Genomic DNA, 288,358 nt, shown 5'->3' on the forward strand with positions numbered 1-288,358 from the left:
TTTAATCCCAGCACTCACTCGGGAAGCAGAGGCAGGCAGATCTCTATGAGTTCCAGGGAAAGCGCAAAGCTAAACAGAGAAACCCTGTCTCGAAAAAACGAAAAACAAACAAACAAACAAACAAAATTCTGACCCACCCCTTGGGGCTGCCCTGTGTCCTGACATAGAAGCCTCTTCTTAAGGAAAAACTCTGCCCCTCCCCCGCTCCTGCTCCCCCCCCATGGGGTGTGCATCTCTCTCTCTCTCTCTCTCTCTCTCTCTCTCTCTCTCTCTCTCTCTCTCTCTCTGTCTCTGTCTCTCTGTCTCTCTCTCTCTGTCTCCCTTTTTCTGTCTCTCTGCCTCTTTATCTCTCTATTATAATAAACTCTCCACGTGGATGCAGCATCTGGGTTGTGTATTACTGGCCACCACTGCTGCCATGCCCACATGGCGGGCATCTGCCCATTATGTTTTCCTGCACGTGCAGGAAACCCTCAGGGGCCCCCAGTGTAATAAATCATAGCAGAGGCTGCCAGATAGGCAGTCAAAAGCCAGCTTTGACAGTATAGCAAGTTTAAGGTCAGCCTTGGCTACATGAAACCCTATCTCAAAAAGCCAAACCAACCAAACAATAGCAATAGTAACAACAATTACAAGAGAGAAAGAAAGCAAAGAACAAAACAGAGCAATGCCTACCTTGTTTCTCTTGTCCTATTTTATGGTGGCAAGTGTTTCTCTACAAGGTGAATGGGTGCATATTGAGAAGGGAACTTCTTTAGGTACTCATGTGAAAACCACTCATCGATGGCATCAAACCTTTAGCAGTTTGTTTTTTTCAAAAGGAAACTAGTAGAGTTCGGCATTCTTGGTCCTTCTATAAACAAGTTGGTTCACAGTAAGCATGATGCCCTCAGAGAACAGCCACTAGAATAAACAGGGCAGGTCTGGGTCAGGTGGCTGCACTCCAAGTGGCAGGCTTTCTGGACCCAGATGGAGGATCTCAAGCACACCACTCAACTTCTTTGGGAGAACACTTTCTTCCCTGCACATTGTGTAGACCACCAATGAATTGTGTTGTTCTCCCAATTGTACTAGACATAAAATTCTGGAAGAATCCTGGAAGATTGTGCAGTTTTTAATGAATCCACTTCACATAATTTTAACTATTGATCCTTTGTTTAAATGACACGGATTTCTATATCCACTAGAATACACATTTCTCTCCTTCCAATATTTCAAGAATTTCCCTCTTTCTGTTCCCTTATGCTACACATTACCAGATTCCAGGCAATGTTGTAGCTACTGGAACACAACACCTAAAAGAAATCCATCCAAGTGCTCATAGCTCCCAAAACTCAGTGGCAAGCTCCATTTGATTTTGGAGAACACATATACACACACACAGAAAGAGAGAGAGAGAGAGAGAGAGAGAGAGAGAGAGAGAGAGAGAGAGAGAGAGAGAGAGAGATTATCAAAGATTTCATATGAAAAAGTTCAACTGCAGCCCAAATGAAAGTTTATTTATAACATCTTCATATTTTTGTATTTAGTTATTTACTGACAGGATCTCACATAGCTATGGCGTGGTGATTTGAATGAGAATGGTCCCTTAGGTTCATTGAAGTTTTAAGATCACCTTCTTCCCAATTAGCTTGCTCTCTCTCTCTCTCTCTCTCTCTCTCTCTCTCTCTCTCTCTCTCTCTCTCTCTCTCTCTCCTTATGGATCAGGATATAAGCTCTCAGCTACTGCTCCAGTGCCATGCCTGGCTGCCTGCTGCCATGTCACCTGCCTGTCGTGGACTCACCCTCTGAAACTGTAAGCCCCAGCAAACTCTTCCTGCTGTAAGTTGCCTTGGTCAGGGCTTCTTATGACAGCAACTGAAAAGTAACTAAGACACCAGGTTAGCTTTCAACTGCTGATTCTTCTGTATCTACCACCGAGCCCTGGGGTTACAGGCAAGCACCACCACACCCAGACTGAACATTCTTTTAATTCCCTCTTCTGTTTGAATCTGTTTTTCTGAAGATTTGTTCCTCTCAATTCATGCTTGAAGTTCACTTTTCCCTAAACAAAAACAACACTTGATTAACTCTGACTTTTCTTTCATATACATTAGTGTTTTCTCAGATTTTTTAGGCAGTGTCTGTCCTTCTTGGCTCTTGTGTGTATGTGTGTGTGTGTGTGTGTGCTCTGAATATAATGTATTCATTTTATTTATATATTACATAATGTATATTATATATAAAATTACATATTACATAATGATATATTCATATATTATATTCATATATTAATATAAATATATAATATAAATATTATAAGAACCCTTTGACTTCTACTTGGCTGTGGTATTAGAATCCTGTCAATAAAGCTGCTTGAGTTCTCTCCTGTCTTTTGTAGTGTATCCTTTAGAATGTGAATAAACTCCACTTGCCTACTTGCCTTCTGGTTGACGCTGAATGCTGGAGTGTCACCTTTTTCTTGTTTTAATTACACGATATAATCTCTCTCTCTCCTTCTCTCTCTCTCTCTCTCTCTCTCTCTCTCTCTCTCTCTCTCTCTCTCTGTGTGTGTGTGTGTGTGTGTGTGTGTGTGTGTGTGTGTATGGGTGTCTCCACTTTTAAATCTTCCCAATGTACTGAGTTTTTTCATGCCTGCTTAAAACATAGGCTTATACTATATCTCCATCTCTATCTCTAGGCTAGCATTAGCCTAGTAACTCAGTAGTAGTAGCCACATATACAATGGTAATTTTCTAGAAGAAGGATTTTTGTTAAGAAATGGAAAATGAAATAAGGAAAATTCATTTCGATAATAGGTTAATATTAAAATGTGAACATGTAATCAATACAAATTATTGGTATATCTTGCATTCTTTTTCTGCTTTGGTCCTGAGTCTAGAATCAAGCCTGTATTTCTGCACTGACAAAGCATTCCAGTTCCAATCTGTCCCATTTCAAACACTCAACAGCCCTACACACCTACTGCTCTCAGACTGCAGAGCATATCTTAAGACCCAACATGCAGTATGCAGATGGCAGACATGCTGTCTGTTATCTCCGTTTATATGAAACTGGTGATTTCTCATCAGAGTATTAGGTTTGTAAAATGTATGACAACAGACAGAAGTTTGGAGGTTCTGAACGTGAGCCAGTTTTAAGCAGGGTTTACCACGGCATGAGCTCATGCTTTAAGCCTTATGCTTCTTCTTTCTCATAAATTTGCTAACTAATATGCCCAGAAACCCCCTGAGATGCTCAAAGCCTCAGTAGGGGTCACTAGACACCTACCTTCTCCACAGCTTTTCATCTTTAGTGTCTGAGCTGCTCATTAAAGCTCACAGCAGATTAATCTAGCCTTAACAGATATCCAGCAAACAAACAAATAGCAAGATGCTTGATCACATTAGTAAGCAAATAAATGCAAAAGGAAAGAACAATTGGGTGTGATTTCAGACTGTTAGATATCAAGCTTCTTGTAAATGACAATACTCAAAAGAAATGAAGTCCCCAGAGCTGTTTTCACACTCTGTTGGTGACAGCATTACATCCTTTTGAGAAAAATGCTTTGACAATATGAATCAGTGATGTTAATAGTATTTATTCCGATTGATCCTATAATCATTCTACAGAGAACTCATCCCACAGAGATCACAAGAGATTTGACTATATCATTCACACAGAATGCTTACCTCAGATCTATTCACAAAAACAAAAAGTGAAAATAACCTCCTTATTCAAAATGGGAAATAGAGCAAATAAATTATCTAGCATCAGTGAGCAGCATATTAAATATGTATTTTCAATTGTTATTATGAGAAATTTTAGCAATAAGAAGGACACAAGAATGATATGTTAGTGAAAAGCACAGACAAGTTGGATATTCAGTGGCCTGAAAAGTCCATGTGTAACAAGCTTAGCCCTCAGCTTAGAACTATTGGGACCTGGCAGGAATTTAGGTGAATGGAGGAATATCTTCAAAGAGGATAATGGAAGCCACATTTTTGTTCTTATATTCCAATAGGTGAGACATTTATTCTGATTGTTTGTTATAAATGTTTGAAATTTGGTAGGTACATTAATTCATTTAAGGGATATTTGCATTCCAAACCAGTTGGAATGTGTCAGGAGATATAATAGATGCTAAACTAGAGAATAACAGAAATAGTAACACAGGGCATCTACAGTCTCAGAAAACAGTGAGGACAGACACTACATAGGTCAATAGATAAAGACATAATATAAGACAGTGTGATAAATAAGAACAGAATAGATTAAATATCACAAAATTTAATTTAGATAAAGCAAATCATCTTACTTTTTTGAGTAGCTGACTAAGAAAGTCCTCTGACTGTAAACAGACATTTTCTGTCCTGACCACCCAGTCCCAAATAACTGACTCAGAAGCTGAATATGAATTATAAATAATCAGCCAATAGCTCAGGCTTGTTACTAGCTCACTCTTACACTTAGATTAACCCATATTTATATTTATGTTTTGCCATGTGACTCATGGCTTGTTACCTCATATTCTAGACTTCCTGCTTGTTTGGTGACTGGCTGGCATCTCTTGTGACTCCCCTGACTCCACCCTTCCTCCTGCCATCATTCTCTCTGTTAGACTGTCTCACCCAATCTCTTCTTGCCCTGCTATCGGCCAATCAGTGTTTTATTAACAATGAGCATAATCCACAGTATCTGACTAGGGTAACCATCAGAGGCAAGAGAGTAGGATGGAGAAATTCACAGGAGGGAGAAAAGGGGCATGCAGGCAGAAAGCACACATACATTTTGAAGGGACATGCTCTGGTTTACTGTGTCCCCCAGAATTCATGTGCTGAAAAATTAATCTCCAATACAGCACTGATGGGTCCTTTTAGAAGAGCTAGACACAGCTTTACAAATGGTCTTTTGTGTCTAGCTTCATTCCTTTACCCTCTCTCTGTCTTCCACTATGGTCTGATATAGCTAGAAGGTCCTCACCCAATGTCAGCACTCAGGTTGTAGATTTGGGCACCAGAACCATGAGAAGTAGGTTTCTGTTGTTGACCAATTACCCAGTCCATGGTGTTATGTAACAGCATCAGCACACAGACTAAGACGAAGCTGATTTTGTCTAAGGAGACACAAAGCAGCCCTCATGAGCACAAACTGGAGTATGTGCGTGTCAAAGGAACAGATATGACTAAAGAAATCAGAAAGACACGGGGCAAGGAGGTCTTGTACCTCTAAAAATACTGACTTTTATTTTGGATGCAGTGGAAAGTTACAAGATAGTCATTGCCTAACTCCTGTTTATTCGTCTTTGAAAGGGCTTGCATTTTTTAATATACTTAATATACATAAACAGTATGGAATTCAGCAAGAACAAAAGGTTAAAGAATGAAGAGTCAGCCCCTCTCTTTTCTCCCTGTTTTTTGTCCCAAGTTCTTTTCCCACAAGGTTAATATATATATTAGAGAAATATGCATATTCATGTTCATATTTTTCTCAAATGCTAGCATTCTATGTGTAATATATACCTTGTTCTATATTTTGTTTTCCTTTTAATTTTGTTTTTCCAAATTTATTTTGTTATTCATATGAATTATGTAGATGGATTTTTCTTTGGGCCCCCAGCTCACAAAAATCAACACAGAGACTTATTATTAATTATAAAAGATCAGCCTATAGCTTAGGCTTGTCCCACTAGCTCTTATAACTTAAATGAACCCATATTTTTTAATCTACTTTCTTCCATGCACTCATTGTTTCATTTTTATTATGCCCATCCTGGATATTCCATGTCTGTCTGATGACTCTGCCTTTCTTTTTCCCAGAACTCTCTCTGTCCAGCAGTCTTGCCTATACCTCCTGCCTAGCTATTGGCCACTTAGCTTTTTATTAAACCAATCACAGTGACACATCTTCACACAATGTGAAGGAATATCCCACTTAATTATACTTAAATAACTGAAGAAATACATGCAACAGAATTAAGTGTGACATGGGGTAAGAGTGTCTCTACGAAATTAAAGAAAGTAATCTCCATAATTATAATTATATGATCAAGATCATGTTCAATGATCAGATAGCACAAATGTATTTTTTGTTAATTAGGCTTATTCTTTTACAATGTCATGCATGTATATATGCATTCTGATTTCCCTCTCACTCTATTCTCTTTCATCTTCCCCCAGCCCCCAGAAACCCTATTCCTTATAAGTCTCTTTTCTAGATCCATGTCTTCTTTTTTATTTAAAAACTCAATACCAGGTATTGTTAGCCAGGGAAGTTTCAAAGACCCCCAAAATAATACAGTCTCCTGTCACCTCTCCCAGTTATCCACCAAGAACTGAACACAAAGACTCTATTGCTGAAGTCATTATATACCTTGATTGCAAGATATAAAGAAGTCAAGTTGTAACTGAACTGGAATCTTCCTCCTTGATGGCTGGTTTTCATAGTACCAGAGATACTAGGAAGGCTGCTGGGGGAAATGGCATCATTGGTCTTACCAAGAGTTGAACCCTGTAAGAAACTGGCAGACAGGATATGCACACTCATGTAATAGACACAAATGACATGATATAGCTGACAGCTCTCTGATTGGCTCTCTGATTGGATTCGAAGCATGCTTCACAGGATCGAGTATGTGCCTGGTATTGTAAATATGGCCAAACATCTATGACTGGAGAGTTCACAGAACTTAGTAGAATAAAACAAGCTAAATTAATATACTATACAACTATCTACTAAATATTTATTTTTATCTTCACAGACAAATACTACAATCGGCCTCAATCAAAGAAGCCCTTCTTTCCTGTGAATGGCAGTGAGTATACAGAATCATGTTGTTCGAGGTGCTTGTAGTGTGTTGGTTAGTTTCTTGTCAAAGTGACAGAAGCTGGAGTCATCTGAGAAGAGGGACCCTCAATTGAGAAACAGTCTTCATCAGATTGAAGCCCTGGAGGCATTTTCTTGATTGATGATCCATAGGGAAGGACCCAGTCCACTGTGGGTGGTACCATCCCCAGGCAGATATTCCTGGGATGTAAAAGAATGCAGACTGAGCAAGCCAAGAGGAGAAAGCTAATAAGCAGCATTCTTCCAGAGCTTCTGCTTGAGATCCTACCTCCATGTTCCTGCTTCAGTTCCTGCCTTAACATTCCTCAGTGCTGGACTGTGATGTGAAAGTGTAACCCAAATAAATCCTTTCCTCCCTGTTGTTTGTGGGCAGAGCTTTAGAACAGTAGTAGAAAGCAAACTAAGACGGGAAGTAATGGTTGAGTGCCCAGTCCTAAACAAGACATCTACATACTTCCTGTTAAGGCTCAGGGAACAGTGAAGAAAAGGGAGAGATATGTAGGAGCTGGAAAACAGGAGGAAGGGCTGGGAAAAGCCATCTTTTGGGCAACAATACAACAATTGCAGTTATGGTCAAATACCAGCTGCAGTTGCTTGCAATGGGTCTACCCAAGAATTGGCTCCTCCTCGTGGATGAACTATTAGTTAGAGATGATTCTAGGAATTAGGGGGGCGGGGTTACAGCTTTCATTTGTCTACTCATCTGTAAGCTCACCAGACTTGAGTGAATAATTTCAGAGAGGGGCCACACAGATGGCTCTGGTTAAATTCAATGGATAATGGAAATAAAAGTCTTTTGTTTGTTTGTTTGTTTGCTTTTTTTGTTTTGTATTCTTCAAGACAAGATTTCTCAGTGTTGTTTTGGTGCCTGTGCTGGATTTCGCTCTGTAGAGTAGGCTGGCCTCGAACTCACAGAGATCTGCCTGGCTCTGCCTCCCAAGTGCTGAGATTAAAGGTGTGCGCAACCACTGCCCGGCTGGAAATAAATATCTTAAAACCACATTTTTCAAATTTGCTCCTTATTTGGGCATTCAGTATGTTTCTAAAGTGGTATACCAAATATCATTGTTCAATTTTTTTGTTGATGATACCTTAATAAAAATAAATTCCCACAAACAGAGTAACTTCCTAGAAATGTGCATTTTAAAGCTGCTGTATTAAGCCAAATAGTCTGCCAGACTGTTTGGAACAATTATTTTACTGCAAGCAATAGGAACATGCAGGGAAACCATTCTGTGCCAGCCCCTCACATAGATTACCAGTGTCTGGACTGTTGTTCTTGTGGGGTGGATGGCATATGGTACTCTTAGTTCATATTTCACTTATGAATGAAGATTTTTCGTGTTACACACTTATCTGAAAGTCTCTCCTCTTTCTGTGAATTATCGGCTTATATTTGATTTTGTTTGGTTTTGGTTTTACCCATTTCTCCTTTGAGTGACTGGCTTTTCTAACTGATAGAGGATATTTTATCCCTTTGTTGCCTGTAACACATTTTGTATGCTGTATATATTGTGTTAACATGAAGGCCTTTCTAAACAGTATACAAAACTCTGCAGCAATGGAAGGATTTTTAACTCCTATGCTATTAAAAACAATCACTTTAGCCAGGCATGGGGCTCACTCTGGTAATCCTAGCACTTGGGAAGGTGAGGCGAGAGGAATGCCATGAGATTGGGGCCAGCCTGGGCTATGTCGTAAAACCTAGGATTAGACTACAGTATAAGAATGTGCCTTAGCTGGGCCACGGTGGCTCATGCCTTTAATCTCAGCACTTGGGAGACGGAACTAGGCAGATCTCTGTGAGTTTGAGGCCAGCCTGGTCTATAGAGTGAGATCCAGGACAGGCACCAAAACTACACAGACAAACCCTGTCTCGAAAAACCAAAAAAAAAAAAAAAGTGCCTTAAAAAGCAAAAATAAATAAGTAAATAAAATAACATTATAAATAATAATTATTCAGTATTTACAATATTTTTACAATATTTTTCATGGTTGTAAATACTTCTGTTTAATCAACCTGGAACTTATTTTGGTGAAAAAAAAAAAACTAAGGTGAGATTTCAAATTAATTTATTGCAGATGAGCCACACAATTACCTCATGATTATTTGCTCAGTAAACCATCATTTTTCTAGTTACGTGTAATTCAGATATTATATACAAAATACAGGATCTATATGTATCTACTTTATACTTGTAATCATGCCCATTTATAGAAGTCTATTTCCAGGAATAAACTATTTATAATAATAAGCTGCTCCCGGCTATATAAGAAAACTAGCTAGGCATGAACCAGTGAGAGAGGTCAAGCTAATCTATCTCATCACTGCCTTAGTTATTCCTTATATTTTTCCATTGAACTTAAGATGAAAACAGTCCTCTGAGAAAAAAATTTTTCTGGTATATTTATTTGTGATCACATAAAACTCATTATTTAATTTTGATAAAGTTGAGTATTCTAATACTAGATGACTTTATTTAAGATCAGGGTGTTCTTTTTCATTTAGATGAATATTATTTTTATATTAGTGGCCTTTGAACAATTTTTTCATGTAGATCTTTGTTATTTCTTATCCTACTTAGCTTTGCTATCCACTTGACACGTCCTAGAGTCACCTGAGAAGGGTGTCTCAGAGAGGAAGTGCACAGGTCATGCTGACCTGTAGGCATGTCTGGAGGGGGTGGGGGGTAGGATTGTTCTGTTTTGTCCACTTGACAGACGCTAGAGTTACTTGGGAGGAGAAACTTCAACTGAGGAAATCCCTCCATCAGACAGCTTTTTGACAATTTTAGGGCATTTTCTTAGTTAATGATTAATGTACAAGGGCTCAGCCCACTGGGGATGGTGTCACCATTGAGCAGGTGCTTCTGGGTGGTATAAGAAAGCAGGCAGAGCAAGCCATGGGAAGTAAGCCAGTAAGCAACATTTCTCTGTAGCTTCTGCTTCAGCTCCTGCCTCCAGGATACTGCCTTGAGTTCCTGCGCTGACTTCCTTCCATGATGGACTGTGATGTGGAAGCAAATGCCTGAAAAACCCATTCATCTTCATGTTGCTTTGTTAATAGCCTAGAACCATTTGCCCAGTGAATGGTGCCACCCATAGTGGGATGGGCCCTTCTACATCAATTAACAATCAAAACGGTCTTGTTTCAGGTTTCTACGGTAGCGATAAGACACCATAAACAAAAGTAACTACACAAATCACTGCAGTAGAAACCTGAAACAAGACCATCTTGATTTTTAACTGATGTATGAGGGCCCAGCCCACTATGGGTGGCACCATTCCCTGGGCAAATGGTTCTAGACTATTAACAAAGCTAGCTAAGCATGAGTCTGTAAAATCCAGTAAACAACATTCCTCCACGTTTTCTGCTTCAAGTTCTTGCCTTGAGTTTCTCTCCTGACTTCTCTCAATAAAGGCTTGTGATCTAGAAGTTAAGGCCAAATAAATTTGATCCTTTCCTGAAACAATTTTTTTTCAGAATGTTTTATCACAGAAACTGAAAACAAACTAGAACATTTCCTATATTAATTTCTTGTTATGACATTATATTGTAATTGAAATATTTTCCTTCATGTTTCTTATTGTTATGTATGTAATTAATTTATTTATAATATTAAATTCATATTTTATTAATTCATTAATTTTTTCTGCTTTTAGATATACAATAGTAGAATTTACAAACATCAATAGTCATTTCCTTCTTGATTTTTAATTATGATTTGTTTTTCCCGATTGTGCTAGTCAGGGTTCTCCAGAAGAAGAGAACTAACTATATAGGATTTATTAGAGTGGCTTACAGCTGTGGTTCAACTAGTCTAACAATGGCTCTCTACCAATAGGGAGCCCAAGAATCGCGTAGCTGTTCAGTCCACATGGCTAGATGTCTTAGCTGGTCTTCAGTATACACCGCATTCCTGAAGAAATAGGCTCCAATGCCAATGAAGGAATGGACTGGACAGTGAGCAAGCAGGAGAGCATCCTTCTTCTGTGTCTTTTATATGGGCAGCCACCAAAAGGAGTGGCTCACATTAAAGGTGGATCTTCCCACTTCAAAAGATCCCAATTAAAGGTGGATCTTCCCTCCTCAAATGATCCCGATTAAAGGATGCTCTTCCTACTTCAAATGATTTAATTAAGAAAAAAATATCCCTCACAAGTTTATCCAGCTGCTTGGGTCTTAGTTAATTCCAGTTGTAGTCAAGTTGACAACCAAGAATAACCATCACACTGATTAAACACCCATACCCTTCAGGATTGTGTTAAAAATGGTAGTGACCCTGGATCTGGATACACTCTGCACACATAGTAACCTCAGCAGCCCCCAACTCTACCTCTTTCCTCTACCCATCCCGACTCCGGCTCTCAAACTGGGTTAACCTGCTTATAGGATGGTGGGAAAGCGCCCCTGGCAGGGAGCTGAGACGAAGGTAGAATGGTTCTCCATGACTATCATGAGCATGACAGAAAGTGTGGTACACTGTGAGATGCCTACAAATATTAGACACAAATATTCTGTGCTGTGTGGTGCTTGATCACATTGAATGGCTAGATCCAATACCTCTTACCTGGCAATGCCTATAACCAGAAATCTCTTATATTTTAATAGTAAATGTTTATCTCAGAAATATTACTTCTAAATATGTGTATCTAGGCAAAATAAATATGTTTGTGTCTAAGTTTTAGCTTGAAACTTTGAAGAATATTCCAAAGTTCTCTTACTGATTTTCATTTTTAAATAGATAATGACTCCTAGGAAGACTTTTGGTATTGCAATAAAATTATAATACCTATTACTTTCCATTTGAACCCATTACTGTGTAGGACAATTAAATAAGACCATATAAAACTTTCTATTTTATTACTGGAATTTTAAGCATATGGGTATAAAGTAATTTTTTTTTTACTGTTCTAACTGTTTCATAGAATAGAAAGTGAATTCTAGAAAATCCCATCTGTGACAACAGATTGATATACAAAAGAGCTGCAGTTCAAATTTAAGAGGCTAATAAAAGGGAAATAGAAGAAGCCATCAACAGCCTCATTATCCTGATCATAATGAAATTAAAATGCAAATATAGTCTGCCAAAATGCAATTGTTTGTGAATGCTACACTAATAGATGGCAATGAATACAGATCAAAATATACTGTTTTTGTGTGCAGTTCTGGAAGAACAGGAAGTTTGTTTGAGTCTGTATTTACTATAATGATTGTATAATTGAAATAGGTGACAAAATGTTGACATTTGTGTTAAGTGTTCTTAAAGATATCATATGTAAACCTTTAGTAGTTAACATTCTAGAAAATTCTAGATCAGTGTATGAGGTAAAGAGAAGTATGTCAGCTTTGTTCTTTGTTTCTGTGTGTAGGGTGTGGTGCCAGTGTGTGTGTGTGTGTGTGTGTGTGTGTGTGTGTGTGTGTGTGTAGAGGCCAAAGGTCAACCTTGCCGTATGCTTCTATTGATGTTCATGCTATTGTTTGTGACAGGGCTGGTCCCTGAGGTTGGAGCTCACTGATTGGCTACAATGGCTAAACAGGGCTCTTCCTGTCTCTGCTTCCAGTGTTGGAGTGACAGGTGTGCCCTGTCATACCTGGTTTCTAATGAGGATGCTGGAGATCCAGAGTCAGGTCCTCATGCTTGTATAGTGCACACTTTACCTACTGACCATCTCCTGAACCCTTGACAACATTTTTAATACAAAGACTCTGAGAGATCTAGAATGACAGTCTTGGCCTAAAACGATCTGCCTCTAGTTCCTTGAGGCCATATAAAAAAGGCAGCCTCTTATCACTTGTGTTTCCAAGTAGCATGACCTGACGGAGGATTGTAATAAGCTTCTTTTTAAATTTTGACAAATAATTCCCACTTCCTTAAAATTGAAGTTCATCTGTCTGTTGCCTGTTTATCTATCTATAACTGTATTTGTATTTGTAATATGATTTTGTCTAGAAGCCCTACCACTGTGCTCCCTAAAAATAACATTATCTTTAATAATCTGGAAGCTTTCATTTTAATTTTGTTAATTGTATTTCAAACACCATATTGTCTTTGCACAGATAAAGATAAGCACAGACTCTCTAATATCAAGAGGTACAACATTACTGATATACATTGAATTTTAATTCCTATCTCCAGAAAGTACTGCTACAATATGATTTGGAGTGATGGTGACTAGGCAGGATTTGAAAATGAGCTGAAATTAGTGCCCTACACTTAGATGATCACATCCTATAAATGTTGGAGTGGCTAAAAGGTGACAGTATTATTGGGAGCCAGGGAGTCTCAGCTGGGGTAGAAGCAGAACAGGATTAAATTCAGTGATGAAAGTTTAGTTATCAGTTCACCTTTGCATCATGAAATAGGGGCTTTCATCTGACAGATCCCTGCAGAACACGTTTCTGAAGAACTCTATGTGTGGTTTGCAGTGCAGACATTTGTACAGGATATTTAACAAACACAAGGGGGTGCTGAAGCAGTTAGCTCCACAGAAAAGGAAGAGAAAAAAGTATTGGGTCCTTGAAGTTTCTCTTCCCTCTGCCCCTCTGTACCCTCGTCATCTCCTTCCCTTCTGAGTACACACTGTCTCCAATTCTGTAAGCGATGTTAAAGATAAGAAAGCAGCAGTCTTGTTTGAATATACTGATGCATTCGTTTGTTCATACATTTTCCTGGCTTTCAAAAGCATGGAAATTAGGACTGATCAACCTCTCTAGTTTCTCATTTCATTTTGGATTTTTTTTTTCCTGGAATTTTTATAAAAATCCTAGCTGTTCTACAAGAGAGTACATGTCGTTGCTTAGGCATTACTCTTCAAACACTCGGGGTCAGCGGATCTCCCAGGAACAACGTCATGCTGATGTTGGGTCTTTGGCATCTTTTTTCCATCTTCAAAAAAAAAGAACAAAAGCAAATAGAACTTCTTCAGTGCTAAGATGTGCATACTTTCTGAGTCACTGTGGAGGGCCCCCTCTTGAGCTGGCAGTACACCCCACAGTCGGCCCTCACGCAGTCACCCCCATCAGGAATCACTAAGAAATGCTGGTATGCAGAAAGACATGGTCCGTTTGCACAGTGGTGTTTATGTCACTGGATGAGTCCAGTATGTTTCTTCATTAGCTTTTCCTCGCAAGACTCTCGTGAGACAGGAAGAAAAGGAAGAAAAGGAAGACCAGAGAGAGAAAGTCCCAAATGGACCTTCAGTGACAACGCACATGATCTGCCTTCTTGGCCAGGACTCGATCACCATGTCATGCTATCTTTCCTCTCTGAAGAGACAGCTATTTTCTTTATTTCTAACCTAAAAAGAAGAGTATTTGAAATCACTGTGGAATTCATTTTCCCATCAATAGATCAAATGATTAGAATTTTTGCTACTAGTTAGCAGAGGGCAATGTGCATTAAAGCTGACAGTCGCCTTGCTAGCCTTCTGATCGAGACATTGACGGGTGTTATCTTTCAACTTTGCGCTCCTCAAGCATGGCATGAAGAAGCAGTCTCAGAGTGAGTTTCATCATGTAACTTTTACATTTGCTCTTACATTTTCTTTTCCTTTCCATAAAAGGAAAATGCTCCTGTACAACAGAGAAGGCAACGATGTACAGGAATTGTGGTGTGTGTTTGTTTGTTTCATGTGTCAAATCCCCAAAATTGATTTCTAGATATCTCACTAACCAGCATCTTAAACTGTGTCTGTTCTTTTCATCATGTCATTGTTCCTTACCATTAACTTCAGGGAGTTCTTGCAGTTTGGGTCCAAAGTATGGGCTGTCTAACTTCTTAGTTTTAGAGGCTGAGAATTGACTACAGATGAATTGCGCTTGGGTATCAGGGAATCTGGTCTGGAAAGACAAAAACATAAGGTCTTCCATTGTTTGTATTTCTTGGCGCTGATGACAACCCCAGCCCACTTATGCAGATGAAAGGGAAGCTTCAATCTTGTCTCACTATTGGCACTGACAAAAGAGAAAAAGAAAAAATAAACATACTTATGGTGGCTCATCAGATATAAAGCCTTGTGCCTTATAATGTGACAATCAGTCTTCATCATGACAGGGTGAGCTCTCACCTTCCCTACTCATATTAGTCTAGCAGCATCCAGTATCTGGAAGAATCCCATTTTAATGACCCCACTTTAAGGAAAGAGCTGTCGGTTTGGCATTTGAATGTATTTTTGCTGGCTTGAGAATCTATTGGAAGTCCCCAGGGGTTAGACTTTTGTATTACCTTAGCTCTTCCCCACAGTATCAGATTGGATGAAGTTCACGAGCCAAGCTAAGCATATTTATAATCAGAATGATAAAGTTATCTGCATATTTAAAGCAGCTGCCGCCGCCTTGGGTTACCTTTGTTGGCTCAGGGACCCGATTAAGCTGCATCATTGTGCTGGTTCTGCCTGCCGCAGTAAAATCACATGATGTTTACTCATCTGTGCATCACATGAACAACTTTCCAGCTTATTCAGTATTGGATATTATTCACGATAAAAGACTCTGCTGTACGTGAAAGCAAAGACACGTTCGCATATTTGAATATTCGTCTTTCATGTAAATTTCTAATATTTTAGGTCAAGATCTAAGATACTATAAAAGAAAAAGGCTTTGGAATGATTTAAAATTATTTCAGTATTTGAGTAAAACTTTGACAAAAGGAAACTGTATGGTGTTTATGAAATACAAAAAATAAGGGATCTCATTTTCATTTTATACTATTACATCTATTTATAATTACTTGTTAAGAATTTTAGAAACAATAGTAATCTCACACAAGCTTACAATTAGAAGAAATCTGTAGGTGATTACTAAATACCTGGTATGAATGGACACATTTTTCCCCTTTCAAAATATTGAATGTTTATAATTATAGTTTATAAAATGAAGGACTCTTAATTTTAGGTAGAGGAAAATTGAAGTTTGTGAATCACTGCAAATACATATTGCCAAGAAAACAGCTGAATTTCAATTTCAATGCATATGCTCACCTCATCCAAAGATAAGCCTGGTGGCTAGAGCTAAACATGGGTGAAAACAAATTATAGTATATAAATACACTCTAGAAGAGGGCTCAGATTTCCTAGGACCTTGGCCAAATGTTTGTGCATTCTAAGCTTCACTACCATTAACAGAAAACAAACGTAAGTTCCATGGTACTAAAGCTGTGGTTTAAACACGTTCTTCCTCAGAGCACATAGTGGACAACTAATCCCCAAAGGCAACAATGTTTGGGGTACTTAGGTAATGAAGGCTCCCCCTCTCATAAATTAATTACAACTGGTTATGAAGGTATATGACTTTGTGAATTTTCACTCTTGCTCTTCTTCTCTTGAGCATCCACCTTCCGTTGTGAGGTGATGCATCATAAAGTCCCTCATCAGATGGGAGTCACTCTGTCTCGGACTTCCCTCTCTCCATACTATGAGTGTCATATACTCTGTTACAGTAGTCACAGTAGTAATTGTCTGTGACAAGACAGTTAATAAGAGGATTAAATGAAAGAAACACCATGGGTGGCGGAACATTTTGCACATCTTAAGCAAGCATACATCTTAATACTTATTATTTTTCATTATATCACAAATACTATTTCATCTTTTGTGTGAGTATTAGTAGCAATAGAAAGTTTCTTAAAATCCTTCATGTTAAATTTCATAGTTTTTAAAAGGCAAGTTTACATCATGACTATTTATTATCTCATGTTGTTTCCCATATTACTTTTTTATTTTATTACACAGATGTAATATGAGGATATATTCTGTTTTAGAAGCAATAATCTGTTATTTATGTAAAACTATAGTCAGGAAAAATGTCCAACATCATTGTAGATTTCTATTTAAGTCTTGATCCAATTAAAATTCCTTAAAATAAATTAAGACATGTTTAAGACATGACTTGTCAGTAATACTGTTTGGGGGAAAACATGCAACATGTTCATAGAATAATAGTAATAATAACAGCAAATGTAGCAATAGCAAGAACAAGCATGGACTTGAGTTTGTGTGTTCAACATCATCCATTCTCCCAGGGATGAGAAGGGTAAATAGATTACCTATTGTCAGCAGAGGTCATTGGGCCATGTTTCCAAGTAAGGTAGAGCCAATCCATGAAAAGTTGAAGTTGATGGATCTGTCTCCCTATTTTCTGGTTTTGACCAGTGTGAGTCTGTGCAGAACCAGACTCCTTTACTGCAGATTGTCTATGGCTTAGGCTAAGAGCAGGGGCAAGGGTTGCAAGGAAGGAAAGAATGATGGGAAGTATGGGAGAGAGACCAGAGCAAACACAGTGGGACATGCACCTGAAAGACTTGCTCCAAGGTAGTCTTTACCAAGGCTGGCATCTTAGTCTCTGTGTCCCTGCTAGTTTGTTCTTAACTTGGAGAAGAAACAACCATATGATTCATGTGCTTCATAAATGTCATCCTTAGTGCTTCTCCCAGGAAACACATGGAACTGTGAGGGTTGTATGTGTCATTTCCAGACTTTCTAGTCCTGCTGGCGAGTATTACTCTAAGGTTAATATAGGGAAGTGGAGTCACAGGAACATCAATGTTGTAGTCTTACCTTAATGAATGCTGCAAAATCATCTTTCCAAGTGATTTTATCAACTAAGACCTCCCTCTGTCCAGTGTACCTGAAGATACCGCTCCCTCCATTCATCCCACAACTACACCATATATATATGCTTTTAAATCTCATTTCAATGTCCATTCCTCTCTCTCATTTGCATTAAAAATTCATGTTATTTTTCAACTATTTGTTGAACTTTTGTACTTTTTTTTTTGCTATGAATTGCATAGTCTCAATTTTTTAAAACATTTTCCTATTGGAGCATCTGACTTCTTACTGTCTTAGTTTCTATTGCTGCTTAGAGACACCATGACCATGGCAACTCTTATAAAGAAAACATTTAATTGGGGCTATTTTACAGTTCAGAGGTTTAGTTCATCATCATCACAGCAGGACATCACTGTATGAAGGTGATGAGACAGGGTACTGGAGAAGGAGCTGAGAGTCCTACATCTTGATCCACAGGCAACAGGAAGTGAACTGTGTGCCACACTGAGCATAGCTTGAGCATATATGAGACTTCAAAGCCTGCCTCCACAGTGACACACTTCCTCCAACAAGGCCACACTTACTTCAACAAGGCCACACCTCCTAATAGTTCCACTCCCCTCGGGGGCCATTCTCTTTGAAACCACCACACTGACTTATAAAATATTTTAAGTTATATTTAGGATAAAAGTCCTGTCAGAGCTGGGTGGTGGGGGTGCATGCCTTAAATCTCAGCACTTGGAAGGCAGATGCAGACAGATCTCTGTGAGTTCAAGACCAGCCTGGTCTACAGAGCTAGTTCCAAGATAGCTAGGGCTATTGCATAGAGAAACCCTGTCTCGAACCCCCGCCCCCAAAAAGAATCCTGTTAGATATCTGAGATAACAACTTTTCCTAGCCTAAGTCATCTTCTGTATATTATAATGATTTTGTATAGTACCAAAGTTTTGTACTTTGATAAACTTGAACTCATTAGACTTCATGATTTTAGTTTTCATCTGAAAGCTCTTTGGTTAACTCCATGTCCTATGGTGTCAAGCTAGTTAGCTTCCTATCACCATGGCAAATATCTGAGATAATAACAGTGCTGGATAGTTTTTATGTCACCTTCCCACATGCTAGAGTCTTGTGGAAAGAGTGACTCTTAATGGAGAAAATGTCTCTGTAGGATTGGCATATAGGCACGTCTGTAAGGTATTATTTTTCAACTGATGACTGACATAGAGTGGGAACTCATTTTACTGTGGTTGACGCCACCCCTGGCCAGGTGGTCTTGCACGGTAAAAGAAAGCAGGCTGAGCAAGCCACAAGGAGCAAGCCAGTAAAGCAGCACTCCTTCATAGGCTCTGCATCAGCTCCTGTCTCCAGGATCACACCTGGAGTTCATGCCCTGACTTCCCTGGATGACGGACTACAAGCTGTAAGATGAAATAACCCTTCCTCCCCAAGTTGCTTTTGGTCCTGGTGTTGATCACAGCAACAGAAGCCCTAACTATGACAAGAACTCATAAGAGGAAAGGCTTCTATTGGCTCATGGTTTCAGAAGTTTCCGTCCATAGTCACATGGTACCATTATTTGGGCTTGTGACGAGGTATAATGTCAAGGTGGGAGTCTGTGTTTGAGCCACGTGTAGTTCTTTGTCTAGGAGTGGGGGTCTGTGAGATTTCCCCCTTCCACAAACCATGTCTTGGTGTTTCACTGCTAGGTCCTCTTTTGGCAGCCATTTGTTAACATATCACTTGTAAGAGACATGATCTCACGGTAGACTTCCTGGTCCTCTGGCTCTTACAATCTTTTTGCTCCCTCTTCTGCGATGTTCCCTGAACCTTAGATGCAGGAGTTTTGAGTTGTGTTGGAGATGTATCCACCGGGTCTGGGCACCACGTGCTCTGCTGTTCTATGTAGTTTGACCAGCTACAGCGTTTTGTAATTGTCTCCATCTTCTACAAAGAGAAGATTCTTTGATGAAGGGTGAGAGCTGCACTTATCTGTGGGTCTAAGTATTTAGAATAAAGTTAGTAATCATGCACTTAGGAAACTGGTGGGAAATCATGTCTGGTACTGAAAACCTATCCAACTTCCAGGGGCTAGTGGGGTCATAAACTTAGAGGAGAACCTTGTACCATCACTTTACTCAGCCCTACTGTCTTAGGGTCCTACTACCTCCCTAGGAACCAAGCTTTTAGCCCTTGATTCTTTGGGAAAACACTTAAGATCTAAACTAGAGAAATTATCCTACATTTTTCTGATAAATATACAGCCTCCCACTTTACAGTTACATTTTGAACTGCCATTTTGAGCATTTTGAATTAAAGTCACAAGAAATATACACCTAGGTTGTATGATATGGTGCTATATGCTGATAATCCCAACACTCTGGAGACTGAGACAAGAGGGTTGCTGAGAGTTAGAGGCGAAACTGGACTACATGGTAAATGTTTAGATTCAGACAAACTTAGGGTACATAATGAGACAGTATCAAAGGAAAAGGGAGAAAAGACCTAGCAAATTAAGCTCTCTTAAGCATTGTTTACAGATGTAATCACAATTATTTAAAATATTTAACATTGCAGATACAAGTTTTATATATCACTTTCCCCCATTTTTCAATACTGCCCTGACAGACATGTTAATTAAAAGCAAAATCTAAAAATTTTTATTGTAGTACAATATAAAAATGTTAATCATTTAGCTACCTTGTTAGAAAAGGATACAGTAATTTCAGAGTCAAAAATCTCAGAGCAGTGGGAATAGGTGCTTGTTATCTATTGGCATTGTCCTCAAATTTCCAGCTTTGGTTTCCTCCCCAAAATAGCAACAATAATCAGAGCTAAGTTTAACTGAACACTTGTAAGAGGCTCGGCAGCTTTCGGACTCGTGCTATATGACTTTTCATTTAATCTCCACCAATTTCTAAAGTTGCTATTATTATTCGCATTAGAAAGATACGGTAATGACGCCCCAGTTTAAAAAGCCCATCAGTCAAGAAGGAAGGATGTTACCCCACACCCTGCACCTAAAACCTAGGCTCAAATGAATGTGGCCCTTTCTATATTTGGAGACAGTCTCATGTACCCTAAGTGGCCCCGAGATCACTGCTTTGTAGCTGAGGCCAGATTTCTTTTTCTCTTCTTCTTCTCCTCTTCCTTCTGCTTCTGCTTCTGTTCCTGCTTCCTCTGTTTCTTTTGTTTCTTCTCTCCTCCTCTCTGTCCTCCTCTCCCTCCCTCTCTTCCTTCTTTTCCTTCTTTCTTTTTGTGGTAGTGGGGCTTGAATGTAGAGCCTTGTGTATGGTAAGCAAGTGTTATAATTCTATCATTCCCTTTGCATCTTTTTTATTTATTTATTTATTTATTTATTTATTTATTTATTTATTTATTTGGTTTTTCGAGACAGGGTTTCTCTGTGTAGCTTTGCGCCTTTCCTGGGACTCACTTGGTAGCCCAGGCTGGCCTCGAACTCACAGAGATCCGCCTGGCTCTGCCTCCCGAGTGCTGGGATTAAAGGCGTGCACCACCACCGCCCGGCTAATAATTTATTTATGTATTTGAAGTATATAAGTACTCTCTACTTGTATGTGTGTCTGCATGACAGAAGAGAGCATCAGACAGAAGAGGGCCTCAGATCTCATTACAGATGGTTGTGAGCCACCATGTGCACACTGGGAACTGAACTCAGGACCTCTGGAAGAGCAGACAGTGCTCTTAACCTCTGAGCCATCTCTCCAGCCCCTGCATCTTTTTTAAAGGTAGGGGATTCTCTATTCTCTTTGGACCTTACTTTCTTTCATTTTTTTTTATTAAATAAGAGGTTAAAAGCACTAGTTCAAGCTTTCCTCTTATACATAGAATTCTGATCTTGACATACACCAGGGCTTGACAAGATAATATTCCCTAGAGTCAAACAGTACATCTCTTTGACTCATCATTTTCCAATATTGCTGAGCAATCAAATTCTGCCTTCTCCAGGTGGAAACAACCTCAGAACTGCCAGAAGGTGATGGGGGGTTAGGAGTCCAGCAAAACCCAAACTGCAGAGGCCAATGGGCTGAGTGGGACTCCATGAGCTTTGGGCAGTTTAGGGGGCTCTGCAAGGGGGCTAGCTTGAGCCCAAAACAAAGTTCACCACAAGAAAGCCCAGAACTGGGTCCCTGATCCTGCCTTCTGATGTCACCATCTACATAGGTCCCCCACACTCTTCTGCCTGGTGAAGCCCTTCTCTCTGAGGGTACATCAGAACATTATGAAGGGGAGTCCATGTAACTTCTCTGGACCACCTACCTGATTTTATCATTTAATGTCTATGTGGTGTTGTGTGAGAAACATCGCCCGTTAGACTTCCATATTGAAACACTTAGTCCCCGGTTGGTGGCATTGCCAGTGAGGGAGGTTGTGGAGCCTTGAAGCAGGAAGAAGGACCTCAGTGGAGGCTGGCTTTGAGTGTTTATAGTCTCTCCCCACTTCCTGTTTGGTCTTTGCTTCCTGCTTCCATCTGAGGCTGTGAGCTCTCATTGTACTGGTTCTGCCTCCGCACCTCCTGATGGCTGCTGTGACTCTCTGCCATGATGGACTTTTGTCCCGCTGGAATGGTAAGCCACCCCAAACTCTTCCTGGTGTTTTATTACAGCAACAGAGAAGTAACTAATGCAATCTGATTGTCTGGTTCTTCTGTAGAACATTGACAGGGGACAATTTGAATAATTTGACACAGTATGTTAAAGTGTGTGTGTGTGTGTGTGTGTGTGTGTGTGTGTGTCTGTGTTTTAACATAGCTTCAAATGAAGATATGGCTACCATCTTACAGGTAATAAGTTGCTCCTGAGTATTTGTTAATATCTGTTCTATTATAAAACATCAATACAGTGCTAACGTTTATTTGCATATTACCATGCCCTAAGATTTGTTTAGTACATCACAGTACTAATGCTTTAATTTACCCAAAAGTCCTCTCAAGTAAGGACTTATTTTTGCTGACTGATAGATGAGAAAATGGAGGCACAGAAAACATATATTTGGCCAATTAGCTGGTTGGTTGTCCACTTGGTATCTGAATTTATGTAGTCTGTTCTTCAGCACTGGGTTTCTATTGTTGAATACTTAAATGAGTCAGGAAATACGCTTGTTTTTGTTGGATGAACAGATAAACTGCAGACTATCCATAACCAATGATGTTGCTGCCATGAGGGTTTTTTTGTTTTGTTTTTTAGTACATTCCTTCTCATTCACACTCCACTAACACATGCATTTGTGAGATGGCACATAACAGGAATACAGTCTATGCTCACTTAAACCTTGAACAGTGATTGAACCAAAGTTGATTATACTCTATACTCAGACTGAATTAAGGAAATGCACAGGATTTGTAAGTTGTTCATTTGTAAACCATGAATGCTCTACTACACTGAAAATCATCTATAAATGCATTCAGCATGTAATCTTCATGCTGAAGTGGTGGTTGTTTAAATAGCTAAGACAACATAATAGCAACAAAAGCTTTCAGTACCTTAGGAGACAATAATGAGCGCCTGCCATGGACATATCTGTTTCAACTGAGACTCTAAAGAACACACAACTGGACCCTGAGCAGAAACTTTACATGTTTTGACGCCTGAATCTGTTGTGTCTTTCAAATCCTCCTCCCTCCCCCAGCACCTTTTCTTTTTTTTTGGAAGGATTTAGAAAAAGGATAACAAAGGGTTCAAGGAATTTGTTTAGTTACAAAACCAAACAAACAGAACATTTCTTTCTAGGATAGGTCCCTGGGGTCCTGGTGTCGGGTCTGATCATTATCTCCACTTAAGGGACTTCAGAGCTCTGACCTGAGGCACTCCGGGTTGTGTGAGCATCAAAGGAGGCTGCTGTGCCATACACTGAATGTTTTCCACTTTTTCCAACACAGGATGAGGCCAAGAAAAAGACCGCATTAAACATTTAACTTCACAGCTTTTAATGCACAGGCTTGCTTTCTTTCTCTTTCTCTCTCTCTCTCTCTCTCTCTCTCTCTCTCTCTCTCTCTCTCTCTCTCTCTTCTTTCTTTCTTTGTGGTTTGGGACTGAGCCATTATGTAGCAAAATTTTTAAAAAAATAACTTTCTCTCCTCATACTTACTATAGAACATTTTTCGGCTTTTTGTAATCAGCATCATGAAAGCAAAATGTCTCAACCTTTGTAGACCGTGAAATTATGTGAGTTATATTAACTATTCATCAGAATAGTTAATATACTTTTAATGAAGATTGGATTTTTGAATCAATAATTATGATTGCATGAGTGGTTATTAATAACTAGACTCTTTGCATGAAATTGTAAAATTCTCCCAGTGAATATGAATGCCAAAGGTACCGAACATACCTTACCATCTAATGGATAAAGATGTTTCAAACTAACTAAATCCAAATATGTCAAAGAATACAAATGGCAAAGCAAAAGTAGTCTTAACATTTGACCCTACTGGGCAAAAATAAGCCGTGCTATTAGCAAAGAAAACTAAGCATGCTAGGCTAATTGAATGATCTCAAAGCTGGCTTTTCCTTCCATGGCTGAGCTGCAGGAATGTGAAGGCCGGTGTCTTCCATCTAGCCTGGCTTCTTTAGATCCCATTTGGCAACACCCACAGGGAAACAACTAAACATTCTGTCTTTCAAGTCACTAAAGACAAGTGGATAAAAGATGGTTTGTCTCCAGCAAGAATGAAGAAGAGCTACTGTCTATTGGTCTTCAAGATATATATATATATATATATATATATATATATATATATATATATATATATATATATATACCACAAATATATGGACAACCAAAGCAAGGTAATTTATTCACCTTTACATTCTTCAAACCCAAAGAAAGAGAAAAGGAAACAGCTAAGTGCTGTGTGGTGGCCCTACTGGCTCATATCAAGGAGCATTTGCCATGGGCTATCTCTCTCTCTCTCTCTCTTACTGCTTTCCTAAAGGAGCAACGATGGATATCTTTGTTCCCTGTAAATTTTCTGATGACTTTCTTTTCATTGTACTTAAATAAGTGCGTCAAAAAAAAGCACCATTTGATGCCTTGTCTCATAGGAATATGTGTTTTAGTAATCATCCTCATCATAAGTACTGGGAATTTGCTCCATTCCTTTTAAAAAATATTTCTGAAAGGATCAAACTCAGGGACATTATAATATTATTATAACAGGCCAGGCTATTTTTCAACCACATCTAGAAACAAAACAGTATGAATCCACATTCATCTTTCTTCCTTTCCACCTAAGTTTTATCATCATAAGATATGCAACAGAGACATTTTGATGTATATATATATATATATATATATATATATATATGATTCATAATTGAAACCTAATGAACTCAAGAATTTATGTGTCTTAAGCTTGATTAGAATTGTCACTTTCAAATACCCTTTTATCACTTGTTATTTCAATGAAATGTTTCATCACTAAGTATTTTTATGGCTCTTATTATATGAAGTATGAGAAAGGGCATAGAAAAAGGTTATAAAAATCTATTATCTACACAAATACACATAGTACTGGACATATTCATTTCTGAAGAAAATGGCTTGTTTTCTGAATACTAACAGACTTTCACCTAGAAATGAACACACTATAACCCAACCACTGTAAATCATGACCGGAAAAGCAGCGGAGGTCACTGGGAAAATATCAGACAGTTCCACTGTTCAGCTAGCTTTGTAACCCTGAACAACTTTCTCAGCCATAAAGTGGAGATAATGTCATATTGTATTTGTTGCAATCATTTAAAATATTGCCATCCATATTGTGTGACTAGTTTCATCCTGTACTAGCCTACAAATGGAGCAGTTTACATATAATCTGCAAACAAAAACCTACTATGAGTTATCTTGTTACTTGATTTTTAAAATTAAATTCCTTTTGTGGAGCTGTGTATACTTGTGTGTTTGTTTGCATGTGTGTGGGCATACATGCTGGGGTAGACCTGAACATGCATGTGCTTGTGTGTGGAGGCCAGAGGTTGATGTCAGGTGTCTTCCACAGTTGATCTCTACTTATGAGGCAGAGTTTCTTCCTGAACCTGGTGCTCACTAATTCTGGCTAGTCCAGTTAATCAACTCGCACCAGGAACCAAGTCCTCATCTCTGCCTCTGAAGTTCTGGGTTTGCAGGTAGTCGCCATGCCAGCCTAGCTCTTTGGTGGGTCCTGGGGATCCAAACTGTGATCCTCTTCATTCTTGTGCACCAAGTGGTTTCTCCACTGAACCATCTCTTCAGCCCCGCTAAATAGGATATTCATAATATCCCCAAGATCATACTTTTCCTGGTGGGCTATGGAAGGCAGAGCAGATACTGAATTGGTAAATGGTAATAATTTCAACCCAAGTGCTGAAGTTCTGTTTTCCTGCCCAATTCTGTCTGACACTCAGCCCATCTCTGCAGGGGATGGAACCGCTTTGCCTGCTGATGCACACTTAATTGTGTCATCAACAAATGTCTTCTGTAATTTCATCAAGTCTACTGAAGAAAAAAGAAGTGATACAGTGGCCAGCTTGGCAAAAGGTAGCTTCTTTCCCACCCACTGCAGCACCTCCTTCTTCTCCTTACCTGCTGTCCTGTCAGGAGGAGGAGAGAGGAAGCTCTTCCATCTTAAGCCTGTGCCTTGTTCTCTCCACTAAAACGACCTGCTGAGCACCCTGTGTTCTTAGCTTAGATCTAGCCTTTGTTCTCCAGAATGCCATCACAGCCTTGTGAGATGCCTTGCTGAATCCCAAGGAAGTGGCTTCCATGTAAAGAATGCTGCTGCACTGCTCAGTCCAGCGAGGCAGGGTTTCATGTTTGTGAGACACAGCTCCCTTGCTTCTCCCTGAGAAGATCCAGCCCCATGAAAAGGAACAAATGAGATCACAAATGGAATGTGTCTGGTTATGGCTGATGGCTGGCTCCCCTAGGTGTCCCTCCCACCTGTACTGTTCTTCCCACCCATTTATTTTCTCTGTTTATCAGGGTCCCTGCAGGGCCAAGGTTTAATGTCACTTTCTTGAAGCATTTGCTGATCAGCCCAGCCAGAATTTCCCTCATTTGCATTCTACTCAGTTGCACCATGGACCACTTTAGACCACTCAAGAGTCTATTCTTTTGATTCCTTACTTTTCTATAGAGCTCAAGCTCCTGAAGGGCAGATGCCATTTAATTTGTATTACAATTGCATTCTCAGAGCACTTTCTATGTTGCTGGTGCTGAATATTTATTGAATGTCTAAGTGATTCTTCTCTATTCCATTTTTCTTAGTCTCTATGACTATTCTTGCTCTACCGTTTGGCATCATGATTATTTTAAAGTCTCAAATCCTACCCCTCCTTTGAACTACAGCAGTTCTCATCACACTTAAATAATTTATTAATTACTTTATAACTTTAGCTCTCAACTCTCATATGGTTATAGTCTATGGTTCCTATGATGTATACAGCTTAATATGATTCTCTAGTTTATATGGACTCAAGCAGGTGCTCCTTTAGGTTGGAAACTACGTCTTCTAGTGTAACTTGCATAGTTTTGGAATTGATTGGTACTTAGGTCATCACTCAGTTTTTAAAGCCTGATTCAGAAAACAAGAAAACGTCTGAGTAGCTATGCACGCAGGTGTTCCCACAATGCTTCACATAGAATGTGCAAGGCTGTAGATTGACCTTTGTATGAAAAGATATGAAACTCAATACTTATGGGTAATAAGGCCTTGTGATTTTCAGATTATGTAATTTATAGAGAAAAACCATTTATTATCCTTACTTTAAGTGCATTCTCTCTGTGGTGATATTATGTCCCCCAATAAACTTATCTGGGGTCAGAAAACAGAACAGCCACTAGACAGACATAGAGGCCAGAAAATGGTGGCATACACACCTTTAATCCTATCACTTGGGAGGCAGAGATCCATCCGAATCTCTGTGAGTTCAAGGCTACACTGGAAACCGCCAGGAATGGTGACACACACCTTTAATCCCAGGAAGTGATGGCAGGAAGCAGAAAGGTATATAAGGACCAGGAACTTGGCTGTTAAGCTTTTAGGCTTTTAGCAGCAGTTCAGCTGAGATCCATTTGGGTGAGGACTCAGAGGCTTCCAGTTTGAGGAAACAGGATCAGTCAAGAAATTGGAAAGGTGAGGTTATCTTTGGCTTGCTCTGTTTCTCTGATCTTTCAGCGTTCACTCCAATACCTTGCTCCAGGTTTGTTTTTATTAATAAGACCTTTTAAGATTTGTGCTACATCTCTCCATTTTTATGACAGTAGGAAGTTATTGTCATTAAAATATTATAAACACATATCTAATAATTATCTTTGAAGATAAAATAAGGCAATAATCATAGGAAGATTCTTGTTTTAAGATTTATTACCCTAAAAGTTCATATAGTTTTTAAATGAAAATCACTATTTTGGTGTTGCTTAATCTTGACATCAAAAATAAAAGATTAAGTATTGACAGCATAAATTGGAGTAAATGGGTTATTAAATTAAAAAAAAAAAAAGAAAAGGACACGAACTTGGGGTAGGATTAGGGAAGTGAGAGTGGATCCAGGAGATAAGGGAAGGAGGCCAGGAAGATGATCAAAATATACTGTATGAAGCTCTCAGAGAATTGATAAATATGCTCAGAAAAATGAAGTAACCGGGGAAAGACTGAAGGTCAACAGAAGAAATGCCAAGAACGTGGTGCACTTTGATCTGAGCATTTATCAAAAAAGAAAACGTTCTTGACAATCTTCAAACAAAAATACCTACCATACTTCCTAATCCTTGTTAAGCGACATCATGTTAAATGACATCATTTAAAATTGAGGCCAGAGATTAATGACAAAAGTGTTATTTACACCACTTCTGTGAAAGGAAAATCATAGCTGTGTTATAAAAACAAGAAATGAGAAGCAAAAATCTCTACATTAAATGTCAGTTAATTATCGTTCTGAAAGGAATAATTATCGCTGTGGCTAAAGTTTTGAGCATGAAAACAAGTTACTTGAATGCCCTTGATTTATGTTAACTTACAATAAAGTTTTCCAACAGGTAAATTCATCTGTGGAAATGAGAAACATGACCTTCAGTTCAGGTGTTTTTCCCAACACTGCTGGTAGTGGCATGATGGTAGATTCATGCAAAAAGGTATTAGCATTCATACTGTTTTTAAATTTCTTTTTGCAGAATCACCCAGGGCAGGGGGTCTCAATCTTCCTAATAATGCAACTTTTTAATACAGTTCCTCATGTTGTAGTGACTTCCAACCATAAAATTATTTTCACTGCTGCTTCTTAACTGATTTTGCTACTATTATTAATTATAATGTAAATATTTTTGGAGATAGAGGTTTGCTGAAAGAGTTGTGATCCACAGGTTGAGAATCACTGACTGAGACTTAATATATGCTAGGCAAGCAGTCTACCACTGAGTTACTTACTTCAAATACAATGACTCAGGTTTTGGAAATACTTTATATCTGGCCAGGATGACCTTCAGCTATGATGGAATTATATCCTGATATACTGCCACAAGTTGGAAACATGGTTGAATCAAAAAAAAAAAAAATGCAGTGATTGCACACACTCATCCTTCTGGGCAATCTAGGGTAGCATACTCCATTACTGTTGTTCTCCTTTGGGATTGCAAGGCTGACTGGAAACTGGAGTCACTGCTGTGGCCCAGCACCCAGTTTATCACTAGCAGGAAAAACCCAAATTTCAAGCAGTTTGAGAATGGATCTGTTTTTTTGCCTTATTGTAGTTTGAAAACCTTAATCTGAAGCATGATGACTAACTGCATTAGGAAAATACTTGAAAAGCCACATTAAAACAAGAAAGTCATTAGTATTAATGCTATGTGCATAATGGGATGAATCTTGAAAGAGCTAAAGTACAAAACGAGATTAAGTTATCCCAGATCATTATTAAATTTCCCAAAGACATCAAGTATAAAACGACATTTAATCCATGGTTAAATGTAGGAATCCTCCAAATTAATAATATTCTATTCAAACCATTTGAAAACCTAAGTGCTGAAGTTAGCAAGCATGACTTTTGAGTTCAGAGAACTCAGACCCATCTACAGTGTCCTTATTGGGGATAGTGTTGCTTACTTTAAAATTTTGGGCAAAAGTAGATATAGGTCATGGTAAGAAGTTAAAACAATGACTGTGAGAAATTGGGTAATAGAACTTGTTTCAACTGCACTGTTAGAGCAACGGACCTTCTATAGTTGAGTTTTCTAGGATTCTTTTCAAAATAAATTCTGCACTATTTATGGGAATTTAATGACCTAAGCTGCAAAACTGTACCTTCATAAGAAAAAACACATGTCCACAGCATCACAGATCCAGAGAGCCTGCTTGTCATTGGAGTACAGGTTGGTAATCCCAATTACAAGACAGATTGGTGAGGCTCCAAGTGCCTTTCCCAAAGCCAGAAGTGATCTTCAGGGTGGCTATCAAGGTGTCTCCAAAGTCCTCACAGACTCTCCCGTCTGACATAGTCTCAGTGGCTTCATTAAGAGAACATGTAAACCTATGATATACTGCCCTAAAGTTGTGCTAAATATTCCAATCCCAACACCAAATAGTTTCCACACAAACCTGGCACCTGCAATCCGTAGATAATAAGGCACAGTCACAGTGAGAACTGTGGCAGCCACCACTTGGCATCTTCCTAAATGACCGAGCTGGATTTCTCAAGATAGGAACAATCATTTCTAGAGTCACTTAAATTACAGATCTAGGTTTTTCTCACCGATAACTTGGGTCCTTTAGGGTTTGGTAGTGGACAGAACTCTACATAAAAGCATATCTGAAAGAAACAGGAGCCCTTGACTAAGAAACACAGGGTTGAAGAGTGGGAGGGAGCATTGTAGGTCTCATGACTGTTTTTCACTTAATTTACATTTTCCATAGCCACATTTAAGGTCTTCACTCTTTTCAGGATGTCAGTTTTATGCATTTATGGAAAATATTAAGAATTCAATCCTCTAACAAGTAAAAAGCTACAAAACTACATCTGACAATTAGGACAATTATTTGTCTTTAGCTCCCGATTGTTGGGTTCCAGCACACTGCACAGGGAAAGAGACCACTAAAGGATTGTCTGTCAGAACTAAGGACCAGCTGCGGAAGGCACAGACCTGGGAGCTACTTTCTCAAAGAGGTTTAAAGACAGCACGACTTAAGCACCACTGAAGTCGGTAAACAGTATTTTACTGAAACAGTTCGTAACACAGAAAATCTGCCTGAAGTGTACAGTTACTGTCTTACACAATGACAGATCCATTTGCAAAGACTAATATGAATACAATAAATATGGGGTTTACATACTAATTTATACACAGAAACTGCCCCACAGCCATAAAAATTTATATTTAACAGTGCAACATATAATTTAATCATCTGATTTATTTGACAGGTTTCTACTAAACACAACTACCTGGTTTTCATATACATATATAACATATTTGTATGTATATAGACATTCAACCATCTGTACAGATTCTAAACATAAAACTTCTAAAAGGCACAATTGTCTATACAACATGTACAAAAATGGCTGGAGTTGACACAAAACAACAATTATTGGTCAAAAGTTCATGATTGCACAAAGATTAGTCATGAGTTTATGTCAGAAAAAATGTGCTTTAAGGAAAGGGTTTTCAAAAAAACCTGTTATTAAAAAAAAATCAATAAAAAATAAACCACTAGGTTGCTATGACAAGCCTGTCCTCGTCATCATCACTGCTCACGTCGCTGAAGTGCACGATGGGTTGCCTGTGGGGCCCTGGGGGTCTGAGAGCTGGTCTGTCTGAGGGGAGCGATGGAGAGCCTGAAGTTGGGGCCTTCTGTATAGCTTCCGGCGTGGGTGCCGGCTGCGCCTGCGCAGAGGAGCGCCCGGGCAACACGTGACTCACCGAGACCGCCTTCTTGGTGTCTATTTTGTTTGGGCCTTCAGGCTTTGCATGGTCTGCCGAGGGGCCGGGCACTGTTTTGGGGGGTTCCTGAGGGCCTTCGGGTGACCCCTGAGGCGGCTCGGCGCTGTGTCCCTGGCCTGCGGGCGTCTGCAGCTCGGGCGCTTTGCTGTTGGAAGCCGCAGTCTCGGGGGTCCCCGCGGTGCCCACAGCCACCGGGCCGACCGAGGGGATCAGGGTGGGCAAGGCGATGTTGAGGATCTGGAGACCTGGAATGTGCGCCTGTGGGGCGGGGCTGCTCTGGGCAGGTGCATTAGCCAGAACCTGGAGCCCCACTGCATTGAGGGCCAGGCCTGGGGGGTGCACCTGCGGGCCCACGGTGGCGTTGGCCAGGCCCACGATATTGACCGTTTCCATACCCAGGGACGTGAGCGACTGCAAGGCTGGGGGACTTAGGTTCTGCAGGCCTGGCACATGGATTTGGCCGATGGGAATGCATGGCACAACACTGCTCAATTCAGCCACTCCGGTGGGGCGACTAGTAGTACCAGAAACTTCCGTGATGGTATCCCCAGGGGTACCCATGGTTCTGTGAATGACACTCACAGCAGGGATGGTAAGCTGCATTGGTCCGGCCTGAATGGGTACAAAAGTGGAGTATGTGAGGCCGGCAGGCACCACATGAATACCGCCAACAGGAACCATGTTGTATGGGGTCCTTGATTGCTGCTGGGAATGCAAGGGGAGGTGGCTGAACAAATGCGTCTGAGAGGAAGGCAAGCCTGGAGGCGGATGCAAGGTTATTTGCTGCTTCGGTTCTTGACTGTCGGGGTGAGGTGAGACTGAGGAAGGAATCCTGGCTGCTGGCTGAGGGTTGAGCTGGGCTACAGCAGGCGGCAGTCTTACAGATGGTGAATCCTACAAGACAAGAGACAATGAGCCTTGCTAGCAGAGCTTCCTTCATCACGGCTAAAGTACTAGTGTTCAGTCTGTTCTTAACTCTTAAGGAGTTAAGAGTATATGTTTGTATTGTAGAGTTGTTGGCTTGTATTTTCAACAACAAAAATCTTCATTTTAATTTCCTTCCTACTACAATGCCAGAAAAACATTTTGTATTTTGCAATTTGCAAACCAGTTTCCTGGGTATTACCATTTGATACTGATAGATGAGCATGGTTATATTTTTATGTTGATGCTATTTTTCTGGCATCACCAGCACCAATTTATTTTAAAGACTAGGAAATGTTGAGAAATTGCCATATTAGTTGGCTGTGAGCATCAACTCAACTGGGAGAAAATTAACCGAAAAATTATTCACTCATGAAGTGAAGAGCTATTACTAAGACAAAGGTCTGCAGTTGTTCATTTATTTGCTCACTGATTCATAAGCTAATAACATGTCTACTAAAGACTGCATTTTCAGGCACTGGTGAGATGTGAAATGCTGAGATACAGCAGTAAGAACACAATGTTAGGGAGAGATGAATCTTGCCTATCCACCCCGCTTCCACCCATGAGTGTTATCTAAATACTACCTTTTTCTTGATAATATATACATGAATTTGCATATATATATTTGTTAAGGAGCTGCATTAGTTCACATTATAATTCAATTTCTGTATTAAACTGACAGATGAAGTTAGTTTAGGCTAGTATGTAAAATTATAGGTTTTTGTTTTTCTCTAGTGGAAAACATCTTTTCCCAATAAGAAATACAGCCTTATTAAACACATAGGAGAGGGAAGAGAACTGTCAAGGAAAGAGAATTATGTGTTGATTAGGAAGCAGCCATGGAAAAGCATGCAGCACACTTCCTGAACTTCTCTGGAGCGGGTGTCTGGCCCTGAGCTGCTTCCTGGAAGGAAACTTTCCCAAGATCTCCCACCAGTTTGCTCATCCAAACAACATGAATTCTTGAGTCATGTTTGTGTCAGGTTAATTTTGTCATGAAGCCTGCTAGCTACTGTCCACAGGAGCAGACCAAGCACAAGATCTGGATAACATGCTGCAGACCCACCATATCCACACTAGTGAAAAACAAGTCAGCCACTGGACCCTTAAGTCTCGGGATGTGAGTTTACAATTGGTACATACAGATTTTATTGTGATTTTTAAAAAACAGCAAATAATGAAGGAATATTTTTAAAAGAGGCACCACAGGCTATAATACAATATGTGGATTTTTGTCAATATAATTAACAGTGCTTTAGCAGACATAAATGAATTCTGTCATTGGCTATAACAACAAAAAGGGCCATACTCATATGGTCATGAATGACTTTTTAAATCTATTAGGTTTAATCTATTAAGTTTTCCTAATGGAATAAGAGGAAAAAACAAAAATAAAACAAAACCCAACCAGCGCTCATCTACCTGTATTGAAGCAACAGTCTTTGCAGCTGTAGGACTTCTCAGAACATCAGATTCAGGGTAATCCACAGACATCTGATGGCCAGGAGACCTGGGGGTAACCTCTGGGGACCTGGAAGCGTCTACATGAGGAACTATTTCATGCTCATCTTTTGCAGTATGCTGCGTGGCCTTTGCTGGTAAATCTGTCCTGTTGGGATCAATCTGTACTGTGCTGAGGACAGTCATCTTAGTGAGTAACGCTCTAGGCAGAATGTCCATGGGGTCTGTGTGTGCCCCTGAGAAGCAACTGGGAACCCTAAGGTCCTCTTCTACACTCCCAGGATCCTGAAGGCCACTTCTGGATGGAAGATGCTGTGGGCTGGCTGTGACTGAGGGTGCTGCTGAGAGGCCAGACTCTGCCTGGCTGTCCTCATCATCCTCTTCATTGTCATTATCATCCTCATCGGGGCCATCTGATTCTTCAAGATCATATCCAGACCGCTCATAACCGAATCTTTGCTTTTCATCTGATGTGACAAACAAGAAGATTTGTTATAGAATGTTCTACAATTACACAAACACAATGTTTTCACTTTTGGCAACACTGTGAAGCATATTGAAGATGGGGCTACCCAGAGCACACACCAGAAAAATGACAAGCGGCAGCCAGTCAAGTAGCAGGGACTTGGAGAAGGACGTGAGGGTAAGGGCCATGGTCAGGGTAGCAGGGAGGTACATGAAATGAGCCTTCAAAGAGAAAAGGACAAGCCAAGTGTGGGATGTAATGAAAGGAAATAAAGCCTCAAATATTTTATTGGAAAAACTCTTAAGTATGACAAAAATAAAAAAAGACCAACTTCTCCTAAGCTTTTTTCTATTTTCCTATTGTCAGATCCAAAGGAAACTCCATTTCTCCAAATTCCAAAAGGCAGAAGGGACAGATGGCTATCTGTGGTACCCATTAGCATACTATAGCAAGCTGGCCTCTAGGCTCCATCAGTATTACATGTAGTTGTTATACAGTTCAAAGTCCATCCCAGCTCTTCTTACCTCCTCTACCCTAACTTCTCTAGCTCATGGGCTTCCCTCCCCCAGTTACTGATTCTCTGTGTAATTCTGCTATTTTCAATGTTCTCACTCTGTTTTCCTCTTGGCCTCCTTCTCTCCCTCCCCCTTCTTGCTCTCTCTCTATGCCCACTTCACTCCCACCACTCTGCTCTGCCCCTGCTTCTCCCCTGGCCAGGTCCAAGCAGCTGGCCATGTTCAGTCTACCACTTTCTCTCTCTGCTCTAGACTCTTCCAGATGCCTCTGGCTGTTCTCTCGGATCTACAATAAAAACCTCCTCTTAACCATGGAGTAGTCATGTCATGAATTTATACACCTATCTCTTCCTTTTATTAAAGAAATTAATATACTAATAACACTTTGATGGTATTTGACTTGTTAGTAAAATAATTTAAATTTGAACTGTATTCGAAACATGTTTTAATTGATTTCTTAGTAATAATGCTCATTTGATGTTTAAAGCCTTATCCCCCAGCCCTGTGTGTGTGGGGTGTGTGTGCGTGGGGGGGCATATATCACCCATGCAGCTGCACGTGGAAGCCAAAGGTTGACGTAGTTCCTCAGTCATTTCTCCTGGTTGTTTTGTGAGTCTTTCACTGAACCTGAGACTTGTTTCAGCTAGACTGGCTTGCTAGTGAACCTCTGGAAGATCTGCCTCTGTCTCCTTCCCAGCACTGTGGTCAGAGGCACATGCTGCTGTGCTCAGCTTTTTACATGGGGTCCTGGGAATCTGAACTCAGGTCCTCATGCTTGTGAAGCAGACCCTTTACTCACAGAGCCATCACCACAGGCCCCTCTTCTCTTTCCAGAAGTTACTGACACTTCTTGTGTCTACATGACTTGACCCATTTCTTACAAAAAAATGAAATAGTATCTAAAAATATTATCATTAACACCAACATCACTTTTCAAGAAATAGTCTAGATGATTCAAGTGACAGTGTCAAAATTTTCATGCCGTCACGTGGAGCTAGGTTAAAAAACCTGCAGTATTTAAAATCATGCGAAGTGGAAAGCTAACATCTAAGGGAGAGATGTGAAACTATCTACACTATTTCTTTGTCACTAGCCCACACGGATGTCAGACCATATATGGTTTAGTTGTGTGCGATACATTCTAATTTTTTATTAAACTATGATACTGGTTTCAATTTTGGATTGTGGTAAAAAAAAAATAAAAATTAAGCAGAGGATGCCAGAAATACTAGGTTTTATCCTATGCACAGTTCTGAATAATGGGGTAAGATTGTTCCCAGCTTGTTGTCTTGCCTGGAACATGGATCAGCCCTTTGTCCAGTGGTGAACAAAGATCTGCCTGCTACTCACTTAGTAGACTGTCTTGGTAATAGGATGTACAGAGTGTCAAGTACTGTCGGGTGGGCTGCTGTGTCACTGAAATGTCTAACACTACATAAACAACACATCATTCATCTCACTTCATCTCAGCTCTGGGGCTTTGCATGCATCATTTTGCCATAGGAAGAAGTGTGAACACAGTGCAGAAAATACCTGAGAGGTACACTATACAATTTTCATTATTATATTGGTATAACTGCTTCAGTCTATGCATTGTTGCTAATTCTTTACTGTGCCCATGAAAACCAGCATGAAGTACTAGCTGAAGGTGCAGGTATTCACTGGATTCATGGGAAGTGTTCCACCTGGAAAGGGAGCCCACTCTTAAGTTTTGAAAAACAGAAAAATTTCAAACAGAGAAATAGGTAGTAGATATTTTTACTGGACTTCCCAAGTATTCATTTATTTTAATATTATTTTTTCTGCATGGCAGAAATAAATTCTTACAAAGATAAATTCTTACAGAAAAGTCTTACAGGAACTATGCACCGAAACACTGGAGGGTGATTTCTAGGGGATGAAAAAGACTAGAATTTTTTTTGTTTTGTTTTCAAGGTTCTACTATTATGTTGTAAAATAAACAGAACAACATTAATTAGTTGAGTTGCACTCAGAGCCCATGCTGGAATGAGGGATTTCTGGATCAGTACCGGGGAGCTCTGGGTGCCTCAGAAAATGGGGAAACAAAGGACAACAAGGAACTGGTTGGCCAGAAGAGGCTACTGAAGAGGAAAGCTTCATCAAATGCTAACTTCCTGCCAAGTCTAGCTAGGCTGGATCCTGCTTATGCTGAAAACCATTGCTTTGTAAAAACATGAGTAGACCTAACCTAACATGCATGACTTTTTCCCCACTCAGCAAAGAACTGAAATTTGAGACTATCAATAGCCCAAATCTCAGGCAAGACAGTGTCTGCAAGGCAACAGACAAGAGTGTGTCACTAAGGACAGTGGAAACAGAATACTGGCCAGAGGAGTTCATCAAAATGGTCAACAGAATCAAAGTTGTTTCCGGTCAGATGTCTGCTGTTAAAACTGGAACAGCATTGGGGCTCTTTAGGTGCCTACACCATGGAGCTCATCTAGACATTCAGTGCCGAGTGCTAAGAAGTGTTCTATTTGGCTCTGATCTGGGAAAGGAGCAGCAGCCTCAGGAGAGGCAAAGAACTTCATATCAGCCACAGATTCCCTTGTTCTCCCCCCTCCCGCCCCCCTTGGGCCCTTCTCCCCTCTCCACTGTAGAAACCAAAGTCTGATCTAGTGAGGTAAAGGACAATGGGCACTGATGGCCTCAGACGCTGGTGACATTCACTGCAATGGGGGAAAGAAACAGGAGGAAACAGAACTTTCGCCCTTGTGCGAAGAACAAGACTATTGCCTGGCCTGGGGAGGGGGAGGGGACCTAAGCAACTGGAGTCCAGGAAGCCAAAAACACAGTGCACATATGGAACCCACTGAGAACAGAAGTGTGCACTCTTTTCTGCTTTTATACCCAATGCCAAGCTAAGGAGCTTGGAAAGACGGCTCTCAGGACAGGAAAGGCAGGAAGGGCCAGAGCAGAGACTGAATGTGAATCACAGCCCCAAAGGAAGACCATCAATTGAAATACTGAACAGACACCATTCTTGTAAAGCAGCCCCCATCCAAAGCACAAGGTATCTTAAGAGGAACATGAAACCTCCATGCAGTGACGACAGACAACAGCAGAGTTACTCCCGGGCAGACACAGCCAGAAGGACATGTCCATTCCAAGCATGATAACGACTTACACAACTTTAGCATGTAACATAAGATGTCCAACTTTGAACATAAAATTACAGGGCTTACAAAAAAGCAAATGCCGAACGAACACTCTAAAGAGACAAAGCAGCCTTTAGATCTCATCATAAAGATATGACACTGATTTATAACTGATAAAGAATTTGAAATAATGATGACAAAAGCATTCAAATCTTTAATGGGAAAAGATGAATAACATGCAATGCCCAATGGGAGTGTCAGTTTAGAGATGGAAACTATAGCATGAGTAACCAATGTTGTAACACTAGGGCTAGTAGGACATACCACCAATCCCCACCAATCACCAAAGTTGAAACCAGCCTGAGAAACAGAAGAAGACTCTGTCTCAAAAACAAAAAAATTACGGATGTAGCTCAGTGGTGGAGCGCTTGCCTAGTAAGCAAGCATTGAGAGGACCTGGGCTCCATCCTCAGTACCATTAAGAAAACTGAAAACTGAAACTAAAAAATAAAATGCTACACATGAAAAATAATGTAATAACAGGGGTAAGAAGATTGACTAATTCTATGCAGACTGAAAATGACTTTAAAGATGGCAGAAATGCAAAAATTCTACCACGGCTGGAGAATGATGGGTGATGGCAAAGAGTGGCTGTTTCTTCAAAACATAATTGGACTTACTGTATTACCTTACTTCTAGGTCTCAAACTCCAACTTTGAGTCACATGAAAGTCTCTATAGTATAATCTCCACAGACCAGAAGCAACTCAGCTATTTTTTAATGGGCTGATGGGTAATGAGATGCAGCATGCAGCTTTGATGGAATACTACTTAGTACAAAGAGAGGGAAATGCGACTCGGTGTTGTAACTTCATGTTTCATTACATCAAAGAGGTTAGACCCACAAAACTACATAATCTAAGATTTATTATTATTATTTTTAATTATATACATAGGAAAGTGCATACCTGCAGGCCGGGAATTTTGGGTCCCCCTGGAGCTGGAGTTACAGGTAGTTTTGAGCCCCTCCACCCTGGACATGAGTGATGGAAACTGAACTTGGGTCCTTTGGCAGGGCAGCAAGGACTCTATGCCATCCCTCTAGACCCCAAAAGCTCATGTTTTATACTGCCTTTTCCATGACATTCTGGAAAGGGAAGCTAGGTGGGTAGTTGCAAAGGGTTATATGAAGTGGCCATGGGATCTGTAGGTGACAGAACTATCCTACATGGAACTGGGCATATGAGCACATAATCCTATACATTTGTCAAAACCTATAGTACTATACACAGTGAATAAACTGGATTATACATAAATTAAATAAAGCAGAACCTGGGTGAGCCAAAAATACAATGCAAGGAGACAATTCAGTAACCACATAATGGAGGTGGGAGGGAGGGTCCTGATCACTAAACCCTAGCCAAGACATGACTACATATGTGAAGCCTGATTGCTGAGAACTGTGCATACACTGAACTGTGACTGCAAATCTGTCTCACTGGGGTGCAGGTGAGGACCTCCAAAACCAGTCCACTTATGCTAGAGCTGAGCCAATGTGGCCAACTGTAGAGGAGACCAATTACAGAAGCAGCCCTGGTGTCTCACTGTGCATAAAGGAAGTCAAATGAGGGAAACAGCAAAAGCAAGGATAAATATGGGGCAGAACAAAACAGGAAGTTTCAGTATGTATACAAATAGGGTGTGTGCCTGTGTACACCAACATGCACACATGTATTGCCTAATTAAACCCAATGATTGCTGTACAAAGAAAGAGGTGGCAGTTGGTAGTAATGAGTACACCAGCCAGCAGCTGGGTCTTGGTTCCTCCAGCAAAAAGGACTAGGGATTCTTAGGGAAATGCATGACTCTGGAGCTAGAACTTCTTGGGGTGGGTCCTAAAGAAAGGAACTGCTTAGAAAAGACGATCAGTTTGGATCAGACCTGAAGGGCTCTTACTGTCTACGGCCAATACTGGAACCTGAGCGAGACACTGGTTTAGCCACAGGACCTGCTAATGAGCCCACAGATACAAGTGGATGATGAAGAAGTAACTCCATAGAAAAGCTCAGTTAATAAAGCCACAGTGACGCCACCGACAAGATCAGCATTGGATAAACAGGGTATGCAGGGTTTCAAAGTCCTCCACAGGTATCCAGTACTTACAAAGGGAAGACAGTTAAACTACCAGTACAGGGTACTAACAGATGCCACCTTAGACCTGGACAATGCGAGTCAATAATAATGAGGTGAGGTCAACTCCAGTCTCTAAGTGTGCGATGGTCATGTGAGAGTACCACACAAGGGAATCTGGGTAAAGAGAGTTTAGGAACTTTCCATGATAGTTTTACAATTTTCATATGATAGAAAATATATTTTTAAAAAGTTAAAAAAAGAAAGAAAAACTGTCAGTGCTTCTGAGTCTTGGTTTTGTCTCATAAACCTGACTAGGTCCTCTAGATCCTGTGGTCACAGTAAGACCTCTCTGGGAAGCATCTTCCCACTGTTTAATAGGAGTCAATTCTTTTTTTTTTTTTTTTTTTTTGGTTTTTCCGAGACAGGGTTTCTCTGTGTAGCTTTGAACCTTTCCTGAATCTTGCTCAGTAGACCAGGCTGGCCTCGAACTCACAGAGATCCACCTGGCTCTGCCTCCCGAGTGCTGGGATTAAAGGCGTGCGCCACCACCGCCCGGCTAGGAGTCAATTCTTAAAATGAATTCTAACTCTTCTACTGATTAATTTCGAGGCACTAAAAATTATGGTATCTGCCCTAACTTAGATTTATGCTTTCCTTTTTTTTTTAACCATCCAAGAGTAGTGTTCTGCTTCTTGCATTTCTTACCCAATTGTACACATGAAAGCAACATGGCTCCACTCTCATTCCAGCCATCTATACCAGTAGAGAACCTAGCTTTTAGCACGAAATACAAACAACACCACCTGATCATAATTAAAGCACTAATTAAAGGTTAGAGCAAGTGGAAAATGCAGTTAATGAGTTTTATTGTTGCACTACAGCTCACAAGTGTTAGACTTGAGATTCAATCCTCGCTGTCTATGCTAAACACTTCCATTCAGCCATATTTAAAACTGACTACAGGATGAGCAGAAAGGTCAACAATAGATTATAGTCATTAAGCTAGCTTATTAAAGGTACACATGAGCTCCTTGTTTATAGACAGAGACACTAAAAGCTTCATATAATTATTTGATTATATATAGCGGACTATATGAAACACAGTCTCCAAGGAGAACGTAAACTAATAATTGAACTTAATTTCATAATAATGCTACACCTTCCTAACTATCAAAGTTTAAGAATGAGTTGTCAGGGTTAGTTGTAACTACAGGATGGCTGCTCTGGACTGTCTTCCTAGACAGAGCCATAAGCCTGAAATGTAGCCTGAAACCGAAGGAGAGGCTGGTATTCTTTCCTTACAGCTTTCTTCCCAGAGTTTGGAGAGAAGGGTGCTTCTTTCTCAGAATCAGTGTCTGGAAAGACCCTTGTCAAATTTTCGGAAATCTACAAATCATCACCTATTTGTCAAACAAGGCCAATATTTTGGAATGAAATAAAATGCTAAGGTGGGTAACATATCTGAGCAGAACATACAGGTTCCTGGAGACATATGAACAAAACTCTAAGAACCTTAGCTAGCCAGGCCATAGGAATCATCCCACCTGAGGCCAGCTTGCTTGGCATTGGGGTTATTTCCAGGACATGGGCAGCTAAAACACTAAAAAGAGTCAACTCAACCCCAACAACTGTTACCCTCTCAAATATCCTTGGGTGGGAGAAGGGCCTTGTACATGGTGGCTGAACCTTATAAACTCTCCACACTTCAACCAGGAACGTCAGTGGGCCCCATGTTGTCTCATACAGGTAACCACAGCTGCTCTGATTTCAAGGAGACAATGGCCATGTCACATCCTGACCACAGGGTTTCACAGCAGGACTCTTAAATAGCCTGGTCAGCTTCCAGAGAAGCCTGCTGGCACTGAATCAGAGGTGGTGTTCACAGAAGTGCCTGGTTGGTTTTTATTATTTTATTTAAAATGTTTTGAAATATTTATTTTATGTGCTTGAGTGTTCTGCCTGCATTATGTATATATGCTATGGGTATGCCGTGCTGATGGAGGCCAGAAGGGGCTTCAGTATTTCCCTGAAAGTGGATTTACAGAGGGCTGTGAGCCATCATGTAGTTGCTGGGAATCAAACCCGAATCCCTTGCAGGAGCAGGACATGTTCTTAACTGCTGAGCCATCTTTCTAGCCCTGTTTGTGGCTTTTATCACTATGCCAGAGAAGATGACATGGTGAAGATTTGACCACTTCTCCAAAAACTCACCAAGTAGGAATTTATGAAATTGCTCGGGCTATTTAACAGAGTAACTACGACAGCACTCTCAGTACCTTGGTTACCAGGGCCTGGCAACTCTGGTCACTAGCACATCTGGCTCACTGCCTATTCCTGTAGAGAAGGTTTTGTGGGGACACAGCCAGGCTTGTTTGTATGCGGCAGTACAACTGGAGTTTGCTAATGGTGACAAATAACAGACTATATGGCCTGGCATGTGTGAAATATTTACTACCCAGCCCTCCACAAGAAAAGGTTGCTGGGCTCCAGTTGTTTGTATTGTATTACCAAGTCGAAATCAAACCACCATGCTATGACAGTTAACAGATACCACACCTTACACAGGAAGTTAGGAAGCTCATAGGCTGGAGAGCATCCAAGTCAGCATGTGAACCCCAGTCCCCTGTCACTATTCCAACACGACAGACTGCCTTCTTCCTATCATACTGCAGCTATTACTCATTTTGGTGTATATAACAGGAATATAAATGCTATGGCTTTCCCTTCTGTTGCCAGTAGAGGCTGTAGAAAAGACAGAAGACATCCACATTTGCTTAACAAATTCATAAATAAATGGCTCTTAAAAGCTCCACACAATTTGTTCATCTAGAGACATTCTTCACTCATTGTAAATGTTTCTACCACACAACTCAATTTTTAGATCACAAGAACTATTCCTTTTTTGTGCGTGTAATTTAACTTAAGGGGGAAAGGGGGGAAGGAATCTTTTAACATAGCAATGTCTTTTTCTCCAAAAGGAATGCTTACATAAGCTTGCAACAAGACTTTCCTGAAGTTTATTTGGGAAACAACCTTCTTCCCAAGGATGCCAGGATGAGCCATTATCTGCCCCCATCGCTGCCAGACAGTGACACCTGCTGGCTGAGCTGGAGCCAGAGCAGCAGCAGCCCAGAAGACAGGGCCCCCTCCCCAACTCTTTCCTTATTATAGCTAGTCTGGTTTTGTTTTCCTCCTGGGTCAGGAAATCCAAGGTTGAAAATCAAACAACAGCAACCAGGGGGAACATTTTTGTAAAGCCTGTGAATAATAGTTCTATTTAAATTATGGAAACAACCTATATGAACCCAGCGGGTCAGAACTGCAGATCTGTTAGTGTTAGGCAATAAACCGAAAGACCACCCTTGCTGTATTGTTCATAAATAATTGCTATCAACACTATATTAAGTATACATCTTAAGGGCCATTATGGTTTCATATTCTACAAAGAAACTTTTTTTAAAAGCAATGGATGTTTGTGTAAGAATTCTGATGCGGGAGTCTCTAGGCCTCATTTAGAAGGAAAATATTGCTACTACTTTCATAAAACGCACTAATTGTTTCTAAGGGTAAACATAATACAGGCTTTGAAACCTGTGGTCTGAATCATCATCTCATGCATACAGGTCAGTACTTAAAATTCCATTGAAAAGCATGGTTCTCCCTGCACTTGCCCTTTGAGGCTGTTGGCCCTGTGGTGGCAGCTGAGGGCACACATTAACATTCCTTGTGTTGAAGTCTAGCGCTCTGTTGATGAAAACATTCTTTGGATCAAAGGCTGAAAAGCAAACTGCTGGTGGCACCACTTCGGACACAAAGGTGCAAACTAAGACATATCCCTTAACACCCTCAAAACACAAGGGCAAAATTGCCGAGGCTCTATCATTTTATATGGTAAGAATATAGGAATGTGCAGTACGAGGGCTGGGAAGGACCAACTTTCCATGAGCATGTATTGTAATAATAGCTTACATTGCTAATTGGAAGCTAAGTGGAAACAACTTCTAAGTTTCAAATGTCCAAATTAAAATGGCTGGTGTACAAAAATGTCTATTTAACTCTGCCTGACTCACGTCCCTGAGTTTGCTCCACTGAGAACGCTATCACAGATTCACACACTAGACATTAAAGAGGAAGCCTCTTTGGCTAAGGCAGGTAAAATCACAAAGCGCAGGGGTCTCCTGCCCTGTCTCACCCCGTGTTCACCTTGACCTTCAATGGAGGTCAAGGTGAACACTGTCAATGGAGAACGTGCCCAAGAAAAACTCTCAACTGACTGACCCCTTGGGAGTGATGCCGTCATAACAGAAAAACAGCTGTAGATCCATAGACTAATCAGAGACTAAAGAGAATGCCTTGAAGACAGTGGAGCTAAGCTGGAAGAAATGTAGAGAGAAACCTTCCGTGAAAACCACACAGTGGACAGAGAGCATGGTTGCTCTTTCGGAGGACCAGAGTTCAAGCTGCAGCACCCATGTCAAGCAGTTCTCCTGTAACTCTAGCTCCAAGGGATCCAGCATCTTTTCTGGCCTCAGGAGCACCGCACACACATGTACAAACCCACAGTCAGACAAATATGCATACACACAACAACAAAAAATCTCAACAACAAACAAAACAAGGCAGCTGTAAAGGAATAGCTCACTGAAAGCACATTTATAAACTTGAAGTTTTCCCAGAGAGCTGTGCAGTTGACCAAGACATTACCAAACAGTGATGGTGTTTAAACAATGAAGAGCAGAAACTATGCAGGTGCATGTGAGTGTAACGTGTCTTCATTTAATGAAGAAAAGCTCAGACATCTCTTGGTAATGATTATTTAAGTCCTAGAAAAAAGACCAGTTTGATAACCAGGACCCTAAATGTGCCTTTTAAATGTAAAAGCACTATTCTGAGGCTTCTGGAAGAGTCCAATCTCCTGAATTATGTCCTTCTGTTTGTTTTCAAAGACTTGTCCCATTTCCTAAGTCTGTAATAATCAAGACCTAAAAGTGGAGGGGCACTTTCATGTATCCTCCCGGCCTTTGTGTGTTAAGGTTGGTGATTTTCATGGGTGTGTACAAAATATAACAGTTCTTCTTAATTCTTAGTTCTTTCTGTGTGTGTATGTGGTGTATACATGTGTGCACATGTTTGCGTGGTTGTGCTCAGCTGCCAAGGGTCAGTGTCTGTGTTCTTCCTGGACTGTTTACAGTTGCAGACAACGTCTATCACTGAGTGCTCTGTCAGCTACACTGGCCAGCCAGCAAGACCTTGGGAGGACAGGAATGCACTGCCATGCAGAGCATTTAGGTTAGTTCTGGGGATTTGAACTCAGGCTGTCATAGTGTACAGCAAGCACTTTACCTACTGAGCCAGTTCCACAGTCCCCTAACAGTCCTTCTTTAAGAACTGCAGGCCCCTGTGACTGACATAACCACCAGCCTGTTGGTACCTCCTCATGAAACCTAGAGAAAACCTTTTGTTTAGGGATTTTTAATTGTATTTTATTTTATTGAGGAAGGCTATCCCTAACTGCCTAGGCTGGCCTGAAAACTTTCAGGTTCAGGAGATTTTCCTGCCTTCAGCCTGCCACGTAGCTAGGACTATAGTGCGCCACCATACTCAGGATGATGATGTCACAATTTTCCAGTTACCCAAGACCTGGGTTTCCTGGTACTGGTTCTGAAAGGACATATGGCTCAATCTGGCTGCTTCTTTAATAGCTGCATTACACAGTGGACAGCTACAATCTGTTGTCAGGATTAAATAAAAGATTTCACCTGGGGTGAGGCACAAACCCAGGGGATGAAGGAACTCACTGGGTTCCTTCAGATTTCTGGTTTTCACTGAACGCAGCCTGATGTCCCACAGTAGGAACAGGTCTAAGCCAGGACAAAGGCCTCTGAGGGCTGATGGGTAGACTGAGGATACATCATGTGCCTAGCCTTCATGAAGCCCCGAGTTCCACCTCCAGTACTAGCGCGATGAAGACACCATGACCACTGGGGACAGTGAGGGTGGCACAGTGGTGACTGTGATGGAATATACTCAGCCTTGGGGACAGTGAGGGTGGTCCAGTGGTGACTGTGATGGAATATACTCGGCCTTAGGGACAGTGAGGGTGGCCCAGTGGTAACTGTGATGGAATATACTCGGCCTTGGGGACAGTGAAGGGTGGCCTAGTGGTGACTGTGATGGAATATACTCAGCCTTGGGGACAGTGAGGGTGGCCCAGTGGTGACTGTGATGGAATATACTCGGCCTTTCTGACCTATTCACTGTCTCTGCGCTGCACAGACAGGGACAAGTATGAACACATCTGTCCTCCAGGAGCCTTGGTCCCATGGCCTAGCTACTGGGGGTGAATCCAGATGTGGCTCAACGGCAAGGATGCCTATGGTGTCCCAGGAGGAAGGCAGGGTAGACTTCTCCTTCCACAGCTTTATTGGAAAATGTCTTGGTGTGGGGCTGGGTAAGTTAGGCCTTCTGGACAAGGGGCTTTGTGGGCAAAGGTGCCCAAATTAAAGGAAAGAAAGAAGGCTTCGGAGTGACAGAGGATGTAACAGGCAGACTGAACTACACCCAGGGAAGGGGTGGCAGACCTGGAATGCTGTGCAAGGGAATTCAGAGTGGGAAGCAACCATCTGAGATTTAAATTTGACTTCTCATTGATGTGAGCCTCAGGGTTTCCGCTGGGGGCCATGAAAATCAACTGCTTTATGATCTCCTACCTGCAGATCACTGTTGGCTACATATCCTTTGTCAGTACTTCTATTCTAAGTAGCTAACATCACGTATGCTGTTTCTTTAAGAAAGTCTGTTTTGATTGGCTTTTGTTTTATGTCAAGGGAAGTGCTTGCAGTCTCTTTAGACTCATATATCCTGCTTATTTGCTTAAATCTTGCACAATTTTACTTTCTCAAATGCTCTAGAAATGTGGAGCACAGATCATCTGGCTCTTCACCTGTGACCCTGGGTTTGCATTATTGAGGGTGGTGGTGATGCGGACAGCGGGTGCTGCTGTTTCAGTTTAACACTGCCGTGTGCAGTAGTGACTGACGTGACAGAGGAAACCCAGAGTAACACTCGTGTGCAGTAGTGACTGACGTGACAGAGGAAACCCAGAGTAACACTCGTGTGCAGTAGTGACTGACGTGACAGAGGAAACCCAGAGTAACACTCGTGTGCAGTAGTGACTGACGTGACAGAGGAAACCCAGAGTAACACTCGTGTGCAGTAGTGATTGATATGACAGAAGACACCCAGAGTAACACTCGTGTGTAGTTGTGATTGACGTGACAGAGGAAATCTGGAGTAGGTGGATGCTTTTCTTAACAAAACAGCTAGCTCAGGGATCAGATCCCTTATTCTCTGCCAGGTAGAATTTCCCCTTTGGGTGGAGAGCAGATCTGGTATCCTTTGGTGACTCCAATTTTCTGTGTGCATGTATAAATGCATAAAGACGAATTTGGAATCTTGTTCTTTATAAGTTAGGGAGCATTGTTTCCTACAGAATGGACTAGGAAACAATGGACTAGGAAAGGCACAGCCCTGACTTGATCAGCCTTGAATGTTTCCATGTTGTGAACATCCAAAGGAACAAATGTTCTTTGTAGGAGTTACTAAAAAATGGAGCATATCTTTACTATTCTGGAGAGATCATTATCATAGATGAAAATCCACAATGTCAGAGAATTAAAACTTCTGGTATTTTGATCCAATGGTCAAAACCCAACAAATTAATAAACATACCATCACCTTTGTAATACCTAGTATTAATCTGGACTTGTAACAGAAACATTATAGACAGTGAAAGGTACTAATAGTATATTACAGTTCCCATTTGATTACAACCTGTACAAGCACTAATAATCAAGTATTTCCTATTAGATCATACGGCATTTCCCCCTCATCATTAATTCAGTCAACAACTGCTTACTACCTACTGCCACTAGGCAGTGAACAAAACCAAAATATTATCCTCATGTAATATATCTTCTACTTGTTAGGAATGTGTAAAACACACACACACACACACACACACACACACACACACACACACACACACACCTCACACCACCATCCCTACCCCCCTATCCCATCCCCCCCCCACACACATACATCCCACCCCCACACCCCACACACGGCCGCATGTGTAAAGAGGGGGCATACTCCAACAGAAGAGAAGGGGCATGAGCTATGATGGCAGCAGGAGAGCTGTGCCTTCTAGCTATACGAGGAGGCGGCTCCGGAAGGCCTTACTGATAAGGGGCCCTCTGAAGTACAGAACAGCAAGACCAGGGTGCTAAGCCTCAGCATCCAGTGTCATGGAAAGGAGTGCCCAGGCCTTGGGACAGGAACTGCTGGCTGTGTTCAGTCAACAGCCAGGCCTACATGGTTGAGGCTGAGTGAGTGAAGGAAGGAGGGCCAGGAGCCAAGCCTCAGAGATAGGGCAGCAGGAAGAGTAGAGATGGCATCTTGCCTTATGGAAAACAGTTGGGATAAGGCTGAACCACACACCACTCAGGAGCTACGAGAACCCATGGGAGCACTGGCAGACAGGCTAGGGTGGCAGATTAAAAAACTAGGATTTTGAAGATATTTGTGTCTCCCTCCCCCTCGCCCCCCAATATGTACTATATGTGTGTAGATGCCCACAGGGGCCAGGACAGTGGTCAGATCCCTTGGAGCTGGAGTGACAGGTGGTTATAAGCTACCAGATGTGGGTGCTGGGAACTGAACTTCAGTCCTTTGGAAGAGGAGCAAGCAGAGATAGTGTGCAGGCAAGTTTGCAGAGAATGGACAAAAGACTGGAGGAAATGGCCTGTAGGAGTGAGCAACGGCAGAGGAAAGAGAAGTTCAGCGGCCTCAGCCCTGGGAAACATCTGTAGAGGCTGGAGAGATGGAGGAACCAGCCAAGGAGATGGAAAAAGAGTATCTAGCGTATTCCAGGCTACTGGGAGGCTAAAAATTGGCACAGCCTCCAAACAGACAGCCCTACATTGGAAGTTTCTAAGTCCTGCTCACCAAACATTTAGAAAGCTAATGAGAAAATCTCAATCTATAGAGAGATTTCTCAGGCTGTCGGAGAGCTTCCAATACAAGCATGAGGACCTATGGTCGGATCCCAGAACAACACAAAAAGCCAGACGTGCTTAGTTTTCTTGTCAACTTGACACAAGCTAGGGTTGTCTGGGAAGAAGGAACCTCAACTGAGAAAATGCCCCCATCAGATTGGGTTGTAGGCAAGCCTGGGGACATTTTCTTGATTAGTGGTTGATGTGGGAGAGCTCAGTCTACACTGGGTGATGCCACCCTGGGCAAGTGGTTCAGTGTGGGTAAAAGAACAGGCTGAGCAAGGCACAGGGAGCAAGCTAGGAGTGTTCCTCTCCAGCCTCTGCTTCAGTTCCAACCATCCAGGTTTCTCTCTTCAAGTCCTGCCTTGAGCTTTATGATGGGTTGTAAGCTGTAAATCTGAAATAAACCACTTCCTACCCAAGTTGCCTTTGGTCAGGGTTTTATCACAGCAGCAGAAACCTAACTAGGACCCCAGACATGCACATACCTGTAACCTTTCTACCATTGGGGATGAGGGGCAGAGACACGAGGATGGCCGGGGCTTGCTGGATACCGTGTAGCTCCAGGTTCAATGAGACCCTGATTCCAGGGAATAAGGCAGGGAGTGTCAGAACAGTACACTTTATGTCCTCCTCATCTTCCCACAAGCACACACATATGCCTATTCACCACACCCAACTTGTACCTCCACACATACAGATCCCACCTGTAACTATAACCATCTTAATGGAGTTCAACTTCTGTAGAAAGAATATGAGGCCAAGCATCAGTCATTAAGAAAACACACAACTATTATCAATTATTAGCCATTTGGGCTGATGGTCCAATTGAAGATAGTCTAATTGTCCAATCCAGACAATGATATACTAAAGAGGTAGGAGAAATGGCAGGCTCCTTCTAGAAAATAATATTGTAAGAATAGATACTATGCTATTAATCTACATACAAAGAACTATTTTTCTGCAAATTAAAAACACCAGCATGAAGAAAACCATATACTGCTCATGAATATAGATATATAGTATATGAGTTGAAGAGAAATCCTGTCTGTGATCGGGAGAGGAGAGCAGCTGGAATGAATCAAGGGAGCATGTGGTGCTTCCAAAACCATTTACTCAATGTATGAGAAGGATGAAGTAGATGTGAGAAAATACTTATAATCACAAGCATGAGCACATGTGTATTTAAAATATTTATAATCACCATCGAGCATGAATACACATATATTTAAAATATTTTTAAATGGAAAAAACAGAATAATAGAAAAACCAAGATCAATTGTTTAAAACAACTACCTATTGTATTTGTACTTACACTGTAAGCCTACAATAAAGCCGAAGGGAAGACTGTATTGTGTTGGCACAGTAATAGAGAATTGTCAGCCTCCCACACGACACAGCACTTAGGACTTATCACTTGTACACTGTGCTTTACTATTTGTTAAAGGCAGACAAACCTCAGTACATTTCCCATAAATACAGTAATCTGGAAAAAAATGGAAACTGAAAAAAGGCCAAGTGGTAAAACTAAGTACACTTCCCATAAATATGGTAATCTGGAAAAACGTAAACTGAAGAAAAGGCCAACTGGTAAAACTAAGTACACTTCCCATAAATACTGTAATCTGGAAAAAGGTAAACTGAAGCAAAGTCAAGCAGCTTGCTTTGTCTTAACAGGGAATCATGCTATACACTTTGAGTTAGAACCTAAGGGCAGCTTTGGAATGAGAGGAAACTATGAAAGTGAATGGGCAGATGTGTACATGGGCCAAAGTCAGTCCACCTAATAATGTGCAATTCCCAGAACCATGCTTCTTCGCAGGTTTAGGATGTAAGAACCAGCTTCCCTTAAGAATTCAGAGGAGCCTGCCCATGTTAGCTCATTCTCTGGAGGCTCATCTTGAAGTAAAATAGCAGTGTACACAGTGGCAGCATGGTTTGTTACACCTTTTCTTTGCACCTTTTCTAGCCAATGGCTGGGAAATACCCTCACTCAAATCCTTATACGTTCTTCCCAGCTTTTTAAATTGGAATTGCTCTTACTACCCAGACCAAGTCACTGCTCGTGCACATTCAGAAATTAATTCAGGGTGATTCATTCAGTCTGTTACTGGTTGAAAAGTTGGATTCAGTGAGTTGATAAATTCTTGAGATAAAAACAGAAACTCTACAAAAATATACTTCTCTACTCTGATTGGTCAGAATGGACTAAAAGGCTTGTTTTCCCCTCTAAACTGGTCAGAAACAATTATCTACATTTGTTAACAGTATTAAGAGGAAAAATACCTTTTCAAAACAGTGTTTTGAACAAATAAAATGTTTTATCCTCAAACGCTTAGAGTACCCACTTCTTGTTCTTTTTACTAGGGAGACGTGGGGCTTAGAGACTGAACCCAGGCCCCCAGCATGCTAGGCAGGCACTGGACCACTAAGCCAGCCACACTCCCAGCCTCTGCCATCACCTGGAGCAGTGGTGACCTCCAGGCACTGAGCTAAATGCTGAGTGCGTCAGAGAAGCTGAGAGCTAGGCAGTAGGCTCCATTCATGCTCCACTCCAGCAGCTAGCGGGAGAGAGGGAAACAGGGAATAATCACACACGGAAGATGGGTCAAAGACTTTCTGAGGAAACGCCTAAGATGGGTCAGAGAAGGAAAATGTTTCTGGCAGGAAAACATGCAAGGGAAATCAGACAGGGTTTCCAAATAGCAGTGGGTCCTGTTACACCTTAAAGAAAACAGCAATGTGACCAGGGCAGGCTGGGGCAGGGGTGAGGAGAGCAGGATGCTGTGGCAGGGATGAAGCAGGGAAAGGGTCCTCTAGACAGGAAGAACATTCCAGTGTGAGCCTGGGTGACGACGAGGAAAGGGGAGTGAGGAAGCAGACAGTATTTTGAGGATTCTCAGGAGATTCGCGCTTTATATAGGCAAACGGGAGCCAACTCAAAATGCTGGCGAAGGCCCAGCATGACCAGACACATGCTTTGGGAAGGTTAATCAAACATGTAAGGGTAAGCTTATATTTTGTATGCTAACTCTTCCACAGTAGGACAAGAGAAGTAGGTAGAAAACAGTCTATGAAAACACTGATCAGGAGTCTATCACACAGGTAAATAATAATTAAAACAAACCACTGCAAGAGGAATTGAGCAGTATCAAGTGGAGCTGGAAAGGGGATGTGCATGTGAAATAGCATTCTGAAAAGCACCGGTGACAGCTTACCTGATTCTTCTGTGTCTTGCTCATCTATTAAACCCACCGAGATGCCTAAATCCACACACTTCTTGCTATGTGCCTTGGACTTCATGTGTTTTGTCAGATTTCCTTAAGGGAAAAGAATATTTATTAAATGTATGTAGTGTTATTCTGCTACTGCATTTGTCAATTCTGAAAAATTCTATTCTTACTTCAAACAAACATATACACTGTGATTAAACAATTCCAACAACTATAATTGCATAAAAGAAATCACTGGTATTTATAGTTACTTGCAGTGACTTTTGTATTTACTAGTGATAGACAGCATTTTGTTTTCAAATCTGGTAGCTACTTTTGCCTGTTGGGACCTACTCTCCAGTTCTTATTTCTTAAGAGTGCGCACACTCGCCGGGCGGTGGTGGCGCACGCCTTTAGTCCCAGCACTCGGGAGGCAGAGCCAGGCGGATCTCTGTGAGTTCGAGGCCAGCCTGGACTACCAAGTGAGTTCCAGGAAAGGCACAAAGCTACACAGAGAAACCCTGTCTCGAAAAACCAAAAAAAAAATAAAAAAAAAGAGTGCGCACACTCTATGTCTCTTTCAGAGCGCACTCTGACTGGTAGTTACTGGTGTGTAACTTATCCACTAGCTGTGTTTGCTGGCTTGCTCTCATAGTAGCTCACTTCCCTGTATGCGTTTTTACTTTAAGTCCATCTTCAGTAATATGGCCTTCCATAGAATCCTAAGGATCCCAAGTTGTAGAAGGATCTCTACAAGAGTTTTCTACCTGGGACCTTATCAATGTCATTCATTTCGGAACACTTTCAATTGCTTATTTCCCATATGGCCCCAAGTCAATGGGAAGGAGAGTCAGGTGTACTTCAGGGGCCCTGACAGGCATTAAATCCCAGACCTGCTGGCACGAATATTGCCTTGACCCCCCTATGATGTTTTAACCTTATCTCTCTATGATGTTTTAACCTTATCTCCCCTAAGATGTTTTAACCTTGACCTCCCCCCCATGATGTTTTAACCTTGGATCCTCTATGATATTCTAACCTTGGCTTCCTTATGATGTTTTAACCTTGACTCCATATGATGTTTTAACCTTGACCCTCCCATGACGTTTTAACCTTGACCCCCCCAATGTTTTAACCTTGACCCCCCTCTGATGTTTTAATAATCTCCCTACCATTCTGGTTTTTAGTTTCTCCTTTATTCTGGTACCTGAACATTCACAGTTTTAAAGTTTGGATTATTGATTATTGATGACTATTCTGGGTTGCTTTTGAGCATCATTAACAGCATTGCATGGAGCACAGAAGAGAGAACCCACTCGGCACTGTGACCTCCTGTGCTGAGCAAATGTGTCTGGAGCAGCTCTAGGCTATCTGCTCTGGCAGCTGACACGGCCACCTGTGTGAGTATCTCAGGACCACAGGGCACACCTGCCTGGAGTGACCACAGATGACAGAGAGCAGCTCAGGGTCTCCCGAGACCCCCAGCCATCCTGAGTGGATGGTACGATACCTGAAAACACTGCCAGCCAAGGGCACGCTATCTCTCTTGAGAAAACACAGGACAAAATTTAAATATGGAATATTGGGGGCAAGGAAAAATTAGCAATGTTTAAAATTTTGGAATCCTCATTCCAAAAGTTGGGCTTACATTAGAAGCCCATGCAAATCTGTTGGATTTATACAGCTTCAATTTCTTGATAAATGCAGAGTTTGTGAAATTGGCCACAGCTGTACATACCAATTCTGGCACTATCAGGTATATTCTTGTCAAACAACCACACAGCATCCCAAAGCCAAGTGCTTAAGAAGTCCAAGCCGAAGATGCTTCTGAAGCGTGTGATTGCTAAGAGGTATTAGCTGCTGCCAGGTGTATCCCGTAGATAACACTGGGTTTAAACACTCTTCCTGTGGCTGACGTTTACATTACACAAAACATATGGCAGAATGTGAAGAGTCATTAAGACACACAGGGCAAACTGGGATTTATTATATAAACCTCTGCTTTTCTGTAAGAGTGTCATTAAAAAGTAAACAAATAAACGAGTGGTTAAAAGCCACTTCGCTGTGGCTGAGATCTCCCTATTCAAGTCAAAATGCTTCCATAGTAGTAACAATATCTAAAACAAATTAGCAGGCTCACTAGTCGTTCTCTTTCAAAGAGCTTTGGTTCCCAAGACAGACTGACAGACAGAGCAAGGTCTGCGCTATGAAACTAATATAGAGCTGTGCTTGGGCAGATTTGGGAATTTAAGTTTTTAATATACATATTCTCTCACAGTTTGATCTATTACTTTATTGATCACCTCCCTAAATAGTTTAAAAAACAAAACCTATGCATTTACATGCGTAGGATGTATTCATTTCAGGTTATACCTTGATCATCTCACCAACATTGTTACATATGTGGAATTGTTTTATTATTAAGGTTAGCCTTGATACATGTTCCTGTTATCACGTGGCAAATTAACAGATACTTCTTAAGTCACAGTGACCACCAATGAAAGCAGAAAATTGGTTAAAAGGTCCTCGTTTCCCGGCACTACTGAGGACTCACCCTGACTGCTGCCTCCCTGACCATCTCCAGGGAAAGGAGGGCCTACATCACTAGCCCATGACTGAGGACTCCTCTCACCCCCAGACTCACTTGAAACTCTGCAGAACTGTTCCAAACTTTCTGAAGAGTACTTTGTTTCCCTATGATCCTCCTTAAGACTCATCTGTTGTCTGAGCTAATGTAAACACACTCAGTTGCTACAGTTGTAACTTTCTTTAAATGCCAATAAATCTGAGCCAGAAATGCACCCAAACAGGCTAAAGAGATGATTAATCTTTATCAAAGAACTATAACGACAGCCAGTACAACAGCGCAAAAACAATAAAGGTGGATGTGAACTCAAAAGGAAGTCTCAAGAAAATGATCATTTTTTACGGACCCTGCTATGTAAGTCAGGCATCCCCCATGGTTAGACTGCTTTGCTGAAGAAAGTCCTATTTTGTAAAGGACAGTGCATGAAATTGTCATCTTTAATGACTGTTACATAATTATCTGTGAACAAGGAGTAAACATTTTATAATAGTATATTCATTACACATAACAGGAAACCTGTGCGGGGTAAAATTACTTCGTCATGAGGGCTTATGCTTTAAATAAACATAAAACAGAAGCACGCTAAGTATAGTTTTAATGACGATTTCTGAGAGTCAATAAAACATTTAATAGTAGAAATGTTTAAAAACTTTAAATCTGAAATTTAATATAATTTGGATTAAAGTTTATCATAAACGATGGCTATTTATGGCTAAAATTAGATAATAAAGTGAGTGATTACAAGTTTTCTTTTCTGATTATTATTTAAAACTCTTCTTGAATCTTTTGGAACCCAAATGAATTTACTTGTGATCACAAAAAATTTTCCTTCTTCAGCCCCAAAATTAGTATTCTGAAAATACGCTAGTCATTGTTAAGGAACTGCATTTCGGGGAGTAAAATATAAAAAGAAACAGCTGATTAGTTTTACTTATGGATATTCTAAAACCCTGTAATTGGAAGTATTTTCCTCAAAGGGTCTAGAAACATAGAGAACACACACACTACAGGGCTGACGAGCTGTAACTTAGCCCATGGAAGCCATTTATCCTTGACAGAGACAACATGTAGCCAGACCTTGGCCTCCTGTATAAAGACACAGGAAGGAGGCCCACAGCAATAAGCATGGCATACCTTTCGTCTTGAAGGAGAAGTTACAGTATGTGCAATGGTAGGGGCGGACATCTGTGTGGGTTCGTATGTGTTTCTTTAACATGCTAGGTTTCTTACAACGGATTCCACATTCTTCACAAATGTACTTTCCTCGTCCCCTGCCTCGGACGTACACATAATCCTCATTTGACTTGTATCTAATTTAAAGGGAGAAATGAGCAGGGAAATTGGACACTGTGTCTTTGAGAAAATATTGATGAAACCTCAACCTAAAAAATAAAGCACAACTTTTATACACAATCTACGATTTTATGTATATTTAAGAAAGAAGATTCTCAGTTCTGCATCACACCTCAAGTTCTGACAGTTAATTCTACTTTAGTCATTCAATGTGACATTTAATTCTTAAACATTTCCACAATTTTAAGATGCAGTTTGAAAGGGTTTTTTTCACTGTTAAATTCCACACAGCGACTGTAAACTCTGAACTATTACCAAGCTTTGCCTGACACTGGCTCTTGTAGCTTGTTTTTCTCATCATAACTGGCACCAGCTCTCACAGGTTATTTATTATTCTTGAACTAAAACAGGAAGACAGCAAAAGGCAATACCCATCTCTCTTCGAGAAATTTCCCCAGCCTTTCCATGCTGCCAGTCCATGTGGGAGTCAGGTTCACTCTCAAGCTATTCTCACGGGACTTCCGGATCTACATTTTTTCCTAGTCACCATTTCTTCTATGAAAATGGAATTACTTAAGAGAACACTAACATGTGCTGTCAGGAAGATTCTGTTAGTTAAGAAACCTTTAAACAAAACCACCACTGCCGGGTCTACATTCACATGACAGCAAATGTACATTTAAAAGGGGAGTTTAAATGTACATTTAAGAATAAAATATGTACTTGCCCTCCATCAAATATTTTAATTCTTCTTGGTTCACTTTTGATTAAGGAATTTTCTTTATCTTGCTCACTGTTAATTTCAGAGTCATCTTTATTGCTGAGTTCAACTACTGAGGACTTGTGATTACCTATTGCTCCCTGAAAGGGAAAAAACAAAAAGAGAAACTAATTTCATTAAACTGGAAACACAAACACCAGAATGTTCCACTAGCAATTAACATAACAGAGTACAGACAAGTGGTCAGCTCAATGACATGGACTCCAAAGGGGCAGCAGAAGTCAAGGCCGTCTGTTCCCTTTCCTCCAGTCTCCCACCACAGTCCATGATACCTCAAGTGAACCAACTGCCTTCCCTGGGGGTTCAGGAACTTCACGGAAAGCCTTCTTTAACAGACTAAACAGTCTTTATGCTTTACTGGCCACCTGTACTGCAGTTTAAGTCTATTTCTTTCTTTCTTTTTTCTTTTTCTTCAGGACAGGGTTTCTCTGTGTAGCCCTGGCTGTCCTGGAACTCGCTCTGTAGACCAGGCTGGCCTCAGACTCAGAAATATCTGCCTGCCTCTGCCTCATGAATGTTGGGATCAAAGGTGTGCACCACTACTGCTCGGCTAAGTCTATTACTTAAAGAGTTATTTCTTGGGAGATGGAAAGCACCTCTGGATCCCATACAGTCTCGGGTCCCTCAAGGACACCACTAAAACCCTTCAACGTGGGAGAGCCACCAAGGTGGAGCAGAAGCCCCACTTCCCTGTCTCCAACCTGCCTCTCTCTCATTCCTTTGAAGCGGAATATGGCTTCCCGCTCTAGAATAGCTCACGAAAACCAAACAATGGTTAGAGTGAAAGTCAGGTCAAGCCAAAGTCAGAGTGAGGGCTGACAATAAGATCTTTGGAAAAGGTAAACAGGCATCAAAATGACAAAGCATGTGTAGCTACCCTAGAGGGAACCCTGCCTTAAGCTATACACAAGACTTCACTGGGCTGTGCCACCTGGTCAAAGTCAAGTGCTAACAGCAAAAGCTACAGGCCCTGTCCTTGCCTTCACAAGAGGCAACTTCTGTCAGAAAGAGTTCCATTCTTACAGTGGGACTCAGCAAGACGGAAGTGACTTCCTTCCACCAGAGAATGTGCATCGTGGAGGAGTGGCTGTGTGCACTGGAAGAGTGTTTGGGAGCCCAGTCCTGACTACGGCCGTGGAAAGCAAAGGCTGCTGGCCACTCCACAGAAGGGGAGAATGGCGATTACTGACATGCCCCCCTGTTTCCTTCCACCCCCAGGAGGCAAGCAGACCAGATTCTCCACAAAGCAGAACACACACAGTCCCGGTGCTGACCTTACCCCTTTAGCGATGATCTTTCTTGACCTTGTTTTCAATATGAAATTCCCCCTTTTGGGGGGGTGGGCAGGTATTTAAGAGATAGGAACTGGAACCTACATGTGTTAGGCAAGCTCTTTTTGCCAAGAGCATGCTTCAACTTCCAACTCCCTGTACCTTTTGCTCACTTTCCTACCATCAAACCCAGCTCCTACTTGCTAAAGGCAGCAGGGACTTACGTGGTTCAAACAGCCATTTCAACAGTTCTGGTGTGCTTGTGCGCTCCAGGGCATCACCTGTGTACTGCGGAAACAGCTTTTGTTTTCACTTTCTAACATCTGCTCCTTTCCACCTGGAATCTGTTATGTGCCACCATATGGGTTCTACACAACAGTCAGGTGCCCAAGCCTCCTAAGCCACTTGTTCATGGATTCAAGTCTCCAGAGACAAAATGTGCAGAGCCCAGGCTCTCGTCTCGTCTTCCTAGGACGTCACTACTCTTAACAACTCTTGAAACAGTCTTTTGAGTTGTGCTCACTACCATTGCCCTCCGGGGCTCTCCTCCTAGGAACAATTTCTCTCTGTTTCCTGAGCAGACTTTCTTCATCGCCTCTCCATTCTCCTCCCTCTGAGCAATCACAATCATTCCTGCAAGCTGACAGACCTCTGGACAGATCTTCCACCTGCTGTATCCACTGAGAAATTTGAAATCTAAGTACATAGTGCCCGGACTTCCTCCAAGGCTGCCTACCAAATGCTGGGATTAAAGGTGTGTGCCACTACTGCCTGGCCTGGAAAGGCGTATCTTACACATGCTCAAGACTGAGTTACAGCTCCAGCCTGGGAGAACCATGTTCACTAGGACATTAGGAATATAAACCAAGACCTGCTTACATTCTCATGGGGAGGTGTGGCCCAACTAAGGCTCTAATTTAGGGAACCTGGGGTCTAAGAAGTTCCAAGAACAAAAACTCTCAGTCTGTGGCTGCAGCTTCCTTCCCTGGCATGAATGGTTATGCATCACCATGTACAGCCTTGGTTTTTACCTGTGTTGTCAACTCCAAACTTCTTAGAAAAACTTCCAGGCCATGCCAGAGTCCCTGCAGTCTTTAACTCAACCAATTTCTTCTCATTTTCACATGATTTAAATATCTACTAATTTAAAAAAACCTCATTTGTCTAAAGTATCTATCGCTATTATCATCACCGTCGACCCCATTGAAGTAACACCACCTTGGATGCCTTCCTGTATCCATGACTCCACAGAACAGCCATGTTAGAACTATGCAAACTTCTACTGAAATGCTAGTACCACAAATATTTCATGTGGATAGATTCGTAAATGCTTACAGATCAGTACTATATGCTTGTGAACCTGCAGAAGTCAAAGAGTTCATCAATAATTCTGAATGACCAGAGTCTAATGTAATACTCTTATTTATTTAATTGCTTAAATGATTTCCCCATTTTATAAAGCCAACAATTCTTATGAGAATTCAACACATTGCTCTAAATTATAATGTCATGACTATTCTATAAATCTTGACCAAATCAAATAATCCAGGCATGAGTTCTTTTATGCATCTTTTTGGTAGTAATTAGTGGCTCTCAGTTTACTTAGAACACCACAGTGGGCATGGTGAGAGCAGAGCAGTCTACAGGAGGCAAAGGACAAGTGTTACTGGTGTTTTGTACAGTTCACAACAGAATACAGCCACCGCTGGTAACCTACAGGCTGGTGTTTCCAAATTAGCCACAATCTTCTCTCTGCTAACAACTCCTCAATGAGGAGAAAAATCAAAATCCTAACTCCCATTGAGTAGAGTCAGCTGAAGGGAAAACCAAAAACAAACCAACAACCAATGCCCGAGGAAGTCAGTGCTTGCAAAATATTTACAGACAGAATCAATGCCAGAACTGTAGGCGATTCTTCCCAGTGACTCCTGGGGACAATATCACCTCCCCTCTAATAATGACATAGTACAACTTGTCATTCAAAATTAAAATACTTATTGTAAGTAAGACACTTAAAGGTACCAAGACTTACTGCAACTAATTTGCACAAACCACATCTGAAGATAAATTGTATCTCAAGTACCTTGCTTAAGTTGTTTTTCCACTTGCTTGAATAGACCACTAAATCTGATTTTGAATGGGTGGTTATTGCTTGGCAATACAGTGACTTTCCAGTCTTCTGTTTAGAATTAAGAAGAGAAAGAGCAACTTTTGTAGGCAAACCAAGTGGATTGGGGTTACTGGAGCTCACTGTCCATCCAGTGTAGGCTGAAGTTTTCTGGCTACTCTGAGACAAGGGCAATGACTTCTGTCTTAACAGGTAACACCATGTAAAGCTGGTTGCAGTCTTGAGGCTGGGGAATGATGGCTGAGTGTCTGAACTGCTTAACAATGAAAGACCAGGGATTGAAAGCTGACTCTGCCCTTGGGTGTCGGCTTTGTTCTCTTGATGTTTAACCCCGGCTGACTCCTTTTCCTGGTTGTTGTCCATAGATTTCAAAGGCAAAACACAGGCACTTTCCGAAGGGACAGGCGAATTTTGCACTGTAGGAGTCAGCGATGTGGATGACTTGGTATTTTTAACCTCCTGCAGTTCACTGACACGGTCTGTGACTACAAACGTAGAGGGTCCTGAGGACAAATCCTCCTGTGTCAAACTGGCAGGCTCGCAGCTCCCTTCAGGGGCAGAAAACGCGTCCTGCTCTAGCGGCCCTCCTTCAAGGGGCTCCATGGTACACAGCTGCCTGACCAGCACTGGCTTCTTCTGCTTACTGCCCTCACCAGCTCCTGAACTCGGCAGCTCCAAGGGTCTAATGCTGGTGCTGCAAACTGCTCCATTCTCATCTTTGGCCCGCTTCTGATGCTTTTCCATGGCAATGTCTAAACTGTTTGCTGGCGAAAGCATCCTTTTACTTGAGGCTGAGGATTCTTGTTGTGGGGAGAGTCTACCAACAGACGTCTTCTGAACTGTGGTCAAGGATTCTGAAACGGATGTGTTTTGGCCCATCTCTGGAAGAACATTTTTGCATGCAAGATCTTTCTCTGCTGTTGGCAATGCATTTTGGAGATGGTTCTGTGATTTTGGCATGGGATTTTGTTCTTCGTTGACTGGCACTATACTTTCATTAGTTTGGCAAATTGGCATGTTGGACAGATCATGGGTTACTAAGATTTGTGGCAGAGATGTGACAGTGGCAAAACAGTACATAGGAACATTACTCTGTTGGGGCACTGGCAGCATGAAGGATGGCGGTCCCTTCTGCACCTGATCGTTTGGTGGCCTGAGCTCCAGTGATGGCAGAGGACAGGGTTTAGATACAGGATCGACTAGTTTGGCTGACAGTGCTACTGAAGCTACCCCCGGATCTGCTCCGGTTTGATCTGGAAGAACTTGATTAGAATGCAAAGGAGAGAGAGAAGAGCAACCCTGGCCAGAAGTAAATGCTTGACACTGAAGCTGGTACTTAGGAGCAAAGCTACCCTCGCTTGTAGAAGACACACACACGTTAGGATGCGCACCTGGTTTGCCGCCCTGTGCAGATGCTGGCAGAGACAGTGCTGTGTTTTGGTGACTAAGGGGTGCGTGAGTTTTATTTAATAAATGGACCCCAAAAAGCTGTTGAGGAGGAAAGGTGTTGGTAGAGCTAGAACTTGACATTTCTGGCTGAAGATCCTTAACCAGGGCCTGGGAGTGCACAGAATGTGCAGGAAACTCAGCGGAAGACGCATCAGGAAGCCTCGGACCCTGAAATGGCACTGCATTCACACTCGGAAGAGCAGTATTTTGGAAAGATGATGCACTAACAGGAGACAGGTGACTATCAGAAGCTATGTTTAAAGATATCTGCCGGATCAGGGGACCCCGCCTCCTTTCCAAAAGGGGCACATGTCCAGTGCCTCCAACACCAGATGGGGAGTTGGAGGGCTGTGATTCAACAAATGCTGCCGCCGCCGATGCCTGAGAAGAAGTAATGCTCCCACAGTCAAAGGACTTACTTCTGAAATCAGAGACCTCCATCAACGTAGGCATGCAACTGATCTGCTCTGATGCAGCACGCCTCATTTCCCGGTGACTTCCAGGGACACTCAGTGTGTTCGAGCCCAGTGGAATCAAAAGGAACTCTGCTTTATTTGGAAAATCGATTTTGGGGGGTACCTCTGCTTTAGAAACGTCTTCTATGTCTAAGGAGGCTGAGAAGCTGGATGCGTGGGATAAGCTGCTTTCTCTGCTGAGACTCCGGGAGAGAGTGGAATCGAAGCTTGACTCGGTTGAAGAATGCTCTATCTCAGCCAGCCGGAGCCTTTTCTTTTTGGGTGGCAGTTTCTCTGTTGGCAGCTTTGATAAGGTTTCACTGCGCTGAGGCCAATTGAACCTCTCTGACTTTTCTTCGTCATGGCCCTGAGCTTCCAGGTCCCGGTCTGGCTCTTCGGTGACCAGAATTTCTGGGACCTGGATGTTGTGCTGCCGGACCAGTCTCAAAGACTGCCCTAACACATACCGCTCACTTGGAATCTTTCTAGAACTTTCCCGTGGCTCTCCTCTAAGAGCATGTGACAGTGCTGTGTGATGTGTGACATCTCGAGATGGGTGACCTTCCTCTGGGGAGATCCCTATCACTTTCAGAGCCCCAGGCATCCCGGTTCTGCCTAGCTCCTGTAAGGAAAAGGTGGTGCCTCCTTCCAGGGGATCCAGCTTGTCGAATGAACTAGGCCTGCTCAGGGAGTTGGTGTGCTGGATGACAGAGATGCCACCCCCTTGTCTCTTCAACTCCATCTTGTCCTGAGCTGCAGAATTTAGCTGCTGTTCAACCACAGAGCACTGCTTTAGGTGCAGGGCCTGCTCGGGGACTCTGGCCACAAGCTGAACAGGAGAGCTCTGCAGCTGGACGCCCCTGTGTGCCTGGTCACCTGCTGTGGCAGTGGCGTGTTTGGATGGGCTGGGAGCAGAGCCCGGGGCAGGCCGCAGCTGAAGGACTTCAGCGCTTTCTGGAGATGTCCTGCTTTCGCGGGGCTGCAGGTCCTCATCATCACCTACGCTTTTCATTTTCCTCCTCTTCCTTATCTGGGGTGTCTGCTCCCACACACCCGTGGGAGCAGCAACTCTGTAGTGGAGAACCTGGGGTTGTGTCCCACCAGGCGCAGGGCCGTGCTCGGGCTCTCTCACGGCTACCTTTGTTTTGGGCCCATGTAACTCTGAGCAGTAAAATTTCTTATGATTCTCGAAATTCTCCAGTTTCCGGTACCTGTTTCGACAGGTTTCACACTCAAACATGGTCCCTCGTCCTTGATGGGACTTCTTCTTTTCCAGGTGAGGGGCTTGGGCTGCTTTGTTCTGCACTGGCCCGGGCTCACTGGTGGCCGGGCATCCTTGACAGTTCTCATCCACAGACTGTCCAGAGCCCAGCATGTGATTCTCACTGGCTGAAGAGTCTTCCACTGCAGCCTGTCTGACCAGGGGACGGTGATGTCCGCTCGGGGGCATGGACGGGTTGGGTCCTGACACAAAGACATCATCATAAAAGGTGCCAATTTTATCATCAAATGACTGGCTTCCTCTTAGAGGAGGAGGGGGAGGGATTATATTTGCAGGGACTGCTGAATATCCTGTGGTTGGCATGGAGTTACTCCTCGTAATAGGCAGGCAGTCCAAGGAAGGAACGGACAGGAGGAACACTTGCTTTGACTTCTCAGTCGGGGTGAACGGGGACTTTGGTATATCAGAGCTGGAACTTGTTCTCCGACCCATTGGTTTTAGGTCAAACTGGAAGGAATCTTTAAATATGTATGATTTGGGGGAGTCAATGCTTCCCCGTCTGGAAAGTGAGGTTCTCCGGGGCTTCACACTATCCAGTTGCTTATCATCGACTAGGGCTTCATTGTCAGAGATCAGTTTTGAAATCCTTTCCTCCAGAGTTTTGCTTGCCAAGGGTGGGCGCATCTGGCCTGCTAAAACTGATGACTTCTCGCCAGTGGCTGAAGCTGTAGGTGCTGGAGCGCTGATTCGAGGCCCTGGAGGTCCACTGTTCTTAGCTGAGTCTGGATCCATGACGGGAAAAGTTCTGGCAAATGGCGTCGGTGGACTCACAGCTTGATCAGCACTTTCAGAACGCGAGAAGTAGCCAGAATCTGTGCTTCCTAAGCTCCGTGGACTCAGGAGCAGCTTTCCTTGCTGCTCCTGGGGGTCGTCTGTGGCCTGCTGCCTCTGCAGCTGCGCATGTGCTGTCCCACCGTGAGGCTCCTGCTTCCCTTCTGACTGAATCACATCCCCTTTCTGGTGGAACTTCTCATCTGTCTCTAGGGAAGATACACCGGCTGGCTGTGACAGTACGTTTGCAACATGAAGGTCCTTCTGCCTCTGTGTGCTAGGAAGTTCAGGCTTGGGACTGGCCCCCTGCGGACCGTCAGTTCTGAGTGTGGAAACACTTACGGGGTGGACCACAACTTTGGGTAACTCTGTCAGGGCTTGTGACTCCGAAGGTCTGTCCTGTGAAGAGAAGCTACTGACCACATGATCTGAATTGCTTGAAAGGGATTTGGGTAAAGCTTCAGGATTTGATATCGTCTTCATTATTTGTGCAGGTTGTAGGTCCATGACCCCAGGGTCATTCTGCCTCCCGCCTCCAGGCCCCTCCTCCTCACTCTCGCCACTGTCTTCAGCATCAGAATGGACACTAAGTGCTTTGGGGCACTCCTGGGACAGGAACAATCCACCAGCCTCTGGCTGTAAGATGAGACCCAGTTTGATAGTGTGTGCATGGGATTTTTTGTGCTTATATAGATTACTTTTAGTCTTGAATGAAAACCCACAGGTCACACAGGGGTAGGGCCGCTCTCCAGTGTGAGAGCGGATATGCTTTAACAGCACGCTGGGCTTGGCGCACGCCCTATTGCAGTACTCACAGATGTATTTGCCTTGCTTTTTGGGCTTCTGATCTCGCAGAAGAAGATTGCACATTTGCTCCACACTCTGACTGACAGCAGAAGTGACGTGGGTTGAGCTGTAAACTGGCCCTGGGGGCGACTGTGTGGAGCTGGTGGGGCTCACTGACGAAGGGGACACGGAATCCATTTGCTGGTGTGGAGGAGTAACCTGAGTTCTACTGGAGGGAGTAGTGAGACCTACAGCTGATGTCATTGCTATATTATAGACGGGTTCAAGTTTAGTGTTCTCATGGGTGTGCAGATCTGTCAGGGAGCCTGTTAAGCCCAGACGTCCCGGAAGCTGCTGATTCTGGTGGCTAGGTTTGGGAACAAGGTGGTCGTGTGGGTTATACAGGTGAGAAACAGACTGGGCTGCCACTGGCTCACTCTTCTCAGCTGAGGCCACATGTACCGGGTATGAGGGACATGGAGAACACTGTGATTCGCCAACCATTTCTTGGGAAGTAGGATTTGGGGCTTCCAGGGAACTGTTCTTTAATTTAGAAGGGGATCGTACAGTTTTATTTGGTCTCAGTTTTTCTGTCTGAATTGCACAAGACGAGCCCTTCTGTGACAAGGTGCTCAATTCTGGCTCCATTGCTTTCAGTAAGACATCGAAGGCAGTACTTGGATAGGAGAGGGGCGTGGTGCTACAGCAAGGGGAGCTACATTCACTATTGTCAGTCCTGGATTTACTAGGTGAGGAGCTGGAGTCCCGCTGTCCATCAGGACCACTAAGCCTGGCTGGATCTGAGCCTTCCGACCTCCATCTCCGCAGCTCTGACCGATGGTGAGGAAATGAGGCCTTCTTTGGGGAGACCGAGTCTTCAGATTTTGAGGCCTCGGCAGTCATCCCAAGTGTTTCTCCATTTTGCTTAGTACATTGCTTCCCATTTTTAGCAGGGACACAGTTGTGTTTCTTATGAGCCTCTGATGCATTCTGGACAACACTGAGCGATGACTCTTCTGTGTTTTGCTTGTGTTTTGTCTGAAGAGGATTCCTCAAGGGGGATTTTGGTATTTTTTTTAGGTGATTCTCAGCAACAATCTTTTTTCGTTTCACACCTTTGAGAGACTCAGAGGCTCCTTTAACACCAGCCTCTAGGATTTCTGTTAAGACAAAAAATAAAATAGGTTGGTAAAATTGTGTACCTGCCATAATTGTTTAACAAATGTGGTTACTATCAAGAGAGCCAAAGCCTCCTTTAACAGAGCCAGAGCCAGGTCCACACTCTGGACATTTTAAGAAGGTACCCAGTCAAAACCTACAGAAACACTAATACAGAGATCATGCTGGGTGTTTCTGGAACACTCTGCCCCTTTCTGGAGGAACCCACATCATGGAGCTAGATCTTTCACAAGTGGATAATCCTTCCTCATTGCTCACATATCTACGGACTACTGACATTACATTCTGAGTAGGCTGGCCAAGCAAAGAAGAATATCCAACCTTCCTACAGGGGTATCTGACTTACCACACTCCCAACCACTAACTGCAAGCTCTACAAGCTCTGGACAAGGGATGCTGATAACTGCATGAGCAAAAAGGCTACTGTGTAGTAATGAATTAGTAAATATACCTCTGTGAGTGAGTGAGTGCCCACAGAGGCTCCCTAGTAAGACCTTACTCAAGGTCAGAGAATCTGAGCTTGCTTTACCCAGCAGGGCTGCATAATGGCACGATTTGGCCAAGGGTGTGGTTACCAGGTATTTTGAAAGGTCTACACTTGGCTGTACACTGTGCTTTGATCTTGAAAGAAGGAAGTCTTTTGCCCTTGGCATTGTATAAAAAGCCCTTTGGGATAAACCTCGAGGCAGCTGGGTATTGACCCAGGGCCTTCCTGAAGCTATCCTGTGTCTCTGTCTTTCTCTCTGTCTCTGTCTATATTTCTAATAATTCCTCATTCCTCTCTCTTCCCCGCAAGCAAGAACTGTTCGAAAAGTCAGAGCTGGATTCTGGCAGACTCCCACACCTCTGGTGGTCATGATATAGTGGTCAATGGGATCAGGAAGTTTTGTAACCACAGAGATTGCATCAATGGACAGAAAGTTACAAAATTAAAGAAACACTCATTTGTGGTTTCTTGCCAAGGACATGAGAAAGTCCTGAGATTGCGATGGCTCTTGGTTTAATAAAAATCATCAATATAACTGAGCAAAATATTCACTCCATATGTTTCTTTGAGTGTATGAGGAATAAAAGTCAAGTGGACATACAGAGACAGATAGACAAGTAAAACCCACTACAGTAAAGAAAAGAAGACACTGATCTCATTTTAAACTGCTTTGGAAGCAGATCAGTTTAAATGTCATGAACTGTCCAAAATTTCTCTAAACTATTATGCATGTAGCCACTACAATGATTATTCACCATGATTTAATCTGTTTTCGATTTGTCAGATCCCTGGACATATAAACAGAAATTATTTCTCTATATATTACCTATTTTAAAAAAGCCAAATATTTTAACTTATTACTTTCACATAACTGTCACAATGTACATATTTGAAATTCATGCTGGACCAAAACATTACATCTCTAGTCATCAGAGAAATGCAAATCAAAATGACTATGAGATATCACTTTACACCTGTCAGAATGGCTATGATCAAAAATATTAATGACAATCTATGTTGGAGAAAATGCGGAGCAAGGGGAACATTCCTCCACTGTTGGTGGGAGTGCAAACTTGTACAACCACTGTGGAAATCAGTATGGTGGTTTCTCAGAAAATTGGGAATCAATCTACCTCAAGACCCAGCCATACCACTCTTGGGCATATACCCAAGGAATGCTCAATCATACCACAAAGATGCATGCTCAACTATGTTCATAACAGCACTATTTGTAATAACCAGAACCTGGAAATAACCTAGATGCCTGTCAACTGAAGAATGGATTAAGAAAATGTGGTACATATACACAATGGAGTACTACTCAACAGAGAAAAACAATGACATCATGAAACTTGCAGGCAAATGGATGGAACTAGAAAATATCATCCTGAATGAGGTAACCCAGACTCAGAAGGACAAACATGGTATGTACTCACTCATAAGTGGATACTAGATATAAAGCAAAGGAGAATCAGACTACAACTCATAGATCCAGAGAGGCTACCTAGCGGGGGAGGACCCTAGGATGACTGTGGCTTATAATAAGTTTTGGTTTTACTCAATCACAGGGAAAGCTTTAGTGAAAAATTTCACTATTAGGATAAGAATTTGTACTGTATCAAGCTGATGAAAGAAAATGCTGGCCGTACTTTCTGGAGGGGAGGCTAAAATCTTTTTAGAATATGGATTAGCCTATAGAAAAATGTCTGCCGTAAATCAAACAGTGAAGGGGAAGATGAATAGGAATCTCACTTACACTACTTAAGTAAAACATAGCTCTCTGAACAGATGAAGATAGGTTTCTTCTGTATCCCAGAATCTAATCAATATTTATATGTATAATTCAGCTATCATTTAGCTTAAAAGAGCTTATTGGGAAATGTTATCATTTATACTATTTTCTACAGAGAAAATAGTTTACTGTTTAAAATAACCCTGGACTTTTAAATTATAACCTGTTTCTATGTTCAAACTATCTGAGTATTATTTCTCCTGCAATTGTACATAAAATGTTTTTATGTTCAAAAAAATAAAATAAAACAACAACAACAAAAAACCCATCACACTGTAATACTCACTCTGTCTTTTATGATGATGGCAGTTTACATATATGTTCTATACCTGCTGTGACATGCATGTATGTGCTCTCACAGATATACTGAGTGAAGAGAAGATGCCGACTCCACTGCAGACCCCTTTCCTCCCCAGGGGCATGATGGGAAGGCAGGGGCACCGCTTCCGCACTGTAGTGAAGCAGCGTGAAGTACCGGCTGTTTTCTACAGAGCTGTGCTGAGCAAGCCTTTTGTGTTCTTCTAGGCAACCTTTTATGAAGTGACATTTTCCTCACTGGCTTCCCCTCAAGATACACATAACAAGTCATGACTTGCTTGTGGCACTCTTTGAGCTACCAGACAAGGGTGACAAACTGAGAAATGATGATCACCCGAAGGGGGAGTAGTCTCCCCACCCATTTCCCAAAAGCCAGGAGATGAATTGTCACAAAAGTGAAAGCCACTAGGCTCTAAAAATAACTCTACAAGCAAGGATGAGAAGTCACTCAGGAGGGATGGCCCGTAGACCTGAAACCCTGCCTACACCGAGTCTCATCAAAGTTCTGACTGGGTACATATGATAATTTCATTATTTCACATACTTTCTGGAAGGAGCGGTTTTCAAGTGTTCATATTTTAAAAATCAGATCTTACTCTGTAGCTCAGCCTGTCCTGAACTTGGGATCCTACTGCCTCTGCCTCCTGAGTGCTGGGATTATTTATTTCTATCACATGTCAGACTGTTTTGTTGTTGTTGTTTTAATTAAATGGTGCCTGACATTGCAAAGAAATCAACCTGTAGGTGAAATACTCAAAATTATGTTGTTTAAATGAAAGCAATAAAATGTGGGCTTTGTAGAGAAAATGAAAGTTGGCTGTAAAGTGCAGGGGGCCTGCAATCTTAGCACCCAGGAGGCTGAGGCGAGTGAACTGAGTGCTTGAGGCCATCTTGGGCCACACACTGAGGTTGTCTCAAGAGAAAGAGAAAATAACAGAATTTCTAAATATCTACATTTCCTTGTTATTTCTGAAAAAAAAATCTCCTGTAGTTAAGAATCTGAAAAATATTTTTGGGCTACATGTTCCTATTTCAGATACAACCGGCCTCCTCTATCAATTGTCATTCAATTTTTACCCAGTTTGTAAAGTTGCTTATCTTCAATTCTTCCTTTGTACCTTTAACTTTAGTATATGGTGTACTGTGTGTGTGTACCTGTGTCCTATGCCTGTGTGTGTGTGTGTGTGTGTGTGTGTGTGTGTGCACCTGTGTCCTATGCCTATGGTGTGTGTGTGTGTGTACCTGTGTCCTATGACTATGGGTATGTGTGTGTGTGCACCTGTGTCCTATGCCTATATGTGTGTGTGTATGTGTGTGTGTGTGTGCACCTGTGTTGTATGCCTGTATGTAAAGATGAATATTACACAGAGAATCTGGATTGTGTTGTCTTTGGGATTTTTAACTGCAGAAAAATATTTGATTGTAAAAGCTGTTGAGTTATGCCAAAATGTATATTTTAAAGATACCTTGACTTCAAAATTTGGATATAAAGATATGTTGCTTTGGAAAGGAGACTCTGCTTTTGTTCCCACAGAAAGCCAGAGGCTATGGATTTGTTCTAGATTAAGATACATCAGATTTGACCAGCCAAGACCACCTGAAAGGTCTCTGATGGCACCATGGCCCAGATGATCCAACATCCAGAATGGTTTGAAGGCAACTGGCCCAGACGATACACCCTCATGGACTACTCCATGATCCTAAAATTTTCTTTGTGTCCCCATAAGATACAGCGCCCCCCTCCAGCAGGAAGTAGTAAGAGAAGCTACGCCCAAATTCCCAAATTATATGTAATTTTACTTTGTTAAGGTTAAAACCTTCCTTTTTGGAAAAAAAAAAGGGGGGGGGGAAGTGCTGTGGGATGGTCTGTATGGCAAATGTGTTGCTGATTAGTCAATAAATAAAACACTGATTGGCCATTGGCTAGGCAGGAAGTGTAGGTGGGACAAGGAGGAGAATAAAGCTGGGAAGTGGAAGGCTGAGTCAGAGAGACACTGCCAGCCGCCAAGATGACAAACAGCATGTGAAGATGCCGGTAAGCCACGAGCCACGTGGCAAGGTGTAGATTAATAGAAATGGGTTAATTTAAACTGTAAGAACAGTTAGCAAGAAGCCTGCCACGGCCATACAGTTTGTAAGCAATATAAGTCTCTGTGTTTACTTGGTCGGGTCTGAGAGGCTGTGGGACTGGCAGGTGAGAGAGATTTGTCCTGACTGTGGGCCAGGCAGGAAAACTCTAGCTACACCTGTATGTGTAGGTACACCCACAGGTACAATGTGGAGACCAGAGCCTACATTGACTGGGTCTTCCTTTCCACCTCTCCACCATAATTTCTGAACTAGGATTTCTCACTGAACCCAGATCTTGTTATCTGAGCCTCACTGACTAGCTGGCAAATCTCTAGGATCCCCCGGTATTGGTATTACAGGCATGTGCCACCATGCCCAGCTTTTCTGTGGTGGCTGGGGACTGATGTCAGTCCCTCATGCTTGTGGAGCAAGCACTTTACTCACTGAGCCACCTCTCCAAACCCGCTTGTATGTATGTATGTATGTATGTATGTATGTATGTATATATATCCGTCGGTCTGTCTGTGAACATCTATGTGCCACGAAGCATGTAGAGTTCAGAGGACAACTTATGGAATTGGTTCTCCCTTTCTATTATGTGTGTACCAGAGATAAAATTCATCAGGCTTGGAAACAAACACTTTTACATGCTCAGCCATCAGGCTGGCCCATTTCTGTTTTTGATATACGGTCTCAGTAGTTCAGGCTTGAACTCTCAGTGATCTTCCTGCCTCAGCCTTTTGAGTGCTGGGATTGCAGGTGTGTAATCCTGGCTCCATCTGCATCTATCTTAGCATCTAATAAACACTTCTTCCCCTCAAATTCGCCTTTGCCTTCTAGCTTACTTAAAGAAACTTTTCTTCTAGTATATCTCCCAACACACTTGCTAGTACATTTTCCTTTGGGGTAAGGTTCTTTTCTTTAATATCAACTATTTATTGTGACCACCCTTGCAATGATTTACTTTATTTCGTTTCTTCTACTCTTCTTTTCATTCTTTGGTTTCTTCTGTTCGGCTTTCTCGGTAATTCCCTAATGCTTTTCCTTTATGCCAACACTTTCATTTTCAAGCCATTAAGCTCCTAACTGTTTTGATTTCATTTATTAGCTTTGGAATGCTGTTGTTATTTTATTCCCTTAGTTTTTTACTCCCAATTTCATCTCATTTCATTCTCTCAAGTTCTCTCTTGTTATAATATTTATGATGTCACGAATTCAAAGTTACTTCCGTTTCTGTCACACTGTTTTCTTGAAAGCTATTTTTGGTCTGTCTTTCATGTTCTCACAGCCTTTCTCCGGCTGTCACTCAAGGACACATTCTAGGTCTTTTTCAAGCTGCACTCTTTCCTTCTTGCTTTTTCCAGATTTCTATCACAGGTATTGGGAGGGGAGAAGGTAATGGTGATGCACAAAGGAGCATACAGAGGGCTTTTTCAGGGCTGTGTCAGAGTGAAAAGCTGCCTGTAACTCAGGTAGTGACAGCAGGACTTTTCACTGAGACATAACACAAAGCCTAGGGACAGTCTGCCAAAGGTTCCCAGGTTTCCTGTCTTTATATGGGAGCAATGAGCTAGTTTTTTTGGGGGGGATCATTTCACTTTTCATTCCAAAGAACCTCAATTCAATATGCATGTATGGACTGTAAACTGTAGCTGGAAATTCAGGGCAAGTCATATTCAGTAGGAAAATGGTTAGGCTAATTATGGCAGAGCCAGTTAACATAACATTACAAGGCCATTTAAAATAATTACTAAGATTATACAGCAATCTGAAAATTTTGATACATGAAGTATACATGCACATTCTTTTCTTTCCCTAGAGAGAGGTCTGGGCTAGAGGCAGAGATCTGGGAATACATAGTGAGAGCTGTTTTTGTAAAAGTAAATAAATGACCAGCCAAGGAGAACACGTTGTGGAGAGAAAAAGAGGTCTAACATCAGAGGCCTGGGTAATTGCTATATTTAAGGGTGAGCTAGGAATAAGAAGGTCGGAATTCAAAAGATACATGAAACCTGTGATAGTGAAGTGCCTGGAGACCAGAGTTTAGACAATTTTCACACGGCAGCTGCTGTGGCCGATAGTGTTAAACACACAAGAGGGTACTAAGGAGAGGTCACCAGGCTTGCTGGTCATGGGAACGGGAGGATATCCTCATGTCTGAAAGCAGGGTAAGTAGGTTCCAGAGGTCAAACCCATCTCATTTGTGGGGGAAGTGTGTGGAGGAGGGGAGAGCACTGGGGCCATCGAAAGGAGCCTGCTTCCAGGGAACACAGTTATGAAGGAAAAACCTCCCATGTTACTGTCAGGGCAGAGAAGAAATATCTCAGGGTAAGAGGGCTGAGTGTGCTTGTAGGTAGAAAGCTACTCTAAGTAGAGAGGAGACAGAGATGCAGGACAGAGAACTAGACCATCAAATTCATGGTGTAATCAGGAAGCCATGGAGCAGCGAGGATGACGGACTGTGCTGGAGAGGAAGAAACAAACGGCAGACGTGCTCTCATCTCTGGCTCACTCCGGGCCTGAAGAAGGGGCAGAGGGAAGCACTTTCAAGTCAAGGGAGTTTCATGGACATGGTGTGCAGAAAAGTGATTAAGACACACATAGAAAACAGTAAGTAAGCCCTGCTGCACATACACAGCAGACTGGGGGCCACAGTGGGAAAGGATTCTGTCAGCAGGTTATGCTCAGGCCTGAGTACAAGGAGGAGAGGTGGGGGTTTGCACAGTAGGAAACAGGAAGCCACAGCGGTTCACTGCCAAGCTCTTCCTTCCTCCAGGAATATGATCAAGAAATATTAATATGGCAGCTTCTTAAATCTCATCCATCTCCCCAACCTTTACCTACTCTGTTTTTATAGTACTTAAAGAAAACTAAATGATCAGCCCAAAACTTTGTACTGAGAAACAATTCAGCTTTCAACAGTGAAGGTTAAACATGGAATAGGGAGACTACGGTTCAGTCAATAAGGTGTTTAGCAGTCAAGCAAAGAAACCTGAGTCTGGATCCCCAGAATCCACATACAAGAGAGCGAGAGAGACAGAGAGACAGAGAGAGAGAAAGAAAGAAAAGAAAGAAAGAAAGAAAGAAAGAAAGAAAGAAAGAAAGAAAGAGAAAGGGAGAGAGAGTCAGAGGGAGGGAGGGAAGGAGGGAGGAAGGGGAAGGGAGGAGGGAAGGAAGGGGAAGAAGGGAAAAGAAAAGAGAAGAGAAGAAAAAGCTGGGTGTGGCAGTGCACGTCTGTGACCCTAGCACAGGGAAGGTGGAGACAGGAGGATTTCTGGGCTGGCCAGCTAATCTCTCAGAATCATGAGCTCCATGTTTGGTGAGTGAAAATATTGTCTCAGAAAACAACAAGAATGATAGAGGAAGAAAACCAATGTCAGCCCCTGTCCTCAATACACACATGCAACACATGTGCATACACCTATAACCCTCCCATACAAAGACTTAATGGGAAAATCAGAAACAGACTTCCCTGCCAGCAGGCCTTCCATCTGAATCTATGCACACAAATGAGCTCAGGAGTGCAACGGGAAGGAATTCTCAAAAGATTGGCAAAGCTGCCACTGCTTTGAAGTCCACCACATTAGAGATGTTATCATGAAGCTGTAGTTTCCACATGGCCACGTGGAAAACAAATAATGGCCAGCAAAACAAGGACAGCCCAATCCCTGGAACACGTGAGCAGCTTTCCTTCAGTCTGGAGAGACTGTGGAAGCCCAATGAGATTGTGGACTTTGGAATGAGGAAATTATCCTGAACTGTAATGGGATCCTTTCAAATTTCACAGCAGGATCTCTAGTTAAACAGCAGCCAGGAAAGAGACTGGACCGTGAGACCTGACCTGGCCCCGCTGTCTACAAATCTGCAGGGGGGCTTGGGTATTCCTCAGAGCGAGAGTGTATGGTCGCCCTGGACCTGGAGTGTCCTCAGACTCTTGTGTCGAAGGCCTGGGCCCAAGGCAACTTTACTCAGAGGTGGAACTTTGGAGAATGAACTGGGTTATGGGGCCTCAGACTTCATCGGGGGATTGATCAATCAATGGGTTCATAATCAGATGCATTACTGCAGAGCAGGGCTTCAGAAAGTGGGATTCTACTCTTCAGAGCCAGGTTGTCATGAGGTAAATAGTCTCCAAGATTCTCTGCTTTACCTCCTGCCCAGAGAAGTGGAGCTGGACCACCCAGAAACTGTGAACTAAAGCAATTTTTCCGGCCTGTAAATTATGTCTTGGGTATGACTCAAACCGCATGTGCTTAGTATATGCAAACTCCTCCAACATAAAGAAGAAACAATTGAACACAAAAGAATAAATGAATGAGTGAATGGAGAAAAGAACATTGATCCAATGAATGGTCTGAAGAACTGAGAGTGGCCCTGAGCTGAAAGCCAACAAGTCAGTCTAAGAAGGACTAAGGAGTAGAGACTTGCCAATAGGCTAAATGAGCAAGAAAACAGACTGTGCTTACCACCTCGAGGAAGAAACAGCCCTCCAACACCTTGATGGAGGCCACTCTATCGAGAGAACGGCAGGACAGGGAATACTTTAAACTGCTTAGTTTGTTCAGGGGTGAATGCCTCACAAGAATCAGGGCACTGGGTTCAATGCCCTGCACCACACACATTAATAATCATCATCTTAGCAAATGAAAATAAAAATTAACTGTCTAGAGCAACAGAAGCAGACTGTCTCTGCTAAGGCCAAACTCGACTGCTGAAAGTTGACTGAGCACAGCATGTCTTCTAACCACAACCAAATTCAACCAGAAATAAACAGCGGGAGAGATCTGGAAAATTCCCGGCTGTATGGAAATTAAGCAATGCAATTAACTAGCTAGAGAGGAAAAAGAAGTCACCAGGGAAATGAGAAAAATCAACACAAAACTTGCACACTAGGAAGCCGTGATGAATAGTATTTGCCTCACACCGATGCCATGCACCGCCACAATGCCACACACCACCACAATGCCATGCACCGCCACAATGCCATGCACCGCCACAATGCCACGCACCACCACAATGCCACACACTGCCACAATGCCACACACCGCCACAATGCCACACACAGCCACAATGCCACACACCGCCACAATGCCATGCACTGCCACAATGCCACACACCACCACAATGCCATTCATCCCTGCTCGGAAGCAAAGCCCAGTGACCTCTCACTGCATGACTGGGATGAGAGGAACTCTTCCAGAACCACTGCTGTTCTTAATCATTTCTTGAGAGCAACCAGCTTATACAGTAAGCCAGAAGTGATAATAAGGATGAGCCCCAAATAACTGACCAAAAGTCTTGAGTGGTCCCTCCTTACCAAACTTACAAATATCAATCATTTTACTAACACCAAAGCTGGTACAAAATATAATGGAAATGCTTTATTTATAACAGAAACCTGAAAACTCATAAAAGTAAATTTTACATGAAATATTAAAAACAGGCAGAAAATACAACAGTCTTGTGGTATGATGCATCTGGAACATGAAAGGGGGCATAGGAGTAACGAGTGGGAATGTTCAAGTTCAGAGATACCAGTCTCAAAAAAATCGGGAGGGGGGCTGGCACATCATGCCTGTGGCAAGAATCAATATTGTGAAGGTGCCAAATCAATTATTTTCAAATTTCTATATTTTACAAAATTTCAAGAATAAAAAACTCTTCAGTTTCTAGTATGACAAGCCACAATGTTTATTCAGAAAAAATAAACCTAAATTAGACAACGGCATTCTGGGAAGGACCGTAAGGACAAATCACAGCCATAACACAGCACTTCCCCTAAGATCAAATCAGTGGCGAAATGGAAACTTATAAAGGCTTAATATGTTATAAAGCCAGAGTTCAAAAACCTTAGAAAAAAGGTGGCACCATTTTCAATATAAGGTTCTGATCTCATATATGAGATGATAAAATAAATGGAGGTTATAAGCAAACATCGTGTAAAAAAATAAACCCAAAGATTCAATATAAAAAAATAAAACCAGAGAGACAGCTAGAAAAGCACAGGTAAGTTCTTGGCTTATCTTATGCTGGAAACATATTAAGTTTTTAAAAAGCAAACAAAAGAAAAGTGATTTAAATACATTAAAACTACAGTCTCTAGGTATGTAAATATACACAAAGTTTTAAAAATGAGAAATGTACCTGCAGTAGATGAAAGGTTGGTATTGTAATGTATAAACTGTTTTTATGTGGGATTTCTGGTAAATGGAAATTAAATAATTAAGGCCTTGTCTGAGAACTAGTTTGCTAAACAAAGCACCAGCATTTTCTGCTTAGAAGCACTAGAAAGATACAGAAATTACCAAGTCTTGATCCATGAAGAATTAAAGTCCCCTCAACTCAGAACATCAGTGTCCTTTTCCCCAGGACAGGTTGGCATCTTCAGAAGGGGAGCTTAAGGCTGTGTAGTTCTGGCCATCTAAACAACAGCAGAAAGGCAGACTCCAGCGCACACTATGAATGGTGTGCACGGTAAGTCTTGAATGATCTCCTATCTGGGAGCTTCAAGGTCCCTGTTCTAGGAGTGAGAATGAACTGGATGAAAATCAAGCTTTGTATATCCTGCAGTTCACTTTTCATGGCTCCCAAAGTCACAAACCTAAAACTATTAGGATCATCTTAGACTGCTATTCTCCCAGAAGCCTGGAAGAAGAAAATTGATCTTCTCTGAAGAAAGATTTCAATTTAGCCTTCAAAATACTTGCATAGTTTTCAAATAAAATGTCCAGTGCATGTTCAAAGATAACAAACCACTCGAGAAAAGAACTCAGCATCAAAGAACCATTACCATAAATGTAGTAACAGAGAGCCAATAAGCCATCACAAGGAAAGACTTTGTGTTGATTTTGTTGAGGAAGAATACTGAAAGTCTAGAGGAGAACCATAGGGTATAACAGAGACCCTGTAGATGGGAAAAGCCAAATATAATACAGTAAGGCTTAGAACCTACTGGACAGATTGAAGTTCAGATTAGAACTGGCAAAGATAATATGCTGAAGGACATGTCAGAGGACAAAGGATGTCAGAGCCCTAGTCAGTTCGACGGTAAAGAGTGGGCATTCTTTGTGGAGATAAGAAAGAAAACCTTTGGGACACTAAACACATGAATTTCCAGTTTTAAAAGCACTCTATGAAACACAAGCAAGATAAACAGTTTTCCGTGCGCTCCACAGTGGGAAACTGTAAAAGTCAAAGACAACACTCTTAGTTAGAAAAGTGTATTGATAATAATTTTGAAAACGCAGACTGCTTTCAAGAACCAATAGTTTTGACATGTAATATTACAAAGTGCCCTAGAGGAAATGAACTTCCATGCCAGATTTCTACCTTCCCAACCCAGCAAGACTTCTCCAGACTGAAGGTAAAGTAGATACTGCCTAAAAGATGACACTTGAAAGAATTTGTCACAACAGGCACATATTAACTCAACATAATAGACACACACTGATAGAGAAATACAACCCAGTAGACACATACTGATAGAAAAAATCAACAGAACAGACACTAATAGAGAAATTCAATACAACAAACACATATTAATAGAGAAACTCTACACGACAGTCACTAATGAGAAAGTCAACACAGCAGACATATTACTAAAGAAATTTAACACAGAGACAACACAGAGAAATTTAGAACAGCAGACACATACTAACAGAGAGATTCAACATTGTTATTTAAGCAAAAGCAAAGTTTCAGAGAGAAAACTCACATAAGGCAAAACCAAGAGCAAAAATGTGACTCATGGGTGGACCAGCCAAGATGCCAAAACTATGCTGCAGACTGCATCTCCAAGTCCTCCAAAGGCTCATGCTTTAAGGCTGTTCCCAGCTTGGTACTAGGTGGTGTATAAACTCCAAAGACATAGTCTTATGTCTTTGGAGACATGCCCTCGAAAGGAGACTGTGGACACAGCTCCTCAGCTACCGTCACTGAGACAGCTCCTCCTCTGCTCTACCACCATGATGTGCCTCCCCAAGACCCCAAACCATTCCAGCCAATCAACCATGGACTGCAACTTCCACAACTATGAGCTAAAACAAACCTTTGCTTTGTGTTTACTATCTATGACATTCTGTCAAAATGGAGATTGCCAACTCAATACAAACTGCACGAAACATAAACCAGCACAGAGAATCCAAACACAGGATAGCGATGGGTCAGCCCCGAAAAGAGAGAAGTGCTGACTGGATCAGTAGCTATGCATTCTCTTTTGTCCCTGTTGGTGGAATTCCTGTCACTCACCATGTCTCTAAATGTTTCATCCTAACAATACTTTACCATGGTTACTACTTTATCCACCTACCTTTTAAAGATGTCACAAAGAGGAGAGAAGGCAACCCTCAGTGCTGGTTCTTACCATCTCACCCTCCCATAAGCACCGGAGAGAAAGTCACACAGCTGTGGCCCCTGAGACAGGCTCTTCCACTATGCTACAGCAAGGCTGGCAAAGATCATGACAGAAGATCAGGGACTCGTACCAGATGCTATATATGAAATAACTCCATCTCCTAGTTTTCTAACGAGCTCTAATTTTGAATAATGAGTCAGGCAAATTAGAAATGATGTAGTGGCCCACACCTTTAATCCTAGCACTTTGGAGGCAGAGGCAGGTGAATCTCTCTGTGAGTTTGAGGCCAGCCTGGGCTACATAGCAAGTTCTAGTCCAGTCAGGACTAGATAGTGAGAGTCTTTCTTAAAAAAAAAAAGAAGGGGGGCTGACGAGATGAATCAGCAGTTAAGAACACACCCTGCTCTTTCAGAGGAGCTGAGCTGACTTCATTTTGTCAGGTAGTTCCCAAGTGCCTGTATCTCCAGCTCTAGAAGTTCCAATGCCTTCTTCTGGAACCCATGAGTACTGACACACACATGGCATACATACACACAGATGCACAACTTAAAATGAAACAAAAAGAAGTCTAAGCCAAAATATCCTCATGTATTCTTGTAGGTTCACAAATACACTAATAGGAGGCCAACTCTGCCTTTGATTAAAACATGAACTGTAAGAAAAAGTTGCATTTCCCTGTCCTGAAAGTCTTCTGCAGTTGTTTTTTTAGTGGTTTCGCTTTCATAAGAAAGATTCAAAATCCTTAGTGATTTCTTTAAGAAAGCCCAAAGGTCTCTACACTTCAGGGTTGCTTTCATCCAGTTCCAGGATTCTGTCACACTATGGCTGTGTCTACAAGAGCAACCTGAGATGATCATTTTTCCAAGCAGCCTGTGCTCAGGACCACTATCAGATGACACTCGGGAGGCCTCAAGTCAGAACCATGGTAGTCTGGCATGTACTACAGCAGGGCATATGTCTACCAATTGGACAAATGCCACAAACTGTTCGCTCCTTGACTTGCAGTGGCTTACCAGCATAACACTGACCCCTAGTCAAAAGGAAAGTTATAAATTGTATACGACACTGTATTACAAGGAAGAAAAATGTGGAATTTCCTGCATGTTTACAGTGTTAAACTGTCAGAAATCTGGAACCCTCACTTCAGGGCTTCACACCCACCAGGCTTACAATACAAGCACAGAAGGAGAGTCTAATTCTTCATGATTAAACATAATCCTGAGGAAAGAGCAATTTGTAGCTGTCCACAGACTCCATTAGAGGTTACAGAATGAAGCTTTTTGTTACTGAGACAAACATCAACCGTTTGTATGCATCGTTGTGCCAGATAATTGAAGATACTAAAAGAAACAATTTGCTTTAGATAAGCAATCTAGGTTACATATACCAGGAGAAATAAATAGCTACTTAACTACACTTGAGAAATAAAAGCAATAGTGTGCACTGTTCACAAGCCTTGCCTGTCAGGTAAAGGAATCCATCTTCTCTCACTCCTCATCCAGCTTTGTTGACTCAGCAACTGCTAAAGACCTTCCCAATGCACAGGCACCTATGGGCACTGGGCAAACTCAAGCTGGTGGGATTACAGGAAGATATCCATGGCAGGGGTGGGGGGTGGGGCCCACCGGGGAGGGCCCAAGAACAGTGAGATGAAGACCTGAAGGTCACTCTAGGGAGTTTTACCATGACAGGAGAAGTGTCTGCTAAGCAGTCCCAAAGAGGCTAAGGGCATGCTCAGTGGAGGGCCTAATAAGCCATACCCCACAAACTGAAACAGCCACATCCCCTCTTGTCGGAGTGGGGGATGGTGCGGGGGTGGGGGGAGGAGAGGGACTGAACTCCCAGAGTCTCTCTCCCCACAGAGCACAGTGCTTACCCACAGCCTTTGCTCTCCCCGGTTTCAGTTATTTGTGAGTAACCACACTTGAAAACTTTACATAGAAAACTCCAGAAATAAACAATTCATAAGTTCAAATGACTTGTTATAAGGACTCTATTTTGTTGTTGGTTGATGTTAATTTCTTCCATTGACCTTCATCATAGAAATGTAGACATGGAAAACCCTAGCAAATAAGGGACTCAGCACTGTGTACTGGGTCTGGGGGGACGACCATGTCTACATGCTATAACACACACTAGCTTCCCAGCATCCTCAGCCCCCTCTTGCCTATGCTGGTCATCTACGCAATTGCGTCTGCTGCTTCCTAATCTTTCCTCGAATGAAATATTTTCATATCAGAGCTTTGGCGGTCAGTCCAAAATTCCAAGTTATGCTCCCAATATGCTACCTTCCTAGACTGCAGCAGAGCCTGTGGAATGCTCTGGGTGGCGGAACAGAAAGAGCGCTGGGGCTTTGAAATGGCACTTCACTTCCAATGAATTTTACTATTTGCATTTTTCAAGTTTACTTTCTGTATCTCTAGTTGTTTATCTGACTTCAGTCCATCTCCTTCATTCTTATTTTCCATTCTCTCCTCTTGAATTGTACTCCTCACACATCTGCAGTTTTTTTCTTGTTGTTTTGTTTTCTTGAGGAAACACAAGAGCGAGTCTCTAGGGAAGGAACCAGGATCTGAGCTTGCTTTTCCTTTTCTCTGTTTTTACAGAGGCTATATTCGCAAAGCTAGGGAAAAGCGTAGATAAAGAACAGCACACAATCTCTTTGAGTCTATCTGTAATATTTATTTAAAAAATACTGAGGTGTGCAGCATGAAGTTAACTGTCTAATAACAAACTGTGGCTGCCCCATCACTGGCCCAGGAATTCAGTGAGTATGTAAGATCTGCTAGTGCAACTCAGGCCACACACACATAGCCTTATCTTAATTACTCTTCTCAAAAAATGGAGCCATAGTAATAAACACGTTATGTAATAGAATCTAAGGCAAATGGGATTTTCATTTTCATTTCTGTACAATCAGAATACATCTGCTAAGCAAACCTAAGAGCATTGTGTCATAACGTAATTGGTAGTGACTTGTCTCGTGCTAAACAAAGTTACTGTGCAATTTATAGTCAGCAGCACTTTGCTGAATGATATGCTACAAAATGCACCAACTGCATCTTTTAATGAACTATTTCATGAAATTATAACATCACGTTAGCTCCCTAAATCTCTAATTTAATCACCAGCCTGACAGATACTCAGTGGCACCTTAGAGATGACGAGGAGGGGCTGTAGAGAGGATTCAGCAGCTGTGAGCACTGGCTGCTCTTTCTGAGGACCTGAGTTGGATTCTCAGAACCTACATGGCAACTCACAACTGTTTGTAACTCCAGTTCCAGGGAACACATCATCCTCTTCTGGTCTCTGCAGGCACTACACACACGGCATGCACAAACATACATGCTGGCAAAACATACACACAGAATTAAAAATTAAAAAAAGAAAACCCTTAAGGAGTTTTTCCCTCCTGTGTTTCACACAAAGCTCAAGGTTTTATACTCTAAGGCAGTGAGGACAGGATAGTAAAGACATTTATTTTAAACAGAAATGCCAAGAACACTTCATTCCTATCATGCACCTCACCTATACTGACTGGTGAAATTTGTCATTTTTAAATCCACTATGACTGACAAGCTTGACATAGATACCTTTACAAATATAGCACAGATAATTAAACCAATAGTAATTTTCCTATAATCCAAGATGAGTGCATTATATTTTATATAGGAGAACAGATCATGAACCTGATTTTCCATGTTGAAATCACTGCACTGCACATGAGAAGTACCTGGGCAGTGCACATGAGAAGTACCTATGCAGTGCACATGAGAAGTACCTGGGCAGTGCACATGAGAAGTACCTGGGCAGTGCACATGAGAAGTACCTGGGCAGTGCACATGAGAAGTATCTGGGCAGCGCACATGAGAAGTATCTGGGCAGTGCACATGAGAAGTATCTGGGCAGGGCACATGAGAAGTATCTGGGCAGTGCACATGAGAAGTATCTGGGCAGCGCACATGAGAAGTACCTGGGCACTGCGCATTAGAAGTACCTGGGCACTGCACATGAGAAGTATCTGGGCACTGCACATGAGAAGTATCTGGGCACTGCACATGAGAAGTACCTGAGCAGTGCACATGAGAAGTACCTGGGCAGTGCACATGAGAAATACCTAGGCAGTGCACATGAGAAGTACCTAGGCAGTGCACATGAGAAGTACCTGAGCAGTGCACATGAGAAGTACCTGGGCAGTGCACATGAGAAATACCTAGGCAGTGCACATGAGAAGTACCTATGCAGTGCACATGAGAAGTACCTGGGCACTGCACATGAGAAGTACCTGGGCAATGCACAAGGGAAGTTGGATAGACTCTCTTTCCCATAAAAATGTCACCATCTGTTTCTGTTTTCTCCTGGGCAGTGTGTCTGGCAGCAGGCTCACAGACAAAGCCATGTCTGCAGCAATGCAGGTGTCAACATCTAGGCAGGTGTCAACATCTGGGCAAGCACTGGGTAGCGGCCCAAGGCCTCCCTTAGGGTTCAGATTTGTTCCCTTCCCCTAAGGTTTCAGAGACTTAGACAGAAGAATGCTGATACAAAATACACATTTATTGAAATGAAGGAGCTAACAACTTTATAAGAACCATGGCTGATTTGGGGGTGTTTAATATTAAGAGAGTAGTATTTACAAACACTGTTATTTAAAGTAAATTCTCATTAAACATGCTCACTAAAATTCATTTTTCCTAATAATTATTGGTAAACAGAAAGACCAGAGCTTTTCAGCAATATATAGACATATGTTAGCTTCAATATGATACTAAAATGGAAAAGCAGGCCCATCCTTTGAAATATTCCGGAGTCCAGATATTTGTCTAAGATAGTACCCTAGTCCTTCTATTACAAACAAGAGTATTCACTATGTAAACTGTTAATGTCCTTCCAATTTATAACACCCAAACTGAGTTTTTCAAGTGTTTTTACTGTGTCCTTTCCCTAGAATGGTTAAAACATTTTCATCCTGCCATGAATTATATTAAAATTATATGTTTTAATTTAATGGTATCTGTCCAACTTTTCCATTACGCCACCCAAATGTCTGTCCTACATGAGGACTTTGTCATTCTTGCTGATAAAATATGCTCAATTATCTTAATTATTATACTCAGCATACTTATTAATGAGAACACCATGAAAGCTTGTCCTTATTAACATCAGCCCTGGCATTAAAGTGCACTCTTGGTCCAGATTAACCGTCACCCTTAAAATCACATCATGTGTTTAGAAAACTTGACAATTAAGTCACCAATCTTTTACTATCTGGAAATGCATTCATACTATAAAGATCTTAAAACAGAACAAAACACTTGGGATGTGGGTAAGAAAACACTTGTTTTCTTGTTTACACTAATTGGAGTCCAGGGCCGAGTCTCCTGTTCTCTGCTTGGCTGTCATTCCTACTTCTGAGATATGTGACCTTGCCTCCAGTTCCCTAATAACTGAAGACTATTCCAGTGTGTCCATTCTGACCATGCTAAAAAATAATCCTACTTGTCCAGCAACCCGGAGTGATCGATCTGCAAGCTATTCAGTTACTACCCCTTCCCTACCTTTGTTCACTCACACAAACCACTTACCCCTGCCAGCACTATTTTTCCCTCACATACACAAGATGGTTTATGGACATTATTTTAAAATAAAACCTTCTGGTAGAGAGAATCTAAAGTGTCAGAAAGAAAGCAGCTCTGCTGAAAGGATTCCTAGACATGGGGTAGCAACTGTGGGAATCCATTGAGAAAGAATAACATGAAGAAAAAAAAATACAAGACAGAAATTGACCCAAGAAACCCACCTTTCCCTCTACCCATGTCCATTGACTAGTTTTTGTTTCTTTGTTTTGTATGCATGTCTACTGTGAGAGCCCACACATGTGTGGAAGTGTGGGAGGCAGAGGGTAACTTGTGGGAGTTGGTTCTCTCCTTCCCCGCAGTGAGTTCTGAACTTAAGCTTTCATACTTGGCAGCAAGCATCTTCACCCACTGGCCCATCTCACTGGTAACTGAACACCAGTTCCTCAGTCACTTGTGGAGGTGGATACTGCCACAGTTTCATCACTTGAAAGGTACTCAGGAGTGACTTAGGAGTTCTAGTGATTTAAACATGCATGTTAGGACCACACAACCTAAGACCAACTTCAAACATGCCATGTTGTTTCCTCACTGCACAACTGAGGGGGGTGTTTAATGTCTTCAACCCAAGTTTTTTCATTTTTGCAAAATGGTGAATTTAATCTTAAGTTTCTAGTATAGAAATATGGAAATATTTTTGTAGAATATTAGAACATTTTGGTTATAACAGAACTAAGAAACATAAAAAGTAACTTTAAATATCCTGCATAGTTTTATAAAAGAACAAATAATATTACTATATGTTTAAGTGAGAAGTCACAAAAAGTAAATAAAATTCCAATCTATGTGGGAAAGAGAAAATCAGCAAAGAGTCAAAGATAAAAACAACATAAAATTTATAAAACTCATAAACATCAAATTCTTTACAATCATCAAAAACAACAGTTTGAAATAATGAGCTTTGGTGCTTTCAACAGAAAAGAACAAAGGCATGAAAGTGAATGGGCTCAGTTTACACTATCAAAAACCTGAAGAAAAAATTTCCCAATGGGAGACAATGAGGAAAGACAATAAAAGTAAAGTATAATTAAACATGAAGATGAAAGAATAGATTTTAAAAAAACCCTGGAAATTCAAACATTAAAAAGAATAAAACACATAGAAATGTCTAGTAATGTTCAGGAAAGGATTAGGAAATACTACATTCCTGGAAACCTGGAGCCATCACTACAGAACCAGCAGCAACACAAGCGATGTCCTGCATTAATTTTTGCCAACAAATGTAAAAGTTAGAGAGCAGCAATAAATCCTAAGAAAATACAGCTTCTTAGGACTAACATAGTAGAAAAAAACTCAGTCCCCACTCCTCTAAGAAATCAGAATGTTTCCAGAATCTCCAACAAAGAGTCACCTAAGTATTAAACATTACCCCTCACACACTCAGAGAGAGAGAGAGAGAGAGAGAGAGAGAGAGAGAGAGAGAGAGAGAGAGAGAGAGAGAGAGAGAGAAAGAGAAAGAGAGAAATGTACAGCCTTCAGATCACTTTCCTGAACCAGGACCAACTCCAAGACAAAATCTTGCAGGGAAAACAAACTGTAAAAAGTATAGACCAATATACCTTGATTAAGGATAGAAATCTTCATGCACTAAGGACAGGTCCCAGTCCCACTGCCTGGGGGCCTCCCAAACAGTTCAAGCTAATTGATTGTCTCACTTATCCAGAGGGCCTGATCCAGTTGGGGGCTCCTCAGCTATTGGTTCACAGTTCATGTGTTTCCACTAGTTTGGCTATTTGTCCCTGTGTTTTTTCCAATCATGGTCTCAATAACTCTCGCTCATACAATCCCTCCTCTTTCTCGCCAATTGGACTCCGGGGGCTCCACTTGGGGCCTGGCCGTGGATCTCTGCATCCACTTCCATCAGTCATTGGATGAGAGTTCTACCACGACAGTTAGGGTGTTTGGCCATCCTATCACCAGAGTAGGTCAGTTCGGGCTTTCCCTCGAATATTGCCAGTAGTCTATTGTGGAGGTATCTTTGTGGATTTCTGGGGACCTCTCTAGCACTTTGGAGCCTGGGGCCTATGCAGGGACACTTTGCTCAGCCTGGGTGAAGGGAGGAGGGGACTGGACCTGCCTAGACCGAATCTACCAGGCTGAGCTGAATCCCCAGGGGAGTCCTTGCCCTGGAGGAGATGGGAATGAGGGGTGGGTTGTGGGGAAGGGGGAAGGAGGGAGGACAGGGGAATCAGTGGCTGATATGTAAAATTAAATTAAATTATAAAATAAAAAAATTGTAAAAAAAAAGGGATAGAAATCTTCAATAAGATATTTTAAAAAATTGAATCTAGCAACATGTTTTAAAAGACTAAACATCTAATAAATGCAAGTCAGATTTAAATATTACAACAAAAGAATAAGAACCACAGATTATCATCACAGTTTCTGTTTTATGAAGGGCTGCTTTTAGATAGCAAGTAATCCAACAGTGAGATATGGGGGCATTTTCTTTAAAGAACGAAGGAACTACATCACTGAAATTTATTTGATTTATGACGACTGTGTGGGTGGGCGTGCCATGGCATGCCTGTAGCAGCGAGAGAGCAGCTCTGTGGAAGCCTGTCATTTCCCATCACTCCTATGTGGGTTCAGGGGACTCAATACCAGGCTTGCATCGTGGGCCAGCAACCAATGTTACTTGCTGAGCCATCTCACGGGCTAAACACTACTATTTTGTCATCATTTTATTTAGCCCAAGTGAATAAGGCAAAAAAGAAAAAAAAAAGTCGCAATGATGTAAAAAGCACAAATAAAACTTTGATTATTCCCAATTAGTATGACAAAAACATACCAATATATAAATTATCAGAATAAGAAGGAATTCAAGTGGATGATTAGATAGAAATCTATCTATAAAATTACCTGGCATTTTATTTTCCAACAAGCACCAAAAATTAATTTTTAGAAAAATATAACTAAATAAACACCCTCAATTAAAAAAAACAGTTAAATTTATGGCCAGGGATATAGCTCAGTGATACATACAATAAATCAGTGATGTGGACAACACTAAGTACATAAAGTCCCCCCAACCCAACAATGTACATATGAGATCTTTATGAAGAAAATGTAAGACATTAAAAACCATCAACACCGCCCCCCCCAAACTGTCCCCATTTTAATGAGTAGGAGCCAGTCCACAAAGATGGCTAGTTTGTCTCTCCTAACTCCAAAAAAATTCCAAATGATTTACTTCTACATAATACTAAAATTTAAATAGTTGTGTGAAAAACTTCTTTCTAGTGTCAAAGCACTCTGAAAACAAAACTTGAGAGTCCTATCACTGTTCACAGCCCATGCACAAACAGTATCCACACAAACAGACCAATGGAACAGAAAATCTAATGAAGCCAGTTAGACATCAAAATTTAAGAGCACAAAGAGAGAGAGAATTCAATAAATGTTTCCCGGACTATAACACAGATATCTGAACTTCCTTGTTTATTACATCACTTTTCAGAACAGCCAAGGAAGTGGCAGAAGTTTTGAGCAACTGGTAAATGGACAAAGAAAATGTGAAAAAAGGAAATGTAGTATACACATAGTGGAATACTATTCAACAATAAAAAGAATAAAATCTTCCACTTGTAATAACCTCAACAGAATAGGGGGAACATTGTGCTAAGTGAAATAAGCCAGGCACAGAAAGGTAATTACTGTATGTCACCACTCAAATGTGAAATTTAAAACAGTAGATGTCATAAACATTTAGAAATGAACATGGTTCCCAAGTTATAAAGCTGTAGGAGAGGAGCAGGAAGCACTGGTGTGCTACTGCCTCCAGAGAAAGCAGCTACAGGGAACAATGTGCCTCTGCCCAACTGACTTAAAGGTTACACATATCATCGAAACACAAGCTACCCCAACAATATGCCACCTAGGGAATTAATTCAACTGATTTTTAAAAAATCTTTAAAATATTGAAAAAGAAAAAATACCAGCAATGCTTACTGGACAAAAATTAATTAGAAAACTATATTAAAAATAATTAAACATAATTTAAAACATTTTTACATTTATTTAATGGGGGGTGTACCACAGTGCATCTGTGGAGAGAGATATGGACAATTTGTTTTCTCCTTCCACCATATGGATTGTGAAGACCGAACTCAGGGCATCAGGCTTGGCAATAAGTGCCGTTACCTGCTGAGCCAAAACAGAGTTGCTTAAATGTATTTTTAAAAATCAACTCTGGATAGTATTTTTAATCTGAAATATGGAAGTCTCTTAGAAGAAAATACAGGGGAGGGGAGTAGGTAAGATATTGTGGCAGGGAAAATGTGTCTGACTAGAAACAAAACACCCAAATGACAAACCTGGGCATGGGTACAGGCCTATTGTCCCAGAGTTTGGGGGGCGGGGGCTTATGAAAGGAAACCGAGTCAAGAACTTATATGTATTATTCAAAGGCAAAAGCTCATGCCTATAATTCCGGCACCTGAGAGGCTGAGATAGCAGGACTGCCTGGTGAATTTGAAGCTAGATTTAGCTACAGAGTAAGATAGAAAAGATGGAGGGACAGAGAGACTGGGGGGTGGGGCGGAGAGGGGAATCAAACTCCAAACAAAATCACACATAATGGAATAACAGTGAAGGAGTTATCACCCAATACGTTTTGATAAAGAGAAGGAGCTTGGTATTTTGAAAGTGTACAGACAGCACAGGACAGCATTTCAGTAGGCAGAACGCACATGAAGGAAGGCATGCCTAATATCAGCATTAGACTTCCTGGGACACCCAGTGTGGCCAGCATTACCTCCCGACTTTGAGCTCCTATCTAACTTTTATAACCTAGTTTAGTGAGTAAAGACCCCAAACAGAACTCTGTTGCTGTTGTACCTGAACCTCAGCCCATCACTGGCAGATCAGATCACCAGTTCTCAGTGTGGGGCTCCATGCTCACACCACAGGGTTCTGGGTGCAGGGCAGAGATAGGTCTTTTCTCAAATAAACTTTATGTGTTCAGGTTTTTCTTTTAAGCTTAATCATCAAAGAAGTAAAAAAAAAAAAAAAAAAAAAAAAAAAAAAAAAAAAAGAAAGTGTAGCTAGAGTTTTTTTGCCTTGTCCACAGTCAGGACAAATCTCTGTCACCCACCAGTGCCACAACCACTCAGACCCAACCAAGTAAACATAGAGACTTACATTGTTTACAAACTGTATGGCTGTGGCAGGCTTCTTGCTAACTGTTCTTATAGCTTAAATTAATTTATTTTTATAAATCTATATCTTGTCATACGGCTCTTGGCTTACCAGTGTCTTTACATGTGGCTTGTCATGGTGGCGGCTAGCAGTGTCTCCTCCCACCTTTTTGTTTTCTCAATTCTCCTCTCTGCTAGTCTCGCCTATACTTCCTGTCTGGCCACTGGCCAATCAGTGTTTTATTTATTGACCAATCAGAGCAACAGATTTGACATACAGACCATCCCACAGCAAGAAAGAAAGAAAGAAAGAGAGAGAGAGAGAGAGAGAGAGAGAGAGAGAGAGAGAGAGAGAGAGGAAGGAAGGAAGGAAGGAAGGAAGGAAGGAAGGAAGAAAGAAAGAAAGAAAGAAAGAAAGAAAGAAAGAAAGAAAGAACCTGAAACAGTGTTTTACTTCCATTTAAATTAGAAAGTGGGAAGAGCTGGGAAGAGAACTTCCAGCCAGGTGTCAACGCTGGGGGTTACCACACTGTCCTTACCCTTTATAACCAATGATTACATGTTTTACATATGTGGGACAAATGCCATAGAACACTATTTTAAAACAAGGATTAAAGCTGATTGAAGAAACAGCATACAAACAACCAAACAAGGTGTGCTGATCCATGCCTGAAACCCTGGGTTCTATTTCATTTGTGCTTTAATGAATAAAGCTTGCCTGGAGATCAGAGGAAACAAACAAGCCATTATAAGTAAACAAAGAAGTCAGGCAATGGTAGCACACGCCCTTAATCCTATCACTTGGCAGGTAGGATCTCTGTGTGTTCAAGGCCACACTGGAAACAGAGCCAGATATGGTGGCACACGCCTTAAATTCCAAAACTAGTTAACCATGGAGTTCTGAAGGTCTGTTCACAGACAGACACAAAGTGACAGAGCTGGGTAGGAAGAGGAAGTGATGTAGCTGGGCAGAGAGGGCAAATCAGATGGCAGAACAGCAAGGCATATAAGCGTGGGTAGACAGGAAGTCACGGCATTTGGAAACTACAGAGTTGGTGAGGTAAGGTTGGCTGGTGGCTTTCCCTATTTCCCTGAACTCTCTAAGGCTTTCACCCCTATATTTGGCTCTGTGTTTTTTATTTAGTAAGACCATTTAGAAATTCGTCTATAATGCCCCACAAGGAGACCAGCAGGAGGGTCACAACTTCTAGGTTAAACTGGCCACATCAAAAACTATCTCCAGAACAGGATCCACCACTAGCACAAAACATCTAAGTGAAGAAACAGGGCACACCCCCTCCGAACTGATCTGTTTCCTATGTTCCATTAGCATGTTGGTGAGAGCATTTTATTCACATCCTATCGGACAGATACTGAGAGGCAGAGTGCACGTTAAGAACAAGCAGACTTAATTTATAGCTAATTTAAATGTTATGCTTAGAAATAATTCCCTTCTCATTTGGACACGTGAATATCTCTGTTGTTCTGTGGTAGGCACATATTAAAATACAATCTCTCTGGAATCTGCTTCACTGTCAGGTGGGAAATAAGAATCCAATTATGTTCTCCTCCAAATGATTAAAAAAGGAAAGAGCAGACAGCACCTGGGGAGGGGCACAAGGACATCATGGGGATGGCGTGACTGTCACACTCACACACCTACTACCACCAAACTGATTAAAATAAAAAAAAATAAAAGTTGCTTAGTTTTTATCCATTAAGCAGATACAAAGAACAAAATAAATACATTAGCATAACTTAGGTCACTTCTTTATTTTACTGGTTTATGAGTGACAAAGTCAGGGTCTACATTGAACATACATATTTACCCTTCTTTATTTAAGATTTATTTATTTTCATGTGTATTGGTGTTTTGTCTACAGGTATGTCTGTGTGAGGATGCCAGATCCCTTAGAACTGGAGTTACAGACAGTTGTAAGCTGCCATGTGGGTGCTGGGAATTGAACCCGGGTCCTCTGGAAAAGCAGCCAGTGCTCTTAACCCCTGAACCATCCCTCCAGCCCAATTTAAGTCACTTCTTTATTCTATTGATTTATGACTAACAAAGTTGGGTCTATATTGAACATACTTGCCCTTGCTTAATACATTAAAAAATAGAAAAAAAAATGTAATTTGATCAAAGAGCAAGTTTTTGTTGGGTTTCGTTTTGAAAGAGTTGCGGCTACACTGGCTCCCTCTGAGCGTCAGTTAGGTGACTCATCCCAACTAGAACCCAAGTGGTGGGAGCAGCAGGGAGAACCCATGACAGATAAGGCCCACAGGCTCTTCAGTGGACACGAAGCATTTTAGGACCATTTGCCCTGTAGAGCAAAACAAACAAACAAAACCACCAACAAAACAAAAACGGGTTTTTATGTCAGAAGCTCACAGACAAAGTGACATCCTGATGGCTCACCATCATCTAAAACCAAGTAAGTCCATGCTCGTAGAGCCTCCTTTCATGGAAGAAGTAGACTTCCTTTATGAAAAGTCGATAAGCCACCAAAAACAGAGACCTCAGCACTGCTCTTACACAAGGCTTCTCCTCATGCTGAAGGAGAGGAACTGGTGTCCTTACTTCCATGGGGAAGGGAAGCGGTTTTCCTTCACTTGCTCAGAACTTGTGTGTGAAAAAACGGGAAAGACAGCAGCGAAGAGGAGGAGCTGCCTCTGCTTGTTACTCACACTGGGTCTGGCCCCAGAGCCACCTGCCAGCTAGAGCTGCACAATCGCGCTGAGCTCATTACCCAGCTTCTTCCCTCAGCCTTTGTTGTCCTTCCTCCCTCCTCTCAGCATTTAGTTCACGTTTGTGAGAACTTTCTGCTCTGGAGAAAAGCAGGGAACACACGTGACATTCGTTCTTCTGCTTGGAGCTGCTCTTCCCGCCCACCCCTGGCTGTGAGCAGAGCGGACTGTGACAATGTCTGAAGGGGGCTCTCCTAACCCCACGGGATACCACAGTGTAGCCATGTGGGCAAAAGTGCACAGGTACCTTGCATGGTGACAGCATGGCTGTGACAATGTGTACCCTTTCGAGTCTGGCTTTTCTGCAAGAACCACCAATGGTCAGGTTACTGTGGGAGTTATCACGGAGCAGGAATCGGGGGGCGGGGTTAAGAAAGACAGTAACACTGCTGCAAGGCCACACAGGGACACACAAAGCTGCTTCAAGGAATGGAGACTGGGAGATGAAGAAACTCTTTTCTCTGAAATTGTCCAGTCAGTAATCAGCCTAGAGGTGAAAGAAGAAATGAACGGAAAGGAAAAGGGAAGGAAAGAAGGAAGGAAGGAAGAAAGGAAGGAAGGAAGGAAGGAACGAAGGAAGGAACGAAGGAAGGAAGGAAGATAAAGGCCTTCCACTGGGTCCTATTTAGCTAAATTATTCTGTCAACTAGTCTACTCAAATTAGAAAATGTAATAAGGAAATGTAAACACTAAATCATGGAAATGAATACTAAGAGAACCTTAAGGCACTCTCCCCAACATCAGATTAACACCACCATCTCTCCAGGAGACAGTGCTGGGATGGACACATCCCACTATTATCCATGCAGCTCTCATGCCCTACAGGTTCACCACCATCTCACTAACAGTGCTGGGACACATCTCACCATGGCCCACACAGCTCTCATCTCTTGCAGGTTCTAGTACTTGGAAGACAAGATACTTTCTGCCATGAGACCAATATCTGCATACTATTTTGATTTTTAACACAAATTATGGCCACTGTATAACCCAGAGCAACATAAACACAATACAGTGATCGCTCTTACTCCCACTCCATAAGCACATCTGCATAAATAAACCCTTCTGAATGTTTTCCAATCCCATAAGTGTGTTTATACATATACATACCCACAAATATAAGGCTATAGTCCTGATTTGATTGTTTTCACAGAAAATAGGAGTTTGTATGCTACATTACAGGTTTGTTTTTTTCTTAACGACGTCATCACTATCCTTTGAAATAATTAACATTTTGTTAAAAAGATGCATGATCTTCTCTAATCAAACACACCTCTTACAAATGTCCAACTGCTCTTCAACTTCAGACTGTTTGAAATGTCGTTGATTTCTGCCATTACACCAGAACACACGTGGGTCATGCCCACATGGTCTATGCTACTACATGACAGGGTCCAGCAGAGCTCTCAGAGGAGCTGCATCTGCTTTTCATGTCCCCAGCATCAGGACACTGGGAGGAGAGAAGGTGCTGGGAGAGGTGCTGAGACTGACCACCAAGTACACAGAACATCAGCCCAACTTCCGGCAGGAAAGGCTTCGAGTCTGAGAGGTCCACATGGGCATCTCTGCAAGGATGGAGTCAACACAGGGCTGAGTTTTACTTACCTTTTTTGGAAACTTCTGCCCCATTAAGCTCTTTTTGTGCTTCTTCAATTTTATCTGAGGGAAATAAAAAAGAAAAAGCATACATCAATGATAACAAATAAAGAATATGGTAAGACAAACACATTACTTATAAGCACTGAAAGATAGAAAATACATCAAATCAATTTATTTGTGGAAAAAATTTACTTTTAAAGTAAGGATACTTCCCTTTAAATCTGCAACTTTAGTCAATTTGTAGTTACAAGAGCTTCTTTTAATTAATGGCTCCACAATATAAATAATTTCATTTTTATTCATTCATTCATTCAATAGACAAGGTCTCACATAGCACAGGCTGGCCTCAAACAGTGGAAGATACTGCTGTGGGATGTTCTTCTATATGCTGTAAATATGTGTTGCTCTTATTGGTTGATAATAAAGCAATTTTGGTCAATGGTGAGGCAAGATAAGGTTAGGCAATACAACCAAACTGAGGATGGAGATGAAGAAGGTTGGGGAGAGGCAGATGTCTGCCAGCCACCGAGGAAGCAAAATGTATAGAAAATGAGGTAACGCCACAAACCACATGGCAAAGCATAGATAAGAAATACGGGTTAATTTAAATGTAAGAGCTAGCTAATAACAAGCCTGAGCCATCGGCCAAACTTTTATAATTAATATAAGCCTCTGAGTGGTAATTTGGTAAACGATTGCTGGGTATAATTGGGCGTATGGGACAGAAAGCTCTGCCTCTGTTTACAAGATAGTCTTGAACTTATGATCCTCCTGCTTCCACCTCCAAAGAGCTGTGATTTCCAGCACTCACCCATTTTACTTGGTGGAGATTAAACCTAGGGTTTTATATATGATGGATAAGTACTCTACCAAATGAGATAGACCCAGCCTCTTACTGCATTCTAGATACTCAACTATATAACTAGTAAGTATTTTTATGGGCTAAAAAGTTTATCTAAAAATAATAGTTTCCTTACATATGAGGTATACTCACCTGGGATTTATTAAAAACAAATGCTTACTAGATTAGGATCAGTATGAGTATGCCAGATGGTGTCATGGGTTACATATGGTCTGAGTGTTCCCCAAGGGTTCATGTGTTATAAGGCTGGTCTTTAGTGGGACAGTGTTAAAAGATCCCAGAAAGTTAAAAAGTGGGATTACTTAGTGGTGGTGGTGGTCTTTTGGACACAGGGAATTGCCCTCAGAGGGACTGAGGTAGTTCTTATGGGAACTGAGTCAGTTCTTGAAAGAGATGCTGTAAAGAAAAGCCTGGCTACTCCCTATCCTCTCTGACCCATCTTGCATGGGATCTCTGCCTTTTGTATGTGTTCCCACCAAGATGTGATCCTCCATGAGGTGCTCTCCCATGTGCTGATTTGGCTGAGGCCAAACTGGCTCTTGCAGAGCCAGCATTATACTATTCAGCATTTTAATCTCCAAAATAGTGAACTGAATACCCCTTTTTCACTTAGGAAGTATCAGCCAGAAGTATTTCATTATAGTTACAGGAAATGAACTAATACCAAGGCTTAAAACAAACAGGAGAGACAACGCTAATGAAAAACTGAAGGCAATGATGAACTGAAAAATAAATACTGTCTGTCCCTTAATAATACCACAGCATGTCTAGGAAGTAAGAGGATGTGCCAAAGAGATGGTATATAAGAAAGACCATGGAACTACTGAATAAGCTCAAACCTCAGAAAGGCAGGGATAGCCCTGAAGCAAAAACACTTGGGCAGGCAGAACAGGACCCAGAAGTAAAAAGACCTGGGGTAGGCAGGACTGGAGAAGGGGCTCAGTGGCAGAGTGCTTGCCTTGCATGCACAAAGCTCCTGGGTTCAATCTCCAGCACTACAAAAACAAACAGACTTGGATGTTGTTTCAGACAGGGAAGGAAGTGAAGTGCGTCCCCAGGGTCTGCTGTTCACCAGTCTGTGGCTCTAGGCAAACTAGGTTTTATGAATACATCCATATTCAGCTTTGGTAGCAATTAATTTGAATTTTTAGGGCTATACAAATTTGATGGTGGTGGTAATTTGTTCAAGTACAATGTCAGTTCCAGTGCTTACTATAAAAGGCACACAATTCCCAGGGTACTCCTCTATACTCAATTGAGCATGCTGCCAACAACTATGTAATACTTTAGATATCTCATCAAAGTACATAATTCAAATAAATGTTCTACAATGTTGTCCAGGGGGACGACAGCCTCTGCCCACTGCCACACACCACTAGCCCCAGAACTGCGTCCAACACTGACCCAATCACTACTAGCCAGGGAATACATGGCCTCTGGCACAGGACCATACTCTACATAAATCAAAGAAGCACACCCCAACAGGGCCCCTTCACTTCTATTGCAACTTCTCCTCCCCTTGTCCTACCAGAAAGGCAGAACTCAAATCATCTTCAGTTCACTGATCAAACTTTTTGCAACTGCTGGTCATCCAGGCACAGTGGGGGCCACAGAAGGAAGGAGGAAGGTCAGTGTGAGCTTCAGCGTTACACCCCTTTTCCATCCTGAGGAACTAAGGAACAAACGCATCCCCTAAAGCCTTGTCCTGTTTGCTTCCTGCTAGTTATCAGACCCAGAACGTAACTGAAGGGAGCTTTGGAAACCTGTGAAACTGACATTTACAGACCAGAGCTATTTGTCATGAAATGACTTGCAAGTGAAAGCAAGTCACACATGCTCGCATGCACGCACGCACGCACGCACACACGCACGCACACAAAATATAGACCATGGGAGCCCGGGGATGGAACCCATTTAATGCATGCACACCCTACACATACCACAAGCAGAAGAAGAAAGGACTTTGAGAACTTTCCACAAAAGTTGATAAAAGTTTCCACAAATGATAAATATTTGGTAAAATGAGTATTTTTAGCCTGATTTTGAACATTACACAATGGTCACACATCTAGAAATATCATGCTGCCCCACAAACATGTAATTTATATGGTTTTGAAAACTGAAAATAAATAAAATTAAATGGTGTGAAAAAGTAGACCTAGAATTAAGTATTAGTTTCTTCTTAAAAATACACACACAAAAAAAAAACAAGCAAAAAAATGAAGGCAAGGGTGAAATCTGCATAAAATACAAGTGACAAAAGAATATAGGCTATTTTTAACAAAATAAAACATTAAGTACATTGTTGATATTCAAATGACAAATAAATAAATCATGTGACTTAAATACACAGCCCTTGAGAAACACAAAAACCTGGTTTTTTAACCAAAGAACTATTATTACTATGCCAGCAGTTCATCTAAACCTTAGTAATAAATAATAATGTGTATATTATATATATTCACTGTAATAATGGCTGGGGTTTCTAGAGTTTATGCACACATAATTTGACATTATATAGAAAGGGAACTTTTTATTAATAGACTAAACTGTAGCTCAAAGCAGCAAAAATTTAGGATTTAACAAATACTTAAAGAATAGTAATTTAGGCTACTGAGGCTGGCCACATCTATGTGGTTATTTAGGCTACCAAAGCTGGTCACCTCTGTGTGGTTATTTAGGCTAGCAAGGCTGGCCACCTCTGTGTGCATTTCAAACAATTCCTTACAAAAATGACCTTGGCATCTGATCATAAAATACTAGTCTTCATTCTTCCATTTTCAGTTGCCTTTTATTTTGATAATAATGCTACACAAATGTGGGGCATGACTTAGAACAACTGCATCCTGTCCAGGAAGCTTCTACCTGCAGCCCCAGTTCAACAGGTGAACAAAATCTTGCATTGGGGACCTAAGAAGCTTCTGTTTCTGTCCATTTTCACAGAATATCCTCTTTATATTTAACCTGTGCTTTACAATTCTCCTTATAAACACAATGTGTTCTCAAAACAACCTCTGAAATTTCAGATCCTGGCCATGTATTCTGTTTTTGTAATTTATACAAGATAATTTGCCAATATTTAATGAAATATGTACTTTTCACTAAGAAATAGTTTTGTAATTCTATCCATTGAGAGAGAGAGAGAGAGAGAGAGAGAGAGAGAGAGAGAGAGAGAGAGAGAGAGAGCGCAACAACTCAGCAACAAATGTTGCCACATCTCTCTCCTTTGCATTCTTTACTACTAAAAACGAAGCCATGAGCCGGGCAGTGGTGGCGCACGCCTTTAATCCCAGCACTCGGGAGGCAGAGCCAGGCAGATCTCTGTGAGTTCGAGGCCAGCCTGGGCTACAGAGTGAGTTCCAGGATAGGCTCCAAAACTACACAGAGAAACCTTGTCTCGAAAAACAAAACAAAATAAAACAAACAAAAAACAAAGCCATGTTCCTAGGACATTCACTTCAGGACTCACTGCTGGACGTCAAGCTATAGCTTCACGCCGCGATGAAAAGGAGCATCTGCCAATGCATCTTCATCATATTTTTACTAAGTCAATTGGATGGAATTTAGAACCATGAAGGAGACAAACCTCTGTGCAAGTCTGTGATGGGCCTTCCTGGGATGGGAAGACCCAGCCTGAAGGTAGGCAGCATCACCACATGGCCTAGAGTCACAGATTTAATTTTACAAAAGGAGAAAGTATCCCCTCTCTGCTTCCTGACCACAGACAGCGTCATCAACGGTCCTGCCGTTCCCAGCCATGATGGCCAGTGGCCCTCCTCAACCATGAGACAAAACAAACTTTTCTCCCCTTTGGCTGCTACTGTCAGGTTTGAGTCACAGCATGGAGGGAAAAACAAAACAAAACACACAATGCCCCAGCAATAACCTCTTACTGTAGTCCTTACGTTGGGAAAAGAGAGTAGTGAAGGGTTGAGAAGATGGGGTATTCAGTTCTGAGATAGCCCCCACCTGACCTCACAACCATCGAGGTGACCCGGGACTTAAACCCTTCCTGTAGCAACCCTGAATGTGTCACTCTATGAGGCTTAATTGTGTCCACATCAGTTCTAATGACCCCTTTAGAAAATAACTGATCGAGACTAGGGAAGGAGAGAAACAAGGGCTATTCATTCAAAGAAAGCATTTTATGACAGAAAAAAAATGATTAACTAGAAGTGCCGCTGCGATAGAGAAGTACTCGGTGAATATCTACTGAATGCATAACTAGTTAATCAATGGTTAAATGTTACCTCCCAATGTCACAATACTGCAGAAGGCTTCTAGAAGACCTACTGAATTAAACACTCCAGGGGCGCACATTTTAAAAACTTGGCAAAATGATTTTGATGGGTAACCTACACTTCAGCTAAGAACCACTGGCAAGAGAAAGATGGCCTCTGGCTTTCCAAAAACAAATAAAAGAAGGAAAACTCAAGATAGAGGAAAAAGGGAATGGCCAGAAAGTTAGGAGAACCTGAAGGGATTTTGTCCACAGAAGTCAACAGGAGAGCTGCTCAATGTCAAACTTGTAAAGAAGCTCCCAACAGGTGGCCATAGTTGAGGAGGCCATACTTCCCAAAGCACGCGGGATACAGAGGAGCATGGAAGGTGACAATATGGAAGGTGGGGGGCACAAGACAGCTAACAAAAGCTGGAAGGCAGAAATGTCTTTAAAGCACAGAGCAGAAGGGAGGAGAGGGGCTGAGGGTGGAAAGAAACACAGGCTCAAAGGGAGGTCGCTTAACTCCTTCTGTTCACAGGGAGGAGCCGGGCAGAGTGAAGGTGTGAGAAAGGACATGAGAAATGGAGGGTGAAGTTGAAGAGAGAGAAGGTAAGAGCAGGCAGTGTGCTGCAACAGAAAACGCCTGCTGCTCTGGGAAGCCACTTGAAGGATGGAGGGCAGGCAGGTGTTGGAAAAGAAAGTCCACTGCAGAAAGGAGTTCACATTCAAATGCCTCACGTCTACAAGGAGAAAAGAGCCTAGTGTGTGGTGCAAGGGCCTAGAGCAATGAATACAAGGCCAACTGGTGATGAGAATGAAGAGCTGAGAGATTCTAAGGACATAAAAGCACTGGGTCTCAGACCCAGGGCTCTGCAACTAGGAAGTTCCAGAATGTTTGCTGGCTCCAGTCTGGGGTAGTGACATTTAGGTCTGACACAGCTTAGTACCCCAAGAGCACTGGAGAATAAATGAGGAGGGTGTCTTGTCCAACATGAAGGACAAAGAATTCAGTGACCTGAAGTTACCGGCTTCCCGTGACTACCACTGGCACATGATGGGCAGTATCTGGGAAGGAAGTGAAAGAGGAGATGTGGACCTCTGGGGCAGGAAGTTTAGGAGGTGGTGGAGCAGCTGTAGGAGGAGACCAGAGATCTGGGGACGGAAGGGCTATTAACTTCTAGGAAAGGGCTCAAAGGCTTTATGAACACGGACAATGACAATGAATGAAGTAGACAGGCTGAGTGGGCACAAAAATGCCTTTTCTACATCAAAAACAAAGAGCCATAGAACAGAAAAGAATATTCTTTGTGAAACACATTGCACTGAAATCTTACCAGAAACCCCACCTCAGACTCTGTCTACCACATCTTTTGCCAAGTCAGTCTTGGAGCTAGTGCTGAGGAAATCCTGAAATAACTGCAAGAGAGAAGCAGATGCGGCTCCACCAGGCTTCAAAGCCAGGACAAGCCGAAAGCAGGGCCTGGCCACCTTGCTATGAAATCCAGGCATGGACAGGCAAAAATGCACACAGATACCCAAAGCACACTCTGCTGAGCCACCAAGCAAAGCTCTGCCACAGACGCCTATTCCTATGGAGACTGCAGTCACTCTCTCCACTTGGTGGCCTTGATCGGCAGAGCAGGAACTGTGGAGGCCATTGTGCTTAAACTGTCCTATTAACGGTTGGGTGGGGGGAAGACATTCTTTAATTTTTTTCATTATTTCTTTATTTTATTAGTATTGCCATTATTATTTGAGACAAGATCTCACTATGTAGACCAGGCTGGCCTGGAGCTCTCCACAGCCCTGCCTCAGGTCCTCAAGAATTGAGATTACAGATGAAGGAACATAGTCCACTCAAGCATTTGGCTCTGGCAGGCCTTGCCCTTCCCCCATTCCCTCTGCCTTGCTAAGAACCATTAGATTACATTCCTAAAGCTGGCCACCAAGGTCTACTCCCTTATTTGGCCACTTCCTCCTCCTGAGGCTGCCTGCCAAGGTCCAGTAATCAGAAGCCCCCTTTGGCTCACCTAATTAACATGTCCAGTTAAACACCTCATCATAACACGGGGGTTTCCCCCTTTACCTTTATAAACCATTTGCCTATGTGTCATGTCTGTCTCCTCTCTGTCCAGAGGAGTCCTTTGTCCCTGCAGGACAAATACCCTCTTTCTCTTGTCCCTTTCCTTCTCCCTGTCCCCTATCTCCTTTACCACCGCATCCTAGCCCACTATAACACAGACCTCCCTTCTTCCCCTCTTAAAATCACACCTACAAGGTCATTTGCTGCTGTTTTTCTGCCTGAGTCAGAAAGCAGCCACTTTAACTTTTCTTCCCTGCTTAATAAAGGATCTCTCTGTGAAAACAGATGACTGGATGTGGTTTGTGCCTAATCCCGGGTCTGGGAGGGAGCCCCCACTGTTCGGGGGTCTCCAACAGACACGTGTCATCACACTGGCAAGGAATTCTAGTACCTTTTACCCCACAGAGGATACAAAGACGACAGGACAAGAGGCTTTCTGAGACTAAGCACGCATTTCCTAACATACAGAAGTCCAGCCAGCTTCCCCCAGGCCCAGCTGTCTAGGTGCTCACAGGAGCCCAGACAGGGACTATGCTAACAGACTATTTCTTTTTTCTTTCATTTTTTTTTTTAAACAGGCTATTTCTTAAGACATGTCAAAGCAACTTAGCCCAAGGCTGAGCCTTCCTGCCACTATTCCAGGTCCTGGTTTGATAACTCTTTATAAAGCCCCTGAAACATGATCCCAATACTGTACATTTGAGTCACTTAATATTACTGCCCTATAAAATATCTTGATGCCAAGGCTGCACCCTGTACCAATTAAATCAGCATTTTAAAAATGTTTCTTGGGTGATTCCAACACACAGCCAATCTTGACAAGTAACAGTCTCTAAATTACAGGTCTTATCAGCTGGCTCTCGTGAGCAGCTCCTTATCAGGTGCAGGGGTCACTGCATCAGCCACCTGCCTTATCAGTGCTGACACTGAGGCCAGAGGATGCTCAGGGAGATGGAGGGAAAGCTCCATATGCAACTAAAAGCTAAGGATCTCTGTGACGATATATTATGTACCCTAATAAACTTGCCTGCGGATCAGAGGACAGAGCCAGCCACTAGATTAGACACAGAGGTCAGGCAGTGGTGGCACGCATCCTTAATCCTATCACTGGGGAGGCAGAGATCCATCTGGATCTCTGTGAGTTCAAGGCCACACTGGAAACAGAGCAGTGACACACACCTTTAATCCCAGTACTGGGAAGTATATATGCCTTTAATCTCAAGAAGTGATGTCTGGGCAGAGAAAGGTATATAAGGCATGAGGAAACAGGAACTCTTTCTTTTTAGGCTGAGGATTCTGTACAGGTAAGAACTAGTGGCTGGCTTGCTCTGCTTCTCTGATCTTTCAGCTTTCACCCTGATATCTGGCTCTGGGTTTTTTATTAAGAGACCATCTAAGATTTGAACAACAGACATCGAATTAAATTAAAACACAAAGCTATACATTCTCAATAATGTATACCAAAGCACAGACTCAGAAATTCTCACTAGTGCCAGCCCTATACTACAGTCACTCTGTAGCTGAAAACACAATGTCTGAAAAATGTAAATTATTCAGTCAACTGTTGTATAAAGATGCTGAAAACTGACATGTTTTCCTCGTCCTTCCACCGGTCTCTCAATGGTCATGAGCACTTTGCCTCTGCACACTGGACAGGGGTAGAGAATGACAACACTCGATTCTGCTTTCACCCATGAGGGTCTCTGACACAGCAAATGAAGGGAGTAGTCATGGTAACTACGGTGGACAGCAAAGGAATATGAAGCCAGACCATGCTTACTCTGACCACTAGGCTCCACTGCACATGGGTTACTAACCTAGTCAGGGATGGAGTCCAACAAATGTGTGGCCATGTATGTGAATCCCTGCACACTCATATGTGCCTACATGTATGTATACACATACACACACCTCTCTAAGGATGCAGAGACTCAAGAAGTATGAACCCCAAACACTAAACAAAGCTGCTAATATGCTGCTCTGGCTTTTCTGGATAGCTGGTTGTATGCCTCATTTCTTGTCAGCAAATAATACATCTGTGTCCCCTATGATAAATATGAAAATGTCCCAGAATCAAAGACAAAAGACTAAGATAAAGGTCTGTTTGCTTAGGGAAAAATAGAGAAAACCAAGTATTGTGTACCTGGTTGACTGGCCAACAGACTGCCTGTGATCAAAGTTCCTGGTTGTTGTGTATCATTTTCCTCCAAGATTAAAACATTCCATCCAGGAGGAAGCTCCTTAAGTAGGAAGGGAAACACCGCTCCCTGAAACTGACCAGATTCTCTAGGCCCCTCCCTGTCAGAGTAAGCAATAAAAGTGAGTCCCCCTCAGAAAAGGGAAAGCTGAGCTGCAAAGAAAACTTTCAGCCAAGCCAAGCTGCAAAAAGGACTCTCAGACCAGACCAGCTGCCTGGAACAGCAGAAACCAGCTGAGCAGCCTGGAACAGCAGAAACCAGCTGAGCAGCCTGGACGAGGTTTAGACCAACTGAGCAGCCTGGACGAGGTTTAGACCAACTGAGCAGCCTGGACGAGGTTTAGACCAACTGAGCAGCATGAAGAGGTTTAGACCAACTGAGCAGCCTGGACGAGGTTTAGACCAACTGAGCAGCATGAAGAGGTTTAGACCAACCTGAGCAGCCTGGACAGCAGAAACCAGCTGAGCAGCCCGGAACAGCAGAAACCAGCTGAGCAGCCCGGAACAGCAGAAACCAGCTGAGCAGCCCGGAACAGCAGAAACCAGCTGAGCAGCCCGGAACAGCAGAAACCAGCTGAGCAGCCTGGACGAGGTTGAGACCAGCCGAGCAGCCTGGACGAGGTTGAGACCAACCGAAGCACCTAAAAGGTCCTTCTCCAACCTGCTGATCTGCCTGCAGGCTGTGCAGTGCGCTCCAGGTTCCCAGCTTCGTGACTGTCACCCGTGCTGCTGTGGGTTCTGGTGACGCAGCTGTCTTTGAGTCATTTCTGCTCCTCTAAGTGACCCCTCACCCATATTCCTGTAAGTAACCCCAATAAAGTCATTGGTTCACCAAGCTGGACTTTGGTGGTGCCTATACTTTGGTCTGTCGTGGGCTACCTATCTGGAATGAGTAGACAAGGGTGTTGCATCTCCCCAGGAAATTTTGTAACACAACACTCCTGCTCTCCCTGACCCAGCCTTCTGTCATGCCCAGGGCCTTCACCACAAACTCCCCGTCAGGAGCAGACGCTTGCGCTATGCTGATTAGCTGTCCTACAAGCTGTGTAAGCCACATTTGGGTATCTCGGGGTTTTGGTTCTTTCTGTTAGAACAAGACAGTCTAAGACAAGGCAGATCTGCTGGGGTGGAGTGGAGAACAGAGGCTCTTACAGGAGGAGACAATGGAAAATGGGGAGAATGAGTCCGATAACGTCGAAGAGTAACATGGAAACATGGCGATTCTTTCACATTTCTTAATCTTTGTATCATAATTTGCCAACTGCTCCTCAGAAGAGTCAATGCTTCATCAATATCTGTTCACATCCGTCCTCTAGGGTAGAGACACACAGCACCACTCATCAGGTACTGAGCCTTCAGTTAGCAATTACCACAATCTTGTAAACGTGACCTGTGTGCCACGTCCTCATCTCCTCACCAAACAGTACCCTCCTCTCTGTCAATCCTCCCCAGCATCAGGGGATCTATCAGAAAGCAGCAAGCAGCCTTTGATCACAACTGGACCTCGGATCACCACAGACACAAGCAAGCCGACATCTCTAAGTGGGGAGGGAGAAGTAGAGTGTGTGAGAAGAAAAATGGTCATGTTCATTCCCTGGGCTTTAAACAGCAGTATCCCATGCATGGAAGACTCTGTAGGGAAGAAGGTAGCCATATTCCTTCGAGGACTAGCTGAGTGAAATGTGGGTCTCAAGTAATACTGTATTTGTTTTCTTTTTCAGCAATGAGCATTCTTAGCTCCCAGCCACAGGGTTTATTCCCTGTGTGGCCCCTTCCTCCAACTTTGGAACAGTGATGAGGGCACACTTTCTTTCAGGAAGCTCTGCCCCCATCACACACTAGGAGAGAAGACATGAGCAGGTATCCTGAAGCATCTGCTCAGGTTCCTGTATATCATGAGCTATGATGATAAACATGCTTTCTCTTCCAATCTCATGCATGGCCTGTTGCCAGTACATGAACAGAATGGGCTCTATGTTACCAGTTACAGTAAACCACGGTACCTCTGTGGGCTAGCCTGGACCCCTGATCTGTCAGAAGGCACTACAATCAAGGTGAAATGTAATCAGAGAGGCAAACCAGTGATGGGAAAGTTGTTTTATCTCATGATGTGTTTGTAGTGGGGCCAAGAACATGTGAGTCTGGTTCCCAATGCTTCAGACAACTCACCTGGGAAGAAAAGCAGCTGCCAGTCAGTGAGAGCCAGCTGGGCTCCTCCTAGGCTCTGGCCTCCTCACTGATCCCTTCAGCAAGAACCATATCTATGGAGAATTTACAGTTCCAGTTTTCCATGTGCACATCAGAGACTCTCAATAGGCCTGTCTCCACAGGGCACAGAGCAGCTGATTACATTCTCATTAAAAACCGCTTCCACAAATGACTGAGCCAGTGCACACATGATCTAGATCATGGTTAAGGGCTGCTATCTGCTATGACTCCAATATCTTTACCCCTCTTGAAATTCACATTTGAAACAGTCTTCAATGAAGAACAGCGGGAGGTGGGAGCTAATGGTCATGTCATGCAAGCCACCACAAAATGGCTTGCAAGGGCAGGTTTGCTCTTTCCCACTCTTCTGAGACATGCAGACAGGGCCCCTGTGGGCTACAGTGCAGTAAGATGGCCTCCACAGGTGCCAACACCTGGTCCTCATCCCCCCAGACTCCAGAGCTGTCCAACTCACACCCTTTTTCTTCATGACTCAAGCACTTCCTGGTACTCTATGACAGGAGCAGAAATGACAATCAATGCTCTCTGTGTCTGATTAACACTGCCTGGTGCTGAGTTACTTTATTCTTGTGAAGTTTTCTTCAAAGGGCATTCTCTATTTTGAACCTATGGTCATTTACCAGAGACCCATGCAAGTCATAGTCATAAGCAGAGCTATGCTGAGCCACAGCCTGGACACAGAGCCCAACACAGCCTGAAGACAGCCAGAGACGGCTTCAGCTTGTAAGCGGCTGGCTGCAACAGCTTTAACGGCACACAGGGCTGTATCTGACTTTTCAAACCCCCAACAGTGGAAGTGACAGGACAGACAGCCCAATTCCCTGACAAGTAATCTGCAAAGAAACGAGGGAACTGGAAGACGAGCTTGTGGCTCAAAAGGATGACCAAATATATGCAACCTGATTATCCCCACAAAGGGTTTAAAAACTACTTGGAGACAAATGGAAACTAAAGCGTGCCAGGGAGTCTGAGCAGAGGAAGGAACTCCTTTGGTGGAGTTCTTGGTGAAGTCTTAATGTTTGGTGCTTATGTAAGAACAAGAAGGAAATGCCACAGCTGAGGTCAGCTTTAAGCCAATGGAAGGCAGAAGGAGCCAGGGGAGTGAGTGAGTGGGAGCGGGCTGGCTAGGGGCCACCATGGCTGGACAGGTCAGGGCAGATTAACTATAACTGTCCATTTTGTGGCCACTTAGAAACTTCCATAATGCCAAACTTAAAAAAGAACCAGAAGGACCTGTTCTGAGATTTCAGAAACTAGGTATTATTCACAGTCATTATGTTAAAAACATTAAGCAGGAAATGACATACAAACAGATTGAGGAGTCAGTGTCCAGAGGCCAGCATATGGCAGGATCTAAGACGACCCCTGCACTCCACCCCCCACTTCAAACACTCTGGGTCAACAGGCATAGAAATAACCTCTGAACTGCCACTAGGAGGCAGGTTTGCACACACCAAGGCAAGAATAGCAGTAAAAAGAATAGAAAATATTTTCTAGAAATGTACCAGCCAATGTTCTTAATTTCTCTGGTATGAATAGGGATGGTGACAGGGTCACAGACTCTACTTAAGAACCTGAAGACTGGAAAACTTTCCAAGCTACCAAGTTAAAGAAAAAAAATCCAAGGAGTAGGTCAGTATGTTAGTACACTTCTCCTTGTGTAAGAATATCAAAATGGATGTGTGTGCTGAGTGTGTTTGTGTGTGTACACAAAAGGATATACAGGCCACTACTGTGGCATTTACAATCTTGCCTGGTAAAGGGACCTAGAGAAAAGATGCATTCTTTATTGTACTTTTTTTTCTGTCACTGAGTTTGAATTATTTAACTATGAAATTTAACTTGCTTCTTAAATTTGAACAGTATATGCTACAAGATGAAAATATATGCCAACCCAAGTTAGCCACTGTCAAGTGTTACCACATCCGTCATCCGTTCCCACTTATTTTTCTTACTTAAACATTTACAGTATAATACCTAAAAAAAAAAAAAAAATGGAATCACACAGATACACTGTTCCTTTTGAGTTGTAAAGAACACCTCTGTTTATTACCATTCCAACTAAAGTAAGTGCGAATTTAAAAAACAAGACGGAATTAGGAACACCCCTTAATAAAAAAATCCTAATCAGCCTTTCCCAAGAAGTCACATGTTGCACCACATACAAAGACACAAACATGCATTACTATATGCAACTTCAACAACTGCAGCAGAAACCTACGAAGACCCAATCAAGGCTGAGATTTCCCAATACAGACCGAAGCTTCACTTCATCATTCTTTTCAGTGAGATTTTATTTAGTTATGGGTTGGGTTTTTTTTTTTTTTTTTTTTTTTTTTTTTTTTTTTTTTTTTTTTAAGGCAAGGGCTCACTATGTAGCCCTGGCTATCTTAGAACTTGATATGTAGACCAAGTCAGCCTTGAACTCAGAGATCCACCTGCATCTGCCTCCCAAGTGCTGGGATTAAAGGTGTGGACCACCATACCCTGCTTCAGTGAGGTTTTAAAGATACATTTTCCCCAGTTTCTCAAAATATTAGGGTTTTTGCTTGTTTTCACCTTTCTTGGTTGTAAAATTCCTCCCCGAGTATAACTCTTATTAACACAAACTATTTTTTTGCTATATGTAAGAAGCAGAAAGTGAAATACATAACCTGTTCCTTTGTAGCGCACCATCCCACCCATACTGTAGCCCCATACAGAGTGGGAGAGAACAGATAGAACAAAAAGCATCACTCATCTGAGGACACTACAGCTACCCTTAGCATAGGTCTCACTTCACCCTCAGAGCTTATGGTACACAAAGCTTGAGCAAGGCAGCGACTTCCCTTCAGAACCTACACTGCAATACTAAAGAATCAACATTCACTAACTAAAATAGACTTACAATCTACAGCATGAGGGTAATCTTCATGGAAGAGGCACTCAGATCAGTCAGTTGGGTATACTTCATAATTCTGGGTCTCTCTGTAAGGGTGTTTCCAGAGTTGACTGGAATGTGGGACAACTGAGGGAAGACTATCCCTGAATGAGATGGCGCCATTCGCTAGGCTGGAGTCACATGTGGAATAAAAATGGAAAAAGGAGGAAGTGTGTCAGCCCAGGCAACTCTGCCTCCTTTCCACCACGCAGAGCTGATTCACTTCATCCATGCCCCTGGCCAGGACGCTCTAGCTCACCACAGAAGCAGAAGGACCATGCTGAGATGATTCGCTCTATCCATGCCCCTGGCCAGGACGCTCTATCTCACCACAGAAGCAGACGGACCATGCAGAGCTGATTTGCTCCATCCATGCCCCTGGCGAGGACACTCTGTCTCCCCACAGAACCTGAAGGAAAGGAGCTAAGGACTGTGAACTGCAGCTGCCAAAACCAAGAGTGAAAATAAGTCTGTGCTCTTTACATAGCTTTTGTCGTTTTGTTTGGAGACCTGGAGTTAACTAGCATGCAGTATACCATGTTCAGTGACAGTCTCTAGAATGGCAAGGAAAATGTTGATAAAGTGAAGCTCTCAGGGTGCACTGCTGACTTCTAACTCCCTCCTTCAGTTCACAGCAGCAGTGCAGGAGAGATCCCCCATCAGCTCCATGACCCAAAGGACCAGAGCCCTGGCTGAGTTCTCCACCTGCTGGTGCAGGGGCCTTGCCAGTATCAACCATTAGTTCTCACAGGCATAAAATCAGGCACTGGCTCTGCAGAGCTCAGTATCTACTCGTTTAGGACTTGGACAATGATACAGTGACACAAATGGATGGATCAAACCCTTATATTATTGATAAAATTTGCGGCAAAAGTTTTTTAAAGTGGAAATGACCAAGGTCAGGGGAAAAATAAAGAAACAGATGAGCTGACACTTACTGATGAGAGGAAAAGCAAGAAAGATCACATGGCAATGTCCTCTTTCCAATGTCCTCTTTCCTAAGGGTGATTACCAGCTGCAGAGAACACAGTTGAAACAAAGAGCAAGTCTTTATGTGCTCGGAAAGAGCTGGAGCCTGGTCACCATGGTGAGAGAGACCACAGGTGAGAAGGCAGAGGAGACCCAGGATCCATAAACACACCTTGGATCCTTGGCTGTCAGCTGACTTACTTTCACGGGGTTAGGTTAACTCCAAGGAGCCAGGTAAACAGTGCATCTCAGGGCTGACAGCACAAACCAGGGCAACTCCAAGACAACACCCAGAGCAGCCCACGCCAGGTCCACAGCGGGTGACTCTAGAGCAGTGGTTCTCAACCTATGGGTCGAGAACCCTTTGGGGGTCACCTAAGACCACCAGAAAACACAGATGCTTGAGAACCACTGCTCTAGAGTGATCTGAAGCCAGAGTGACAGTCCAGAGACTGAAATACTGTGCACATGGCTCTCTAACCCCTAGAAACAACGTGTCATGAGAACCGTGACAGTGTGGCATACATAGGAAGGGAGAAAACAGGGAGAGACCTGGGGATGATCAAAATGCCCAAGAAGAACTGGGGAGAAGAAAATACTGGCTAAATTCTCCCCAATTTTGATTGAAAACATCTTTGGTGAGTCCCAAAAATGACTGCAAAGAACACCACACACAGTCATATCAAATGAAACAGACTATAAGGGAGGGGGTGGGAAGATGGCAGCTGGGTAAAGTGTCTGCTATTCTAGCAGGAATTTGGGTCCTGATCGCCACATAAAACTGACTAGCTGCAGCTCCCTATAACCTCTGCATTGTGGGTCAGTGACAGACCGACCCAGAGGGTCACTGGCCAGCCAACAGACAAAGATACACATGCACACACAAATGGGTGTGTATGGGGAGGGGTCCCATGGAATGTCTAATGACTAACCTTGCTAATGCTGCAACTCTTTAATAGAGTTCCTCGTGTTATGGTGACCCCCAGCCATAAAATTATTTTCATTGCTACTTCATATCTGTAATTTTGCTACTGTTATCAATCATAATGTAAATATTTGTGTTCTAGATGGTCTTAGGCAATCCCTACGAAAACGTCACTTAACACCCCAGGGGTTGCAACCCACAGGTTGAGAACCATGGACTAAAGGGTGTTTTTTTGTTTGTTTGTTTTTTGTTTTTTGTTTTGAGACAGGGTTTCTCTTTGTAGTTTTGGTGCCTGTCCTGGATCTCACTCTGCAGACCAGGTTGGCCTTGAACTCACAGAGATCCGCCTGGCTCTGCCTCCCAAGTGCTGGTATTAAAGGCATGCGTCACCACCGTCCTGCCTAAGTACTTTTAAAAAGTCAAATTCTACACCTTTTCATGCAGAAAAAAAGGAAAAGGAAAGATAACTTCACATGAACACAAGTTGAGAAATTTGCCTATAATGTTAAAAGCTTTGCTGAAAGGGGGTCCACGGTGAAGAGAAAACAAAGGCCAGCAGACAGGCACACTTGTGGACCTGTGGCAGAGGACAATAGCTGTGGTCCATAGACAGAACATAGCCTATGGCTGTTCACTGCAGTTTGCTTCTTACATTTTAAATACAAACAGGCAAAGGGAAAAAATAACATGAACATCATAAATTATATGAGCCTCACAAAGACTAAAGTATTGACCATCTGCTTCTTGCTAACATGTATAATTATTTGGGTGTGCGTGTGTGTGTTATTCATGCATGTGTGTGTAGGCTGGAGGGCAGCCTGGAGGGAGGGCCATGGGGCAATGTCATTCCTCAGGTGCTGTCCACCTTTATTTCCCTCTTTTTTGAGAGGGTCCTTCACTGGCCTGGCACTCCCAGGAACACATCTCTGCCTCCCTGGCACTGGGACTGCAGCCTCGTGTCATCCCCTCTAGCTTTATTTTGTTTGTATTCAGAGGACCGAATTCAGGTCCTCTGTTGCCTCAACTATCTCCCCAGCCTTATACTTTTCTTCGATTGAAGGATTAACTGACAGCTTCAAGCAAACTTAGCAATGCATTTACAAATAAAATACAAAACAGAACGTTAATTCTTCTAAAGTGCCCCCAAGCCCAAGGCCAACCTATAAATAGCAAACCTTACGATCCTGAATCTTAGTGCTTCTGAATTATTTCATGCTACTTCACAGAAGTCTCAAAATTGTTTACTGACCAATACTCCCTGATATGAAACAACTGCCTCTGATTTCTACTACACATTACAAAGAGCAAGTCAATTATCTGCCATGGAACTCTCTAGAAAACCCGAAAGCATCTTCTTTGCTATAAGCACTTCTTGGTTTCTTCTGTCTTCCTGTTGGACACAGCAGCGTGTGAGGGCTGATGGAGAGTTTGGTGGTGCAGAGGCTCCTTTAAGAGAGATGGGGAAGGTGTGCAGCAGGGACAGGAACAGCATTTGAGAAGCATAAAGCTGCAAGCAGGTGCCGAGGGACGAGAGGGTCTTGGGAACTAAGAAGACAGGAACTACAGCATGCAGGATTCATGCCAGAGGCCGAGGTCCAGGGATGCCCCATCTACAGGCTCTGCAGGCAGGTGGCCTGTGCCAGCACTGCACTCAGCACCTCACACCATTTACACACAAGAAAGAACAGCAGCCTCCCTTAACTGTGGTTCTGCTTTCTCGTCTGGTTCCAGTTACCCAATATTAGACGGAATATTCTAGAACTAATTCCTAAGTTGTAAATAACTTTATTACATTATATTGTGAAGATTATTCTACTTTAGTAGTAATTATAATTTCCCACTGTCCCTAATTTACAATTTAAAACTTTCTATAGGTAAGTGTATGTATAAGGAACCAACATAGGATACAGAAGGTTTGAAACTACCTTTTAGGCACTCAATTAGGGTCTGGGGATGCCATGCACTATGGATAATGGGGAGAGAGGATGGTGGTCAACTGTAAGCATTTGGAATCAATAGATCAATGACTAACTGGAAAATGAATTTAAAATCAGAAAGGATCTGTTATGTATGTAAAGTCAAGCTCACACATGATAATGAACCTGGAATATAGGCCAAAGGGATGGGTCTTCTTCCAGAGAAAGATGTCAGAATGAAAACTGACAGAGAAGGCCAAGCACAGCGCACAGCTGAGCATTTGGATTCTGACTGGGAATTGAGAGTTAGATTTCTCTTTTATTTTAATGAATTTTAGTTTGTACTTTGTCATATTTTGTTACTGCAGAAGTTAAAAGTTTTATCTCAAACGTGTATTCTATTTGAAATAGTATTACATATATTGTATAAGCTTGCATTTATTAATTATTTATTTATTAATGTTTTAATATTGTTACAAGAAAATTTTAAAAATCATCAAGAAACTCAAAAGGTACTGACTAGATGGTGGGACTCAACAATCATCTAAAACCAAGTAGATTTTCATAAAGTCAAATTTCGTAAGTAGTCGGGTGACTCCTGGGTGTGGCCTTTACATTCACTTTAACCTCAAAGAAGCAACGTTTTTTTCACTGTGTATTTGATGTCTGTTTCTTCCTCCCAGTTAGTGGTATTTTAATTTCCAACAGCAAAGACACCTACATTAGTCACTTTCCTTGTCACTAAGACAAACACATGAAGAAAAGCAACTGATGGGAAGAAGGCTTTATTTTGGCTTACAGCTCAAGGGTACAGTGTACCATGGTGGGGAGCCTGGTAGGGAGCCTGGTGTGGAGCCTCGTGAGAGCTGGTGGAGCCTGGTGGGAGCCTGGTGGGGGCCTGGTGGGGGCCTGGTGGGGGCCTGGTGCAGAGCCTGGTGGGAGCCTGGTGGGGGCCTGGTGCAGAGCCTGGTGGGAGCCTGGTGAGAGGCCTGGTGGGAGCCTGGTGGGGGCCTGGTGCGGAGCCTGGTGAGAGGCCTGGTGGGAGCCTGGTGGGGGCCTGGTGCGGAGCCTGGTGAGAGGCCTGGTGGGAGCTTGGTGCGGGCCTGGTGCGGGCCTGGTGCGGAGCCCGGTGGGAGGCCTGCTGTCAGAAGTGGGGGTAGCTGGTCACCTTGCAGCTGAAGTGAGGAAACAGAGAGACAAATGAGGATGCTCAGCTCTCTTTTTCCTTCTTATCCAGCCTCGGACCCCAGACCCCAGACTGATGCCACCTACATTATGGTGGGTAGGCCCACCTCAATTAGCCTCATCTAGCAAATCCCACATAGAAACACCCACATGTTTGTTTCTATGGTGATTCTAACCCCCACCAAGTTAACAAGATTAACCACCATAATACTATTATAAATATTCTAAGATATTCATTTAATTTAGTCAAAATGTCAGTCAACATTCCAAAGTCAATTAAGAACTATGTTCATTGACTTCAACATAACCCAATTGGCATATTTTCCAAATGATAACCCCCAACCATGAGAACCAAAAGAGGATGTGAAACAGTGCGTAGGTGGTACAAGTGGTGAAAACACAAAAACAACAGGCTGGGTCTAACAGCTGCAGTCATCAATTACTGATGTTACTTTTATGTGGGGACCTGCGATCACAATCAGCCAAAACAATACCATTACAGAGCTCTCTGAGACAGAGCCGACAGCCATGCTCAGGTACTCAGTCCCACAGCTCCTGAGATCTGGTGTCTCTTTTCCACGGTGGTCATTTCATTTTACTGCAAGGCCCCCCACCAGACCCGGAGTTCCCAATGGAAGAGGGCGGTCAGTGTTCCTCACCACTGTCTCTAGCACCCCACTGGACATATGGCCCTCGGCACGCCCAATAATCCAGACACTGGATTCAGACAAATGCAGTGATCCCTTATTGTTCTACACAGTATATAGCTCTGCAAAAGCAGGGAAGAATTTACATTTTATAACAAAAAAAAAAAACCACACACTAAACAACAACAAATCCAAACTGAGAAAGTTTCAACTGAACTACAGTGTCTAACTGGTCCTTGCCACCCTTTCAGTATGATAAGTGAGCAAACAGCTGGACTTCCATGGGAGGTACAGGGAAAAGGTCACAGGGTTTCATTGTTTTGTTTGATGACTATAAATAGATTAAATGTTTATTTCGGATCACCAATTTTCTACAATTGCCGTAACTTCAAATGCAAACAGTATTAGCTACTGAGTGATATGCTTTACTAAAAACAGAAAATTATTTTTAAAGCTTCAGAAACTTGGAGGCTTCAACCATGTGTTCTTAATACTAACGACCAATCATTAAATAAAGGGCCATCTCTTTATTACTGGCCAGCCTCTGACAAAACCCCTAAACTAGTTTTCAAATAACTAATAGTTATGAAACATTATCACCAGATCTGCCTATTAAAATACATGAAGTCACATTTTAAGGGAAAAAATTGTTCTCCATCTACTTACATCATCTTTACGAGCCACTAGCCTAAATAATTAGTAACAGTTCATATATTTTGTATGTGCATATGTATATATTATATACAGATATGTGCTATACATAATATGAATACACCCTTGTTTGAAATGAAGCCGCCATCCCAATTGATGTCATATGTACAATCTTTGTATATCTTCACAGTTACCTTGACATAACAGCTCATGGAAAATTATGAGAGTGTTGAAAGTTCTTAGTGCATTTAAATGCCTCTACACAAATATTTATGATCAAATCTGCAATGCATGAAAATTTCAATCTAATCTCCCTAAGCCAAGGAACTCCGAGGATTCATGTGCTTCAAGAGCCATCACAGTCAAGAAAAGGAGCTTTCATGTGGCTCACAAAAGGCCACACTTGGCCACCTCAGAGCCACAAGTGACAGTAATTAGACTTGGAACTTCTTATGCATGGGCCTATCTTATCTAACCAAACCCAAGATGGCTTGCCAGCCATTTATCAGCCGTTCTCACTGGCCTGGGAGTCTAAGTGCATCACAGAAGCCATATGAAGCAAAGCATGAGGAAAATGCATTAGCAAATGCCCAGACATGGGAAATCATGGAACTTAGTGTTGGGCAGCACAGGCAGGAGAGATGAGATGTTATTACTTGGATAATAGTATAGCTGATAAGGTTCACTATTTCCTAAGTCCATGAGCTATAAATAACCCAGCAAAACAAAATCAATGTACATGCACTGCTCTTAAATAGATATAGGAATGGAGATAGCACATGCTGTTTTCCTGCCACTGAGAGCATTTCTTCTTAGGGGCTGGAGCCATGACTCAGTGGTAACACTTGTCTATCATAGCACCAGGGAATGAATGAGAAAGGAGAATAGGGGTGATGGAAGAGCAGAAGGAGGTGGTGGAGGAGAGGGAAGGGAGGGTACAATGGGGGAAATGGGGAGGGTAGCGGGTAGAGGAGGAGAGAGCCAACAGGGCAGAGGACAGCTACGTGCCCTTGGTCTTTCTAAAGGCACAAACTGCAGCACTAACATGGGAAGTGCCAGGTGAATCCAGGCACAGTAACTCTCAGTGTGAACTTGCAGACACTGTACTATACACACAAATGCCTGGATTCTTCATGTACACCAGAAAAGCACCCTGCCTAACTGGGCAATTTCTTATCTATGTGATGTTCAATATTCTGCGCCTGTGGAGCCCTGTCCTGACCCTCACTGGGGCCACTGTAATATGCACCAACAGTACCCATCTCCTCCTGCCTTAGGTGTTTTACCCCTCAATGAAGTCTTCAACTCCATGGTGGGGATATATCCTGGTTTTGCATCCCAACTCGCAGAAATGCCTGTTGATAATTCCAGAAAGGTATCAATTCCTTCCCTTCCCACACCTCACACAGAACTTCATCTACTCCATATAATGTGATGTGATATTTAATTTTATCTCATTTGTCCATTATGACTTGTGGTCTTAGGCAAACCTTAAGTTCTCTATTTTGGGGTGGATCCTTTCTATCTTTCATGTAATTTATCTGGATATGTTTTCAATGTTGTTTTTCTCTCTGTTTTGAGGTAGTGTCTTGAACACCTATCCCTCGCCTCTGTATGTTAAGAAAGAAGGAACGCAGAAGCTCAGGGGAAAGGACTTTTTTAAATGAATCTATAAACCTCATAGTGATGACTTGAGAACAATATACTTATTTGGTGTCCAACAAGTTATTTACTGTAAGTAGATATATATGAAGAGGTCATGTCTATTTCATTTCCCAAGATCACAGTTAATCTGCCACCTGGCAAATCAATACTTAATTTTAAACATGGCAGTCAGTGACTGAAGATCAAGGCCGCAAGACTCATGAAGGTCTGAGATATTCAGCAGTTTCTAATATTCCAACAAAATACTCGTGAGTTCCAGGCAGACTTTGCCAGATCTTCCCTCAGTGGCAGGTCAGTTCTGCAGACTGCTCAATGTCCTCTATTCCTTGTCAGGAGGGCAACACTATGGAAAACTCCAAGTCTTCTGGTTCTACCTCTAAAATACCTCTTCAAGCCAGGCATCTTATGTACCCTAGTCCGCCCCCACCTCTTGAGTAGACCTTCTCTGGGTCTCTCTGCCACAGGCATGCCCTGAGCTACCCTCCTTTCCACAATGCATGTGGCCACAGTAGCCGTACAAGCCAGCCTCCTCTCTCATGTCATTCTTGTGAAAGCTTCATCTTTCTCATCTTTGTTAACGTCCTTGTCCCAACTCATTGTCCTGTGATGCTACTGATCTATGCTGCCCACATAACTCAGCGTGTGGTTGTAGCCAGGAATGAGTTTGTCTCCTAAAAGGCATTTGGCAATATCTGGAGACATTTGTATTTGTTACAACTGAGGGACAGAGGCTGTGACTGGTATCTGATGAGAAAAGGCCAGTGTGTCTGCTCAGTATCGTACCAGATACAGAACAGCCTCCAGACGGCTCAGCTCCAATGGCTGACTGCAAAGGACAGAAACCTTGTTGAAAATCAGTAAGTGAATGAGCTGAAAAGGTTCAGTGTGACATTACCATACTCTCCTTATTCCTACTTTTAACTGCTTTCAAATAAGGCAATAAAAATTGTGGGGATTAGTCTCTTAAGTTTTATCATGTGAAACAGTATGTGCTAACAACAGCTAATCCCGTGGAGGTTTCCCGGTCAACACTAACGTGCTCATGTGTGTTCACTGACCCAAGTTTGAGAAAACTAAACCATGAGGAGGAAACTCCTTCCCTCACTCAGCACAGACAATGGAGGCACCGAAGGAGAAGGGACACCTGAGTAGAATGCTTTCCCCGCTGCCAGTAAGGACTTCAAGCTGCAAATTTTCATCCATCTTTCTTTGTCTTTGCGACACTGGAACAAACTCCAGTTTCCTCTTTGGTAAAACGGGAGAGAAGACAGCATCTACCTCACAACGTTGCAAGAGGCTCCAAAAGCATCAGTACATTCAGAATAGTACTTAGCAAGTAGTTGGGTGCCATCAATGACGACCTCCATAAAAATTCTAATAGGTTATTTCTCATACTTCTCAATTGAGAAAATTAATTTTATTTCCATTTTAATTACAAAGGTGTATCATGGGATTAAAATTAAGAAAATTAAAACTGACTCCATCAACATCTGCATATAATTTGCAAATGCTTACAACTTTAGATAGTATAATTTAAACATAAGGAAATGCTTTAAGATACAATATCTCAGCACATAAAAACCACAGAACTTTCCAGATGCCAAGAAAGGCTGTCATCTAAAGAAGGGTTTTACATATAAAAGTCTTCAATATTTACTAAAGTGTCTAAGATACTTTAAGTTGAAATGATACCTTCCAAATAAATGATACAATACACATTTACATTCTGCAAATCTTCTGTTATAATCTATTTCTTTGGGTGAGAATGGGCATCAAGGAGCCTTTCACATGCCTGGCAAATACTCCATCACCAAGTCACATCTCCAGCTTTTGGGTATTAAGACAGAGTGTGCTATCAACTGTGACTAAACAACACGGGCTATCCCTGAACTCATGACTGTCCTGCTTCTACTGAGGGCTACAGAGATGCACACACCTTTCCCTCGCTCCTTTCCTTTTATCCCTCCCCCGACCTTTCTATTTTTGGCAGAGTAAGATATCGCTCTTAAACTAAACTGTAGTGTGTGTTAACTACTCAGTTTATTTTCCCACCTATAGCATTTTCAATTCTTTATTATAAAACAGAATTAATATCAGCCCTTATTTAGATTTCTTCAGATAACTAAAAGTCAAATGAACTTCACTGTCTTTGATAAACTTAATACATGATGTGTTTCCTCAAAAGAAGCACATTTTTACTTAGAAATATTTTCTTAAATAGTACTTCAGAGTTTGGGTTATAATTTCCAATCATGGGACTGGAAAGCTGGTCCCACAGTTCAGAACACAGACCACTCTTCCAGAGGACCCTCCGTAGTCCCTAGCATTCAGACTGGAAGTGTGACAACTACCCAGAACTCCAGCTCCAGGAGATCTGACACTTCTAACCTCATTGGACACCTGCAATCCCATGTACATAACTCCACAGGGACATACATATACACATAGTTAAAAATAAAATAAAGTCATTAAGAAATTACCAATCCACAAGAAAACAAAAATTAAAATTCATGCAGCTTCCTGTCCAACAGGCATCTTACATCAGAGCAACAGAAGCCATAATGAGTACCTACTAGAAACTTATACTATTAATGATTTTCTATTTGACATTAAATGATTCCTTCAAAAAATATTAATAGCAAAGATCAAAATTCATCTCAAGATGCAGCACATTCATCTTCAGAACACCTGCTTCTTTCCCTCTGCATGCTCTGCAGATCATCTTCCACCTCACTGTCACTCCTGCATTAGCGAGCTGCACCGCTCTAGACAGCCATGTGTTAATATTTGCAGCTAGTAACGCACTCCTTTCTGGTTACCGTTCAGCCTACCATATTAGATTTTTCTGAGTGTATGTATTATTTATATGCCTTGCTAAAAGATGATATCTAGATGCAAACAAGCCAGGTGAAGTTAACTAGTTTCTTAGTATAAACAGTGTTCACATTTGGTTTAACTGCTTAAACTCTTCATCAACTCGAATCAAGTGGAGGAAATCACATCAAAGGGTGGAAACACACAACAACACAAGCTTCTTCTCCATTCACATAGCAAACCTCAGGCAGTCACACACTCACGCGCGCACACACATACACACACACATCACACCCAGGAGTATGTGCACAGTCACATTACCAGCCATGGCAGGTCAGCCATCCTCATTATCTGTGTGCTGGCACACCTGAGCTCCCAGCCCCTTCACGTCACACTCAGAGGCAGCTCTGTTGCTCACTGGCTGGCAAGCTGCAGTCCTGGGAGTCCTCCCCCACTACCTCTCCATGGCAACCGCAGCCACAGAGAAGCCAGTCCACCTCTTACGCAAATGAAAGGAGGCCACAAATGTCAGCAGTCCTAACAGCCTGCTTTCCCTCCAGACTTAATTTCCTTCTTAAAGTAACAGCTGTGCATTCCTCGTCCTGTGCTCCAGAACATCCTTCTGAACTTAGGAAAATCAGAGTTAAAAATCCATTTGTTTGACCACTTACATAACCTGACAGAAGATCCAAAGACAACTGCAATTTGCTGAGTCCCAATTCCCAACCCAGTGTCTCAGCAAGACCCTTTGTATCTGGGTTTCTAGATAAGAGTCCTTTAAGAGTTTAGCTAGCCTGCAATTTGGCTACAGAGATGGAGACAAGAGACCTTGCCCATCCATTATGATGATCCCAAACCAACTACATCCAATACATACTGCCTCCTTTGGAGACTGACGTTTATTTAGAAAAATCAAGTTATTTTTAATTGCTTTTTGAAACAACCAGTCAATTATCTAGTCAGAATCCCCCAGGAATCACAGACAGGTCAGAAACCCCTTTAGCTGTTAACATTTTATATTTAAACTGTTTCAAGTTTATTTCCTGAATTTATAGTTAAAGAGGCAACACTGGTGCCCACTTTGTATGGCTACAGAGATCACAGTGACAGGGTCCTCATCTACAGCATCATATTAATAACTGGCGGGTATTAATGATCACATCAGAATATGTTTTACAATTGCTTTAGAGCAAAAGATACAGCAAAAATTAAGGTCTTAGGGAAGGATCTGGGAGGACTTGAGGGAGGAGAAGAATATGTTCAAAATATATTTAAGTTAAAAATTGTTTCAAATAATATATAATAAAAAGAATGTTTTAAAGTACATATTATAACAAAAATATATATTTCCTGTACACTGTTATTAAATACTGGGTTGTCTCAAAAACAACAGAATAAATATAGTTAATTTAAATACACACACACACAAGCATGCACACATGCACCTACATACGTATGTATGCACAAAAAATTACAAAAATGAAATAGGAAGCAAAACTTTCATTTAATTATTCCACAAGCATTTAATAAGTCCTATCAATGTGCTGGGCACTCTGATGCTTGGGGACAGACATGAGGGTCACCTGGAGCCATGGAAGCTATCTCTCAAACAGCTAAGCCCAGCCTGGCCTACCAGCATTCCGGAGGATACCTGGAGTGACCAGAGGAGTCAGACCACACAGACAGAGGAGTCAGACCCAGAGCAGTGTGGCTGCTGGAAATGGAACAGGATGCAAGGGAAAGCAAGGGGAAGGAGGCCAGTGCTTCTAAAGTTCAAGTTCAAAGCAGGACACGCGAGGGAAGTGGCAAAGGGATCGATCAGCATGATGAGAGGATCGAGACCTTTACCCTGAGTTCAGAGCAAGTGTATATGAGTTCAGATGACACAGGGACACAATCCGATCAAAACCCACGGAAATTACTGCCTGCTTTGTTTCTAATATCCCCACTCCCACCACACGCCCCCACAGAAGTAAGACTGAAACTCAGAATGTTTGTGTAATTTAAACAGCTGCTAGCTGCACAGTGAGTGTGAGCTATTAAATGCACACACACCTGCATGCACACTGGGAAGCTCTTCCTTTTCAAGCTAACAAGGCCACTCAATGTGGCCTGTGCTACTCACTAGTCCCAGCAGCAGCCACCTCAGGGAGCGGGAGGAAACTGCCCTGCATGCCCAGCCTGTAGTCACAGGCCTAGAGTATATGGACTATCCAGCTCCCACCCAATGGCTCTATTTCCAGAACTCAATACCCCCAAACAAGGTATTTGTTCATATACGATCTTACAGGCTAAATTTGAAAAACAAAAGCTAGGTTTTATTCATTTTCATAATTCTACCATCAGAAATGCAACAACAACAAAAATCCTTTCTAAATGAATGTTTTGTGGCCTTTCTTTTAATTATAAGGTCAATAATTCTAGGATTTCATTTATGAGTCAACTTCAAAAGAGACAGGTAACTTAGAAGTGGCCCTGCAACACATCATCTGCTTTTAACTTTACCAATTTCTCTAAGCTCCAGCTGGGTGAATTCACTAGCTGGATGAACGCTATTTTAAGAAAACTACATCTTTAGTATTCCCACTAAGTATTGCATTCAAATGCTAATACAGATAAATTGTGCACATTTTCCAAGTCTCCAGCAGTACTGACACTGGCCTGTGCTCTCAAGTCAGAGCCCTGCCATTACAGCGCCATTTTAATTGACAATGACCTATTTTGAATCTCTGCATATGGTCTTCTAAGCACGAAGGCAAAGTTTCAAACAAATATAAGTTGCCTGACTTCCTAGATGTCTTCCTACTCGCACACATGACAGAGACAGGACAATTCAACATGCTGGCTTTAGGGACTTATAAACTTTAAATTCAGCACTTATTACATCTTACTACTGATTGTCATGAAGGGTCCTAAAGAAATAGAGATCGTCTTCCTGTTCCTCCTTTCCCCCAAACTAACATTTCTACCCATCATTTAAATCCACTCAGAAAGAGTTGTATTACCAAATACTCAATAGAGAAGCATCCCAAACAACCTTGAGCACATCAGGAAATGCTACTATGCTGTGGATGATTGATTGATAAATAAAACACTGATTGACCAGTAGCCAGGCAGGAAGTATAAGTGGGACTAGCAGAAAGAATTGAGAGAACAGGAAGACGGAGAGGAGGAGACGCCAGGGAGCATATCATGTAAAGGCAGCAGGTAAAGCCACAGAACACGTGGCAACATACAGATTAACAGAAATGGGCTGAGTATAAGAGTAAGAGCTAGACAATGGTAGGCTTGAGTTAATGGCCGAGCAGTTTAAATAATATAATCGTCTGTATGTCTATTTTATAAGTGGGCTACAGGACTGCCAGGGCTTGGCAGAACCTGGAGAGAAAAACTCTAGCTACACTACTAGTCACATGGTACAGAGTCTCCAGGACAGGAGGCCCGCTGCTTACAGTGAGGCAGCACACTTGCTGTCCTGGGGACCTCCCGCCTGCAAGTCTTTGATCACAGAAAGGAGAAGATACTTGAGATACCCTCAAAACCTTTCACATTGGATGGTGGGACATGCAGATGAGCAATTGGATTGTGGGACATGCAGATGAACAGCAAGGCCATCTTCTGACCAGACTACAGAGGAGGACAAGGGTGAGACTTGATTTTCATGCAGTGGACTGCCAATTGGCTCAAGCATAAGGCTCTCTCTTTAGCAAAGGACCTGTCTTCCAAGTGACAGTAGCTCTGCTGATGTGGGAAACATATCAATAATAAAAATTACATAAAATTAATATTTTAAATCTATTTGTATTGCATTCATTATAAAAACAGCTACATTCGTGAGCATGGATGTACATTCATGGAGTCTCAGATCGACAGCAAAATACATTTGGAAAGTAGAGTTCTTATATACCCCCATCCTACAAGCATAACTTACTCCACTGTCAGCATCAAGACATCCAGCACCACACCACAGAGGACCACCTGCCAAAGAACCTAAACTGAAGTGTCACATCACCAAAGCCAGAATCAACACTCCATTATTTCCTGGTGTCCATTCCACGTATTATGACAAAAGCTCTATACACCAGCACTTAGGCAGCACTGGTACCCATCATACAGAACAGTTTCACCACCTAACATCCTCAGGCCCACCCATGTATCTCCACCTCTCCACAACCTGATGTGTTTACTGTCTCCACAGGTTATCCGTTCCAAAATGCCACATAGCTGGATTCACACAGTATGTAACCATTTCAAGTTGGCATCTTCCACCCAGCAATATGCATTCAAATTTCTTCTTTATTTTTTCCCTTGCAAATAAGAATACATTTTATTTTGATCAAATCCACCCTTCACTACCACCCTCCAAGTCGTGGATCCTTCCTCTCCTACCTTCATTCCTCTTTTAAAAACACATATGTGTGTGCATGCGTGCATGCTCCTGTGTGTGTGTGCATGTAAAATATATGGAGTCAAATAAATGTTGTCTACAGGAACATAGGTGTAGAGCTTTCTACTGTAGCATGAGCAACACATCCCTGAAACTGCTCCAAGGTTTAATCTAATCTCCCAGAACGATGGCCCCAGTCTTCTTAACCTTACACATGGCTTCAGCAATCAGATGTGTAAGAAAGGGCTCATTTACCCACGTCTGCTCCACAGTGCAGTACAAGGATGTATGGTTCCCATCAATATCTCACTGTGCCCACTTACAAACAGGAGTGACTTAGAGGATGCTTGTCTTGTCCTGGGCTATAAACTAGACACACTGATTTCAGTCATTCGGCTTATTTTGGATAACTTGTTCTGTAAGCACAGAAAGGCCTTATAATCATCACAGTAAAATCTCCTGCCTCAAATCTAGGATGCTGACAGAAATAACTCAATTTATATTCTGAAATTTAATAGCTTTAAAATAAAATATTCCAGTCCAGAAATCAAATATTCAAACAAAAGAATTAGTGTTCTCCATACTACATGTTTAATTTATTCTTCATTTTATTTTTATTTTGTGTATGGGTGCTTTGCCTATATGCATGACTATGTACCATATGCATGCAGTGTCTGTGGAGGCCAGAAGAGGGTGAGATTTCCTAGGACTAGAGTTACAGGTGGTTGTGAGCCACCATATGGGTGCTGGGAATAGAACTCAGGTCCTCTGGATGAGCAGCCAGTATTTTTAACCTCTGAGCCATCTCTCCAGCCCTCCACACTACCTGTTTTTTTATATATGTTCCATGCTATGTCTTTTGATTTGAGGCAACTCCTTGGATACAACACTCAGATTTTCTATTTTAATTAGAAACAACAATCCTAGCACTTCAAGGCTGAGACAGTAGGGCAGTGAATTCTAGACCTCCTGGGGCTACACAGAGAGATGGTGCTATTTATAAATACATAAATGAAGGAATGATAGACTTTACTATCAAAGAATTAATTTTTTGTGTGGAGGTATATATGTCTGTGCACATGGAGGCCAGAGATGACGTATCTTCCGCTATAGCTCTCCATTTTATCTTCTGAGATAGGGTTTCTCTCACTGAACCAGGTGCTCACCAATTGGCAGACTGACTAGCCAAAGAGCTCCAAGGAGAAGCCTGATTGCCTACTCACCATACCTAGCTCTTCTGCATGGGTGCTAGGTCTTTATACTTGACAGACAGGAACGTTACCAACTGAGCCATCTCCCTAGCCCAAAAGCAATTACTCTAATTGTTTTTTTCCCCTTTTCTTTCTAGATTTATCAAATAGATATCCCATAGCACACTGTACCATTGGTTATCAGTGTTCTTCATATGATTCTATCATCATTTATATAATTATCAAATATTATACCATCCTGGGAGGCAGCAAGCACTAAAGAAATTCCCATCCTCCCCTAACAGCAGCCCTAACACGAAGACAAGACCATGAAAAAGTGAACGAAACATGAAGATGGAGGCTGATAAGGATGGTGTTCAGCTGGAGCTGCAGCCAGCACTACAGCACCCACCTAGAACATATAAGGCTCCGGGTTCCACCCCCAACTCTGCAAAGGGAAAATAAACACGTTCCTAAATTTGGTATTTAAAATGAAAAATTTTTCTTGTAACTATTGCAAGATCAAAATAAAATAAAATAATCTTGAATTAGGTCCTCAAAGGAAATGTGCATGCTCTACTATGGAATCATATCCCAGCCCAAAATGCTCAAACTTCTAATAAAGAAGGAAAGTGTGGTATTTTTCTTAATCGAAAAATGCACTTCAGTAAGTCATACTAGTTAACTAGAAAAGAGGAAAAAAAATGACAATGCTTCCACAGTACCAAGTAGATACAACAGAAGCCATCTAGTCACACAGCCAATTACAACAGTCAGGGGACAGCACAGTGCAGTCATTGTTGTGGCACTGACAATACTAGTCACCAGTCATGTGGCGGGGGAGCACTGGAAAGATACTTGCTGCCCCGTGTCAGCTGTGCTGTACATTTTACACATTTACGCTCATACACGTATGTGTAAATGTTTGTTTAGTGTACATGTAGCCACATGAACACACATACATGAACTACAAGCACTAGCAGTTACTTCCGTATGATACAGTTATGAATGACTATAATTCCCTCAGTATATGATCTTCCAATTCTTCTTCAATGAGCACAGACTGATGAATTTCTACGTCCACCCATGGGGGAAGGAAGGACAGCATACTGTTCTTCCTAAAGCATGGACCCTCATATCAAGCTAGTTATTTACAGGGTCCTCAGGCAAATGACTGAACCAAGAGTAACACTACAGACAATACTTCAAATCATCACCAAAACTGACAGATTAAAGTAAGTGAATTCAGAGTAGGCACTTTTTATACACTGCTGAGAGCTATGAGCTGTGAGAACATGAAAGCCATTAACTTTCAAGTGTAGTTATCTCTACTTGAAACGGGGAAAGGCAAGATGACCCATTTTTCTGGTACTAACCATTGGGAGCTCACATTTCAGCATGGAAGTCAATGAAAATGTACACTGCCTTATTGTTCTAGTGAGATTCTTGATCAGGGGAAAAAATAATATTGCTTTTAAACAAGCAATAAGCATTGTGTTAATATCAAGATTTTCTTTTTTTTTTTTAAAGAAGTGCTAAATACTCTTTATTTGATATTATACATAGATCACAATAAGTGCCTTTCAATGGTGAAAGGCAGCATCCTTTGACAGGGAATTCTAATTAAAATGACATCATTAAGTCAAGAATAGACAGTTGCTTCCTGGCGTTCCATTGCCTGTAACAGGCCAGTGAATATAAACTGAAACACAGGTGAATCTTCTTGTTTCTGAGAGAGTGACAGAATTTTCCCAGTGTTTAAACATATCCATATTCCCAGTTATATAAATTTAAATATAAAACCATTCAACAGGTTTGAGGTGACACCCCATCTTTGTGGAAAGTATAACTTTAGTAAGTCCAATCCGATCTTGAGGAAGGGAGAGCTGTGATAGTGACTGGAATTGTTATTTTTAAAAAAGATCATATCCACTTTACTATAAGTCATTTTTACTTAAATCAGGACCGTCCCAACAAAAACATTGTTAGCTATTCATGATCTGAATTTTGATATATGAATTAAATTATGGTACACATTAAAAGCCATGAGATTTGTTTTGTAATAAATAAGGCAGTGGAATTACTCATTAGTAGCCTTTTTAAGATAAGCTATTAGGTCTGCCCTTTCTCCCTTCTTAATTCCAGCAAAGATCATTTTTGTTCCAGGGATGTACTTTTTGGGATTCTCCAGATACTCCATCAGGTTGTCCTCTCCCCAGGTGATGCCTTTGTTCTTGCTGGCATCTGTGTACGAGAATCCAGCGGCCTGACCAGTCTTCCATGGAGATTTGGTCCAGTCTTATGCTCGCCTCCCTTTTCCACAGTGTGGCACTGGGCACACTTCTGAACAAAAATCTTCTTGCCTTTCTCAACATCACCCATTTTTATTTCGCTCCCAGGTGACCAACACCACGATCGCTACGACACGAAGACGGACAACCCGCTCACTATGATATCAAGATTTTCATCTGAATCACATCTGTGTTGAAGCTGAAAGCCACAGCCACCAGCACGGTTTCCCTCCTACATTCCCATGGCCTTCCTCACTGCAGGAGAGCTCATGGGGCCGGAAAAGGAAACTCGTTGTCCTTTTCTCTCCAGACATACACCAGCTGCAGGAAGTATTACCTTCAGCCACAGCACCTTACTGCCACCTGGCTTCAGTCACAACCTGGTTCTGCCCTTTCTAAGCTCCATGGGACCTCATCACTCCATGAACCCATGCTCCGGGCTTGTTGCTCTTCTGTCGGTCTCCTGCCTCGGGAGACAGGTGGCGCTTTTTATGCTGGGTCAGCACTCAGCACTTGGTGGACTCGCTGGAATTCCCTTCCCATGATCCTCTTTTCCTCACTGTTTGCATCTGTCTGCTGCTGCTGCTGCTGCTCTGACCTTTCACAAACCCGATGACAGGAAAGCCAACTAGAAACTGGCACTTAGAATTCAATTTTTAAAGAATGAGTACAGTTTGGCAAGACAGAGCACAAACACACCTCTCTCGACATACAGCACATTAGGAGAGCAGTAACTATCTACCTTGCCTCTCACACACTTTGCTCTGAAACACCAGGTACTAGAGAACTAGGTCACTGTCGACACGGCCTGCCTTCTCCACCTCAAAGGAGAACGGGTTCAAGCAGCTGCACGGAAAGTCTCTCATCCGGGGAAAGTAACCGCAGAGTGGGTGACGGAGGGACGGCTCAGCCGTTAGGAGCATGGACTGTTCTTACAGAAGACCAAGGTTGGTTCCTAGTGCCCATGTCAAGTGGCTCACAAACACCTGTCACTCCAGCTCCAGGGACATCTGATACCTCTGGTCTCCCTGGGTGCATGGGTGGACAGTCATCCTCATCACACACACACACACACACACACACACACACACACACACACACACGAGTTAAAAATGAAATAAATCTCTAAAGCTGTGAAATACAAAGGCATTTAGTCCAGCTACAGGAAGTGAACAACTTTTCTAATAAGGAAAACCATACTTTTTTTTTTTTTTCAAAAATTTGGTGATGAGATCTTTACCTCACCCTACAAGGTCAAGTTTTCTGAGCCCAGGTCTTCTCGGGGCAATGTTCCCAGCCATTTGAGCACCAAAGGCTACACCACAGCACTGGCTGCTACTAGGGCAGAAATGGTCACCGAGTGACTCTACTGGGAGGAATCCCTTGTGCTGAGCTTCAGAACGAGAGGAGTGAGCAAGCTGAGGCGACACAGTTCAGTGGGCATGACAAGGGTGTGTACCAGGATAACCTGGGGATCATTTCCGGTTCTTGACAAACAAAGATATCTTAGCTATGTTTCAAAAGGTGGTTTTGATTCCTGAGATAACTGATGTGTCACAGGAGACACACAATGACTATTAGCACCTGCCAGTAGCTTCAGAAATGTTAACTTTTAAAAACTGATCAAATAATATCACACACACAGATATCAGATAACTGTACTTACTTCATCTACAATGGGCATCTTATAAAAAGATGTTCATGTTGTAAAGATTAAAACCCTCAGTGGTGACAATGTACTGCACAAAGCCACCTGAGGTCCTTTCTTCACACACTTCTCAGGCTTTGCAGAAGCTGCATGTCATGTCTTAAGTATGTGTCTGCAGGGAGTAACATGAACTAAGAGAACACATTCTTTATCTCCATGGATAAAGCCCAGTTCTGGTTCCACCTGAAAGACATTTCTTTACTCATCCCAAGCTATGCACAAACCAGAGTCAGCAATTTCCAAACCCTGCTCTCAGCCTAGAGGCCTGCTTGGGCTGGCTGCACCCCAGCTGCTGAGCTCTCGCTCTACAAGGTGACCGCCCAGCAAAGCACCTTCTCGCCTGGAAAGTCCCCACACGGGGCTTGAACTCATTTTGAAACCAGAGACAGCACTTCCTCCTATCACTCATCTGGGCCAGCATATACGAAAGAGGAGTTTTTCAGAAAGCCACAGGGCTCTCTCCTAGGACAGCTGCAGTATCGTTGCAGGCAAGTGTAAGTACGGGTGGGTGGAGGGGGCTGGGGAGCAGCTAACCAAGTGTTTACAAAAGTTAAAAAGTAACAACAAAGGCTTCCATCCCTCTTCATGACTTTAGCAATATCCAGTCACGTACCACCCTTTCCCACAATTCCTCTCTGCCTAGAGAGAAAGAGCGGCTTGAGTGTGCACACTGGTACACAAGTGTATAGCTAGAGAAATAGGAGGACACATTCATGGAGAAGGACATACAGGCACTCCAGTTATATTTTACCTATAAACATAGCATATCTGTTTGTATATACAGACACATACATACACAAAGTAAAGACAAAAATAAAAAAAAAATTAAGTCAGATGTGCATTTACAACATGGGTAATCCCAACACTTTTAAAAGTGAGGCAGGTAGATCACAAATGTGAGTCAGTTCCAGGGTAGGCTAGGCTACGGAGTGCAACCTTTCTCAAAATGTATTTATTATTTACTTCTAAAAAAAAAAAAGAAAAGAAGCCATAAATTTGAAGTGGACACTTACTGGAGGAGAGAAACCAAAGACAGAAGCTGGCTTCTCTAGCAGTATTTTGTTTTCTAGATTATACTTTGGAACCACATAAGTATCTTAAAGAATTATAAAATACAAATTTTTTTTTTTTTTTTTTTTTTTTTTGTTCTTCGAGACAGGGTTTCTCTGTGTAGCTTTGCGCCTTTCCTGGGACTCACTTGGTAGCCCAGGCTGGCCTCGATCTCACAGAGATCCGCCTGGCTCTGCCTCCCAAGTGATGGGATTAAAGGCGTGCGCCACCACCGCCCGGCTAAAATACGAATTTAAAATGTATTGAAAAGAAAAACATCATTATGTGTTAAATTGTAACATAAACAGAAGGAGGGGCAGGTAACAGGAGAATATTAAAATACATTAGTAAGTGAGTCAAACGCATCATTCCAGGCCTCATTAGGAACAAACTGTTCTTTGGAGAAAAAGATCCAGCTATAAGATCAGAAGTTGGGAGAGGAGAGGGTGGCAGAGGTAGACAGGACCCAAACAAGCTTAGAAACAACGGCAACCAGGAGCAATGCACCCAGCAGCCTGGCTGCCAGCTCCACAGTCAGCTTTAATCTTTCTGATGCCCACAAGGGGCAGACTTCAAAGCCCTCCTCATTCACAAGCGAGAGCATCAGTGCTTAGCATGTAGCATGCAGACAGTGGATGCAAAGGGGAAATCTGAAGCCTCACCATGGTTTGCTCTTTCTAGGGTGGTAGATGAAGAACACCTTAGCATTCAGCAGGTAGTGTGGTCCATGGAAGGAAGGACAGGCTGAGTCCCAGGCTGAGCCTACTGACCCAGCCTACAACATAGCATCTACTAAGCCCAGCAAACTCAGGTTCAAGCACTCTTGTGGCGAAAACAAACCTTCTGCCTTTCCTCCCTCATTTAATGTTACAAACCAATTCATCAAATTCCACCTCTATAAGAGACATCTAAAAGAAGCAAAGTGTCACAAAAGAAACAATCCCTCGGCAAAGTAAAAATTACTGAAGTCCCAAATAATGCACTCTAGAAAAATAAAGCTTATTTACTAAAACAACTCAACTTGGCCAGAGAAAAATAAATTTCTCGGTTAGGAATCCACTAATTGAATATCTGTAAATAACTTCAACTTCCTTGTAAGTCATCCATTTACCTTTCCTTTTCTACCCACCCATAAAAAGCATGCATCATCAGGGGCAGCAGACTGAGAAACACCTTCTTTGCTACTTGTGATGCCTGTTATAAATAATGGGAGACAGAAACATTCAGGACATTAGATTCCAAAAATGAAATCATTCATTCAAACAAGCGAAGGATTGTGGCAGAATTACTATCAGGATGAGCTATGGCAGAAAGCTCAAAACCCCACACTCTTACCCCGAGCTCTGAAACACCCAGCAGCCAAAGCTGAAACAGAGAAAGAGCTGATGTGGGGGTGCACACGATGATCCATTTCAGAGAATGAGAAGAAGGCTGGATGCCAACATGAGGGTATGGACCAGCATGACCTTTCACCTTAAGGAGAAGCAAGGACTCCCATGATAAATTCATTAAATAAAATGTACTCAGCAGTCACCATGCTCACTACATAACACTCAAAATTCATCTCTTCTCAATCCTAAATGATCCTGTGACCCCTAAGAGACAAGATCCTTTATTTAAGCACAGTTTCCTCTCTTTATCTAAAACGTCAGCTCGGGAGACTTCCAGAATATGCTGTGTTCATGAACACCACTGAGGGGCCCTCCCATCATCAGCCTCATACTCTGCTATGGCCCATTTGCTCTATCCTGGAATCCCCTGGTTCCTAAAACTCAGGATCTTCAAAGAAGGCTGAAGAATTGGATAAAGTGGAGACGCCTAGCTAAGGGGAAGTCTAGAAATGTCTATGGGCAAAACAATGTTAGAGAAATTGTTCCAAACTGTGTAAATGCAGCCTAACTGCTAAACACTGGGAGATCGGAATCAAGCACAGGGTTATTTAAGATCTCTGGGTTGGTCCAGAACTAGATGCTGCTCAGTGCTCACCTGTGAAAGGAAGAGGCCACTGCTGGAAGTGGACACATGCCATGAGCCCCACTCCAGACTGATAGGGAAACTGATGTTGTTTGCTGAGTAACAGTTCCGCCCTCGTGGCTGCGGGCGCTGGAACAAGTTAACAGACTACCTAGGACCCTTCTAAATCTATCTCCCAGCACACTAAGGACTGCCAGATCAGCACCTGTGACAGCACCCATCATGGAGCTTGTCATAAAGCATTCAGTTACATCAGTTTCTTCCATGTCCCCAAGGATGCCTTTCAAGAAACACTATTGTACCTGCTGGTAAAGTGTGCAACCCTGAGTCCTCTAACCAGGGCCTGGCAAAGTGCCTGCCATTGTTTAAACCATGCAGCCCTTCTGTACGCTAGTCTGTAGCTGCACAGGTCTCACTTCAATACCTAAAATTAAATTTTACCCTTGTAAATGCTTTGTAGGCATTCCGAATTGTGTCATTCTTACTGATTTATAAGTTATGGCTAAAAGTCTTTGCATGGTATGTCCGCCGCTTACTTAGTGCAGCAGCAGCAAGAAGTGTAGTCTATGGAGACCAGACAGCAAGGGTGCTAACTCTGTCCCTGTTCTGACAGACTGACATGCCACAGGATGTTTTTTGAAGGATTAAAAGAGAGGGGGAAAAAATAAGCCTCCAAAATGAGAACTGACTCCCTGTGAGAGGTTCCCTCTGCTAACCACTGGGGAGGGATGCTTCACAAAAGATACTCAACATTCATCCAAAAGTCACATTCCTTCATAAAAAGAAATTTCAAGGACTAAAAACACAAATTACTTGCTTGATTTCAAAGAGGTAAATATAGAAGGCAATTATAAGTCAGGCCTCCCAGTATTTGGAAATATGGCCACACTTTTATTAGGCATGTTGACACCACCACAGTTGTGGTAAAAGAGCATTTTAACAGGCATTCACTGTTGAAATTATAACGTTTTAATTGTTAATAAATTAGGTTTGAGATGTGTTATAAAAAAAGTATTTACATGCTACAAACCACGCTAACAATCCCTCCTGGATCATCACTACTAGCAAAGATTCCCTTAACACAGATGGGTACCCTTCATTACCAGAAGTTTACACGGCATAAATTTACTCTAGAAATGAATGGACCCGCTCCAGGTGGAGCCCGCTGCTCAGTTTCAGGTACCGCAATCCTCACTGTGCTCCACTGGTGTCTCAGTAGTTCTGGGCCAGAGTTCCATCCTGACAGCACACAGTACCTGTGTGACTACATCCAGTCCAGGAACTTTTTTTTGAAGGCTACATGGGTTTATTTGGTTTTCTGTTTTGTTTTGAGGGGATTTTTAAACTTTCTTTTTTATTTATTCTTTGTGACTTTCATATCATGCATCTCCATCCCATTCACTTCCCCATCCCTTCATATCTACCTTCTGCCCTTGAAACTTCCCCCACCCAAATAAAATAAAATCTAAGAGAAAAGAAAGATGGAAAAATCGATTTCATCATGGAAGTTGTGTGACACAGTGAGTCACACGATAAACCCTTTTATCCATGTATCTTTACTTGCAAGTGTTCATTGCAAAGAGTCACTGGTCTGGTTCAATGACTACTCTGATTCTGGGTCTGGGTAGTTGCAGAGTTGGGTTAGCTGTCATCTCTCCCTTGTCCTCACCACCAGGGTAAGCTCTGCTGCGTTGACCAGGCCAGTTCACCACTGCTAGGTCTTCCACTCTCATGCCTTCTGGGTCAGTTCTCCCACACGGACATCCATCTTCAGGGCCATCTCCACTGTGGTTGCCCAGGTGTGGTGTAGGGGCCTCTCTCCAGAGTGCTGCAGCTAGTGGGGGGGGGTGGAAGATGGGGGGGAACCAGGGGCAGCTCTCCCACTCTTATGACCTCGGGGCCAGCTCTCCCACCTGCCTCAGGCATTGATGGGTGGAAGTTGAGGAGGGGGGCATCTCTCCCCAACCCATGCTGCCATATGGCAGATAAGGGGTGTGACCACGTCTCCCAAGTTGTCGTTCTCGGGGTGGTTCACCCACCCCATCCCCCAATAGGGTCAGCTCTACTGTGCTGCCCAGGCAAGGTGCAGGGCCCACTTTCCTGAGTGCTGTAGCTCCTTCACTTATCACAGGTAGCAGGGGTAAGGGGAGGAGGGCATCTTTCCCTCACCCTCACCACCACATGGCAGATGGGAGTGTGTGTGGGGGGGTGGCCAGCTATTCCATTCTCACACCCTCAGGGCTATCTCACCCACGCCTCTGCCAACAGGGTCAGCTCTATTGTGTTGCCCAGGAGAGGAAAGGGGCCTGCTTTCTTGAGCGCTGTAACTCAGTCCATGAATTATTAAAGGAAACATACAAACACAAACATTTGCTCTGATATGTCAACATAAAACTCAAATCTCCATTTTCTCTTAGCTTAATCTGACATTTCAAAAGCCACCGCTTAGAGTGGAACATGGCATTCCTCTCTCTCCATTCTCACAGCAAACTCTTGGTCCTTCTAAGACCCAGGTGCCACCTGAGCTTCAGTGAACATGATCTATGTGGAGCCACATATTCACTGGGGAAGCATGTTTATGATCAAGTAGTGTATGAGAATAAAACTGCCTAAGACTGGAGTTCAGGGCAGAGCCGAGATGCACCCAGAGCCTCACCAGGCTGCTGATCTCAACATCTGCTCTCAGCAGCTTCTCTAAGTAGCCACAGAAGCCTGTGAAACAGGACATACACACAAAACCTATGAGATGGTAAAGTAAACACGGCTTTGCAGATGATCAGAGGCAAGGAAGGCAGTGGAGGTGCCAACCCAGCCATGGTAGAGGACTTAGTGGCGGGCAGAGGAAGGACTTCCTCGGGTACCTGACTACAGACTTTCAGGGAAGCCAACAGAACAATGGGATGGGGGATAATGGCAAAGCTTCCCAGGGGACCCTCCTAGGCTGGACCACATCCCTAAGCACAGCACTACTGCTGTAAAAGTCAACTAATTTTTTTGATTATTTACAAATTGGAAATATTTTCTTAGAAAAAATACACAACTGGTCAGCTCACTAGTCCTATAGATTTGCTCAAGATAATACTCATTATAAAGTATTTTAATTCATAAAGCCATGGCCACCATTCACTTTAGCATGGTGCCTAGGAGGCAGGCCCATAGACAGTGCTGATTGACATGTGTGGAACACTGAAAACAACTATTGGATACTCCAAATGTCCATCAATACACCTGCCCTATCCTGCATTTATATCCTCACTCCCCTTCTAAGTTAAGCATACTCTCTGCAGCTCTGAGACCTGCACCACAGGTTACTGTGACAAGCAGTGCTCTGGGAATTTCTGGTTAAAATAAACACCGCAGTGACACTGGCATTCGGGAACAAGCACCAGAGTCACCAGATATTCCAGGAAGCCTAAAACAATCAACACACATTCAAAGTGCAATTCACAACCCAGCAAAGGGCATGGCTGGGCGAGAAGCCATCTGTGGAGCTGAGATCTACCAGGAAATGGGAAGTACTGTCACATGACACTCCTATGCATACAAACATGCTACACACATCTGCCCAGCTGATCAGCTGGTAAAGACAGTTGATAAAACTAGAAACTTCAGAATCAAAAAGCAGGGAAAAAAAAGATTAAGAAATTTTTAAGTAGATAATGAAGCCAAATCTATCCCTTTTAGAATTTAATGCTCACTAAGAAACTACTGTTAGTAATATTGGTACTGCAATACATTAATAGATCAATTAGGAATGAAAGAATACACTAGAGGTTTCTACATGGCAACTCTGTCAGTGACTGGCTCCTGTTTACTGACTGTTCCTGGCAAATAGATTGTTATCTATCCACTTGACAATAGACAAATTAAGTATAAAATATTTGAAATTTGAAATACAAAATTCACCATTAAATTCAAGGCATCTATACAAACTACAATTTGAGGTAGCCCTGAAAGGAAGGAGAAAATACTAAGAGGTAAGATATGATACAGTATTATAGGAAACTACTTCAGAGACAAGAAGTTGCTCAGAACTATGATAAGAGAAGTACTAGAAGAAACAAACAAATTACAAGCTTTAAAAGAATATGTAGGTAATTGCATTGTCAGGATAAGAAACTGACAGACTGTATGTATGTATGTATGTATGTATGTATATTCTGTGTGATAAAAATGTACCATAGCCGGGCGGTGGTAGCACACACCTTTAATCCCAGCACTCAGGCAGCAGAGGCAGGTGGATCTTTGTGAGTTCAAGGCCAGCCTGGTCTACAGAGTGAGATCCAGGGAAGGCTCAAAGCTACACAGAGAAACCCTGTCTCAAAAAACCAAAAAAAAAAAAGTACCATAAACAAAACCAGAATGCAGACTGGGAGAGCCACTGGGCAAATATGACTGAGAAGGTACTGAAGCACCACCAAGGGAAGGCAACCCTCTAAACTGGTGAGAGTCTCCAGTAAGACAAGCCATGCACAGGCAACACTCAGAGTCAAGGGTGAGCAGACCATTCCTGCTAAAGGCAAATACAAGCAAGACATCATCTTTTACCTAACCCAGTATGAAACTGTGAGGCTCAGGTAAGGAGACAGAGGTGCCACTAGCAATGGCTCATCTCATGGACTAAAGGACACAAATTTGGGTGGGTAGAGGAAAGTGGTAGACCTGGGAGGAGATGGGGGTGGAAATATGATCAATACATTGTACAAAGTTCTCAAAGAATATAAAACATGGGGAAGAAAAAAAAGAAAGAAAGCTAGTTGTGGACTAGGGAGATGGCTCAGTAAAGTTACTTGCCAGGCATGTACGAAGACCTGAGTGTAAATCCCCAGGGCTGATGTAAAAGCCGATGTGTTAATGTGCACTTTAATCCCAGTGGTCCTATACTGAGATGGGAGGTAGACACAGAAGAATCCCTGAAGTGTGCAGGCCAAGCTGGCCTGGCATATGCAGCATTGAGTATCCAAAAGGCTCTCTGCCAAGCAAGGTAGGTGAGGGGTGACACCCAAGGTCCTATGACCTCCACATGCATGTCATGGCATGCCTGCACTCACATACATAAATACACATACAGGAAAATGGGAAGGAAGGAAGGAGGGAGGAAAGGAGTTATGTTTCCTAAAACTAACAGTGTGGGCAAGTTCTCCTCAGAGTAAAATGTGAAGACCCTGTCCTGTAAAAAAATAAAGGCATAAGTGTTACCCACATAGGAAGGCAGGTAGGAAGATGAGGGGGAAGGCCTGCGACTAGGGAGACTGTGGGAGGACTAAGAAGAAAGCATGCAGTGTGACTATGGTTCATGTATATGATGGGCTTGCATTTGTCTTTATAAAGTATGGCATTATGTATAATCCACATATGTTGATTTTTAAAATCAACTAATTTATATGCTCTTATTACCATTAAAGAAATTAAACTCATAAGTTAAGTGCTCTTGAGAGTAATTTCCAAGTCCTGAAAGTTTCTTTCGAGAAGTCTATCAAATATGAAAAAGCAATAATAATTTTGCACACTCTCTTGCATCACGGAGGAAGGGCTTTCCTTCCTGTCAAAGGTAAGTATTTCCCATCAGCTCTGCTGTGTCACATATCATGTTAAAACACGCTGTACTTTTACTGTGTTTCTTTTTAAATTTTACTTGAAATATTCTATGTTTAATGAATTACATAGTAGAATGTAGCTAATATACGTATTTTGGAAACTTTTATCTTGCCTTTCTTTCATTGAATTTTAGTTTGAGAAACAGTTTTCTGGTCAAATTAAATGCTCCAGACATTTATTTCAAATACTATTAAATTTGCTGTGCTTTATTTTATGGCTCAAGATATAATCTTGGCAACTGTACAACGGTAGCTTGAATAAAATGTATTCTGTTGATTCTTTAAAAAAAGGCATAAAAATATTAATACATAAGAGTTGGAGAGACAACTCAAGTGAAGTGCTTGCAAGCATGAGGACCTGAGTTCTATTCCCAGAATCCGCATAACAAAAAAGCCAGACACGGAAGCGCATGTTTGCAACCCCAGCACCGAGAAAGGGCGGTCAAACCACTGGGCTCAATGGCCAGCCAACTAGTCTATCTGCCGAGTTCTAGACCAGCAAGGGAATCTCCCTCATAAAACAAATAAAACAGACAAACAAAATTCAACAGACAATGCTGAGGAATGACACCAAGAACCCAAGGTTGCCCTCTGGTATTCTCACGCATGCACGCATGATATGCATGCACACATAAAAAAATAAATAGAATAATATACCAAAATGATTACTACACAGGCAATTTTTAAAGAAAACAAAAAAAATACTTTGTTCTACTAAGGAAATAGATGAACAAACTAGGTATATTTGCAATACAAATTCCCATACCTACATCTATACATGTACGTATGTATAGGTTTGTAGCAAGTCCATACCAATGTCTAGCCTGAGACAAGGAAAAGGGTAATGTACATGGTAGGCCATACACATTATATACAAATAATACAAAATAATAATTAGCAATCTGCATTCTCTCTAGATACTTAGCTTTCTAAAAGCGAAGACATAGAAGATGGAGATGCCATTTGGGGGACTAATTGTCACACGGGGGACTAATTGACCTCAGATCCATGACCCCTCAATTGGATGCCTCTTCAAGGTAAATGAAATGGGAATCACTTTTCTGCCTCTTCAAGGGGTTACCCCTCAGCCTGCCCCATCAGAGCACCAAGGTCTGAGTTCAAGTTGCTTAAATATAAAATGAAGAAACTGACTAAAAAACTACTTTTAATCACATTCTCCTCTACACTGTTTTCATAAAACTGCAGGAAAAAGCAGTCTTGCTATTGTTTGCATGCTTTTGTTGAACACAATTCAAGCTTTATTGACAACATATATGCCACCATAATTCTGCTGTATTTTCTTCTTCCAGACAAGTCCACAGAATGTACAACTGAAACAAGAAAATACAAGAAGTCACTCACCCTGTCTAATGGTAACTAAGAAAACTTCTCTCCAAAAGAAATTGTTTGGGGCAGCACATGGGCCTGGAAGGCAGGAAATCCACTCCTGCCAGCATCTCCCTAGACAGCCTGATTGCCATGCTCTGGAAGTAGGGCACAGCCATTCACTTTATTACAGGCCAGCAGCACGTGGAGAAATGGTCCAAACCCAAGAGAGTTTCCATCATGATTCTCCCACAGGGAAAATGGTATCCTACAAAAAACGACCTCTTCAAGGGTGAAACACATTTTACCTATTTCTGTGGTCTGTGCCCTTCCAAAGATAATCCTGCCCAACAAAAGGGGTTTCTTTAGTATTTAATTTTTCTCATTAAAGCAGAAATTTAATTTAAACAATTACTTTTTCTCCACAATATGGTGATATTTTATTTGTATTAAAATGTTATTTGTATGTTAATAAATAAAGTTGCCCGGGGGTCAGAGCTATTAGCAAGCCATAGGAAAGCAGGGCAGTGGTGGCTTACACTTGTAATCCCAGCACTTGGTAGGCAGAGCTGGGTAAGTCTCTGTGTGTTCAGGGATACAGCCATTATTGGACACACATGCCTTTAATCTCAATACCAAGCAAGGAAAACCTGGAGGCCTATACAGACAGGCCGTGATGAGGCGGTCATGTGGTTGGGTTTACAACCAATGAGAAGGCAGAACAGGAACTCTATATAAAGACTTTAACACAGGGGTAGTGAGTTCGGAGAGGTAGGACCACTGCAGGAGGAAGGGTAAGGTTTTAGCTCTTAGCTCTGACCTGTTGGCTTTCTTCTTTGCATTGGTTCTGTGTTTCTTATTTAATAAGAAGGTTGGTTACATCTACAAATGGCGTCCAACGTGGTGGCAAGAGTTTCCACCCAAAAACTGAGAAAAAAGATTCTAAATCGGAGCTAAAAACAGCTTCCTAATTGTCTCTCTCAAATGAGCAGCAGCTGCCAGTTTGAGCTACTGGCAGGTTCCTAGCGTGCGTGCTCGATCTGCAGTATGGCAGGAATGAGGCCTCTGCAAGTGGCACATTAAGCTGTGTGGTGGATTTAGACTTTGCTAGTACAAAACAAAAACAAAAACAAAAACAAAAAAAAAAAAAAGAGGTTTCTGTGCTATACGCTGCTTGGATAAAAGCATAGACCCACGATAGCTCCCAGAACTGGCGGTAAAGAACCACCGCCATGTTGGGAAGCTGAGGTGGGTGGAGCCAGCAGCCACAGCTGCTGCAGCTTAAAGAACTAGATTCACAATAAGACAGACTCAGATGTAATAGTTTAAAATGTGTGTAAAATATACATAGGCTTGAAAGAGACAAAAAAGGTGATATATACAGTTATATAAACAAATACATAGTTTTAAAAAATAAAGTCTTTAATGAGACAATAAAATTAATATAGAAAATAAGCCACGTAAAGATGAATATTACACAGAGAATCTGGATTGTGTTGTCTTTGGGACTTTTAACTGCAGAAAAACATTTGATTATAAAGGCTGTTGAGTTATGCCAAAATGTATATTTTAAAGATATCTTGACTTCAAAATTTGGATATAAGGATATGTTGCTTTGGAAAAGAGTCTCTTTTGTTTCCACAAAAAGCCAGAGGCTATGGATTTGTTCAAGATTAAGATACATCAGGTTTGACCAGCCAAGACCCCCTGAAAGGTCTCCGATGACACCATGGCCCAGATGATCCAACATCCAGAATGATTTCAAGGCAACTGGCTCAGACGATACACCCTCATGGACTATTCCATAATCCTAAAATTTTCTTTGTGTCCCCATAAGATACAGTGCCCCCCTCCAGCAGGAAGTAGTAAGAGAAGCTACGCCCAAATTCCCAAATTATATGTAATTTTATTTTGTTAAGGTTAAAACCTTCCTTTTTGAAAAAAAAAAAGGGGGGGAAGTGTTGTGGGATGTTCTGTATGTCAAATGTGTTGCTAATTAGTCAATAAATAAAACACTGATTGGCCATTGGCTAGGCAGGAAGTGTAGGCAGGATAAGGAGGAGAATAAAGCTGGGAAGTGGAAGGCTGAGTCAGAGAGACACTGCCAGCTGCCACCATGACAAGCCATATGTGAAGATGCCGGTAAGCCACGAGCCATGTGGCAAGGTATAGATTAATGGAAATGGATTGATTTAAGCTGTAAGAACAGTTAACAAGAAGCCTGCCATGGCCATACAGTTTGTAAGCAATATAAGTCTCTGTGTTTACTTGGTCGGGTCTGAGGCTGTGGGACTGGCAGGTGATAGAGATTTGTCCTGACTGTGGGCCAGGCAGGAAAACTCAAGCTACACCACAAAGCACAATTATGACAAAAAGGGTGAAAAGTATTGGCCTAGAACCCACTAAAGAACAGAGCTACAGTCCCAAAAGACCTTACTCAGTACATCCTCAAAACCCTAGACCGGAGAATAGAGAGATAACTCAATGGTTAAGGCACCAGCTCCTCTTCTAGAAGACCCGGGTTCGATTCCTAGCACTCACATAAAGCGTCACAAACATCTAGTAACTCCATAACTCCAGCGGGGGTGGGGGTGGGGTCTGATTGAAGGTCTCATGTGGTCTCCACAGGCATGTGTAGTATGCAGGCAAAATACGAATTAAGTAACAGATCCCCCAAGTGACCCTGCTGGTAGTGGTTAATAGTTAACTGCATTCCAATACTTACAAAGCACTTCCAAACTGAAAAAAAAAAGTCCAAGTTACCAAGACTATCCTTGAGGATGCCTGAACTCAATATTCTTTATCTTGGCCATGAAATGTACTTCACTCCCAAGGACCTGACACTACGTGGTTAGGATACAACGGGGACTGAAAACACTGCCAGGAACCTGTTCCTTCAGCAGCATTCGCTCCTGTTAGCTAATCAGAGCAATCCTCCTGTTCCAGAAGTCATATCCTAAGACAGTAAAAATGTTATGACATGACTTTTCCAAAGTTTAAAACCACTTATGTTTTCTGCATTAAAAGTTGTAAAACTGGGTGTTTTTAGCTCCAGTAAGAGCACAACACGCTCTGAACTAGTCACTCGTGCCTATAATTCCAGCACTCAGGAAAGAGAGGCAGGACAATGGTTTAGAATACCAATTGCTCTTCCATAGCACCCGGGTTCAATTCCCAGCACCCACATGGCAGGTCACAATCATCTGTAACTCTAGTTCCAGCGGATCTGACACTCTCTTCCGATATCCTTGGGCATCAGGCATGCACATGGTACACAAACAGACATGCATGTAAGGCAAAAGACCCACATAGAAAATAAAATACAGATTTAAAACATTATTAAAAAGGAAAAGGATTTGGACTTGTTTCCTGTGAAGAGACGTGAATGCAGAGACTCATGGCTGAATACAATCCTGAAAATAAATGACAAATGAATGCTCACTCATCCCTAAGAAGACATTTATACCATCTCCTCTAAGATTCAAAGAACACATGGAAGAGGGGCTGAAGAAATGTAAGAGCTGGAAGACAAGGAGAAGGGCTGTGAAATGCATTCTGGGTAAGCACAAGGGTTGAAATCATGAAGTCATAACAGTGAATAACCACAAGAAGCTTTGCAGCCCACACATGCAAGATCATTGCTAAGGAGTAGCTGGGATTCTGGGTGGTACATACATATGGAGCACCAGAGCACTGAGCCTGGCACATGCCTGGCCTGGCGCCACTGGGTAGAGATGAGGGGAGAGAGCGTGACTTGGCTGTCTGTGAGACTCATCCAGCAGTGGATTCCCTGGCTGTGAGGAGAGAATCCTACTGCTGGGCAGCCACGGGGATCCAGCCTCAGGTCAGATGAATGCTTTCTGTTGCTGAGCCTTGGGGATCTTGAGGCTATGCTGTGTGTGTGCATGTGTGCCTGCCTTTGGAGGGGAAGAGGTCCTTTCATCAGAGTCCTAGGAGGGGAAGAGGTCCTTTCATCAGAGTCCTAAAGGACCTTTGATCAAAAGGAACTAGGCATCGCTATGTACAAAGAAACCTTCCTGTATTTGGGGTGTTGAATTTCTGTCAGGAAGTACAGACCAGTCAGTGTTCACTGAAGCAAAACTTTCTTGAAGGATAAGAAAAAATTAATTTGTATTCTCTGTTTAAGACAATTTGGCCACAAAACTGTGAAGAATTGTTGATCTGATTCTTGGTTTTGTTCTGACTTTAATAAAGAAATGGGGATTATATGTATATTAAAATATATTTACCTAAATATACCTAAGTCGTTCATTGGTTTGGGGGCTCTTGAGATTGTCTGCTTTCTTTGTAGGAATAAGCTGAGGAAAATGTAGTGGACAGGTTAAGGCTGCTGCTTTCCTACATGGCATAGCAACTTGACTCATAATGTATAGACTCTGAAAGCAACCCCCAGCATCCATCAGCAGGAGAATGGGTCAATACATTGATTTATGATTTATATATTGTATGATCATACAGAGGGTACAGTTTAGGGTGAAAAAGAGGCCAAGCTCTGCTGTACAGAACAGCTTGGAGGCATTGTGAGGGAATTCTGGTGTCCACAGGAAACTGGATGAACAGCAGGATGTGCTGAATCAAACTTGTTCATGATGCTGAGAACAGGCAAAACTAAGCATTGCCGAGATTGGTTTGTCAGAACCTGCTAAAGCTAAGTCTTCTCACAGGAGAGTATGACTGAGCACTGCCAGGCCCAGGTCACACTCGACGAAGACATAGCTAAGGAGGTTTGATTGTTGCCCCAAGTTGAGTACAACTCAATCCTATACCAGTAGGAAAATAAAAATACATTTGGTATAATAATACAGTCTATCCATACAGACTACTGGGACACAAAATGAGTAAGCGATAGCTGTAGTCAACCAAATGGATCAGCTTCACCAACGGAACTGATACAGAGGACTGTGCACTTTGATTCCATGCATAGATAGATCAGAAAGAATCTAGAACAATGATGATGATTAGGAATGAATGCTTGAGTAGCAAAACTGCCTAAGAAGCCAGGATGTGATTTCTGTAAAAGCAGGAAAGTGGTCAGCTGGGAGTGCGGGTGTCAGCAACTACAGCAGGCACAAGATGGGCTTGGGGGCGTCCAGGCAAACCTGTGTCCGTCGAGGCAGGGCTGCACGGGTGGCTTGGCTAAAATGTAAAGAGCTCAGTGTTTTCCCATGTACATGCCTATGTGCAGTGCTGCACAGCAGAAGGCTGTAGTGTAGTTATTTTCCCTTGCCAAAAAATATGAAGTCTTTATAAACAAAAATCAGCTGGGAGACTGGCAGTCAAGTCTGCAAATGAGCCTTGGACCCTTCAGCGGGAGTCGTTTGTAGGGGTGGAAGGAACTACATCCTTGCTTTGAAGGCTAAGGTTCTTAGGTTATTGCTTTTTCAAACACTTTTAAAAAGTTTCACAGATTTATACATGATACTCTGATTGCTGTTATCACTGTTATCCTAATAATGCCTTAGTCTCTACCACACCTCCCTTTCCCAGATTCATGACTCATGCTTAATTTAAATTTTTTTTTCAGTTTTTGTATTAGTTTTTCTTGTTCTTGAGAATTTGATACCTCCCAACACTGCCCCCTCCTAACTTGATCTCCTCTTTTTCTTTTGTGACAATCCACTAAGGGCTATTAGTGCTTTCCGTGTGTGTGGGGTGGGGGCGGGGGTGGGAGTGGGGGTGGGGGGGGAGCAGGACCTTGAGAAATCTACCAGTAGTGACACAGAAAATGATGGTTTCCCCTTCCTCAGCAGCTACTAGCTGCCAGCAGCTCTGCAGTAAGAAATGGGGCCTGGAGAACAACTTCTCCATCTCTGCAGGAAGTTTGGCTGGCTTGACCCTGGTCTTACTCAGGGACTTATGGCTGGTGTGAGTTGTGACCCATTTAGTTTAACTAGGGCCGTATGCGTGACATTGGATTGAGAAATATCCACTGGAACCTGAGGCGGTCACTAGTGGGTGTGACTGTAAATGGTGACTCCCTTTGTCCCTGAATCTCTTCAGTACCAAAGAGTCCATCAGTGAGGGATGGGCCCCGAGCCCTGGCCTGTGCATGGCTTCTTTGCGTGCTGGGGATCACCCTGGGCCTCACACATTCTAGGCATGTGCTGTGCCCTTGAGCTAATCCCAGTCCCCTTGCCTGGCTTTTGTGCCCCTCTTCCCCTGCAGGCACCTGCAGGTCATTATGGTAGAAATGGGTATTTTTCCACAAATTCTTTCCCTGAGTTTGAAGTATAAGAGATTTTGCAATCAAGAACACTGAGTCAGGAATTGAAGATATAGCTCAGTAGATAATAGCACTGGTTAAGAATGCAGGCTATTCTTCCAGAGGACCTGGGTTCAATTCCCAGACCCACAGCAGCTCATAACCATCTCTAACTCCAGTCCTAGGGAAGTTATGAAAGTGGGTACCAGGCACACAAACACATGCAAGCAAGATACCCATACACATTTTAAAAGAACCGCAAGTCACCCAGCTTCTTTATTATAAACCTCTGCCAGCATAGCCCTGTCCACACTACAAACCAGCCCATCCTATGTGGTTCAGCCAACTTGGCATGACGTCTAAGAAGCCATAGGACATGAAGACTGTCAGAGGAGGATGACTGGCAAAATGAAAGAATTTCACTTTTATCAAAACTAAAGCAGGATTCCTACAACCCAACCCCAAAGGGAGGCTTATGTACAAAGACAGTTTCCACATGGCTCTGGCAGGAATCCAAGACAATTAAATACATTGTTTTTTCACTTTAGGTCATGACCTTTGGTTTATAAAAGGTACAGTTTCTACCAAAGGTGACTGGCAAATATTTAATGAAAGAAACTGGTAAAGAAAAGACAGGTGGTCCAGAACAAAAGGCAATGTGTAGTTACAGACTGGCACTGGGATGCATAATTGGTAAACGTTAGGCACATGTTCCAGAGTCCAGGGAAAAAACTGAAACACTGCTAGTCCCAAGCATTTGGGATGAGGCTACTCCACCTGTGCATATATGCCTTTAACCAATGGGGGTCTGTGCCTCCTACCATCTAGGGGTGCCAGATGAATATGGACAAAAGCCTAAGGCTCCTTCCTGCAGCCTAGCTGGCCAAGCCAGAGAAGGGCAGTCCTGCACTGTGAAATTATAGCTGATTTTTTTTTTCAGCTGAAATCAAAACAGAGGAATGTAAACACTGTTAGTGTAGATAAATGCATGAGAAATGGTCAGTAATTCTCCCAGAGCTTCTAGCCAGCTTCTGATGTATGTTAGGACTGAGGGGCAGTAGCGATTTCTCTTGACGGATACTCTGTTGGGGGTACTTCACAGGATGTCTAGTTCATTCTTCATCGTGGGTCTGAGGTGAATGCATCAACAACTATTTGAAATATCGACAATCACTCTCAGAGCAGAAATGTCACTTCCACAGAACCCAAGAGAGGCAGAGGGGACAGTCAAGTTACTTGTCAGCACCCTCAGCTCATCTCTGTCCTTGCTGGCACTGAAAATCCATGAGGGAGAAGCTACACCATTTCTGCATGCTGTATGTCTTTGCAATCTAGTAAAATCCACGGGCCCTTTCCAGACTGTTTGTAAATGCATAAAGCATACAGGATAAAAAAGGAGAGCAATTATGCCAAAATATAGTTCTCAGATATTAAAAAGCACATTTGAGAAATGGGCCTACATGTGTTTCCTTATGAAAGCTTAAATAAGACCTAACCGAGCTGCCAGCACTACCGCCGTCACCAGGAAAGCTATCAACAGACCAGCATGTTACAGTCACAGTGAGGAATATGACTGCATGTTCACGGCAGGCATTATCTACCAGACACCATCACGTTCCCTAACACCGTCATGTTCCCTAAGCACCTACCCAGCATGCTTTTCAGAAGAAAAGTAATAAACAGAATTTATCATGTATATTACATTCTTCACATCAAGAATATTTAAAAACAAAAGAGCAACAACAGTTCTTGCAGCTATTTCAGACTCCTAACTTTCTCTAACAGTCAAATTTGTTTACTAACCAATACGACCAACCAGTATTTGGTTCAAATGTGTTTATATTGAGCATAACCTTTCACATAGCAATAAACTGTACAAAGGAGTATGGTTTCATGGATTGAGAGTTAGAAAAGTTTAATTTTTGACATTAATTCACTTTGCAAAACATTCATTGATCAATATGGGCGACAATAGTGAGAACACAAAGAAACAGATGTAAACAAATACTGGCTGACTCTGCACCTCTTGGTTGTTAACTGGCCAGGCAGCAGAGGATGCTCAACAATCAGGAGAACAGGGCATTTCTGACAAGATACATGGCACAGGCAGCACTCTGAAAGATGAAAGAGCTTCATATGAAAGAGGTTGCTTCCTGCCATCATACTGCATAATCCAATCAGCCCTGGTTACCCACTGTGTGCCCCCTACTGCTTCTCACTGCTGACTGCACCCCAGTTCTCTGCAATCCCCCTGCCCACAACTTGTACCTCACCACCCCTGTAATTCCCCATCCCGTGACTCACACGTCACCACCTGTCTGCACTGCTGCATCTACCCAGATGCTCAGAGTCATCCTTCAAGTCCCAGGTCCCAGGCAGTCTGCTGGAGAAAGATGTTATGTCAAGCTGTACAGCTTCGTGCCTATGTTGACCCACGTGCCCTCATGAGGTTGCCTACGGAGCTCTGAATGTGGCCTGAGGCAGGGTAGAGACCCAGCCTGACCAACCCACATTTGTTGATGGCCAATGTTCAACTTGTTTCTGAAATAAGCTAAAAGCTTCATACTCTTGCCACACTAACAGGAGGCTGTCCATGAAGATCATACAAGTGTGTCATTTATATTACCTAGTTGTTTTTACCTATGGCAAATGTGGCGGTTTGAATGGAATGTATCCCACAGTCTCTGGTCCCCAGTTGGTGACCCTATTTAGGGAACCTTAGGAGGTGTGGCCTTGTTGGGGGAAGTACGTCACTGGGGGGAGGTTTTTAAAGCTTAACGACTGGCATCATTTTCACATTTACTCTCTCCATTTCCTGTCTGCATTTCAAGATGTGAGCTCTCAGCTCTTCCTGTTGCCATGCTTGGTACTGGCTGCCATGCTTCCCCGCCATGACTGTGACAGACTCTTAGCCCTCTGGAACCAGAAGCTCACAACAAACTTCCCATCTTGAAGTTCCCTTGATCGTGGTGTTTTATGGCAGGGACAGAAAAGTAACTAAGGCACAAGTTGGTAGCAAGGAGTGGACTGTTGCTGTGACAGACCTGAGCGTGTTGTTTTTAGGTGGACTGTGGAAGACTTTGGGATTCTGGGTACTAGAAAAGCAGCTGAATGTGGTAAGCAGAGCTTAATGGGCCATCCTAGCAGGAGCCTGGAAGACATTTTTCCTGACTCCGTAGTTTTTTAAAAGTTCTCATGTATATGTCGGCTAGCACACAGGAGCATGTGCTTTTCTACATTAATGGGCGCCTAAAGCATCATAAGTACTTGCCATTACAGATAACACTGAAATGGAAATCTCAGGCAGGGCAGTCATGTTTTAGCTTCAGTTTAGGATAAATTTCAAGAGATAGAACCTGTATATAGACCCTTTAACTCACACCTCCACAAAGGAGCACACCTGCTCCACACAACCTCAGCAGCCCAGACTCTAATTCTTTAAAAATACCAAAAGCCAGGGCTGGAAAGGTGGCTCAGTGGTTAAGAGTACTTGATGTTCTAGCAGAGGACCCAGATTCAGTTTCCAGAACTCATATGGTGTCTCTCAACCATCCATAAACTCCAGTTCCAGGGGATTCCACACCCTCTTCTGCCTTCATGGCCACTGTATGGTGCACACACGTTCAAGCAAACAACACTCACATAAAATAAAAATACTCTTTGAAAATAGCAAACATTTTGAAAAGTAAAAATTAGCTTCACACTATTCTCATTTCTACATTTTATTACAGAGAATGATTTTTCATTATTTGTGTTACTTTATGGTTAGTTTGCAATTAACTGATGTAATAAAATAAGCTACATTTTAATATTAACTTCATCTATCAATTGAAAATGTAGAACTTCTGTTTTTGTATCTGCCAAGCTTTCTACTGCCAAGTTCCGAGTCACCAAGCCTGAGGATGTGCTCTCCGCAGAGGTCCAAGATGGTCTACACTTCCCAACTTTCTATGTGTTGCTTTTCTGTATGTCCTCGACTTACAGGATGGGCTGAGCTTCCTTGTTCCAAACACTCAGTTCAAGCTCAGCATGACTTGCAAAAGCTCCTGCATTGTGTGTGAGTGTTTATATAGGATTAAGACTCATTCTGGCTGGGCGGTGGTGGCGCACGCCTTTAATCCCAGCACTCGGGAGGCAGAGGCAGGCAGATCTCTGTGAGTTTGAGGCCAGCCTGGTCTCCAAAGTGAGTTCCAGGAAAGGTGCAAAGCTACACAGAGAAACCTGTCTAGAAAAACCAAAAAAGAAAAGAAAAAAAAAAAAGACTCATTCTGAAATTGTAAATGTTAGAAGGGAAGAGTCACTTTAGAAGATTCTGGAAACTACCAACTAGCTGTATTGTGCAGGCCGAGGGACATATGCCAAGCAAAAGAGCCCATGGACAATGGTTTGCTGAAATGAGATGTACCTGGATTTACCTGCTAATGAGACCTGGCCTCTCTGAACTCTTCTCTGTGTCTCATTAAAACAGAAAAGTATGGTGGCAGATACTTCAGATAAACCTGAAAAGCAAATCACTATTAAAGGCTACCTGGTTTTTACCCACAGAAGTGCTACTGTTAAGGTTTTATAGACTAAACTAGGCTATTTTTTATCAATTAGCCTGTTATTTCACTGAAAAGATATACTCCAATTACCTTTAACACCAGTACCAAGGAGGCAGAACAGAAGCAGGGAGACTTCTGTTGAGTTCAAGATCAGCGAGGGCTACACAGTGAGGTCTTGTCTCCAAAAATAAATAAATAAAAATAAAAAGAATATAATGAACAACTTTCATGTGTAGCCGGAAGTTTTTCTGTGTCCCGCAGCCGTTTGGTCCCAAATAAATACACAGAGGCTTGTATTAATTACAAACTAATTGATCTATGGCTCAGGCTTATTGCTAGCTAGCTATTACATCTTAAATCAATCCATTTCTATTAATCTACACTTTGTTACGTGGTCATGGCATTATTGGTCTGCTGGCATCTTGTTCCTTGGGTAGCTGGATGGCGTCTGCCCTGACTCCACCCTTCTTCTCCCTGTCTCTCTGCTTGGATTTCCTGCCTGGCTCTTATCTTGCCTTACCATTGGTCAAAGCAGCTTCTTTATTAACCAATGGTAGCAACATATATTCACAGCATACAGAAAGACCATCCCACAGCATTCATGTTCATAGATTAAGCTCAAATGACCCTTAACCATGTACAAGCCCTGGCATATATACATACATATTTTCTACAATAAGAATAATGATATTCACATCCACGACGTTGTTGTCAGTAGCTCTCCATATATTTACTAAGTGTGGGATCCCCACAAATTGTACTTCTCTCATATGTAATATGTTCTCAGCTCCAGCCTACCCAAGTTAGCTTTTCCATGGTATTTTTACTCATGCTCTGTTCTTCCAGACTGTTCTAGCAGCATGTCAGGTCAGAATGTCTCATGAAGCATCCTGTAGCCTGGTCTAGCTTGGTCTCAAGTTGAGAAGTCATCCACTTGAACCAAACTACTCTCCTTAGCCAAATATCTCACTCCCTGAACTCTGCTTTCCTGCTTTGGGAACATCCACAAAGGAAGGGAAGTTCCACATACAGGCATTGGGGCTTCCTGAAAGTGAGACTCGGAGAACTGGTTTACTATGGACATAGAAACTAAAGAGTGCTTGGAGTGGGAGAGTAGCTTCCTCATGCCAACACATGGTCTGTCACCAGCTCTGCTAGCAGCCTTGTCTTTCCAGAGCAATTAGCAATCAGTTCAGGTTGTATAACTGGGAGCTTGTCTTAGCCCTCTTACTGAACTGCAAGGTCACGGAGGCCACATCTCATGTCAGAGACACTCTGGTGCCCTCCATAGCTCTTGGCAAGCATAGGGAGAGTCTTATGAGACTATTTATCCAACATTGTGAACAAACAAAAAAAATATCCAATCACTATGAATGCAAAGTTGAAACTTCCACTTTATATAATAAAGTCTCTTAATTTTCTTCACAGATGACATCACCAGAAAAATGTTTTTTTAAAGCCTTAGGAAAAAAAGTTAATCATTGCTATAAAGCATCTCAAATGCCACACTGCCATCACTGTTTAACGAGATCCAGACCAACACACACACACAAGTCTACACTGCTACACCACATGCAGTGCCAAAGGACCGTTAAGCACCTATGAGACTCATACTTAACTACTGCACCTCGCTACAGCCTGAATCTGATGGGCAGATGTGTACTGCTGAACTGACCCTATCTAGGCAGCACACAAGTCCAAGTGTGGCCGGTACCATCCTCTTCATGCAGCCAGGGCTTCCTGGTTTCACTTGAAGATGAAAAAGCTCTGAAGCCTGATTCTCAGAGTTAGACATCCTCTCAATGTCTACACTGTAAAACATGTACCTGCCCAAGTACTAGATTTCCAAGAACAACATTGATAGACACACTACACAACAAACACATTCTCTGGGGTAAATTAAAGGCTTCCAAGGAAGAGGTAGTGCCTAGAAACTTGATGGCAAAAATATATTCCAAAGCACTATACAATAGCCTGGAACATAGTATGTCCTGCCAGAGTTTGCCCAACACTAAGTGGAACTACTTTCTGCTCAGTTCTAAGAATCAAATAGTGAAGAGAAGGATCAGAATGTGCCAAGGCCCATCCTGTCCTCCTAACAGCAAAGACGACGTAACAGCCAACATCAGCGAGTTATAGTTCCTCCACAGTAACCACTGTATCACAGGACAGAGCCTGTGGTGAACTCCTCACAAGCCTTGCAGAGCCTTTGTTTTCTTCCTTCCCCAGATGGCCTGAGAATGTCCAACTACAAATTCCACTTCCCCAGGACAATCATGTTCCATGAGGGGACTCATCATCACCAAGATTTCATTCACATAAAAATTTGTTGGCACTTATATGACCATGACATAGAGATGTCAGGAGAATTCCCTAGGAATACCTCAATGTGCAGAAAAGGCACTAAAAACATACTCTAACAAAAATTGTGTGCCTTGTGTACTGTATGAAAGAGAGAATTACTGCATTGAGGGGAGAAGGGGTGGGGCAGTAAGATGGCTCAGAAAGTTAAGACCCTTGCCGCCAGTCCTGATCACCTGATCCCTGGGGTAGAAGGGAAGTGATGACTCCTGACCAACAGACACACACACACACACAACAGACACACACAATGATAAAATAATTAAATAAAAACTTAAAAGTTTAAAAATAAAAATAAAGAGACAGAAGCAAGGGCAGGTAAAAACAAGGAGGTAAATCTGGTAGTGAAACTTCACCAAAACTATCCACCCTACCATAAGCTGGTCACATGGTTATGCTAGCCTTCACTATATATGGTCGGCCCTCATGTCCATAGCTCCTGCATCCACAGATGCAAACATAAGCGGACAGAAAATACTTGGGGAAAAAAAAACAGAAACTACTGGACATTCATGGTCCTTTTTGTCCCTCACTACCCCCTGAACAACATAGCATAACAGCTAGTTACAGCTATATTGTGTGTAACATCAGTCCAACTGCAGATGACTTCAAGTTTATCAGAGGTTAGATGTGGGTCATATAAATATCACGTTCACGTGAGGAACTGGAGCACTCAGACTTTGATCTGTGTGGTCCTAGAATCAATCCCCTGAGGAGTCCAAAAACTGTGTGGACTGCATGCTGAGTGGTGATCTCCAAATTACCCAGCTTAAGGCTCAGTGAGAGAAAGTAGCATTGTGCTGCCCACAAAGCTTACAAATTAAAGAGCTAGCATTTGCTTCTAAACCCACAACCCAAACTCCAAGTCCTTCCTTTTTTTCTCTTACTCCAATTCAACGATTCTTTCAGTAACAACAACTGGCATTTAAAGTTCTTGGTGGGCTAATACTGGTATCGTGATTTCGGATTTTAAGTATCAGTAATGCCTACAAGTATCTTATAGCAATTCACCTCATAATTTACATCTTTCAAACAGCATGTAGATTCGCTGCTGACTTAATGGGATTCTGCAAGGAGCCTTTACCAAAGCTTATTAGCACACACCGCACACAACTCGATGCCCTTAAGATGCAGGATGCTGTCTGGCAGAGGGCTGTTTGGACCAGACACATAGCTAACCCAGTACAGATAAAGGAAGGTCACAGATCCTCTCCCTGAAGCACAACCAGAGGGGCAAAGTGGTCACAGTCAACCATTCCCTGCACTTTGGAAATCTACCACAGTCATCTGTAAACTCAGACTCGTGTCCTCATGGCAAGTACCGACCTCTTGGGTAAGATCAGCATAGCAGGGGCCTGGAGCTTTCTTCCCTGAAGCTGTTCCCAGGCCCCCTAACATCAGCTCAGGCAGTGCCATAGTTCAACCCAGGGCAGGCTGCAAAACCAGCAAGTCCACTGCCACTGCCAAGCTCACTAGACAGGGCACAGGAGCAGGTGAACGGCAATCCCGTAAACAAGTGAACTTGGAAGGCCAGCGGCTCTCTGTGTCTGATGGTGAGCTCCTGGCAATCCCGTAAACAAGTGATCTTGGAAAGCCAGCGGCTCTCTGTGTCTGATGGTGAGCTCCTGACCAGCATGAACAAGATTCCAAGGAATTCACAGGAAGCTCTGGGAGGAGAGGCAACCACTGTGCGCTGGATAAACTCGCCCCAACTCCAGGCCCCCCAGAAGCTCTGCACCAACAGCAGACAGGATAATGGTGCTGCCGTGATCATATGCAAAGACGCCAGAGGGTCAGGTTAAAAGTAAAAGCCAAGGAAGTAAGTATCTGAACTGCGTGCAATTCAAAAGTGTGCCTGGCCTTCACGTGGATTCATCTGAGGAGAGGGAAAGCTTTCTGAACCAATCTCTGGCCAACACAAAAATACACAGTGTGACCCCTCAAAACCTCAGCTTTAAAGGGAAAATAAATTAGAAAACAAAACAAGAACAAACACTGAACACAGGGCTAGGGAGATGGCTCAACAGGCTACAGCACTTGCCCCCCAAGTCTGCCTCTCAATCCCAAAAAAGATCTGCCTTTCAATCCCCAAACACCCTAAAGCCAACAGCAATCGCACAGGCCGATACATAATCCCAGTGGTCCTAAGGCAACATGGAGGCAGAGACAGGAGCCCTGGAATCCCTCAGACAAGCTAGCCTGCTGAAAACAGTGCAGAGTGAACAGCAAAGAGACCCTGCCTCAAGCAAGGTGGAAGGCAAGGGCCAACACCAATGTTGTCCTCTGACCCCCACACGGGTACCATGGCATGCGTGTGTGCAAGTACACACACAAGAGATCAGCAGCTATACCATATGGGAACACACGAACTCTTTTCTTATCGTTACTCCCTGAACAGTACAGTATAACAATGATTTCCAGAGTACTTCGATTGTGTTAGGAACTGCAAGCAATCTGGAGATAATTAAGGAAACAGGAGGACGTGTGCAGGAATGCCACTCCCACCAATGGGCTGGACCATCTGCAGAGAGTCCTGAAAACAGTCACCTTCATATACCAAGGGACAACTGTATGAGTGATGAGAGAAAATGAGGCCTGAGGTGGGATGGGTGAGGAAGGATGGAGACGGACAGAAGGTCACAAAGGACACAAATGAAGAAAAGACAGTGGTGAAGGGATTGGGGTGGGAGGTGAGTCAGATTGGGGGGCAGATCTACTAAAGCACTTTGAAAATACCGCAACAACATGCTGGGGGGGGGGGGAGTGTGCAAGCCTTTAATCCCAGCACTCAGGAAGTAGAGGCAGGCGGATCTCTGTGAGTTCAAGACCAACCTGGTCTACAGAGTGAGTTCTAGGACAACCAGGGTGACGCAGAGAAACCTGTCTCTATAAACCAGAAAGAAAAGAAAAAGAAAATACTGCAACAATATATAATATCTCATATGCTAATTTTAAAGTTATTTCAAAATAAAAGAGGTGGGGGTCGTTAGATGACTCGTAAAAGCACCTGCCACCAAGCCTGACTGCCTGAGTTCAATCCCTAGGACCCACATGATAGAAGATGAAAACTGATTCCCAAAAGTCAACCTCTATCTGTGTATGACTGGCATGTGCATGCACATGCTCATGCACATACACACACACACACACACACACACACACACACACACACACACGCATGCACGCACACACAATAAATAAATAAATAAATAAATAAACGAACAAACAATAAATAAATAGAATGATCAGACTTTACTAAAATAGCAGTAATAATCCAGACATCTAAAGACAGCATCCTGAGATCTGCATCTGAACACATCCCACTCAACTGCTGAAAGGCAATGGGAACTAACTAACTAACTAACTATCTTGTGGAAAGCCCAACTCAGCTCACAGAGATTAAGGAAAATAAAAATGACAACAAAAACAGCTGCCTTCTCATCACAGACAATGGGAGGCCTGGAGCACAGAAAGAAACACTAAAACCCATGAACCCAGTTCTTCTGCGATGAAGGGGAATAAAAAGATTCAGAGACTGTGCAGGAAGAGCCTTGGCTTTGGGAACCCTGCTTCTCTAAGTTGAAGGGACACAAGACAACAGGCTGAGTTCACAGAACAGTGCCTAGAATGGCCACTATGAAGACAGACACAGGCTGTTCCATATTTCTTTTCATTTCTTCTTTTCCGATGTTTTTAAAAATCAGGTTGTAGCCGGGCGGTGGTGGCGCACGCCTTTAATCCCAGCACTTGGGAGGCAGAGCCAGGCGGATCTCTGTGAGTTCGAGGCCAGCCTGGGCTACCAAGTGAGTTCCAGAAAAAGGCGCAAAGCTACACAGAGAAACCCTGTCTCGAAAAACCAAAAAAAAAAAAAAAAAAAACCAGGTTGCAGAAAGCTGTCACCTCACCCTGTCTAGCTGGCTTTGTAACACATGGTCAAACACTGATGACAATGGCAGAACAGAAAGGAAGAAAGGAGATTTGGGCAAAATGTATGTGTTTTACTCGAGTTTGGTTTGTACTGTTCCCAGAGATTGATGCAGGAAGACGCGCTCTAGAATAACCACTAAGATCATAAAAACGGAAATCAAGACAAGCACCAACAGACACCAATAAAGTACAAAGGAATAAATGTATGAAGTAAAGAGAAATGAAACAGCAAAAGTGGCAGGCACAAACGCAACAATTCATGAATGGGAAGCTGAAGAGCCACCATTAGGATGTATGACGAAGCAGCTGCAGAAATGGGCTGTCTACTAAGGCTTTAATTTAGACTCTCATAAGCAAAAGGCTAAAGAATAAGAAAACATACACCAAACAGTAGCCCAAAGAATGAGCTACAATAATATCAGGGAGAGTGGAGGTTAAATCCCACTGGACTTGTGGATTCCAGACTGTTGATAGTAACATTAACCACACTGAGCAAGCCCACATGTCCATCAGCTCATGAATAAAAAAGCAGGCTGTGTATAAAAAAATACCACTTCACAACAAAAGGTAATAAAATTCTGGTGTGCGCTACTGTGTGGAAGAATCTCAAACACATTATGCCAAATACGATTTAAATGTATTGAGAAGACAATTTCTCTTATGATCCCCTTTACCTGATTTCTAGAGAGGGCCATGTAGAACAGGAAAGCAGGGCGGCTGGAGCTGGGGATGAGGTCAGACCCCCAGTGGCTGAAGGTCACCTGGGGGGTGGGCATACACGTGATGTATAACTAGATTGTGCCAAAGGCTGCTCACTCTTTAAACTTACTACACATTTCTGAACTGAGCACTTACACTAGATTTTACTGACTAGATATCACACTTTACAAAGCTCAAATACACACTGCATCGTAGTGTGGCTGAGGCAATAACTCTACTGCCTGGAGATTGAAAGAGCAACATTCCTGTGCAATAACTTCTCATAAAATCCATCCTTAGTGGAAAAATCAAGCTCCTCCAAGACTCTGTATGACTGGAATGTGGATCATCACACACTGGACACTATCCTATGGAAGCACAGAAGATCAGCTCAAGCCAGCAGCATCTAGAAGGTTAGGCAAGGCACCCAAACCCCTTGCTATGCAGGCGCACACTGCCTCGCTGTCAGCTGAATGTCTGCTATGTCCGCTGGTCACATAGTTGCACCGATGTTTGGATTTTCGTGTTTGAACACCACAGTCTGTATGTCCTGACTAACATAGGGCAGAGCAGGGCAACAGAAGCCCACACAGAGCCTTCTGTGTGATGGAAGTCAATGTGGCCATTTGCTGTCACCGTACTTGAGGACCACCAAAGGCTCCTGCTGTCAGAGAAGAAAATGCCACTCGAGCAGTTACTGATTCGCACACAGGTTTTGAGTTGTGTGTTGACCCTGGCTCTATGTAGAAGCAGATACTTCAGCTTAGTCAGCCACATGGAGCTACTCATCGCTGCCGTCCCCCATGAAAACGGCCCTAGATGGAACACGAGGCAACAGACGCAGTACGTTTTAAAGAAACAATTTCAGAAACACACAGAGTCTGGATTTGGCCAGTAGTTTTCTGAACCCTGCTCCAAAATGACAGCTACTCAGGAATGAACCAGAGATCTGCTATCTATGCACTCAACTGTGGCCATTTCTTTCCTTGCTCATCAACAGGAGACCAAAGAAAAAGACTTCTGCTGTCAGGTTCATTTGAGGGTATTGAACGGTTTTTAAAAGACTGCCCATTCTTTTAACCTTCCATCTTCTTCCCTAGATATCAACAAACAGTTGGCCCTACACAGAAGTTCGAGTCTCTTTGTTTTTGTTTTAATGTCATAATGTAGAATAACAACACCTGGTAAAGACTTATAAGAAGTTAGAGAACTTCTTATAGAAAGTCGAATATACCTTCCCTAGTAGCATAAAAATATTAACTTAATAATTTTATCATTACCAAAAAGTAGAAACTACACATATCAAATCTAAGAAGTCTTTACCCTTTGGTCCTTAAAACTCAACTTCACTAAGAAATATACTCTAACTAAAAAACCAACAATCCCAGGATCCCAGACCGGTCCCGCCACCCTGTTCTTTCTTCTACCAAAGCTTGATGGAATTATTTTCTCTGCTAGTCTGTGTTTCCTTTCTTTAAAAATCTATGTCAAAGCCGGGAGGTGGTGGTGCATGCCTTTAATCCCAGCACTCGGGAGGCAGAGGCAGGCGGATCTCTGTGAGTTCAAGGCCAGCCTGGTCTACAAAGCGAGTTCCAGGAAAGGCGCAAAGCTACACAGAGAAAACCTGTCTCAAAAAACCAAAAAAAAAAAAAAAAAAAAAAAAAAAAAAAAAACTATGTCAACATTGTTTCCTCAGTCAAGTTCTCACCAGAAAAACCTGAAGTGGATGCCTCTGAGCAGGATGCCCATGCTCCAGCACTGATGTCATTTCTGACTTTTTCCTCTGCAGTCCCTACAGCATGTACATAGTCCACTAGAGCAGCTGTGTGTGGTAGTACTCCTAACCTTTTCCTGGACTTGGGAGACATCTATACTGGACACTAAGGCAGGAACTAGGTTTTATTTCACTAAAACAAGAAGTAAAACAGAAAAGAAATACGCCCCCCCCCCCCCCCCCGCAAACTCTGATCCCCATAACCAGTGCTTCATGGCACCTTACCTACACCTGAAACATGGGAGACCTCCAACAATGAAAAAAATCTGCTTGTTCTAATTTCTGCGATGCATAGCATACAAGGAATAGCTTAGAATGTCAGTTACATTTTGCTTAAATATTTAATAGGTTCACCTCTGAAATTTAAGATATTCTTCTGAAACCTTCATATAAATATTGCCCTGCTTACTTTTAGGCAAGACATCTCTACTTCCAACCATGCACAACTAAGCAAACCACATACACAAACATCTTTAAGGACTAAGTATTCTTAGGCAGAGTTTGGAAATTGCCAGGATTGTCTGTGATGGCAAATGCAACTTGAAGTCATATATACAAACAGCTCTGAAATGGACTCTCAAAAAGCAAAGACTTAAAAGGAAAAAAGTTTGTAATCCTCCTAACCCTGGCTTCCCTCCCATTGGTTCTGTACGCTATTCTTGACGCTTCACTCCATAGATGGAGAACACTGACAAACTCGCCCATCAGGAAAGAGCTGCCTGCTGTCAACATCAGCCAGTGTGAGCGTGACTGTGCAGGTTGGAAGCCAACGGGGTGGCTATGTAGATCCCAGCTGGGACACTCTGGGCAAGTGACAGTTTCTCCATCCCTCCCTTCCTCAGCTATAAAACATGGTTATAACTCACCTACTTCATGTAGTTGAAACAAGTACACATGAAAAAAGCACTTCGCATACAGCCCTGTGATAGACCTGTGGAAAGGGTAGCTACGTTGAACACCAGAAAACCATCTGCACAGCCTCTTCCTTGCCACCAGCCCAGGACAGCCTAACTATGGGAAGCCATATAATTTTAAAACAATTGGACACAAGGTGCCTGGTTTATCTTATCTGTTCAAGAGTCATCACTTGAGTCTACGGCTTGAGGCTATCCTGGGCAGCATGGAAGCATCCCATCTCAACACAAACAAAAATAAACCAAAATATTGGAAAGAACACTCCACAAATATCATCTACAGGAAAGCAGTAGGCGGCACAAAGTGGACTCATTTATCAATCTGTTCATCTGTACAGAAGGCTGAATGAACCAAATATGAGCCAGGTCTTCCCCACTCCAACTTGTGCTAGCAGAGGAACACTGAGCCTGGGAAACCACCCAGGCTCCAAGGCGTGGATGCTTTTTCACTTACTTCTGCAATATAACATACTCCCCTAACTGCATGTCTAGACCACTTTTATTTGAATATTGTAGGTATTAGACAGCTATGTGCTGGTCTTACAGTTTTCTTCAGTGACGAATCTCAAAGTTATAAGACAAGAAGGTGGAAGTACACTTCCAAACAGCACAGCCATTAAATTCATACTCATCATTTAGTATCAGACAAATCAGGCTTTTTTTTTTTTTTTCTAGACAGGGTTTCTCTATGTAGCTTTGGTGCCTTTCCTGGAATTCACTGTAGCCCAGGCTGGCCTCGAACTCACAGAGATCCACCTGCCTCTGCCTCCCAAGTGCTGGGATTAAAGGTGTGTGCCACCACCACCCAGTTCAACAAATAGGCTTTATATCGATCCAATAGGTATGCACATGTCAAGACCACCACGGTTCCATTCATACTTAGAAACTCCTACATTAATTACACTGTAACTCTAATTGTAACCAATCATACTGTGAGTGCTTTCTATGTTTAAATACTCTGCACAGCAGCAGTCTTACAGTACTCTCTAGAACGGAAAATACCATAGACCCAACTCAAAACTTGGTTAAATTTTTACAATGGAAAGAGCAAAAACTAATGTAATATGCTAGGCATGGTGGCTCTTGCCTTTAATCCCAACACTTGGGAGGAAGAAGCAGAGGGATCTTCATGAGTCAAAATCCACCTGGTCTTCATATTGAATTCCAGGCCAGCCAGGGCTACGTACTAAGACTAAGTCTCAATAATAATAATAACATAATCCTCTACAACTGTATATGAGTCTAAAAACCCAACAGTCAAAAGGGCCTTCTTCAAGAACTGAACAGTCTTGTGAAATGACCCTGTGTGGATATACGTTCTCATGCTCAGTGAGGAATCTCTAGTACTCGCTCTAACGAGGTGATGTACTGCAATTGGCATAGTAAAACATTTCAGAAGAGCATCTGTAATTAATATGCAGAAAAACACTGTCAAATGTTCTAAATACAAATTGAAAAGTAAAGCACTTCATCTATTCATGAAATATTGAACACAAGAACAAACGTTACCCAGCCTCGCTCAAATCATTGCGTTCTAGTTGTGGGACTTAGGAAGAGGTGTACAAGAGGAGTTTTTATTCCCATTACTTACTCTTCTATTCTACAGTAAGAAAAAAATTATACTTCACCAGAACACACTGTGCAAAGATGCTTTAAAATAAAATCTTTATTGTGGTTAATTATATTATTACATTTTATATTTTCTTTCAAAAAGAAAAAAAATTGGCTAATGTTGAAAAGCATTCAGAAAGCATCAAATGTATTCTCAACATGAACTGAAAAATAATTACCTTCAAAACGAAATGGGAGGTTTTCTATATTAAGTCTATTCCCATACTATTCCAGTCAAATTAAATAACACCAGCCATTTATGTGACAGCTCCTAGAAACACCAGTGGTTTTTTTTCATATATATCATCTAAAACTAGTTTTTAAATTATTACTTACTTCCTTTCTAGCTTCAGTCACATACAGAAAAGTATTTCAAATAAGCCAAGGGGTTGTTTTCCCTACAGGATTCCTGACCTCTCAAATCATTCGCTGTCAGCATGGAATGGCTGACCTAACATTCAAATGTGTAAAACAATGTGTAAAAGCAATGTGTAAACAGAATTCCCCCATGGCAATCATTAGAATTAGACAGAGTCTACTCATGAACTCAATAAGATAATGCTTACATTAACAAGGCAAGCTTGCATTCATGGTAGAAGCTTTGATGAAAACCACCACTAGAGCAGGCCCATGAACTGATAGCAAGTGAAAATATTCTCACTAGTGAGAGAACCCTGAAAAGCAGCTTGAGTTTCTCTTCCTACACTAGAGTGGAACAGGGGACTGAAATGGCAATTATCTCCCAACCTAAATACAAAACTCCAATCCCATGTGATGAATCACACTGAAATATTTTATAAGTTTTCAGTTTCCTAATACTGGAGAGAGACTAACATTGTTTAACCTCTTTTAACATGTTAAAAACAAAACAAACAAACAAACAGGCAAGGACTAAATGAGTTCAGGGGGAATAACGGAAGGGGTGGTGGAGAGCATGGACCTGCTTTCCCTGGTGGCTTTCTGCCCTGGCTGCCCTCTCCGGGATCCCCAGTCTCCAGTAGTCAAGACAAGAATGACCTTCCGTGAGTGCAGACAAGCGGCCTGTGTAGCACCAAGTGCAATCAATAAAGAAAGGGTTCTCTGTGGACACTCCTGTCCTCTGCTTGTGAAACACATGCAACCCAGAGGTTTGACGTAAGCCAGTTCTGGGATGTGACTTGTGTTTCAAGTGCTTACCCTGTACCAGGCATGTGACAAACACTGCTGTAGCCCTGAGGTCTAGCCTTTACCCACTATCTGCACTTTACAAACAAGGAAAACAACTTGCACAAGACCACACAGCTCGGGGTCATATCAAGAAGTCCAACTCTTGGCCTTCAGCACTGATCAAAAGCACAGAGCACAAAAATCATCACAGAAACTTCCCACACACAGAGACCCACAACTGGACAACATGGAAAGGGTGAAAGACCTTGAACACCCAGTCCTAATGGGACGTAATCAAAACCCCTCCCCTCAGGGCTCAGGGAAGTATTCAGAAGAGGAGACAGAGAGATTTTAAGAGATAGTGGGGCTAGAGGACACCAAGAAACAGTGTCTTCCAGATTCAACAGGATTGGTGCACATATGAACTCAGAGACTTTGGTAGCATGCACAGGGCCTGTACAGGTCTAAGCCAGATGGGATCTTGAGAGGGGAAGCAGACACAAGCCCTCATCCCTAACTCACAAGTTTCTTCCAATGGAGTCTCACTGGGCATACAACCCACTTAAGGGCAGGCCCCATATGCCCAGCAGTAGATGGCCAATATGAGTCAAGGATGGCCATGGTCGCATGAGCCCCAAATGCTGCCTGGCATATTTTAATGAAGTTAACTTGCAGAGGGTGAAAAGGGGTCATTCTCTGAGGTGTTCACAGTCAAATGCACGCAACCAATAAACGTGAAAACCAGTCCTACCAAATTCTCAAAATAAGATTTCTAAAACAAAAAAGACTAATACCTTGTATTTTCCACATTGACTTTTAATCTTAAAGAAGGTGAGGCTCTGAAATCTTACATTCAAATACAACAAAAACAGGTAGCAGCGCTTCGCTTTTCCACAGCTTTGAAACACAGAATAACTAGTACAGCACAAGACAGCCCTGCATCTGAAATGGCTGGCATCATCATCGTGTGAGTTATCAGTTCCTCAAGCCTCGACGCCTCAGAGGTCAAGGAAAACCCCAGGAAGGTGATGAGGATGGCCCTCCATCCTCAGAGTATGGACTGTGGGCCAAAGGGCCCTGCTTCCCCGTCATCTCACTAGGATCACATGTGGGATCTTGGGCCTTGACATCTGCCACACCACGGTCTGCCTAGCAAGGTCGGTAGAGCACAGGGCTGGAAGAGACCCTCTCCAGGGAGGTGAGGGCGTCACTCTGAAGGGTTCCTCTCAGCGGTACTTTTCCTCTGCTCTTCACAGGTCTCCATCCACTCCACAGAGCACAGTGCTGGAACTCTACAACCGCCTGGACTGTGCGAGCGGGAAAGGGCCCAGACAGAGTCTGCCTGGATTATAAGACAAGGATGTGGAAACCTAATTCCTACAAAGCGGACAGAGCACCAGACCTGTATAACTCAGCCTCATGTGTTTCAAACCTATTTTCTGCCTTTGCCCAGATCAAGTCTTCTCAGATCTGTCTATGAAAGCATTTCTGAAAACAAAAACCTGCCCCTTTGGGAAACAGAGCCCACAGGCCTAATAGTAAGATCCGCACAATGCATACATATTGTTTCAGGACAATATGGTACTTATAAGATTCATATGCGTGCCTAAAAATTAATTTTGGTAGCTTATTTCCAATCTCAAACTTCCCAGGGGCAGAAAACATACACACACACACACACACACACACACACACACACACACACACACACACACACCCCTACAGCAGAGAGCTGTGAGAACTCCACACTCTCTACTACCTGCCTCTCTGTACTCAGCTTTTCCAGCAGAACTGCAAGCTTCATGCTCCTGCAGGCCCTGCCCGGTGAGCAGAGGGGCTCACACTCTGTCCAAGAGGAAGCAGGCCCTGCAGAAGGCCCTCATCCCTGAACTTCTATGTGACTCTAATTCCAGTCTGTCCTTTACTAAACAGCCCTAATTAAGCAATCGTCTACTGTGATGGGCCAGAATTTAACACTTCAAGTCCTCTTCAAAAGGTGAAAAATATCCTAATTTCAGAAAAGATGCAAGTTTCTTATTCTTATTTATTCTATATTTGAATAGTACAGAGGGCACGCTTTTAATATTTATGAGCCAAGGAATACTTCAGATCGATCATATACTGATATACCTTGACTGAAAACAGCCTAAGCTGAAAATGTGTTTGACAAACACAAAAAACAAAAGATGTAAGAGTGGAGGGATTTTATTAGGAGGAGGGAGGGTCGACATGGTGGAAGGGGGGTAAAATGGGCAGGAGGTGTGTGATTAGATTACATTATAGAAATGTGAAACCACCAAGGAACAAATTTAACTTAGAAATGAGTTTAAAGGGTAGGGAAACAGCTCGGTGATATAGAGCACTACCTAACATGTACAAGGCTCTACATTCAATCCTTACAAAAAATAAAGAAAAGACTGAGAAAGTGCATCGACTACTCTTGACTAATGACCACTCTCGCCTAGCACACCACAGTGCACTCCAGGGTCCACTGTTCCTTCCTAATGGCAAACTGACTAGCTGCTGAGACTCACCGCCACTGCCCAGCAGCCAGAGATCACAGGAGCACATCCTAAGAAAATGGCCAACCACCGACAACAGTCTCTACGGACAATAAATGTTTTCTTGTTCATCGGTTGAGACAGTGTCTCACTAAGTGGCCCAAGCTAACTTTGAATTCTTGGCCTCAGGAATCCTTGGGCCTCAGCTTCCTGAGTTAGCTGCAAGTACAGGTTCAGGCCACAGCCACCAATCCCAGCTACAGAGGGTGTCTACTGATTGTGTATCACTTTACACAACTGTAAAGCTAAGAAATCACAAATTAATCCCTAAGTCTAGGATTCATTAACAAATTTCTGGGCTCTATTAACTAGCTAAGGCCGCTAGAAGGCCACCTGCTGCCCTCATACAAACTGGAATATGGTTCCCTCTAGGCAGATAAATCATAAAGGCAGGCCTCCAAATGCCCAGCTGGACAAGTATCCCTACCCCAAGTGCCTTGCCTGCAGCTGTAAACAAGATAAAGTCCACTCTTCAAAAAGCTCAGACTCTGAGAGAGAGAAGCATACATATTCAAGTTCCATGGTTTCTCTGTGACTTCCAAATGTTACATTTAACATGCTCCAGCTAAATCCTCACCTCATCACTCGGGAGGCAGAGGCAGGTGGATCTCTGTGAATTCGAGGCCAGCCTGGGCTACAGAGTGAGTTCCAGGAAAAGGTGCAAAGCTACACAGAGAAACCCTGCCTTGAAAAACCAAAAAAAAAAAAAAAAAAATCCTCACCTCATTAAACTCTGCACTATACTCATCCGTTACAACAGGAGCCCAGGGAAGTCACCTCTGCCAGCACAGAGTTCTAGTGCATTTTAAAGCAGGAAACAAGCACTGTTTCATGATTCAAGTAGCTCAGAAAATTGATCATATGTCCAAATTTCACCTTATGACTGGCCACATATGTTTCTGCTGAGAACACTTACAACGAACTGTCTAATTGTTAAGATCTCTCTACTTTGAGTGTGTGTGCCTAAGGTACGTTTTCCTAGTACAACAGAGCTGAAAACTCCATCAGCCAACGACCGCACAGCAAAAAGCATTGTTCCCTGTGAGGACACTGGTACAGAGAAGCTGCCGCACAGCAGGCATGCCAAAGTGGGTAGTACAGTGTGGAATAATGCTGATACAAACAATGCTACTGGCCTATGTGTTTACTACACTATCCTTAGCATTGCTGCTGTGTTTACAACTTCCACTTACACACACACACACACACACACACACACACACACACACACACACACACACAAAGAGAGAGACAGAAAGGGAGAGAGTGCTGTAGAGTGGCCTCAGGCAGGACCTAAGAAGGGATCCTGAAGAAAATGCTGTCATCACAGGAGGTGACAGTTCCAAGAAAGTCAGCTGTGCAAAGATCCCTGAAGACCTTCCAAGGGGACAAGGTAGAAAACTGGACCGCTGATGCTCCTAACCCTAGTCACTAAGGTGTGCTTTCAGTTTGTTTTCTCTGTTTGTTTGGGGTTTTTTTTATTTATTTTTGTTGTTGTTGTTGTTATCGTTGTTGTTGTTTCCGATACAGGGTTTCTCTGTGGAACAGCTCTGGCTGTCCTGGAACTCACTTTGTAAACCAGGCTGGCCTCGAACTCACAGAGATCTGCCTGCCTCTGCCTCCCGAGAGCTGGGATTAAAGGCGTGCGCCACCATCAGGCTTGTTGTGCTTTCAGTTTTTAACAAACAAAAATAAATAAATAAAATAAAATAAAGAGCAAAGAAACATAAAAAACTGATAGAGTATAAAGACAAAATATTTTGACAGTTGTAAAATGTATTTCTATTTCATGCTAATTGTTATTACAAGAGCCAAAAAGTCAAGTTTTCTTTTCATTTGTAAGATTAAATGATAACCTTGGTATGCTAATGTTCATTTACTATTGAATGAAACACAACTTTTATAAGCACAGCCTGACAACCCAGTATTCATGAAGTCTACCATGGTGCCCATGCTCCAGGACACCAGGGTCACTCATCACACTCTTATCACGCAAGGCAGCTTCAAGGGCTGCAGCCTCCACATACAGCGAGGAGCTCAGACAAGGTAGCACTTTTACCTCTTACACTGTACTACTCTTTACAAATACCCCTGTGTTACAACTCCCTCAGCTCAGATTCTTACACTGTGGGTCACTTGCTTAGTTCTTAAAAACTGAATGTGGCCGGGCAGTGGTGGCGCAAGCCTTTAATCCCAGCACTTGGGGGGCAGAGTCAGGCGGATCTCTGTGAGTTCGAGGCCAGCCTGGACTACCAAGTGAGTTCCAGGAAAGGCGCAAAGCTACACAGAGAAACCCTGTCTCGAAAAACCAAAAAAAAAAAAAAAAAAAAAAAAAAAAAAACTGAATGTGGGGCTTGAAAAAGAAAACTTTGGCAACAGTAAAAGATTTCTAAACAAGCACAGACCAAAAATTAATTGAAAACCAAATGCATGATGAATGCAAAATGGGGGGGACGGCGGGGGGGGGGGGGAACGGCGCAGTGCTCACTGATGTTACAGCATAGACTGTACTACGGTCTTAGCTCTGGACACAGAACAAGTGTACTTGTACCAAACCGGCCATCACACACTCAAGGAACCCTGCCTGAAATACCTCGGCTCAGATTCCAAACAATTACATGTTGTAAAGTGCCCTGTTAAACCGTCCAAAGTGTTCTGCTCCTCTAGAAACATGTAACAACTTAAAAGTCTCCAACCATTGCATGAATGTATCAAATCAGTCTTGGTCTTTGTGTTGCATTGCTAGTGTTAAAATATTTGATTTTAAAAATTACTGTTACAGTTTCTGACTTGAGTTTTGGTAAAATAAATAAATAAAAGGCTTGGGGTTAGGGCAGAATTTTCAACAATTTCTGAAATGCCCTTAACCATACTTCTGCGATTTGGTACCATGTACTATGTTGAAGAATGTTCTCAGCATCACCTCAAAGCACGGATCAACTGAAAACCGGACAGATGCTCCACGTCCCACAGCACTGAATGGTCATCTGAGACCTAATTCTTTTGTGTAGAAATAAACAAGCAAATCACTTTAGTGCACAAATTTTCTTTTGGTGCTGGGAATAGAACCTAGGGCCTCAAGCATGTTAAGCCCACATCCTACCCCAGGCTAGACCTCCAGCCTTATACACAAATACTGATGAGATACTTCTTTGTTGAAAATGAGTCAGTTTGCTCTGATTTCTGCAAATAACGTATTGTGTAAATGTCAATGCCAACCTTCTTCACTTCTTCATCTTCACACAACTTACAGAAGTCAATCTCCGACAGGTATGGGAATGCAGTGGGAAAGCTCACTGGATAGCACCTGCCTAGCATGCTTCAAGTGCAGGGTTCAATCTCCCATAGACACAAAAAGGATAGAGGAGGTATTTTCTTTTTTTAAATGAAGATAAAATCACAGTGATTCAATAATCAGAAAATATCAACCATCCATTTCAGATTCCATAGTTCCTGCTAAGAAATGACAAATCTCAGCCTTGAACAGGTCACTGGAAAACTAATTCTGTGGAATTAATTCATTCAACACGTAAGGGACAGCTACTACATAAGACAAGGAGTGACACAAAATGGAGCTGGCCATGAAGCAGGCTGTGTCTAAGGGACCCACCCCCAGCGACACACTTGATGACGAGGTCCCCGGAAGCCTTTCTTCACTGAACAGAGCCTTACCTCGGAGATTTCTGGGATGAATCTGCTTCGTTCGAGGCATTTTCTCAGATTTAAGAGCTCCTTTTTCTTCTTAGAAATTGCTGGAAGAGCAGGTTACAAAAGGCTGGCTCCATGTATTTGTCCGACATCAGTTAATCCACATGCTGGAAAGGAAGATAAAAGCAGTAAATCTCACTCCTTCAAAAGAAAAGGATACTTCAAATGTTAGAGCTTAGAGCAGTGCTGACCTAACCACAAGACAAAGTAACCTTTGCAAACATCATTCGCTTTGAACTAAGCCTAGGACAGGTCATCTCATCACTCCCTAGGCCCTCTTGTTGAGAAAACAAGAGAAAAAAGTCATTAGCCATAGATTAGACAAGAGTGAAAATATTCGCTTTAGAGTAGCATTACTGGAATTACAGTTAAAGTTAGTGTGAGGTAAAAAGACACACACTGTATACAGTCCATGTGCCCATTCCTAAGGGAAGCCCAATGTCCTGGTCATGTCATTTCAGTTGGCCCAGTTAACATGCACAGTTGCTATGGTGGCTGTTCCCCAGTGAGGGCACACCTCCATTCCAGGCTCAAAGCAGGACTGCACATGCCTGTGATCAGCAGCTGCATGTTGACCTTTGAGTAGACACAGACAAGCCTCACAACCATGCTGGCTCACTTAGTTATCAAAGAAAGATCTTCCAGATCATTCTGTCCTCTCTGGCACAGGCCCGGCACTGTTCTAGTCTGTGTATGTTACTAAAGGGTTGCAATGCCAGTAACACAATATGATTATGCTGCCTAAACAAAAAGCAGCCTTTTGGTTTTTTGTCTCCGAGGCCTGGAAATCACTTGTTACTGCAGCATAACCTAGTCTGTCCTGACTGTGCCTTTTCAAAAGCAATCTGAAATGCATCATGCCAATATGTAATTATCCAACAGGCAGGTCCACCCCACAGCCCATGGGCAGTAGCCAAGTTTAACTAGGTATCTCTATGAATGCCACGCAACACAAAAAGGTAAACTTATTTAAAATGTTACAAGTTTTCTTTTACCTTTTTTTTTTTTTGGGGGGGGGTAACTCTGTTGCAAGGTTTTTGAGCCATGACATTATGTTGCAATGTCAGGCACAAAAAGGTTATATGCCTGAAACCTAACCACCCAAATGCCCAAATCAGCAACCCTAGTCTCCTCTCTTCCATTAGATTCTTTCTCAATAATCAGTTAAAATTTTAGCCGTACCTTCCTCCAACAATGCTGATAAGCAGAGCCCATTACGTTGGCACGAAAGGTGAAGCAAGGGTTAATCACTCAGCAAACATAAAGAATAGAATAAGAATGCTTTGTTTAAAACCTCTCATATCTACTACTGCACACAGCATGAGAGAACACTTAGTGGGTGTCTGTTTTACTGTAGAGTTTCTACTTATCACCTAACTTAATCCTAACAACTGAGAGAACAGCTCTAATTCATTCATTTTACAGAGGGGAGGAAAAAAAAAACAAGTTTGGGGAGAGGTTATGAAACCTGCCTCAGATCAGTAACTATGGAATGTGGCCCCACATGACTCCATGGGCATTTCCTCAGAGAAGATAACACTTACCTACCCTAGACACCCCCTCCCAATGATGAATGACACAGCAAATTGTGAGGACATACTTTGGAATCAAACCAGACTAGGTTCAAGGCCAGGCTTTACCCCATACTGTGTGGCCTTGTTAAAGGTACTTAACCTTTCTGAAAAGATCAGATTTCCCAAGCTGTAAAACCAGGAAACATTATCCACCTCAGAAGGGTTGTTATACGGACCAAGCTAAACAACGTAGAAGCTTTGCCTGCCACACGAAAATGCTTAAATATTAATTCCCGGGAAGATCGCCTCTAAGGGAAAGAATGTGTCTAAGATCCCAGAATAAGGTTTTAGAAATGTATGCTTTCACTTTAGCTAAAACGCATAAGGAAAAGGCAGCTACAATTAATGTGCTTGCGGCTCTATTTCTAACACGGCTGTTAGTCGGCACAAGCATAGCGCAAACTGTTCACAACCTAATGCAGGAGGAAGAATATGAAACACGATGGTCAACGATGGATGATGTCTCTTGCAGCACCAGCTAATGACCTACAAAAGATAGTGCTCTTCACCTCCCTTTACCACAGAGGCATCATCTATCAAATTCAAGAAGGTTCCGACTGCACAGAGAATTTAAAGATAAAGCGTATCAATGCTCCGTTCCTTATTAAAACTAAAGCTTCTAAGCGGTCACAATATTACGAAGTTTTTAAAGCGTAAACTCTGATTGTAAGCCGATCACGTGACCCCCATCAGCTCCCAAGCATAAATGTAGAATATGCAAATTCCCAACCTGTAACAGCTTTGGGCGACCCGGTTTTGCAGCCTCCACCCCCTGTCCCTAGCTGTCCAGCCCACGTTTAAATCCAAGGTGGAGAAGTGGGTTATTTCCAAAGACGACAGCACCGTAGCGACTAGGAGGAGTGATCAACCATTCTTTCTCAGGAAAGAAATACATGCTACAAGGTGCAAAAACAGGACACGATCAAAAAGCGTAAAGACAGTCGCAAGGAGAAAAAACATGAATGAATGTGGAGGGCGGAGCCTGGGAAAACCCCTCTGCAACGCTGCACTGAACAAAGCGCTTCGCATGCCAGAAGGAGGGGGGAATGGAAGTGCCAGCTCCGGAAGGAGCCTGGAGTGGATGCGGAGAGCCAGAGGAGGAGGACAGAGCAGGCAAGCGCGGCAGCCTTGAGACTCCTCCTCGCGCCAGCCTCGCCACCGCCCCCTCCCCTCTCTAGCCGCAACTCCTGCTGGAGCCCGACCCCGCGGCGAGCCCGAGCCGCCCCGCGCTCCTGCCCACCTCCCCCGATCCACCGGCGGCGGGCGCGCGCCCTACCCGGAGAGAAACTACCCAGGTGGCCCGGAGTAAACAGGCACTCCGGGCAAAGAACGAAAGGGAAAGCGAGCCACAAAGCCGGGAGGTGCGGAAGCCGCGGCCTGGTCTCCCGCAGCCCCGCCGAGCCCTCCTGCGAGAAGCGGCGGTGGCGACCGGGAGGCCGGCCCTCCGTACCTGCTGGACTCGCAGGACCGCAGCTCCCGCCGCCCGTGCGGCCAGGACCCGCCGAAGTGGCAAGCGGCTCCCGCACGCAGCATCCCCTCCGCAAGGTCGGCGCCGGCACACGCGCACACACTCACACGCACACCCGCGCGCCCGCCCGCCAGGGGGAGGTGGTCCCGGCCCCCGCCCCCCGCGCTGCGCTCTCCCGGGTGCAGCGCCCCTACCGCCGCGCTCGGCCCGCACCCCCGCCCGCACCCGTCGGGAGCCGCGCTGCACTTGACAACCGGGACACAAGCAAAAACCTCCTCCCGCGGCCCCGTCCCCGCCGCGCCCGGTCCAGCTGCCGACGGGCACCGAGGCGCGAGCGGGGCGCGGGAGGGACCGGGTGAGACCCGGCGGGAGAGGGGCCTTTACCTCTCCCGGGTGTCCGTGAGGACGGCTGGCAGCGCGAGGGCGACCAGGGCGAAGGTCGGCGGCTTCCCCCGCGCGTGGGCGGGGCGGCAGGGGATCCCCGGGGGCGGCGGGGCGGGGGCTTGCGGCGGGAGGGCGGGCTCGCGTGAAGCCGGCCCGGAGGCCCCCTGCCGCCCCGCCCGCCCGCCCGCCCGCCGCCGCAGGCCCCGCCGCGGGGACCCAGGACGCGGGAGGAGGCGCGGCCTGAGGGGCGGGGCGGGGCGGGGGAGGAGGCGGGGCTCCGCGGCCCGGGGAAGCCCGGCCGGGCCGCAGTCGGGGGCGGTTGGCCCGGGAGGAGGGGCGGGGCCGGGCGGCGCCCGATTCTCTTTACCGTCTTTTGACTTTCTAGAGCAGGATGTGGGCCGGGCCGGTGACGTCATGGTGTCTCCCAGCCCCGCCCCTCGCCCTGGCCCTAGTGGGGAGGAGGAGGACACGGGAGGGAGGGGGGGACCCCAAGGGGGTTTCCTCGGCTCCACGGAGAGGGAAGGGGAAATCATTGTGAAACTTGAAACTCATTAACTTTGAAAAATAACTTTTAAAAAAAGAGAAAGAAAGGGGGCGGGGTGTTGGTTCAGAGGGTCGGAGGGGACGCGTTATTAAGCTCTGAACTGAAACCACTTTTTTGGTGGCGGATGTTCTATTAAAAGACCGAGGAAAGCCAAGGTTATTCCGGAGAGAGCCGGTGCTTCCCAGAGCCCAAGCAGCGAGCGCAGTTAACCCCTCCTTGCCCGCCTGACAGCTGGGGACTAACCCGCCAGGGAACTTTGGGAGCCGAGGAGGGGGTGCAGGGCGGAGCCACCCGGCGGGCTTCTGGGACTCTAGGGGAGTGAAATGGGAAGGCAGACTAATTTATTACAAACCAGAATTTGACCCCGGCTGCTAGAAAGCGTTAGAGAAAGGGGGCCTGGAAACTTCTAGAACTATCAGGAGAGCTGCATCTGGGGAAGGAAGCAGGTTTTCAAGGTTAGACATAAAGAATGCTAGCAGTTTGAATTTTAAAAGTTCCACACATCCACTATAAAGCCGGCAGAAGTGACTGATTTAACGGGCCACCTCAAAGTTGGAAAGAAAAACGTGTAAAAAAAAAAAGACGCAAAACAAAAATATTCTTTGCTAAACGACCATACGCCTACCAACAGCTGACCATCTGTGCAAACTTGTTTTGTTCCCTAAGGCTTTCATAAAGATGTCCGGGCCGTTCCTGCTAACGGTTGACCCCTAAAATCCCCTGAGGAAGTCCTACCTCTAGCTCATTCGAGCTAAGAAAAGCTCAAAGCCCCAGAATGGAAATGATTAAAAATGGAATACTCAGTAATGGCAAGCTTAGAGCCAAAAATAATGTTTTGCAAAGGGAGAAATATGCCTACTAAAAAGTAAATTTGGTCATAGGGGGAAAGATCATGCAACTAGAAAGTTCAGATGGTGGGCAACAAACAAGCTATGTTAGCCCTGAAATGAAATAGTGCCATTTTAATTTTTTCAGCGGGATAGCATCCACTTTATTAAATGAAACACCCAGTGGGTCGCACTGACAAAACACATAATGTAGCGCCCCTCCCCCAGTTGGGCTATTTGACTCCAAAGCTAAACATGCAGACACACGTGAACATACAGCTAATGTGTTAGGATAAAGACACATTCTTCGTATGTCGAGTTTGTGTTACTTGGAACGCAAGAAAAAAAGCTAAGTGCCCGGGTGCATTCTTTGATTCAATAGTTGCTGAACACAACAGAAATATCTCCACTAACCCAGTGTGTCTTTAGGATATAGCAATGCTATGAACGTTTGAACCAACTGCCTATCTGATTTTGAATTGTCATTTTCTTGAGCAGCAAACAGGTATTAAACCGTACTGAGACACATAATACAGAACACTTTCCTGGTTAAGTTTTCTGAATTTTCTAAATATGATTTATTTCGTGCCAGAATGCAGGGAAAAATGCAGCTATGTTATATATAAATAGCTTGTTTCGGCTTGTTTTGTGACACAGTAAATAATAAGTCCTCAGAATATAGCAAATAAACGGAATTGGATGACTGAACTGGACTAGCCTGTGAGTGGTAAACTTCAGCTTGAACTGTCAAAAATCCTGGAACAACTGGGATCCGGGTTCTAGATTAGGAGAAGCAGAGGGGTTCCAAGGGGCCCCTCTCTGCCTATCCAGCGGGCCATGTAAACTTCTATGCTGCGCCCCTTGGGAGAAGTGGGGTCCTGTGGGGACTGACCGCATTTCTCCAGCTGAGCAGTTTGGGGAGAGCACGGGTCCAACCCGGGACCGCGCTGGCTCCTTCCCCAACCCGGGTTCCCACGCGGCCGCCGGGCTCTGCCTGGCTCGGGCTCCCCCTTGGCGCGGCCCCGCGGCTCCAGCCCTCCGCCCCGTGCGGCCAGCAGCGCCACCGCCACGCGGAGATCCCGGAGGTTCCTCCCGCTGGCCCTGGGTCACGCCGCCAGTCCCTCCCCTCCACCCTGCACGCTGGGCTTTCCCGTCCACCAGCGAGTCCCCTCCCCGCCCCCCCCACCTCCCACTCGGGGCGACCGGACCACAAACCCTTCCCGGCTTAGCTCCGCAGCAGCCACTGTCCCCCTAAGACCAGGCTCTTCCCAAGCCAAGCAGACAAAAGAGCCGAGTGAAGAAAACTTACCGAACTGCAAGGCAAAAAGTCTGCTCCCAAGCTTCCTGGGTTCAACTTTTCATTTTAAAAACAACAAAAGCAGAAACCAAAAGCCTCCTAGGTTGGAAGTGGGCGTGAGAGGAAACGCTAGGGGAGGTGCTTGGTTCCCTCGCTGCGCTGCTCCCCCCCACCCCACCCCTTTCTGGCCCCTGCTCGTAGCTTTGATGTTATCTGGTGAACGCCTACGTGGGTTCTACCTTGAGCTTAGCGCCTGGTGACAGTCGGATACTCTCCTCTGTGGGTACTACTAGCAGCCAGCGCAGCAGGTGGCCAGAGGACGGAAGCCCCAGCTCTAACCCAAGCTGGAAAAGGACCTTTGTGGACTCCCTTCTTCACCTGAGCTCTCCCAGCTAGTAGTGATCTTGGTCTTGGAGCCGCACTGCTTTCTCTGCTGGAATCAGAGAAGGAGGTCTCCCAGATGACATTCTTTTTCCTTCCCCTCACAGTACAAACTTGTAATGAGATCGTTTGGGTGTTTCTCCAGGCTCTGTGCAGTTTTTAGACCTCAGCTTTGGAAGCAGATATTATTTTCTCTCTGAGATATTCCTGCAGCCTTGAAGAGGCAAGAATACAACTCCCAAGATGATAAACTATAATAATACACTACAGATTCCCCTAAGGGTCAAAATACCTGCACACCCTCCTGCATCTGTTATGAAAAGCTTGTAAGTCTTGATTTCATTTTATTTATCTGCACACTAGCTCAACCTGGATATATATTTTGCATTGTTTCCCGTCTCAGACTCATCACTAAGGAGAGATGCTTTGGAAATCAGAAACAGAACAGGTTAGTAATAAAGGAAAGGCACCGTCTCTCATTCATCCTCCCTGGCACATGCCCTTTATGACAACACCAGGCTGTGTTTAGGCCTTGCCCTCTGGGAGTTTACAAATTAATGGAGGCAGCACAAACACATGGAAAAATACCTGGAGGGAGAAAAGATACAAGCCACAGCTTATAAACAGAGCCAATTAAAGTGCACGAGTTATTTATATTACTGCTGAGCGATCTTTGGGTGGAGGGAAAGGTCTATCCAAAAGAAAGTTCCAAAAGAGGGTGAGTCCTCAGTAGAGTCTGAGGGAAAGCTCAGGATTTGCCAGTAAGATAAGCCCAGTTCTCAAGCCCAGAGAGAGAAGCAGCTGCTAAGTGAGGGTTATTTCCTGCCTGGAGTAGAAAGTTGGGGCAAGTGAGAAATGACTGACACCCAAATTAGGACACTTTGGAGAGTGGGAGGGAAGCTCTTCCTATTCAGACCCAGACAGGAGCCATGCACCTGGGCCGTCCTGATAGGTTTTTCTAATAGAGGCTGAGAGGCAGTCAGAACGAACTGGCACCAGGCAGTTACAGAAGAGCCAACTCATTCATCGATTGGAAGGAATTAAGACATGATACTGCAAGCAGTTGGTAGTCGTTTGGAGACATCTGGACAGAGAATGGTCTTTTTAAGTAAAGTTGTTGTGGCTGATGGATTTAGGATAGATACGGGAGCTGGGTACAAAGACTACAGCAAGCCACACTAGCTGTAGAATGGCGATGGGAGTGATGGTAGCCAGCTTCCGTCTCCCGTTTCTCCTTCATCCCATTTCTAAACTGTTAAATAATCTGCCAGGAGCCATGGAGTTAGTGCACAATACATTCATGACTGGGATCCAGAGAACATTCGAATGGTTAAAGCATAAAGGCTGTATTTTATGGAAAATAGACTATAATACCTTTATAATATTCTGCATCTGTGGAGCAGAAAAGGAAAGAAGTCATTGTTTAGAAATCTACATCTATTCAAGTTTTGAGAAATTGGTGCATGATGTCATAAAAGTGTATTTGTTGGGATATTTGAGGCTGGAAGAGTGAAGGGAAAATGTGTTTGGGTTTGAACATATCTAATTTTGAGAAGGATAATGTCCCCTGCGTTTGTTTAATTGACACTGCTAGCTCTTTTGGAAAGTGTCTAGTTCAACGTTAAGTATGACTGGTTCATGAATATTATTTGATATACAACCTGTTAAACAGTCTAGAAGAGGGTAGTGGTGATTAACAGTGGTGATTAACATACAGTTCTCAGAATTCCTTGTAAACCATGTCCTAGGTGGCACACTGAGAAACACGAGGAAAGGCTGAACAACATTCTACAAAACCAATCCCTACTGACCCGTGATCTAATTATGTAGAAATAAGCACCACAATCTAAGACATAGTTATCAGTCTGCTGCAGCTGATGTAGCAAACTACCATAGACCAGAGAGCTTAGGCAGTATGCATTTATCCCCTCGAAGTTCTGGAGGGTGGAAGTTCAAAATGAAGTTTGTAGCAGATTCCTTTCTCCTGAGGTCTGTCTTCCTGGTCTGCAGATGGCTGCCTGCTTGGTGAGTCTTCACGTGGCCTCTCTGGGTGTGGTTTGTATGCATAGAAGAGAAGAGAAGAGAAGTGATGCTCTGGTTACTCTCCGTATGACGACACTGCTGTGGATGGCAGATGAAATGTCCCCCGTAGGCTCAGGAGTTTAAATACTTGGTCTCCAGCTGGTGGCGCTGTTTGAGGAGCTTGTGGAGCCTTTAGAAGGTAAAGCCTTACTGGCAGAAGTGACTAAAGACAGGCCTGAAGGTTTCATAGCAGGCTCTGCTACCTGACTTCTCTTAGCTTCTTCTCTGGGAGCAGTAAGATGGCAAGGTGTCAGAGCTACACATCACCACTACCACAGCCTCAGTGTCTTTCCCTCTGAGATGGGCCACCATACCCTCAAACTATGAGCTAAAATAACACCAATCCCATGGGGATCAGTGCTCAAATTTATGACATTATTTTAACTCCAATTGCTATTAAAGTCCCTAATTCCATATATAGTCACCCGGGGCAGCAGCCTTCATGACTGAGGTGGGGGGGGGGGGGACACACAATCAGCCTTGTGGCTTGCAAGAGTTTTGTTTGGGGGTTCTTTTGTTTTGTTTGAGACAATGTCTCACTATGTAGCCCAGGCTGGCCTAGAACTCACAGAGATCCACTTGCCTCTGTCCCAGGGCTGTGATTAAAGATAGTTTCAGCCCCAGCCCACAGTGAGTTTTTTTTTTTTTTTAAAGATCCTGAACAGTGGAGTTTGTGCCAACCTAGGAGGGGGGTGTTGCCTGCTCTAGAAGGGATCAGGAGTCTTTTTCTACTTTTACTACTAGGAAAAATTACTACTAAATAACTCTTTTTGTTTGTTTGTTATTTGTTTTGAGATAGGGTCTCCCTGTGTAGTTTTGGCTGCCCTGGAACTCCACAGGTAGACCAGGGTGGTCTCAAACTCACAGAGATCCTCCTGTTTCTGCCTCCTGAGTGCTGGGATTAAAGACATATGACACCACTCCGTTTCCTCTTAAAACAGTGCTATGTACTCTACACCTTAACATTTTTAGGAAGAGTTACCAAACTTCCCATGGAACTCCATCTGTGTTCACAGGTACAGTGGTAAATAAATCTGTTCTATGGGTTGTTGAATGATCAGAGGGTCTCGTTTTCCTGAACACATGTAAATTAAACATCCTATCGAATGTCTGGCTATCTCCTCCCATATGCAAACTCTGTCTTGTCACTCTATTAATTTCTTTTATAACATCTAACATACTAGAATTATCTAATTGGTTTCCATGTATATTATTTCTCAATCCTTGAATACAGGGGTCTAAGTGGGGTGTGGTAGTGTACGACTTTAATCCCATCACTCAGGAGGCAGAAGCAGACATATCCTTGTGAGTTGGAAGCCAGCCTGGCCTACAGAGCTAGTTCCAGGTAAGGTGGAGCTACACAGAGAACCTGCCTCAAACAAACAAACAAAAATAGAATACCTGTCTTGGAATGAGTGGACTGGTTTGTTTCCCACTGTTGTTGTTCCCACCTAGAACAATGTGGGAACAAATGTTTGCGGAATGAAATCTGGATCCTGCTCATCTTCCAGTCAATACAAATGAGCTTTTCTTACGTCATCATTTTTTATAAACATCTTTCTAAACTTCCCTCTCTGGATTCCAAGTTCTATAACAGAGCTTAAAGAGATCTGCTCGGGTTACAGAGGAGGCCACTGGAATTCAGAATGGTCTCAAAGATTGTTCAGTGTCACGAGCAAACCACTGAAAGAGCATGATTGGAGAGCTCTCGGACTGCCCTCCTAGTCCCAAATGCCTTCCTTCATACTCTTTCCCTGTTCCCACCTGCCACTCCATGGCCTGTTGCTTGCTCCTAATCTTCGTTCATCATGTTAGAAACCAAAGTTCTCATCCCCTGTGATTTGATGGAGTTTTAGTAGCTTGGCATTTTGTATGAATGGAAGAGAAATGGAGGAAAGACAAAAGAGGGAGTGAAGGAAGTATTTGTCCATTCAAAAGTAAGAAAAAATACTGTGGAGTAAAAGTTTAAAGGTGATTTATTAAAAAAAAAAATGTGTTCAAGTAATCCCACCTAATTCAACCCACATGCCTCCCCTTTTCTCTCTGGGTTGCTGTAATTGTTGAACTAAAGAGGTTTAAAAAGCAAACACATTCTTAGTGAGGAGTGGAAAGAACACAAGTACTTAGTAATGCTTGTACTGCCGTGTTGGAACAGGGTCAAAAGAATGAGCCATGGTGAACACCGCCTTGAGGAACTGTGTCAGAGGCTCCAGGAAAAAAGGCAGAGGGCCTTTCACCTCAGGTGCATTTTCATCCCTGGATTGTTCTTGGATGTGATTTCACGCCTCCTGTGACAGACATTTACATTTTCATTTAATTTATAAGACGTGTTTATTCTTGCTGGATGTCAGAACATAGCTGTAGAACCCAATCTGGTCAGTGTTTTTTCATGTTTTACATGTTTTTCTGATCATGTATCTCTCATCATGTCTTTCTGAACTCAAACAACCTTCCTTAGATCATGCTTTCTCTAAAACTGAAGTAGGGTTGTCTATAGCATCAGACTGTAGTCTGCCTATTCTTTCAGATCCTCAGATCCCAGGTCCAGCAGACAAGATCTGCTCAGGTCACTGAAAAGTTGGCACTGCCACTGGAGTGTACATCCATAGGTGAGACTCCCGGTGTCTTTGGACCTCTTTGAGATTGCTCTTTCCCAAACCTCCCAGGCCAGCAGCTTTCAACTCTCAATCCTGGCTTCTACAACCTTCCCCACATGCCTGCTCATTGAATCAGATTTTTGCAACTGAATTGCTTCTGGCAAACTAACCATTCAGCCATCAGTTTTTCCCTTTGCCTAATTCTCCACTGTATTATTCTTTACTAGTTTGTCAGTGTTCTGTTTATAGAGGCCCACGGTCATGAATTTGTGAATTTGAGTTCATTGGCATCTTTGAGTTGGTGTTGCTTCCCCCATCCCTCCACCGTGGTAATTCCTGTTATGCTGAAATGTCTTTGGATATTGGTATAAAGAAAGCCAAGAAAATCAAAGTCCAACTTGGGGAAAAGCTGGAGTTTTATGGAAAAAACTAACAAAATGAAAGTAACTCACCATTGGAAAGATGAGCTGGAGAAGAAAGACATAGGCTAACCACTCAGGACAAGACAGTTATAGCTTGTAGACAGTTTTTATCTGTTTCTAATGCTTTTCAAATTGTTCAGCTATTTTAATTTCTGTAAGAGGAGGTGGAACTTTATTCTTGGGAGATGACAAAAATAAATGGAACAAGAGTTAAAATAAGACATCTAAATAAGATTGGGGCAGGGGGTGGGGTCAGCTAGCCAGATGGCTGTCTAACCTAAAGACAGTATAGATCTTATTTGAAAGAGGTGGTTTTGTTTTTGTTTTTGTTTTTTTTTTGGCTATTAATGGATTGCACACACGAGGGTTGGTAATTATAAAAAATATTGATGCAAGCAGCCAGTCTTGGCACAGTCTCAGGATGGAATGCTCAGAGCCGGAGTAACAAGACACACACATTTGTGTTCTACTTGCTACTCATACAACTGTGGTTCCCAACTGCTGTGGAACCTTCTGGTTGTAAAATTCCATCCCTCACATAGTAACAGGAGAATCACAACAGTCCCCCTCCCTTCCTGGGCTGGGATAGTACAGCAGTTTCGTAACAGTGTTCTCTCAGAAAGTCCCATAGTCTACCACACAGAACAAAATAAAGTGACTTCCAGAAAAGTAAGGCAAAAGTTGTCTACCAGTATCTCACCTGATTTTTTACACTTCTAAAAGCATACTTCTCTTTTAGCAAGGCTTTATGTACAGGAGGAGAATGGTTCTTCCAAAAATATTTCTTCTACTATCTCAATAACCATGCATTCTTTAAGGATATCTAGTCTGAGCAACTGATAATCCTATATCCACTTGGATACAAAGAAAAAAATTCACACATTTTTTTTCATTAAAACCTCTAAGATTTCTTCTTAAGAAATCTGATTGTCTTAATTTTTAAAACACAACATTTCTCAACCAAACACGTATGTGGAAAATTATCCATAATAAATGTTATGATAGTGGTTCATGATTCATGATTCTCAAAGGCCAATCTGCAGTACATTGACTCAGAGTTTAATTGCATCTCCTCTAACTCTTGGTGAGCCTGAGTGAGAATGGGAAGTGTTTAACTGAGAGATTGTAGGCTGGGGATGTAGCTCAGTGGGTAGAGTACTTGCCTAATGTGTACACACCCAGGGGTTTGACCCACAGTACTACAAATACATACATATGAATAAATACTAAAAATAAAATTATAAAATGATTGAGCAATTCTGAGGTGCTGTAGAAATACTGGATAGAATTGAATGCTAGACTTTTTGATATTGACAGCTTCTTGAAGCTTCCCTGCTTTTTCGGGGGACAGCCTATATGGCAATGTTGAGACTCTGGCATGCACTATTGACCAGTTGGGTAGCAATTAGTCAGGAGTCACCAGCCAGAGACACAGAGGAAGCAAGATGACAAGGCAGAACTGAGAAAAGGTACCAAGCCATGTGGCTAAATATAAATAAGAATTGTGACCGAGCAGTTATAAATAATATTAAGCCTCTGAGTGATTATTTTATAAGCAGCTGTGGGACCCGAGAGTAGGAGAGATCTGTCCCTACCTTTGGGCCAGGTGGGACCGAAGAGAATCCTGACTACAGCTATTGAGTAAAAAAGGGCATTCTGCTACGTTAATCTAGAGGTTATAGAAAAGAGAAAGATACCTTAATGTCACTTCCATGGCCAAATTTCAACCCCAATACATTGCTGATTGCAACCTAAGTTTAAATATGTTAAGAAACATTTTACACCATCCTCGTGGGTAAAATAGGTTGTAATAATGACCTGCTTCCCAGAGACATTCTACAGGAGAGCAATGTGTGCTCATTAAGTGATCTGGAAGTATCTACTTCCATAAGTATCTAATTAAAGACCTTTCTTTTTAGCCTTTGTGATGTGTGTGTGTGTGTGTGTGTGTGTGTGTGTGTGTGTGTGTGTGTGTTGGATCCCTTAGAGCTGTAATCACAATCCCCCTGACATAGGAACTGGGCACTGAACTCACGTTCTCTGTAAGCATGAACTGCTTGGCTGCGACATCATCTCTCCGCCCCCAGATCCCCTTCTAAGCAAGCCTTTATTTCCTCACATGTAACTACTTGCCATTCCTCTGAGCCCTTTCCTTTTTCTTTCGGATTCTTCATCTGAAGTAAGTGGCTTATTCCTACCCCCAAGAATGATGACATACATTAGATTATATGAACGTGATGAGACATCTGCCCTCAACACTTTTAATTATTTCTATTAATATTTACGAGTGCTCTCATCTTTGGATGAGAAATACTACTTTCTTTTACCTTATTGCCCCAACACCTGGCTTCTTGAATTTAGATTTCTTGACTAATTGCAATCAGAATTATCTCTTTACAGCCGCCTACATCCTGCAGTTCTGACCTCAGCTCCAACAGTGCCTCCCCAGCCTGTGTTTTCTCAGAACCAGCCCTCCTCTCCCTCTCTTCTCGCCAGGCTTTGTTCTGGCATTTAGAAAATTTGTACAGACCTAATGTGACACATTGTAAATTTTTTTTTCTCAATCTTCTTCAAAAGATAGCTAAAGATGAAAAGCAAACACATCTATCTCTATTACGTTTCATAAAAAACTCAGTAGCAGGTTGCTCTCAAGGCCCTCTGGTGCTGCCAGTATTAACATCTAAGGGTGTCTGGGGGGGAAGAACGCCGTTGTCCACCATGACATCAACTTGGCAAAGAAGGCCAGAGTCCAAACATGCCTAGCTTCTTTTAACCAGGCACACCACCCTAATTATCGCCTACAATAATGCTTTGATCCTGTAACTCCCTTCCCAAAGAAAGCCAGTGGCTTCCCTCTCCCTGCAAAGCCTATACTCTGTAGCTGGATTTCAAACCTCAGAGTGATCCACAGATCATGGCGAGCCTTCTCTTCAGCTGCTTCCCTAATGAGGCCCTTGTTCCCCTGCAGGGCTCGCTCCAGCCATCTTGCCTACAGTTGTGTTTCCCTTACTTCTCATCCACTCACTGCACCTCTACTCCCCCTCCCCCAACCCTTCTCCCCTCCCCCTCAACACCTCCCCCCCCCCCCCAGTGCCCATGCCTGCCTTCACCTTTTGCTTTTCCTCCATGCTCTATATGGCAATGCAGAAAGCTGGCCTTCTCTCAGATAGGAAGTTGCATTCATCCACTTTGTGATTCTTGTTGCTGATCTTTGAAGCAGACCACCAAACCACATATTCTTTCACTTCAAATGGACTGCAGTGGCCTGCAGTCACTTTATGCAAAGCAGCTAAGGCATGTGACATATAGATGTTAATGGTATAAAGTAGTACTTATTGCTACTTTACACACACACACACACACACACACCTCAAGAAAACAACCAACAGATCATGAATCTGTCCCCCCCCCCCCCCCCCCGGAAGAATGGTTCATGATTAACATGACATTCAACTACTAACTTAAAAAGAGAGACGGTTCAATCTAGCTCAAAGCTTTGGAGGCTGTGTTCTCTGGTAGGTTGGCCTGTTGCTTCAGGGCCTGTGGTGAGACAGGGCATCATGGTGGACTGTGTGTGGCAGATCAAAGCTGCTCACTCATAGTGACCAAGAAAAAGGTGAGGAGAGAGAGAGCTGGATCCCATAATACCTTTCCTTCAAGGCAGCACCCCCGGTGACCTAACTTTGTTACAGTAAGCCCCACTCTATAATGATTCTCCCCATTTCCAGGAGTGCCGCCCTGGAAACCACACTTTAGCACAGGGGTCTTTAGTAGACATTGCTGGTCCAGACTGTAGCAGTAACTAGCCGTACCTGTCACTTCAGCGTTGCTATGACCGGCATTTTCTGCTTCTACGTTCTGGTATAGAAAATCCATGCCTCTATTGTAGATAGATACCCTCCCATTATGTCTTCCTTCCTAATTAACAGCCAACTCTATATATCAACTATGAACTCTCCATCCAAGGAAATGGGTCATATTCTATTGACTATCTACTTTTGTCTGTTCAAGTGAGAGATATGTGTAAGTTACACCTCCTACCCTGACCCTGTAATCCTTTTGCTCTTTAGTACCTCCTACCAAAGAGACGATTTGGCACCAGATCAGTAGAGTACAATCCAGGCTCAAGAATATATGGTTTGTAGACAAGTTTTCTAATCACGCACTTTGTGAAAATAAAAAGTTAATTCTAGAACTCAACCTTTTAGGCAGTCTTCAATCATTTTCTTATGGACTCCTTCATCATTTCACAGTTTGCCCACTTAAGGTGGTATGGTGAAAACCACATAGCATTCCCGATCTAGAGAAAGCTTTAATAGTCTTCAGTCACAGCATTTAGATTTTCTCTTCTAGACCCCCTCCATCCTAGAGCACAGGCCGGATGTACTGGCTCTCACTGTAAGCCATCAGTTTGAAAACAAAATCAATATGTGCCTTTGGTCCCTTTCTACTTTATCTGTTCAAGAATTGTCTGATGATTTCCAGAGCATTACATCTTAGTAAAAATTAGGAAAAAAAAAATTTTGAATTGCTTTTTTGAGAAAACATTGAGACATGATTAGCACCTACAGATTGGAAACTTTTCAAAAAGTAGTATACACATGTGCATGTGCACAAGCACGTACGCATGTACACACGCACGCACGCACGCACGCACGCACGCTCTGTCCTTTCAATGATTGCTTTGAATCTTGGATAGAAACAGTATCACAAATCCAGAAACCCACCTGTTGGTTTAATCTTCCTAATGTGCTGCTCAACCACCCAACCAATGAATCACAACCATTTTCTAGATGAAGCAGGGGCATGATACATTGGCTGCACTGGGTAGAGCTGTGTAACGCAAGAGGTCAACTCTAAACTAAACCAGAGACTAGCAGTAATGATTGAATAATACTGCTCCATCAATTATATCAGTTCAAAACTGTTAGCAACGGGGTGAAATGAGAGCTAGAAGGAAGGAGTACGCATGGATTCTCGGGTTTTTATACCTCAACTGCTCGAGACAATGAAGCCTCATTTATTTTCTTCTCGTGTGTGTGTGTATGTGTGTGTGTGTGTGTGTGTGTTCAAATGCACATATACCCATGTGCATGTGTGTTGGGGTCACATAGAGTATGTTCCTCAATTGCTCTCTACCCTCTGTGCTCAGACAGACTCTCACTGAACTTGAAGTCCATTTTTGTGGCTTGGCTGCCTGGCCAATGAGCTGCTGGATTCTGCCAGTCTCTGCTCACCCATCACTGGGGTTATAGATGTGTGCCACTGTGCTTGGATTTTTACATGGGTACTGGGAATTTGAACTCAGGTCTTCAAGCTTTTTACACCCAAGTATATTACTGAATGAGCCACTGCCAACCCCATCCCCATTTAAAAGATATTTATAAAACCGTTGCCTCTCAGTACAGTTTGACCCAGTAAAGTCTTCAAATACAAGACTTTTCTCTATCTTGTTCAATGTTTTTTTGTTGTTTTTTTTTTTTGAGACAGGGTTTCTCTGTGTAGTTTTGGTGCCTGTCCCGGATCTCACTCTGTAGACCAGGCTGGCCTTGAACTCACAGAGATCCGCCTGGCTCTGCCTCCCGAGTGCTGGGATTAAAGGCGTGGGTCACCACCGCCTAGCTCAGTTTTTTTTTTTTTGTACTTTTTATCCCAGAAAGGCTTCCTGCTATCCCAGAGAGTTTTTTGTTCTGTTGTAACTCTTTCTATCCTTAAGCATTTTGCAGTAAATATATATTCCTTTATTCAAGTTTAAATCAGATGTGTCAGAGATTTTACACCTGCGCCTTCCATGTCCCTGTCCTCATATGATTGAAGCTTTAGAGCAGTGGTTCTCAACCTATTGGTCGCATTGGGGGTCAAATGACCCTTTCACAGGGGTCACATATCAAATACCCTGCATATCTGATATTTACATTATGATTCATAACAGTAACAAAATTACAATTAGGAAGTAGCAACAAGGTCATTTTATGGTTGGGGTCACCACACCATGAGGAACTGTATTAAAGGGTCGCAGCATCAGGGAGACTGGGCCAGAGGCTTAGATGGTAGTACGGTGTGATATGAGATGCTGTCTCCTGGCATCTGCTCACTCATTCTGAGGAGCAAAGGGCTTCAGTTCTTTAAAGCCATATATTTGCATGTGTCTGAATAACACAAGTATCCTTCTGAATTTTGACTTTGGAATATTAGATATTGTCAGTGATGTCTCACTCCCAAACAGATAGCTTTGATCTTGCTTTCATCCACACTCTCAATCCCCAGCGCACATCCCATGTGCCCCTGTGGAGCATCATCTGATTGAGTCATCAATCAGTATTTAGTGTTATCCCCATGACCATGAATGTCACTGTGGATACGGTTCAAAGCCAGTCTGCACACCATACTGTGATTATTTTTCCTCTTATTTCAGCTCTCTAAAGAAAATCCTTGATTTATATATTTCCTTGGATATGTATGCATTTATTAATTCATTCTGTTAGCTAAGTATGTCAATACATTTACACTCACTGCATATAATATTAAACTTGCCTCATGGAACATCTCTGGTTTTGTTTGTGATGAGATTGCACTATGTGGTCCAAGCTGGTCTTTAGGTTGCCTCCTCATACCTCATCTCTCCAGGGTGCTAGGGTTACATGTGTGAGCCAACATGCCTAGTTTTCTGTCCAAGCTTTTGAGGTTTGACTTGCTAGTTTTTCACAGCCATCCTGACAGACGCCTTCTCTTTTCCCCTGCCGGACAGCCATTTCCTGGATCCTGTGCCTTCCTCTTTCTGAGTTTTCCCCTGCATTTTGGGTGTGTCCACCTTCCAGTGGCTTCCCGGGAAAAGGGTTCATGGAAAGCAAAACTCTTAGAGACTTTACACTTAAGGTCACCTGACACTCAGGTTTAACTTAAACTTCAGTTGGAGAGAGAATTCTAGAATAGAAATACTTTTTGCCCAGAATTTTGAAGGCACTAAACCCATGGTCTCCAGCTTCCAGGTTGTTGAGAAGTTTCCTGATGTTCTGACACTCTGTATTGCCATTCTTTGTGTGAGATGTCTTTTTTCTCAGTGCTCAGAGTTAGTTCCCTTCATCCTTATATTCTAAATTTCATAATGACATATCTAATTTTTATTATTATGTTTTGGGCTCTCTTGGTCAAATTTTGGCTTAAAATATGGTGTCATTTCATTTGGGGAAAATATTTTCGAGTTATACCTCCATCATTTTCTTATCAACCTTTTCTGAGTCCTTTCAGGAAACAATTCAGACATTATACTGCCCGGGCATCTCCACTGTTTCTCTTATCTTTTATCGCCTACTTTTCTACTTTCACTTCTCATTTGAAAAATCTCCCTACATTATGTTCTAACATTTTCCTTGATTTTTCTCATTTTCACAATTCAAGTTTTAATACCTAAGGACACCCCGCTTATATTTTTCTAAAAACCTTTTTATTCTACCCATAAACATATTACTCTGGAATGTTAATGGTGGTTTTTTTCTTTTTATTCTTCCTCATGATATCTGCTTTCTTCTGTTGCTGTTTCTCCAATTCTTTTTCCTCTTATCTGAGAGAGATCCTGGTAAACTCCATCTCACTAGGAATGGCACCCCAAAAGCTAAGTCAGAGCCTTTACAATGTGTAGCTGGTCTGCACTGGAAATTCCCTGCCAGCTGGCCTGGTTTACACTTCTTTTGAAGTCTTTATGGTCAGTATTTCAGACTTCAGCTTGGTGTGTGAGTGTGTGTGTGTGTGTGTGTGTGTGTGTGTGTGTGTGTATGGGTGTGTGTATGGGTGTAGAGAATCCTGAGGTCCAGTTGGCTTTTAATCTCACCTGCAATGCAACTTCCAGAGGTAACCCTGATACCTGATGCCCATTCCTGAATCTCCATTTTGAAATTCTTTTTTAAAAGACCAGAGAAGGAAGCGGCTTGGCTTTCCCTACAGTCAGTTGAAGATTCTGTCTCAGATCTGGTTCTTACTACTAAATCTTTATCACATTATATACTCATGTTTAGTTTGCATTTGTAGCTTTGTGCCTTTCAAAATGTGTATTGTCATCTGAGTGGGAGAATTAAGCTAAAAGCTACTTGGTCTGCCACCTTTAATTGAACTTCCGGCAGTATCTAGTCACAGTGCCCAAAGGATGTGGTTCATTGTTCAGCAAGAAATTATTTTAAAGTGCGATTTATGTGAAAGCAGAACTTCAAGAGAAGTGTAATTACATTCATAATTTATATCTTCTCTGGGAGAGGAGTAACATTTTCAAAACTTCTCTAAAGGCCAGGGAACATCTGTTTTTAACCTTAAATTTTGGTTAATGAGTACTTCCTCCTCTTTGTCTGCTCTCTCTTGAGTCTGGCATTGTGGGTCTAGGGCCTTCCAGCCAGTTGCCATTGCTATTCTGAAGTGTACCTGTGCCTGGGAGGTTCCTGCAGGTTAGATTTTGCTGCTGAGAAAGCTGCTGTTGCTGGCACTGAATTTCAATGACTTCCTGCAGGCAAACACCTGGAGGCAATTACCTGTACCTGCCTGCCAGCAGACACACATACAATGTGGATGGGGAAACTATCTGTATGAATTTTAAAAGGGGTAGGGGTAAATTTGCTTTGTGTAATAGTTTGCCTATGTCTAGGTTATCCAGTCTAAGAATTTGCCTTTGCCCAATTATGTGTTAGTTAAGCCATTTTTTTTTCCCTCACCATAGAATTGGCAAATGTGGTCTTTGTCTGGCCTTTTTCTTCTGCCTGGTAATAGACTCCTTTCTTTTCTTAGGCTGTGGGACAATAGTAGTGAGGGGAGAAATAAGGAAGGTCAGTGATCTACATTTTAATGTGAAATGACAACATTTTAACTTGGCATTCTTTAATAATAGACCTGCCATTCAAAAGAAAAAATAGGTCAAGGCTGAGGACAGAGTCACATGTAAAATTATATCAAACTTTATTGCTAATATTTATGCAGACTTAGTGGTACTTTATATACCTAGATACGGTCTCTGGGGAAAACTGACATGTTGATCATTATTTTAGCTAAGTGCGTCTTCCTTTAGCTAAATCATAAGTGTTTTTAATGTAAATGTTGATTTAAATTACACCTTTGGAAATATCAGCAATACCATTAAAATATGGGTAGAATTATCATTACTGTACTGGATAATGCTAATGGAATGTATTTTATGATTTTGTAGATGAATGTGATGAGACCAAGTTATGCTGATTTTGAATGCAGGCAGACCTCAGTCCTGACTTAGTGTGCCTTCAAAGGGTCCCTTCCTTCTGATTTTATTCTATCCAGGCAAAACTAAGGATGACTAACAAGCTCTGAAACTTCCTGTCTTCAGCATAACCAAAACATCACACATATGACTTTTTTTTTCATCTCTCTTTCATTCCTCTTTCTAGAATCTCAGTTTTATACTTAAGGTATCAGTTTTCATTGTTACAATCCTCATCCCCCCACTCCTCCTGTCCTTTCCACCCCCGAAGTTGTTAAACACGGCTGCCTGGAGCCTTTTCCTCCCTCTTGATAATTATAACAACCTAGATCCTCCCAGCACACAGTCCAGATTTCTACTCTACAGGTTACTAATACATAAAGCTTCTGCTTTTTTTTTTTTTTACAGAGCTCCCTGAGAGCTGTAAATAAATCATACTTTTCTGCAATTTTAGTGTTAAAATTGGCTACTTCATCGCCAAACAAGAACTTGACATTAAGTAAAACAAGACAATGACCAGCAATATCTCACAAAATGAAACCACCATGGTGACTCACTGATGATTTAAAATGCTGTAGCACTTTGTTCCAAGAGTTGTTACTGGTTGAGAAAAAAAAAATGCCCACTAACACAGGGCAACTTTAGCATGTAGGTGACATTCTCCACACTTGTCACTGCATTCCTACACACCCATCCCTCATCCCCCACTCCCAGATTGCTAGAATTCTAATCGGCCACATCTGAAAACAATCTAAATTTTTCCTTTCTCCTTTCTCCTGAGAGTAAAAGTTTTGAGTAAGGAAGGACTTATCAGTCAGCCTTTGCTGTGTAACAAATATCAAAATACAGTAGCCTAAAATAATAATTGTTTGCTTAGCCTACAACAAGGCAAGCTAATACTGTAAGTGGACTACTCTGGAGCCTACTGGTCTTTCTACTGGGTTCATTTGTGTAGCTGGTTGGCTGTGGGCCCAGCTGGGCCTGGCTGGGCCTGGCTGGCATAAGGTGGCTCCCCAATAGAAAGTGAGCCTGATTATAATATTGTTTGTCAAAGCCAGTCACAAGACCAGCCAAGTGGAAAAACAGGATCTAGAACTTGATGGGAGGAATTGAAAAATAGTACAAGCAAAAGGCTATGCATTCAATGAGAGAAATACTGGTTTTTAGCTTTAGATTGTCCAGTTTTTAAGCAACCCATCCTGACTATCAATGACAGGGCTGAGGCAATTGAAAACAATAACAAATTCCTGAAATGAGTTGTTGGTTCAGAAAAAGGCAACTAAGGTGGAGCAAGCAATAAAGGAAATCTCCTTTTCTCACCCACTTCTCTGTTTACTGAAACAATATGCTGCCCCAAAAAACCAAAAATCTCTAGCCTACATCTCCAGTGTAATTTCCGAGCACATTGTACCTATTACAGAAACATGTAGTAATCACAAGCAAAGACTTAAAATAAGACAAGTGGAATGAGAGTATTCGGATTTCTTACTTTCCCCTTGAAATAAATAAATTTCCTTTGAAATAAAAAAGAATAAAGACTTTGAAAAGTTAGGATTATTTGTTTCTTTCTGGAGACTAACCACCATAAAAGTAATCAAATGAGAACATCACCGTCAAGCTAATGGAGAGGAATCCAGGTGACTCTTCAACTCAGTCCAGAGGAAGGGCAAAGACAGGAAAAAGGGACCCGAAGCCAATCAAGCAATTAATACATCACTTGATGAGATGGAGGTTTTGAAGCAAAATATTAATAGCTACATGAAGTAGGGATGGACTGAATAGCCCAATTAAAAGATAAAGACGGCAGTCTGAATAAAGTGGGGCAGCTTAAATCAGACATATGAAATGAAGCAATAGAGAAATATACCATACAACTGTCACCTCCTCCAAACCGGAGTCCTAGGCCCTTATCTGCCAAATTAGTCTTTAAAGAAAAGATTTATTCTATTTACCAGATATGAAATGGTACACTTCAATGATAAACTTGTAATTAAGTAGGAAGAAACTAAAATTTAAGCTCACCATTCAACATTGCCTCACAATATGTAAAGCAAAGTTAAGCAGACCTCTGAAAAACAGGCTGATCTCCCGCCGTACTAAACCACAGTACAAGGGTTTGTTTGCTTGTTTGTTTTGTTTTGTTTTTAGCCTGTCTCTTAATAATAGAACCAGCCAACTAAAAGCCAGGCAGCATGTAGGAAGCTGAACAGTAATGAGAGAGCAGGATTAGATGTGCAAGCACCCATGATGTAAGTGCAAGACTCCTTCAAACACACTGGAACACCCACGGGACATGGCAGTGGTCACAAGGTCAGACTTGACACATTTGGATGGAATCTTCTCTGACTCCATGTAAAAATGATAACAAACCCCTCAAAATATAAAAACAAAAACAGAAAGCCTTATATGTTTGCAAACTAGGAAATTAAGAAACAAATCTACTGGATTAGTTCAAAATAGCACACTGATCCTGATAACACCAGAAAGAAAGTTAGTTAGAAAATGAAAATAAGGCGTTACATGTTGTCTTAGGTAGGGTTAGTATTGCTGTGATGAAACACCAAGATCAAAGCAAGTTGGGGAGGAAAGGGTTATTTGACTTACACTTTCGCATCCAGAGTCTATCACTGAAGGAAGTCAGGACAAAAATTCAGACAGGACAGGAATTGGGAGCAGGAACTGATACAGAGTCCATGGAGGGGTACTGCTCACTGGCTTGCTCCCAATTGCTTATTCAGCCTGCTTTCTTACAGAACCCAAGACCGTCAACCCAGGGATAGCATTATCCACAGTGGGCAGGACCCTCACCCATCAATCACTAATTGAGAAAATGCTCTACAGGTTTGCCTACAGTCTGTTCTTACGCAGTTTTGCAATTAAAGTTCTCTCTCAGATGACTATACTTTGGTCAAATTGACATAAAACTAGCCAGGATACATATCAACTTAGAAATATGGTTAACCTGGCACATAGTGCAGTGTGTCTTCAAATACTCTAATTAAATGAGAGAGACAGATATCAATCAATTAAATAGAAACATCTTTTAAAGTGGAAGTGAAATAAAAGGTAGATTATAGATAGAAACTTAGCGTAAAGAATATCAACAAAGCCAAAAATAATTCTTTTAAAAATAAATCAAAGGAGGAAATAATATCAGTAAGGCAAGAATCATACAGGGTACCATAGCTTATCATGAAAACGACAATTGGAATAACATTAATGGAAACAATTCAATGCTTTTGAAAGTGTTGGCAAAATGTCCTAATTTCTAGAAAAAAAAATAAATTTAAGAAGACATAGACATGTACAGTCTTGTGTCTTAAGGGAACAGAACCCATAGTTTAAAATCTGTTGCATAAATAAAACCCCAGGTTATTTAAAGAGATAACACTAGTCTTATCAAACTTTAAAAAAGAGCAGAAAAGGGGACTGTTTCTCACTTAATGAGGCTCTAAGAACCTCAATCCCCTCCACCATGGGAAAGAACAATAAAAAGAATAGGAGAATAAAATTATAAGCCAGCCTAATCCACACTGATGAATATATATTCACCCTTCATGAAATTGAAGTGTGTGTGGAATATGTATATTCCAAATATTTAGCAAAAAAAAAATTATTAAAAGCTGTTCATATTGGGAAGTTCTAAAGAGAGGTAGAAGAAAAGCTGTTCAGCATAAGAAACATCTAGAAAAAAGTGGTAAATATCATATGAAGAAGGAAGAGAACTGGATCAATGGGTGATGTTATTCTGTAGGCTGTGAAAATGTGTTGCTCTGATTGGTTGATAAATAAAGCTGTTTGGCCAATGGTGAGGCAGAATAAGGTTAGGTGGGACATTCTAAAGAGAGACAGAGGGAAGAAGAGAGAGCAGGAGAGATGCTGCTAGCCGCCCCCAGAAGAAGCAAGATGTAAAGGTACCAGTAAGCCATGAGCCACATAGCAAAGTATTGATTTGTAGAAATGGGTTAATTTAAGATATAAGAACTAGATAACAAGAAGCCTGCCATGGCCATAGTTTAAAAATAATATTAGCTTGTGTGTGTTTATTTGTGTTTGAGCAGCTGCCCGACTGGCAGGTAAGAGAGATTTGTCTTGACCGTGGGCCAGGTGGGACACAGGAAAACTTTCAGCTACACTGGATGACAGCAACAAGTGAAATCTTGTTATATCAGAATTCCAGTACACACAGCTCGGCATGTGGTATATAATTATAACCCTAGCACATGGGGCTAAGGCAGGAGGAATCTGAGTTGAGTGCCACCCTGGGCTATATAATGATCCCAGTAAATCAAATGAATAAATAGTAAAAAAAATCAAACATGGGTGTTTTATATCCAATGCTAAAACCAAAGAAAAATGACTCCCAAACTGGATTAAACCTAAGTCTTTTGTTTTCTGGCTACAAGACATCTCAAGGAAAAATAAAAATAAGATAAAGATTAATTTAATTTTGGAAATATTGTTTGTCTATAAAAGGTGATGAGACAGAAATTTTCAAACTCATTCGATGGAAGAGCCACACGTGTGGAAGAAACATATTTGCAGGAATTTCAAAAAGCCAAAGGCAGGAACTGGAAAAGAAAACAATACTGTTTGCCAATGGCTGAGGTGAGCTTGGAGAGGGATGGTATGGGATTAAGATGGTGGAACTGTCATGAAATTGGATTGTGTTAGCCGCACAGCTCTGTGTGTACACCAAGGCTAAATGGAAGTGGGAAAAGCGCATCGCACGGACATTACAGCAGGCCAGAGCTCACACTGCTAATCAGGTACACATCAAAAACAGAAGTGTAATTACTACTCAGAGTGGACTGAACTCACCATTGTCAAACCATTGCATGATGGAGGCTGTCTGCCCGCTGCTCCCTAATGTCTAGACTCTTTTTTTTTTTTTTTTTTTTTTGATTTTTCAAGACAGGGTTTCTCTGTGTGTTCTTGGCTGTTCAGGAACTCACTCTCTAGACCAGGCTGGCCTAGAACTCAGAGATCCACCTTAGGCTCCACCTTTAAAAATACCCCAAAACCTTACCCTACATTAATAAAGCTGAACCAAACAAAAGGCAGTGAATTGATCAGAGTGCTCCGACAACATCTCAGTGCTCTGAAATATGGATGTTTTTCTCACGGAATGCCAGGGAGGTTTGAATCTTGACATCATGTTGCCCTCAGTCTGTGACTCAGGTTGTTTCTCAATGGAAGGTCACTGGTCTCCATGGCAGGAAGAAAGGAAACTCTGGAGGGGAGGGCTTTGTTGAAGCCTGGCTGGGATATGTATCTTCATGTTTAATTACCCTTCGTTAGAATAATCCACAGGTATAGTGCATTCTACTGTTGAAGAAGCACCCCAACTCTGACCCCCGCCACACCTATTTGTGATACGAATATTCATTCATTCATCCTGTCCTGTGGACACTGGGCTTGGTGTTCTGACTTTCTTTGGCTAGATAAATGGGGGCATAAATGGGTGTGGCTTGGAATGGATGGCTTGCTATCTCTATCATGATACCATGCCACCAGGGAACCACAGCAGCTTTACCTTGGACCCCAGGATTGTCCTGACATCTAAACCAAGTATGCCTCAGATTATCTGTGCATTTGCTAGGGAGAAGAAAATATCTAACTGGGTCTATCAGGGTGTTCCCCCATTGTCACGTATCTCACAGACTGGTGTTGTGTACAGCAAGTACTTTATCCATAGCGTGTAACTTAAAAAAAACCCAAAAACTTTATACTTTATATAGCTTAAAGAATATCTCATTTAGCTCTATTTAAAGGGTATTTGTTTAGAAAACTCTTAAATACATTTCTAAAAGAAAAGAACTTTTAAATCTTTATTGAAAATGAAAACTATTCATGATAATTCCCCAACCTCGTCTCATTTCAAAGAATCGTGATTTTAAGTAGTTGAGTCTGAATAACATTTAGCTAAATATAATATAGACCAAGTATGTTCCAAACACTGAAGACCAAGAAGATCCATACTTAATATTTGCAAATTATGTCTTTGTGATAAAAGAGCTTTTGTCATATGCTACTGATATTTTGTTGTTACACAGCAAAGCCTGACTGATACAGTAATCGTTTCATAGGTACCAGTGAGTATTTAGAGCGAGTGAGTTCCAATGGCCAGGTAACACATCAATACTTTGCCACTAACGAAGTTGAAAAATGAATTAGCATTATCAAAATGGGCTCAAACTGCTTTCCTCCCTGGGTACCTCCTCAGTTTATGATGTAGAAGTGGCTAATCTGATCAGCAACTGCTGTGGGATGGTCTGTATGTCAAATGTGTTGCTGATTGGTCAATAAATAAATCACTGATTGGCCAGTGGCCAGGCAGGAAGTATAGGCGGGACTAATAGGAGAATTGAGAGAACAGGAAACTGGGTGAGGGAGACACTGCCAGCCGCCATCAGGACAAGGAAGATGTAAAGTACCAGTAAGCCACAAGCCACGTGGCAAGGTATAGATTTATAGAAATGGATTAATTTAAGCTGCAAGAACAGTTAGCAAGAAGCCTGCCACGGCCATACAGTTTGTAACCAATATAAGTCTCTGTGTTTATTTGGTTGGGTCTGAGTGGCTGTGGGACTGACGTGTGTCAGAGATTTGTCCTGACTGTGGGCCAGTCAGGAAAACTCAAGCTACAAGCAACATTGCTGCTACAGAACTTCCATCATTTTGTAGAAGAAGAAGGCTTCTCAGGGCTTACATTTATCAATATGGAGTAGATGAGTGCAACAGGTACAAGTTCTGTCTTATTCAAATGGTGCTTGGTTATACACACATCAAAGTAATGTGACCCCATTCATCTCATCATGCTTCATTTCTAAGCACTGAGTTTTGTGTAGTAATTATTTATAAAATTTTGTGACATGGTTATGTTGTTTTGACTAATTATGTACTAGCAATAGCAATAATAGCTCTTTCCAAGAGGCAATTGACACATAAAGCCTTATGTTCACTGATAATTAAAAAAATAGCTTTTAATTCATATGCTTATCTTGTTATAGAAAAAATTATTTCCATAGTTTTGTAAAAAAATAATAAATATCAAAAAGAATATTAGGGAAGGTTGGTTGAAGTAGAATGGGGGTAGATGTTGAGGAGCAAAATGGGATAAAATATAATTTTTGCCTATTTAAAAAGTGATTCATGGTTTCAAGAGTAGCTGGAGGCTGATATTAAATTACTATGGTATTGTGATGTCATTGATGAAACCTAAAGATAACTTTTAATATCACTAGTATATTACTGAATATATAATCAGTCTTTATAAACTTATTGGTTTGTATTGGTATTCTTTTTTTTAGAAGCATCTTGAAATTTTTATTACTTTGAGCACTTTTTTTCTAATTTTATAATTTAATTTAATTTTACATATCAGCCATGGATTCCCCTGTCCTCCCTCCTCCCGCCCCCCACTGCCCTCCCCCCAATCCATCCTCCATTCCCATCTCCTCCAGGGCAAGGACTCCCCTGGGGATTCAGCTCAGCCTGGTAGATTCAGTCAAGGCAGGTCCAGTCCCCTCCTCCAGGCTGAGCAAAGTGTCCCAGCATAGGCCCCAGGCTCCAAACAGCCAGCTCATGCACTAAGGACAGGTCCCAGTCTCACTGCCTGGGGGCCTCCCAAACAGTTCAAACTAATCGACTACCTCACTTATCCAGAGGGCCTGATCCAGTTGGGGGCTCCTCAGCTATTGGTTCATAGTTCATGTGTTTCCACTAGTTTGGCTATTTGTTCCCTGTGCTTTTTCCAATCATGGTCTCAACATCTCTCGCTCATACAATCCCTCCTCTTTCTCACAGATTTGACTCTCAGAGCTCCACATGGGGCCTGGCCGTGGATCTCTGTATCTGCTTCCATCAGTCATTGGATTAGAGTTCTACCACGACAGTTAGGGTGTTTGGCCATCCGATCACCAGAGTAGGTCAGTTCGGGCTTTCTCTTGACCATTGCCAGTAGTCTATTGTGGAGGTATCTTTGTGGATTTATGGGGACCTCTCTAGCACTTTGCTTCTTCCTATTCCCCTGGGGTCTTCATTTATCATGGTCTCTCTTTCCTTGTTCTCCCTCTCTGTTCTTGATGCAGCTGGGATCTCCCGCTCCACTACGCTCTCTTTCCTCTGACCCTTGCTCTTCATGACCCCCCCCCCCCCGTCCAGTTTGCTCATGTACATCTCATCCATTTCTCTGTCGTTGGGCGATCCCTGTATCTTTCTTAGGGTCCTCTTTACTATGTAGCCTCCCTGGAGTTGTAACAGTCTAGTCATCCTTTGTTTCACATCTAGTATCCACCTATGAGAGAGTACATACCATGTTTGTCTTTCTGAGTCTGGGTTACCTCACTCAGGATGATTTTTTTCTAGATCCATCCATTTACCTGCAAACCTCATGATGTCATTGTTTTTCTCTGCTGAGTAGTACTCCATTGTGTATATGTACCATACTTTATTTATCCATTCTTCAGTTGAAGGGCATCTAGGTTGTCTCCAGGTTCTGGCCATTACAAACAATGCTGAATATATAAAGAACTCAAGAAATTAGACATCAAAATGTCCAACAGTCCAATTAAGAAATGGGCTATAGAGCTAAACAGAGAATTCTCAACAGAGGAAGCTCAAATGGCTGAAAAACATTTAAGGAATTGCTCAACATCCCTAATCATCAGGGAAATGCAAATCAAAACAACCCTGAGATACCACCTTATACCCATCATAATGGCTAAGATCAAAAACACTGAAGACAGCTTATGCTGAAGAGGATGTGGAGCAAGGGGAACTCTCCTCCACTGTTGGTGGGAATGCAAACTTGTACAGCCACTTTGGAAATCAATATGGTGCTTTCTTAGAAAATTGGGAATCAATCTCCCCCAAGACCCAGCTATACCACTCTTGGGCATATTCCCAAAGAGTGCTCAATCATACCACAAGGGCACATGCTCAGCGATGTTCATAGCAGCACTGTATTTGTATTCTTACACATGTGCACTTGTATACATATGCAGAGACATACATATACATTGATGTTAAGTGTCTTTCTCACCTTCTGTCCACCTTAATTTGTGAGTTAGGATCGTTCACTAAACCTGGAGTTCATGCATTTGGCTAGACTGACTGGCCAGGGAGCTTCAGGGAGCCTCCTGTTTCTACCCCCTACCTCCAGTGTGGGATTACCCATATATGCCACTGCACCTAGAAGCTTTGATGGAAATGATGAGCTGCAAATACAGATGAAGAAATAGGGACTCTTAATGGTAGGTAGGGACATAAAGTAATGTAGCTGGTATGGAAATTCCTCCAAAAATTAACTACCACATGACTTCAGCAATTCTGCTACTAAGTAATTACCAGAAGGTAATGAAGTCTACAGTACATCAGAGGTGTCTGCCCTCCTGTATTTATTGTATCACCATTCAAAACAGCCAACATGTGGAATCACCCTATGCTCATAGATGAATATATAAGTAGAATGTGATAAAAGACACACACACACACACACACACACACACACACACACACACACACAGGAAGAGAGAGAGAGAGAAAGAGAGAGACACAGAGAGAGAGAGAGACAGAGAGAATATGATTCAGCCATTAGAAAGGACACTATCTTGTCATTTGAGGCAATTTAGATGGACCTGAAAGGCTCCATGTTAAACACAATGAGGTAGGAACAGAATGACCAATACTGCATGAACTTACTTAATAGAATCTCAAAAAGCTGATACCATTGATGTAGGGAACAGAAGGAAGGTAACTTGGTTTTGAAATACTGTCTTAGTTTCTTTTCCTGTGGCTGTTTTAAATATTCTGACAAGAGCAGCTTAGGAAGAAAGGGTTGATTTTGGCTCATAGTTCCTGGGTACAGTCCATCATAGTGGGGAAATCAAGGCAGCATGCATGTGAAGCAGCCGGTCACAACCCATCCACAATCAGAAAACAGAGAGATGTATGCCCACTGCTGCCCAGCCCTCTCTCTCCATCTATACAAGCCAGGATCCCAGCTAGGGAGTGGTACGTGGGTCTTCCCACCTCCAGGCTATCCAATTAATCTCTTCCAGGCATGCAGGGGCCCACCTTGATCAGATGATTCTAGAGTCTGTCAAATTGGCAATTGACACTAACCATCAGAGGAGAGTAAGTGAAAGTTGGAAGATGAGAAATGGCTTTGAGACTACAAAGCTATACTACCCCACTGTAGTTAACAGTGCATTATACATTTCAAAATAACTAGAAAGGAGGAGTGTGAGTGTTTCTCCTCAGAGAAATGACTGATGTTTTAGATGATGCATGTGTTAATTGCCCCCATGACCCTGATCCTCACACAATCTGTGCATGTTAGAATACCACCACACTGTGTCTCACACACATGTACCATTGTTAAGCTGGGGGATGTCAAGGAATGTTCACTCTCCTTGATGCTAACTAGTTGGTCTTTTCAAATCATCAGAATATATTGAGGTTTTTATCTTTTTAATAAATAAAACTACAAATAAATGAGACTGGGAGCCAGTGAACTAGGCCAGGAGGTAAAGGCTCTTGCCACCAAGCTTTATGAACTAACTTTGGTCCCCAGAACCCATATGTTAGAGAAAGAGAAACAACTCCTGCAGGATGTTTTTCTGCCTACCACATCCATGCTGTCACACACACACACACACACACACACACACACACACACACACACGAATGTAATTTTTAAAATAAAATAAGAGCAGTCCGGGTATCACAGGCTACAGTGCAGGCCAGCCAGTTTTGTAGTCATGCTGTTAGGATAAGCAATGGATGTTCTTACTCAAACATTTTTTAACTGGTGGTGCTGCAAGGGTGAACAATAGGAGCCTCTTCCCTCTGGCACTCTTGATGAAGTGGATGGTCTGTGTGGAATATATAAATAACCCTAACTGGCTCAATATGTAGATGATCCACCCTGAATAAAATTGAAAAAGATGATAATTATCCCTCCAAATTTGCCAAACCCAGATGATTTTATGGATGTTATTTTCGACTCTGAAATTACAGATTTCTTTTGCAATTTAAAATATGCAAGTAGAAAGAAAGATGGAAACCTTCCCAGTTTATTTTAACCTCATACCAAAACCTGATAAAATTATCACAATGGGAGAAAACTTCAGCTAAATCTCACTGGTGATTATAGAGGAGGAAAAACCCTAAAGAAAATCATCAGCCCAGATATATTAAGAGAACAACGAGTCACTACCATAGTAAGGTTTATTCTCAGAACCAACGATGGTTTAGTAAGAAGTCTGCTACTGAAATAGATACATATTATTTTTAAAATATCATTATTCAATAAGTGCCCTCCCAAGCACACATTATTCATTATCCAGGGTTGGTTAAGTATTAAGGAAGCTTGAGAAAGTGCTTTCATATTGAATATATACATGTATGCACAGATAAATACATAGTCAAGACAAAAATCCATCCTTCCCCCCTTCCTTCCTCCTCTCCACAATCCTTCCTATCTCTTCCTCCCTCTCTTCCTCCCTTCTTAAGGGATAATACTATCAAATTCCCAAATACTTAATATAAACAGTTACTATAGCCTGGTAAATATTAGTCAATATAATGAAAAATAAGTTAAAAAGTAGTCAAAGAATGTATTGATATTTGTATCTGAAAATTCTTTAAGTATGAGTGTTGAATAAATGGCCATTTATAAAACACACATAGACACATTCCTTCTAAAACAGTTTCTTCAAAACAAAAATAGATGACATAAATAGCCTCTTAATCATAAATGCCCAGACTTCATGAGAAGACATTTGGAACATCTCCAAGCAATGCTAACAACAACAGAGTGATTCCATCGGTAACAAGATCCAGCATTATTAAAGTAACAGTTCTTGCTAACTCATTACAAATTCACAGGCGTATAGTAGAAATTTCTAGATTTTTTTATTTTATTTTATGTGTATCGGTGTTTTACCTGCATGTCTGACAGTGTACCACCTGCATGCAGTACCCAAGGAGGGCAGAAGAGTAAGTTATAGATGAGTTATAGATGGTTGTGAGCTGACCTGAGGGTGCTAGGCATCAAACCTGGGCCTTTCAACCAGTGAGCCATCTCTCCAGCCTGCTCTAATATAATATAATATTTAATTATGTTATGTAGGAAAGGTGATTTCAAAGCTGACCTAGGAAAATAGACTCCAATAATCCAGAAAAAAAAATCCACAAAAAAACTTGATAGTGAAAAGGGATTTTTTAATAGCTTTCAAATTACAATGACTATAACAAGTATGGCAGAGGAGGCAAGGCCCTAGAAGGATATCAGCCATTCTCAAGAGTTTCATACATGCTATAGTAACTTTATTAGCAACAGGAGATATTTATATTGTTTAATAATCATGTTGAAACTATTGGTATACTTTTTCTTTTCAAAAGAAGAGCAATTTCCCAACCCTATAATACAAACATAAAAATTTCAAGTATGAGAAGACTGGGGAGATGGGTCAGTGAGTAAGACCAGGTGCTGCACAAGCATTAGGACCAGAGTTCGAATCCCAGCACCCACTTTAAAGACCTAGCACACCTGTCATCCCAGTGCTGGTGAGGAGTGAGTGGGTCATGGCAGAAATACAAGGACCACTGGGACTTGATGCTGCCAGCCTACCCCAGAAGTGGTGGGCTAAAGGGTCAGTGAGAGACCCTGTGTCAAGGCAGAGCAATCGAGGAGGACATTCGACATAAATGTATCCAGCCATCCCACGTTCTCCTCTGGCCTCTGCATGTGCACACACACATGATACACACAGGCACACACCACACAAACAAAAATACTTCAAATATGAAAGTCGATTACCTTTATATTGAAGAAAAATTCCCTAAACAGGAGGAGAACATGTTTCTATTTAGATTTTTCTGGGAACCAAGTGCAATGAATTTTAGAGCTAGCATTTAACAAAGTAGTGCAGGATGAGAGACATAGTGGATACCTATTTGGAATGAGAACACACAGCTGGTAAATAGCATGGCCATCATGAAATTCCCCCAAATGAAACTTTTATGCAAACACACTCCGGTGCTTTATTCTATGTTATTTGTCATGAGACTGCTGTCTTATATGACAACAAATTTTTAAGTTATTTTCATAAAAAGACAAAGCAGCTTTGGACTTCCTGTTTGCCCAAAGTGGGTTCTTTGAGCTGAGTGATAAGAGTTCCCCACCACTTCACAACTCCTTGTGGACAGTGTCTCGTGACTTTTTAGTACTGTGTCTGAACTGTGAAAATTTCTCACGTTTCTTTCCCTCGTGACTTAGAAGACACGGGCATTTCAGGCTGTCTTCTGTAGCCTAGCCTTAGGAGACTCTGAATCAGCTGTATTATTTCAATAAATCATCCTGGATGGTCCTGGAACATACTATATCTGCCCCGATGTTTGTAGTTCCTGACAAAGCAGCAAGAAAAAGTTTAAATTTTTTTTTTCACTTTGGTAATATGATCACTCCTTTTATTAGCTGGAAAAATCCAACAATCGTGTGTCTTATCAGCCATTTATTTATCTTTCTTTTGATAAATTATGTTTCAGTGTTAGGTGAGTATTTTTTATTAGATTTTGCTTTTTTTTTTTTGTTTTTTTGTTTGCTTTTTGAGACAGGGTTTCTCTGTGTGTAGCTCTGGCTGTTCTGGAATTCACTCTATATACCAGGCTATCATTGAACTCATGGAGATCACCTGTCTCTGCCTCCAGAATGCTTGGATTAAAGGCATGTGCCACCACTGCCAGGCCAGATTTTGTTTCTTAATGTCCAAATATTTTATATTCTATAAAAATTTACAACAAATGGTTTTATGATGTGGATGTTTTAAAATAGCATGTAATGGTGTACCTAGCAAAGGTTATTATTATTATTATTATTATTATTATTATTATTTTATTATTATTTTTAATGCTGTGGTTAGATCTGGAATGTTGCCACAGACCCTGTGATAGAAGTTTGGTCCTCAGTGTGGTGCTATTAAAGATGGGTGTACAGGCCTTGATGAGGTAGGGCCCAGTAGGAGATTTAAGTCACTGAAGAATTACCTTCCAAAATGATTGGCATTCTGGGACCTGATCTCTCTTGCTACCATAAACTCTTCTTACTTCTGTTTCCTTTCTCCTCCTCCTCCCCTCCTAGAGCAGTGCTGGGGGGTTGAACCCATGACCTGGACCATACTAACCACTGGACCACACTAACCACTGGACCATACTAACCACTGGACCATACTAAACACTGGACCACGCTAACCACTGGACCATACTAAACACTGGACCACGCTAACCACTGAATGGTATCCCAGCAACCTTCCCGTTTTTAGTTATCGTTTCGGTTGTTTGTTTACGGTTTAGAAAGATGATTAACACACTCAGTATCAGGAGCTTTTTCTCATGACCAGGCATCGATGAGAACCACACTCTGTACTTACAATGTTGCAGTCAGTTTCATCACACTTCAAGCATAGTGTATTTATAAATAATATATTTCAAGTAGAGTGCTTATCCCTGGGAAGCATTCCTACAGAGACACAGGTAGCAGTGCCGAATCTATAGTCAGAAATGAGAGCAAATCACAGAAATCGATCCAACAAACCCAATGTATCCAGATCTCAACTTTAGTTAGAACCTTAGCTGCCCTCTGACACCATTGAGCATGAAGTCTGGCATAAGGGCAAGGGAGTAGAACGAAAGAAGACTGAGGGTGGCTGAACTATTCAACTTCAGCAAGTGTTATGGCCTGGGTAGCACATGACTAGTGTCCTTTCAGAACTCTAAGAAGGGCCCAGGTAAGTGAGGATCGCTGGGGCTCAGAAAATCAGTAAATTCTTTCCTTAGATGTGCAAGCAAGGCAATAAAGAACACCATTGTCCAGTTAAATAGCATGAACGTCATCAACAACTGTAATTCAAGTGTGCATTCAAGGTTTTAAAAGGCATGTGACATGTAAGAAAATTTTTGCTACCTAAATAGCAAAAAGTTCATAACAATACCAGGGCTGGAGAGATCACTCATTGGTTAAGAGCACTGGTTGCTCTTCTGGAGGGGCCATGTAGGAAGACTAAGGTTGGATGGCCAGCCCCCACATTATGACTCACAACCATCTATATCTCTAGTTCCAGGGAATCTGATGATCTCTCCTGGCTTCTGTGGGCACTGCATACTAGTGCAAGGACATACATGCAAACAAAACACCATACATGTAAAATAAATAAATAAAACAGTTATGGGATATTTGTACACTGTGTGAAGATACATTGCTGTGATTGGTTTAATAAAGAGCTGAGCGACCAATAGGTAGGCAGGAGGTATAGGTGGGACTTCCAGGCAGAGAGAGGAAGTAGGAGGAGATAATTGAGGCACAGAGGAGACACCAAGGAGACATGGAGGGAGTTGGAAATACAGAATGAAAAAAAAAAGGGTAAAAAGTCACATGGTAAAACATAGATGAATAAAAGCAGGTTAATTTAAGTTGTAAGAGCTAGTGGGACAACCCTAAGCTAAAGGCTGAGCTTTCATAATTAATAAGAAGTCCCCATGTCATTATTTGGGAGCTGGCTGGTGGGGCAGAGAAAGACTCGCTACCTAAAACCTTTAAAAAATATTGAAGTATTGTAAAGTACTCACAAGAAAGCATATCAGATGTGCAGGTGGAGAAGGGTTTCATGGGGGCCCACCCCTCGCTGCTCAACTACTTGCTACAGACAAATTCATGGAGGTGGATTCATTGCCTTCCGTCACATGCCCACTGATGATCTCACCATACTCCAAAGGAGGATTCCAGTCCAGTGGACACACAGATAGCCCTGGTTACAAGTGGGTCACAAGAAGGACTGAAAGCCATGAACCCAGAAAAGGGACTTGTAGTGATGAGAGTGTGCGTATTGAGAATCAGAGTGCATTATATACATGGTGAAATTGTCAAATAGCAAAATCAGTACAATTTTAGTAAGTTTAATATCTGAAATGAAACACTTAAAGAGGAACAGAATTTAAGTGCCTCCTTTATATTTTAAATGAAAAATGTAAATTATTTAAGAGTTTGATCAATTCTGAATAAAATATGCTAATGTTAATGAAGAAAAATAGTTACATCATGCAGGATTTTAAAAGTCATTCTTGGTTTTGTTCTTCAGTTTGATTATAGTTTTCGAGTATCTGTAGGGACTGGTTTCAGGAACACCAGCCAATACCAAACTCCAAGACCAGCAAGTCTCAACTTGTGGGTCATGACCCCCACAGGGGTCGCATATCAGATGTCCTGCACATCAGATATTTACATTATGATTCATAACAGTAGCAGAATTGCAGTTATGAAGTAACAGTGAAAATAATTTTATGATTGGGGGGTCAATATGAGGAACTATGTTAAAGGGTCACAGCATTAGGAAGGTTGAGAACCACTGCTTTAGACTTTAAGTCATTTGTGGGATACTTATGATCTTCAATTCAATACAAGGCAGAGTTGTATAAATAGTTGTTATACCACACTGTCTAGGGTGTGATGGCAAGAGAGATGACTGATTAGTTTTAGTATTGATGCCATTGTATAGATGTGTGTGTGTGTGTGTGTCAAACATTTGAGTAAAACCCTCTGGTACTAAAAAGGCTTAAAATTACTTACAATTTTTCATTTTCAAAAAGTGCTGTTGCGTTTAAAGCCTAAAATTACTTGAGTTACTACTAATTTGAATTTTTCTCAAGTAGCATGCATAAAGTGATTGATAAATCCTGTTGTCATTATGTTTGAACTCACTGTTCACACTGATGTATAGAAAGTATTGAGGGCTGCGGAGGCGGCTCAGCAGGTAGAGGCTCTTGCTGTGAAGCTTGATGACCTGAATTCAACTCCTTGGACCCACATGAAAGGAGAGAACATGCTGCAAGTGCACACACACACACATACACCTGCACACACATGCACACACATACACATGTACACATACACATACACACACACATGCACACACATAGACATGCACACAATACACATGCACACACATACACATGCACACAATACACATGAACACACATACACATGCACACACATACACATGCACAAATAATATAATACATCTTTGAAAAAGGGAGGATATTGCCAGGTGGTGGCTCATACCTTTAATCCTAGCACTCGGGAGGCAGAGGCAGGCGGATCTCTGTGAGTTCAAGGCCAGCCTGGTTTACAGAGTGAGATCCAAGAAAAGTGCAAAGCTACACAGAGAAACCCTGTCTCAAAAAACCAAAAAAAAAAAAAAAAAAAAAAGGATATTGTGTGTTCTAATTGGTCGATGTGAAGTAAAGCCAATCACATGGACAGCAGCGTAGCAGGAAAGAACAGGAAGTTGACAAATCACAGAAAATGCGTGATAGAAAATGTACTTCAGGGACATGCAGGAAAAGACTGTTGCGAACATGGAGCTGAGAGAGGAGACATGAACAGCCTGTCCCATCTGTGGTCTGTTCCAGCTTGGACTGACTTAGCTGTTGTTTCTGCCCTGAGAGGGAGGGGTCGGCTGCCCCAAGGGTTTTCCCACCGTCCCTGTGAGAAAGAGCTTCCTGCAAAACCTAAAGGCAAATGGGGGCAGGTCTCAGACTTCACCTGGTGTAAGTGGATGATCTTTTGCCTTTTGGTGATATTTAAATGATTGCTTTTCCCAATTCTTTCCTGTTTCTTTTTTTCTTTCTTTCTTTCTTTCTTTCTTTCTTTCTTTCTTTCTTTCTTTCTTTCTTTCTTTCTTTCTTTCTTGTTTTTCTTTCTTTTTCTTTTTTCTTTTTTTTTTGTTCAGACAGGGTCCTACTATGTAGCCCAGGCTCTCCTCAAACTCACTGTGTAGTCCAGGCTGTTCTTGAACTTGAGATCCTCTTGCCTCAGCCTCCTGAACTCTGTTTCGTTTTTGTTTTGCTTTTTCTTTCTTCTACATGCTACCTGGTGTTGTGCTATTTGGCCTTACCTGTTTCCCTATGCAGAAGAGGCACGAGTGTGTTCACTGTTACCATTTTGTTCTGGTCTGAAGATGAAACTGTCACCTCTCCCCACAAATTGTTGAAATGCTCTGAAGAAAGAAGTAGCACTCAAGTCACCTTCCTGGGATGGTTAATGTTGATGGCAACTTGACCGTATCAAGAATCTATTACCATGGAGATTTGGGAAGCGTGCCTCTGAATGTGTCATGGGAGCATTTCCAGAAACAATTTGATCATGAAGATTCTGGCCTAATCAGTAGATTAAATCCTTGATGCATTCATAATATGATGATATTATTGACTATGCTGAAATGTAGGAGGTGGGGTCTCTCTATGAAGTAGGTCACTGGGGGGCAGGGTCCCTCTGGTTGTATCTTACTCTGGTCCCACATGTATTCCACTTCCCTTTGATTTCTGTCTTCCATGATGTGAGTTGCTTCACCAGGCCTTTCCCAGTAGATGGCTAGAACCCTTTGAAATCGTGAGTTGAAATAAACCCCTCCCCCCTTAGGTGGTGTCTGTCGTGAATTTGATAACAGCAATGAGAAAAGTAACTGATATATCTTCAGTTCAGTTCATTCCATTCCAATCAATGGATGTTTATTGAAAATCTAACATGAGTTTGGTCTGTTGCTAGTTTGTTGGGATTCATAGAGCTGGTTGGGAAATAATAACATGGAATAGTCACAATAGTGTATGATGAGAACTATGCAGGATATGGCTAGTCAGTTATATGACAATGAAGTTGAGGGAAAGCAAGGGCCGTGGATGAGCTCAGTGGAAAGAATAGGATGTTACATAGCCATCAAGAAGAGGTGATGGGCAAATGACAGTCACGACAGAAAACACAAAGTAGTGGATGGAGCTTCTTAGTCTATTCAGTCAGAGATGGTGCAGATGGGACCAGATGAAAGGGCTAATGTCACTGTTGTCTTGAGCAGTCACCTCTTGACTTCCTCAGAAACCACAGGCCCACTCGGACCATGTTCAAAAGAGTAGAGATGTGAGAGCACCAGGCTTCCTTTTTGAGTGTGATCCCCTTAACTGGCTTCTTTTGTCTTGGGGTTGGGGGGCAGAAGGGAACAAGGAAAAGGGGAAGATGTCCGTTGATCTTTGTTGAAAGTCTTTCTGGGGCTTGTGTGCTATCCAAATGCTGTCCAGCATCCCAAATATCACATACAAGTTCCTTTGTGATATAAACCCAGTGTACTATCCACTTGCCATTTGCTAGAGTTATTTTGGCATGAAAGTAATCATTTTCATGAACTTCTTGGCAGAAACTAGGGCTGCAAAATAACTTATATTTGAATGTACTTGTCTTTGCTAAAAACAACATCCTCAGTATCAATATGTAATTAAAATATGGTTTTCAGAAGTTGACATCTTTGAACACTTCAGTCTTGGCAAATGGCTAAAAGTTAGAAAAGACCAGAGCACTAACCACACAGCCCAACCCTCTCTTGAGGCAAGAAAGTAGCAACTGGGTCTTCAGGACTCCGAACTCTTAACCCACTGAGCAGAGCTGAACCTGTGCTGGGACCAGCCTCTTGGCCTGTCAGAGGAGGCACATTTAGTGGAGGCTCATGTTAAGAAAGATCCAACTTTTATTGCCTTTCTAACTTTAAGACCAAGAAACATTAAATATTCATCACGAAGCAAGTCAAGGAAATAGAGCTCTGTAGAGAGCTGAAATGATAGGCAATTACTTCGACAAGCTGACTAAGGTCATAGGCACAGTAGTGTTCTAACCACAGAAGAGGTGACAACCTTTGACAAAGACACAGAGCTCAGCACAGCTGCTTCCTACTCTGACAGTGCCTGCAGCCACCTGTACTGAACCACAGAGAATCTTGTTCTGTGGACAAGAGCGGTGCAAGACTGTGTTGTGTTGTGTTGTGTTGTGTGTGTGTGTGTGTGTGTGTGTGGTGTGAGCTTTCAGTCTGTGTTTAAAACAGTAAGCCAGTTGCCAAAGATACATTCTACCAGTGCTGACTTGGGTTAATCCAGCTTTAGGGCTACTCTTGGAGCAGCTTATACAGCATTATCTTTATTATTATCTATGAGAAATGAGCTCATTACCATATTTCAATCCTTACTTCTGCAGGGCATTTCTGTTCTCACTTCAGCAAGTGTCTCAGCAAATCATACAGTCACTTGAAGCAGAAACTCACCTCCAAGAGCTCACATCATGATGTACTGCCTTGCATCAGGCACAGAAGCAAAGGATTTCACCAGCCATGGGCTGAAACCTTCAAAACCAAGAGCGAAAATAAACGTTTCTTAAACAAAATGATTGTGCCAAGTATTTATTGCAGGTACCAAAAGCTGAATACACACCAATATTCGTATGCATGATCTCCCCGAATGAGAACAAGGCTCTTCCTTCTCACCCAGTAAACTTATACTCTGATAGAGTAGATGTGTGGATAATTTTTGCAGGAAGTAAGAAATAAAAAGACACAGGTTGCAATGGTTAATCCTGATGGGATTTAGAATTTCCTAGGAGACAACCATCTGGGTGAGTCTGTGAGGGCATTTCCAGTGGAGGGTCTCACTCTGGTAGATGATGAAACACCCACTCTGAGTATGGGCACCCTTCCATGGCCTGGAGTCCCAGACAAATAAAAAGAAACAAAGCAGTGGAGTGCAGGGCATCATCCACCCCTCTCCCTGCTTCCTGACTACAGTACCAACATGCCCAGCAGCTCCTGCTGCTGCTGCCGTGAGGACTGTGCTCTCAAACTGAGAGCCAATTTGTCAAGTTTTTGGCCAGAGCATCAAGAAAAGCAACTAACTGTTGAACATGTATACATATAGATTATTCTTCCACAAGTCAGAGGAGTTGTGTACCTCTTACATAACTACACATACTGCTGTTATTGAAAAAGACAAGTTTAGGGCTATTTCAAAGAAAAGATGAGCACACATTTTTTGTATTAGACATAACTGTATATAAAGATATACTGATTCATAGGTGCATTTTATATGTTTAGTTGCCACTTTCTGTAAAAGTAATTGATATCCCTATGCAGAGTATGAGCTCATTGAGAAAACATTATTGCCGTATTTGTTCATCCAAGCTTCATATGCTACCCAAACACAAAGCACTAAGTTGAAGCAATACCTTTTTATCCTAAAAGGTTCAGTCATATGCCATATAATCTACATAATATTTGACCATTTTCAAATTGATTTTTTTGAAGGTCAAAATTTTAAGATGTTGGTATTGAAAGAGGACAGACCTGGCATATATTTTTATATTTATTTATATTCATGTCTTCTAATGATAGCTCTGGACTTCACTGCAATGATTGTGAAGTTCTGCTGGACTTCACTGACAGGCCAAATTCAACATTCGCAAACAGGTAAATATCTCAAGATATCATCCATACTTGCACAGGGCCTTGTGTCTACCTGTGACTACTCAGCATCTCATTCTCTAGCAGACTCCTTGTGATGGTGGTAACAGCACCATGCACAACGAGGCAGACTGCTTCCCTTCTCATAGCAGCACAAAGACGCTTGTTTCCAGTTTTGTCCCACAAATACCACTGCATTATCCATGAATAAATCATACTCTCATCCTCCAGAATCTTCCATTCTAAAAATAGGCACCCACGGACACACCTAGTGATAGATAAGGCAGACAAGCAGAATGGATTGTTGGGATGGCATTCTGAAGATGGAAACAGTCCAGAGTAAAGGAGAAAAAGTCTCTACTTGCCTTCTCACAAGCTTCCTTCCTTCTGTGAAATGGAAAGTGATCATTCACTGTGATCTCATCCTATGGTTTGTCCCTTTTTCCCTATTACTAATTCTTCCATAGTTGCCGTGGAAGGATGCACTGAGGGGTTGTTACCAGTGCAGATGATAGCGTGGTAATTTCCCAAGCAATTTTGACTTAAAAGCAACTTCTTTACCACTTAGAAGAGTCCTCTAGTCGAATTCTGTTTTCCTTCCTTCATGCTGTGCATAGCTCCTCCAGAAAAGCACTTCCTTAAGGAACTGAAAGTGCAAATATTTGCTGTGGAATCCTTTGTTCTAGACTAGGCTTGTCTCTGCTTCTCTCTTGAGTTTCCTGTGTGAGTCTTTACGGACACGGGGGCATCCTTTGTCCTCAAGGACTCCTAGGCCACCAAAGCCCCTCCTTCTCCACTCTAGCGTTCATGAGGTGTGACTGCCATGTTTCCGTAGGTGCACTGTAGACTGCTGCTTGCTAAGAGGAAATGTCCAACAGGGCATTTGCTTGATTGTTTATGATTGATTAACTTCCATTCACCTCGACTAGAACCAGCTGCTGAGGACTGTGACAAAATGGTGTTTTCATCATTTTCTAATGAGTTCAATGTGGGTATTTCTCTTTTGGATGAATAGCTCTGCGCCTTTTATAAACCGATGTGTAACATGCATTTACTGTTTTATTTCTCATGAATGCCTCATTTATCTCAATAGTGGTATAAATGGGAAAGGCATGCAGACCCATTGTGCACCCCCTGACGGTGCTCCAAGGGTGACGCTTAGGACCCGTAAACAGCGACCCACAGGTGGCTTCCTCAGAAACAGAGGAAATGACTTGCCTTTTAGGTCTGCTCAGCTTGTATTGCATTTATTCCGTAAAGAGCCAACAATGACATGTACACTGCAGTTCAAATTTAATTTATGCTGTTTGTTGTTTAAAATGACTCAGTGTCTGCAGCATTTACCAGGGGGCTGTTGAACAAGGCTGGCAAAGTTCCTTTGGAATTGAGTGTTTCCATGCTATGGCAGATGAGGTGTTTAACTCAGAGTCGTGTTTACCCGAGACCCCCCTGTCAAGATGGTGTCTCCCTGGATGTTCCAAACACACATCTGTTCTGAGGATACACTTCTGCTCGAAATAATAAAGTGAGGAGTGACGGGCATTGCAATTCCATTTTCGTGTTTGTTGACTCACTTAGTTTGGGATCCCTGGTGGACTTGAGACAAAGGGAAAACTTCTTGAAAAAGAAGCTTATTGAGTCATCCTGGGAAGTACAGATGGGGACACCGGGACAGGGAAGGGTGGAAGAATGCAAAGGAGGAGCAAGGCCCAGGGCGGGTGGGATATTTACCTCCCACCCCCATCCCAGACATAATAACATCTCCCGAATGGATCCTTAGATGTCTGGCATGCTGGCTCGGTAAGTTGACACAATTTTGTACTTGACGACTCAGGACCCCTGAGAGAAAAACCATCAGGCACCTAGAAAGTGTCCCTGGAAGATGTTGGTGGGCTCAGATTGAGGGAGGGTCCAAAGGCATCTACTATGCTAACCACATCGAATTTCCTTGTAGAAACGCATGCCAGCCTGTGTACATTCTGAGGATGAATGCTTGGGAGATATTGTGAAATGCAAAGTTACTTAACCAGCGTTCTCAGCTGAGGAATGTCTGGCCACCTTGGGAGAGAATGCCTTTACACTGCAGGCAAATTACAAATGTAGGCGAAAGGCAGTGTGCTCCAGTGGTGAAGAGGTCTGATTACCTAAGTGTGAACAAAGCGTTAACACTCCTGGTGTGGCACTGGGATAGTTGCTTGGCCTATCTAGTCCTGGGTCCTCACTTGGAAAGCACGAAGAATAAGGCCATTGTGAATACTGAGATCCCAGGAAGGAGGCTCAGCATGCTGACTGGCTTATCAAAGCAAAAGTTAACTGCCATCATGATGTTGCTTCTCCTTCTCACACCCAGGAAGGTACAGTTGAGAAGGAGGTATCATGAAAAGCATGGTGTAAGCCAGTCGGTAGAAGGCCAACACTATGATTCCAATAATATATGAAGTACATAAGGAGTCAAATGGAAAGAAATGGGAAATGGGTGCTTGCTGAGGGTCTGGAGATAGGGGATAGGGAGCTATTGTTTAATGAATGGGTCCATAATTCTATCTTGCAAGATGGAAGAGATAGATTAGCAATCTCTTGTACAACAGTGTGAGTATACTTAACCCTACTAACTGTATAAAATGAGTAAGAAGGTTATGTTATGTGAAAATAATTTTTGGTTTTGTCTTGAGATAGAGACTCCTGATGTAGCCCAGGCTGGCCTCAAACTCACAATCCTCTTGCTTCAGCCTCCCAAGTACTTGGATGACATTACATGTGTCACCACACTAGACTAAAACATTTTGCTTTTAATTGTGGTAACACACACACACACATACAGACACACACACACACACACACACACACACACACACACACACACACCCAAATGGAACATGGTGACACATACTTGTAATCCCAGGACTCCTAACAGGAGGTAAAGGCAGGAAGATTGACCCCAGCTAAGACTCCTAACAATAGTGGATATGTAGCCTGAACTGGTCATCTCCTGTGATCAGATTGGTGTCTAGCCCAATTGTCATCAGAGAGGCTTCATCCATCAACTGATGGAACAGTTGCAGAGACCCACAGTCAAACATTAGGTGGAGTTTAGGGACTCCTGCAGAAGACGGGGAGGAAGGATTGTAGGAGCCAGAGGGTCAAGGACACAAGAAAACTCACAGAATCAACTAACCTGGGCTCAAAGAAGCTCACAGAGACTAATCAACAACCAGAGAGCCTACATGGGACTGACCTAGGCCCTGTGCATATATGTGACAGTTGTGCAGCTTGGTCCTCTTGTGGGACTCCTAACAGTGGGAACAGTGCCTGTCTCTGACTCTTTTACTGGCTTTTGGGACTCTACTTCTCATACTGGATCACCTTGCCCAGCCTTAATACATGGGGGAGGTGCTTAGTCTTACTGCAACTTGATTTGCCATGCTTTTTTGATACTTATGGGAGACCTGCCCTTTCCTAAACAGAAATAGAGAAGGAGTGGATTGGGGGGGTGGGAGCAGAGGAGTTAGGGAGAGGGACTGGGAGGAGAAGAGGGAGGCAAAACTATAGCTGGGATGTAAAATAAATAAATAAATTTATTTTAAAAAATTTAAAAAGAAAGAAGATTGTAAATTTGAGGGTAGCCTGACTACAAAGAAACTCACTTGAAATTAAAACCAAGTAACTAAAAAAGTCCAATTTTTTTTGAAAACTGTGTTGTTTCCAAAGTTCCATTGGCCATCATTTACACATTAGGTTCATGGTATCTACTAAACACCAGATTGTGGAAGCCTATGTGACACTTGAATGATTTGTTTTGGGTACCAAAGGCAAGCCTCCAACCAGTGTGTGTGTGTGTGTGTGTGTGTGTGTGTGTGTGTGTGTGTGTGTGTGTGAGAGAGAGAGAGAGAGAGAGAGAGAGGGACAGAGAGAGAGAGAGAGAGAGAGAGAGAGAGAGAGAGAGAGAGAGAGAGGCACTCCCTGCCACAGAAACCAATGTAGCTGTACCTGATGTAAATGATCTTCAGCATCAAGCCTCTAACACAAGAAAAGCACATCTCAGAGGCATCCCAGATCCACACAGGTGCCTCAACCGCCAACTCCATGGAGGTAGAGTTCATTTTCTCAATGCAAATTCAAGGATGCAAAAACAAACAAACAAACAAAATGGTTCTTTAGCAATAAAGACAAAAATTGTAAAAAATTTAACAAAAGATAATATATATAATCAACCAGAGCAAAGGCCAGTAGAGTTGGCTTATGTACCAAAGCTGAGCTGGGCAGCAAAGTCCCAGGAGTTGTTTCTCACTTGTGTATTCCAGGAGGAAAAAGAGTCTTCCCATCTTCCTCCAGTGGCCAACAGGGAGACAAATCCAGTTGCGACTCATTATTGACTGCTAATCCACTTTCTAAGCAGTGTCTCTTATGGATTTTAAACTAGTTACAGGTGCAGAGCAATTGTACGTATGTGCGGCTTTCGCTGTGACATTTCTCCACATAGACGTGCCATTTTTTCACTTTGTCCATCCTTCCTGTGCCCTGTCCTGCTGTCCCTTAACTCTTCCTTCCCTCATTTCTTTTTTCACCTTTCCTGTCTTAAGATTGACAATTAGCACAGTTACAAAGACATCACAGAACAGTCTCCTCAGAGTGTCCCCTAAGAGCATGGTATCCATTTCCTCATAACCCAGTTCCTGGCTTTCTGTCCTTCTAAGTCTATGTATCAGGTCCCAGAAAATGACTAAGCCTAGATATTACCATCTTGTAGGATTTTTCCCTCAGTAATAGTTCAGCTTCTCAGAGATAAATGTTATTCATATTTATACAAGATTGATGCCTTTGTTAAGACTTCCAATTTAATCATTTGTCTGGAATCTAGATACTAATTTCTGATGCCAAAGTCTTATTAGTAGTTGGAAGACTACACATATACATGGAATTTGAAGCAAAGATCCTGAGATAATATTAAGAGAGATTCCCACAAACAGGGAGCTAAGTCCTCTCTGGTGATCTGTCAGGCAAAATTGGATTAGCACTGGTAAAATCTAGAGCTCTACTCTGCTAAACCCCTTTTAAAGTTCTATCCAAACCATTCTTTCTTTTAACATATTTGTCCCGATGGGGTTATATTGATTAGGCTTGACCTTTCTTAGTTACAATCTCATTCTTTCCCTGCTTTCTTTAGATGACTCTGATGTAAGCATTTGGGGCTTGGATTTCATCCAAACTCTCAAGCCATATACTTACTGGAAATCTCTTGGCTTCTTCCTGCCAATCCCATCTGCGCCAACTGGTCTACTTTCACTTTAGATGCAAACAAGGCTTTAGGACACCTCCATTGCATTGTTAGACTGCTTAGGGCTACTCCTGAAGTTTTCACAGGTTTTTTTCCCCTGGGCTGACAACTGCTGAGAAGTTAGCATGCATAAAATCAATGTCCCATTTTGTCATCTATGACATTTGTGAACATTTAGTATGCTGCATGAAGCTCAGTAGGCATTCAGAAGCCTGGCACTTCATGAATGCTACTGCCATGCTCCTAATGCTTGCAGAAATCCCTGCTCCAAGATTGCCACTCCATAATGAGTTCCCACTGGATTGTGGCTACACAGCAGACAGAGGCTGGGAGCCCTAGCACTATGCATAAACAGCATATGGTATGGAATAGGTCCTCAAGACATTTTCCTCGAAAAGAATTGTTAATGGGGTCCAGTTAAGTGAAGAGAGACACCAGCAAACAGTATGTGAACTGAAGCTGCTTGATGTCTAACCCTAATGTTCACTTTATGAGGCATGCAAAGCAAAGAGATGTTTATCCACTCTCAGCTGTCTTGGTTACTTCATTTTTTAAGATGAAGACATTTGCACCTAATTTGGGAGAAGAAAACCCATGTGATGACATTTGGTACAATGTAAGTACTCGGTACATATGAGCTCTCCACTGTAATTTCTTGTGGTTTTTCTCAACGGCCCCAACTCCTCCAATCTTCTCAGCTCTTCTGCTGACTTGATTATAGACCCTAACTTACCAGCACTTAGCTCTGGACCGACCCGGTTTGGCATGCTGCTCTCATTCACCCTTTTCAGCCTTAATTCAACTCTGACTTCTCTTACTCACCCTTAGAATGTCAGGTCTGGAAGGCTTTAAAAATCTATACACTTCCCATGTCGGGACTTTGTGATGTTTCCTGCCCATGCTCTTCTCAGTTCCTTAGTGAGTCCAGGGCTGACAAGCACCTTGCTGCACCATCACCATAGGTCAACACCATGCATTGCTGTATCCATCACCTCAGGACCCTCTATAAGATCCGGCTGTAGGGTATTTTCTTAATTAGTGATTGATGGGAGGAGGGCCCAGCCCATTGTGGGTGGGGCCATCCCTGGGCTCCGTTGAGCAAGCCATTAGGAGTAAACCAGTAAGCAGTGTCCGTCCCTGACCTCCACATCAGTTCCTGCCTCCAGGTTCCTGCCCTGCTTGAGTTCCTGTCTTGACTTCCTTTGATGATGAACTGTGATGTGGAAGTGTAAGCTGAATAAACCCTTTCCTCCTTGAGTTGCTTTGGTCATGGTGTTTCATCACAGCAATAGTAACCCTAACTAGGATACTATATCTATATCTATATCTATATCTATATATTTCCTATATCCCCATATCTCTATCATCACTACCTATTTATCCAGCTCTAGCTCATCATTGAACATCTAATGACCTCCCTGTTATCTATCACCTAAATTCCTATCTCCATATCTATCAGATTAAAATATTTTTAGTGTATGGGGAGTTTAAGAAGACCTGATGCTATTGTAAACTGAGAAGAATAAATATCATTTGTGATAATTCTCATTAATGTGTTGAATTCATGTTTCTCACAAGATCTTAGCTGAGCACATCAACTTTTTTGTGTGTGATGTCATGGAGAATCCAGGCTATGGCATTAGTCAAACTAGCCAGAGTCAGACTTGGATGCCAAAGGGCTAGTGTGAAGAACTTTGTTTGGCTCAGGTCTTCCAGGAGCTAAGGGAGGCCATATTAGTACAAGTTAGTAGGGACAATGGAAATCCAGCCTGGAAACAATCCGAGGGCCAGTTCTAAGTGGAGAGGATGATGGGTGTTTGAGATGAAGGCAGAGGGCAGGATGGGGCAAAGTAGGTTAGAACAATAGGAGAGGGTTCAGGGGAGTGCTGAAATGTCACTGAGGCATCTGTCTGGGAAGTTAAAGCAGAAATGTGTGTGCCCTTCTCTTGTTCAGAAAGTCATGACAAAGACATGTGCAGACCAGATGGCTGACTGCATAACAATGGATCATTTGAGGGGACAAGTTCCATAGAGTATTCACTTCTTCCATTCCTCTCCTCCTGCTTTTTCTTCCATCTGTCCAATCAGGCTTCTACTCATAACCCCAAACTTACTGAGGTCAACAGGGGCCTCCACATTGCTAATTACACTTGTGACTTCTCAGGACTCACTTCACTTGGTGTCTTAGCACAGCAGCTTCAGGAAATACCAGGGAGACCAAACATATGCTCTGGCCAGTCACCTAGAGGGCCCTGCCCCTGATTGGGATTATCGACTAAGACAGGAAACTAGAGGAGAGCTAGCTTTGTGGTTACATCAAGAGTTTAGTTTGGGATAAGATGATTTCAGCATCTAGATACTGAAGCCAGGTAGACATTTTCTATCATCAGTTTCTGGAAACAGGTAGACAGGAACCACCATCATGGACAGGGAGGTTGTAAGATGGAATGAGATCAACAAGGGAGTGAGTTATGGATGGAGGGGAGGGACTCTAAGAGGGAAAGATCTGAAGAAGAATAGGAGCCAGTCAGGGAGGTGGTGGTGATGTGGTCCACAAGCTGGAGGGAAGAACCAAGAGTGTCGAGTGCTGAAGAGGAAATGAGGGGAATCTGTGAGGATGGAGTGATCCACCATGTTACTGCTGCTTAGTCTAAGATGGTGGTACCTCAGTTGCATAAGTAATGTGTGACCAGAGACCTTTGTGAGCTCATTTCATTATTTAATCATAGAATTTAGTTATCTGTCTTTCTCATATAGGCAGCAACTGAACTGAAGAAAAATCAAAGGTCACATTAAGCTGGGTCTGGTGTCTATACCACAGATCTCATCTATTTGGGAGGTTGAGGCAGGAAGATCATAAATTCAAGATCTGCTTGGATTAGAGAGTAAGTTCAAACCATCCCGAGAAACTTAGGGAGACTATATTTAACTAAAAGGTCAAAGGGAGACCATGGATAAAACTTGGAGAATTTGCCCAACATTCATGACGCTCTAGATTCAAAGTCACGTACATCTGAAAAAAAAAAAAGAACAAAAGATCAAAGTGACTTAATTTTTGTATTTGATAATGAACACGTAAATCTGTCATGAGTTTATTCAGTATTGATCAGTTGCTCTTCTAGTGGCTGCATTTACAAGTTGTTGTTATATCCATTAATAGTAAAGCAGACATGGTGGAAAGATGCATTGCAATCCTGCTGTATGGTTTGGGGAGCCATTCTATCTCCCTAGAGGGCTTTATATCTAACCACATAACACTGCTTCTGTCTTTAAATAGCACAAACAATAGTTATTCCTATTAATATTCACTTTAGTAGGCATTTACAGCCTTTTGAAGTATTTTTGGACCCAATTATACAAGCATGTTTATCAATTCATTTACTGAGTAACCACTATATGTCAAGGCTGGGCACTAGGATTGCAGTGGTGAATGAGGCAGACATGTTCTCTACTTTCTTGGAATCTACATAATAGGGGAAATCTACATTAAACAGGCATATCTTCAAAGGAGTAGCTAATTACACAGTTCTGTAATTGCTACCTGAGATCAAGATGCTGACAATGTGGTCAAGGAAGCATTGTTTGGCAACTGTTCCTTAAGTTGAGGTCTGACTGATGAGAAGAATCAATGAGGACAAAATTGGAGGTGAGACATGAATATTGAGTTCAGATGCATGGAGAGAAAGGAAGAAAAGCTAGCTTTGCAAGCAGAAGAGGCTTATGTGAAAGCTGGAGAAGCGAAGGTGTTTCATGGCAAGAACTTCCGTCCTGAAGGTCATGGCAGGGCAGTACCCTTACACAGTGTGGGAAAGAATGCACACACAGAATACAGAATGAGCAGCTTTGAAGACTGCAGAGCTGCCCTGTGGTAGGGTGTTCAGAGCAGGTATGACACTGAGAAGTCAGATCACTGTCACTTCGCTGTGAGATGTGTGCATTGCAGAACGTCGGTATTGGCACTGACAGTCAAAGGCAGGGTGAAGACTTGAGAGATACTTTGAAAATTGAATTGATGACATAATTTTTCTCAAAGTGACGAAAAGAAGAGAAATAGCAAAAATGGCTCCTGGCTTTCTAAGTTGAGCAACTGGCAGATGGGTGGAAAACTGCATGTTTCTAGATGCCCCCATAGGTCCTTTTTTGTTGTTTGTTTTGAGACAGGGTTTCTCTGTAACTGCCCTGGAGTGTGCTATGTAGATCAGGCTGGCCTTGAACTCACAGATATCCACCTGCCTCTGCCTCCCGAGTGCTGGGATTAAAGGTGCCTGCCATCACTGCCCAGTTCCCCCCATAGGTCTTAAAGAATTCAAATGCATGTTTAAAAAGTGTGTCCAGTGGCTCTGGACTGGACACTGGTTGTCAAATATTTCCTCCAGATTTTTTTTAAAGAGGTATTTTTATTGTCATTTATTTATTTATTTATTTGTTTGTTTATTTATCTATTTGTGTGTGTGTGTGTGTGTGTGTGTGTGTGTGTGTGTGTACGTGCACATAAGTGCAGCTGCCAGCAAAGGCCAGGGAAAGGCGTTGGATTTCATGGAACTAGAATTATAGGCAGTTGGTCCTCTGCAAGAGAACATATCCTTTGGCTGCTGGGCCGTCTCTTCGACCACTCCTCTGGTTTTTCATGTCTAGTCCGACCTCTTAATTTTTGTTTTGCTCAAGGGTTTCTTTATAACTTGTTTGGTAGAACCTCCACTTGTTTCCCCTTCATCTTGTCTAAAGTTTATTTTTATAATGTGCAAAGAATGCACTGAAATTGTGAAATTCACTCTGTTGCCACCTAGTGAAGTCCAGGAGTCAGGTTTACGGATCCTGGATGTGTACCACAGCCATGATTTCAGTAGAAGCTAGATGGTCTTTGGCTCCTCGCACCCAGTTTCATCCTCCCAGATAATTATTGTACAGATGTCCCTTTCAGCATTTCACCTGATGTGTACTTGATGAGTGTGTTCAAAGGAGGTCATTCACATTTCAGAGCTTTACAAAAGACACAAATGTTTCATTTAACCTAACAAATATGTACTTTGGGTTGCATATTCTAATTTAAGCTAATTTTTCCCCTTCTAAGTTTGACCTTAAAAGTTGGAGAGAAGAGTGACAGTGACATAGAACTGCCTAGACCATGTGGAAGCTTTGATTTATTTCACTTTATGTTTTCAGTTACATAGAGCAGGCACGCATGTGTGCTTAATGTAGCCATGCAGACCAAGGAGGCTGGAGAGATGGCTCAGTGGTTAAAGTGCTCCCTGTTGGTTCAGAGGACCCAAATTCAGTTCCCAGCATCCATTTCAGGTGGCTTACAACTACATGTATCTCCAACATCCTAGTCTCCAGATGATCTGACATTCTCTTCTGGACTATGTGGGTCCTTGTACATATGTGGCACACACACACACACACACACACACACACACACTAAATAAAAATAAAAATTCAAACCAATGATTATATGATTATTGTTTAAGAAATACAATCACAATGTACATCCCTCCTTTCCTACAAGTGTATATAAAATGAAAATATATGTGTATACAGTTATACCCTGTTGATTGGCATGCACCTTATTTTACATATGAAATACCTTGATGAAAATTCCATGTTTACATTTGTAACACTATTTCATTCTTCCTCTTAAAAAATGTTTACTAACTCTTTGAGAATTTCATACAATGTATTTTGATCATATCCACCCCCCCAACTCTTTTAAGATCTACCCCCACCTCTCTACCCACACATGTTCTGGCTTTTTCTTTTCCTGTTTTTTTTAAGGCCCATCAAGCCTAATTGATGTTGCCCAAATACTCTTGGGTGTAAGGCCAACACCTAGTGTGTGGTTGACCTTCTGGGGTTCATATCCTTAAAGAAAACTAACTCTTCTTCTCTAGCATCTATTGATATCCAATAGCTGCTGAGCTAGGGAGACTTCATACCCACCTACCTCGTCCATGTTGAGGTTTTGCCTGGCTTGAATTTGAGCAGGTCTTGTGCATGCTGTCACTGGTTCTTGGCTTCAATAATAGTGCTAGGTGTGGGTTGTGTCTTGTGGAATGGACCCTAAATCCAATCAGAAAGTGTTTGGTTACTCTTATAACATTTGTACCACTATTGCACAGAAGGCATATCTTGCTAGGCTCCCTGTTTTATAGCTGCAGGGTTTATAGCTCCCCATATTCCCTCTTCTACTCTGCCCTCTGGTCCCCACCCCATTTAACCCTTCCTGTCCCATTGTTCCCTTGTCTCCCCTGGTAGCCTGCATGGTACCTTCTAGCACTATGAAAGCTAGCCAACAGGGATAAAAGTTTGAGGTCAGTACCAGCTTGATTTCTCTACGTTTTATAACTCAGTTGAAGTGTCTTCAGCAGTAGGGTTTTACTGTCAAATTCTGGAGGGTAACCAAGAGCAATGGTAATAAGATGCACTATTGAGGGGTCTATGGGACTTCTTTGGCTAGCAACTCTAAAAGAGGTAATCCATTCTTGGTACTGAGCTTTTCATTTGTCAGTCTGTGGTGGCTAGTAGGGGTTTTGTTGTATTGCTATGATAACCCCATTTAAACTTTCTATATATGTATATATGTTTTAGAATATTAGTTTAAGATGTGTTAACATTTGTTTATGTTGTGGAGTATTTGTTTAATGATGCAAAGATGTGTTGCATTCTTTTATGTTGCATTTGTTTAACTCTGTAAAGCTGTGTTATTTTTGCCTGCCCAAAACACCTGATTGGTCCAATAAAGAGAGCTGAATGGCCAATAGCTAGGCAGGAGAAAGAAATAGGTGGGGCTGGCATTCAGAGAGAATAAATAGGAGGAGAAATCTAGAGAAGAGAAGAGGAAAGAGAGAGAAAAGGAGAGGAGGACTCCAGGAGCCAGCCATCCAGCCACCCAGCCAGCCATGGAGTAAGAAGGAAAGAAAGATATACAGAATAAAGAAAGGTAAAAAGCCCAGAGGCAAAATGTAGTTAAAGAGAAATGGGATAATTTAAGTTAGAAAAACTGGCTAGAAACAAGTCAAGCTAAGGCCAGGCATTCATAAGTAAGAAAAAGTCTCTTTGTATTTATTTGGAAACTGTGTGGCAGGCCCCCAAAGAGTAAGAATAACCAAACAAACAAACAGAAAAACTGCATATATATTTTAGGATGCTTCTATAGTAGTAGCTTTCCATATGACTTTAAAAAAAAAAGCCTTTAGAGTTAGTTTGCCCTCCCCATATTCCCTCTTCTACTCTGCCCTCTGGTCCCCACCCCATTTAACCCTTCCTGTCCCATTGTTCCCCTATCTCCCATTAGATTGCTATATTTATTGGTAAGTATTTTAATCATACCTGGATATCCTGTGATATTTAAGCATTTCTATTTCAAGGAATATTGAGGTTGCTTCTAATGTTTTATTACTGCAAACAACTCAAATAATCTTTCAAATCACACTTTCTTTGTATACATTTGAATATTTTTGATTAATTTATATTATCAACAGTATTACACAACCTATGTGAATTCTTGGTTTTACATACAAACAACCATCAACATCAGATGTTAATAATAAGATTATTTTTGCCAATCTGGTGAAAGTACCTCCATGTTGTTGATTTAATTTTTATTTATTTATTCATTATATGTTTTATTATTGTTCTTTTAAAATAGATTTTCAATTTACACAGATTTTTACATAACCCACCAAGTCCTTCTAGTGCTGTCCACATGCTCGTTGGTGTGTGGCAACCTATGGGTGATAGGCAGTTTGCTACTGGTCAAACCATGCCCCAAAAAGTGACTTTCCATCTCAAAGCAGTTATCAACAGCTCCTCAGCTAGCTGCAGAATCTCTGGAACCCTCCTCCATCCATGCTGGAATTTCGACTGGCTTGATCCTGTGTGGATTGTATGCATTTGACCACTGCTGCTGTGAGTTCCTGTGTAAAGACTGAATTTCACAGCTCTGGCTCTTGTGTTTTTTCTGATCCCTGTTCCATGATACTCCCTGTGTCTTGAGGAAGGGGTATGGGGAAGGAGGTTCGCATAGAAGTCCCATCTACGACTGTTTCTCCACATTTTAAATTTACTTTTGGTATCTTTTATCCTGTAAAAATTCAGAGTGTTGTGTTGTTAAATCTTTATTTTTCTTCTAATACATTATAGGTCCTGTCTTAGTCAGTGTTCTATTGCTGTGAAGAGATACCATGACTATGGCAACTCTTATGAAGGAAAGTATTTAACTGGGGCTTGCTTACAGGCTCAGAGGTTTAGTTCATTAGTCATGGTGGGGATTGTGGCAGCATGCAGGCCGATATGGTGCTAGAGAAGTTGCGAGTTTGGCATCTAGATCTACAGGCAGCAAGAAGAAATAGAGATAGAGATAGAGATAGAGATAGAGATAGAGATAGAGATAGAGAGAGAGAGAGAGAGAGAGAGAGAGAGAGAGAGAGAGAGAGAGACTGGCCATGGTTTTAGCTTCTGAAACTCCCAAGTCCACCCCCAGTGACATACTTCCTCCAACAAGTACACCTCCTAATAGTCACCATTCCCTGGTGACCAAGCATTCAAATCACTGAGCCTATGGGGGCCATTCTTATATAGGTCCTCTGTGCTAGGAAGAAAGGTCTTTCCTCACCCAAAATTGTAAAGGCAATTCTCTCTTGTATTATCCTAATACTTCTCATAAACCTAAAGCTTTTTTAGGTCTTTATTTCATTAGAAGTCGATTTTATGCAGGTGGTATTGGCTATACATTCAGTTCTTGTTCTTAAAATATATAGAAATTTAAATATTTGCTTAGTTAGTAAATGAACCTACCATTTCCCAAAATATTTCAATTATCCCAATACCAATTATTATATAGCTAGCCCTCAGAATGCAATGCTAAAGTCTCACAGAGAAAGAGAAGTATGGTCTGGTCCTCTCTCACTTCCCATTAATTTCTTTTTATTCTCTATCATACCATTTTAAATACTATACGTTGAAAGTATATCTTTATTAATACCTGTTATTAATCTTTGTACAGTCTTAGATATTTCATCATCTATATAAATTTTAGAGTTAACTTATGATGCCCCATATGATTCTGTGGTATGTAGTATTACTAGATCAATATGAAGAGTATTTTACTATGTTGTTATTGTGATCATGTCACCATTACAAATAAAACTATCTGTTCTTTGTTTTTTTAATATTAGAGCTCCCATCTTAACATCATTGATAAAAACTACTTAAAATAAATATGTGTGTGGAAGCATTAGATGTCTCTCAGCAAGCTGCCCAGCACAAGGAATTCATTCAATAACTATTTGTTAAATGAATGTCATCATCATTTCAAAATCTGTATATTTTTATAATTATGTCATTTTCGCTAATTTTAAAACTGGAATGATTTTATGCTTAGCAAAAAAATTGTAAGAAACTTCTGAGAACTCCTGTCCACAATTACCAACCTCCTCTTCTATAAAAATCCCACGTATCTGCAGTATAATGATTGAAAGGAACAAGGTAATAATGATACAATAGAAAGAGTTGCCACCAAACCTTATTCATATTTCTCTAGTTTCCAGTTTCCTCCACCACTGTCTGATTTCCTTTTGAGAACCAGTCATAGAGCCATCTGACATCAAACTGTCCTGTCTTAATTCTACTTAATCTGTGACAACTGAAATTCTGGACACTTTCTTGGTATGGCTCTGGGAATGTGATGCTCAGTGCTTATGTATATTCTATGAGCAGTCTCCCCCCGATCTATATCCCCAGGCCAAGCTTGAGACCTTTCATTAAAAGCATGGGCTGGTCATTTTGTATAATGCCCCTCAGTGTATATCCATCTTGCTATTTTCTCAGTAATCAGCTGGTGTTATTCACTTTTGGAGTCAGAGCAGAAGCAACACTATGTCCTCTTCAGGCATCATGTCAGGGAGGCTATGTGTTGGGGTGTCTTCTTGTTGATGTGAACGTCAATGCCTTGGCTAAAATGGTGTGTACTGTTTTTCCACTATAAATATGGGATTTTCCTTCTTAATTAGTTAAGTGTAGATCTTTATCTCTCCTATGGTTTTGCCCACGAATTTCAGCATCTTTAAATTTTTCTTCTGTATGCCTTCAGGACATTTCCAATTTCCGTTTCTTTCACATTACTAACTGAGATTCTATCATGAGGAGGAAGAGTATTTCCCACTCCCTGTTGGCTGATTAAACGTGGACTAGTGGGTACTTGTTTGATTCAGTGGCTTGTCATCTCACAGTCGTCACATGTCTCGGCACTCAAACTTCAAATATGGGCACACCTCCAAGGGCTTTTCTTTTTCTACCATTACCTTTGCTCTTTTTGGCATCACAGGATTTCCGGGCTCCCCTTCTGTGCTCTGCCACAGCCTGGATGTCTTATTATCAGGAATTGATACTTAGAACCAACAAACTAACTCTTGGCTCGCTAGTTGTTACTGGATTGTCACTATTTCTAGAACTTCTCCATAGCTAGACCTGGAGGCTTGGATGCTGGTTTATGCACATGTCCATGCCGCAGGCTTTGTTCATCACACTGTATGGATTTTATAAACAAACTAAGCACCCACAATTCCATACTTAATCAACTAACAGGGAGAGATTCTTACAATACAATCTTAATCCTTATTAATTTATTTACCTTGGGCAACCACTCAGTACCACAGAGAACATTCTAGTTTTCTTTCCCCCTCATTTGTTCCTTACTTTTCCTCAAAGATGAACAACTCAAGTCTCACCAACCACATGCGTTTACATATTTCAACCCCAATAGGGTGATAAATAATTCTGTGGGGTTATTGCAGTTAGAAAAAACTTCAGGTATTATTTTCTGTAATTCTTATATTCTATAAATGAGAAAATCCAGGACCATGTGATTAAGTTGCCAAAGGGAAGAAGCAAATTATTAGATGGAAAAACAAAACTACAGCTGTCAGGATTAAAATTTTAATATTGTGCATTTCACAGGTGGGATTAGCAAGGACAGGGAATGTGGTCAGGTCCTTGCTGAGAAGAGGCACCCACTCATTGTTCTGCCCTATTTCAATATAAATGAAGTCATTTGTGCTTAAAAAAAAGTCAAGCATCCAGTCACCATGATTCATGTATACAATAGGGCCCAATGCCAGTCAAAGATACACAGTATGCATGTGATAACAGGACAGCCCTGGAAGATGGAAGAACACTGTGTTCCCTTACCATGCTTTATTTCTACAATTATAGATACAGTCACGTCTCCACCCATCACTAGCATTTATAAGCTTGTTACAAGAAATACATATAAAGGAAATATTTTATCTCCTCCTCCTCCTCTCCCTTTCTCCCTTCTCTCTCCTGGCTCCTCCCCTCTTTCCCTCCATCTCCTTTTCTCTCCATCTTTTCTTTTTCCAAACCTTCTTCATAGCATGGTCTTGCTCTATAACTGAAGCCAGCCACAGACTCACGGTTCAGGCTGTTTCCACTCTTGGTATCCCTCCTGCTCACTCTTCCAAGTGTAGGATTATAGGCTAGAGACCCGCAGGTGGTTCCCATCCCCACCTTCTCCCATAAATGTCACCGGCGTCTTTCATGGCTCGGATGCAGCCACAGAACCTGAACCTTCCAGTTACAGCAAACAGAAGAGTCAGCCTCCTGCAAGGCAATTTATCTTTAAGTCTGAAAAGTGAAATTGTGCAGCACGCTCGAACACTGATTTCTACCCCCCACTTCTGTGACCTGTCTCCCCTTGCTATGGAGAGGTTTGGGGTCTTATCTTTATGGCTGTTTAGTATACACTTTTCTTTCAGAGGACCAGAGCTGGGATGAAGAGGAGGAGCTTGTTTGTCCCCATTGTCACTGTGGCTATGGAGGGAGATAGCTACAAGTCTCTGGAAATTGAAACATGGGCATTGGTTTTCTGTAAAATGATACTAAATGTGATCTAGAGATGAATAGCTGTTGCTAACATCATGCATATATGCTGTAAACTAAAGTCTAAATCTCACAGGTATTGCTAATTGTGTGGGAAAATATTTTCAGGCCATCACTTGGAACTGAACTCATTGGTTCCTGAAAACCCATTGGGTTCATTTGTCTATAGAATTTCAATAACTATCATATGATAGTTATCCCACTGCGTATAATAAAATGTTTAATTCCTAAGTCTTAACCTGGATGCTCCTTGGAATTTGTATATTCTTCACCCTGGCAGGATAATGACCTAACAAAAGATGACCTGGGCCATTGCCTTAGATTTTGAGGAGCACTTCAAAGCTGGCAAGTAGAGCCTGATTTTTCTGCAGGAGACAGGAGCTTTGTACACCCACAGGAAGTTCCAAAGGCTTTGTACACCTAGAGCGAGTGTAAAGGATTATCTGCATGCCCTTCACACAGATTACTGCTTCTCAGTTTCTGATTTCATAGCTACCCTCTGTTTTTCATCACTTCCATTTGTATTTGCTATATATTTTTCAGTTCCTGTCAGCTATAATAAAATATTTAAGTGAAGATGAATATAAAGGGTGATTATAACCAAGACTATTCTCTGGGGATATGAGTTAGTTCCAAATCTTTATCCTGACTTGAGATATTTATAGGCATTAAAATTAGAGATGGAGGAACTCTGTTCTTGCTTTGTGTGATTTAAGGGACTTGAAATTATACATGAGTGTCTTGATTAGGAAGAAGACCTATGCCAGGTATGGTGGCACACCCCATTCTTTAATCCCAGCACTCAGGAGGCAGATGGATCTCTGTGAGTTTGAGGCCAGCCTGGTCTACAGAGTGAGTGCTAGGACAGAGTTAAATAGTTAGACTCTGTCTTAAAAAATGAAAGAAAAAAAAAAGACCCATTACAGTGCCATCTCTCACAGCATGAAAAAGTCATTGCTTAAATAATATAGAAATGAGTTCTTACTGTTGAATATTCACCTCTTGAAGCAGGTATTCAGATTGCAGAAGACATTAATAATAATTTTTTTCCAGGAAAAGTACTAAGTCTCCATGGTTGCTGTGTTACTGAATCATCTTTTCTATTTATCAAAGACACAAAAAAAAAATAGTTTTTCTTTGCTTCGATCCAAGAAAGTAAAAGTGTTTTTAATAAAAGAAATGAACTAACTTAAGACAAAAATAAACCCAGATCCTATTATTTTTGAAAAATCAACCAAAAAGACTGTGAAGAATTGGAAAGAACTGATTGAAACACAAAATTTGTAATAATAATAGAGTGAGAACTGATTGAAACACAAAATTTGTAATAATAATAGAGTGAGAAAAATTATCCTCCAAATAGATTTGTGTCATTCATGTTTTTTTTTTTCATATCTTTTAATTACGATGAGAAAGTTTCTCTTTACCTTCACAGGGAATGGGAACCCTGCAGTCTCAGTGTATTCATCTAAATAACACCCTGAAATGGGTCCTGGAAACTTCCCTGCATTACCAATCGGCTCTCTTTCGGATAAATTTCATATGTGAAACAAAAAAATATGTTATGGCAAGAACATCTGACTATCTCCTGGGAGGATAATTAATTGAAAATATTCAGGGGAACATGGAGCGTATTTCAATTTGTCAAATGAAAACAGGTGTTGACTTCCTGGGTGTGAGAGGGCAGGTGATCATTCTTTGTTATGATATGATCTTGCTTAGGACATTTCTTAGCTGATCTCCAAAACTGTCCTAAGTGGCTAGTTCCTACACCATTAATGTTTTTTGTTTTTAATGGAGCAACTAAGATTCCAGCATATTTCAAGTCAAATCTAACTCAAGATCATTACTTTTTCCATATATTAAAACAATTCTTTGCAAATAATAATAACTATGTAGGCCTAAAGCGACCTATGAGAAATTACTCTTAACTTGGCAGATATATATGCTTAAGGACTCAAGTTTTTTTTTAAATGAGCATTACATTTTATGTGCTTATTTTAATGATATTCTAATGTAACTATTTGGTATCATTTAGATGACTTATTTTTAATAACTAAATACTGAGTCCAGTGTTTTTGTATGATTCAAGATCTCTTTGATCCCAACAAGTGTTAGTGTGACCGGTAAAGCTCATGAAAGCTGAGCAGATGCTATGTAAGGTATCAAGGGTGTGTGGGATCCAAGCTTCTTGCAAGAACCGTGACAGAATCCTCATTGTCCACAGGAGTACTAACACGGGAAACTCTGAGGAGCCTCTGGCTGAAGACTATGAACAGACCGCACCTCCTTGTAACCTCTCTCTTGAGAGCCCTGGAAATGACTGTGGAATTCCAGTAAGACATAGTTCTGCTTCCAGAGCATTACAGAGGACAAGAGGGCGTACATTGTAGTGTCACCAACATTTGAAAAATTGGGTGAAGAACACAAGAGAAGCTTCTGCCTAAATGTACACACGTTTGAGTAGAAGAAAACTGTGAGTGAACTCCCTTGCTTGCTCGGAACCTTCCTCGTTTTAATGCTGAAAGTCACATACCCCCAGGCAAGTGTAGACAATTGAAAACCTTAGGGTATCAAGTATAAGCTCTCAAACCTGCCGCTCTCATTTTATCCCTTCAGAATTGTGCATTTGAAAAGAAAGAGTCCCAGAAGGTGCTCTGCAGGCTGCTAGGGGAGTCTCCTAATTAGCTCCAGCTGTCAACCTGACACAGCCCCGTGTCATCTAAAGGAGTCTCAATTGGGGTATAGCCTCAATCAGACTGGCCTGTGGGCATGTCTGTTCAGCATTTTCTTGATGCCTAATTGATGCACAAAAGCCCAGCCCACTGTGGGCGGTGCTGTCTCTGGGCAGGTGGGTCTGGGCTGTATAAGGAAGGTAGTAGCTAGCTGACTGGGAGCCTGGGAGCAAGCCAGTAAGCTGCATTCCTACATGGTTTCTGCTTCAGTTGCGACTTAAGCTCTTGCCCCGACTTCTCTCAATGATGTATTGCAACCTGGAACTGTAAGCCAAATAAACCCATTCTTCCCCAGCTTGCTTTTGTTCATGGAGTTTACCAGAGCAACAGAAGGCAAAGAAGAACAAAAGTACCCTCTGTGGATCCTTCAATGTTTGAGCAGAATCTGTTAAACACTATGGGCCCACTTGTACAATAGTGGCTCTATTGCTGTGGGGTAGCCAGTTGCTCTCTGGTTGGTTTGAGACCCACTCTGCAGGAGGAAATACATGCCGAGTACTAGAAACCTGGTTAAAAACAAAACAAAAGAACACCAAATGAGGCTGGGAAAGGGAGGGGCCGGGGAGAGGAAGAGGGGTTTATAAGGATAGGAAGGGGGTAAGAGGGGGGGAAGTAATCAGAATACATTATATACCTTATGAAATTGTCAAGTAACAATATTCATTTTAAAAACCAAGAAAATAGAAGACAGAGAGAGCCTCATGTGGTGGTGTGTGCACCTGTTTTCTCTTGGAGGCTGAGACAGGAGAATTCAGAATTCAGTTCCAGCCTGACCTACAAAGTGAGTGCCAGGCCAGCCTAGGCTTCATAGAAAGACCCTTAAAAAAAATAAGATAGGAAAAAATATACTAAACTCATCTCTAAGATTTATCTTTCGACATTTATATTTTTTTGTATTTCATGATTTTTTAAAGAAACCAGTAATCATAAAAGGTAGTTGTAACATTATAGTTTAGTTTATATGACAAAGTATATTTTAAGGCATATAATCTTATCTAAAATATTACATAACATCTACTTTTATTATATCAAATATAATTGAGTGCTTTATGTAATTCTGAAACATGAAAGAATTAAGGTTTTCATAATTGAAGAATAAAGGCAAGCTTGTATTACCTTGTATAATCATGTTAACATACAGCAAGCTATGTGGCAGGTCTGTTTTAATTTTCAGTTTATTGACAGTGTATTTTTATTTATATTCAGTTGCTATTTTTATAGTGATAGAGCTGAGATAGAAATGTTAGGTGTATAATATGCACTCATATGTCTAAATATTTAAATAAATGAGATAATGAAAAGAATTTCAGCAAACAATGAAGTGTATGAGAAGTTTTTGAAGGCTCATACATCTGTTTATTTTCATTAATATATTTATTATTTATCCATTCTTTGGTTGGCCTGATGACTTGAGTCCACCAAATTTTATTTCATTATGTCTCCCAGCCTTTTTGGCCCATAGTACGCTGGATGTCAGTACCCACAGCACATTTGCTATCCGCAAGTGGACTTACCAATAGCTAAGTGGACGGGCCGTCGTCCATTTCCCTACGAAGTAAGTTACCTTCAACAGTTCTTGGTTTCTGTTATAGGATGTGAATACATCAGTTAGAGACGTACTCCAGAGACAGCCACACACCTAGGTGATCTGAGTCTGCTTGACAGCTTAGGAGCACTGACGTCCCATGGGATACGCTGGCTCAAAGAAACTGTTTAACTCTGAACAGGAGGTGGCAAGTGTGGGCTCAGTTTTAAGAATAGCTTCCTAGAGTTCCTGAGTAGACTAGGAAACCAGACAGCTCAAACTGAGCTACATTTTGTCCTAAGTATTTGTGGAAGATTAATGGAGAAGGAGCAGTCTCATATTGTAGGGGTTTCTTGTCTATTTTTTCCCTGATAAGAATTAAAACAGAGCCTCTTATATGCAAGGCAAATGCTCTCATTGCACCACATTCCTAGCACCATCCAAAATCTTACCTGGCCCTAAGATGTTCAGTGGATATGCAAGACTGTGCAGGGTATGGAGCAACCACTGTCCATAGCCATGGCATTATTTTATTCCATCAACTGTGGCAATGGAATATTCAACAAAGAACAAATTTTTAAAAACTGATTTATGAAAGCCTACTCAAGAAATTGTATCTTAGTCTCAGGATATCAAAAATATTTTTAGTTTCAGGTTTTTACTGAAGTAGGGCATCACTCCAAAAATTTACCTATGTCTGTGGGAGTTTAAGGTATATTCAGTTATTTTGACTTCTTGGTATAAGACGAATTGCTAAATGGTCTTATTAATAAAAAATCCAGAGGCAGATATTGGGGTGAATGCTGAAAGATCAGATAAACAGAACAAGCCACAGCAAACCTCACCTTGCCAACTCCTCAGCCTCCAGAGTGTGAGTTCCTGTTTCCTCATGCCTTATATATCTTTTTGTATCCTGTCATATCACTTCCTGGGATTAAAGGCATGTGTCCTTCCTAAGCAAAGACATAAGATCTCAAGTGCTGGGATTAAAGGCGTGTGCCACTACTGCCTGACTTCTATGTCTAATTTAGTGGCTGGCTCTGTCCTCTGATCCCCCGATAAGTTTATTTGTTAAAGCACAAATAAAATATCACCACATCTTGGTACTATTTAAACAGCTATATGTTGTTTTTACTGAAAACTTGAAACTGCTTTTTAAAAACTCTGGGGGATTTTAGCTATCAAAATGGTGAACAATTATCTAGCTTGTTTAGAGATTGAACTGTGGTGTGGCTCTCTCCAACGTGTATGTATGCTGAAGCAGTAATTCCCAAGATGACTGTATTTGGAGATAGGATTTTTAGCAGGCAGTTCTGATTAATGAGGATTTTTAGGGTGGGGCCCAGATCTGGTAGGACTGTAGTCTTATAAGAAAAGAAAGGCAGAAAGGATCTCTTCTCTCTGCCATGGGGAGATTCGGTGAGAAAGTTAAGAAGAAATCCTTATGAAAACCACACAACCAGAATCTCCATTGTGGACCTCTGTTAAGCCACCCCGTCTATGGCTCTTGGTTGTGGCAGACTGAGCAGATCAATACACATTATTTAGCAATTATCTTCAGTTGGCATCCAGCCCTGGCGATGATGTAAAAATATTTCTGATTCAGCTTTTCTATGCCTATAAGCAATCTGGAGTTCATGGTATAGAACACATACATTCTCTGATACACGTCAAGTTCCAATTTCATTCAATTTCTGGCTTTTGTTATGTCCCAATTCCACGAACTTAAGGAGGTTCTGTTACCATCAGTTTCCAGTTCTCGCCTTAGCTCTCTGCCTTCTCCCTTGAGACAGGGTCTTCCTGTGTAGCCTAGGTAGCCCAGGCTGGCCTCAAACTCACAGTCCTTCTGTCTCAGCCTCCCCAGGGCTAGGATCATGGTGTGTCCCAAGATACTCTGCTTGTTTTAGGTCTTTTCAGATTTACAATGCATGACTTGTCTTAATAAAATATTAGGTTAATACAATACTGTTTGCATGTATATTTTTTGTTTTGTTTTGTTTTTACAAAGTTGGTTTGTTTTTCATCTGTTATCTGGGAAATCATATGACTCCTACTTACAGGAAAGGCTTCAAGCTTTCTCCATGAGTTGCTGCAGAGTGACGTGGAGAAGGATGTTAGAAGAAATGGGCTTCTTCCCATGTGTCACTCTGCCCTCCCTCGCTCTCCCTGGGGCTAGCCCAGCTGGATTTATTGTAAGCCTGCTAGCAGGAATGACGACAGTCTCAAGATGTTGCTCAATATTTAGTCTGTTTGTTTATTTTCTCATTCCAGCCCCAGGATTCGGAGACTGCCTTGCCTTGTGGAAGCCTTCCTGCTTTGCCAGATTTTTCCTCCCTCCTCCCAAGCACTGGCCCAGCCACCTCCTTTAACACTTCCTCTCCCTCTCCCATCTAAGACTCAGCAGTTAAGAGCTCATTTTTGCTGGAATTGTTACTATCGATGTCATATGCATGCCCCACCCCACCCCCTGCGCGACCCTTCATCCATTGCCTCAAGCCCATGCATATCCAGTGTCTTAATCCATGAGAGAGGCTATAACAAATTGCCTGGCCTGGGTCATTTATAAATAACAGAAGGGTACATACTATCTACTGTTCTGGAAGGAGATAGTCTAAAATCCAGGTGCTGGCAGACTCCATGTTCAGTGAGGCTATACTCCCCAAATAGCTCACTATACATGTCCTCAAATGGCTAAAGGAGGAAATGCACTAACTCAAATCACTTTATAAAAATTTTCTTCTCTTTATGTATTTTTATTTGTATATGTTCATATGTGCATATGTACATGCAAATGCCCATGGTGTGTGTGTGGGGGGGCAGTCATCTCTATTGGGTATCTTCTACTCTGTCCACCTTATTTTTTCAAAGGGTCTCATTAAACCTGAAGCTTGTCATTTTGGCTAGATTAGCTAGTCAATGCGTTTCAGGGCCCCTCCTGTCTCAGTTTCCCACTGCTGACATTACTGGCATGCATGGCCACACCCAGTTGTTTACACGGGTGCTGAGGATATGAACTCAGGTCTTCATGACGGTGTAGTAAACCAACTGAGCCATTTCCCCAGCTTCTGTTTGCTTTAGTTTTTGAGGCAGGGTCTTGCTGTCTGATACAGATGTAATCAAATTGGCAAAGCTCCTGCCTCAGCTGCCCTGCCTTGACCCTCAAGCTTCTTTTAGAAGGTCATAAATCCCGTCCCTGAGGACAGAGGTCTCATGCCTTCACCACATCCCTAAGGTTGCTGGAGTTAGGTCTCCATAGAGGGGTTGTGAGGGGTGCAGGCATTCAGTCCATAGCATCCAGGACCCCGAGTCAGCCCCTTCACACAGCAGCAAACTATGACGCCAACAGGAAGATTTTGCTTTGTTAGTCTCTCGAGGTTCACTTTTGTGGGACATGGTTTATATGAAATATTTCTTTTCTGATTTATCAAACAACCAGGGGCAGAATGAAAGTAAGCCAGTGGGAACTGGATGCTGCCTAAGAGCCCTCAGGAGTGAATTGGAGATAAGATGGACTGAGCTAAGCTGAACACTTAGGAAACAAAGAGAAATGCCTCTCTGCCACCCAGGGCATTGTGGCTGAGCCGAAGCGCCCAGAATTCTTCACAAAACTGTGCAGGGCCTTCAGTTATTTTACAGAAAAATTGGGCAAAATCATCCACAGAGCTACCTTTCTTTTGTACTCTTTTACTGTATTTATTTAGCTAAGTCTACGTAAAGCCAACCCTAACAAGATGGGATGCTATTGAGTGCGCAGTGGGGGGGGGGACACACAAGAGTAGGATTCATTTTAGTCAGTTAAATAGCTAGTCATCAAGAAGCATAATATATTTTTATTGAGATTTTCATTATGCATATTATGCATTTTCATCAAATCTACCCTTCCTTTCCCTACCCTCTAACTTCTCTCCATCTCCTACTACCACTTTTCCTTCCCAACATCATGTAGTCTTTGTTCTTAAACCCACCGAGTACACTTAGTACTGCCCATATGTGTGCGGGTGTAGGACCACGCACTGGAACACGGGCATCGTCTCAGGGGCCACGTCTCAGAAGAAAACGTTCTCCCTCTTCTAGCAGCCATCAGTTGTCAATAGCTTCTCATCCAAGGGTGGGACTTCGTGAGTCCCTCCCCATCAATGCTGGGATGTTGATTGGCTTGATCTTGTACATGTATTCCCAGCCACCATGAGTTCATGTGTACAGTGGCCCTGTCATGTCTAGCAAATACTATTCCGCAGTAGACATCCAATATGAAGCATAATATTTCCATAATGCATTTTACTGAGACTGGTAGGAGATTAAATGTGTGGGTTTTAGTATATATTACGCAGGTAGTGTGGTTTATACCATAAATCAGAAAAGCTATATGGATATGAATATTGATATATTTTGGATACCATAGTGCCTCATGCAAGTAGATCTTATTAAATATTTATTGCTGAGTGAAGTCATAGGTCATCATGTTGAAGCCTTCAATAATGGGATTTTAGTTAGAATTAACCAAATGTATGTTCTTTCGTAACCCTAGCTAAGTCATTTGGAAAAGAGTTACATTATTCAATGAGTTTTATTTTTGTGGCCTTCTTGTATATAGTAAATCATACAGAGGTTTGTCAACATATACTACCTGGGAAGGACAAATGCTTGATGGTCAGCCTGAAGCAGGAATTTGGTTATTGTCAACAATAACCCAAAGAGAGTTAAAATATGCCGTTTAAGTATTTCTGTGAAGAGTATTTGTTCATTTTTTAAGTTTTTCTGTTTTGATGAAGGTGTATGTGTGCATGTGTGTGTGTGCATGTGAATTATGTGCTCACATGTGTCTTTGGGGGAACATGCCCATGTGCATGGAGACCAGAGGAAGACACTGGGTGTCCAACTCTACCATTCTCTGGCCCCATTCCCTTGAAATAGGGTCTCTCACCAAACTTGGAACAAGAGTGGTAGCCACAAGATCCAGCAACCCTCCCCATCTCTTCCCCTACAGCACTTGAGTCGCAGGTGGGAAGAGAAAGTTTAAATATGTGCGTGGAGATGAGAGGACATCTTCTGCACGGGTGCTGGTGATTTGAACTCAGGTCATTCTGTTTGTGCGGCAAGTGTTCTTACCCACTGAGCCATCTCCGCAGCTCCATGATAAAGATATGCTTAATAAATCAAAATTACGTATGTCTTCAAGATACATTGTGAGCTATATACTGTAAATGGTTAACTAGAGCAAGCTAATTAACCCACTCATCACTTCTGATTGTTAGGATTTTATTCTGTGTACTGAAAGCACAAGAAGTCTCTCAGCTTTGTGTATGTGTGTGCATTGTTATATATCAAATGGGAAAAATCACAGTCATCATTCTGCACATTAGATTTCCAGAACTTGATTATCCTACAAGACTGACCAACCTCATATTCCCTAGCTCCCTACTCCCAACAACCACCACCTCATTGTCTACTTTTTAATTAATTAGTTGATTTTTCTTATTTTAAATTATGTGTATATGTGTGTGTGTGGGGGGGGGTATGAGTATGTGCCTGTAAGTGCAGGAAGTCATGGAGGCCAGAGACATAACTGGAGTTACAGGTAGTTATGAGCCACCCAATGTCTGTGCTGAGAACCAAACGGGTCATCTACAAAGGCAATACCCTCTCTTAACCACTAAACCACCTCTCCACCTCCTCTACCATCTACTTTTAGTGAGCTGGATGGTTTTGGGTTCCACACATAAGTATACTCGATCAGTTTTTGTGTTTCTCTTTATGAATTCTTCACTTAGCGTAATACCCCCTGTGTTCACTCATGTGATTCTAAATGACAGGCTTTCCTTTTTCTAAAAGGCTGAATAATCTTCTCATGTATACACGTATATTTTGTATACATGAGTATATGTGTGTGTGTGTGTGTGTGTGTGTGTGTAGTGTATGTGTATATAGCTATACATACACACCACACTTTTTAGTAATAGGGATCAAACCTAGTACCTGGTACATGTTAGGTAAGCATTCTGCACTGAGTTAAATCACCAGCCCACATCACATTTTCTATGAACTTCCATCGGAGGAAATCATTACAAAACTGACTAAGTGAAAGTGTATATGAAATTACTTCAGCAGGAAGGAGAGAGGGTGGCTATAGGATGCAGGGATAGGAAGGGTAACTTCTACTATTCTTTACCATGGTAGGATAACTACAGTTGACCACAATTATTTGAATATTTCACAACAGAGAGTAAAGAGTGCTTTAGGTTAGCTCTAAAATCCTGTGTGTTAAAAGCTCATCCTCTCTCTTGGTGCTATTGGGAAGTGGTGAGGACTGAGGTGGGATCCTGGCTATGAGGAGAACAGCTTTCTTTTCCATGTGTGTCCCTAAGATGTGGTACTGTACCCCAAGTTCAAAGGCAATGTGAATTGACACCCCCAAAACTGTGAGTCAAAAACCCTTCCCCACTTTAAGGTGACTGTATGAGGAATGCTGTTATAGCAATGGAAAGCTGACTCACACGGAAGGCATCAGTACAATACAGAGAAATGGTACATGTCTGCAGTATGCCGGATACGCGGATCTAACCACCACATAATGTACAAACGTATTGAAATGCCTCAGTGCACCCAACATGTATGTGCAATTACCTTGTGCAAATTATAAGTACATATCTTGGGATGGAAAGCTGGCTCAGCAGGTAAGAGCACTTATTGCTTATCCTGGCTGATCTGTGAGATACTGTCTTGATTGATGATTGATTTGGCAGGCCTCAGCCAATTGTGGGTGGCATCATCAGGTGGGCCTGGGCTGTATAAGAAAGTTAGCTGAGTGTGGGCCAATGAGCAAGTCAGTAGGCAGCTTTCTCCAAGGTTTCTGCTCTCATTCCCATTTGGCGTCCTGCCCTGACATCCCTCAATGATGAATTGTGGCCTGAAAGTGTAAGCCAAATAAATCTGTTCCCCTCCAATATGTCTTTGTTTTATCACAGCAACAGAAAAGCAAATCAGAACACTGCTCTTGCAGAAGATTCACATCGGGCAGCTCATAACTGCCTGGAACTCTAGTTCTGGAGGCCCTTTAAGGCCTCCATGGGTACCTGCATGTACATACATGGTGAATATAAATACACTCAAGAAGTCACAGGCACACACACACACATACAAACATATACACTAAATATAATTCTTATGCTCACGTTTCTGGATGTAAAGGATCTGAGTGCAGGTGCATGTCACCTTTTAATAGATTTATATATCAATAAATTCATAGGTTGAAAATATCCCAACTTGAAACACATTTAATACATCTAATTTAAGAATATCTTCACTTACAGATGTGGTGGCACATGCCTTTAATCTTTGCACTTGGGAGGCAGAGGCAGGCAGGTCTCTGTGAGTTCGAGACCAACCTGGTCTACAGAGTGAGTTCCAGGACAGCCAAGAATACACAGAGAGAAACCCTGTCTTGAAAAACAAAACAAAACAAAAAGAGTATGATCACCTAGCAACACAGAATACTGTGGATTTCTGGTTGCTGGTTACATCCCCTGTGGTCATATGGCTGATTGGGAGGGGTGGAACCCATTGTTGCACCGTGTCATGAGAAAGAAATGCAAAGTCTATCACCAGCCTCAGAAGAGGTACAAATTCAGAATTCAAATTATGGTTTCTGGTGAATGTGTGTGAGTCGGCCATCACAACTTAGAAGCCATTTGAACAATGCCATGTCCAGCATGGCTCTAGAGACATACCTGACTGGGGTGGTGAGGAAATGAAGAAAAGACAGGCAGTCAGACACATGGACAGAAAGCTGGGATCTGGTCGTCTCTCAGCTCAAGAAACCTCCGCACCCTGGAAACAAAGTGTGTTTATCATATAGAGTTGAATGGGGAGGCAGGGTTGAACAAGGAGACGGAGTTATTGCATAGAGTTGAACAAAGGGGCAGGGTTATTGAATGCCGCTGTACAAGGAGGCGGAGTTATTGCACGCCGCTGAACAAGGAGGCAGAGTTATTGCATAGAGTTGAAAAAGAGGCAGGGTTATTGCATACAGCTGAACAAGGAGGCAGGGTTATTGCATACAGCTGAACAAGGAGGCGGAGTTATTGCATAAGGTCAAACACCAGTATACAGCTGTGTTAAGGAGACAAGTTTAGCTAATCTTGGTTGGAGGAGAAAGGTATGATGGACACTCTTTGTGAACACCATCAACACCCACACATGGACCAGAGGAAGGCTTTGCCATTTCTCTTTGAGCCTCACCCCCTTGGAAGTGCGGATGGGGAGTGCCATTCCTCCATGGGTCTAAGGCTCTGCGGTCCTTCACATGGCGGTGCTCAAGTCAGCAACACACACTCAGGAATTCTCACACAGGCTTTCTCCACTCCCTACAATATATAGTTTCTAAATTCAAGGGGCAGCATGTTCATATTAGAAACTTAGACCTAGGTTGCATCTGAATCAAAGACATTGCAACCACCTAAGAGAGCGCACGACCTCCTCAGTTCTTGTCCAGTCACAGTACCCAGAGAAGACCACGCCCATAGGGCTAGTCACCCCAATACCATTGGATAAACGGATCGAATTTCCACAACACATTGCAGCCATGGTCTGTGCTAAATGCAAGTCAGAAAGCTGCAGCCACCATAGTGAAGAGATAAGCCCAGAGTATTGGGGATGGAAGCCCAGGCCTTCCCTGTTCAAAGTGGATGCTTTACCACTGACTTATACCCTCAGCTCTGTTTGGATTTAACCCCAAATAGATAAGAGGAATAAACTGAAATTCACAGAGACAGAGAATAAATTCTATGAGCATGAAAGGAGGAAAAAAATTGGGGATGTATTGACCAGTTTTTTTTCTAGACTCTAGGGCCCAGAGTATGAGGACCAATAGGAAGTGTGGTGTGTGTGTGTGTGTGTGTGTGTGTGTGTGTGTGTGTGTGTGTGTGTGCATTTTTGCTTTATTATAAGTAGAGTCAGGTAGGCAGAGGCCTAGGCTAGCCAGAGCTATGTATCCCAGTCCTAAAGCAAGCAAAGTTGAGCTCCAGGAAGAGCCAATGATTCAGTAAGTCCAGAGGAGAAGAAAGCCCAAGCCCGAGTTCAGGCACTGCCAGGCAGGAGGAGTTTTCCCTCCTCAGGACGGTTTGTTCCCATTCCTCCTTTGAGCTGATTAACTGGAGCCAATCTACATTAGTTAAGATGAATTTGCTTTAATTGGCCTACCAATTAAAATGTTAATCTCATCCCCTAACACTCTCCCAGCAACACTCAGAATAACAGCTGACCAAATATGTGGGTGCCCTGCGGCTCAGTCAAGTTGACACATAAAGTTAATCACCACACATAAAAAGGCCAGCTTCAGACTGTCTCATCAATACTGCGCTCACCACGAAACAGGAGCAGCAGATCTGTTGGGATGAGGTTATCGTCCGAGAAGTCTGTGAACCATAAAATAGCACTCAGAAGTAATAGTGACAAGTGATAGGATACTTTACATATGGACAGGCTCATAAAGTGTCTCTATGCTTTCCAAAAGTTGGCTCACATATGCATGATAGCCAAGGAAGTCAGCGGTAGATCCAGGAACACACAGAGGGAAAACATGAAATGGTACTGTGTGAATAAGTAGTTCAAATAAAGGTTTAATCATTTCAGTGGACTGGTGGGGAAGCCCAGCTGGTGGACTCGCCTAGCATACAAGAGGCCCTGAGTTCAATCTAATAATAATAATGATGAGTAATTATTATTATATAAAATTACAAGAAAATATAACAGAATATTAATTAAATAAATATATTATCAAATAATGATTAATAGTTATTGTAAGGGTATATGGTGGCACTGGTGGCTGGCGCTGGTTACCGCGTGGAAAGGTCACAGTCACGACAGAACTCAGTGATACCTTTTAGAGCTTTATTAGGAGGAGAGAGAGAGAGATGGAGACAGAGAGACCGCGCGGAGGGAGAGTGCAGAGAGAGAGAAATCGAGAGAGAGCGTTGGGGGTGCACATCCGCTTTTAGGCTGGGGCGCAGTCGCAAGCTGATGATGTAATAAGGTGCCGAGCTGCGCATATACAGAATCCTTAAGTTATTATTAATAATAATTATATTATTAAATAGTTTTACCTAAGATTTTGAACAGCAACAAGAATGGAAACAAATTGTCAAAAGTATTGCCGTTTTGACATACAGTGATATGCACAATGACACAATGGTAAATAATCAAAGCAAGGCAAATTAGAATTAAAAGTAGTGTTATCTGTCAAAGAGAAAGTGAAGTCCTCTCTCCCAATCTACTTACAGAATACTGAATGCAAAATAATTCAAAGTAAAAAAAACTCAGATCTTTATATACGACTGTCCATTATAGGAACTAGCTGAAGGAATTAAGCAGAGATATGCATAAGGATGTTAATGCAAAGATGAATAATTAAAACCAAACTCAGGTATCAAATGTGAGAAGTTACTGAAAATGGCCATTCTGGGGTGGCATGAAATTAAAAAAGTTCTGCACAACAAAGAAACAGTCACCAGAGTGGCGAGACAGTCTGCAGAATGGGAGACAAACGTTGCCAGCCTTATACTCAGCAGATGATTAATATCTGGAATTTAGAAAGAACTAGAAAAAGTATCAAAAAGACATAAAATTAATGAATGAGCAAAGGAACTGAACAGTTCTAAGAAAAAGAGACAGATACAAGCAGCCAATAAGTATAGGAAAAGGTGCTCGACATCATTGGTTGGGGAAAAACAAATTAAAATCACATTGAGAATCCACCTTGCTTCAGTCAGAATGGCTATTATCAAGAACAAAAGAAAAAATTCTGGAGGGGGAGAGGGAGAAGGAACCTGCATACCAGGCAGAAATGAGAACTGGTGCACACTAAGAAAATCAGCATGGAGATTCCAAAAAACAAAACACAGAATGGCATCCATGTGCAGGGCAGTACTGTTCACAGGAAACAGAACTACCTTGATGCACATCAACAGATGAATGAATGAAGTTATGTAGTACACACACCACACTAACCCACACCACTCACATATACACAACATACACACACACACACACCATTCACATGTATACAACTACCACAAATACATACACCCTACAAATACCACCCCCACTTATATATACAACACACACACACACACACACACACACACACACTACATCACATCACATCACATACCACACACCACACACAATGGAATTTATTCAGCTATAAAGGGGGTGAATTGAATATACGTCCTTGCAGGAAATGGATGGAAATGAATGAAAATCATGTTAATCAAAACCAGCTAGACTCAGAAAGACATATACCACATTTCCTCTCATTTGAACATCCAGATTCATATAATATATATATATATGAAACATATGAATATTAGTTTAGTAGATAGTATCTATGTTCATAAGCACATTTATGCATTTTTAAATGTTTTGAAAGTAAACTTTAATATATTGAATTACTAGGTTAAAATAATAATTTACTATAAAGCTATTGTATGCCTTTCTAAATTTATTTTCATACATTTTTTGCCTTAGTATAACTATAAAATATTCTGCTTTATTATAGATTTAGCAGCAAATTATTTTTTAAGTTACTTTGCTGGATACTATAAATAAGTTTTGGTATTTTTATAAATAACATTTGTTAAACAAGCTCTGAATTTTTTGATATAAATATTTCAAAATCACAGTTTGCTGAAGATAACAGTGACGAATACAGAAAACTGTAAAGGAGTTAGATCATTTAAATCTATTTCCCATGACTAAGGACTGGTAATGTCTTGGTATTCAATCTTCCAGTGTTTGCTTTGAATTGTCTCCCCCCCTTCACACACACACACACACACACACACACACACACACACACACACACACACAAGTTGAGAATTTGCTGTATGTGTGGCAGCGTGTTCTGTCTTTTTTATATAATATTGCAAAGCAAGCTGCATGAGATAGTTGATTGATCTTCAAGATGTGACTTATAAGAGCTGAATGTATTCTCTTCCATGAACGGGGTGTTTTATGCTTTTATTAAATTTTTAGTAAATGTACAAAATGCTCGATTTCTCTGTGACATTTCTATATATAAACATCACTGTGCTCTGCTCACATTTGTCCCGGTCATCCTGCCACCACTGGGTCTCTTCTACCCTAATAGTCCCCACCTAGGCTAAAGTGTCGTGTGTGTGTCCATGTGTGAGATATGAGATTTATCGTTCCTTTTCCCCTTCACTGTCTTTTCTTGTCCCCCCCTTCCTCTATTCCCCTCTTTCCCCCACATAATCCCCTTTCTACACACACACACACACACACACACACACACACACACACACACACCACACTCTCTCTCTGTTGGCACTAAAAGCATAGTTAAGATAGGCAGAGACATTTGTTCTAATATTTCTCACCATTTAGAAATTATATTATCCAAAATTCCTTGGTGGCCCCATAAGATGCAGAATAAGACAAAGAAAACAGTGTAGACTACAGCAGCATGGTGTGGGACATGTCTGTAATCCCAACACTCAAGAAGCAGAGGCAGGGAAATTGGGAGTTCAAGGTCAGCATGGGTTACACAGTGAGTTCAAGGCCGGTTTGGGCTAAACACTGAATTTAATGCCAGCCTGAGATACACAGTGAGTTCAAGGCCAGCCTGAGCTATGTAATGAGACCTTATCTCAAAAGTCAAATACCGAAAAACTTAAAAAAGCAAAATTGAAGTAAGTTTAAAAAATTGTAAATATGCAAATAATAAAAGAAAGTGTGTGTACTCTAGAATGTAGTCAATGATTCTCTCTGGATGGTGAAATTGTAGGTAACCAAAAACGAATTTTCATATGTGCACAGTGAGTACTGCTGCATACTTTTGCATTAAATTGTTCTGTTTCCAAGAATGAGCCTCGCTCATTTCCAGCTTGTTCTAGTTAAACTAACAGGTCAAACATCAGATTAAACACCTTCTGGAGAAGCTATCTAGATCTTTCCAAAGAAGTAAGACACCACGTTGCTGTCTCCAACCTGCCTTCTCTTAATCATCGAATACTCTGTATTGCTTTCACTAATACTTACATGACTCAGAAAAGTGGCCTGAGGGTCTTTCAGGTGGAAAACATTCCAGCCAGATCAAAATGGCAGGTTGTCAATCTGCGGGAAAAACGTTCCTCTTTTCCCAGCTGAGGTCTGATTACTCAGGCAGGGTGTAACTTCTCTTTCTCCCTGTGATCAGGTTGAATTGAGAATATTCTGAAGGCTTCCTTACCTTACCTTTCTTCTCTCTAGTGTGGGGAGATTTAGAGCTGTGTGATTAGTCTTGCAAATGAGCTGGAGGGGATGTATGAGAGGTCTTACTAGTCTTTCTTCTCCTTCTTCAATGAGATTCACAGGTAGTGAAATGGCCATTATGCTGGATCCCTGGACTATAGCTTTCTTCTGGTGGGCACTAGAGATGCAAGCTGAATATGAAATGGATCCTTATTGGTGTAAATATTAAGGCCACTTCACATAGTTAAAAGGAGATTTATTTAATGGCATAACTTACAAATTAAGGGATAGGTAGGTCGCGGGGTCTGGAGAAGGTGTATTACAGTCCAGCGGTGTTCTCTGGAGCTCTGCTTGGTCCACCTCCACCATCCAGGGTCCTGGAATGGAGGGAGCGCCCCCCCCCCCAATCCAGATCTCAGGTCCCCAGGCGCCTCCCTTGGCCCCGCCTTGTAGGTGTGACAGTTGCCAAAGTCTCAATGGGGGTTGGAACTTCCAGATCAAAGCTGGAATGGCTACCCACTACAGATCCTTGCTTTGTGTTGGATGCCTGATATATATGTACACATGGGCATTTTTTTTTTTTTTTTTTTTTTTTGGTTTTTTGAGACAGGGTTTCTCTGTGTAGCTTTGCGCCTTTCCTGGGACTCACTTGGTAGCCCAGGTTGGCCTCGAACTCACAGAGATCCACCTGGCTCTGCCTCCCGAGTGCTGGGATTAAAGGCGTGCGCCACCACCGCCCGGCCACACATGGGCATTTATTTTGATTCTGATTAATATTTTGGTCTGGTTCTTAAATGGCCTTCCATGGCTCACATGCTTTAAAAGCAGGGCCACCTGCCTTTGGAATTACCAGAAAGTGGTGAGATACTTAATAAGTAGGAACTTGTGGCAAGAAGTTAGGCTATTCTTTTGTTTTTAATTAATTAATTTATTTTACATTTTGACCACAATTTCCCCCTCCTTCCTCTCAGTCTTTCCCCCAACTCCCCTCTAATCTCCCATCTACCCCACCTCCATTTCTGTTCAGAAAGGGGCAGGTCTCCCATGGACATCAACAAATCACAGCATATAAAGTTGCAGTAAGACTAAGCACCTCCCCTTGTATTAAGGCTGGGGAAGGTGACCCAGTATGAGGAATAGGGTCCCAAGGGCCAGTAAAAGAGTCAGAGACAGCCCCTGCTCCCATTGTTAGTAGTCCCACAAGATGACTAAGCTATACAACTGTCACATATATGCAGAGGGCCTAGGTCAGTCCCATGGAGCCTCCCTGGTTGTTGGTTCAGTCTCTGTGAGCCCCTATGAGCCCAGGTTTGTTGATTCAGTGGATTTTCTTGTGATGTCCTTGACCCCTCTGACTCCTACAATCCTTCCTCGCTCTCTTCAACAGGATTCTCCAAGCTCCACCTGATGTTTGGCTCTGAGTATCTGCATCTGCTTCCATCAGTTGCTGGATGAAGCCTCTCTGATGACAACTGGGCTAGACACCAGTCTCTGAGTATAGCAGAATGTCATTAGGCATCATTACATTGACTTTTTCTTTCTTCTTCTGTTGTGTTTGGTTCTATCCTAGGTCTCTGGGTCATGCAGCCTCTGTGTCCTGGTGCTTCAGGAAGTGTCGGGAATGGGCTTACTGTTGTGGCATGGGTCTCAGGCTGAACCAGACTTGGTTAGCTACTCCCTCAATCTCTATGCCACCCTTACCCTAGCACATCCCACAAGCAGGACAAACTGGAGGTCGAAGGTCATTCTGAAAGGGGTATTGCAACTGTGGTTTCCTCCTACTTACCTCTTCACCTCCCAGCCACCAGGGGAACAGAGTCATTGCTCGGACACCCTCTCCTGCCTCACCACAGACTCTAAAGCAACAGCCCAAACTACTGTGGGTGGAGCCCTCTGAAGCTAAGAGCTAAAATAAGCGCTTTCTCTCTGTAAGTTGATTTTTCTCAGGCGTGTGTGAGAGCAGCAGAAATCTCACTAGCACAACGGATCCAGGAACACATGAGGAATCAGCATCCCCTGTCACTGTAACAAACTAGAACTGGATACATAATTGTTTCCTTGTGCTGTGTCTGCTCCCGGATTGCGTTTCTCTTCCTCGGGATTCTCTGTCTCTGTTTTCTGAAGGTTCATGTTCTGGCATCTTTGTCCCTATTGTAAGGGAACTGAAGCCAGGGAGGCCTTTAAAAGGAAGTAATTAGGTGATGAGAATACTGCCCCACCCCAAGTGACCTATGCCTTTCTTAGAGTAGGGGATTGGTTCCTGAAAGCGGAGTCTTAGAAAGCTAGGCCACCATGCCTTTGGCCTCTTCCACATTTTCTGTTCACAGTTTGGACACAGGCTCCTGCTGCATGAACCTCCCTGGAGGCCAAACAGATGGAGCTGCCTGGTGTTGGATGGACAGCCTCCGAATTATGAGCCTCTTCTCTGCACAGAACCTGAGCATCAAGTGTGTTGTTATAGCAACAGAAGTGCACTGAGGTATCTTAGGATGCCATTGCCGAGACCTCCTGACATCCTTTTTATTGTTTTCTGATGATCTCATTTGAACCCACCACCTGGCCACACTTCCCACCACCTTTCCTGTAATGCCTCTCACCAGTTCACTGCCTTATTTATCTTCTATATCAGGCCACATATTTGGATTTTGCCGTTTGCTAGGAAGCTCACGACTGACGCCTGAACTTTTCTCAGGCTGACATTCAAAGTCCTTTCTAGCCGTTTCAGCCATTCTGCAGTTAGGCTCCTGTTTTGCCCCATGTGTTTCCTGATGCCTGGCGTCATGCTGATCCCCTGCCAGACTTTTCCTGGGGAGATGGGAACAAATGTCTATTCATTCAGATAAAGCACTGATAACAGATGAAAGAAACAAGCCCAAGTCTAGCTTTGTAAACCAGTGATGGGATTACTCACAGGAGCAGAGGTTACTCACAGGTTTCTTTAGCTCTAAGGCAGCTGATTCATAAAAGCATTCCAGGCGCTCCCTGAGCACCTTGTAGGCAGCTCTCCAGAAGAGTCTCCTCCTGCCTAGCAATTATTTACTGATTCTATAACCTTGAGGACCTACCTGCCTTTAATCTTGAGGGTTAGCCTTGAGAATCAGGTAACTATGGGAGCTTCCAGAGCCTCACGTTCTCCTAGCTTCTTGAGTTTTAGGAGCCTGCCTCCTCCCTCCGGGGAGATGGTTTTAGTTCAAATGAAATAGCTACAGCTTCCCCTCATGCATCTACATGGTTTCCTGCCTCAGCTTACGGCAGTTGTCCCCTGTGTTTCCTCCAATCCTCAGCCACCTTTTGGGCCCAGCTCAGGTGCCTCCCCCTTCTCACTGAGGTTTGGTGCTCCTGTCTTCTGACCACCCCATAGGCCTTGGCTAAACTAGGTAGTTCTATTACTCGCCTGCCTTTTCAGAATTTAAGGTTGCAAAATCTGTCAAGGAAATTGTGGGGTTTTCCCTTCAACAAATTCTTATAGATGTCTACATTCAGACGCTAGGGAATAATCATTTCATCAATGCTGTGCTTTAATAACAGTCTCAAGAAATAACATATGTAAATCAAATCTCATTTTCTCATCTAAAGCATCAATCAATGATTTGGAGGAAGTAAGATCCTGAACAATAATATGGAATCGTAAATGTGCCTTGCAAAGTGATGTTTATTTATTTTAATTATGAGCATGGTTTTTCATTTAACTGATCTTTTAGACACTGAAGTTTTAATATTATCAAGAAAACTGATGAATTGGCCTGTCTTGAAAAGACAAGGCCTATGGACTTATATGAAAATCACTTATACTATCGGAGACTTACTAAGTGAAATCTCCTGTTTAAGAAGCTAAGTGTTGGGGGTGGGCTTAGAGGTGCGGTATGCTTGCTTAGCATGTGTGAATCCATGGCTCCCATTCCCAACACGAAAGAAAGAAAGATGCCAATGGCTACAGATTAAATTCTATGCCCCAAAGGACTTGTAGAAATTCTAGCCTTTAGTGTCTCAAAATGGGACCTCATTTGGAAAATTAGGTCATTGCTGATTTAGTTAGTTGAGGTCAGAAGCGAGTGAGGTAGACTTTTCATCCAGTAGTCTCGATTATTTAAGAAGAGGAGGGAAGCCAGTCAACATGGTACAAGTCTGAATCCAACATACTCAGATGTTGAGGCAGGAGAATGGCAAATTCAAGGCCTGCCTGGGATACAGAGTGAGTTTAAGACCAGCTTGTATAACTTTGGAGACTGAAAGTAAGTGGTAATCAGAGAGCTGGCAATAGAGCATCTGTCTTCAGCGTGGTGAGAAGGAGAGATTGGAGTGATACTGCACCAGCCAAGGGATGCCAACAGATGCTTAGCAGGGCATGGATCAGACTGACCTCTAGAGCCTTTGGAAGAAACCACCTTTGCCAAGGACTTGAAAGTGGGTTTCTGGCCTCCAGATGAGGGAATTAAAAAATAAAATGCCATAGCAAACTATCTAGTAGTACTTTGATAACAGAGCCTTGAGAAACAAATCCACTGTGTTACTACATTTAATAGTCAGTGCTATGTGACAGAGAACAGGGATCCATGATCCATGCACAAATTCTGCCCATTTCCCGATTTATAAATACAATATTATTCAGACATTATAATACTATGAGAATATCAGATGCTATTAGCTAATTACAAATTATCAAGGCTCTTTGCAATCTCTTAAGGCAGAGATGAGAAGTTGTGGCAAAGTATCAGACCCACAGACGCTAAAGTGCCGTTATCTGTCCTTTATAAAATAAGTTTGCTGATCCTGAATATATGCTGTTAAGAGTTTTTAAAGACTGGGATGGTGGAAGACTTTAACTATAGATTTTTGGTTAGCTTTCAACACTTGAAAGCCACTGTTACCCTGTGGCTGTATTAGTCAGCACAGGCTAGGCTTTGCTTTGGTAACAAACATCTCCCACATCTCAAGCTTTTCATATAGTTAAGGTTAGTTTCTTACTCGTGTTGTTCACTATATGCTTTGGATACTGCTTGACGATGTGGTTGTCATGGAGGCAGCATCCATCTCAGCACCCTGGAACACTTTGGTCAACTTTGTACATTCAGAATGTCTAGAGAATCATTCAAAGTCTTTCCTGCCTTTGACGACAAGTGGCATGTTTAATTTGTTCTCACATCCATTGGCCACAAGCCATGTTTATGATTTTTTTATAGAGGCTGAAAAAAGAGCAGAATGATTTGAATATTTCTGAATCTACCATACTAATACTTTAATACTTTGATAATGTATTCATCCTTTAAGATTTGCATTTCAGTGTCTTCTGGAAATACACACGGATACACACACATACACACTTTCTCATAGTTGATATGTTGATAACTGATGAGTATCGCTTGTAATGAGATGGCTTTTTAGGACTATTAGCCATCCATAAGCTTGTGATCTTTATGAATGAGGCTGAGACTTGTAAACACTGTAAATGATTTTTTCCCTTTGCTATTGCCAAAGAAATACCCTTTGTAACTTACAGAGTATCAAGATTAATAACTCCAATTAAGAAATATAAATCTGCATCACACACCCTGGCAATAGGCTGTAAGCATGCTTAAGCACTGGTATTAATCTCTCCTTTACACACACGTGAAGGGAACTAACTCCCAGGGACACTCACTTTATTTAAACATGCAGAAAGAAATACGTTCGGGGTAAGATTTTATTTTCTTTTTTAATGAAAGGAAGTAGGTTCTTTGTCAGATATCAGCAAACAGATGAAGGAAAATAAAATACCAAATGTTAAAAAAATGAAACAGAAACCTTGGCAACCCTAGTTGTTACCCCCTAGTTGGAAGAAACTGCCTGCTCGTGGAATATTGGCCCATTTCTCCATGTTTTGTAGAAGGAATGAGTAAGAAAGAGGCAGTGGGAGCCCTGGAAGGAAAGAGCCCTGGTCAGGATGCATAGCTCAAGGTGCACAGGTCTCATGACTTACTCTTCCAACAGAGGCCAGGTCCATTTAGATTTCATCACAGCAGGGGAAGTTTTCATTCCTTCACCCTCTTGGTATTACAAACTCTCAAGTCCTTGAAGCCTTCTTCCTCATTGATGGCTCCATCATCTCGCCAGCAACTCCTCCGCTTTGAGCATGTCAGCAGGGCACCCCAGGAGTGGAGAGCTTGCTCCTCTTAGAACCTTCCTCCAGCTGCCACTGGACTGCTTTAACTGTGAATTATAGACAGAATGAGTGCATGACTCATGGCCTTTGCCCTCACTTAAAAGAGCTGTTCTCAACCTGTGGGTCACAACCCCCATGGGGATCTCATACCAGATATCCTGCACATTAGATATTTACATTATGATTCATAACAGTAGCACAATTACAGTTATGAAGTAGCAGTGAAATAATTTTCTTGTTGGGGGTCACCACAGCATGAGGAACTGTATTGAAGGGTCTCAGCATTGGGAAGGCTGAGAAGCACTGACTTAGAAAGTTTGTTTTGTTCATGTTGTCTGAAGCCAATGTTCTCTTCCAGTTGCCTCACTGACTTGTCTTAGCTTCATGCCTAATCTGAAACCTGGTTGCTGCCGATTGATTGCTTTTAAGCAATCACTGAAAAAGTTAGTGAGAAGTAAGTCTTTGGTTTGGTTTTGAGAATGGTCCCACCAGATGGCTTAAAAGTATAACTATACATACATTATTATTTTCAGAAAACCTCAAAATCATGGCATAATCATGTAAACCTTTAACCTACTCAGACAAAATGCAAGTAAAGGCAATGAAAGAATATTCTGGAAAATGAAGTAGAACACATAGACCTATCTTCTGTGATGATAACATATATCTGGATATTGAATCCATAGATAGTCGCCATGAGTTCGTGCTCCTTATTGAAGGAAAGCTTTTAAAAAGTGATACCAAGTTGCTTAATAAGTCTTGCAATACAGATTTATTTCAGCCACTGAACTCAGTAGACTTTTAAAATTATAAATATTTACAGAGCAAAAGCAAAAAATTAAGTGGATCTCAGCAGCCAATTCGTCACACCTGCATGGATTTGACTAATCGGGTGTGATTATAAGAAAACGTCTCTTTCCAACCCAGATTTCAGTGATGTTCACACTGGAATCTATAGGACCAGGATTAAAACTTTTTACTCTTACTGTGTAACTCACATAAAGAATCTCTCTTGTTTGCATACATTCTTATGGGAGAGGTATAATGGTCTTTGTTTTTGGCTGGCTAAAAAACAGGTTTCATATGGTTGGTTCTTCTGTGGGATCACCTTTGCCATTAAATGAGGTTGGAGCCCACCAAGACACATTTCAGAGGCTCGAGGACAGATGATTAAAAAGTGGACTGTCAGAGCAGGAGATGTAGTTCAGTGATAGAGTGATATCCTTGTCTGGCATGCCTGAGCCCTGGGGTTAATCCCCAGCAGCACCACCAAACCCCAAAAGAAACCACAACAGAACCTACCACCAGTTCTTAATCAGCAACTGGAACTTTTAGTTCACTGAAATGCTCAGTTTGGGTTCTATTCACTCAGTTCTTATTCTACATCACTGCTTGAGGGAGATTGTGCAGAGGACCCACGCTTTCTTAAAGGTATCAGCCTACTCAACCACACCAGGTACTGCGATTTTGTTTTTAAGTTGATTTCATTGGTAGAAAGTGGAGGTAGGCTTTTGCTTTGCTTCAGGTCCATTTGGGATATAAAGTTTAAAATCTCAAACAAGGAAGTAAATAACCAATCGATTTTGTATATAAGTGAAATTTTCACTTTAAAATAAGAAAACTTTTATTTTCTTGAGTCTTTGATATGTTTATCTTATGTACCTGGTGTATATAAAAACAAAAAGTATTTTGTCTGTGGTGCCAGTATTAGTTATTCCAGGATACAAAGTTGTAGATAGAAAAGTTATATAGTGAAATTACACAGTCATAAACTATTTATTAGTAAACCAAATATATTAAAATCTAGAACCATTACCACCAGATCTAGCCCAGGATATGAGGGCAGATTTTCCTTACCCTGCCTTGCAAGGAATTCAATGTCTAATTAATTTACAGACCAGTTTATACCAGCTGTGTCTTAACTTCTCCATTTCTTCTGAAAAGTTTTCCCTAATATTTTGAATTTTAGTTTGATGGCATATATGCTTTACTTAAAATTTGCTCCAATTTCATGTGGAAGTCATTACAATTTAACGCTCTTTCAACATATATTGATCTCCTTCTGCTTATGAGGTCTAGGAATTTAAAGGTAAGTTAATTGGCATGACAGTTTTACCCTCTAGCCAATTATGAAATTACAAATAGGCAAATAAGTAAATTAAATGCACACAGGCAGCGTAGATGTAGCTGTAACCATGGGTCTAGACCACTCTATGAATCAAATGTGCATGTTAGAAAATTAACAGATCGCATAGCAGGGTAGGTATTCCATAGATATTTAAGCGACTAAATCAGAGTGGAGTCACTTCAACTATAACTTCTAAAAGGGCCATTTCCATGGAGCAAGCAAGATTCATTTGGGAGGCATGTCCCCCTGTATCAAAATGGGAAAGTGGCCTTTATTACCAATGACTACAGCTTGGAACTGTAATGAAGCTTAATAAATCAGCCAGATGAAGTAACCCCTGTCTCCCACCAGCTTCAGTGAAGTCCCTAGAATTTACAACTCTACCCACAGACCCATTTATCCTGTCAAACCTTCATAAATTTATCAGTCTTTGTTTCAAGGTATAAAAGGGACAAGTCTTTATGTCTTTTCAACTTTCATTCTCCTGAGAAGATATTCATGTGTATGCAAATTTAATAAAGCTTGTGTGCTTTCTCTTGATAACCAGCCTTCTAGTGATAACCAGCCTTCTAGTGACTCAGTTCCTAGATTCCACACGGGAACTAAGAGGGACAGGTGGGTAGAGGGGATATTTCCCTGTCTTACAAATGCCTTATATAAAAATATATATCAAATGCAAATACACAGTAAAGGCAATTCAGTTGAGAGTGAACAAGGATTAATTCTTGGTGACAGGTCACAGAGTCCATTTCTCCCTCATCCTCAGATCACAGGGCAGAGCAGTGGCGGGGTGGGGGTGGGGTGGGGGGGTGAGGGGGGTGTTCCAGGCACCTGTACTCTCTCCCACGCATCTTACAGGGGCTGGGGTCCCATTATACTACGGGCCTCACCTGCAGCACATGATCTGGAGAGGGCTTCATTCACAAAAGTCACCTTCAGATTCAAGCAGGTTCTCATGGAGAGCCCCGGCATGCATCCCTTCCTCTGCTGCTCAGTGTCCACCCGTGATGGACCTTTGAGGTAACAGATACAAAGGATAAAGTAAGACGCTAATGGTTCCGACCAACCAGTTAGTGATGCTGCATTATTTTATGAAATAGCAGATGCCTTTACAAATACATAAAGTTCAGGAAGTATTGATTTGGAGAGAGAAAAAGTGTGTAGAAGATGTGCTGTCATACTTGCAGAAGAGCTACCGTTGAAAGCATCGGGAAGGTCATTTCTTAAACAGATCCGACCTAGTGGAAAGCGTCTCACAAGCTTCCAAAAATGAACTACAGCTCTTTTAATGCAGCGGACCAGTGAAGAAGGACTTGCAGCTCGATACCAGAGTCTAGCTTCTGAAAACTGCATGGTGTATTTCTTTCTTTTCCTTCTCACCTTCAGATCCGGGGGTTGGGGGTGGGGCGGGGTGGGGTGGGGGCGCGATAAGGGCTTGGCAAAGTCCCTCCTTCCTCTGCTTGATCAAACTGCCTAGGTGCCGAAAGTGCTCTTTGCCACACAGATCTGTACTTGTAAATGTGTTGCAAAACCTGCGTAAGACTCGCTTGAGCACCCTAATCTTGTTTGTGCAATAAAAATAAGTGAAAGTTGAAAATATTTTGGCGACCAAAAGTCAGCTCAGTAAATTAAATTTTACCCTGTTTACCACCTCGCTCAAACTCATTAGGCCTTTGCTGAAATGTGTTAGTGTTAGCTTTAAATCCGCCAGTATGTGAATGCTCTATAACTCACAGTGTGCTCTGGAACCGAGGAATAGAGCTACTACCTCAAACTCTTCTTTGAAAGCAACTTACTGTTAGGTAAACTAGAGAGGAGGGGAGGTTTTGCATTTGGCCCCTGGCTATGTCTTTTCCATCAAACACCACTGACTCATCTGTGGTCTCAAACAAAGAAGACAGTTATAAAGAGCACAAATGCCCTCAGATTGCTCCTAGCTGAGTTGGGTTTTGTTGTTGTTTAGATTTGTAAGTTGCTCAGTGATGGGTGGTACTTGGTGATGGGTCAGACCCAGAGACAGCTCCCTCCAGCTCTCTGCCTCCTAAACTGCCAGGTCAGGAGAGGAGAATACACCCACACAGGAGTTCTGCCTGTGAGCACTGTCTGAGGTAAGGATGTTCTTCGCTTCCGATCTTAGATCCGAGTTCTCCTGTGGCCCCATCTGTGCTTACTCACATATCATTTTAGGTTGTGTTTATTTAGTTTCTCCTCTGGCTTTCAAGTTTTCTCTCTGTTATCTGAAGATTCCCTGGAATCTTCACTAATGCTAGACTTTGGCATATTTACCCAATCTAGAGTGAGCTTAGCAATGGCTCTTAGTAAAATCTTGGGTCAGAAGTATTGGCAGTCTAGCACTCTAGGCCCCTCACTTCTGGAACCTTCCTATTGGCTTGGGATTTCTTTCATTTCTTTACCTCCTTTTCATGTTCTTTCCTTCCATCTGTCGTCATCCCTGTGAAAGACTCTCCCAAGGCTCTCTAGCTCCCAGACTATGTCTCTTTGTTCTGGGTTTTGCTTAGGTGGGCTCCCCCCGACAGACCTGAGGTCAAAGCAGGTATGAGATGCTGTCTTGGTCACAGCCTTCCCAGTAATTCTGTGTACTGACTATGGTCTCCTGGAGACACTGCTCATCAAGAATCCTGGAAGAGCCTGTTTTCTTTAATCTCTGTGTCATGGATTCTTTAGGTCAAAGGTGGGGTCTGGGAATCTCTCTACATTTAGAATGCATCCCAGATAATTCTTATGCAATCAGAAATCAGATATGTCTGTTGAAATGACTGCTTTTACTCCATTCATCAAATACGATCAGTTTTAGATAGGTAGATGGTGATTGTGAGACTTCTTTGGAAGACTGGCTAAAACTGATGAAGCTTTGAGAGGCTTAGGACCTTAGGTAAGCCTTTTCCAAGAGCCCCCCAGAGCTCTCCCCTCTGCAGCATCTCCTGCCTCCAAGGCAGCTAGAGGGGAAGCTGAAGATGACCTCAGGGGAAGCAAGGCCAGGTGCAGCGAACTGATAACCAACCTACAAGCCTCTACAGGGAATATTCTCTCTCTGAGTCATCTAGGACATTTTTTTGCAACACTGTTTAGAAAAACGTATCTGAATTTGAAAATATCTCCAAATTGACAAGAACATTCCCAGCCCTTTGTGTCATTAAACAATCTTCCATGGTTTTGCTCCTAGGAAATCTATGGTCTTAAAAAAGATGAACAGCCCAAAGACAATGTAGGTTGCATCTATCAATATTTACTATGCTAGAAATTAAACCAGAGACATGTTTTCAATAGTTATTGAATTCATCTATAACAATAATAAACCATTGGATTAATATCAGCAATGTGTTTTCATGAAAGATAATTAGTGTCCAAAACCAAAACAGTGAGGGAGAAGAAAAGTATTATTTCACATTGTACAAATCCCTTTCATGTCTTGCTGGAGAGAAGAGAGCTCAATTCTCTTGTGTTTCTATATTTAGTAGTTCAGTTGGTCAAATATGCTTTGGACAATAGCATTAGACACCACGAAACAATGCAATTTACAAAAGTACATAAAATCTTGACATTATTATTGAACAGCTTTGACCATGAAAAGGTCATTGGGTCCTAAACATGCCAAGCTTGGGGAAGTACTAGGCCCTAAACTGTCACTTCCTTTATTTATGGGTCTCATAAGAACAGGGAGGTATAGAGAGGAATACTTATTCTTATAAACATACCTTGTCAACAATTTCTTTCTTTCTTTTTTCTTTTTTTTTTTTTTTGAGACAGGGTTTCTCTGTGTAGTTTTGGTGCCTGTCCTGGATCTTGTGCTGTAGACCAGGCTGGCCTTGAACTCACAGAGATCCACCTGGCTCTGCCTCCGGAGTGCTGGGATTAAAGGTGTGCACCACCACTGTCCGGCCAACTATTTCTCAATACTATTTTTATGAGGGTTTTAGAAGACATATGTTAAAGCTGCATAAGAATAGTCTTCTTTTGCAAGTATTCACATGTTAAATAGTGCTCACTAACTGAATCTAATCTCATAGTTATTCTTAAAAGGGCAACCTTTTAGTTAAACAAACCAAAAAACAAGCTCACTGCCTAGGAAAACAATAAGGAATACACAGTACTCATGAACTGCTGGAGTTTTGGGGGGCTGTGGGAGAGCAGCTAGGCCTTTCTTGTGAAGTAAATGTCAGATGAAGATGAAGATGAATATTCCTTATGTAGGGTCTGATAAGAATTAATAAAATGGTGGGGCTGGAGAGATGGCTCCGTGGGTTAGAATGTATGCTGCAGGAGAATGACAAATCCCCGAACCTATGTTAGAAAAATTGGCAACCTCCTGTGCACTGTGGGAGGGACAGAGACATGAGGATTGCAGGCTTGCTGGCCATAAGCCTGGTTCCAGGTTCAGTGAGAGACCCTGTCTCAAGAGACTAAGGCACAGAGTGGTAGTCCAGGACACATGATGTCCTGCTCGGGCCTACACCATACACATAGTCCACACTCACACAGTCATATACATAAAATGGTGGCAGTTACAACCTGTAACCACACCTGAAACCTCAGACACCAGAAAGCTGAATCAGGAGGACTGCATTTGGGATCTGCTTGAGATCTAATACTTCTGTCACTGATTATGTGAGTAATGGGAAGACTGTATGAAAATAAATGTTTCTCTGTGTGTGTGTGTGTGTGTGCACACACACAAAAATCACAACATTACCGAGATGTGCATGGCAAACATTTATTCTGCTTTCTCTAAAGAGGTAGCAGGCTGGTTCTCAGGTATACACCTCTCTGTTGTAATGATCTTTCCAGTTCTTTGCGTCAGGTTGGCTTATGCTCTGTCATCTGGATTAATGGGATTTGCAATATGAAAACATGTCCTCTTGTGAAGGGCTCTGAGAGCTCGGAATTTGGTTTTGTGCTTGTTCATGCTGTGGTCAGCTCAGAGGGTGGAGAACAAACCCACCTTGGTCATGAATGCACACGTGAAAGTAACTAGGCACCAAATCGATGACCATGCTCTAGTAGTGCTGCTGGTGTTTTTGTTGTGTCTGAGTTAATGCTGAAAATGAATTCATGGGACTGGAAAGATGACTTAGGAGTTAGAAGCACTGATTGCTCTTGTGGAGGACCCAGATTTGGTTCCCACCGTTCACATGGCAACTCACAATCATCTGTAACTCTAATCTCAGGGCATCCAATGTTTTTTTCTGGCCTTGCAGGCACCAGACATTCACACGGTACACAGACATACATGCAGACAAAACACTTATACACATAAAATTAAAAGTAGTAACAAAATTGAAAATAAATGTATTTTCTTGTGAGGAAAAACAGTAAAAATGTGTGTATGTGATCAAGTGAACATGCAGACATTTTCTTTAGCTTTTGTAACTCTGGCCATTCATCTCTTTATAGATAACAATCACATTTCTCCATTTTGATTTTAAAGCTTAAGGTAGGAAATACACTCCTTGGATCTAAGCAATTTTATTTCTAGACATAAAACCTTTTCAAATATTATTTTTATCACATTGTCTTAGTTAGGGTTTCTATTGTTGTGAAGAGACACATGACCACAGCAACTCTTATAAAGGAAAACATTTAATTGGGGCTGGCTTACAGTTCATTATCATTATGGCAGGAAGGAAGATATAGTGCTGGAGAAGGAGCTTAGAGCTCTACATACAGATCCTCAGGCAGCAGGAAGAGAGAAAGGCACTGGTCCTGACTTGAGTATCTGAAACCTCAAAGCCCTCCCCCAATGGCACACTTCTTCCAACAAGGTGACACCTCCTAATAGTGCCACTCCCTATGAGTCTATAGGGGCCATTTTTATTCAAACCACCACACACATTATTTTAACAGCAGTTCTAAATTTCACAATGATCATTTCTATAAAAATATGGAATGCCAACACTCGCTAAAAAGAATACTGACCTTGGAAAATGTTCAAAGGACTGTCTCAGCTAAGAAGCTCCTTTTCTGAAAGAGATAGAATCAGGTTCTCACCAGCCTCAGTTAGTGCCTGACCACACCCAGCCAGTTCTTCTCTATTGAAAACAATGAGTCACGGCCTTGGACTGTACAGTGTGTCTTCAGTGGCTGTGCCAGTTTGTTCTGGAAAACCTGTGTGCTCCCTTATCCTCACACTGTCCAATATCTGCTCACACACGCAACAGATCCTACTTATGCCTTTGTTGATTTTACCACTAGCCAGAGCCTAATCCTAGTTTGTTAAATTATTTTTCCCAGTGTGTGTGTGTGTATGTATATGTATCTATATCTGCATAGTATAGTATAGTATAGTATTGTATAGTATACTTTCACCAATATCCCTCATCCTTCTTACATTCCTACTGAACCCTTCTTTCCAACTCCCTGTTGTAGAATATTATTTTAAGATGAGTTCCATTTGTTTATGCTGTGGAACATTTGTTTAATGATGCAAAAATGCATTGCATTCTTCTATAGAGCATTTGTTTAACTCTGTGAAGCTGTGACACTTTGCCTATCTAAAATATCTGATAGTTTAATAAAGAGCTGAATGGCCAATAGCTAGGCAAGAGAAAGGATAGGCGGGCCTGGCAGGCAGAGAAAATAAATAGAAGGAAAAATCTGGGAGAAAGGAGATCAAGGAACAAGAAAAGGAAGGAGCTATAAAAGAAAGGGCCAGCCACACAGCCACACAGCCAGACATGGAATAAGATGGAAAGAAAAGATATACAGAATTAGAGTAAGGTAAAAGCCCAGAGGCAAAAGGTAGATGGACTAATTTAAGAAAAGCTGACTAGAAACAAGCCAAGCTAAGGCCGGGCATTTATAAGTAAGAATTAAGTCTCTGTGTGTGATTTATTTGGGAGCTGGGTGATGGGCGCCCCCCAAAGAACCCCCCCAAGAGTAAAAAAAATAACCACCAACAAGTCCCCCTCAACTTTCATGTCTTACTTATGTGTGTGTCCCCACTATGTTTAATTAGAGTTGCTTTCATGATCCTGAGGGGTGGGTATTTATCCAAGTAACAGTCAGTTTCCTATGGCTACAACACTGATAATATAACTCTTTATCCCAAAGTAACCATTACTTGCTTTTCAGGTAGGGGTGGGGCCTTGTGAGTCCCTCTCCCATTTATGATAGAATGAATTTTGATGGGCTCAATATTGAATGGGTCTTGTGTAGTTAAACACCAGTTCTGAGAGTTTGGGATACAGTGGCCATGCCATGTCAAGCAGGCAGCACTTCACAGCTCTCCTCCCCATCCTCCAACTCTTACACTCTTTCTACTACCTCCTTTATAATGTTCCCCCAAGCCCTGGAGGGGGTGACAGAGACGTTCCATTTGGGACTAAGAACTTTATAGTCACCCATCCTCAGCACTCTTGACCAGTTGTTGGGTCTTTGCATTAATCTTATTTATTGCAAAAATAAACTTCTCTGACCAAGACTGAGAAGGGCACTGACCTATGGACATACATATAAACATTTGAGAGAGTTTAACAATGTGTCCATTTAGCAAAACATCAATAGTATGTTTCCCACTAAAGCATGGGACGATTAGCCAATATTAAGGATGAATAAAACATGCTACAGAAGCCTACTACCTTGTAGGCTAATATAAAATTATAACTTAAGGGCTGGTGAAATGACTCAATGGATAAGGTCACTTGTCAAGCCTATCACCCTAGTTTTCCCTGGGACCCATATGGTGGAAGGAGAAAGTAGACTCCTTCAGGCTCTCCTTCACCCTCCATACTCATGCTATGGCCCACACCCACACAACACCACAGAAATCAATCAACTCATCAATCAATCAATCAATGTATATTTAAAGTAATGACAAGATCTCATTCTAAAAATCAATTTAATAAAGAAAATGAGTCTGAACAAAAATACCTTACATGGGTAGATATTGCTGCCCCCAGAAATCATAGGCTATTAAGTGAAAATACCAGTGCAGGTACAGGATAGCACCCTAGGAGTTGTTATCATGAAGGCTTCAGGGGTCCCCCAAACAGTGTAGGCTACCTACCACCACTATACTTGGCTGTCTTCCAGAACTAGATGATAAGGCTCTATTACTGAACACACCAGACACTTTCATTGCAGAGCACCAAGAAATCAAGCAGAAACGGATCTGAGAGCTTCCTCCTTGCTGTCTAGCTTTCACAGTGCTGGAAGGTGTCAGCAGGCCATTGGGTAGAAAGTCATCAAGCTCCTGACGTCATGCCTTCTCCATCGTGATGGAATGTATCCTGTCAGGCTGTAAGCCAAAATAAACCCTTCAGTCTTTGATTGGTATTTGAGAGGTATTTTGTTGCAGCAATGATAAAAGTAATTAATATGCACCTTGAGTGGGAGTGGAGGGAGGAGGCTGGACTGCTGGGCTGCAGATGTAGAGTCACATGGTGTGGAAACCCAAGGGGTCCTTGACTATAGGTGACTTGGTGCAGATGATGGATGAGGGGGTGGCAGAGGAAGGAGGAATGAAGGGTACCTAGGCAAAAACAGAAGGTTGAAGTGTGCCACCCAGGGGAGGTGTCAGGGTGGGCCAGGGTCTGGGAATTCTAGATTAGGAGCACTGTAGAGTGTTCATGTGGCAGGATGGGGCATCAGAGAAGGAGACGTTGGAGAAGGGTAAGGGCAGTGAGAATCTTCATCTCCTTGTATTTATTTGCCTATGTTTGTGGTAAAATAACACCCTTAGGAGCAGGCAGCTGGCATCTTCACACAAAGGTCTGAAAAGCAATGATAAAACCAAATCACAAGCTCATATACTAACAGAGAAGTATTATTTTCAAAATTTGAAATTTAAAAATATTCTTTTATATGATGTGTCTGTATGGTGTGTGTGTGTGTGTGTGTGTGTGTGTGTGTGTGTGTGTGTGTGTGTTTTAAGAGGACAGACGCTAGTGCTGATCCTCACCTCCAACCTGTTTGAGACAGGGTCTCTTTTGTTGTTGTTATTTGCCCCTGTATACACCAAGCTAGTTTTTTCTTTGTATTCCTTAACTATAGTTATTAATTTATATAATACAAACCATGATGAATACAGTGATAGTATTCACTATCAGCCTCACTACTATTAACACACACACACACACACACACACACACACACACACACACACACACAGTAATTACCATTCTTGCTTAACATACACCCGAAGAGATATGTATTCCGGGATATAGATACACTACCTCTAAACACTTGTTTGTACACACATATGGTGCAATATGACATCTCAAATATTTTAGAGGGAAAAAGCCAAGCAAATGGCTACATCATGTTATTAAGAAACCAGTATATCCAGAATGGTGAACTAGTTTATTCAGTTACAATCATCAATCAATCAATGTATATTTAAAGTAATGACAAGATCTCACTCTAAAAATTAATTTAATAAAGAAAATGAGTCTGAACAAAAATCCCTTACATGAGTAGGTATTGTATAACTTATTTCCATTCATTTCTCAAAAATTGTTAAATAGCATTCATTTATTTCTGTTTCTTTCTGCTTATTCTGTTCAACATTTTTCCTCATCCTCTATTACTGGCATTATCCATCTTAGATTACTTTTATAATCATTTTTATTTTCTATCATAGTACATTTTAAGTCAATTTCTAGCACTAATAGGAAGAGATTCACAAAGCCTAAAACACTATACACCATAATAATATAAAATCTATGTGATAATGCTTAGTAAAAGAAAATGAAACTACAGCTTTAAATTCCAAATCAGAAATAACAAATGCTTTCAGTAGATCCTTCATGAGATATTTAAATCATGCCCATATTTTATCCACAAAATTTTATATATGGCTAAGACAGAATAATTTTGACTAATTTATCTGATTTTATGCTCACTCTTTCTCACATACTTTCTTGTAAGATGGGAGTTCATGTAACTGAGGCTGACCTTGTTATAAGCACATGTCACCATGCCAAGGCTAATTTTTCTGATTTTCTACTAGTCACCAAGTTTAATGAAATTGGCTGTGTTTTTAGGATAATTGTGCATAACATTGAAGAATATACTAAATATATATGTACATATATATTACTTTGTTTACCCTAAGGCTAGAGTCAAAATTAAATGGCTCCCTAAGGGTTCCTGTGTGGATGCTCTTTCAAGAAAACAACAGTTTTCATGGGGTATACGTGGGCAAAGTGCATGGTGGGTCTGAATTAGAATGTCACAGAGCAACCCATCCCTGTTTCTGGCTTTGTTTTGTTTTTTGTTTTTTTTGTGTGTATCAATTTTCCAAACAGGGTTTTTCTATGTAGGCTTTGCTGGTCTTAAATTCATGACAATCCTCCTGCCTCAGCCTACCAAATGTTGCCATTATAGCCATGCAACACTATGCCCATCACTTTATACAATGAATATATGTTAATACATTTTTTAAAGACTCAGTTTAATGTGAGTTTTAGGCAAACTACATATCATTCTCCCAAGATAAGATCCAAATCAGACTTGAAGTACCATCTGAACTGAAGATTGAAGGTAGTACCTTCCAATAATCTTAAAGAAAAAAAGAAGGCCGGGCGGTGGTGGCGCACGCCTTTAATCCCAGCACTCGGGAGGCAGAGCCAGGAGGATCTCTGTGAGTTCGAGGCCAGCCTGGACTACCAAGTGAGTCCCAGGAAAGGCGCAAAGCTACACAGAGAAACCCTGTCTCGAAAAACCAAAAAAAAAAAAAAAAAAAAAAAAAAGAAAAAGAAAAAGAAAAAAAGAAGTTAAGTAAAATCATAGCAAAATAAGGACTGTCTAGATAAGTATTTCCAGAATAATATTTGGAACTTGTGTTAAAATTTATTTATTGTTTATCATCTGAAATTCCAATTAGAAATCAGTAACTTTCCCCAATAACTACTGACAAATTGTAAATCGTAGTTTCTAGAAAGCCCAGCTCTTCCAAGTTGTTTCCTTGTGCAAGAAAGACTCTGATAAACTCAGGGAATCAAGAGAATTGTTATTCTAAAACTGGGAGGAAACTCTAAGCATACTAATATAATTTGCATCATGGACAGAGAGACAGTCATATACTTAACTGACAGCTGAATCTAGAACTCAGTTTGCCCAGGCCCAGGATCCCAGCCAGGCTGAGAACCCAGTGGCTCTCCTTTCACCTGGGCCATCCTTGTCTGCTGACGACATATTCCCCACTCCTGCTGCTGGAACCTCTAAGTGCATGCCCCCTCCAGGCCAGCAGGGAAGCCGAGTCAGCAGGCTGTCTGGCCCTGCTTTCTGCTCTCACTCTCACACCTGGGCCCACTGGGGACATCTGATTGCCATTGTCAGAGCATGCCCTTCCCTCCTCTCCTTCCAAGCAGAAATACAAGCTTCCAGCAGACCTGCTGCCTTCAAAGAAGCTGACTAGAAGCTGTCTCTATGAGAGTCTCTTTGGCTCTTTTACCACTTGGGACTCCAACATACAATCTATGGATTTCTGACCCCTAAAACCTTCAAATGCATCAAGACAGATTTGAATTTAATTTCACAAAATGGGGATCACAGAACTCTTGATGCCCCATTTGGGCCCACGAGTTAAAAAGATTGAGATACTAGCAAACATCATGTGCACACATTGCTGTAACTTTGAAGGGAGAAACCCCAGAGATATATCTTTGAGTATAACATACTCATTTATAGAGACGAGGGAGATGTCAGGGTACTCCTGCAAGCTCCAAGTTGCATTTGAAACAAGGGACAATGTATATGAAACCATAGACTATGGTACAGGCTGAATGGAGATAAACCAGCAGGAGGTCATGCAGTCTCAAACACTGGAAGCAGAAAGCCACCTTCTCCTTTGCTGACTCCCCGAGGTGCCCACCACCCTCCTTTTGCAGACTTAGGATGAGGCTGCATGGAGCATCTGCAGTATCTTCTCTATGCACAGCTGCCCCCTGTGTCTATGCAGTAGGTAACTTTTCTGTGCTGATTTGAGAGACTTTGTTCTTTGGGGGGCAATGGGGTTCAAAGGATTGAAACCAAGGCCTTCTCCCTGTCTCTACCACTGACCTGTACCAGAGCTCACTTTTCACCTTTTAAAAAGTAACTAATTCATCAATTATGTTTATTTTTGAAATCACTGTGCTTATTTTATTGACTAACATAGACTTTTTATTTTGAGACAGCATCTCATTAGGCTGCTCAGGTTGACTCTGAGCTCACACTGTAGCCCAGAGTAGCCTTAAACTTGCCTTAGTCTGTCGAGTAACGGGGATGACAGGTCTGGACTGCTGGGCCCCGCTGAGGACCTTTATTCTCACCTCAGAAGAGTGTGAGTAAAGGATAGCCCAAAGCCTGGCCAGGACAGGAGTTTGGATCCATGTCTCAAAAGCCATGTGTGAGCCCAGTGTGCACTAAGGAGCCCGAAGCAGGAGGATCATGATTTCAAGACCAGACTGGGTTACACAGTAAGGCCTTGTGTCAAAACAACAAAAGAAAACAATCAAAGAAAACCTAAAAACAAAACCCAGATCCACACAATCAATCCCCTCTTCTCTTAAGAAAGTACATAGGATTAACTCAGCTAAAACTCAGCTTACTCTCAGAACTATCTGTTCTTTCTTCTCTCTCTCTCTCTCTCTCTCTCTCTCTCTCTCTCTCTCTCTTTATTTATTTATTTATTTATTTATTTATTTATTTATTTATTTATTTATTTATTTTTTGTTTTTCGAGACAGAGTTTCTCTTTGTATCCCTGGCTGTCCAGGAACTCACTTTGCACTTTGTAGTACAGGTTGTCCTTGAACTCACAGAGATCCACCTGCCTCTGCCTCCCAAATGCTGGGATAAAAGATGTGTGCCACCAGCCTCCTCAGAATTTTATTTTTTTTTTATCTATTGATTGATTGATTGACTGATTGATTTTTTAATTTATTTTTTATTTTTTTCAGAATATTCTTATACAAAAAAAGATGGTCACAGAAGTGAATAACTAGGTCTTAGAATTGCAGAGCCTAAAGAAAAGAAAAGAAGAGAAAAGAAAAATCCCAGCTTATGGCTGGTGGAGTGATCAGAGACAATCATCCAGGCGACAGGAAACAGCTCATCAGCTGTAATGCGGCTCTGCTCATCCAATAGCACTGATCCAGATTTACCACAGCCTTGGCCAGAGTGCTCTTCCCTTCCCTCCCCTCCTACCTTCCCTCCCTCTCCCCTTCCCTTTTGTCTGTTCCCTAGCCTGTAGTGAGACTTTTCTTTGGGCTACCAGCTCACAAATAACAACACAGAGACTTCTTATTAATTATGAAAGCTGGTCCTTAGCTTGGGCTTGTTCCACCAGCTCTTATAACTTAAATTAACCCATTTATATTAATCTACATTTTGCCTCATGGCTTTTTACCTTTCTTTCATTCTGTATGTGCAACTCCTTCTAGGTCTCCCTGTGCCTCAATGACCTCCTTCTACTTCTCTCTGTGCCCGGAAGTCCCGCCTAATACCTCCTGCCTAGCTATTGGCCATTCAGCTTTGTATTACACCAATCACAGCAGTACACCTTCACACAGTGTACCAATATCCCACAACACTAGCCCTCCTCTCTCTCCTGTCCCCTCTTGTCTTCTCCATCCTCCTTCTGCCTACCCCCTCCTTCTATCCTCCTTCTCTATTCTCCCTCCCTGTCCTTTTTTTTTCACCTCTCTCCAGACACCAACCTCATCCCAGATCTTAGGCTTCCCTACCAGACACCCACTGCCTGCTTTCTGTGATTGTTAGAAGCCAAAACTCTATTTGAGTGAGTTCTTTACTTTGGAAAAAAAAAAAAAATCAGTTTTCAAACCTCTTCTGTGTTTAGGGAATTCTTAGGTTAAAACCCCCACTAAGGATCATTCCAGTGCCCACTGTGTGAATCAAAAGCTATTCTGAATTTAATATGGCCTAATGAGCTTTGCTCAAGGAAAAAAAAAAAAAAAAAACAACCCCAAAAACTGTTCTTGGGTCACAGAATCACATGTGATGCTGTCACCAGCCAGCTTCTAATTACGTGCTTTTGATTACCAGGGCAACAAGAGGAGAGACTGGGTCCTCTGGGTGACCTCATCACCACCAACAGAAAAACAAAGAAAATCCCAGGCATTCTTCTCAGACAGCAGTGCTTTTACTGCACAAGGCGCATTCACAGGAGGATTTCTTAGTGTTGCTCGGTGCTGGCTGCTGCCCTGTTGGCTGTTGCCTCTTTACAGACTCTGAAGGGCTTGGGAGAAAGGATTATGCTTTTCTTTAGAATTCTGTTCTCTCCCAACACACACACACACACACACACACACACACACACACACACACACACACACACCAGTGTTATGCTGTTAGGATTTGTTTCTCCTCTTTGGCCAAAGGTATGAACAGATTCAATGTTTTAGGAAATAAATGTATGGCTTAGAGGCTTCAAGGGATCAGGTTTGCAGAGAAAACACATTTTAATCTCTAGGGAGGCAAGGATTTGCCTTGGAACACAAACCACAGTAGGCCAATTAAAAGGACGCAGGCAGCAGACACTGTGTAAGCCCTGGCACTCTGATCCCACCTGTACCCCTGCCTGCGACTTTGTCTCCTTACTGCACACTAACCTGCCCTCCAACTGTCAGAAAGCTTGCATTTCTTTGCACGTGGTTTCTCTTTGCAGGGAAGCAGGCCTGCTACCCCAGGAAATCACACCATTGTGGGCAATAGCTGCCCAATAACTGACTGTTGGTTTGTAGACTGGATGTCTCGGCTTCCCTGATGCATGTGCGATGACTTGGTCAGACAATGATGGTTTACCATCTCTCCTAGTTTTGTAGGTCAGAAATCCCAACAGCGTTGGCCTAGGAAGTCTTTAGTGCTGTGTGACATTAGGTCCCTTGCTCAGTTCCATTCAACTGAGAGCTGGGGGACTGGAAGACCCCAAGATGCTTGCTTTGACTGTCTGACACTTAGATGTTCTATCTCTTTCTTTTTACAAAACACCTCATTTTTCTTTCTTTTTAAAATTATTTTATTTTTTTGTATACGAGTCTAGATTCTTTACAAAGTGGCTGTTGGCATCTGGGGTCTGACCGTAGCAACCACCATCTCAGAGCTGTGATTAAACCCAGAGGAAAGGTCTGCTTTGGCTCATGGTCTCAGAGTTCTCAGTCCTTGGTCACTCGGATGTTTCTGGGCCTCTGGTGAGGCATGTATGTCACTGGGGAGGGGACAGACGTGTCAGAAGTTGTATACCTTGTGATGAGCAGGAGGCAGAAGGAGGGGCAGGGAAGAGCCTGAAATAAGACACGGTCCTCAAGAATAAACTCAGGTGACCCACTTCCTCTAGTAAGGCCCCATATTCTAATGTATTCAAAACCTCAAATAGCAGTGACAGCTGGGGTCTAAACACTAACATACATGTGTAGCTTGAGTTTTCCTGCCTTGCCCACAGTCAGGACAAATCTTTGTCACCCGCCAGTCCCACAGCTGCTCAGACCCAACCAAGTAAGCACAGAGACTTATATTGCTTACAAACTGTATGGCCGTGGCAGGCTTCTTGCTAACTGTTCTTATATCTTAAATTAATCCATTTCCATAAATCTATATCTTGCCACATGGCTCGTGGCTTACCGGCATCTTCCCATGCGCCTTGTCATGGTGGTGGCTGGCAGTGTCTCCCTCACCCAGCTTCCTGTTCTCTCAATTCTCCTCTCTGTTAGTCCCACCTATACTTCCTGCCTCGCCACTGGCCAATCAGTGATTTATTTATTGACCAATCAGCAACACATTTGACATACAGACCATCCCACAGCATACATGCATGACATTTCACTTCAAATCACTTCAAAGCAAGTTGGCCAGATATTACTTCAGCAGCCTTCTCTTTGTGCGAGCAGCTCACAGCCAGCCTTGGTCTGAATGAAGGAGGAGACCTCACTTCTCATGATGAGGAATGGCCCCTACCATGTGGGCCCTGGAGGAATGGTGGCCACCGTGTCTCGAGACGTTTTCTCAAACGACTTGTTTGAACTCAGTGCCTCACCATAGGGTCTGCCTTGGGGTGAACTACACTGAGTGACATGGGGACTAAATCTGACACAGTTGGAGTGTCACAGCTATAGGTTTATATTAGCAAATTCCACCAATTATGGACTGAAAGTATTTGGGAAAATAACTGTCAGCACTGAACCTCTGCAGGGCGTTTCCATGCCATTATTGTCTAAAAATACAAAGTTGTATCAACTTCTGAAAACACATGTGCATTATGTTAGGTATTGTAGGTAATCTAAGATGGCTTAATATGGGGAAATGGTACATGTTGTGTGCAACTCCTACTCTGTTTTAGAGAAGGGATTTAAGAGTCTGAAGGTTTAGGTTGGACCTGGCTGGAAGGTCTTGAGAGCAGTTTCTCCAGGGACTCTGAAGGCGGATTGTTCTCATTTATAGACAGCTGTAAATTAACCGTGAAAATAGAGTGCTGTTGAGAGAAATTTGGGACAATATACTCCTTACCCAGTTCTATAACCATTGAGCAACTTGGTGGCAATTATCTCAAAGTTGTGTTGCAGGAAAACTAGAAATAATACAGTTAGGATAATGTCACTGTGCTATCCCTCAGGGGCATGGAGGGTTGACCTGGGGCCCTTGTAGGATACTGAAATTTATGTTGCTGCTCAATTTCTTGTAGAAAATGATGTAATATTTGCCTAGAGTTTTGACACCTCCTGTAATATACTTTAATTCATCCATCCATTCATTGATAGCAATATATCATCTTACTATGTGGCTCTAGCTGGCCTGGAACTCATTATGTAGTCCAGGCTGGGTTCTGACTCATGACTATCCTCCCATCTCAGCATGCTGAGTGGTGGTTTTACGGGTGTGCACCAGAACATCCAGCCTTTCATAAATTGTAAAGCATGCCGGGTGGTGGTGGTGGTGGCGGCAGCGGCGGCTGCCGCCGCCTTTAATCCCAGCACTCAGGAGGCAGAGCCAGGCAGATCTCTGTGAGTTCAAGGCCAGCCTGGGCTACAGAGTGAGTTCCAGGAAAGGCACAAAGCTACACAGAGAAACCCTGTCTCAAAATACCAAAAAAAAAAAAAAAAAAAAAAAAAAAATTGTAAAGTGTGCCAAGATGACTTAGAATAGTTAGTATAGCAGAAATGCCTATAACTCCTGGTTACATTGCACTTTTAAGGGATAATGATGCTCTTTATAAAACTATTTTTAAAGTATTCTGGGCATAGCTAGTGTGGTATTTTTCTCAGTATTTCTAATCATTCATTAATTAAATTCATGGCATGAATGACAGAACTCACCCCCGTGTGTGTGTGTGTGTGTGTGTGTGTGTGTGTGTGTGTGTGTGTGTGTAAGTTCAGTCCCCAGACTCCTCCTTCCACTTCTTGGATTTTTCCTCTTTCTTTGCCAAGGGTCTCATCCATTCTATTGTTATCTACTGAGTTTACTGTGTGTGCTCTTCATGTGTACTCTTGTTTCCCAAAGTAAAAAGAGTGTAATTCAACCCTTGTGTAGGAGTTTATTAGCCAGAGTGAAATGCAAGTGCATATGTGTATGGATGAGCTTGCACATGTGTGAATGTGGTGATGGAGGCCAGAGGACAGCATGATGCTCCTCAGGATCCGTCCACATGGATTTTTCGAGGCAGAGTCTCTCACTGACCGGGAGCTTCCCAGTTAGGCTAGGCTGAACTGGCTGGCCAATAATCCCAGGGTTCCTCCTGCCATTATCCCCTCAGCATGCTCAGCTTTAAAATGTTTTCCTGGAGAATTTCATAGATATATATGCATTTTGAACATATTCATCCCCACTCCTCTGACCCAATTCCTCTGGGACATCCCACCCCAGTCATCTCCTTTCCAACTTCCTGTCTTCCATATCCTTTTAACTTTGGGCTTTTTTTTTTTTTTAAACCCACTGAGTCTGGTGGCCCCTACTAGTGCACAGGTGTGGGGCTATCCACCAGAGCAAAAGCCAGCTACCAGGAGCCAAACCCCTGAAGAAAAATGACTCTCCTTCGCCCTGTAGCCATAACTGCCGTAGCTGTTCAGCTAGGAGTGGGACCTCCTGAGCCCCGACTCTTCCATTCACAGCTATGGTTACCCGTATAAGACCTGCTCAAAACCAAGCTAGTCAACATGCCTGGCCGGGTGTTTGGTTGTTAGCTTGGGCTTCCTGGCTGAGCTGCGTCCTCGGCCCCAGGAACTACCTTCCTATGTCCTGTCTAGAGTTGCAATTTTGTCACGCAATGCAAAGAGGCATATTTAAGAAAACAACAAAACAAATCTCACGGTCTGGGAGCAGACTGCTGAAGAAGGAAAGAGTTGATTGACACCAGTAAGCTGACACCACCTTAGCAGGTACAGCAGCGTCTGCTTCCTGTAAGACAGCCCCACTGTGACTGAGAACACTCCTGTCAGCTTCGGCTGTGGACACAGCAATAGCTCTGCGGTTGGAGAAAGATAACACAGGCTTCCCCGGGCATTCCCTAGTGTGATGTTTCTGGAGGTGATCTTTTTTCCACTGCTGTTTCTGTGCCATGTACCTGCCAAAGCATTTGAAGGTGCCTGTGACTACTCACAGAGCCTATCTGTAGGCCCTGACAGGAACGATAGGATAATGGAGACTCACTTCACATTTCCTCTTTGGAGCTCCCAAGGCAAAATATTCTTCTTCCTTCCTTTGGGCTCTGTGAAATATTCTATTTGACTTCCTCTCCAACAAGCTGTCTGCCTCACACATTTAAAATCACCTCTCACGTTCATTTCCTCTGGAAAGCTCTTCGTAGGCCAACATAAACTCTTCCGAATAATGGTGTTAAATCCTGTGCATTAGTCTTAGTGTTACATTTCTCAAATGTCGTGTAGTATTTTCCCAGGCTCCCAATGTGGTCTGCTTGCGAATTCCCCTGTGCTTGTTTATTTAATTTCGGTTCCATTTATTACTATTGTCTCCATGGCCCTGAGCGTGGCTGCTGACTCTCCTCCCAAATTGTAAATTAGTGTTTTCTGGTCATGCGTGATTATTATGCCATTCGATCATCATCATCATCATTGTTATCATCATCTCTGAGTGGTGGCACAATCCTAAGAACCCTTTCAAATCTCTCAGTCATTTTCACTCACGCAAAGTTTCTTATCATATTCATTTTTTAAAAAAGTAGCTTTATTAGTTTTGTGAAATTGCTGAATGTACCTGGCTTTAAAAAAAACCTCAAGCAACAAGTGAAAGTACAATAAGCTAGGCATGCTGGTGCGCATTTGTAACCTGGAGTCTGAGTCTCATCGTGGAGGGACAGCAAGATCCTTTTTGAAAAATTCTTTTGAATAAACCGTTTTGAGGTATTTCTCTATTCTACATAAGTACACACATATATGTATGTATATAATCTTACATGAATGTAACATAATTATATACATGGTTCTATAACATTTATTTATATTCAGTTAGATGTATTAGATAGCATCTTCTCAATACTAGATATTCATCAGCGGTTTTTGGTGTTTTCATAATCTGTGTCCTAGACATACTTTGCTGTATTTATGTTGTCTCTCAGGTTTTATGAATGGAATCAGTGCTACAATGAAGATGTCCACATATTCTTTTCCTTTTTTACATGTACTGGTAATCTTTTTATAGCCAGTATTATCTCTTCTGGGTTGAATTTCCAGAAGTAGAAATTCCCGAGTCAAGGCACATATAGTGCTACACCTTGATATACATTTGGCTCCACACTGGCAACTGATGTAGTTCGTTCACCCTACTAGGACACTCCCACTTTCTCTGTCTGTCTCATTAGTTCATCACTGTGCCCGAGATGTTTGTCGGAGGAGCATAGAGCTGCAAGTTGACAAACTGAGTCATCAACAAATTAATAATGGTTTTCAGACATTATTTTTTGTTGTTGATAGTGGGTGGAGTGGCCCTTTCATACTCTTCCTTTATTTTCATCCCTGGAATGAGATGAGTTTACTGAAATCTCACACATGAGGGTTTTATGACAGTCAATTTAGATGAGCACCTGAACCCATTATACAGCATAATTCATACCTGATGTAAAGTGACAGATGTGAGGAAATCGCATCAATATTCCCTTAGAGATGACAGTTTCTCAACAAGAATCCTTCTGAATCAATTAACCCAGCCACAGCGTGGTTTTGATGCAGTGACACTCTGCCACCAAGGGAAAGGTGCTGCTTGCGTATTCTGTGCGACATTGTTACCTGAAAAGTCTTACATTGCTGATCTCATTAAAGTCATTAGGTGCTTGGCAGGATTCTTACCCATCTAACTCCCTTGGCGTTCCACAATGCATAGAGAAAAGGGTAGCTCTTTTCCTATGACTTTTCTCTGCTCTAATGGGTATGGCAAATTAAATACACACATATTACTATATTATGGAAATTGGATTTGAGAAGGAGTGTCAAAGTAAAAAGGTATGACAATGATGACATTAACTTGAGCAAAGGAGATGAACCAGAATCCCAGTTCAATGAATTTTTGTCTTCTTTTGTGTTATTTTCAGCTCTTGATAATGAACTTTGCTTCAATAATCTTAAAAATACTCTTTATGGCTCCTATTGAGCCCACTTATACCAATGGTTCTATACCAATGTCTGTATTGCTTCCTGGGAGACACCAAACTCATCCTTGTGGAGTGTGGCCTAGATGGTGGCATTTTTGAGAAGCTAACATGAGGCCAAGATTAAGAAAACCCAATTTAAAGAAAAACATTCAAAATGAATAGTAAAGTACAGAGTGTTTTTTGAAATTCCTTCACTTTCCCCCACATTTTGTTCAATGCCAACAAGGGAAAATGCAATTACCTATGTGTCTTTTACATTTACAAGCAGCCATGTGACCCATACATTAGGGTAATAGCGTTTTCAGGGCCAGAAAGCATTATGTAGGTAATTTCCTGGTTGCTATTACTGGTGGGGTAAATCTAGGGTAAAAGGCTCTGAAACTTTGGTGCACATCAGTCTCCTGAGGAGTTCCATAAAACTCACCACTTTTCCATAGTTGAGGGTTTCAGCTGGGAGGGAGCTTTTTTGTTGTGAACCATGGGCAGTTCTGATACGAAGGAACCCTGAATCACACTTTGCCAACACTGAATTGTAGAGGCCAGTGCTACTGCAGACTAGATCCTGCTCTCCCAAGACAACTTCAGGGATTTCATGATGTATACATACACACACACACACACACACACACACACACACACACACACACACACACACAGAGAGAGAGAGAGAGAGAGAGAGAGAGAGAGAGAGAGAGAGAGAGAGATCTGAAACGTTTGAAATGTTTATTTGAAAGGGTGGAGATATGAGTCCAAAGGAAACATTTTGAGTATGATGTGATTATATTCAATTAGAAGAGATGCAGAGAAACTAAAGACAATGATAGCAAGGAAAAACTCAGTGTAACTCTGGGAGCTAGTAATGCAGCCCAGTGATGAGGACTTGCCTGGCATGCGTAAGTCCTGGGGTTAGTGCCCAGAAAAGGTGTGTGTGTGTGTGTGTGTGTGTGTGTGTGTGTGTGTGCTCAAAAATTAATGTAATGACTTAATTATGTGCAAGCTTATGGACAAAGGCATCTTTAGCCACAATCCACATCAGGCTTTAGCACAGCACCCCACGATTCCTGTCACTCTTTTCCCCACAGTTAGCTCTAAGCTGAACTCTGTGTGCGGCACCAGTAGGTTCTGTTTTGATCCCGATGCTTCAGACTTTCAAACCTTGTGGAAGGAAAGATATTTGGCATTCTGGACTTGCAAAGGTATTATTGACCATGGAATATAAACCTGCCACTATGACCAGGTCCATGAGGTCTGCTAAATTACTAAAAGCCGGTGTAATCCCATTGGGAAACTGGGACAGGAAGTTCATCCATCTTTATCCATCTTAAAGCACATGGGCCGGTAGGGAAGGCAGTGATTTGGAGTGGGGGCAGGACCACTGACTAAGGATCAAGGTGCATATGTGGGCTACTCAGCCATTCTTGCATTCTTGTAAACTATCTATTAGAACTAATGCTTGTTAAAACCATTTCCCCTGTAGCACAAAATATGCTTTGGAACACACTGAATTAAAAGCATCAGCTACCGTAAGAGGTTTTTTTTTTTTTTTTTTTTCCTTGCACAAAATGGATGAAGAAAGAAGCAAAGCATTGTGGGTTAATGGCTCAATATTGTAACTTGGTTTTGACCTCCCTGAGCAGATGCGGGATTAATTTAAATGTAACAAGAGATAGGCGTTACAATAACTAAAGGTTTCCTGTACCTAAAATGCTCAGAAAAAAAATCTAAATTGGCATTTCTGTGGGCATTTTAAAATGTGAAATGTGCTCAGAATAATGAGCCATGTCTACTGTACTGAAGGAGAGATGTTTCTAGAGTTCCCACATGCCCTACTCCCTCAACCTTCCTGCTCCCAAACTGTTTCCCGAAGACAATTCAAAATGATCCTGTCTTAGAATGTTTTAAAAGTAGGTTTCTGTTTTCTCTTTCAGCTCTCTCTCTCTCTGTCTGCATTCTCTTACTTGGCTTTGACAGTTGGCTTTTGCTGGTGACTCCCACAGGCAGGGACCTCTCCCTCATCTCTATTCATTACAAGAATGGTTTGGAGGTCTAATTGCCTTTGCCTGTTAACACAAGGTAAGAAGAAGTGAAAGTGGTCTGGGTGAATAAGGCTAAGTGTTGGGAAAATAAAGGCAAAGGGGAGCCCGGTCTGTGATTCCTGTGTCATAAACATCACTGGTGACTTACACTTGTAGCTTTGAACTCCCTAACAGCCAACCCTAAGGTAATGCTTAATCACATGTTTCATAATATAATTCAACACACAACTCTTCCCAGTGTAGACCCAGTATTCATTAAGGATTAATCCAAACTCCAAAATCCAAAATGCTGCAAAATATGACATATTTTGAGATCATTATGATGCCACAGCAGAAAATTCAAAACCCTATCTTACATAATGGGTAATAGACAAATATGGGCGAACTGAAATTACTATTGAACATTTCCTCCAAGCCATATATACATATATATATATGGTATATTTGTACTGTAATTGGAGTTTGTTTATGTTTGGATCACATTTTTGACATACTCATTATGTTTATGCAAGAATCCCCAAATTTAAAAAAAAATTGTAAGTATGAAATCCTTTGTGTTCCAAGCATTTAAGACAAAGGGTACTCAACTTTCACTGTGTCTCAAAGAATTCCCCCCCCCCCATGCTACTTGCACACAGACTTATTGCTTCACTATTCACAACAGCGAGTTGATGAAGCCAGCTCAGGCATACATCAACAGAAGAATGGCTAACGAAAATATACACAATGGAATTTTATTCAGCAATAAAGAAAAATGAAATCATGACACTTGAGGAAAAATGGTTGGAACTGGAAATCATTATGTTATGCAAAATAAGCAAGACTAAAAAAGACAAACACCATATGTGTCTTTCCTCACATGCAGAACCTAGATTTAAGATTGCATATAGTATATATGCATATGGATGTGTATACAGGTCATGAGAGGTGACCATGAGAGGGAAGAGACTGTAAGGGAGGCCATGGAGTGCATATGGCATGAAAGCATAAGTCAGCGACAGCTGGGATAAAGAAAGGAGACAGCTAGAGCAGAGCAAAGGTGAAGGCAGCGGGGGAGGGGGATGGATTAGAACAGAACATGACAGGCATCCAGAAACTTCAACATAAAATCTATTACATTTTTTTTTTTGCTTACTTAAAACATATATATTTTTTTTAAAAAAAATAGTATTCCTTCTTCTGGATTCTCTGCAAAAATACTTTGGAAGCAGAAGTAGGGGTCCTCAGAGCAAAAAGACTGTTTAACAACAATTCTCATGGGCGTGTGCCCCACGGTGTGCATCTATGCAGACTGATGCTGCAATCTGAAAACGATACCAGCAACAACAAACCAAGTCCGTGGAAAGAAGTAAAATGGGAAGAGGAGTGGGGCTCAGCCTTGCTTCCTCAGCTTCTTCCTGGGGAAAGCATAGGCTGGTTGAGGTGTGGCTAGATAGCGTGAACTACTCAGCAGACCATGCTGTCTTCTGACCACACTGCATAGCAGGAGTCTCAGGCTGCCCCTCCCAGGCCTTTCTACTAGTAGTCTAGCGCATCCTGTTCTGTATGAAAAGCCTTCCATCCACGACTGTGCTTCTGAGATTAGCCCTCAATGTTGCCCTTGTCAGTAGATCATTTTGTTTTTCATTTTGAGTATGCACATAACAATGCATACACACGCCACTGTTTTATCCATTCATTTATGGGTGCATTTACGGGTCATTGTTAGGTTTGGTTATCACATGCAGAGTTAAATGCCACATAAAAGTCCTGGGATATCTTAGTTATGAAATGCAGATCTACTACTTTAAAAGCTACTCTGGCTGAGGATTAGATGGCTATCTTCAATGAACTTGGAAAAATCTGTCGAAAAGTAAGCTACCGTCATCCCATCTTATGAATCAAATATTCCTTGAAAAAATATTTTGGGAGTCAGGTTTCTTCCCACAGATAAGAGCTTTTGGGGAAAAAAAAAAACATTTTGAAGGTAGGGTTTTAAGTGTGATTTGAGGCTTTATGCTCAGCTTAGAAATTCCCTTGTTAAATCTAGCAAGTTTTATCAGTTATTTTAAGGAAAATTTTTTGAGTTCAGTTTGGTTATATAGTTAGATTCAGTTAAAATGTTTAATGCTTCAAAGATTTTCAATTTCTTTCATGAGTCTGATGCTTAATTTTGTCCTTCAAGGTATATGTTAAATGTACATATGTAAAATTTGACCCACAGTAACACTTTACGAGCACTGACTCGTGTTGTCATTTCCTAATGTGTGTGATCTTAGATAAGATATTAGATAAGTGTCTCAGTTACTTATTTACAAAGTTCTAGTTGAAGCTGCAAAGCTGTCCTTCTACTCAGTCAAATTCTCTCAAACATGTCCGCTTGCGCTGTGACATACCCACACAACCTTCTCCATTGGAAAACATGACGTGATACTTTTGCTTGTTTGAAATGTTTTATGCCATTCCCTGGGACAAAGCTTATGTACCCCGCTGTCCAGCTATCTGGACATTCTTCTGAAAGCCGTGTTCCCAATGCCTTTGTCCGCAGATGAGTTATTAAACACTCAAAACACATTATGAAATTAAAAGGCCTGTGTGGTCAACATTCATGTACAGCCTCCAGGATCCCACCATTAGCACATTACTGGACTTGATTTTGTTATCATGTATTTATTTTTGTTCACCAATCAATCCATTGTTTTATAGATTTAATATGAAACTGTAGGTAGTAGTGAACTTCCTCCCAAGTGCGCCAAGTAGGATTGGGGTTCATTGCAGCACACGATATCTTCTTTTGCTGTGAAAGTCACAATCAGTTGCATATATTCTAAGTTTTGACCAATGGTCATGCTCACATAGCCACAGCCACAACTGTGTGTGTGTGTGTGTGTGTGTCTGTGTGTCTCTGTGTGTGTGCCAATGTGGTGGCCAGAGGAGAACTTCAGATGTCTTCCTCTATTGCTTGATGCCTAGAGAAGGTTTGTTACTGAATCTGAAGTTTGCTGTTTGGGCTAGGTTGGCTGACTAGCAAGCTCCCAGGATCCTCTAGGCTCTGCCTCCCATTGCTGGAGAGTTGAACTCAGATCCTTTTGCTTGTACAGCAAGTAGGCTTATCCGCTGAGCTATCTGCACATCCCCAACCACAACTATCACTGGGACAGATCACGACCCTCTTTCCTGACATTCCCTTTATGCCTGTTGCAGTGAGTCGCTGCCTCCACTCACAGAGACAACCACGGTTTGGCCCTCTTTCTACTATAAATTTTTACCTTTTTCTATAATCTCTCATTAATGGAGTTGCCTACATGTACTGTTTTGTTCAAGGCATCACACACCTGGTGTGAAGCTTGCCTCCTCAGCAGTTTTCCTCTTTTTACTGCCACAGAAGCACAAAGGATGGTGTGCCTGCCTCGCAGCCCACCGTTCACGGCTGGGTACACCCTGGACCACCTCCAGGTTGGGCTGGAAGAACAGCTGTTGTGAAGAAGATCTATAAGTCAGAATGGCATGTGCTGAGTACCTCACATGATGGGTTGTGTCATGGCTTGCACAGCTCAAAAGGATGTCGGTCTCCTCAGTACACATCACCTAACTGGGTGCCCACAGACACCATCGGCTCCAATCCTAGCGGACTGCTGTTTGTCTCCTGGGGTCTTACAATGTATGTATGTGATTTACTTTTAACACAAAAGGCTTTAGATGATGGAATATCAATGCAAATAAAATGTGATTTGTGCTTGACCAAGTGGGCTCTTGGGTTCTTTCACATTCTTAGGCAATAATGGTGGAATCCATAGACATTTAGACATTATCTGTTGAGCCAAAGGTTATGTATATAATCAATAGATTATTTTGGACATAGAAAATGCTGAAGAAAGAAAGGTTCCAAAGACTTTGAAAAGTCTAGTAGTCAAGTGCTTTTCTCTTGAATACAGAAGGTTTTGTGCAATCTGTGGCAGTAATTGCTATAAACTTTGACTTGTTTGCTTTTCTTCCCTTTCTTTTTTGTTAACTTCTGGTACCTGTGTTTAAACCTAAGGACTTGAATATGCTAGGCAAGTGTTCCACCTCTCAGTTCCAGCCTGAGACCTTAAAAAAAAAAAAAACTTCACTTTTAGTCAGAATCTCACCAAGTTTTCTAGGCTGGCCTTAAGCTAACTCTGTAGCCCAGGCTGACTTTGAACATGAGATCATCCTGTTTCAACCTTGGGGACCTGGGATTACAGATGTGTGCCAATACAACTGGCCCTCCATTCTTGCTTTTATTTTTAACATTTTTGTTGTGTAATTATTACACTAAATGATGGTCTTCATAGTAAGATTTTCTGGTCAATTATGTCAAGTTCTTTAGCATGTTAATTCCCATGTGTTCCTGTCAGTCACCTTCCTCCTGTCAACCTCTTTCCTCTTCTCCAGTAGTCAACCCCCCCTTTACTTTTATGTCACAGTTATGTGTGTATATATGCATATGTATATGCACCATAGAATCTGTGTAAGCACACATGCACACACATGTGCATGTGTATATATGCATAAGTATATACACCATAGATTCTGTGTGTGCGTGTGTATTCTTTTTCTTTAGGTTCCACATTTCTCTTCATCTACTGAGCGACATCTAAGCTGATTCTGTAGTTTGGCCATTTGAGCAGAACCACCAGAAGAATCATGATTGAGCGGGAGCCTTTGTTGTGTGTGGGCTTGCAATCCTTTGACTATACTTTTACAAATGCATTATGAATATATAATATGACATGATGTGACATATAGTTGGATTATATGGCACTTTTCTTTTTGGACCCATGGAGAACCTGCATTCTGATTTTCTCAGTGGTTCCAGTAATCACACTCTTACCAGCAGTGTCTAAGTGGTCCTTTCGCCTACATTCTTGCCAGCTGGAGTTTTTAATGGTAGCCGTTTTGACACGGCAGAGATGGAATCTCAACATAGCTTTTATTTGATACATTTTTCATGTGTCTATTGGCTGTTTGCATCTATTTTGACAATTCCCCCCTGTGTGTGTGTGTGTGTGTGTGTGTGTGTGTGTGCGCGTGTGTTTGAATACCTCTCATGTGCATCTGTGGAAACCAGAGATTGACATCAGGTATTTTGCTCTGTTGTACTCCACCTTGTTTTTGAGAAAGGGCCTCTCACTGCCACAGTCTCTGTAAGTTTACATGTGAATCGGTCCTGTCGCACGTGGAAAGCACTGCCTCCTAAATTCATCCGTTACCTCTGACTCATTCTAGAAATATTTAAAAAAGAACAAAAACCTATTACATTCGAAATTTATAGCCAATAAAAAGCAAGCACGCATTTCTCGCATGCAGCCTGTTTCTTGTAAGGCAGTTGTGCCATTCCAGGGGAGGGTGCCACCACCTGCCTCTGGAGAAATGCATTTCCCACTGTGTAGCTCTACTGAGAAGAGAGGTGGCCCACAAGAGCAGAAGCTCTCTGCAGAGGCCCCAGTTTATCTGGGGTAGAACATGGGGGTGTGTAAGCCTAAGAGCACAGTTGAAATCGAGGGTACATGAGCGATTAAGGGGATGGCCGTCCATTCCGTGACGGGCATCTTATGACAGCCAACAACAAGCTAAACTCTAGACCAGCTAGAAGTTTGAGAGAGAGAGACACAGGGAAGAACTTTCCAGGAAGACAATTCCTGCATATCAAAACACATGTCGCTTCCTGCGGCCCTAAAGACCATTTCTACCAGTGGGTCTGAATCCAACCACAGATGATCTAAGGTGTGTGGAGAAGAGACGTGGGCTAGAAATGGGGTTGTGATACCAACAGAAGCAAGCAAGCCAGAAACTTAGCAGAGAGGCCATGAAACCAACGTCAGTCTAGGGTGGGCGGGTCTGCATGCCTGGTTGGGCCCTTTAGAGAGAAGTGTCACAGCTGTACCGTCAGGGGAGTAGGGCTCACTGAAGAGTTCAGTTAAATTACTAGACAAACAAAACCCAACTAAATCAAAGAATAAGAATTCAGGGGGAGGGATGGTATATAGAGTCTCTATAAGATGTTAGGTAAAATGTTTGTTTTAAATAAAATGACCACATAGGCTAAGAGAGAAGGAAAAGTATGATTTTTAATCAGCTAGGAAAAATATAAGAAACAAAAACTGCTTTTGAGAGGAGGACTCTTATGTCAGATTTCAAAACAAACAGAAATATGTTTGAAGAAATAAAGAAAATCATGCTTAAATAATAGCAATAAGAAGGTAGACATGTGATTCAGTGTAAACATGAATCATTACATTAAATGTGAATGGGTTAAATAATTCAAAGCCAGACATAGGCAAGATCTAACTGTATGCTATCTGCAAGAAACACACATTAGAGCAGTGGTTCACAACCTTCTTAACACTGCAACCCATTAATACAGTTCTTCATGTTGTTGTGACCCCAACCGTAAAATGACTTCATTGCTACTTCATAACTCTAATTTTGCTAATGTTATGAGTTGTAATGTAAAAATCTGATATGCAGGATAACTAATATGTGACCCCTGTGGGGGTCATGACCCACAGGTTGAGAACTACTGCGTTAAATTTAAAAAAATACAAGCAGATTGAATATGAAAGACTTGAAAAAGGCACATCACACAAATAGCAACCATAGGAGAGAGTGGATGTACTATTATCTCATCAGACTAAATGTAATTTTTTTTTTTTTTTTTTTTTTTTTGGTTTTTCAAGACAGGGTTTCTCTGTGTAGCTTTAGCACCTTTCCTGGAACTCACTCTGTAGCCCAGGCTGGCCTCGAACTCCCAGAGATCTGCCTGTCTCTGCCTCCCGAGTGCTGGGATTAAAGGCATGTACCACCACTGCCTAGCACTAAATGTAATTTTTAAGCAAGTGATAATACAATGATGGCGAGAAACATCTAGTAATAATTGCACCACGTTATGGAAGTCCCTGAAGTTTGGACACACGATTGCCAACTTATGACCCAGTATATGTCTATATAAAACTTACACGTGAATGCTCATAGAAACTAACTGCTAAAAAGCAGAAGTCACCTAAATGTCTATCACTTGGTAAACAGATAAATAAAATATGAGAAACTACATTGGAATATTATTTAACAAAATTTTAGTAAACATTTGTAACAACATGGATGAATCTTGGAGCATTATACATGAAAGAAGCCAGTCACAGAATGTCCCATGCCATCAGCTCCATATTCACAAAAGCCCGAGAGCAGACAAGTCTGGAGACAGGCAGTTGGCCGCTGTGTGTCCTCCAAATGGTAAAATGGAAACGAGAAAACTGTTAACTTGTGAAGCCTGTCTTTTGTGGTGACTGTGGCAATGATTGTATAACTCTGTCAGTGAATTCAAATCCAGTAAATTATACACTCAAAATAGGTGTATTACACACTGTACGACTTATAGTGAAATAAAACTGTGAAGAAAAAGCTCCTAAACATTGAGAGTAAAACAAGGTAGTAATGCAAAAGGCAAATCCATAGGGTAACACATACATACACATACACCTCACACACGACCACACAATACATCCCCCCACCACCACCCCATACACAACCAAAGGACTATGAACAGCACAGACCTCTGCGGCAGCAGGAAAACCAGTGTTGAAATCCCTCTGCACAGACATTTTCTTCTTTAAATATAAATAGCTGCCCATTCTCTGGCCCACGGGGGCAGGGGGCGGGGGCGGGAATCAGAGGACAACTGTGGGAATTTGCTCTCACCATGTGGGGCTCAGGTATTGAACTCAGGTTGTCAGCCTTCATGCCGAGCACCTTTACCTGCTGAGCCACCATGAGGGCTCAAGAAACATTTTTAAAAGGCTCATTCCCTTGGCCCAGTCCCTTGATCAGACAATGGTCAATAAGAGGTAAGTAGAAACTGATCTGGAAGGACTTGGTTTTCAGATTCAAATGGCTCCAACTTATATCCTGTTGGGTGAGAAAATTGCTAGGATGGTTTTTCTGGTGGCTGAAGACAGCAGTCCTAACAGATAAGAGAAGGAAAATGCCAAGGGTGTGTGTAAGGACGTGGGTCAGACCAGAACTGGGGAACTGCTCACCGGTCATCATGTAAGAACACTGACTTCTTCTCCGCAGCTGCTTTGTGTTAATACCGAAGATTTTCATTTATTTAATCTTCACAACGTCACGAAGCAGTGATGGTTGTCTGTCATCTATGGACGGAAAATTCATGTCTCAATGAAGATGAATAACTTACTAACACTTAGAGTAAGAGCAGAGGGATTTATTTCAGTGTTGCTTTTTCTGCCTCTGATGCCCTTGCTATTTATACTCTTGCATTTTTCCTTTGTGTATTGCATGGCTTTGTCTTATATATACAAAATGTCTCACCACTACCATGTTTACCATTCAATATTTAGGAGGTTTTTTTCTATTGGAGTTTTTCCTTTCTTTTTTTGGAGAACGCTACTGGAATTTCTGCTTCATTTCTAATCAATTCCTTAGCTGGGCTTATATAAACTCATAACTCAGTGCCTTAGCAACCCATTCCATCCCAGGATTAAATATAAAATTGGTTTAGTTACAGATTTTAAAGTATAAAAATATTGGTTTTACATCAGAATTTTTCCCCCAAGGTTCAAAATCCCTCTTAGAGAAATCTCTCTCCATTTAAAATTTAAACAGAAAATGTAACCTTTTTAACTTAAAAAAAAATTCAAGTCAATTGCATTTTACTTTATACAAAGATAACCTTTTATTAGGCCAAAGGAAGGCAAATCATTCCCCAAAAGTTTGAAGCCACAAAAGAGCAGAATAAAAAAAAAAAATGCTAATTTCCATCTAGCAGTTTGATGATTTTCTTCTTTCTTCTGTGAAATGTTCACACCATGTAACTCACCTTGCATTCCTTGACCTTTGTAACACTTTGGGGTTCTGCTTAAGCTGTTATGGTCTCAGCATATCCCGTTGTTGTGATGAGCTATACAGTCTTCCACTTCCTACTTTTAAGCTGCTGATCCACTCTTAGAATATTTGTGAATACCTAGTGGTCTTTAAAAGGCTTATTAAATAAGAACAATGCTAATTATTAGCATATACTAATAATTATCAGTGTGGGTGTAATAATAAATGTGATGCTTACTCAAATTCTATATCTGATCTCTTTCTTTCGGCAGCATGAATCTGTAAAAACAGTTTATTTTTATTTTATGTGTGTGGGTGTTTGCCTGCATGTATGTTTGCGTACCACATTCATTCTGATACCCTTCGTGCCAGAGGGTGTCAGATTCCCTAGAACTAGAGTCGCAACTCTTTATGAGTTCTCATGTGGGTGCTGGGAACTGAACCCCAGTCCTCTACCATAGCAGCGAGTGCTCTCGGCCACTGAGCCCTCTTTCCAGCCCCAGCAAAGATGTTTTAAGTTGTGTTTGGGACACACTTCTCTGTGTATGTTAGCAGTCGGGAGACTGCTATCAAAAAGAAAGTGCAAATAGGAAGTAAATTGAAATAGGAGGAATTGAAAATTTTTCTGCAATAGCTTGATGCTCTTGTTACACACACCAGAACAATTGTAGAAAGGTGGGGAGATGACCCTTCTTCCTGTTCCTGTTGGTAGAGGTTAGACCCAGAGACTATTCTGGAGAATATGGCAATTTCTGCAGGACCCAAGAGTACTTCCATCATCACTGAGTCATGGCATAGGTGTTTAAAAAAGAAGAACATTAAAAGTCTGGCACAGAGGCACACACTTGTAAGCCCAGCACCCATGAAACAGAGTCAGGAAGATCACAGATTTGAAGCTAGCCTGGACTACATGGTAAAGTCCTATTTCCAAAGAAAACTGTCATGATTTCCTAACAGCTGTGTCATGAGTATTGAGACATTTTTAGAAAGTTTTGCAGATGAGTTGAAAATGGACACTGTGGCATGTATGTGTGTGTGCATATGTGTGTGTGTGTGTGTGTGTGTGTGTGTGTGCGCGTGTGTTTGTATGTGTGTAGCTCTGTCTCTTGTGAGCATATATGGCCATGGAATTGCTTGAACTCACTGATTTGGATGTTGTGTGTAGCAATTGGTGACTAAGTTCCTTCTTTACCTCGGTATTCATCTGTAGGCCATCACCTGGTGAGGCAGGCTAATAGCTGCTGCCATCCTCACTTCAGTGAGAATCACACAGATGTTATAACCACACAAACCTCTGCATATATCTAGATATACATGTATTTAAATACAGAAGAGGAGTCATATAATTATGCACATACTTATAATATTTGTTACATACAATACATGATATTTCAACCTCACCACACTGACTTAAAACTCAGTCGTTGCTACTCTGTCAGAGAGTGAAACTAATTAATTTTCATTCATCTGGGCATAGAGAGGACCTTGGCTTACTCATAGACAGGGAAGCGTTTAGTCTGGTTAGAGTACCAGGTACTTGAAAGGAGTTGTAAAAAGTCATGCAGAAGAAATTGGGTGCAGAATAAATTATAAAATAAAAAATTGTCTCTGGGGAAATGGCTCAGTCAGTAAAATGCTTATCATGCAAGCATGAGGTCTTGAGTTGAGGTCCCTGGTACCAAATGAAAAACCAGAGGCAGCCAGGCATGGTGGTGCACGCCTTTAATCCCAGCACTCGGGAGGCAAAGGCAGGTGGATCTCTGTGAGTTTCAGGACAGCCTGGCCTACTGAGTGAGGTCCAAGCAGCCAAGCCTACTCAGGAAACCTGTCTCAAAAAACCAACCAACCAAACAAACAAACAAACAAACAAACAAACAAAAACTAGACGGGCAGAGGGAGTCTTTAAGCCCAGCACCAGGAAAGTAAACATGCCTGGAGCTCACTGGCCAGCCAGCCTTGCTGATTCAATGATCTCTAGGCTCAGTGAGAAAGCCATGTCTCACCTAATAAGAAGTGATTAAAGCCGGGCGGTGGTGGCACACGCCTTTAATCCCAGCACTCAGGAGGCAGAGACAGGCAGATCTCTGTGAGTTCAAGGAAAACCTGGGCTACAGAGTGAGTTCCAGGAAAGGCGCAAAGCTACACAGAGAATCCCTGTCTCGAAAAACCAAAAAAAAAAAAAAAGTGATTAAAGAAGATGCCTGATTCCACGCACATGTGCACATGTAACTGCACCAGCATGTACACACCCATAGAAACACAATTAAACACCACACAGAGCACATACAAATGATGAGTTCTAATTAAGCCACTTATATTTTTTGCCTCTCATATCTTTGTAATAATACTTGTAAAATAATCTTCAAGCACCTGCAAGTTTTGAAAAGAGAACCTAGGTTCCCACAAAGAGAGAGAAAAAGAAATTCTAGTGTTCGGTGCTTGCGTGGAGTGGGCCAGTTTTGTATAGAACTTTCCTTGCATTACTAAACTTGAAAAGCCCACTAACCAGCGATAAAGCTGGGGAGACTGGGGCGTAGGGACAGGACACAGCTCAGCATCACACAGCTGCCTGAGACCTCCTCCACCTCCATCAGGATCTTGCTGGGTCCTCTGGATATTCAACTAGTGCCGTTCTGGTCAGTACCCCCTATAGTTTTTCTCAACTCTCTATTTCTGTCTTCCATCTACTGACTCTTCCTCTCAGAACTCAGCCTGCCTCTGCTTCCCTTGCTGGCCTCCCATGGCGACCAACTATATGACGGAACTCATGTCTGCATTGGTTCCTCCAGGTTGTTTCTGATGCCCAGCTTGTCTCATCCATCATCATCCAGCTACCATGTCATCTTCTACCCCTTCACCCTCTCACTTCTCATCTTTGCTTATGTTAGCCTTGTTCGTATTTTCTTTGGGACTTTGGGACTTTTTTTTGTCCACACATTGTTTACAGGCATGCTGTTTGGTTTCTGGGTGCTGAAAGATCTTTTTTCTTTTTCTTTTTCTTTCTTTCTTTTTTTATATCAGGGTGTACAGAGAGCAATACATACCTCTGTTACATGAGCTGAGACAGGTCATGTATCCTTGATTTCCTTCAGGGGGTCCTCTAGCTCCTTGTGTTCCAGCATATAGGTGTAGTTTGACCACACTGGGCCCACCATGCACACTGTACACAGGAAGCTTGCCCTGCTCAGCTGGCTCACAGGGAAGACCGCCGATCTTTGGAAATTATTTTCTTTTCATCTCGTTTCTTTGGAATTTTCTTTGATTTTTTTTCCCCTGTTGCT

The 288,358-nt window shown here is 42.1% G+C and overlaps 1 protein-coding gene, 1 long non-coding RNA gene and 1 pseudogene across 2 annotated transcripts; all 3 read right to left on the minus strand.

Annotated features, from left to right (window-relative positions):
- Positions 1–30,559: 30,559 nt before the first annotated feature.
- Hivep1 (HIVEP zinc finger 1) lies at positions 30,560–172,111 on the minus strand. The gene is made up of 9 exons (XM_059263124.1): positions 172,013–172,111; positions 168,551–168,693; positions 94,317–94,370; positions 60,209–66,156; positions 56,801–56,934; positions 55,915–56,090; positions 52,200–52,301; positions 33,655–34,160; positions 30,560–32,199 (listed from the first exon to the last, which is right to left on the minus strand). The coding sequence occupies exons 2-9, from the start codon at positions 168,588–168,590 to the stop codon at positions 31,075–31,077; spliced, it is 8,085 nt and encodes a 2,694-aa protein (XP_059119107.1). The 5' UTR covers positions 168,591–168,693; positions 172,013–172,111; the 3' UTR covers positions 30,560–31,074.
- On the minus strand, positions 126,987–127,603 carry LOC131911185 (cytochrome c, somatic-like; annotated as a pseudogene).
- Positions 172,112–251,058: 78,947 nt separating the features above from the next.
- Positions 251,059–260,013, minus strand: LOC131910353 (uncharacterized). The gene is made up of 3 exons (XR_009379112.1): positions 259,582–260,013; positions 254,538–254,660; positions 251,059–251,566 (listed from the first exon to the last, which is right to left on the minus strand). It is a non-coding gene; the product is annotated as an uncharacterized LOC131910353 (long non-coding RNA).
- Between the last annotated feature and the right edge of the window lie 28,345 nt (positions 260,014–288,358).

The sequence above is a fragment of the Peromyscus eremicus genome, chromosome 5 (assembly GCF_949786415.1).
Source record: "Peromyscus eremicus chromosome 5, PerEre_H2_v1, whole genome shotgun sequence".
NCBI classification, from domain to species: Eukaryota; Metazoa; Chordata; class Mammalia; order Rodentia; family Cricetidae; genus Peromyscus; species Peromyscus eremicus.

Coding starts and splice junctions, on each gene's coding strand:
- Hivep1 (XM_059263124.1), bottom strand. CDS start 168,590: ATGCCTCGAACGAAGCAGATTCATCCCAGAAATCTCCGAG. Junction 66,157..94,316: donor GGCAGAAGTTTCCAAAAAAG/GTAAGTAAAACT, acceptor TTGTCTTAACAG/AAATCCTAGAGGCTGGTGTT. Junction 56,935..60,208: donor GGAAAAACAACTTAAGCAAG/GTACTTGAGATA, acceptor TTTCCCTTTCAG/GGAGCAATAGGTAATCACAA.